Below are 288,358 nucleotides of genomic sequence, written 5' to 3' on the forward strand. Positions count from 1 at the left end.
CTTAATATAAAGCGAAACAGCGATACTAAGGGGGCTGGGCATGATTTTAAACTATAATTCATTTGTTAAACTAAATGAAAGGAGTTAAATCATAGTAATGTTATTTATAACCGTAATCTGATAAGTTATTAAAAGATGTTTACCTATATATTAACTTATAGTAAAATTTTTGAATTATGGAATCTAGGTGGGAATACTTTCGTGGTTGGTGGTGGGTTAATTAAAACAATTAAATCCATCGCAATATTTTATATTTCAACTCATCAATCGTTCTATTATAATATCTATACAAAATTAAAATAATTTACTAGTACACTTATTGTTTAATTTTACGCCTTGTTGATTAATATCAAATGAATATAGATACCATTTTAATAGTATTAAAAGGAACCAATAAACATAACTAGAGACGGAAAAGTTTTACATTTACCCAGCATTTGAAAACGTAGAACTTTTCGCTGAAAAGTTTTATATAACATATATATACTAATACATAGAGAGTTAAACAAAATAGAAACAGTCTTAGTTGTAATATTGACTAGAGTAACATTACCTACAATATAAAGGTATTGAAAGGAAAATTTCCGGTTAATCACAGTTTATATGTAAGGAGAAATAATATAGTGTTAAGTGAGTGATAATAAGAATCTTAACATTTCAACAACATTTAATACACTATCTGATTATTATGTACATATAGCTTACAAATGTAGTGGAATAACATCTAAAAATTGATATATTTTTTATTTTGACACGTAAAAGTTGGTTGCTTAGAAGTAACTGTTGATATTTGTACGGAGCGGATGTGTAGAGCTAGAAACGAGACTCCGGTTTAGTCCTGCTGCCTGTCGTCTTCGGTGGAGCCGTTAGCTTTCACCTCTTTGGGGAGAGCAGACTGAAACAACATATTTTCTGTTAACATATTATGACGACTATGTTATCATCCATTTTAATATAATGAATGTAGTTTAAATCATAATTTCATCTTTTTTTTTTTTAATTCTTATTCAAAATTCCTGGCAAGAGGTAGTGTTGAATAAAGAAATAAACGAGGTAAAACTTAAAATTCTTCTACTCAGAGCGTTGGTATTATCTAAATAAAGATAATATTATGACAATATAATAAAATTCTTAAGCATCCGGTTGGTAAAATAGTGAATGATTGTCTACAATATGATAATTACCTCGTATGGCATTAAAAACATATTGTTGTCGGATCGGCGGCCGAATCGCAGGCGCATCGACGGGGCACGAACATCGCGGTCTTGTTCCTGTTGTCAAACATATAAATATTAATGACAATTTAAAAAAAATTTTCATCAATTTGACATAAATTTTGACATTTTGAAATGATTTATAGGTATAGGACCTAGAAGCCACACCTTTAGGGCTAGGGAAAGAGGATTTGGAAATCTATTTTGACCAAACAGACTTAGAAACGGTATAGCCATGCATATCATTATTTGCAACATCGTCTAAATAAATAACTGTGTACTATGTACTTCCAATTTCAAGAGTTTCGCCTAAAACTTTTTTGTTTTATATTTTTTTTTAGGTTAAAGACTTTTCCTTATAAAAACTGTGAGTATACCTAACATCTACTTATAGTACAGTAATCTATGCATGTGCAAGTTAAAAATCGATTTTTTCATAAAAGCGTTATAATCGCTTATAATAGTAAAGTTAGTGGCTTTAGTCGAACAAAGTTCAACTGGAGCCAAGGCCGAAACTCGGCGAGAGTAATATTAGTTTGAACTTCTTATTTATTACTTATATTGTGCAAATCAAGAAGATAAGCTGTCGAGAAACCACTTAATAAATCTTTAATGCAACTGTGTAAATTAATGCTTATACATGTTTCAATAAATAAGTGTATTTACACTATTATTTAGTATTCCTGCTACATACCTAAATATTACCTATAAATTTGAAATTTTGTATTTGTTCGTCGGCGAAAGTGAATGTACCATATGATATATGATGAAACGATAGATGGAAAAAGTGAACAGGATCATTATGATATATCAAAGAAGAACAAAAAGATATTGTTTAGCATATTTGTAAGTTTTGATAAACATTTTCTCATCGGTGCGTGTTTAGATTTAGAGCTTAAGGGATATGCCCTAAATCTAAAAAATCTCTACTAATAAAAAAGAAAAAATGTGTCCTATTAAATTTACAAGATTAAAACATGGCCTCTGATTAAAACTTCAGCCTGATTGATGACAAAGCCTGAGTTACGGCAGTTGGAATTAGCGCAAATATTTACATAAAATTTAGGCCCTACGAATATTTCACTGATGACATTCTATCTGCCTGTCGAGGAAAAAGGAAATGGCATCATATTTACAGGAATTATTCACAATTGTCTTTTTATAGTTGTTACTTGCCATACAAATGTATAATTCTTATAGAAAATATATCAATTTTATTAAAAAAGCGATGTCTTGTAACTTAATTTGACGAAGTAAACAACGCGCGATCGAATGTTTTGTTCACAAAATTTGTAGCATATTTTTTTATCAACAGAAATAAATAAGAGCTTGAGAATGGGATCGAAACACAAAAAATATTAAAAAAAAACCAAGTTTCTAGTTATCCACTTGATCTTTTTATTTAGTTAAAACTTGAGTTACCGAAAATAATCCACGGCAATCGAGCGAAATCTAACTTTTAAAATGTATTTACCTACATTAGGTTACAGAGATTTCTTTAGATGAAAACAACCTCCTATTTAAATAATATCATTCATTAGTGTGACAAGGGCAAAAGAAAGAATGTCTGATTTGGAAAATAGGTTGATTCGTCATAAACCTGGTCAATACTCGTAAACAACGAATGGGCCTTGTTAGGGGGATAAGTTCATTACGTGGGTTTACGCCAGAGCGAACATTTTACGTCTCAGATCGATATAAGTGCCGGCTCGACCTCAAAACATTTATGAGCAAAAATTTTAAAGCTGGCAAAGCGCAAGCCGTAGCTCAGAGACTATAACAATTTATCAAAAGGTTGCATCTTAAATTAATAATATATATAGGTATTTCGAATAGTTTCCAATAGGTATTAAAAACTCGAGCCCATATTTTTAGTAAAATTTAGTATAGTTCCATAAGTACTTTGATATACTTGTAAAAAAAAGAAAATATTACATTATTCACAAAAATTTTAATTGTTCACTAGCACAAAAATACTTTTGTCGTTAGCGATAAACAGTAATTCTGCACGTGTATTCTTTCTTACATATTATCTTGAAAAAATTCAAAAATTATGTAAATGTGAAACATCTTCGTACGCCATTATCGTAACGCATAATATGTAAATTGTAATTCGTAAAAATTGGACCACCTTTACTGCGTTCTAAAATAGACTTATTTTTCTCATCAAGTTTAATCGGTTTCTATCAACTTCTGAATATCATAATTTTATGACATCCGTTTTACGAGGTCTTACTTATTTTTTTTAATTTATTTTGGGTCAAAATATTTTTTTTCTTTCCAATTATACTTATCGGTATAATATTTACCTACATTTAACCATACAACTGAAATTTTACCTCCTGTGGGAAAATGTGCGGCACGGCGCGTTCATCGGACCGGCGGCCGAACCGCAGGCGCACCGGTGTTCGCACCTCGCGCAGCGACATCAGCTCTTCCATCTCATCCACCTGGGGACAATAGTACAGGGGAATCAAACTTCGTAGAATGGCATAAAGAGGACATTACTAGCCAACAAAGATATTTGTTGTTGAAATTCTGACGGAATATTGCGAAAAAGCTAAATATTATAATATTGAAATTTTACAATGATCAATGATTAAGGATCAACTAGGTATGTGTGTTTTTTAATTTTTAATTAATCATTTTATTCTATGACGATCAATTAATGAGCCTTTGGTAGTTCCGTATGGTCAAAGTGCTGCTCCCCAGAAAATTTGGAACAAACGCGAGGATGATGATGACATCACAGACCTTAACCATCAGCCATGTATTATTTTCATAAAGTCCAGTTTCCAAAGTTACGAGGCTATTAAAAGGATATCAAACTTTTTGCTTGCTGATCCAGTAAGTGCAAGATTATTCTTCTCTTATATACTTTGTCCAAGTTGTGTTAAAATTTATAATTGAGCTACATTAACGACAAGAACTACATTACGGAGCCTTACCTATGCGGACTATTTTATTATTTTGAATTACACATGAATTATTTACTTCAAATCTGGATTAATAAAGGTGAGGGGCAAGAAGTTTCTGCAAGATAAGGGTTCAAAACTTGCAAATAAACTTACGTAAGATTCAATTTATGTATTTACATTTGCTTTTGCTCCTTCAAAGAAACAGCGAAGACTACTTTATCGGTTGCCCACATCATGAAGGAAACCATTCTTCCTCCATTCTTAAGATGTACTGTCGATAATTTTGTTGTTACTCAAGTATTAATAAATTGGATATAAATATACTTCTGATAATATTATAAAGTTCAAAATGTCTGTATTAATAACATCTTTACTGACTCATTCATTCTTAATTCAAAAGCAATGAAAAAGCACCTTCATATAAATTGAAGATTAAATCACCACACCGAGCTCAGTGGCTTATAAAATTAAGATTTAATTCGTTTAAGCAATACAGAACAGTTAAGATGCTTTGAAGATATTCTTTGCGTACTCTATAATTCACTTATCACAAAATCTTTTAGGAAGGTATATTTACGAGAGAGAACTTAAGCAAACCGTGCAATAAAATTGCTTTCAAGGAAATAAGTATGTGGATTGGGGATAAAATTTAAATTGTTGGGGTATTATCTCCATAAACAGTTTAATGCGTTACATTATGGAGACAAAATGCCATGAATGCGAGACTCTACAAAATTTATTTACCAAAAACATACACGTTTTATCCCAAATTTTATTTACAAATATGAATGAATAAACAGAAGTAAATGTTATGATACTGTCCAAAGGAATCTTCATTGGTATACATATAATACTCTTTATATTTATGGTGGCCTGTGAACCGCAGGAGATAGCAATATTTGCGAGCAATATTTATTATTTAATGTGTTTATATTGGTCTTTTGGTTTCTATAAGATGAATTCAAGTTAACACAAGGTGCGTAGGAGATAGCACAGACTTTATAGGTCGAAACGTTATGTATTTTAATGGAGGCTCCAGGCTATGGGCTGATGCAGGTAGGCAGTGAAATACATGATGTAGATCGCCTGCAGTATAATTTCCGACGCGATGGAGATCACACTGAATTGCAATTAAGACAATGCTATATGAACATAAATCATCGTCCTTCTGCGAGTCCTCACCTCTGGATAGGAGACCGAAGACCACGATCCTGACTTGAGTATTTCAAGTCATCGGTAGCGACTCTTGCTAGACTTCCAAAGCTTTTGTAGAGGATTTGACCTATTTTGGATCATGGTTACTAATGGATACAGGTACTCACACGCAAGAGAATGTGTTAAGAACATTAAAGTTTCTTGTCTGCCGAACTCGAACGACTCAAATTAATGTCCGTCTAAACATAGCTCTGAGAATATTTATAACCGCGATAAGTCGCAGAAATGTACTAAGCACATTATTTTTATATCTTATTCATATAGCTTACAGGTGCCTGAGGAGGCATATCAGGGTCGGATCGCCTGCCGAAGCGCAGCCGCCGGGAGGGCGACCTCACCGACTTGCGGGCTAGTGCATGGCCGCCCAGTGCGTCGTGCTGCGCCAACAACGCGTACAGCCCACCCAGCGCGTCCCAGCCGCTCCGACTCTCCGTCGCTGCTGATGCTGCAAACAAATTTAATGGTGATTAACCACCTTTATATACCATCCATCACAAAAATCCCATTTAGTTGTCCCATAATAGTATAACCGTCTTATAATGCTACAACTAAGACGATTTTGTCCCAGATAGTCATAATATAATCATGTTATAAGTGATATTTAAATAGAATCACTATTTCAGGTAACGTATGTTTATTTATTTATACTTTACTGTACAAAAACATGTTTTATTGTTGCCTTGAAATTGCGTGCACTTTTCTAATTAAATCACATCTGATTTGTTTAGATAAATAAAAAAGGATTTTTGCAATATGAGCAATCGAGCGCTAGAAGGCTGGCTTAGCTGAACCTAAAAAAATCCAAGACCAAGTAGGCATCTCCAATCCAATCTATAACCTTTATAAATATGAATAAAAATGTTATAAGGATATCGAGCATAGCTATAAATAAAAAAAACAGGGAGGTTAAAGGGGCGTACACTGAACAAATAAGTTCAGAAATGAAAGTGAAATAACTACCTACGCGTTCCATACAATTTATCATGGCCCTTGTACATACGCGGGTAACATCTGTGTTACGTATTCAACTAGGAGTACAAGGTAAGTTATTGCCAGTCTAACAATGTGAAGAACTGGCATATGAATTTTGATAAATTATTGCTGGCAAGTTTAGCACAAATATACATGTCCTTCATAGAAAGTTCTTCTAAAGATTTGAGCATATGACTAAGACCTGTCTAGAAAAAATATTGAAAATAGTTAATATTTAGTTTTTATTTTATAGCTTATTTATGTCCATATTGTATATCATGTAGTTAATTTAGTCTAAAGTTTTGAAACAACAAACTGTCTCAAAAAAGTTTAAAATTTAGATTATGGTAGTTTGATACTAAGTAGGATGTCGCGAAGAGACTCGAATATCAATAGAACAACTTTCGTTATTAATCAGATAGCTAAAGAGTTATCCAAGTTATGCGCAACTTTTATAGAGACAAGGTCTTGAGGGAGTAAAAACAAAGTATCATAACTTCAGTACCAAAATTGCTGCAAAATTATTGGCTCTCCCTTCACTGCGACACTTAGTCGCTATTATAGAAAGTTATTACTTGGATAAACATTTTGTAATTGGTTTTTCATACAACCAATTAACTATTTGAGATTTAACGACGAGATAGCATAAAATTAAATGTCCTAGGTCCTTCTATATAAACAAGATCAAATTTTACCTAAGTCCACTGTAAAGTATGATCTCAGCACGTTTAATATTATATAAATATCTTACAAGGAAAGCGAGAGTGTCGGTGGTCGAATCGGTAAAGATCCCGGTTAAAAATGCGTGTGGCGCAAAAAGTTACAGGTTCGAATCCCACCTCGACAATGAACCAATGACTACTTTCAAAGTTTATTAACCTATTATTATTTATATTTATATAATTTTTTTTATTTTACAGTTATCGCACTACCCGTACATCCATCTCAGTTTGGTCCAAAGGTTCGACTGGCAGAGAATGCCTTGTGGCATTAAGTCCACCTGTTGTACATTTTACGTGCATGAAGTTTAAATAAATAAAAAAAAAGTTATGTTCATTTATTTGAAAACTAACCGATGCTCTTACGGTATGGGAAAACATCGTGAGGTAACACATTCAGGCAACTGGATGTGTAACCATGATCGATCCAATACGGGTTAGGTTCAAAGGTAGCGGAGGTCAGATGGGAATCGCTTCGTGTAAAAATCTGACCCAATCCAGGATCCATGGTCAAATGTATACCCCGGGCTTCTCTCTAGAGTAGTGAAGATGCAACCGGAACTAAAGCCAGGAGAAAGAATCATATAAGAAAATCTTATCGTTAAGTAATTATTGTATGCAAAAATAAATTAATAATAATAATACATAAGCAAGAGTTGAACAAGATATCGAACGACGGTAGAAAAGGCTTGATCTGTGTTCAGTCAGTCATCCACGAATGTTGCTCAACTCGATGTGACTTACACGAACACGTCTTCTCGAACACGAACGACTCCCGATTCGTTAACGCGTCAAAATATACAACCGTGTTTATAAATAATTCAGTATTACTGAGTATGATTTGTAGAAGTCAATGTCGTAGATCTTATAAAATTATGATGTGATGTCATTAAAACTATAGAATTATTTTATAATTTACAAAGACACAAAAACTAACCATAACCCCTTTGTTTACCAACCGGAGCTTTCGTCCAATCTATTTGAGTGAAACTCTTTGTTAGGCGTTTCTTTGAACTTCTTTTCCGGAAGGGAAACATTATATATAAGCATGTATATTTTAAATTATTTGTATATATCTTATATGAATTCAGCTCGGTTTATTTCAAAATAATCGTTAGATGTAAAGGTGTCCCTAACTATCTATTATATCGGGTCACTACAATATGGGTCCCAACGCCATTGACACATGAAATTCGTTCTTATTTTCAACGAAACATCTTAAGGAACAAGATAAATCCTTTCAATTTTACCGTCCTGCCCAATGCGTTATTTATAAGATATCTATCTGCTTTTCACAAACGGGGTTCATACGATTACATACATATATATATTTTTATTTGCCGCTTACAAATGTTTTACGTACATTGCTGGACGTCACTTTTGATAGATGATAAATACATACATAAATGGTTAAAAAAAGTGTAGTAACATGGTTAAAAAAGGGCGACGGGAACAGTACTTTGTTTGTACTCTATAAATTTAAGTTTATTTTAATCAATAGTGTTTTGCTAACATTTATATTTAGAGAACTTATTTCATAGTGAAATACTTTTCTGAAATATGAGCAATAGGTTGGGATTTGCTAGTCTTTTCCCGAAGTAAGATATTAGTTTCGACAGATTTATCTATTGCAAAATATTTGAAATTTGTCCCCAGGGCTTAAATGTAAAGTGACTATGTTAGAAAACGACATGAATTTGAGACCCCTATCAAGTTTCAACATAAGTTAGCTCGGGAATGCGGAGACGTAGGTCCCGACTTCGCGATGCAGTGCAAGTTTCAATTATACTGCTTAATTATTAGCAATTCTCAGGAAATTCCAGCTTCTATCCCTTTGTATCAACACTGATTATAAATAGAGTGAAAGTTACCATCATTAAACATTGATTTAACTATAACTGGTTTTGGTGAACTCTTTCTTTTTGATACATGTGTGAAAGGTGTAAGAAAATTATAATGATTGAGTGCATATATATTTCTTTACCTTGCGTTTCGGGACTGTAAGTTTAATGTTTATTTGTTTATTTACAGTAATCTGTTCAAGCAATCTTTAATAAATATTCTCATCGTATACACAGATTTAGGAGTACTAAGAAGAGTTTTCAGTAATTTTTATTCCGGAAAAAGTACTCAGGTTTTCTGTTAAACTACAATTTTACGCCAGAGAAACCGCGGGTTTAAAGCAAATTTTATTATAACTACAAAGTTTATACTATCGGCTAATAATAAGACTAGACGAAATTTAACCGAGGCTTGTCCTTCATAAAGCAACGTCCAGGTGACAACAAATTAGCCAGTGAACCAAACGTAATTCGTCAAAGCCTTGACCCCACTGGGTTGCTAAAGGGCTGATATCAAAGTAAGTTATTACAACTAGTTTTTAAGACTTTATTTATGCTCCGATTGACGAATTCGATGAATGCTGTTATTTCTTATGATTAAAAAAATAAACTCAATAAATATACATAAGTATTTATCTGCCATTCAAAAACAGTAAATAATAAAATTAACATACATACATTAACAGAAATATACGATATAGAAGTAAGTGGAATAGTAGAGCTAAAACGTGATTGCACCACAAAGTATGCACCAATTAAAATATAATGTACTAATAGTTACTATCCAAAGGCCATGAGGCGGTTAGATCAAAAACTCTGACACAGAAATCACAAAAATATAATAATTGACAATCTCCTGGCGTTATCCCAAGTTACATATGTACTCCTTACTAAATAGGTTCTCGCGGGGTACATCTTTAGCCATAGTCCTTAATTGGGTCTTCAGAAATATCAATAACGACTTAAATATATTATTGCGATTTTTTTGACGTAGAATTACTTTTCTTGTTCCTTTAAAAACTGTAATAAAGATGACTTAGGTTCATTAATTAGGTACGGATTAAAACTTAAATGGGGCTAAACCTAAAAAAAAACATTTTACAAATGATATCATGTTTTTAAATCATTCCTTTCCGCCCGACTTGACGCAGGAATTATTGCGTTAGGCTTTTGTCCCTTTTTTATGGAGTCACGTTTTTCATTACGGCAATTGTAACTTTCCAATGTAAATATCGATATATCAGCTTATTGTGTTAAAGGAAGTTGTTCGTATGCTATAATAAAATATAAGTTGATGTATTTTGCTTTATCATATATCTAATGAATTGATTAAATTGTTTTCAGAAGTTTAATCTATACATATAATAAATCTGTAGAAGGGTCAATTCTGTACATTGAAAATATTGAAAAAATAAATAGCAGGGGGTGTTACTGGATCGATACCAAACACAAATATGTAATTAAAAAATTTTTTGTCTGTCTGTCTGTATGTTCAGGCATCACGTGAAAACTAACGGTTCGATTTTGATGAAACTTGGTATAATTATACCTTATTATCCTGGGCATAAAATAGGATACTTTTTATCCTGAAAAATTACGAAGAAAAAAAACTTAATTTTTCAGTTTATCTGTAGAACCGTGAACACACGTTGCTTTACCCGCAGTGGATTTAGCGCCGTAAGTTATAGCACCGAAAGTCGGAATTAGCTTGAACCGTTTGCGGCACACGCGGGGCGCTACTAATTACTATGAAAAAAATACTTTAGTCCGGTCAATCTAGACATTCGAAGCTATATTAATTCCCATCAAGCTGAAAATTAGTATAATTGTTTAAAACACAATCAAAAACATTATTTCAAAATTCCCCATGATTCCGGTTTAAGGGAAAAAAAATACACAAGGTCAAGGGTAAAAAATGGGTGTTTCGCGATTTTCTTCAAAACGGTAAGTTTTTCAAATATTTATAAGACATAAATTGTAGATCATAAAGTTATCTATAAAAAAGGTATCAATATTTTTTTTTCAATAAAGCGTTTTTCGTTTACCGTTTCTGAGATATAACGATGCAAAAAGTTGCAAGCGTCATAATATGCACACGTTTCCACGGCACCTCTGAAGTAGTGTACTATTAGCGCGTTTTTTTTAACATTTTTATTATTAAACTTGAAAAAGTCTGAAATAAGTTAGAATAAACACGTGTTTTCACTACGCAGTAGCACTCAAGACTAACTTTCGCATTTATTATTTAATAAAATTAGAATAACCCTAAGTGAAGAAAATCATCTTAGGACAATAATAGAGATTACAATTAAATCAAATTAAAACTAAAACTACTTATAAAAAGAAAGAAAAAAGATGACTACAAACTTAAATTTAATTTATAAATTGTCCAGTCCCTGTATCGTATCAACATGCGGGAGTGTGCCCAGAAGGCTGGCAGCATTGCCAATTTGAATGGCAATGCTGATTCCTGAGCCAGATAATTTCCAGCTCTCCGGTCAAGAGATACCTCAATCAGCTTTTTCGACAACTGTCGGAAAAGCTGATGGGCAGATATGCCCCCCGGTCCCAGAGTTTCTATCCCAAAAGGTTCAAAAGTATTGGTATTACCGATACCTACATATTTGCGCCTTTTGAGGTTTTTTGCCTCATTTGAAGCAGAACCGGCCTTAGATTTAGTAACCTGAAGATGAGACGGCGCAAGTGTGTCGATACAAGTAGCATCCCACACCAAAGGCCGCCCCAATCTCCAAGGTACCAAAGGCATACCATCCGGTCTCTTGGCATCATCCCGAGCCAGACCGTTTGGTTCCAGAACGGCTGGAACATGGATGGTGGCAAGAGCACAGAGGATTATATTATTTAGGGCGGCATGGCGCCCTAAACGGCTGGCACTCCTAGGGCATGAGAGGCCGTGGTGTCCATAGCCGTCTACTATTATTAAAGACTAACGGTATTTCACGTGTTGAGCATTCTGAGATAAAGCATTTCTGCTACACTGAGTATATACGAGACGTGCTTATGCATATTATGACGCTTGCAACTTTTATCGTTATATCTCAGAAACGGTAGCTTTATTGAAAAAAAATATTGATTCCTTTTTATAGATAACTTTATGATCTACAATCTATGTCTGAGGTAATTTTCCGATAAAACTTACCGTTTTATGTATAAACCTTACTTTGAAGAAAATCGTGAAAAACCCATTTTTTACCTTTGACCTTGGGTAATTTTTTTTCCTTAACCGGTTTAATGGGAATTTTGAAATAATTCCTTTGATTGTGTTTTAAACAATTATACTCATTTTTAGTTTGATGGGAATTACTGTAGCTTCATTCTTATTTTTTCGTCTAAATTGACCGGACTACTTACTACAGAACGCGAACTCAACTGCAGTAGCTCAATAGAGGGATCTCCTTAATTATTATAGGCCTAGCCGTAATTAGGTCCAAAAGATATTTATAAGATGTCATTGTCAGAGTTACTCAAAATGGAGAAATAAACCATCCACGCGAAGACCGACATCTGCGCGGACGGAGTCGCGGGGGGAAGCTATCTATACTAATATTATAAAGCTGAAGAGTTTGTTTGTATGAACGCGCTAATCTCAGGAATTACTGGTTCGAATTGAAACATTATTTTTGCGTTGAATAGACCATTTATCGAGGAAGGCCTTAGGCTATATAACATCACGCTGCAACTATAAGGAGCAAAGATATAATGGAGTATGTGAAAAAATGGGGAAAATTATTCATGCCTGAGGTCTTTAATGATGCCCAAAAAAACTATTCCACGCGGACGAAGTCGCGGGCACAGCTAGTGAAACATAAATTTTGTATGACTTATAGTAGGTTTATAGCCCCAGCTATTTATTTTTGTCCATCGTATATTATTTTGTAATTTTTTCTTTAAAACTATAAAAGCTTTTCAAATAAATATCTACCAAAGTTTAAATTTATTTAGTCGTTCGCTTTTCATTATTAGAATAATAAAAGGTTTCCAAAAATATAACCGAATAAAATCCAGTCAATGAAAAATTAGTCAATTCATCTCGGATTGTCTTTATTCACAATAGAATATGTAAATTAAGCCATTATTTCGTGATCCAATGAATGGACAAAATTGTTTGATCTTACAATGGCCATTTAACAGATTCGTGCGCAATTCTAGATAATCTGAATTCAACAGAATAATTTATCAAATTAATTGTGAATTTAAATAAGAAGGGATAAATGTTATTTAAAAATACTTTTTCCATCTCAGTTACACTACGAAAATAACTTACACTAAAATTAAGAAACATTTAAGTAGTTGTTCTTATAAAGTAGAATCAATTTCATACTAATTATGGTCTAGAGAGACCTCATACTAATATACGTACTAGGATAAGCGAACCAGTGATTTGAGTCTTTAAAAAATGTCCAAACATTAAGCCTGTGCTTAAAAAATAAATGATTGGGACTTCTCGAGTTAATAGGTTACGTGATCCCAACGCATAGTTCGGATTTACGGGAACGGAATGTGTGTACACGGCACGATTATTGTTATTAAAACCTTGACACGTGCGAGGATAGGTAATGACAATTATTGATGCTGATAGGATACGTGTTACTGTCCTTCGATTTGATTAACTTATCAATATTTTTCACCATTGCACCTTATTCCATTTAGTACTCCCGGAAAGCTACAAAGGTTCACGGTCAATTGGCTTCTGACACCGTTAACCACTTTATTATTTGAAAATATTTTGAAGAATGACTTTAACAGTACGTGCTAAAAAATTTTATCAAACCTTTTCATCTGTCTGTTTTTCAACAATAATGATTGGGGCTCCAAATTGACTGTTGCGAAACATAGAGGTTTATGATTTACAATGATAAAAAAACAGTTTCATAAAAAGTTACTTAGAAGTTACCAAATGCCTGCATAATTGATAAATAATAATAAACAGAGTGACGCGCGCTACCTCTTACGTAAACTTAAAAACAAAATTAAGATACTTTCTTATCCCCCTTTTCTTAACCGGAACGCCAATCAAAGAACTCTCTTCCGTGTCGAATACTAATACAACAACTTTGCGCTTTACCAACAACAAATTTTATACAGGAGGCATTAATAAACATGATTCCTGTGCCTCAGATCGGTTTAGAATATTAAAGACACTTAGCGCATTATAACTGCAAAGTACGATTAATTTATTGTTGTTGCTAACGAAAATAATATCTGTTCCAAATGCTTTGTGTATAAATATTTGCCTTAAAGTTAACATCTCTTCAAAAATATCACAAAAAGAGTGAATTTTCTCCCACGGAATTTCCTACTGCCCTTCAGTTAAAATTGAATTTGTAAAAGGGCATCAGTGTAGGTATGCTCAATAAACAAATTTTCCAAAACTGAGAGTAAATTTAGTTTAATATGACATGTAGGTACCTCAGATTGGTTTCTAGAATATTTTTGAGCAATGGTAACTTCCATAATAAATAACCAACAATAACTATATACCTACTCGTATATTTTTTAAATTTCGACATACCTACCATTGGCTGAAGAAAATATTAATCTTGATTCTGTCAGTGAATTAAGTGACGAAATGTTTATTTTATTAACACTGAAGCAATTTCGATCAATTTTATTAAATAACATTCTGTTAGTGATGGCATTACAGAGATTAATGGCTACTTACATGCTCTCAAAGTAATTAATTAGGAGTTACTTGAGTGAAGGTAGTCAATATGTAACCCATTGCATGGGCGCGTCATTGAAATCAGGTTACGACAAAATGAAAAAAAAAACACAATAAAGTTTTAGATAGGTACCAAATTTGTACAAGTTTAATTTTTAGTTAGCTATAATAAGTTTACTAAATCTTTGATTATAATCATCTTGTGGCATGCAACCAAATCAAAAATTATGTTAAAACAGGCTATTTATCCACAGCTATCAGTAAATTTTTCCCCAATGAGCCTTAGGGGACGGGCTGATATTTTGTGTAAGAGAGTCCTTATATAATATTCAATACTGAAAAAATATCTTTTAATTCTCATTTTATTACTAAGAATTCCAGATAGCAACTTAATTAATATCATGGTAATAGGTTCAGTGGTTTTAACGTGAAAGGCAAACAAATTAATACATATACACACTTTCACATTAACAACATTAAGAATGGAATGTTAATTTTACTGCTCATCATCTCGAAGCAATTACTCAAATCCTTTATTTAAGATACCGTCAACTTACCATAACTTATTTTATATATGTACTTACATTTTATATCTTTTGGTTTTCGGTTCCAGTTTTATCAAGGAGAGTACGTTTTATAATAAAAATAAAAGACCAACCCTTCACTTTTAGAGGTATGAACATACACTACTGCTGACAAAAATACCTTCTTTTTTCAAATAAGCTTGTGGATTACTTTATAACCAATGTATCTAGTATAGCAACTTACATTACCAAGTAATTATATACAAATATTATGCGTGTATTAAATCATTGTATTGTTACGTTAACTTCAAAGATATTGTTACCTAAGTTTATTTCTGAAAGTAATAATGTTTGTCACAGTTTCAAGCTGTCTCGGCATTAAATAATTTATTCTAGTTATTCAATATTTGAAAAAAGTATTTCAACAATGTTATATTACATACGAAAAAACCTTTTTTAAGAAAGTACTTTGCAAAAACATACTACAACAAATTGTAGTAAATAAAGTAAGAGAAGATTGACATATCTATTATGCGCATCCGAAATTATTGAACGAATTTAGCTGGAAATTGGTGAAGAGATGGTTATAAAGTATATGATTATGTGTGTATAAGAAAAGATTCACTAGAATCTCTAAAGAATGTAAACTTTGAGAATATACCTAGTCTAATTGTATTTACAAAAAATTTGGAGTAAATTACGCAAAATTGCCTTTATACTTATCGTAAAAAGTCTTTGCTGAAGTTAAAAAGAAATTTCATACTTTTGGAGTTCAAGTAACAATTAAGTTCACACTTACCTTCATACGGTGATGATAGAGCCTGCGCTTTAGAGGTGGGTAGAGAGGTAAGGGCTGCGAATCCGCAAACCACCAGAACGATCGCGCAGCTCCTAGACATGGCTGTAACAATACAAAAATACCGTAAATTAATTATTTATTTTTTAATAAAATTAAGCTGTAATTTTGTTTATTGCTAATATAATTATCCTAGGAATGCGACAGTTATTGCTCTTTAAGAATTGGTTAAGGGAATTTATCTTGCTATAAATCAATCCCACAAGACTGCAATCTAAAAGAGAAAAATATGTGACAATATGTTTGAATTAAAAAGATAGTTATTGACAAAATATTTGCTATAAAACTATAGACCAAACGAAAATGGACATTGCCGTTATCATAAAAACCTATACAAATACGAAACGGCACAGTCAGTAAATGGGACGGCTGAAAACAAATTTTTCGCTTGGAAACATCCCAAAGGATACAAGGATGAACGGATCTACACACAAAATATTTAGTATAACCCCTCGTGATTGTGTCTAAATATAAATTTTCAAAGGCCATATTTGATACTAGCTCATTAACGTGGTTTTATAACCGTGGACGTTGTGAAAATCCTTACTTAGCAAAGGTTTACGTCGTTTTAATTAAAAAAAGTGATTTCGACTGTGTACGTACCGTACCATTAGGCGTATTACCAAAATCATTATTATTACTAGTACAAATGTTCACAAAACAATCATTATTAGATCATCAAAAAAAATATTTAAACGCGCACACCTACATACAAATATTTTATACAAGATCACGTTAAAGTTTTTATTTAATATTCAAATAAATATTTCCGCATTTCGCGCAGAAAAAGCAATATCCATCAAACCAGTGGTTACTTTTGAACAGCAGGCACGAGACGACGCTCAACAAGTAGGCTAATGTGCAGCGATACAAAATATTTATGGTACAGAGAAATAATTCGTCCGAAATACATTTTGACACCTACATTAAAGTAAGCCTTCGGCTGCGCTAGCGTATAAAATTAAAAATATAGTTAATTTTATACAATGGGAATTTTTAAAATTTTCTCTTATTTAGACTTTAAATCACAAGAATGTAGGTTATACGTCAAATTTCAAATCTCTAGACATGAGGTTTGGGTTATTTGCTGATGGGTCAGTTAGTCGATCAGTTTCCTCTTTTATACATAGAGATTGATGTATAGAATAACGCTTTTCTTCTTTAAAAAAAAATATTACCTTTTTTCAGCCTTAAACGTTAATTACAATATGCCTATTGATAGATAGATGAAATTTCGTTTCCATATATTGGTTTGCCCGAATAAATATTTTTGTTTTCTAATGTTTCATAGTTACCAGTTCATCATTTAAGTACTTTTTAATACATATACATATATTCGGATATATCCAAACACATGAAATGACCCAAAATGTGAATTGATATTTTCGCGTTCGTAGCGTTCGCGTTAGCGTTAGTACCTATAGCCATTTCTGTAATCTTATTTTTTCCGGGGCGACTCATATGTACTTACGGAGCGAATGACGTCATCAATCACGCTTATCACGCGCATGTGACAACGTCATATCATCGTCACGATGTCCCAGTTTACCCTCGTGTTAACCAGCGTGTCGCATTTTTGGTTTTGGTGTTAAATATTAAAGCAAATATAAATTTATTGTCACTATGAATAAATAGTTTCCAGGCAAACCTAATATATTAAAAGTTATATAAAGACTTGTGTTGCGGGATACTAACTCAATGATACATAAATTTTAATAATTAGGTCAATCAAAACACATGAATTTATCATAACAAACAGGCCTTCGAATAGAAATTTATATATGTAGATAGTTTTAGATAAATACCTATTTGCCAAATGAAAATAACTATTTTTCAATTAAGTAACTATTTCCTATGAATCAAATCTTATTTTTATTTCCTTCCTTTGCTTTATCCATTAGCGGTAAATATATAAAAAAAAAGTATTATAAAATCTGAAGTTTAAGAAGAGTTTATTAAACTACCTAATGTCACAGACAAACTACAGTTTAATCTTTTTTGCAAACTCCTAATTACTTACAGATGGAGTCTTCCAGAGAATCTATGTTATTAATGTTTCCAGGCTTTCCGCAATCTGCTTGTACTTTGATTGATGTTCTGACAGCTCTTCGCAGCCAGTTATTATAATAAGTTGCTCAACTTAGTCAAAACACCAGTCAACTTACGAGACCACCTTTTTGAAAATGGTTATTCAATGGAGTCATACTTAAATCTTAGCCAATAAAGCATTTTTCTTTTAGTCCATAGGCTAGCAATCTGTCTCTATCATATATATCCATCCCAAATTAAGATTTTTCGAGCTTGTTGACTATGTTTACCCCGTACGGGATAAAGATGTATGTGATACATCTTTGTCTTAAAATATTTTTTTTTAGTTCCAAACAATTGCAAATTTTAAATTGTTTAAGTAATCATAAAACTATACTATCAGAATATCAGGTAAACTGACACAATAAAATATAACCCATTCTATTAATGAAAGTACCTATCGAAAGAATATATGGTGACCAATATGTACTAGAGATGTTCCTACGCTCTGCGCCTCTATCCTTGTAAACCAATTTATGAATCAAGTATTTCCGCTTGTGCACCCACAAATCACACCCTTGAGGTACACCTACCCACGTGAGATATTTTTACGACTATCCATTATAATATGTTATACGATTTTAAACTTGAAGAAAACTCGTGAAGTCTGAATTGCACAGAATAAAATCTTGTGTTTAAGAATATAACATACAAAGATTTAAGACAAAATTGTAACCGTGACATGGTATAGCACAATCCCTAAACCGTAGTTTCTAGATACAGCGATTTAGGTTAGGCGTTGTCTATCAGTCGGCAACCACTACATTAGTACCTAGATTATAAGTTTGTTTCAATAACAACTGTTTTCAAATGAACTTTAAACCAGAAGCACAATCAAAGTAAATCAAATTGATGTTTCTGAGCTTGAAATCCGATGTCGATATTAGTGAAGCGGCTTGCGCACTTCATCGGCCCTAGGGAATGCTTGCAATTGCAGCCAACTTTTAATTGCCAACCAAACTAAAGTAACCAAATTAAAGTCGGACGGACGGTTGCAGTAAATATGTATGAACCTCTAGAGAAAATTAATGATAATTTTCCATTTGATTATTACATTTTAGATGTTGTTGTATAAGAAGTTAGCTGTGTTTGTATAGTGAGCAGTTTAAGTAATCGAATTTGTAAGTCAATATTTTTTTACCATATGTTATCAAGACTTTGAATGACGTCTTTCTCGTAACACAATGTTTTATATCGCCATTACGGTAAGGTAAAACATGGGATATTTATAGTTCAGGAAAATTGTAACCATAATCATAATCCAATTTAGATTAAATAGTTTACCTCCCGTAGGATTTAGATGTCAGATTGAAGTCTCTAATTTATCTGATCTTTTTACTACTAGATCATACTCTCGAAGCGGAGTGCAATCTAGTCAAAACTCCAAGATACATGGTGATAAGTCTGTCAAGCTAAGGCAAAAATTATTTTGCAGCCATTGCAAATGTTGTTATAGGTAATACTAATGTACTCATCTTCAGCATTTGGTAAGGCAGCGAAAAATAAAATATTTTACTAACGATATTACTTCGGCATACAAATTTAATACAACGCCTAACAGGTACTTATATTCCAAAATAATCTGAAGGCTATCCATTCATTATATCGGAACCTCTATTATGAGTTTGTGGCAGTGACATTTTGGTAAGTTTCATAAATACTCTTTGGAAGTTGGGGGTCCACCCGCTGGGTTTTACAATATTCGTTATCGAGGTCCGGCGGCGGTCATAAGATCCTTACGTCATCAATCACCACTTTATACAGACACCTTTCACCCTAATGGATTCCGACTTTTAATAAACGGTAAGTATTACACAGATGGCTATAACAGAAGGCTAGAACGGTGGTTTTAACTATTGATTTGGTTGAATGATACATATTTCCAATACATAAAATGCAGATAAATTATAGAAGTCGTTAAATAAAAACATGTATTTATTTTACACAAATCTTGGAAAATATAAAGTACCTACACTATACTTAATTGAAATTCATTTGACGTTCTTGAAAATTAATGCAGGTAAGTTAAAAATACACAAAACGTTTGCTTGACGTTTAACCTTCAGCGCCATTCTTTTAAGGATAAGTACACAAAAAGCGAAAAATAAAAATATGGTCTTTAGGATCAAGCTTATTATGTTTCGTGTACTACAAATTGAAACTAAACATGATTTTTTACAATAAACACGAGAAAAGAAGCAGCTAGCACACACTATGTTTTTTCTTTGCTACCATGGCAATATCTAATCATAGCATTATATTTAATCATGTACTAAAAAAATAAAAATACAAAATAAAATCAAAATTTTTATCCTTTGTCAAAATACGCCGGATTATTTTGCCACAGAGTACTAAACCTAAACTGTGTAATCTTCCCTCATATGTGTGATGCTCCAACACTGGAATTCCCAGCTTTGTGACGAGCCAGGCGATCCAGTTAGCGTCGTTGCCAGCTCACGACGTAACACTTTGCTGCAGAATGCAAGTCACTGCCAGCCTTTTAGCATTCTATAAGCTGGTAGTGTGGCATTAATATAAATTACCTGAGCTATAAATAGAATTCTTATAAAATAATGTTACTTGCATAAAATCCCAGATTTTGCCTGAATTATGGAGAATATTTATTTCGCTTCATTATCCTTTATATTACTCACTTTTGTGTATAGGATTTGGAAAAATAGTATTTGTTGATATTTATGTCAATATCATTTAAGTTTGAAATGAGTGTGAGAAAACATTACATTAGTACAGTGTACCTGTTGATTTCTAACCGGAAACTAAAATTGTTTCGTTGTTCAATTTCTGATCCAGGTGCCCCATGACCAGGGAGCCAAAATCTTCGTGGGTGACTAAGCCTTGTGGCAGTGCTAACAGCGTCCTGGGCAATAATTTGCAGAGACTGTAAAATTCTATCATTAAGCCAAATAGCTGAACGTGGCCATTTAGTCTTTTCAAGACTGTTGGCTCTGTCTACCCCGCAAGGGATATAGACGTGAACATATGTATGTATGTATGTAAAATTTTATTTAAGATTTTTTTTCTTCTTTCGTACTTTTTAGCTTTGTTAAACCCGTAAGGGACAAAGATGTGATAATTTAAGGTTGTATTATGGCCAACGGCCTCTGTGGTGCAACAGTAGACAAGCACTAGCTTGTCTGTGACACAGTAGGTCCCGAGTTCGAATCCAGGTTAGGACAATCATGTCCTAACCTGGATTCGAACTCGGACCTCGAGACTCTAGACCATCAGGTCTTGGACGTTTATCTTTTGTAGTTATAATTAGATTTAAGTGATGTGACGCCAATAAGTGATACCATGTATCCAATTTTGAAAATAAATCTATTTTATTCTATAAATCGTTATCGTTGTGTAAATATCTCGTAACACAAGTTTTGAAATTACTTTGAGGTTAACTCAATCTGTGTGATTTGTCCCGTATATATTCATATTAATTTACTTATAACAACGGTTTAAAATAAAAAAAATAATAAAAAAAACATTATTTCAATATTATAATTGAACCGAGTAGACATCCACCGTCTAATATGGAGTTACTCCTCCCTACTAAACAATGTCAGTTCTCCAATAAACAGGGCGTGAATCATTCAGCTCTTTATACTGAGATTTATAGCGCTGCTACAAGGTGGCTTTCACCGAAGATATGGAATCTCCATTTCGTATGTTTTATACATAATGTCAAAATAAATAAAGGAATTCGTAGTAATAAAGTGTTACGTTGATATTTTAATATGTTTTGTATAAATCCGGTTTCAATTGTTTAAATTTCATGTCATTGGGCAATATGGAAAAATTATAATAGAGAACTAGATTGTGAGGAAAAAATTCAGAGTAATATACTCGTAAGGTATTATATTATTATTATATTTACGAAAAATGTGGTAAGTAATAATATATTAGACTTTTAACGTATGTTAAATAGATATATAATGGTTCAGAGAGCTGGCTGACCTCCTCTCCACAGAGGTGAGATTGTAGCTGGGATTAATTCCAGAAGAAATGGCGGTACTATGATAGGTATATATTGATAGATCAATGATCAGATCAGTGTATACTGATTTTTGGTTAAAAAAAACATGCTCTTCATCCAAACAACTACTACGTGTATGTATTGCAGACACGTACTTAACCTTTCATTTATTTCATCGTCGGTATAAAGACAATCGATATGAAAGCATAATATAAACTGATTATTCAACTTATAAATAAGTACAGTTATTTTCCACTTCAGTTTCAGACAGTCTCTCAATTCAAACTTCATAAAAGAACATTTTAACAACTTTCACCAGAAGTTTTATCATAAGTACAGGGCATCTCCAACAATTTATAGCATACATTTCGTAATGGGCATACTCGTATTTTTGTAGCTTTGTTGTTTTTTTATTCATTTTTAGATTATGACAAAGCATAAAAACGCAGTATGGAATTTCCTGATACCACTTGATTTGAACTACAGGTTGTATGCCGTACGTAGTTGTACGAATATTTTTTCTAAAGAGTAATTTTTACAATACATTTTGTCAATGAAGATTTATTATTTGTTTTAACGCGATATGGTTTGTGTTATAAACCGGAAAAAGTAGCAGGTATACATTAAACAGTGCACATTTTACTCTTTCCTTCACCTTTGCGTATTCACAGTTGCACCCTCCGCGTGTTCGGGGTGCTTTGGGACCTGGGATCCACTTTCCTACATAGAATGCAATTTTTCTGTAAGAATGAAGTGTTCCAACAAAACAAAACAGCCTAAACGCTAATAATAGAGTCACCACGTGCAAACATTCAGGTCTCGACGAAAGCGTAATGATTTTACTGTTTACGGTAAATGGCGGTATGCATAGCGTTAATTCATGGTTGTCTTTGATCTGTGGAGCGGCAAATTGGCAGAGGGCGCCACCGGTGTGCACCGCGCTGTCTCACTACATACTACCTATAATAAGAAGATAATTAATTATGCATGCTTACATGATATTTACAAGACGCAGTTCAATTTTCTTTTAACACCTTTTGTTAAGTCCTTTTTTTCTTTCCTAGAAATTACGTATATTATATTTGCCATCATGGATAGTGTAACGACCACGAAAAATATCGTATATTTAGATAATAGGTTTAGGTGATGAGTTAGACAGTAGAAGTGTGAAAGAGCGATTCGAGGGCAGGCAGTCATGAATCAATTTGACGGAAAATACCCCACTGAAATATTTATCAACGTAAAATGGTGCTCTTTTTGAAACATCCAATACATATTTTCTTTATTCCGTAAATTTCGGTACTTGCGGTTACAAAAGAAAGGAATCTATGTCATAGGCGTAAAGTCCAAATTTCAATGGTTCATAAATACTGTATGAGGAGCATGTGTTTACACTAGGTGTCATTTGAGACAGGATACTTGCAACCTTTTAAGTAGAAGTGTCTGACGCTTAGGGAAGTTTACTTAGTACCTACGCCTACTCGTTTCTGGCTATTTCTATGCAAAAATAATAAGGTTTTACAGGTGCTACTGAAGAATTAAAGGATATATTTAAGGTTTTTAGCACTTAGCATTATATTTTTCTAACTATTCTTCTAATACAGGAGAAAAAAATGAAATCTAATTTTAGTACGATTACTACTCGTAAACGAAGCATGGACCACCAATTTTTAAATTTTGTAACTGTATTTCATTTGACCTCAACTTTATTTTGGGCTTGTAAAAAACATCTAATGGTATTAAAGATTTGCTATTCATTTATATTATTTCGTAATCAAAACTTTAAAAATTTTTAACGTATTTACTATCTATTAAATAATTAATATGAAACCAATTTTAAGTTCGGTCATTAAATGATAGCCAACCATTAGTGAAGCATAACCATTTTCAAATCTCATTATTATATCTTATTAATTTTAAAGCAATAGTATCATTCCTGTGTCGCAAACATTTTATCACGTTCAACTTTAATTACTTCCCATCACATTGCGGACTCAGCTCCGGTGTGAAAGTGACTCGTTACTGCAAATGGCGGAAATTGATATATTCTGTATCTGATCACATCTTTGATCAGAATGATGACATCACAACCATTTATCTATCGGAAGCTTACTCGTCGTATGAAGGTTTATAAGATTTGAATGGATTGAAGAGATGCAAGATGATAAAAAGGAGTTTTCATTTTGAAGAATTACTTAAAATTGTCAGCTTTATATTAAAACAGGAAAAGTTAACAGGCAAAATGGTTGAGAATTTGGACGAATTTCAATACGATGACCCTAAAATTGTTTAGTATTGTTTAGTTGCTTCTCACAAGTTTTTACTATACAAATCTTAAATTAATATCCCGAATGAAAAATAATCTTTCTTTTAGGTCTGGGCTAGCTTTTTAACTAGGTATTAATATATTTTATTTTTATTTTTAACCAGGTTTTAATTAATTGGCGCATTAAATCATTGCACGAACGAATGTGGCTGATTACATAAATAAATTTGTACATGTTTCATATTCCAAATGGTTCATGATCATTAAATTAAAGCAAAGCGGTGGTTTCAGATTGACATTAAATCAAGAGGATGTGGATGATATCAGTAACATTAATTCAAATTACTAACATTACATATAAAATTTAGAGGCGTGTGCGCTACTTTTAAAGTTACAAGGATTTAATCATAGTAGTGTCAGTTTCTGAAAAAGTACATATATCCTAAAGCTAGTCCAATGCCAATCACGTTTTCCCGAGACATGTGTTAACGAACCGCTTTCAAAGGGGAAATTATAAAAAGTGAAAAACATGTCGGTATGCAGTGTATACTGTATATGTTCTGCTTCCGAGGAGAGGATTAACTAGTGATACTGCAGTGCAGAATGGTTCTTAATATTTCCGGATTCTAAAATCGAGTATGGTTAATAGCAAAAGTTGTGCCGCTTGTGGTTCTCGGCACAAATAGAAAAAAGTATAGGACCATACTATCTCTTTCCTGCTGATGACGTTAAAGGCTACTGAGGGATAGGCTTATTAACTTGGGATTTTACATCTCAATTTAATATCCTGAATTAAATTGATATTTTGTTTTAGGTGATAGGCTGTCAACCTGTAACTATTTGAATCTTAATTCTATCATCACGCCAAAAAGCCGAATGTGGTCTCTCGGTTATATGTATTAGCCAAAGTAAGTCAACATGACATCTGTTATTTCTCATTGCTATAAATTAGTCGTTCGCTGCGAGCTAAGACCTCGCGAGCACTTTTATTTTTTACGAAATAAGAATATACTCATATCTTAAACTACTTCATCGATTTTGATGCCCTACGAACTTATTCTTTGTCCTACACACCATAAATTTAATCATAAGCCTTTCGAACCATTCGAAAGTTATCGCGTTACAATAAATAGAAAATATATGTTTTCATTTCACTTTACTCACTAGGTCAATTAATTTTAAAATGTGTTTTTCAATGAAATGTAGTATCAAGATTGTTAAGCTTAATTGAGTATCTTAATAAATGGACTATGGTGAGACTGCAGTATAGAGAGGGGTTCTAAATCATTTCCGGTGTATGTTTTGCGAAACTTTAGAACTACAATTATATGTAACAGAAATCTTAGACTTATACCTGATACTCCTCCAATTTTGCGCGTTCCCCTCACTATACTTTGGGGGATGGGAGTAAAACAATAATAATAGTGCCTATTTGAAACTTCAATTTTGTAATAAAATAACTTGTTGTCTTCTTATTCGTATGAAGAAATAACGCTGGGAATAATATCCATTACAGTCTAACACTCATGATAATTAACCTTACTCGGTTCTCAGTAATTGTTTTAATAAATATTAACCACAATTCTTCTTGAAAGCAAAGTTAAGATTTAAAATTGCGACATTCATTCTCATTAAAACCTCCTTCGTTAAGAAATACCACGTGCAAGTATACAAAAGAAATGGTTACATTTAAAATATATGTTCGTATATTATCGCACAAACTGACAACGGGTTTCTCAGAAAAGGAAACGAGGTGAATCACATTTGCACCTAGGAAAGTGTTCTTTGACAATCATTCAAATATATAAAAGTGGAAATCTACGGTTGATAGCGATGTTCTAACGAACCTCTTTTGACGTAGTACTTTATGTAGTCCTTTTTTTAATTTCTCAATTTAAAAAATGCTTCAACTTTGATTTCCATCAGAAACGTAGAGACAGTTACTTATTTACAACAATTATTATAGTATTAAATAAAGTTTAAAATTTCACACCTTTATTATTTCTACCAAGACTTAGCAAGATATCAAAGCATCCATTCAAGCAACAAAATGGAAGCAACATTTTGGTTTAATTTGAATCAAGCTGAAAATTGAATTATCAATCAACGCGTTACGTCCTAACTAATGAATTCGGAGTTAGTGAATTTATCATAACTATAAAGTTTGTTAGCCGATTTAAGTGAAATTGTTGAAATATGTTTAAAATCTCATTTGCACGCCAAGGTCAACAAAACCAGAGGTCTGTGGCTAGGCGCTCTTGAATTAAATTTTCCTAACATAATTACTGCACGCGTAGTTGATGTGTGTGTTGGAATAATGAGGATATACCTCCCACAAGCTGAGATGAGTTAAACCGTAATGTGAAAATAAATGGCCTGTTCACTTTAATTTAGCCTGTGGACTTAGCTTGGATCATACATAATAGTCAATTTTCGAAACCTATAAATTTGTAAACGTAGTTGTTTTGTTCAGATTTCTCTATATACCTATATGTAAAGTTACCTCAAGTACCTATCCATTTCCGTGTTCCACAATTTTCCGTGACATATTACGGCTAACGGTAATTCGATTGTGTCGGGGTTTAGTTAATGTGATTTTGTGTTCCGTTTAAGGCGAGTCCATGTAATGTTTCTGACAGAAATCGGGCAAGTCTAAGGATCCAAAGCTGATGATATGTGATGTGAATTCATAGTGTAGAGCCTTATTTTTTTTGTTTATAGGGAAGAATGTAGCAAGAAATAGGTACACGTGACAAATTTAATGCCGGTGATCTTAAGAAAATGGAAAAAGTACCTGCGCGGTGCTTATAAAAGATTCAATTGAATAGTAAAAGTAGTAAATCGAAATAATGTAGTTTGACACCGCTATGAGAATGACTTGTTACCATTGGGTAGCAAAAGATCAGTTGATATGCAATGAAAATGCTTAAATGTGTAAACTCTCGCTGTAGTATAGGTATAGACATTTTAAAGTATATGAATGCGAAATGAAAAAAGCGCAAAACTGATAAAATTACATTCCCCTCATTACCCTGTATCAGTTACATTACGCAGTTCTTTTGATCCAGTGCCCTAGCTTTTGCTGCGTATTGTGTACGCAGTGGCTTGAGAACAATGCGAAAGATCAATGGAGCAATGCAAGCAAAGTGAGCTATTAGGTTTGTTTACCAATGATCTGGAGCGAGCGAACGCGCAACTGGAAGATATTAAGGATGAAGTGGTAACCCTGAGTTACCACTTCATAATTATTTGTTGGTAATACTCGGAGTGTATCAAGTAGATAATGTTAAAATGAGAATTCAAGCAGGTAGGAGGAATATACTTATACTTCCTACCTACTTGAATTCTCATTTTAACAGTTCTTGTAATGTGGAAACCAATTGAAATACTCGTAAAGGGAAAGTACATTGATTAATTGATATAAATTCTAGATAATGTAGATACCTTTAAACTGAGACTCATTTTTTTATAAGGGGTTTTCTCGTCTATTCAATACTAGAAAATATTAACAGCCTTCACTGGAGTCATTACAACTGTTATATTGTAAATAGTTTCCAATTTATTGTATAACCATATTTAGCTAAAAGAGGGATGGACAATATAGACATTGATGTAATTTCGTCTGGACAGGATAATGCGATCACGCCACGCGCGGCAGCCGGCGGCTAATAGTCACCAAACACGTGATTTTAACTAAATAATCTTTATAGGTTACACCACATACCTTCTTATTTGTACAGCTGTGTTTTGAATCTGTAACAAGGAAAATTTTCTGTAGATAAATGTTAAGTTTCAACTTGAGGACACATATAAATATAAATCAAAAACTTAGACTAAACTAAACTTTAGGTGAATTTTCTTCAGATCTCAAATATTTCATGAAAGCCTTTTCAACTTATCAGATACATCATAATTACTATTGCTTTTCCACAAACAATTATTTTCTTATAACCTTCTGATCCTTATATTCATCTCTAAAGACGAAAATCCTAAAAAAAATCAAAATTTTTCTTCCGCGACGAATAAAGACGTGATTATGTGTATGCAATGTATCAGAATTTTCATTGTGTAAGTTAACTCAAATTAAACAGTTTGTAAAGTAAAACATCTCAACTACGGAAACCTATAATCCTATTTAAATTTCCTAAACGATGCATCACACTGCTCTGTGACTTAAAACTTCCGAAGACATGCCTGCAGGCGTGACAAGTTGTTATGAACTTTACTTTTAGTTTAAGCCAAGTTGAGAGTGTTTATTGGATTTATCGATATTCATAACGTTGTCTTACAAACTACCTTTTTCCTCATAGAGATTCATAAATGTCAATATTCCTATAAAATATTTGCATTTACTATATATTGAATTTTAATAAATATAAAACATCAATGCCTTTTTTGGACTTTACCTTCAGCATAAAGAAAACGACTAAGAAAACCACGCCAGATTTTAAGATTCAACAAATCTTAAGAACAGACAAGTGGTTTAAACGAAATTATAAGGAAATTATTATTATAAACGCAATAATTTCCTTAACCTGCATACGTCATCAAATCCAAAAGTTTAATAAGTAGTGATGTAATTAACGAGTGCTTGTGTTAATTTACGACACACGCGATTGTACTCGGACCCCCTTTACCACAAAGTTTCGCCCAGATTATAGACCTTCGGGCCCACCGAGAAAACTAATGAAAGTACAGAAAATATTTACCTATACAAAGCACGCTTGATCAATATCGTTCAGAAATCTGCTTTACCCACCTTTTTATATTGACCACACAGTACAACTTTTACACCTAACAAATGACTTCATAACTAGGCTGTTTATTTAAGATTTTCTGAAGAAAATAAAATCTATCAGAAAATGAATTAACTAGATATAAAAAAAATAAGTTTTATTGAACAGGTAGGTACATGTCATGTGAAGAAAAAAAGCTAGTTGTAACTATGATCAAAACAAATGTCTCGTGAAAATTTATCAAAAATGCCCCCCAGATTATGCCTGGCTCTAAATCCTATACGCTAACGATTTTTTCGTAAATAATAGTTAGATAAATAAAACAAATTAGTAGGAATGTATTAAACATTCCATTTATCAACAACGAATATAAAAAGAACCTTTCAAAGTTTTGGTTAAACAGATTCTAGAGCCTAAATAATGTGTGCTGGGCCTACGCACATCACCTACTGAGAATTAACGCAACCACACACATCCATCCAATCTGCCTGCCATCATCCAACTTCCAACATACACTTTAATAAGATTTATATGAGGTATCATAATATTTGTCTAGAACTAGTCTACATTTCAATCTTAATTAAAACTTCCGCATGGCGGCAACTACTTCTACCGCGTGGTCGCAAAATATAGAAAAGTTTTGCAACTGATATATAAAATAATTTACCAATAATAAAAGTTACTTCTTCTTTACTGCAACTCTTAAAATCTTTCTTCAATTAACACAATTATGATTAAATAAATAATTAGACCAATGAGAAAGTGTTGTTGTTAGTATGTCACCTCTTAACGCTGTTTAAGTTCCTTGAGCTATCTGCTATGTGCTTGTGCAAGAGAGCAAAGTAGACATACGAAACACCTTGTATAATGGAAAAAGTACAGATTCCGTGCAATTTGCGACTAACACCAAAGTGTGGAGGTAAAAGCGAGTTAAACCACTGATCGAATTTAGCTGAAATTTGGCATATAGATAGTTATAGACGGGCGTAAGAAAGATTTTCAGAATATTCAAGGGGCCGCAGGTAAACTATCTAGCCAAGGGGTAAACTATCTAGCCAAGTCATGTTTTTATAATATTCTTTTGTTTGATGGAAGATTATCAATTTGTGTTTCCACTTCTTTATAATTGTTGTTACCATTGATAAATCATGATGATAATAAAATAAATATAAATTATTCTTTGCTCATCTTTAATTATTGTTTACAATTGTTTCTTAAACATGTTTTTAGAGAAATCAGCGTCAACGTCAACATTAAAAGGTGTAGAAAATTTCAAGGGTCGGCCTTACGACCAAAAACATTTGTGTAATCTATGCCGACCTACTGCTGAATATTCATAGAGTTCGAGTATGAATGTAAACCAGTAATTTGGCAAATCAGACGTGCCTCCGCTTAATCCTAAATGAATTTTTAATCTGACCCATGTGGACACTACGCGGATTTGTAGTTATTAGAATTTTTAATCGACTTTTTTATTTCAAGGAACTAATGCAAGAAGATCATCACATTTGTCATTCTTTTCGTCAATGTTTACTTTAGCGGTAACTTTATAATATTCTTAATAATCCCCTAGCTCCAGGTTAACTTAGATCTGAATTTTATAAGTTCCACTGATAAAAGAATCCTACGTTCCTCTAACAGGTTGACCCTTGCAACACCTTTTCACCGTACAGGTTTTTATTCGAATTCTTTCGCTGCTACAGCTGTTAGACTTTGGAATGCACTTCCCGATTCCGTTCAATCTTCTCTGAGCCGCGCCAGTTTTAAGTCGCACGTGGTCCAGTTGTTTCTGATCCAGTTATGAGAGAGTTAATAATCTCTGTATGTAATCTGCTGCAAATATGTATATATATATATATGTATGTTTAGTGTAATATATAGGTATATATTATGTATAGGTTTTTAGTATATATCGTATAGTAAGTAACATACTTACTATACGATATATACTAAAAACCTATGTTATACATTATTATTATCACCCACACAAAGGTTCTCCGCTTAACCCAATGGTAGACTGTAAGATAATGCTATTAGCATTAAGTCCGCCTATTGTACTTTACAAATTGTAATTGTTGCAATAAAGAATAAAAAAATAAAATAAATAAATAAAATATGGGTAACAAAGTTTCAACACAAATTTTGCTAAACCAGAGATTTCACGGCTTGTTAAGGTTTGGTAATGCCAACCTCAACAAAGAAAAACTGCAAACCAGATAATAAAATGTAAAGGAGTAGGTACTTACTTCGAAAATCGAAAATCATGTTAAAGTGTATCATGTAATATAATAATAATAATAATGTATGAGTTTTCATGAAAAATAATAATATTTCTTATTACAAGGTTGGCAAAACATTCGTTGAGTATACGAGAGACCTTATTGTATATTCATTCACACATCTCCCAACCAAATGCTACACTAACAGGATGGGAACATATAAGTACATGGGCAGTGCGTCCAATCATAGTTTTAGTATTCATGAAATATCCACTCATATGTCGGTATATGGATACGTAGCCAGAAAGTTCCCCGATGGCTCATAGTTTGATTTATGGTTTCCATTACGGCTCCATTAGATCACAGATTTTTTTCAAAGAGATTATGAAAAATTATATTCTAATCCTCCTTCATCATGCGCGTGGCGATTACATGTCCATACAAATATGCCTTTTAATTCAATTTAAAAATAAAAAGATATTTTTCATTGTTAGTTGTGCAACAATCAAATTGCAGGTAACAAGTTCATAAAACTAGCATCAATCAAATTTTGGTTACTCAAATACTTAGTCGTATTTTTCAAACTTTTAACGATGTCGTAACTGATTTCAAACTGTGAGTGCCAGTTGAATATTTTCTGTTTTTTGGTATTTTATTTTCAAGTATTTTAGTACACTAGGTTCTAAATGATCTAAGACTAAGGCTGACCTAATTATTAATCGAATGTTAACTTTAGTTTACTTTACTTCTAAACTTTAGTTTAGTTTAATTCTAGTCAGACAGGCATCACATTATACCAAAAACTGAATTAATCAAACAAATTGAATTTATTTGCCACTTTTACACTAATCTGAACTAAAATCCGAACACTTCCGATAGTATCAACATACATACTGACACCGTTCCGTAAATAAAACGTACCGCCATGCGCGGGAAGAAAACTCGCCTGATGGGATAAAAGATTAAATTTCCTTTGAATAAGGGACATTATTCATGAGCGTAACAAGCGGTCCCACCGGATGGCGACAGGAAGCAACAGGCTTGATCAGAGGGGATTTAAATAAAGTAAACACCTTTCACACACTATCACCTGAAGGTTGACAAATAGAGGACGTAAATTACGTTCTTGATGTCTTTAAGTTCGCTTTTATCTTAGTCTTTCACATAAACCTAAGTAAATTTGGGTAGGTATAAGCAATAGTTAATATGTTCCGTAGACTTAAAATAAATCCATATCAAAATATAAAACAGAATATAATAACAATTTTATTAAGATAAATAATAAATATATTTAAATTTCTATCAGTGTTTGTACGATAGCTCATTTTTTTTTATTTGAAAACGTATTTATTTTGGTTCATAAAGAGTAACTTTTATTCCTGAAAATTATCATTAAAGTGAATCCCGGTCAAAAGTCTAGTGTTAGATAATTAATCAAGTTAGAAGTTGTAATAATTTATGGATGGCAAAAAATAAACATTCTGAATATCAATGAGACCCTCCCGATTGCGGCGATCGCATAAATTATAAAATCAATTACCTACCACCATTTCGTATACGAGTATGTCGTGATACAGAAAGGGCAGATTTGCATATTTAACAAAAAAAATTATTCAGAGCGCAACCAACATCATCTTTGTAATCGTGTTTTGTTTACAGCTTCATCGCACGATTTCATTCTTCGATAGTCATCAAAATTTATATTCTGATATAGCGCTCCATCAAGTTATTACTAGTAAAGCTAATTTGGTGAATCATGAGACGCGTAGCCGTACATCTAATGTAAAATCAAGACTTCATACATACATAGGGGAGAGGTAGGCAGAAATAAAATCTTTCTACTTGCCATCATCTTGCATATTTCTTAATGTATATTCATGTAACCTCGTCGGTTTAGAGAACTCTTGGTTTCTCTTCCAACGTTCCTATTCAAACTCTCTTTATACTTATTGAGTCAACCTACTATTGTTCTATGTGACCAAACAATCTAAACATTTCCTTTTATATTCCTTTCGATGTATATTACCTTTGACATCACAGATTTAAAATAGAAACACTGTTCCTCATTCCGTCACCCAATTTTACACCGATCGTACTCCATAACTCTCTAACTTTCATTATGTTTTCTTTTGCTATTAATAATTTATTTTTAAACAAACATTCAAGACAATATCTTATCTAAGATCTTGTTCACATTACTCGTTCACATTATAAAGTCTTATTTTTATTGCTGTATACTTTCAGAATTTCTTTAAAAACTAACCCCTCTTTCCATTATCTGTTATTGACGCTGTCCTCGCAATGTGTTTACGTAATAAGATTTTATTATTTGTCAATATTATGTTTGCAGACTTTTTTACTATTATATCTCGTAGATATTCAAGTATTTCCTTTCGTCTGTTTTGTTTCTTAATTCTCACCTGAATATAATAATAACAGTTTTTTAGATAAGAGTCACAGATAATATTAACAGAACATAACTTATTCATTAGACTCAATAACCGTATCTTTGATTCTCGTGTCGTATCTTCTCAGGATTACACTATTATATATTCATATTTCTTAAGGAAACTACGAAACCTTTTATAAAAGAGTCCGCCCACCTCAAATTACTCCACTACGTATATGAATATATTTATGTTACATACAACTGCGCGAATCGTATGTAAATCACTGGGGAGCGCAATGAGATATCTTTGGGTAAACTAATTTATTACGGCTTGAATGCAAATATAAAGTATTAAAAGATAAATAGCAAAGCATTTCAGTAGTTGTGCCGTTTATCACTCTTATGATAAAAGTGCCCAGATTTTTTGTTTAGTTTCGTACATGCTTATCCCAATATCATAATTACCTAAGTTTTTGTTGTGTTCATTTTTTATGTAATCAAAATTCGTATAACGTCTTGTGCCAACAACATTTTTCCCTTGGTTTAATTTTTTGTTCTTGCTTCTTGATATTATTGTATTTTCATGGTATACTTTTGTGTATTCTATCTATTCTTTTACCTAACAAAGATCTTATATTAGTCGTCAAAGATCTTATTATCTTATACGAGGAATTATAGTTAAAAAATCATTTTAATTTGAGGTTGTATTAACCGTAGGAAAGGGTGATTTACTAACAAAGATGCAGACACTTAAGTAGAATACAAAATGCGATAGAAATTATAATAAAAAGAAATACTTTTTTTATAATGTAAAAAAGTATTGCGTCGTCTTTCGTCTGCACTTGACATTCGCGCCGTCCCGCGCATTTTTCCGCTCCTTATTTAAAGAGGAGATTGTAACTACGGAAAAAAATTATAAACAAAAATTTTATAAGTCCAAATTTTTGACATGACTTAATACTAAAATAGCTAGGAAAATTAAGGGCAGGTGTCAGATTATAGCATAACCAAATACAGTCAACACGATATCTATCTGCCCAAAACTGCAAATTCACCTCTTATCATTCATTTTACATGCATGGTAACTTTATATGCGGTTGACTATACATATCAAAAAAAGTTTTTTCAGAAAGCCAAAAAGTCTAAATCAGTCACAATAATTAGTAAAAAAAAGGCATTGCAATGCGCCATAGTCGCCCAAAACATTGTTAATTTATTAAGTTTGGTGTAGTGAGAAAGAGCAGCCCTTCCCTGCACAATTTCACTGTGTGTCGACCACTAGCGGAAGCCGTATATTATTCACTGGTGCTAATGAGGCGGCACTGTTTTGTTTTCATTCTACTATCGTTTTGTTATTTAGCTCATGTATTTCAGTTCAAGAGAAGTAGACGCCTCACTTTAACGTTAAATTTCTAATTCTACATACGTACATATATATAGTCACGTCTATATCCTTTGCAGGATAGTTAACAGTCTTGAAAAGACTGATAGATCACGTTCAACTGTATGACCTTATGATGGAAGTGAGATCCAAAAAGTGACAGGTTTCTAGACCATCACCTACATGAGGAATCGCAAGTTATTAAGCCCATGTGCTATATTATATGGAGTATATAGATAAACAATTCTACAAAGTTTCTGATATTTTTGTATTTGAAAGAAAAGAAAAGAAAAGAAAAAAAGAAAAGAAAAGAAGAAATAAAGAAAGGTAAGTTAATTTTAAGGCTCATAAATTCAACAGACACTAGTTGCCTTTATTTAGGCAATCAATAAGACACGACACAACAAGGCAGTAAAAACTTTGTCGCATAAAGTTCACCGTCTCAAGGAAATTCAAACAACATGAGAGTATTAATTTAAGATTAATAACAAAATTAAAACAATTGGCGTCCGACCTCGACAGGAGTTTCGCGACTTCGATAGGCCCCGAAATTTTCTCCCCGGCACGTCATGGCCTGAGCAAACACGGCCAATTGAGGTAAACACACAATTATAGAAGACTGGAGAAATATAAACAATCGCGTCAATTCAATTAGTTCACTCTAAATGTCAAAGATAGACGAAATATTTCAAAAGGTTTGTAGGAATATTTTGAATAGTTTACGGAAGGTATTTGAAATATCATAGAAAGACTTTTGTTTCCAAGTGAAAACTGAATAAAGAGCCTATTTACTGTTTATAAAACAACTTGTCCTTCCTTCGGCTTCAATCTCATTTCCTACAAAATTCAATGAAACCTATTTCCAGGTTTAGGGTCAAGAAGTAAATAGAGCAATATAAACACTTTTTATATTAATATTAAATAAAAGTCTTTTAACAACATAGTGAAGAATTAAAGACGCCTTTCAGTTAATTACAATGAACAAAAGTTTACAGCAATTTACATTGGGGTAAAGATTTTTAGAATGCTTTTTTAAACAGTTCAGTATGCTCACTCTCCTTACCTTTGTAAGGAATACGAATTGGAATATTATAACGCAATACAAATCTTATCCTGCCGTAGGCATTATGTGATATCGTCTTGCATCACACACATTACTGGGAAGTTGTAAAGCTATAAAATTAAGATTTTTTCCAGGTAGGTTATATCTTCATGTCAGGTATTGTACAGAAGTTTTCTACTATGCTAGCCTCACAATCCCCGTCTTGTCACGTCGGTGACAGGCTGACAGCGACCGCAGCCGACATCGAGGGCGGCCGCAAATCGATCACGCAACGCAACAACATCCAATGCTGATCAAAATCAACAGACGTCAATATATGACCGCATTAATTATATTCTGGTAAAGTGATACATTTATAATAATTAGTTCATGAGCCAATAGTCTCGAAAAGACTGAAATTTCACATTCAGCTACATGGCTAAATGGAATTGTAATTCCTATACCTAATGACAGATTACTAGTTAATAAGTATCCCAAGTATTTATTACCTTATATCCTTTACCGTTCCCTACCCTTCCGCGTTTTAAAACAACTTTTTTTGACGAATATCTATCGGTAACAAAATAGTGACATAGCCTTTTTCGGCACTTGCTAAAACGTACGTAAACGTACGTTGCATTTTAGTAATCTAACGCAATTTTTATATTGGTCAAAAGACCGATATTTAATTATTTTAAAGAAAAGTAGAGAAATTAATGTCATTACATTTGTACTGTTTGTTTAATTTATAAATTCATTTGAATGGTTTATTTCAAAGGGGCAAAATGTAGTAAGCTATTATTATTTTATATTTCATCATAATTCGCACCCCATCTGATGCACTGACTGAAAAATATTCCACTCTCCCCGGCAGCGGAGGATACCGTAGCAATATTAGGTCAAACCAAATTATATTTAGGGGACGTAATCAGTAGGCTATAGCTAGCGTTTAGTACAACCGATTAAAGTGTATACGCGTTTCTACGGTAAAATTGAGAGACAAACAGAAAGACGAGCACTGTAATAGATTTTATTTCGTTTGACAGTTTTACTTTCGTAGTACAGAACCCTCAAAAGTGCACGCACTCCTACGCGGACTTCGTTCTTACAGTTTGTCAAAGCACAAGAAGAAAACACCATCTCATCAATATTACTTGATGTCTAAAATAATACTTACATATAATCATGACTATATCCCTTGCGGGGTAGACTAACCAACAGACTTGAAAATTCTGAAAGGTCACGTTCAGTAGAGTGGCTTAATGATGGTGAGAACAAAATGTTGTCGCCATTCGACACTCAGGGGCCAGACAAAGTCAATTAATACTCATACCATAAGACTCGAAAAATGTGTACCGACGATCTACGCATAATTTTTGATTTAATCTTCTTCTACCTAGTTTTAGTTCCGGTTGCAACCTCACCTCTCTGGAGTGTAGCCCAGGGTATGCCATCGACCATGGATCCTAGATTGGGTGAGTCTGGTTTTTACAATAAGCGACTCCTATCTAACCTCCGCATCCTTTGCAGCACATAATCCGCATTGAATCCATGGTTACACATCCAGTTGCCTGAATATGCAAGTTTCCTCACGATGTTTTCCCTCACCGTAAGAGCGTCGGTCAGTATTCAAACTACAAAACTTAAAAAAAAAGTCAATGGCCGAAGTAAAATTTGAACCTGCGCCTTTCTGCGCATCACGCATTTTAACCTTACCGAATCTACCACTGACGCACCCTAATTTTTGATTTTATGTCAATCTAAAAATGGAAAACTAAATTTTATGCTATATCAGTTCCACAGAACGGGTTTCCTTGTCACCTTTGTCGTATCTGCGCCTCTGTTTGCGGAACACGGACAATCGTTATCATCCCCGCTCCTAATAGTTCTGTAGGAGCCTTTTGTTGGAGGCTTATGTCCTACAAACGAAATCCGAGTTCAATTGGAACTCTGCAATTCAATATCTTCATATCGGTCCTTTAAGAAAATAATATCGATCTTTCGAGGCCTATTGTTGACGTGAGCGTATTTGGTTGTAGTGTTATTCACATTATCAAGAAAATAAAAAGATGATTACTTTTTAAAATCATTTCTTTCTAAAAATAAGTACATAACTACGCGGCGAGGTCTGAACCAGAACAGATAGTAAAATAAGACCGGTTTAGGCAATACAGGAACACAAATTTGTAGGTCACAATATATTATGCTTCATTTGCTTACTTATGGAACGACACAAGCCAAGAAAAAACTTATTCAAATTACATTAGGCTTTTAGAACAATGTTGACCTAAGTATGGAGCATTTTTCAATTGTTTAAATTCCGGATTTTTTTTTAATAACTAAAGAAAATAAAAGCATCCAAATATAATAACAGATTCGAAGAAATGACAACTCGAGCAATTTAGTTATACAACTTTCAGTAAAGCTTTGATAACCGAATATATAGGTACAAATGAGTTCAAATATATAAGCTCTGCATGAATATGGGTAATAACACGAATGAAAAAAAGCATCCCTTTATACCTACATTACCTAAGAAGCCTTTTATAAAATATTGCGGTATGCTTTTAGACCTAATCTTTGAAATTAATTAATTATCAGTCGTAAATGGATGTTATTACTAAGAAAGGAGTGAGCAATTTTGATAAAAGGTTTTAAAGTGCATATATATGGATGTGCATAACGAGCAGGTATGACCTGTATCAATGAAATAAGTTTATGGCGTCCATTGTACCACGGCGCATAATACGCTCGTAAAACGGATTTATTGACAAGACAGCTATTCACTGTTTAGTTTATGAAGTTGTCGCTGATGCTCTTTATGTTCTTAGTTTAAAACAATTGAAGCCATATTAAAACACATTAAAAAGGACATTTTAGTATAGGTAACACAAGATCTAACCTTAACGCAACATATGACAACTATTTACCTAATGCCGTAAAAATAATTTAATTTTTACGGTCCGCTGCGCTGCCTGCCTTGGGTATTTTTTGATACACCTTGTTGTAAGCACCCTAATCTTCCTCTTATTTATGTATTTATTATTTAAGCAGTTCCTAAAAATCTATTGACACAAATGGAGTGGAATCAAAAGTCTGAATCGACTTTTACTACTTGTGTAAAAAAATACCTATTTTAAAATCCGTATGCTATGCTTCTCATGTTTTTCTTATCTCGAGTAGGTACAGCAGTCAGTGAGCTGTGAATGTGATTGGAGTGTGAAGTTTCTAAACCAAAATAAAGTGAAGCATTCAACTGGCAAGCTTCACTTCAGTTTTGCGGTGGATAAGTTTATCAGTTTAATTCTATATTCTGAACTCATTGTATGTATGATCTTTAAGATGAAAAATCAATAGTTCATTTGTTATTCACATGAAACTTTATTCGGCCTTTAAGGTACAAAGCTTAAAACTTAAATTCGGGAGAAAAGAAACAAATGTTATATTTATATACATACATAAATAATAATATAGATAAACGAACTGTTGGATATCCGTCTGAGGTATTCGCTGGTCTGGCTGTTGAGTTTGTCTTCCACCTCAAAGTAAAGATGTAAGTGTGTTAAATACCGTGAAAAAGGTCGCCACCCATCAGACACTCACGAATCATGTCATAATTATCAAGGTTGTTCTTCACTAGCCAAATTAGATACGAGATGTAAATGGTTATGATTTACAATGCTTAATTAATGCCGCATTAGATGCCGATCATTAGCCGAAGTGGCACCTAATGACACCGATGCGTGGTGATGATGTTTAATGGCCGTAATATGACGTAAACTTCCGTGCTAGTCAGGTATTGAGATAGTCTGGTAGCCGAGAAATAATTGTATGTAACAGCTGCTCTTCTACCCGGGCAAATTGTAAGAGACAATCAATGAAAAGACTAATAAACTTTCTTTTAAATGCCAATGAGCTTTTCGTGTATCATGTCATCAATTTGAAATGTATCATAAATATATATAAAGGTGGCTTTCACGTTTTCTCCAAAATTTTTCGTTTTATTTTTTCTTATAACATTCATTCAGATCTATAATTAGACTCGTGAGTGCAACTGACAATAAGCACAGATGGGAATAATTATATCGTTTAAAACAGCTTACAAACTAAAACCTTTAAACATTAATTAGTATTTTCTTCAAAGGTATAGCGAAAACTTGACGTTCATTACTAGGACTGCTGCGTCATCAGCAATCTGAATCCGAAATCGCAGCCAAACTAATCCGTTGATACCATCCGACTAATCTGTTTCATGCAATCTGTGGGACACAAACCGTATGGAACTGTGGACGTCTTTGATCTTATATTTCAACTATTGAAGCCACAAACAGCAGAGTAAAACTGTCAATAAAGTAATTGAAAATATAGTAAATATTTTTCTGTACAAAGTAATATTGTGTGTACTTACACGTCGAAACATATTTGTAAACAAAAAACGTCAGAGACTGCGTAGTGATTAAAACGAGGCTGTAAGACAAAATTCATCACCCTTCACAGATTTCTTCAACTTTTACTCCACATTTCCAAAATATTTATACTTCCAAATTGATATTTAAAAAGTAATCTACCTTTCTGTTTCACTTTCCCGTTATTGGAAATCCCACAGAATTAGAAAAATTAGAAAATAGAAAATTAGAGTTAATAATTCAAACATTTTATGTTGGTAGGTATATTAATCAAGTTTAAGGTTAAAATATTGCATGTCTGTTTGTAATTCACTATATCATATATGCGGTGAATTGAGCCACGCACAACCTGTACAAAATAATGAACACATATTTCGGACATAAACATATACGGGGCAGTTAATCATCTTGGTGTCAACAAGGTAAAGAATTTGATGTGCGTGATTTATAATAAAAAAAAGTTATAAGGGGCAAACCTTTCTTTGCGAAATTCTAAATGACAAGAAATTTCACCTATATTAATAAGTTGTTCTATATACCAAAACAACTTACGTTTTGAATTTACAAATTTTGATTCAACTGCATTTTAGCATAAATAAGGAATATGCTGTTAAATAATGCTTAATTCAATTAAATCTTAAAAAATAATGCTGAATCTACTCCGCTTATTATTGCCTGATGCAAAGAATGATATCATATTAATCATATCGTTAATAGTGAATGTAGTTTGTTAAGGCCAGGTGGCAAAAGCCAATTATACAATGTTATCAATGTAATGATATCATTTAAATACAATATTTGTAAGGGTTTCAGGTCCATGAATGATAAAATAACATCGGTTAATTAACTGACTATTATTACGAATCCTTAAAAAACATGAATCCTGTAGTATAAGTGATGTTATGAGAGAAACTATCATATGTATTCACACCGGTCCTAGAACGGAGCTTTAAGTTATTTCATGGGTAGGGTTTAATTTATATAATTATCAACCGACTAATTTTAAAAATGATAGATAACTTAATTAGTTAAATAAAATAAATAATAAAATACTGTTAAATTTAATTAGTATATTCATTTTTTGATATAATTTTTCTAAGCATAAATATAACAGTTAATAACAGGTTGACTGTTATGTCGGAAACTTATAGGAAAAATAAAGTTCGATGAACATTCAAATCACGCTCGTCGAAATTGTTTCGTCAATTTTCAAAAATTATTTAACTTTGCTGCAGAAAAAGGATACATTGTTCGTGTTAATAATATGACTTGTTAAAAAAAGTTGAGAAGTTATCCTAATCGCTACGGTGCTACGGCGTAGCATGAAGCTCTGATGTAGCTTATAGCTACGTCGTAGCAGCTTTCGTGGCAGCGTGAGCAAACACAATGATATAGCTGGGGGTAAACAGAAGATTCATTTTATAAATGAAAAGCTGCAGAACTCCTGACTTAGATGGAGAGAGCACTGTTTGCTGTCTTGGCTTGGCTTTTGACCGCGGCTCCACCTGCGTGAATTATGTCCTTTTTTGTACACCATTTAATACTTTGTACATATTTATATATATGTACTTTTCAAATTTCCAGGAGAGTGGTTTAACTGAACTGAACATTTCGAAATATAAACTGAAATACGCATCCGCTAAGGAATAATGTAAGAAAATAAATAAAGCTATAGTAAAAAGTATTTATTGGTTTGATGACTTTCTTTTGGACCGACAAGGATTGGAAATTATACAAAATATTTGTTCCACTTTGTTTCAAATTAGTGAGTAAGCCATGAATTGGTAACGGACCGAAAAGCTTAATATCATGTAACAATGAAAATATTTGTAGTGTTCATCCTTAGCACATGTTCGGGCTACAATCAGCTTTTAACATGTTTCGATGAGGATGGAAGGCGTTGTGCTTGACGAAACCACAAACCTCATCAGGTTGCGGCTCCGAATATCGGCCGTTAATACCGTACAACACGGGAGATTGGTTTTCACAGTACGAGTATGATCACAATACAATACTAGATGCCGAACGCATTAAGTTATCTAAAATGTTCTGTTTTCGGCTACAACGACGAAAAAAATCCTTTCGCGGTTAATGGGATTTTGAATTAATCTTCTTCAGTCCCAGTTTCTCCTCTCTTTTTTGGAGTAGACCACGGGTCTGTTAATAACCTGAAATCTGGAGTCAGTACATAAGGTTTTTACATCGAGACTGGTTTGATCACACATCCACGGGGGGGATAATAAAACATTTTGTTTTACAGACTAATTAAAAATTAATGATAGAACAATACACAGATTTTTCATACATACTTTTTTTTATCATTGAATACAGCGTGTATGAAAAATTGTATTATTTAAGATGTTTTTAAATCCTAAGTTATAGAAATCGCAAAACTGCAATGTTAGCTCCCTGTAACCCGACAGGCGCGTCGGGACGTAGACTGTAATCCAGAGATTACCATGCCAATGTCGAGATTTGCACTATCAGGATAATGAAGTGAAACTCGAGTAAACATTAAGAGAAGTGACTGCCTTCGAAGAAATATTATCGTTTAAGTCTCATGAACTTAATTCAACATTTAAGATTAAAAATAAGGATAAATTAACTATTGATATTCAATTGTCATGTTGTTTACTCTAAGTCTGCGTAACACAAGAATTTCATCAAAAAATTATAAACCATATAAGAAAACTACATGGCAAATTTCAAATTTTAGACACAACTTAGGCAGTACGTTGGTATCTCAGTCAGTCAGAATGTTTCCCCTTTTAAAATTATACAAACAATGTAAAACGTCTATTTCATAAGTTAAAAATAAACAAAAAAATTTGTCTGTAAGTTTCAATGGTTCGCAATCGGAATCAATTATACCAGGAATGACAGAAATGACTTCACTGCTCGCGCTTCAAAACGGACGGTGAAATTACAGGGGGAGATTTTCATTAATTACAGACCAATTTTATTAAAACTCGGAATGATCCGGTACAAGGTCACCTAACAAATAACTGTCCAAACTTGAATTCATTATTTTAGTTTAGTCTAAGGCGAGAATAAAAGGCATTATTCGAGTTTCCAAGCTTCCACCTTCTTACTTACCATCAGAGAAATTAAGTCTAAATGCACTCAAATTAAAATAAGCGTATATATTTTTCTGAGCTGTTAGAACAAGAATAATATATTTATTATCTAACCACGTTTAAAGTTATTGTTATTCATGGAGGGAAATGAATATTACCGGTTGTTGGAATTCTCGTGCAGGGATTTGTGTTGCGTAATCCATTGAAATTGAAAAAGTAAATCCAACAATAGACAGGGAAATGCAGATCCTTATAAAACTCTTTTTCTTGTTATTAATAAACTGATAAAAATTAAATCATTAGCAGTCAGTTAAACTAAGCAACCTGCCAAAAAAATGCCAAATTACTTTTCAACATTTAACGAATATTGCAAGGTTTTGAAATACTGTTTTGTGGTCAAAATCACTATTTATTTTTGTGTACTGTACTGTGTAATAAGAAGACAATAAACTACACGAATTGATTTGATTCTTAAAGGCTAAGAATACTAAATTGTGAACAAGTGGTGCAAATGGAAGTAACTGAAGATTATGCAAATGTTAATACACTTGCCGCTTGCTCTTTGACCTTATTAAGTAAACAGTGGATGACCCGGCTTTCAACTTTATCCTTATGGTGTTTTCTTTGTATTTATTTGGGAACAGAACGCACAAATCACACCCATATTTATGTTACTACTAGCTTCTATAGCTTTGCCCGCACGAGTTTAGCGCGACCTACTAAACAGGTTTTACGCAAATTCCACGAGAACAATAGTTTTTTTACCAGGATGAAAAGTAGTCCATGTCCTTAATTATGTAAACACAAAATTTTAAGAAGATTTGAGATCGTGGGTAGTATTTGAAATAAAATCCGGAAAATTAATTTCTTTAATACATATTCCTTGGTTAAATTTTTCAAGAAGATTATCAAGAAGATATTCTTACTGTAAGTATTTTATAAATGGCATTAAATCCACTTGTTAGTATACACTTTACGTGAAAAATGATAATAAATAAATTGTACTTCACTTCTCTTCCACTTTTTAAAATTGGCAATCCATAAAATATATATATATATATATATATATATATATATATATATATATATATATTTTTCTTTTTTCAATATTAAATCTCATAAATATATAAATCTCCCGTGAACAATGTATTCTCCCGTCCACATTCTATTCTAAGTATAATTTAATATTGTGAAGTTGACGTTGTTGATGAAAATGCTGCAGTGCAGTTTGTTACCGCTTCTTCTGCACTGACGCCTTGGAAGCGGCAGTAAACTTAGTTTTTAAGTAATTTATTTGACGTCAACCAAGTTGTTAAACCATACGACAATTATTAAGCGATATAATAATATCCTATAATAATGAATAAAAAAAAAAAAAAAAAAACTCTTTTGTTAATTTCTACAAAGGTGTTCATCGGATTAATAGAAATAAAAATAAATATTCAATTGAATATTATAATAATAAAAACACTTTTTTATTGTTCATGTAAAATCAGTGAATTAATTAAATTTAATAATGTTTACGCTTCTCACAAATGAATACTAATATAAAAATAAATATAAATGCAAATAATTTTTTTCCAATTGTACCTAACTGTTAACTTCTCCACAAATGAATTAATTTACGTTATACATTGTCTATTTCGCTTGTAACATCAACCTCTCTTCGTGCCAAATTAATTATCAGAAAGATCAGATATAGATTTCTTCGTATATTAATTGATTAGCTAATATGAAATGGAAACCGCGTCAGATGATGATCATTAATGAAAGTGATAGGATAATAAATTATGATTCTGATACAAAAACATACTTATATTCTGACATTTTTAATGCTAACGCTCTTGGCGGAGATGACATAACTTTTTACTAAGTAAAAGTCATTTAGAAAACCTATGTACCTACCTTATTAACATTTCGAAGAAGGAGTGAAAGCTTCCATACTCGTTATCTGGTAGGGACGAAGAAACAAAGTGAGCCAGCAGTTTCTCTTCCCGTGAGGATTGTAAAAGTCAATCAAGGGAAAGGCTAATTAACTTTGCATTCTTTTAAGCGATGGTCTAGTACTCATCACTATTTAATCTCAATTGTATCATTTAGCCCTTTGGTTAGAATAGACTTTTCTAGACTTTTGGCCCTGTCTACCCCGTAAGAGATAAAGCCATGATTATATGTAAATAGTCTAAAAGAGTTCACCATCCCAGGTTAAACCATAAAAAAAATCTATTCAAACTTGTTATTCTGCGTAATGAAAGTAGCTGGTGTATCACAATCCTTTCCCGGTTTAGAGTATTATCTACAGTAACAAAAACGGATTGAAGTTGGAACATTTTGGAAGAATTACTTTTAGAAGTAATGGTTGCCGGTTAAGCTAAGATTAAATCACAACTCTGGTTAGTAATTACAAAATAACTAAGATTTGTGTCTTCAATCTTGGACAAATATCTTAGCAAATGTCACTTGTTGTTTAAATAATTAAACTCCTATTATGCCTGGCTGTGTATAAGGGCGTGTTGGTCCCAATATTAATGTATAGGAGTTGAAGTTGGGTGTGGCAAAAGAAGCACGAAAGCAGAATAAATGCGGTGTCTTATGACTAAGGTATAATATGTATGCGGTACGAGTATTATACATTAAACATAACTCTGGCGTTTGTCTCAAACGCAAAAGGCAGAACTTAATCTATGACCACGTTACAATAGTAGGAAAGTCTATTAAATCTGATAAACATATACCTTCAGAACCCTGCCAGGGTAATTTTTCCCAGGTTCACGGTTACACTACACATTCACTTCCATTACATCTAGGTTTCCTTGCAAAATTTTAATCTAATTAAGCCATTTTTTTACATTGTTATCTCATAAAAAATACTTTTTAAACCTGAATTTGATAATGTCTCTTAATTTGTTTAAGCTACATTAAATATTGTGTCAAATAAGACCCTTCAAGTCGAGTTCTCAATTATGGCCCTTTTAAATAGCCTCTTCAACCTAGGTTAATATTTTAAAATATTTTGGAGGGCTTCTTTATTTAATAATTTTGTCCAGTTAGGATATTTATCATAAGTATTAGAGCTTCAAACCATCAACTTTTTAGTCCAGCTTGTATCCTCACCACTCTGGAGAGGAGCCCAGGGTATGCCTTTGACCATGGATTCTGAATTGGGTGAGAGAAGATATTTACACGAAGCAACTCCCAGCTGACCTCCCCAACCTTTGCAGGGGAACCTTATCGGTATTGGATCGATCGGGCACCTTTCCTTACGATTCGACCATCGACGCCTTTGAATCTTGCCTCTGTCTATCGAAAGCCGTGATCGGCCATTATGCCTATTATTCCTTCCTAGGTAGACAGCGTGAAGATTCAAAGTTTATCTGCACTTGATCATAATAACTTTTCTTAGCAATTCTCAATGCTTTAAGTTTGATTTGAATGGAATTGCCGAAACACGGAACTAATTTCTCCGAAATTCGGAACACAACACGCACGCAAATCTAATGAAGTAGGTATCTGGTTAGGAAAGATTCCTGAAAATTTAACGGGATTTATGCCTGGAACAGAAGCTTAATTTTTCAAATAGTTTCATTCTTTTCCTCTTGGAAAAATGAGTAAATAAAAGGGATACAAAATTGAAACATATCATGTACAAATTATATTATGTAATAAAAATAATATCTTGATTTTTATATTTTCGTCTTGTTTTTAATATACACGTTCACGTATATTGCCATGTCTAATAATAACCAACATGCACTTTAAGAAAGTGTCAAAACGTCTAACTGTCATTTAAAACACATATAAATGTCAAAAGTTGTTGGAGAAATTTTAAATTAGAACGAAAGACATGTTTTTTCATGATTATTTAATTTCATAAGCACTTATGTAATAATGTTCCTACGAATACTTGATTAAACAGGATTTAAATAAAGACGAATAATTTACGTATTAGTTTGCTATACAAAAAGGTGCGGAATTACGGTTGCTTTCGGAATGTTAATTTAGCATAAAGTTTCCGTTCGTAGTGTGATGTTTCTCGCCAAAAACCGGTGCTACTAAACCTGACTATTTTTTGTGAACTCCATGTTCCACTTACAAATGCTTCGTCACGTGACGCGCCAACTTATTTTTTTTACATAGCCCACCCTCTATTGCAAATGGGTGCATTCAGGGTAGTAAAATAACAAGCACGTTGCGCTAAATTTATTTAAGAAGAAATTGTTCATTTTTAGGATATACTTTAATGATATATATATTTAGATGTTATTTGAAATAAATTACCTATGTAAAAAGATTTTTATTCTAAAGTATATCTAAATGTTTGACATATTTTAAGTAAAAAGTTATAAATTTAATTCAAATCCAAGAACATACTTATATTCATTTATTTCATAAAAATACAATATATATATATATATATATATATTTATTTATTTTAGAAATAAATGGTGTTTTATTTAATATTTTTATAACCAGCAAGATACAAAATTTGATTGAAATCATGAGTGCGTGTTCATCTAATCAAATAACATAAAAATACCGAGATCTTTTTCGAACATATTAATATTAGTATTTATTTTAAAATATTTTGGGAATTGAAAGAATTGCGGCACATACAACTTTTATATGTTTCTTAAAAGTTGCCCGCGCTCTCGGGTAATCTTTTAGTACGTATTACTCGTACTAATATATCGGAGGAAAGGCTAAAAAGCTGAACGTGGCCTATCGTCTTTTCAAGACTGTTGGCTCTGTCTACCCCTCACAGGATATGGACGTGACTATATGTATGTATGGGAGGATACAAAATTATTTATGGGCTGCAAATTTATTTTATTAAAAAGTATCTCATAAAAAAATATATATAATATATAAATAATATTTTATATAAAAAAAATATTTAAATCTCGTGATATTCCAATCATAGGAATCTGAATTCCAAAATGATAAATTATGCTACTATTTTCGCTTGATATGAATAAAACAATAAGGGGTTACAGTCCTAACTACTCACATTGACAATGCGCGGTTTAAGTGTTAGGTTATCTTTGTTTTCATTTGCATGCCGTATTTAGCTGACCCTGAGAACTCAACAAAGGCATTTTCAATCTAGTATCCGATCGAGTTGAAAATATCAAGGGACCGCCGATCCTTACAGTCGTCATACGTTCTAAAAAGAACTCATAAACTTAATACATATACCACGACTTAATCCCTAACTGGCCAATGTCAACAAAAAAACTAAAATCCTTTGACAATCCGAATATCTTATAATATTCCGATTTCTCTGGATTAGATAATCGTGTATGGATTAAAAATAAAACCACGTGCGTATAATCGTTAATGTATCGAAATGTAAAACATTAACTGCCGTTGTATTTATTTAGGGAATCCACCTGAACGTGACGTGTGTAAGAATCTACTCAAAGTAATAAATAATAATAACTTCATAATGGAATGAAATGGTGTGAAGGAAAGCACAAAAACATTAAGTAGAAAACAAAAATCAAGTTTAGTTCAAACACTGATGTTGGTTGGTGCATTATTGTGTTTAATAACTTATAATTAAACTTAGGGTATAGAATAATGTAATGTTTTAAGCTATGATGTAAAAATTACATTATTATAAAAGCAAAAATCTGCCAGTTATACTTTGATGGCTAAACTGCTCTTCCGATAAGAAATAAAAGTTGCACTTTTTTTTAAAAGTGTTATTGTGTATTTCCTTTGGCTCACGACTATAAAACTTGGAAAGAATTAGGACCTCAAACTCAATAAGGGAAAGAAAAAACTAGGAAAAGTTATATTAACTAAAGGCACTGAAATATCAGTAAATTGCTAAACAGGTAATTTGAAACTCAATATACCCATCGCGTGGAAGGTGCTAGATTCGAGTGGATTTCGAGGGAGCGCCGGTCAAGCAATTAGCGGTTGATTTCGACACGATGAACTTATCACGGCTAATCACAGACCAGTACCAAACTAATTTCACATTTTCATTTAGTTTTGAACAACTCTGGCGGTTTTGAACCGATAATGCGGCAGAATTTTTTGTGCAAATGAGACGATTTTGCTAATTCCAAAACCCTACTAGTTCATTATAAATGGTAATTTTTTGTGATATTGCAATTTTGTTAATTTTTTAACTGAAAATGACACGTTATGTAACGTGTGATTGGGATCAATTAAAAAAGTTAATAATTGTGCTTCTGGGATTATATTATTTTATCGATAAATTAACTCTTCTATACTAAACTTAAAACATTTTTCATGTAAATCTGTAATGAAATATTAGTATTGTATTGTCAGTTTTATAATTTTATTTTAATATCAAATATTTGTTTTAATATGAGTTTTTAAGTATTTGGTCTGTTTCCTATTTTTGCAAATCTTATGAACCCAGATTTTGGGTCTTTTCTGTTATTTTAGTAACACGCTCAGCTTTTCCACTCAGCTGTTTTGTCAATCTAATCATAACTTTTTCGAAATGGGAACTTACCTTATAAGCTGCACCGACGAGTGTCACTGGCGAAAAGTTCGTCCCGTGTCGCTTGGCCGATATGATCGCATTCAATAACAAAGTTTGAGGCATGCAAAGCTTATATAGGCGACCGCCCCGCCCACCGGCCGCCCCAGGGCGGCGCCCGCCCGCACTGCCACGCAAACTTGACGCGTCAACAAGTTTTCTCAAAACTTCTGTTGGACGAACTTGACTTTTTTAAGTTTTTAAATTCGGATCTGTTCGGTTTTGTTTAACGCTTCCTATCACGTGGATTTGATGGTGTTTTCTTATTAATAAGATACATTTCTGTAAGGTGCACTCAACGTTTTTTAAATAAAAAATATAGAATTATCTTATCTATTATAAAAAGGAACAACAGTGACTGACTGATAAACGCCCACTTGTAAATATAAAGTTACAAAATTCAAAATTTGAACATAAGCTTAATGTTACTACGAAGTGCTGAGATAAGAAAGAATTTTTCAAAATTTTACTCTACTATTTTACAAAAGGGGTTAAAGTTTGTATAAAAAAATGAAATCTTGTCTGATCGACTTTAAATTTCGCATGAATGCTCTTTGGTAAAAATAATCAAATCAAATTCTCAGGTTTTTTTTAATATTTTATTTCTAAAAGGGCAAAAAAGAACCAAGTCATCTGAATTATCCTCACAGAACTGAAACCGAAATAGCAAACTTGATATTTGGTCTGGGGCGAGATTTTATCACATAATATTCACACAATACAGGGTTTTTAAACATTTGGTGAAAAAAAAGGAATAGTTTGTCCGATCAACATAAAAGGCACAAGTGTTGATAGTTCAAAAATATTAAAAATGGGATTCAGGTATTTTCGAAATTTTTCAGTTTTATTTAATTTTTGAACTTTTTTATTATGCAAAATACGGACAAAAACAATAAGAATTTTCGTCAACAATAGTCAACATTCGATAGCGTTGCAGTTACACAAAACGTGCATAAGTTATGAGTTAGATTAGTTCCTGATTAGTAAAATAATTTATGACTTTTTTCGTTACGTTTTTCTTCTTCTTCTGGAAGACCTGGAATAAAATATTGTGATCAGATAAAAGAAAAAGTAACATACATACATACATAAAATCACGCCTCTTTCCCGGAGGGGTAGGCAGAGACTACCTCTTTCCACTTGCCACGATCTCTGCATACTTCTTTCGCTTCGTCCACATTCATAACTCTCTTCATACAAGCTCGGCGGTTTCGGGTACTTTTGACCTGACCCTTTACCAGGACGTCCTTAATTTGATCAAGATACGTTCGTCTAGGTCTTCCCACTCCGACCTTTCCCTCCACACTCTCCTTGTATATCTGCTTAGTCAACCTGCTTTCATTCATCCTCTCCACATGACCGAACCATCTTAACATACCCTTTTCTATTCCTGTAACTACATCTTCTTTCACATCACAACATTCCCTTATCACGCTGTTCCTTATCCTGTCACTCAATTTCACACCCATCATACTCCTTAACGCTCTCATTTCCACTGCATTTATTCTGCTTTCATGCTTCTTTTGCCATACCCAACTTTCACTCCCATACATTAATGTCGGGACCAACACGCCCCTGTGCACAGCCAGTCGAGCCTTTTTGGATAGTTTCTGACTGCTCATAAAGGCATGCAAAGCTCCATTCACCATGTTCCCCGCGTTCACTCTCCTTTCAATATCACTATCATACTTGCCATCTGATGTAAACTTTGATCCTAGATATACAAACTCTTTCACTTGCTCCACTTTTCCTCCTCCAATCAAAATATTACATGCTGTCATTTCTTTCTCCATTTCAAAAACCAGTGTTTTAGTTTTACTTACGTTCACTTTCATTCCTTTCTCTTTTAAAGCTTCATGCATACAGTTTACCATCTCCTGTAACTCCTCCGCTGATGACGCCAGTATAACCTGATCGTCGGCATAGAGCAGACATTTGACGAGTAACTCATTCATCCTTAATCCACTTTTAGACTCTTTCAAATCTGTCAAACAGCTATCCATAAATAGGTTGAACAGCCACGGTGACGCAACACATCCTTGCCTAACGCCTTTCTCAATCTTAAACCACTCAGTGTGCGCTCCGTTTATCCTGACACAAGCACTCGAATCCTCATATAAGGATTTCAGTGCTCGTATTAAGAGACTGCTCACCCCATGCATAGAAAGTGCTGACCACAATTCATTCCTCTCAACTCTGTCATAGGCCTTTTCCAGATCTACGAATGTGCAATAGACTTTTTGACTCTTGGCCAAAAACTTTTCGGCTATGCACCGCAAGGAAAAGACCTGATCAGTACATCCCATTCCCTTTCGAAATCCCGCTTGAGCATCCCATATTTTGTCATCAGAAAAAGAAAAAGTAAACGTACAGATATACCAACAAATAAAAAAAATGCAGGTAAAAGAGATGAATGGAGGACGCTACACTTAAGAAAAGGGGAGAGAATTAACTACTTAGGTACCAAATCTGATAAGCGTTTATTGTCAGCAACAGACAAAAATCGCGTCTGTGATCGAGCAGGTGAGATGCCCGGTTTGAATATGTGATGCACAAGGCACAGTTACAAATCACACCTCATTCATATACCAATCAACAAATAACTATTTTCGAAGTTATGTCCAGTAGTTTGAATACTAACCAATGCTCTAACGGTGACGGAAATCATTATGAGGATTCTTTATGTTCAGGCAACTGGATGTGTAACCATGAATGATCTAATACGGGTTTACTTTGCCCAACAAAGTTTGCGGAGGTCAAATGGGAGTCGGTTAGTGTAAAAACCGGACTTAACCAATCCAGGAACCATGGTCGAAGGTATCGCCTTTGGTAGGCAGGATGTAATCAGGATTAACGAAAAAACTTTGTTAAGTTTTAACTTAGCATGGTGATATTAATTGTAGTCAATAGCAGCTTTGCATTTGTCAGTTATGCTACATTGCGCTATAATTTTTTTTTCCACAAAATAATGGGTACGTGGTCGTAGAAGGAATTCAAGGTTGTTTAACAATTTGATTTGGTTGTAGATTGTAACCTACAAGTTGGTACTTATTTTGCTTTTAATCTGTTTTTCGTCTGGGGTTATGAATACTCTCTCTATTATCTCATGCCAATGGAACCAATAGGTAATAGTATATACATAGTGATACGGCTGATTATTTTGCTGACAAGTCCTAACTCATACTTATTCTTTCTTGCGATGCTACTACCGTGAATATGGATTAAAACTTTTTTGTCCATCCCTATTGGATGATTGGTGTAATAATTTATTACATTAATACACTAATGTCCATATCAATCAATATACTGATTGATATGGACATTAGTGTATTAAAATAGGCTTTATTACCTTCCATTTTTTTACTATCTGGCATTTTTATATGTAAAAAGTTTAATTGCGTGTTTTGTGTATTGAATAAACAAAACAGTAAGTTAAAAATAATTTTGTATAAAAATACAATACGATAACACATGTCACGTCATTTCTAGAAATTCCCAAGAGAGCGGAGAAACGCATCATTGTGCGAACAAATTATCAAAAGCACGCCTATAGCCTTTAGGAGTACTGACGAAAACATACTAGGAAGAAAGGACCTTTCCTCCAGGAAAAATACTGTTTGGGTAAGATTTGCGTTAAACAACAATGTCCATGAGCGGGCAACAGCTATATGTTCTTTTCTTTTAATAGGTATATTAATTAAACCTTTATTTACGAACTTACTTCGAGGCTATCTAAATATGTGTAGTTTGTCCCGTATATGTATATTTATTTGACGAGGAGTAGACACAAAACTTTATAAAGCACTATAGCACGTCAATTCATTAATTAATTCATATAGTTACGTCTATATCCTTTGCGAGGAAGACAGAGTCAACAATCTTATAAGAGTTTGATAGAATTGAGATTCAAACAGTGACAGATTGCTAGGCCATCGCCTAAAATAAGAATCCAATGTTTATAAGCCTATCTCTTAGTCGCCTCTTACAACATCCATGGGAAATGAGATGGAGTGATCCTATTCTTTTTTATATTGAAACCACACGGCAAATATGCAAATACATATGTGTAAATAATAAATCCAGTTAATTTCAGTTCCAGTAAAAATTTCTAGATATACATATTTGAAAGTATAACGCCAAAATCATATTATAAGCGATTGTAGCAGTATGATATGATTTTCTTATCAAATGGAGTAGCAAGCTACACTCTGGGGCTTTGCTCCCTCGGCAATTTTGGGAATAAATGTACAAAATCCAGGTTATATTCTATTTGTGTGATAAATTTTTTCATGAAAATCCGTCAAGGAGATTTTGCATACAAGAGTTACAAACACACATACATCCTTACAAACTTTCGCATTATAATATTAGTAGAAATGAAGGAAAGTACGATAATCGGTAAATAAAATTTATCCATTGCAAAATAATTTGAGAGGAAATTGTTGTATTATAGCTCGAGCTACATAAAATATATCGCATTGCAATTGAGGAAAAACACACGGAATAGAATGAAATGGAATTTCCTTTTCAATGAAAACGATAATTCCCAATGGAGATATCGCGTTACCTATCACCAGCCTAATTGAAATAAATATATTACTTTGACGAAAATACAAAAAGAAAGAAAAACAAGATACAAAAATAAATTTATTTCTACTTTGAACCTAAGGTTTGAACCTGACATTATATTTTTAGAGATGTTTGGATTTAGATCAATTTGTCATATACAATTTGTATCTAATAATAGTCTTGCATGTATGGAATTTTGCCCAAGATTTTGCTGCTGTGGCGAAGTTCTTCCTACTGCTGAGTGGTACATTAGTACCTAGTACTTATTTTGGGGCTGTATTAATTTGTGTATAAGGACCGAAAATATATTTTATTATTTTTTAGAATTGCCTCTAGCGTCTAGACTTGGATTTTGTTACTGCAGGAAGTTTCAGAAAAAATAATTATAATTCCAACTACGAGTATTTTGATAAAACTTAGTACAAATATAGATTAGACCTTGGGAAATCTCATAGAATTCTTTTTTGCTAATTCCTACGGGTACACAAAAAACGGTTATTTTAGTTAAATACGAGCGGGGTTGAGAGCGCAAGCTAATTAACCTATAGTTATTCTGAATTTTTAGACTATCTTTATGCTAAATTTCATTGCAAAGAGACCTTTTTTAATCGATCAAAGAAAATTTATTTTTTTATCTTTAATAATAATAAACACATTTATTTGTCTGCAGTTCTGGGTTTGGTTATATGATTCCTTTATGTTTTGTTGTGTACATGAATTAGTAAATCAATACTGCATATAAACTAAAGACCAAAAAATTTGTACAACTTTTTTTTAAATTCTTAGTGGAATAACTTAGTTTTAGGTGCTGTCTGGTTCTGTCTGTCTATCTATCTGTCTAAACGCGCATCGCACAAAATTCACTTGACGCATTTACTTGAAATTTTGTGTGAATGTACGTTAAATACCGGGATAACATCTAAAACGCATTATAACCCAGTAAATTGTCATGTTCCCAAACGATAATTAAATACAAATCTAGGTATTTTACTTGAAATTAGGTATGAAGGTAGGTAAAACACACCTTAAAAGAATCTACTACTACCCTAAAATATATCTTAAATAATATTTAATATGCATTTTATCTCGCTCAATTGTCATTTATCCTAAACAAAAAACAGATCTTTGTCATTGTCATTGTCGACGACGTTTACCGCAAAGTGGCGGATTTACTGGCAGTATAACGTATAACATCACGCGGCCAACAGATTGTTGCCGACATGGATTGGACCATATACCCCCGGCTTTCAAACACCTTTCGATACGAAACAGATAAATATGGAGATGTGTAATAAAGTGTCGAATCTATAAAATGTAAACAAGGGTAGCGATCAAGCCACGTTTGATATAAGGGGAAACGGCCGCGACGAAGTGACGCGCTATCAAACAAGCAGGTCAGAAATGTTACCAGCGGGGAGTCTTCTCGTGAGCGTAGTTGTCGTCCCGTTCCTGTGCATCATTCGCGGATTGCATGGTACACTAAGTTATTACTTAATTATTTATTTTTTATCTATACACAATTGTTCTGTGTCTACAAATTGTGACAATACCCACATATTTTTTTCTTTTTTTTCTTTTTTTTTTTTTAGTTACATCAAATGGTGAAAATCGGCGTTTTTGTACTATTTCAGTGACAAAAGATCGCTGAGTTATGACCATTTCGACTTGCTGCAGCACACCTGTGTTAATTTTAAGGATTTGTCATTGTTATATATACATACATACATACATATGGTCACGTCCATATCCCATGCGGGGTAGACAGAGCCAACAGTCTTGAAGACTAAATATCCACGTTCAGCTATTTGGCTTAATGATAAAATTGAGATTCAAATAGTGACAGGTTGCTAGCCCATCGCCTAAATGAAGAATCCCAAGTTTATAAGCCTATAGCACTGTCTAATACACATTTTATCTATCTATCTATCAGGTATAACATATGTTCAAACAGACTTAGTTCAGAGGCAGTGTAGCGTATTTTTGGCTTCGCTATTCATGAGAGATATCCACCAGTACCTATTTTTAATACTACAAAAAAGTATTTTTTTTATGTAAGATTTTCTTTTGTTAACCTTAAAATTATTGATGAATGTATGAATGTACATCGACTGAACCGATGCTGATGATATTTGTTACAGTCACAGACAAGTAAATGGTCATAACTGAAAATCAGCGTTTTTGTACTATTTCAGTGCCAAAAGATCGCTGAGTTATAACCATTTCGACTTGCTACACACTTGTGTTAGTTTTAAGGATTTATTATTGTTATATATATTTGTGTTTATAGCACTGTCTAATAAACATTTTATCTCTCTATCTATCAGACTTAGTTCAGAGGCAGTGTAGCGTATTTTTGGCATCTCTCATCATCTCAGAGATATCCACCAGTATAAACCCTAGATGTAAAAAGTGACGTCATACAATATCATTGAGTTGGATCCCATAATACAATATTTGACTTTGAATGCGAAAGACTTAGGTTTAGGTTTAAAGATGATAAATAGATAGATTTTTTGATTTGCTTTACACAATTTCATATGGAATACAAATTAATTAGGGTGTGAGTTGCAGCAATACAAAAAGGTATAATATATGCGTATATATATATAGCAATAATTTATTGCTATAGAGCAATACCGCACGTAATAAAAAAAAATATTTGATAATTTAATAAACCAGTGACAAGCCCCGGCATCGCACGTGTAACGTTTAAGAACTTGATTTTCATAAGAAATATACAAAATGAACAAATAACTCAAAATGATAACTTGTAAATATAAAGACTTTTTTTAAATGTATACTACTAAAACTTCTCAGTTATATAGTTGTACTTCCTCAAAAATTACTATTAGAAGTATTTTTTTTAACTTTTGTTTAGATAAGTTATGTAAATTTTAATATTTGAGATTTTTCATAAAGTTCTTTTGTTGGTGTACCTATGGTAGTATAACTATGGAACTGTTTGACTTGCCATAATACATAAGCTAACTAAATAAATCAATTATTATGTATAAGTATGTATAAAAAATCACTTCATTGTTCTCCAATTGTCGTCTAATGATGCATAAGTACCGGTTAAAATTTGTTGACAGTGCGTAAGTATTTCTATATATTGCAATACATTTACAAATAACATATTATAATTTACCATAAAAAGGTGTCATTACGTAATTTGATATTTAACTTATAGCAATCATAGTATTTATACTGCAGAATCTAGCTATCCCAATTCATTTTACTGCGAAGCTTTTCAACACTGTTAACTTTTATAATTATAATTGATACTGGCACGATGAGAACTGCGGCAAGGACTGTACCTCAAAAAATGGCGAGACACGTGTGTGGCCGTTGCGCTGTGTCGTACAAGGAGTACAAGCAGCTGGTGGAGCACCTGTACTGGCGGCACGGGACGGAGAGTGCCGCGTGCAAGCAGTGCCGCCAGCGGAAATGGGACTTCGCTCCCCACCGCTGTTATGTGCTCCCTTACGACGATGCGAACTTTGAGTCTGCGACGCTTCAGGACTGTCGCAGTTATGAATTCTGCTACTGTGGAGTAGAAATAGAGGACTCCGCCATGATCGGATGCGACGGGGCACAGTGCGGGCTGAAGTGGTACCACTTCCAGTGCGTGGGCATTGTGGACCCCCCGGATGGCTAGTGGTTCTGTCCACAGTGCAGTTCGCAGGTAGTTTATTTAACATTTCAGAAATTCTTTAATAAACGGATTTAGCCGATTTTTTTATTAACTAGGCATATTCTTGTATTATTATATATAGCAATTTCCTTTTCCAAATAATAACCTTAAATTTATTTGACAGAAAAGTGAAGCTCGACAACAACAACGAACAAGACAACTTGACAATCATCCTTCGAAGAGGCGGAAACGAGATATGACTCCCGTCTGCCCTCCGCAACCTTTACAGGAGAAACTAACCCGTAACATATTACTCATCCAATTGCCTAAATGTATCAATTATCGTAAAACTTTTTTATTATATGAGATTATTGTTATTTGTATTGATTTATGTCAAAATTGATAACATCCTAGTTAGTTAGTTAGAAATTAAGTTAGTTCTTAAGCATGGTATTTATACTCCAGAATCTAGCTATCCCAATTAATTTTACTGCGAATCTTTGCAACTACTTTTTACTTTGAATTATAATTTAAATTGACACAATGAGAACTGCTTCAAGGACTGTGAATGAATGAATGAAATAGTATTTATTTAAGTAACCAGGACTCATAATATGTCAGTAAACTTAAAGCTATGTTAGTACTAATAGTAATTAATTAAATTCATAAAATTACATTAATAAAATTCATAAAATTATATTAATAAAGTTCATAAATGTAAATGTCATTAATATAATTTTATTGTTCAGCCCATTTCTGCACCATCCTCCCGGCAATAGTGCAGCAATGGTTGACAAATGAGCCATCCAGCCTGCTCGCCACCATGCGCAGGATGCTGTTGTTGCTCTCCCGCACCCTGCGCACCAAGGACGCACATCTCTTCCTCATAATTGCGTAAAAGCAGTCTAGACGTGCATCTGCGAACATCCCTGATGCGCTACAGAAGCGCGGCTTTACTGTACCTGTAAAAATCGCGAGACACGTGTGCGGCCGTTGTGCTATGTGGTACAAGGAGTACAAGCAGCTGGTGGAGCACCTGTACTGGCGGCACGGGACGGAGAGTGCCGCGTGCAAGCAGTGCCGCCAGCGGAAATGGGACTTCGCTCCCCACCGCTGTTATGTGCTCCCTTACGACGATACGAACCTTGAGTCTGAGATACCTCAAGACTGTCCCAGATACGAATATTGCTATTGTGGTGTGGACATAGAGGACTCCGCCATGATCGGATGCGACGGGGCACAGTGCGCGCTGAAGTGGTACCACTTCCAGTGCGTGGGCATTGTGTACCCCCCGGATGGCGAGTGGTTCTGTCCACAGTGCAGTTCGCAGGTGAGTTTATTTAACATTTCAGAAATGCTTTACTAAACGAATTAAGCCTAATTTTTTATTAACCTGGCGTATTCTTGTATTATTATTATATATAGCATTTCCTTTTCCAAATAATAACCTTAAATTTATTTTACAGAAAAGTGAAGCTCGACAACAACAACGAACAAGACAACTCGACAATCATCCTTCGAAGAGGCGGAAACGAGATGTGACGTCTTTTAAGGCGTTATAAATGGCGGTACATCTGTACGACTCCCGTCTGCCCTCCCAACCTTTACAGGAGAAACTAACCCTTACCATATTACTCATCCAATTGCCAAAATGTATCAATCATTGTAAATCTTTTTATAATATGACATTATTGTTATTTGTGTTAATTTATGTCAAATTTATTGCTAACGTCCTAGTGTAATAATTTAGTTAAGTTTTAAATTTAGTTTTACTTAGTTAGAAATTAAGTTAGTTCTTAAGCACCTTTCTTACTTGTTTATTTCTTTAATTATAAATTTTTAAGATATTCCTTTTGTTATTTTAAAAGTAATATTGTTATTAAAGTATTAACCAATTTAATAGATATATTAATTTTATTTCCACGGAAAACCAACTTTTACCAATATAAATGCTAATTATTGTAATTTGTATCTATACTATCCATATCCATAATACTTACTTACTTGAAATTTTCTTGTTAATTTTTATCTACGTTTGTCTCTCAACGGTTTTGTCATCTATTTACGTTTACGAGTAGTTGCTTGACCAATCATATGTTTTTGCCCAGACATAGAGATAATGAAGAGAATATTAGTTGGAATATATATAATATTTTTAATACAGGAAAAAAGTATTTTTGATTATATTTTGTTATGACCTTAAAATTGTTGATGGATGTATCTACTGGACCGATGATGACGAAATGTGTTACAGTCACCGACAAAACCTTCAAAATGAATATAGGCAATTTTTCCCGAAAATCCTCACGGTAGCGAAGTGCATTCCATTTCAATACGTATATCTGTCTTTCTATATTTGTCCTATCTATGTACATTATAATTCAATCACATCAAGCTTTTAACATAAAAGTTAAGATCATATTTATAAATAAATACCACTTATAAATACATACTAAAGTAGCTGTAGATTACAAATGCCAAATGGATCAAAAATTTACCTGACTAACTTAATCTACAATCATAGTGAAAAGGCGCACCCTGGGCTCCTCTACAGGGAGGTGATAATGAATCCGGGATTGCTAACGCTAGGAGAAAGACCAAGACAGACTTAGGCCAGAATTATACGAGAAAGGCACTTCACTGTGTTTTCTTAAACTAATATTTTGGACATTTGTTTGAATAATGATAACTGATATAATCTCTTCATTTAAATTCAAATTTAAAAGGAAATGGTCTATTTATTACGACACGAGAGTGTCTCATCATTTAATAGGGCCACCACGTACATCATTCAATTCAAGGTGATACAGTTATATCTTGAGCCCACCGTACACGTAACATAAAAATGTTAAATTGAAACAACACTATCCCACCACCACCTATTCCTATACCAATCTTCCCGTTTCACGAGCTAAATCATGGGAGGAGTGCGCTGCTCTCGCGTTTGCTCTCTAACAGCGCACCCTTTCTTGACTTCCTACAAAATTTTATTAGTGTCTTTCAGTTGTGTGTAACTCAACCCATTTTCTGAGGGGTATGCTGGCAATACACGTTACGCCACGCGTAGCCATGCCATCGCTGAATGATCGCCCATATCTGTTAACCTGAAGACCGACGAATTTTCTTGTTTGAAATTAAAAATCCTCAACACCATCCTGGTTTATTAGATTTCTTTCGTTGCCTCTCTCAGATCCCAAGAGGTCGGAGTAAACCAGGCCCAAACCGAATAGTTCACATTATCTAGAAGATTCCCGTTTTTCCATACATAAATCAGTCCCATAATACGCGGTGAAAATCCTCGATTACTGCTTCCTAGCGGAAGTAGAACTCCGTGTCGTAGAGCTTCATGCGGTGAACGGAAGAACGGAAGAAGCCATAAATTTTTTTAAGTATTGTTTAATAAAGAAATCCATTTTGTATTTGAAGTATTTGGTAACTAAGCTTTTTTTTGGAAAATCTTACAAACGTCAAAGGAATTCCTTCCGTTTTCAGTAAAAGCGGAAAATTGTTTGTTGTTTTTCTGTCCATGCCCTGGGGTTGATAGTGGTGGCGAAAATAGTTTGGCCTTGTTTTGAGTATAATTATATTTTGCAAAAACCGTCCTGGCATTTTTATTTCTTATTTAATAGCTAAGGGATAGGCTTGTAAACTTGGGATTCTTGATGTATGCGATGGGCTAGCAACATTTCACTTTTTGAATCTCAATTCTATCGTGAAGCCAAACAGCTGAACGTGGCCTATCAGTTTTTTCAACACTGTTGGCTCTGTCTACCCCGCAAGGGATATCTATATGTGTATGTATGTAATTAATAGCTACTAGCCTTCTCACTGGCTGTTTTTATTTAACCAAAAAGTCCACTTCTATGGAGAGGAGATACCCGGACATTAATTTGTCATAACATATAAGTATGCGTTTCATTGCAACTCGTTCCGTTATACCGCCTCTCCATTGATAGCGGTCAATGTTAATATTAATATATTTAGGTTACATATTTTTGTTATAATTATCACACAATATGTATCTAATAGATTATTGTAATCGGATCATTAAAGTTAGGTATATCTTAAACGAATCGTTTGCCATGAACGAAGCTTTTAATATATTTTTATAAAAATTTAATTATAAATTTTATACCTTGTCATAATTAGATCTTATCTAGAAAAACCAAATCCAGTTCAAACAAATTGTGTACTTTGAAAACATTAATGCCAGCGCTTTTTTTAAGATCCATTTAAACTATGACTAAGGTGTTATGTCAGTATCTCGATTTTAATGGGTTTAATACAGCCATGATTCTCATGATCAAAAGCTGAACCTGGCCTATCAATCTTTTAAAAACTGTTGGCTCTATCTACCTCGCAAGGGTCTCGTGAGGGACAAAGGGCATACTTTTTTACTGTGTTGGTGCAGTTGGTTATTCCCTTTCTTTACATGATATGAAGACAGACTGGCTTGATTGATTGATCCCCCATTTTAAATTATTTGGGAGATTCAAGTCGTGTTGTGCAACGGTAACGATATTGTCAAAGTAGAATAGATGTGTATCGCCAGCGTACAAAGTGAGATTCCTTTGAGTCCTATTTAGTTAGAACTAGTTACGTAAACTATATAACCATACCATATGTAATAGTCTGAGGAGAACTTGTACAATTATCGATCTTTACGGCTTGCTGCCTAAACCTACTGCAAATAAGATTTAAACGACTTTGAAGCTACATCATTCATGCCGATGTTATTTAAGCGTATTTGCAAGTTTTTGATGACCCTCGATGTCAAACGTCTTTATCGAATCTATCAATACGCCTAAATCAATTTTTTTAATACAAAATTCTTTATATTTTTGGATATCACGAGTACCACCGATATTGGCCTGTGATTGCTGAGATCAGTTTAAGGACATGGCGTTTGGCATTTAAAATATTAGTATTAATATAAAAATAGTTAAGATATCAGAAATAATTTATATCTACTTAACATTTCAGCTTCATTAATTTGATGGAGTACAGATGTTTGACTTACCAAAATACATAAGCAAACTAAATTATCAATTAGGTACTTTAATAGGTCTTTATAATACGAATAAGTATGTATTTAAATCACTTGATTGGTCTCTAATTGTCGTCTAATGATTCATAAGTACCTATTAAAATTTGTCGAAAGTGCGTAAATATTTCGATATATTGCAATACATTTACAAATAACATGTTATTTACCATAAAAAGGTGTCATTCCGTAATGAGATATTTAACTAACAGCAATCACGGTATTTATACTGCAGAATCTAGCTATCCCAATTCATTTTACTGCGAATCTTTCCAACTACTGTTTACTTTGAAGTTAAATTGACACAATGAGAACTGCAGCAAGGACTGAACCTGTAAAAACCACGAGACACGTGTGCGGCCGTTGTGGTATGTCGTACAAGGAGTACAAACAGCTGGTGGAGCACCTGTACTGGCGGCACGGGACGGAGAGTGCCGCGTGCAAGCAGTGCCGCCAGCGGAAATGGGACTTCGCTCCCCACCGTTGTCATGTGCTCCCTTATGACGATGCGAACATTGAGTCTGATATGCCTCAAGCAGTCTTGAGGCAGAGTCCCAGTAGATACGAATTCTGCTACTGTGGTGTGGACATAGAGGACTCCGCCATGATCGGATGCGACGGGGCACAGTGCGCGCTGAAGTGGTACCACTTCCAGTGCGTGGGCATTGTGGACCCCCCGGATGGCGAGTGGTTCTGTCCACAGTGCAGTTCGCAGGTGAGTTTATTTAACATTTCAAAAATGCTTTACTAAACGAATTAAGCCTAATTTTTGATTAACCTGGCGTATTCTTGTATTATTATTATATATAGCATTTCCTTTTCCAAATAATAACCTTAAATTTATTTTACAGAAAAGTGAAGCTCGACAACAACAACGAACAAGACAACTCGACAATCATCCTTCGAAGAGGCGGAAACGAGATGTGACGTCTTTTAAGGCGTTACAAATGGCGGTACATGAAGCGACTCCCGTCTGCCCTCCCAACCTTTACAGGAGAAACTAACCCTTACCATATTACTCGTCCAATTGCCAAAATGTATCAATCATTGTAAATCTTTTTATAATATGACATTATTGTTATTTGTGTTAATTTATGTCAAATTTATTGCTAACGTCCTAGTGTAATAATTTAGTTAAGTTTTAAATTTAGTTTTACTTAGTTAGAAATTAAGTTAGTTCTTAAGCACCTTTCTTACTTGTTTATTTCTTTAATTATAAATTTTTAAGATATTCCTTTTGTTATTTTAAAAGTAATATTGTTATTAAAGTATTAACCAATTTAATAGATATATTAATTTTATTTCCACGGAAAACCAACTTTTACCAATATAAATGCAAATTATTGTAATTTGTATCTATACTATCCATATCCATAATACTTACTTACTTGAAATTTTCTTGTTAATTTTTATCTACGTTTGTCTCTCAACGGTTTTGTCATCTATTTACGTTTAGTTGCTTGACCAATCATATGTTTTTGCCCAGACATAGAGATAATGAAGAGAATATTAGTTGGAATATATATAATATTTTTAATACAGGAAAAAAGTATTTTTATGTAAGATTATATTTTGTTATGACCTTAAAATTGTTGATGGATGTATCTACTGGACCGATGATGACGATATGTGTTACAGTCACCGACAAAACCTTCAAAATGAATATAGGCAATTTTTCCCGAAAATCCTCACGTATCCATACGTATATCTGTCTTTCTATATTTGTCCTATCTATGTACATTATAATTCAATCACATCAAGCTTTAAACATAAAAGTTAAGATCATATTTATAAATAAATACCACTTATAAATACATACTAAAGTAGCTGTAGATTACAAATGCCAAATGGATCAAAAATTTACCTGACTAACTTAATCTACAATCATAGTGAAAAGGCGCACCCTGGGCTCCTCTACAGGGAGGTGATAATGAATCCGGGATTGCTAACGCTAGGAGAAAGACCAAGACAGACTTAGGCCAGAATTATACGAGAAAGGCACTTCACTGTGTTTTCTTAAACTAATATTTTGGACATTTGTTTGAATAATGATAACTGATATAACCTCTTCATTTAAATTCAAATTTAAAAGGAAATGGTCTATTTATTACGACACGAGAGTGTCTCAACATTTAATAGGGCCACCACGTACATCATTCAATTCAAGGTGATACAGTTATATCTTGAGCCCACCGTACACGTAACATAAAAATGTTAAATTGAAACAACACTATCCCACCACCACCTATTCCTATACCAATCTTCCCGTTTCACGAGCTAAATCATGGGAGGAGTGCGCTGCTCTCGCGTTTGCTCTCTAACAGCGCACCCTTTCTTGACTTCCTACAAAATTTTATTAGTGTCTTTCAGTTGTGTGTCACACAACTCATTTTCTGAGGGGTATGCTGGCAATACACGTTACGCCACGCGTAGCCATGCCATCGCTGAATGATCGCCCATATCTGTTAACCTGAAGACCGACGAATTTTCTTGTTTGAAATTAAAAATCCTCAACACCATCCTGGTTTATTAGATTTCTTTCGTTGCCTCTCTCGAAGCCGCTGCGAATCTTATGCCACCGATGCGCGAATTCTGGGAGCCGTCTGAAGTTCGTCAGAGATCCCAAGAGGTCGGAGTAAACCAGGCCCAAACCGAATAGTTCACATTATCTAGAAGATTCCCGTTTTTCCATACATAAATCAGTCCCATAATACACGGTGAAAATCCTCGATTACTGCTTCCTAGCGGAAGTAGAACTCCGTGTCGTAGAGCTTCATGCGGTGAACGGAAGAACGGAAGAAGCCATAATTTTTTTTAAGTATTGTTTAATAATGAAATCCATTTTGTATTTGAAGTATTTGGTAACTAAGCTTTTTTTTGTAAAATCTTACAAACGTCAAAGGAATTCCTTCCGTTTTCAGTAAAAGCGGAAAATTGTTTGTTGTTTTTCTGTCCATGCCCTGGGGTTGATAGTGGTGGCGAAAATAGTTTGGCCTTGTTTTGGGTATAATTATATTTTGCAAAAACCGTCCTGGCATTTTTATTTCGGATAGGCTTGTAAACTTGGGATTCTTGATGTATGCGATGGGCTAGCAACATTTCACTTTTTGAATCTCAATTCTATCGTGAAGCCAAACAGCTGAACGTGGCCTATCAGTTTTTGCAACACTGTTGGCTCTGTCTACCCCGCAAGGGATATCTATATGTGTATGTATGTAATTAATAGCTACTAGCCTTCTCACTGGCTGTTTTTATTTAACCAAAAAGTCCACTTCTATGGAGAGGAGATACCCGGACATTAATTTGTCATAACATATAAGTATGCATTTCATTGCAACTCGTTCCGTTATACCGCCTCTCCATTGATAGCGGTCAATGTTAATATTAATATATTTAGGTTACATATTTTTGTTATAATTATCACACAGTATGTATCTAATAGATTATTGTAATCGGATCATTAAAGTTAGGTATATCTTAAACGAATCGTTTGCCATGAACGAAGCTTTTAATATATTGTCATAAAAATTTAATTATAAATTTTATACCTTGTCATAATTAGATCTTATCTAGAAAAACCAAATCCAGTTCAAACAAATTGTGTACTTTGAAAACATTAATGCCAGCGCTTTTTTTAAGATCCATACCAATTTAAACTATGACTAAGGTGTTATGTCAGTATCTCGATTTTAATGGGTTTAATACAGCCATGATTCTCATGATCAAAAGCTGAACCTGGCCTATCAATCTTTTAAAAACTGTTGGCTCTATCTACCTCGCAAGGGTCTCGTGAGGGACAAAGGGCATACTTTTTTACTGTGTTGGTGCAGTTGGTTTTTCCCTTTCTTTACATGATATGAAGACAGACTGGCCTGATTGATTGATCCCCCATTTTAAATTATTTGGGAAATTCAAGTCGTGTTGTGCAACGGTAACGATATTGTCAAAGTAGAATAGATGTGTATCGCCAGCGTACAAAGTGAGATTCCTTTGAGTCCTATTTAGTTAGAACTAGTTACGTAAACCATATAACCATACCATATGTAATAGTCTGAGGAGAACTTGTACAATTATCGATCTTTACGGCTTGCTGCCTAAACCTACTGCAAATAAGATTTAAACGACTTTGAAGCTACATCATTCATGCCGATGTTATTTAAGCGTATTTGCAAGTTTTTGATGACCCTCGATGTCAAACGTCTTTATCGAATCTATCAATACGCCTAAATCAATTTTTTTAATACAAAATTCTTTATATTTTTGGATATCACGAGTACCACCGATATTGGCCTGTGATTGCTGAGATCAGTTTAAGGACATGGCATTTGGCATTTAAAATATTAGTATTGATATGAAAATAGTTAAGATATCAGAAATAATTTATATCTACTTAACATTTCAGCTTCATTAATTTGATGGAGTACAGATGTTTGACTTACCAAAATACATAAGCAAACTAAATTATCAATTAGGTACTTTAATAGGTCTTTATAATACGAATAAGTATGTATTAAAATCACTTGATTGGTCTCTAATTGTCGTCTAATGATTCATAAGTACCTATTAAAATTTGTCGAAAGTGCGTAAATATTTCGATATATTGCAATACATTTACAAATAACATGTTATTTACCATAAAAAGGTGTCATTCCGTAATGAGATATTTAACTAACAGCAATCACGGTATTTATACTGCAGAATCTAGCTATCCCAATTCATTTTACTGCGAATCTTTGCAACTACTGTTTACTTTGAAGTTAAATTGACACAATGAGAACTGCAGCAAGGACTGAACCTGTAAAAACCACGAGACACGTGTGCGGCCGTTGTGGTATGTCGTACAAGGAGTACAAACAGCTGGTGGAGCACCTGTACTGGCGGCACGGGACGGAGAGTGCCGCGTGCAAGCAGTGCCGCCAGCGGAAATGGGACTTCGCTCCCCACCGTTGTCATGTGCTCCCTTATGACGATGCGAACATTGAGTCTGATATGCCTCAAGCAGTCTTGAGGCAGAGTCCCAGTAGATACGAATTCTGCTACTGTGGTGTGGACATAGAGGACTCCGCCATGATCGGATGCGACGGGGCACAGTGCGCGCTGAAGTGGTACCACTTCCAGTGCGTGGGCATTGTGGACCCCCCGGATGGCGAGTGGTTCTGTCCACAGTGCATTTCGCAGGTGAGTTTATTTAACATTTCAGTAATTCTGTAATAAACGGATTAAGCCGAATTTTTAATTTACCTGGCGTATTCTTGTATTATTATATATAGCAATTTCCTTTTCCAAATAATAACCTTAAATTTATTTTACAGAGAACTGAACCTCTACAACAACAGCGAATAAGACAACTCGACGAAAAACCTTCAAAGAGGCGGAAGCGAGATGTGACGTCTTTTAGGGCGGTATAAATGGAAGTACATGAAGCGACTCCCGTCTGCGCTCCGCAACCTTTACAGGAGAAACTAACCTGTAACATATTACTCATCCAACTACCTAAATGTATCAATTATTGTAAAACTTTTTTATAATATGACATTATTGTTATTTGTGTTAATTTATGTCAAATTTATTGATAACGTCCTAGTGTAATAATTTAGTTAAGTTTTAAATTTAGTTTTACTTAGTTAGAAATTAAGTTAGTTCTTAAGCACCTTTCTTACTTGTTTATTTCTTTAATTATAAATTTTTAAGGTTTTGATTTTTAAGCTTTTGTAATGTAGCTTGTGTAATATATATTTTAATTTAATTTCCACGGAAAACCACTTTTACCAATATAAATGCAAATTATTGTAATTTATATCTATACTATCCATAATACTTACTTCAGATTTTCTTGTTATTTTTAATCTACGTTTATCTCTCAACGGGTTTGTCATCTATTTACGATTAGCTACTTGACCAATTATCATATGTTTTTGCCCACACATAGAGTTAATGAAGAGAGCATTAGTTGGAATATTTTTATACAAAAAAGTATTTTTTTATGTAAGATTTTCATTTGTTATGACCTTAAAATTATTAATGAATGTATGAATGTACATCGACTGAACCGATGCTGATGATATTTGTTACAGTCACAGACAAGTAAATGGTTATAACTGAAAATCAGCGTATTTGTACTATTTCAGTGCCAAAAGATCGCTGAGTTATGACCATTTCGACTTGCTACACACTTGTGTTAGTTTTAAGGATTTATTATTGTTATATATATTTGTGTTTATAGCACTGTCTAATAAACATTTTATCTCTCTATCTATCAGACTTAGTACAGAGGCAGTGTATCGTATTTTTGGCATCTCTCATCATCTTAGAGATATCCACCAGTAGGTATAAACCCTAGATGTGAGTAGTGACGTCATACAGTATCATTTAGTTGGATTCCATAATAGAATATTTGACCTTGGATGTTTATTTTATTTTGTTATAACCTTAAAATTGTTGATGAATGTATCTACTGGACCGATGACGATGATATTTGTTACAGTCACAGACAAAACCTTCAAATTAATATTCGCAATTTTTCCTGAAAATCCTCACGGTAGCGAAGTCCCGCGCATTCCATATCAATACGTACTCACAGAAGCTTCACTAAGGTCATCTTTCTATATTTGCCCTATCTACATATAATGCAATCACATCACATTTAACATTATACTTAAGATCATATTTATAAAGTCATACCACTCATAAATACTAAAGTAGCTGTAGATTACAAATGCGGGAGGTTTCCGCGACAGCTGACAAATATGATTATCGATATCTGATTTATTGGAATCACCTCGTATGTGACAGTATACTATTATTTTCTTCCTCCTCGGTATCGGGAGTGACGCGTATTGTACCTAATAACATCTTTAGTTTTCGTTATAGGCGCATCATATTCATGTGAGCACTTCATGTGGTCCATATTTCGATTTCTATTAAACTGTGCCCATTCTGCCGTCTAGAAAAAATTATCTGACTTCTAATCTAACTAACATCTAATATAGAATCATAGTCAGACATATAAGAAAAAAGTACTTTCCTATGTTTTCTTAAACTATAATTAAAAGGATATTTATTTAAAGAATAATAACTGATATAACCTGTTCATTTAAATTCAACTTTCAAAGGAATTTGTCTATTTATTAAGGCACGAGAGTGTCTCAACATTTAAGCAATAGGTTCACGCACGGCTCAGGAGATACCCGGGCCACCACATACATCATTCAAGGCAAGGTGGTACAGTTATATCTTCAGCCCACCGTACACGTAACATGAAAATGTTAAATTGAAACAACACTAGCCCACCGCCACCTATGCCTATACCAATCTTCCCGTTTCACGAGCTGAATCATGGGAGGAGTGCGCTGCTCTCGCGTTTGCTCTCTAACAGCGCACCCTTTCTCGACTTCCTACAATATTTTATTAGTGTCTTTTAGTTGTGTGTAACTCAACCCATTTTCTGGGGTTGCTGACATCCTGGTTTATTAGATTTCTTTCGTTGCCTCTCTCGAAGCCGCTACGAATCTTATGCCACCGATGCGCGAATTCTGGGAGCCGTCTGAAGTTCGTCACAGATCCCACGAGATCGGAGTAAACCAGGCCCACCCCGAATGGTTCAACATTATCTAGAAGATTCCCGCTTTCCCATGCATGAATCAATCCCATAGTGCATAGTGAAAATCCTCGATTACTGCTTCCTAGCAGAAGAAGAACTCCTTGTCGCAGAGCTTCATGCAGTGAAGCCTGCCTCTGAAACAGCCATATCCTGACAAGGTCTGCAGAACAAACAAGGCAAAATGGCAAAACCCATAGATATTTTATAAGTATGGTTTAATAATCAAATCTCGTATGTACATTAAATACAAAATGGATAAAGCTCTTTTATATAAAATCTTACAAACGTCAAAGGAGTTCTTTTCGTTTTTAGTAAAAGCGTAAATTGTTTGTTGTTTTCTGTCCATGCCCTGGGGTTGTGAAAATGTGAAGTGGTGGCGAAAATAGTTTCGCCTTGTTTTGAGTATAATTATATTTTGGAAAAACTGTCCTGGCATTTTTATTTCTTATTTGATAGCTGAGGGATAGGATCAGTTATTTCAACACTGTTGGCTCTGTCTACCCCGCAAGGGATATCTATAATTATGTGTTTGTATTTAATTAATATCTAGCTACTAGCCTTCTCACTAGTTTTTTTTATTTAACCAAAAAGTCCACTTCCATGGAGATGAGAGTATGCAAAATTTCATTGCAACTCGCTCCGTTATACCGCCTCTCCATTGATAGCGGTCAATGTTAATATAAATATATTCAGGTTACATATTTTTGTTATCATTATAACACAATATGAATCCAATACATTATTTTAATTGATTGATTAAACGATTCGGTTTGCCATGACCGAAGCTTTTAATATCTTTTCATAAAAAAATAATTATAAATCAGGACCTTTTCATAGTTAGATCTTATCTAGAAAAGCCAAATCCAGTTTTAACAAATTGTGTTCTTCGAAAACATTAATGCCAGCTTTTTTATAAAGATCCATAACCATTAAAACTATGACTAAGGTGGTAGTAAGTATCTCGATTTTAATGGGTTTAATACAGCCATGATTCTCATGATTCAAAAGCTGAACCTGGCCTATAAATTTTTTGAAGACTCTTGACTCTGTCTACCTCGCAAGAGATATAGACGTGATGTGTGTATGATTCTCATTGCAGTTGCTTATTCTCTTTCTTTACAAGATATGAAGACGGACTGGCGTGATTGACTGATCCCCCATTTTAAATTGTTTGGGAGATTCAAGTCGTGTTGTGCAACGGTAACGATATTGTCAAAGTAGAATAGATGTGTATCGTCAGCGTACAAAGTGAGATTCTTTGAGTCCTATTTGGTTGGAACTAGTTACGTAAACCATAGAACCATACCATATGTAATAGTCTGAGGAGAACTTGTCCAATTATCGATCTTTACGGCTTGCTGCCTAAACCTACTGCAAATAAGATTTAAACGTCTTTGAAGCTACATCATTCATGCCGATGTTATTTAAGCGTATTTGCAAGTTTTTGATGACTCTCGATATCAAACGTCTTTATCGAATCTCTCAATACGCCTAAATCATTTTTTAATACAAAATTCTTTATATTATTGGATATCACGAGTAGCACCGATATTGGCCTGTGATTGCTGGGATCAGTTTAAGGACATGGCATGTGGCATTTAAAATATTAGTATTAATATGAAAATAGTTAACTTTTCAGAAATAATTTATATCTACTAAACATTTCAGCTTCATTAATTTGATGGAGTACAGATGTTTGACTTACCAAAATACCTACATAAGCAAACTAAATTATCAATTAGGCACTTTAATAGGTCTTTATAATACGAATAAGTATGTATTAAAATCACTTGATTGTTCTCTAATTGTCGTCTAATGATTGAAAAGTGCCTGTTAAAATTTGTCGAAAGTGCGTAAATATTTCGATATATTGCAATACATTTACAAATAACATGTTATTTACCATAAAAGGGTATCATTACGTAATGAGATATTTAACTAATAGCAATCATAGTATTTATACTGCAGAATCTAGCTATCCCAATTCATTTTACTGCGAAGCTTTTCTACACTGTTAACTTTTACGATTATAATTGATACTGTCAAGATGAGAACTGCGGCAAGGACTGAACCTGTAAAAACCACGAGACACGTGTGCGGCCGTTGTGGTATGTGGTACAAGGAGTACAAGCAGCTGGTGGAGCACCTGTACTGGCGGCACGGGACGGAGAGTGCAGCGTGCAAGCAGTGCCGCCAGCGGAAATGGGACTTCGCTCCCCACCGCTGTTATGTACTCCCTCACCACGATGCGAACTTTGAGTCTGGGATGCCTCAAGACTGTCCCAGATATGAATTTTGCTACTGTGGAGTAGAAATAGAGGACTCCGCCATGATCGGATGCGACGGGGCACAGTGCGCGCTGAAGTGGTACCACTTCCAGTGCGTGGGCATTGTGGACCCGCCGGATGGCGAGTGGTTCTGTCCACAGTGCATTTCGCAGGTGAGTTTATTTAACATTTCAGAACTTCTTTAATAAACGGATTACGCCGAATTTTTGTTTTACCAGGCGTATTCTTGTTTTATTATTTGTAGCAATTTCCTTTTCCATATAATAACCTTAAATTTATTTTACAGAAAAGTGAACCTCGACAACAACGAACAAGACAACTAGACAAAAATTCTTCGAAGCGGCGGAAACGAGATGTGACGTCTTTTACGTGAAATGGCGTTGGTCCCAGTTGCTCCTCCCCTGTGTGGAGAGGTGCAAGGGATCCATTACCACGATCTTGGATTGGGTCAGGTTTTACATGAAGCGACTCCCGTCTGCCCTCCGCAACCAGTTGCCTAAAAGTGTTAATTTTATTAGTTATATTGTTTACTGTAAAATTTATTAATATTTTCCAGGGTAAATGCCCTTAAATTAAATTTTATTTCTTTAAAAATTGTTTCTTTAGTACCTTTTAATTTCATGAATTGTTTATTTTTAAGATTTTGCTTTCGTTATTTTAAAGTTATATTGTTATTAAAGTATAGACAAATTAAAAACATTTTAATTTAATTTTTACGGAATACCGGAACATATTACCAATTTAAATGGCTATAATAAATCTTAATGAAATTTATATCTATACAATCCATAGGTATTCACGATACTTAAAAATTTTCTTGTTAATTTTAATCCACGTTGTTCTTTCAACTGGATTGCGGAACTGGAACTTTTTATGTTTAGCTGCTCGACCAATCAACATATTTTTTGGCACACACATAGGCATAATGAAGAGAACATTAGTTAGAATATTTTTAGTAGTAGTAAAGCGTTAAAAAGTAGTAGTAAAGCGTTAAAAAGTAGTAATCTCAATTCTATCGTCAAGCCAACAGCTGAATGTGGCCTGCCTATCAGTCTCTTCAAGACTGTTGGCTCTGTCTACTCTGCAAGGGATATAGACGTAATCATTATGTATAACGTGATATGTGAAGTTTTTGATGTAAGATTTAATTTTATTATGACCTTAATATTGTTGAAGAATTTATATGTATGTGTACATTCGAACGAGGTACTTTGTTAAGTAAATAAATGATTATATTTGGTTGTATGTAATTCTATACAAAGAAGTCGTCAGCAGCTAAAATCAATCACTGTGAATGACCGCATGGCAAGCTCTTGACAAATATTTGTACAAATGTAATTAAAAACAGATTAATTTTTTCCACAACCCGCCTACAGCTATACGCATAGCTGCTGTTACGCACCACCTATGCTATATAACGTGACGTCTCGTGAATTGTTTTTTATATTAATATTACTTACTAGCTGTTGCCCGCGACTTTGTCCGCGTAAATTTCGAGTTGAATCTTGATCATACAGTCAGATACAGACAGACAAACAAAAAATTGAAAAAAAAAATCTCTATCCGTTCAGTCAAAATTAAATGTACAGACAAAATATTTTTACCGTTTTATTACATGTAGTATTTTGAATTTCAGTTACATGTAGTATTTTTAAATAAAATACTCAAACAACACAAAAAAATATTTTTGATTAAACAAAAATCTTATTTTGTTGGGGCTCGAACTTAGACCGCCAACTTCACAGTCTCACGCACCAACCACTGGACCATCGAGGTCGTTGCGGTGGTGTCGAAATTAAAGAAGACTACATATGGGCACGTCTGTATCCCTTGCGGGGTAGACAGAGCCAACAGGCTTGAAAAGACTGAATGGCCACGTTCAGCTATTTGGCTTAATGATAGAATTGAGATTCAAATAGTGATAGGTTGCTCGTGCTCGCCCATCGCATAAAAAGGAATTTTGTAAGTAAGTAAGTAAGGAAGTTTGTAAGCCTATCCCTTAGTCGCCTTTTAAGAAAGAGATGGAGTGGTCCTATTTTTTTGTATTGGTGCCGGGAAACACACGGTACTAAAGTAGACTAATAAACCAAAAATCTCTTTACGTGAGAATTACGCATGTTATGTGCGGCAAAACCAGAATATTATCAAACTGATTTTCACTTATATTTATATGTTATAGGTATTATGCTGTATATTCAAATTTTAAATTAATAACTTATTTGCAGGCAAACTCATGCCTTAAGTTCATTCAAATGTGGATATCTTTTTTTAGCGAACCGATTTTGATGAAACAATCTTTAAATGTTCTTCTGAGTTAAAACAAAGCAACTGGTGAAAGTTTCAAGTAAATCGGTTCAGTACTTTCGGAGATAATCGTGATCATACATATAGACAAACAGAAAAGAAATTAAAAAAAATATTTTTGCTTTCTATTATCCACTTCAGTCAAAAATACTAAATGTATAGACAAAATATTTTTACTGTTTTATTATATGTATAGATAGATAGATATATATAAAAAAAAATATTTGCATTTTTGTTATAACGAATAAACTCAAAAAGTTCTGGACCTTGCTTATTTTTACATATACATGGTATTGGTTACGTCTAAGTACATATATCCCATTCCGGGTAGACAGTTGATCCCCATCACCACCACATCGTCACTTAGACATCTTTTTTTATCTTTAGAAGTGCTATTGACTTGCGTCGAAGTTTGTAGCCGTAAATAAAAGAGCATAAATTCATACTAATATAATAATTGCGAGTCTGTTTATTTAATTGTGTGTCCCTTTTTTGCTGCTTTTTCCCTGCTGAACTTATTATTATGAAATTCTGTGTGCATTATCTGACATCCAACAAAGTCTACTTCATTCACAATTTTCTCCAAAGAATGGGACAGTTTGTTTGAAAATCACTTTCATCGATTTAGTAATTTCATTTCAAAACCGCTGTACCGATTTTGACTGAAACTATCCGTTTTTAACTTGGCTACGGAACCCCAAAAATGTCAATAATAGTTAATATATATTAAATAGTAAAATAATGAAAGAAACAACTCATTCATCAAAATGGCGTTATATCGATCATTGAAGTGTAAGGATAGTGTCCGAGCTCGAAGGCTTTCAAATTAAATTATCTCCTGTACACCAGGGTGTCGGGCGCAGATCGTCCGGCCCGCTCCGCTGCACACGCCTTATTAATAGGAAGTTGTCATCTTGTAGATAAACTATTGCAAGTGTGTTTGAAAGTATTGAAACCAAATGATAAATACTTACTCGTATTATAAAAGTAAGACTTTAATATGTTTAAGGACTAAAAGGTTCTATTTTTATCGAAAATTTGTGCAGGCCTCCATGCTGGAGTGTGTAACAGCTGCTTCTTTCTGTGCAGATGTAAAACTTAATCAAAGGAATGGCTTATAAACTGAGAATTTTTCTTTAATTTGGCAGGCTAGCATTCAGCCACTATTTGAATTTCATTTCCTTTACCATCATTCAGCTATACAGCTGAACGTGGCCATTTAGTATTTTTAAGACTGTTTGCTTGTCGACGTGATTATATGTTTAGTTTGTATGCTGTCACTATCTCAATATCAATTCCATCACTAAGCCATACACCGGAATGTGACCTTCCAGTCTTATCGAGATTGCTGGCTCTGGACTCTGTCTTCCCCGTAATAGACGGAGACGTGATTATTTGTATGCATGTTTGTTATAAGAAACCATCTATAAATAACAAATCAACTCTAAGGTATCAAAAATAGCTGGCATGTTATTGTTTCATATTACGCTCTCCTCGGCCGGAACATTAGCGTTTTAGGAAGCCACGCGGCGACATTTATTACCTTATTTGTTATGATTTGTTCCTGAAAGCCAGATTGCTATTAATGGTGTTGTGATTTTTCTACACATCAGTATATAGTAGTACTTATATGAGCATGTCATGTTTTTATTATAAATCGTTAAAAATAACTGTGACCGTAAAACTATTTCCGATTATGTGAAGTGTGAGTAGGTAGGTAACTTATATTATTTGATAGTGTTCTTTTAAATTTTACTCTTTTATATTATTGATGTTATCTAAGATAGGTCTCTAAGATCCCAAAGACCATAGGTAGATATACCTATATCTAACTCAATCTGTGTAATTGTGCTGTATATATTTATTTATTTTTGTTTTACTTTACATAATGTTAAACATTTTAAATTTACAAATTTGAAACCTAAGTAAAACTTCGAAAGTGAATTTAGTGTTATCTTAATATATCTTCAGTTATGGATACTATGGATATATGGAACTATCGGCACCTATTTCAATACAAATCGCAAGTACAGAATCCCTCTTAAAAGTTAAGTAATTTACAACATATTTCATAACATTTCACAGTTTGTTTTTTGTATTTCGAGATTTGCGGAACATAAAAGTAAATACCGGCCCACTGTTTCAGTTATGAGTGTTTACAGAGGCGTCACAAATGGCGCCAAATGTCACAGCCTCATTTATACCCCTCCCACCTATATTGCATATCAGCATAGTGCTTTTTGTAACTGTTGAAATTCATTCGATTCTCGAAATAACTTGATATACGGTACTTCTACACCAACTAAAAAAAAATACGACTGTTGGAGTTCATCCCCAATTAATTTTAATGATAACCATTTTATTTCTTACCAAACTCGGTCTTATACATCTTTGAGAGTTATAAGGTTTACTTTATTTTGTATACTGATTGGGTTACACACCATACATAAAATATTTTTATAAAATAAACTGAATCGTTGGGGCAAAAAGTAGTGGCTCGATATTATTGTAGGCAAAAATGAATATAACATGTGTAGCATAGGTTACGATTTGCTACGAGCGTCGTAGCATTGTGCTACGAGTATCGTAGCATTGTGCTACGAATGCTACAATGTGAATTCATAACCAGCTGCCATCCGGACGTCCATTCATCCAATTTATCTTGTACTAATATCATACGCTTAAAAGCAAACATGATATAATCATTCCGTTAAAACAATTTCGGGACAGGCCAGAATTGTTTGAAGGGTACTAGTATATAGTAGTAGATTATATATATAATCTTAAGTTTATTAAACTATCCCTTTTAGCTTTTACAATCTGTGGCGTATCAGATGACACAACCTTTGTTTTATTCTTTTTACTAGACTGGCAAGGATACTCGAGTTAAATGAAAGCTTTCACACGTAATTAAATTCACGGGTGGTCTTATTCTATTCCTGAAATCAACACGGTGCGCATTCTAAATATTACGAGTTCATTTGACGTCATATTGACACATATCTAACCAATCTGTATTTTGATTTATTAATTCGTTTTACGTCTTAATAGAAGCGATAGCTTTTCGTGCGATAAAAACGGCGTCGCGCTGTTTAAAGCTTAGGTACCTAGTTTGGTGTAAACAAATACAAAGTAAGAACAGACTGCAAGCTTTATTCTGGAAATTGCAGATATCTAACACAAGTGTGCTTTCACGCTGCATAATATTCATATGAAATTAGCATAAAATCCAAGAAATAAGCTGAAAGCGTAGTTAACGATAGGACAATTCCAACACATTTCCATTATAAAGTGGTAAAGTTATGGACGTAATATCTGTATTGGAAACTACTTATATAAGGCACTGACTTGCGCTCATAGTATAAGTATTTGTAGACCAAATAATACTTTACTCCAGTCTAAACACAGAAGAATAGTATGGGAATTATTATTATATAGAAGAATTTTCTTCTAGGGCATGTAGTATAATGGGTTAGAAGAATAATAAGTACTATCTCTCTTCATAACTTTGTTCATAATATTATATATTCATTTTAATCAAGCTATTTTATATAGGTATGTATATCATTATGTATTTATTTATTTTGTGTAATATTATGTATGTAGTCTGTGTAAATTTTTATTTATAATTTATCTTGTATGTTGTTTATTTATTATACACTAACATCTGTTAAGTCTGCTACCCACTCGGTTCCAGGATTTTACCTTTCACTACCAAAGGTAAGCTGGAAGAGATTGCTTAGCGATAAGACTGCTTTGCTCATATTCATAATGTATGTTTCTACTACATATGTGGTTTTTTTATGGGCAATAAAGATAATTTGTAATGTATTGTAATAAGGTATAGAATGTACAGTTCCTTTACAGTCGACTGAACGGTAGGCACGTAGACTGACTTGTGATGTGTGTACTGTGAAGTGGAGATAAAAACTGACTGAAAATTATTGAACTATAAACACCGATATACCCCTACTATATATTTAGTCGTCGTTTTAAAAGCTAACTCATCTCGTAGGTTACCACGAGGCTCACCCGCCGCCCGAACTCAGCTATTATTTTCAGTTAATTTATTTTGCAGCCAAAGGGACGTTTCTTTGGTTGAAGATTGTTAGCATAGAATTTACTTAATTAAATCATTGTTTTAATTAGAATTTGGCCCATCGCTAACCGGAGCTGCAAAAATTAATATCATTAAACGGAATATTATATCAGACACTGTCGGCCAATTTATTAGAAGCGTAACCAGACATTTATAGGAATTATTTGAACAGACAATTCGAATTACGTTTTAAAATTGAAGCACAAAAGCTACATACCGAGATGTAGAATTTTATGAAGTAAAGATATCTCTCAAGCTGATATTATATTGTTTGCCTTTAGCTCCACCCATATGACATAGTCTAGGACACTCTAGGATATATAGAATGGACCTGAAAAGAATTCCAAAGGCATCTACAGTTTTAATACAAATATACATACAAAATGCTATCTCGAAGGCGTAGGCAGAGACCACATCCTTCCACTTGTCACGATCTCTTCTCTTCATCTTTTTCGCTTTATCAATACCTAAATGTGTGGAGTATATAGGTGGGTAATTAATCTCATCACACATTCGAATCCTTAGCATTACGCTCGCGCAATAAAATCCGATTTAAATGCGTACATTCATCTCCGAACAACCGATTCAGGCATCATTATGATCTTAACGATTTCCTAAATTTTAACGTCCATGAAGACGTCATTAGGACGATGTAAGACGTCCTTCAATCCGTTTTACTGTTTGAATATAAAACCCTTTATACTCCATTTGATTACAACACGTTTATACAAAACGGGTTTATGTGAAAATTTTACATATTTCATTAGCATTAACTGTCTCAATGTCTCCGATCGCTCTTGCTCTCCACAAGTTACGCAGAAGGCATTTATTAGATTGGAAACTAAATGTTCATTTTTGAGAAAGATAAAAATATAAGTTGTTTTTGAGCCTTGCCTAATTCAGTCAAAATATTTATATTGATAAACGTGAGGATTCGCGGAATAAAATAGAAACAAGTTACTTTAAAAGTAAAATGCTGTGCTAAATGTGTTGTGCTTTGGGATTTAAGAACCTTATATTTATTACATTTCAGAATTTTAAAGACAAAAGCTAATTCAGTTGCTATTTTAGTATTTTTTAAGGATGCTTTAAAACAGAGAGCATAATTTTAAAGTATGTTTAGTAAAACTTCTTAGTTTATAGAATCTTTATATTATTTCAAAAAAACAATAAAGTACACAAGCTTGAAAAACAATTGAGTATAACTGATTAGTAAATTGTGCAACCAACGATACAAAGATTATTTTTAATACATATAGAAATGCTAACAAAATAAACGCACTATCAAAGTGTATAAAATGTAACATATTTGTACATCAGAGTCATACATAAAGACTGTAGCACACTGACGAAGCAGAAACATCAAAAACGAGCGTCGCAATATATTTGCTATAAAAACTAGTAAACTCTCCAAAAAACATAAACAGGATTATTCACAGAACAAAATATGAAAAATTCTTTTTTAATTCATAAGGCACTGATTTATACGCCTCATCAAATTTATAACATTTACTCGAGCTCAAACAAAAATTTCTATACGATCTCTAACATATTAAAAAATGTAACTGCAATACCATATTGTATAAGATAAACGCGATTAATAAAAAAACATTTTATAACTAAACAAATTCTAGTACCTAATATAATTTAAATGCTATTTAAGTAGCTCTTAAAACAAATATCAATCAGGTTTTATAGTTTCAACTTTCTACTAAAAATAAACAATTTTTTGCAATAACAATATTAAAACTGCATTTGAGGTTTGTACAACAATCAAAGTAATATATATCTCACAGATCATATTTTACCCGGAATTATCGAAATATTCAAAAATGTACTTATCAGGTCAAAATTAAAATAACTTTGCTTGTAACATAACAAAAACATGAAACGCGGGACAGCCTACTTCAATATAAATTTATAAAATAAACATGAATTTATAAAGTAAAAAACTTAGCATTTTGTCAAGAAAAGCTTTTGGAAGACTAAAGTACAACAAAACTTACGCATGAAAGTCATGAATGCTGTCTAATATACTAAAATTCACTGTCCGGAGTAACGGTGACAAAAAAATAAAAACTTACATGTAATGGTCCTGTTCATTGTAAATTGTTATGTATATGAAGTATTACATATTAAACACATGAAACCGTTGAAACAATAACTAAAAGTATTATTATTATTTAGTACGGGAATTTTTGACGTACATTTCATTGCAGCGTGTCGGTCGCTTAAAATCTATTCGAATCTGTAATTGGTAAAAGTTAATAATATCAACATAGGTGTAAAAACTTTCTCTCAGTTTGACACAGAATAGATAATAACCTTATAATCGAGTACAGGTTTAAATATAATAATGGTCGTTACAGCCAAAATCTTAATTATTTTCAAACAAAACTTATTTCCATACATATAGGTATTGTAGGACTTCATTTTCACAAAGAAAAGTAAACACAACAAACACACACATTTATCAAAATAATAAGTACTTAAATAAGGTATATAGTCCACTTTGAAGCACAGCACATATACATATATTCAGCGGTAGCCTTTAGGGCTTAAGTGGTGCAGGTTAAAATGATATGCCAAAGTAAGCAATGCGATGCGATAATCGAATATAAGTAGAAAGAATTCTCCCAGCCACTCGGTGGGCGTCATTCTTTCTACGGTCTCATGTCAACGGCCCGTGGCGGCGGCCATGAGACGTTCGCACTGTGCAAGCAGGTACTTCTTTTGCTGCTCGTCGTACAAAAATATGATCTTTCCAGAGCCAGTGCTAGGGAACATCCCTAACACCTTCTTCTTCGCAGTTGGCACGTACACGCCTCTGTTGGCGGCCGTTGGCACATCAGGGATCTCGGTCCATAAGTAAGTCCAGACAATCTGGTAAACAATAAGTACAACGTAAAAACGTTTATCATCTACGAACAGCGTATATATAATTTTTCTATTTCATGTCGTAAAAGGTCTTTGAAAATGAATCCAATCCGAGACGATATATTCATACGAATGCAATGTATATGAAAATAACATTTTAAAGTTAATTTTGAAATGTTTTTCCAAGACATATTACATGAATTATTTACTAGTTAGTGTGGAGCTAGAAATATAAATGCATCATAATTTCGTATACATAATGAATCTCACCTTCACACCGATGAAAATATTTTGCGAAATTTTCTAAAGTAGTACTAGGTATAATAAGTTTTTACGATAAAAAAAAATATTTTAAACCGAAGCTACTTCGCAACTACTGAAATTCACATAGTATTAAAAAAGATATATTTACCTGCCAACCGCCAAAGACATTGTTCTTCTCCAGATACAGGATTCGTTTGTCTGTGCACATGACCACTTCCTTAGCAGGGATCACCCACACGTGCGCCTCATACGTGTCGGTGGCCACAAATTTACCCTGAAAATTTAACTGAATCAGCACCTATTCCAAGAAATTATCTTTAGATACATTGAGGTTCTAAATAAAACAGTGCGAAATTTTGTGACAACAAACAATCTTCAATCAACCATTTTATTTTTTCCTACTGTTGCAAAATTTGTTACAGTTCATAACATACTGTTGAAAAAGATAAACTAATTTTAGAAGGAAAATATTCTTCTAAAGAAACGGACTGGCATTGGAATTAATCTTTTAGGTCGTTTGCGATTATGGCATTGGTAATTACGATTGTCGCTTACCATCATGAGGGCGGCCAGTCTGTAAAAAATAAATTTACCGATAGTCCAATATGTGTTGATGTCTGATTGGACTAGTTTTTGTCATTCACTATTCCATTACTATTTGGTTCGACTACGAAATAAAAGGAAAATCTTTTCGTAAGGCAGGGGTCGTAAGTGGAAAGATGTAACCTACATCTCAGGTAAAAAGGCGTGATTTTATGTATACTCAGGACAATGTAAGCTTGGCAGTTGGAACGTATGGTTGTTTATTAACAAGGCAGTATAAAAAATATAGTATAAAGGCATTCCAGTCTTCTCAGCGTCATGGCATTATTATTAGTAAGTATTTACAAAACAGACATAGGTATATTCTCCAGTTGTGACCTTGTAACCTTCTGCATGGAGTTAGGAATAAGGGCGGATGCCGCTATCGGGGAACACATACTCAGAAGCGCGCCGTTGATTCTTCTTCAATTAAATCCACATCTCTGAAAATCATTCACAAAGTACCTATAATATAAAATAAAGTTTACCTTCTCCAACTCTGAAAGCATCTTGTACCCTTCTGCATGGAGTCGTGAGTAAGGGCGGATGCCGCTGTCCGCGGGCAAGTACCGCGGGGCGCGGCGTTTTGTTACCTCTTCAGATAGATCCGCAGCCCTGTTCAATTTGTTTCAATTGTTACTTTGACTAGTATTAAACAAATGTAGTTACATCGTCTTTTTACATTTTCATATTTCCACAGCGTTTGAAACCTATTATATTAAAAAAAAACAGACTTAATTCAAAGGAACTTATTATTTTTATTAAATCTTTTTTGTCCTGTGACTTTCATTGGTTTTTACTCTATATTTTACTAACATCAAACATGAAATAAAGAAGCAAAAAAAGGTAAGTTATACTCACGTTTTAAAATACCTTACTTTCATAAAATATCTAAAAGTTAGCATAGAGTAAGCAATCTACATCTGAATTATTCTGAACATAACTAAACAAATAACACGATCCAGCCTTCATCACTATTTCCATATTATAAATTATTTTACTCTTTTAATTTAATTTTTTTATTATATACCTAGCAAATTAATTCACATAGTGAAATCCTTGCGCACACCCATGCGACGTTATAAAATTAAAAAAAATATTAAAAAAATATTGAAAAGTCCATGGCTAATGTAAAGAAATTTAGTGTTTATGAGATGAAGAAAAAACCTTCTTAGTAGTTAGCCGATTTATTATTATTCGGTTGTGTTTAATATCACAACCCCTAATGTGGCTAACATAATCGATCAATGCATGTCGAACCTATTAAACGGATAAAAGTCAAATTTGAGACATAGAAGAAAGCTATAATGACGTAGCCGTCCGCTAAGGATTTCACGCAGGAGCGACGGCCCATACAAAAGCAAGTTAAAATTTTACAACTATTCTTATTGCTAGTTTTTAACTACACTTCTATTCTCTATTCGACAATACTCGTCTTTGAAACTTGTGACAATTACATTCTAAACTATCTTTCTTACACAATAACTAAAAGCATTACAAATACTTCTACATAAATTTGTTCCAAGGATTCTAGAACCTTCTAACGGTAGCTAGCAATCCTGACGTGAAGTCAATGACCCCTCCGACTGGTCTCACAAAAAGGCCAATAGTGCCTCGGCCTAGGCCTTTCATAAAGCCACCCGCGCCGCCCGTGTAGGCACCCTGTAGCGGACGAACTACTACGCCACGCACGCCTTCCACTACCCCCTGTATAAAGACTATTCTTAATTCAAATTTGAAGTTAACGATTATAATGAAATTTATTTGTTCACGGGAAGTCATGTTCATGTGATATCAATGAGATGGCGCTTTGGCCTCATGGCCACTGGCGTCACCTGTGTAAGCAACCTATAGCAGACGAACTACTACGCCACGCTCGCCTTCAACTACTCCATATATAAACACTATTACATACATACATACATAAAATCACGCCTCTTTCCCGGAGGGGTAGGCAGAGACTACCTCTTTCCACTTGCCACGATCTCTGCATACTTCTTTCGCTTCGTCCACATTCATAACTCTCTTCATACAAGCTCGGCGGTTTCGGGTACTTTTGACCTGACCCTTTACCAGGACGTCCTTAATTTGATCAAGATACGTTCGTCTAGGTCTTCCCACTCCGACCTTTCCCTCCACACTCTCCTTGTATATCTGCTTAGTCAACCTGCTTTCATTCATCCTCTCCACATGACCGAACCATCTTAACATACCCTATTATTTGATCAATTTATAAAAAAAGAAATTTTTATTAAAAATCTAGGTATTACATTCACGTAAAATTAGGTATCCGTGAAGGAGCTGACGAAGGGTCTATAGTGACCAGACATAGTACTTTCTAAACTGCCTAGGGCACAATTTGACTACCCATGCTAAGAAGTACTCGTATTTATCTCAATTCAAACACTATAGCGTTTAATATAATTGCCAGGCTATCGAAATGGAACATCAGAGATAACAACTGGAAACACGCGAGGCTGTGAGGTTATAATTTTTTATAGAAGAACTTTCGTCTAGTGATATAACATTAACAAAATGCAAGACATAATGTTATAAAACAAGCGTCACGATCTCATCACGACCGCGGGTCACTAATTGAACTTTAGTAAATTCTTTTTATTTGTTAATTAAAGTGCAGGGTGCAGTCAATGGATCTATTACAATTAATTAGTGGAAGTAGGACATGTCAATTCAATTTACATTAACAATCTATTCCTTTTCTTGTCAAAGATATCAAATACATAGTTGTGGAAATAAAGAAGGGTTGTAATGACATAAAGCATAAAAAATTCCGGTAAATAAAAAAAATATCTTAAAATATACTTGAATTTGTTAAATATAAAAAAATCTATTTCAGTTGCGTGATATCAAATAGCTTGGTTTAAAAAAATAACATTAGATTTTTCAATATAAAAATTTACAAGTTTCAGTAATAAAGGCTGGAAGTGCACAGGTGAAAAATTCAGAAAGGAAACAAAACAAACATTGCAAATTAAAAAACAAATACCAGGCCACAAACTGAATTAACTAAAGCATCGAAGCACTGCATACATCAGTGCCAAACCAAGCACAACTAACGAGAACCATGCAATACACAAATAAAAAGCGACAGCATTCATTTGAAGCACCAAGATTGACCTCTTAACGGCGTCGAATGATCCTGAAGCAAAGTCCACAAAGCCAGCGGTGGGGCGCGCCACGAGCCCCACGGCGCCTCGCCCGAGCCCCTTGAAGAACCCTTCGAAGCCCTGCTCTCGTGCGCCCTCTATGGGCTTCGTGAATACGCCTGTCACGCCGTCTACTACGCCCTGTGGTGGGGAGGGACCGAAGAACGGATTAAGATCTTGATCGAAACGTTATATTACAAATTTACATAATATTTTCTATAAAACGTGATCTGAAAATTACCACGAACCAGAAACGTGGGCAAGAACTAGAAAAAACAGAATACTTTAAGATAAAAATGTGTTCTTCACGTTTATGCTTACAAGCAAGGCTCGCCTATATGGAAGATGCCATTTTGACAGATTTTATATCGCGCCACACACATTAATACATTAGATTATATTGATAAATGTTTTAGGTAAGGAGTCGCTCGCTTAAAGCTTGTAATCCCAAAATATCACGTGAATAAGTATTCCTTGTTCCAATGTCAAATTCATTTCATTAATAAAGCACAATGCTTACCATAACAAGCCCTTTACCACTCCGCGCGAGCCCTTCCTGGAGATTCGCTGGGGGTTTGTTCATATTGTCGCGACGTGTTTTTTGGTATTCCTATAATAAAAATACGATGTTAGGCAGTTCTCAAAATCTTTCTGTATTTAGTAATAGTTTAGATAAATTAGGAATACGACCTTTGAATCAAGGTTAAAAGTTAAACAAGAAGTACCAAATAAGATATATGGTATTAAAATACGGTCAAATTGAGAATCTCTTCCTTCCAGTTTTGACACATGTAAAGAATGTCACGAGGCAGCACCACCTAGCCTGATCGCATGTCTTCCTTTCAAGACTTCACAAGAAGGGTCACATTTGCAATATTCATGACAAAATTACCTACTGGCATTGCGTTTTGGCATAAAAAGTATTATTTAGAAACACAATACTGTGATCCTGAAGACCTCCGGCTATATGTTGTCATGTAAGCAGTATGACATCGTTCCCGGATCACCTTGTCGAGGGAGAGCGCGGCCAGGCCGTGCCCCATGGCGCCGGTGATGCGGGACACGGCCCCCGCCGCGCCGCCCACCGTGTGCCCCAGCAGCGAGCGCACGCCGATCAGCAGCCCCTCCGCGAACTCGCCCGGGCCCTGGATGGCGCCCTGGGTAACAAACCACATGGTTAACTCAATATAGCACTTTATCCTGAACACTCAGGCAACTGGATGATCACAAATGTGATTCGATTCGACTACATGCGATGATCAGAGTTGCTTCGTATAAAAACTTGGTGGAGTAAACAAGGCAAATAGTGGCTAGAATAGAAGAATAGAATATTTAAGATCTATGGAAAACATATGTACCACAATAAAGATGGTTTGATTTGATTTGATTAACTTTTTTTTTATTTTCTGTGTGACTGGTTGTTTCCGGGTTAGAACACGGTCAGGTCATGATAAAAAAAATTGCTGGTTGTCCTTGATTGAACTTTAGAGAACGTTTTGTCTACCTTTTAATTTTCAAAAATAATATTGGTACTTTTTGCACGGTACACGATGAAAGAAATTCTTTCTAAAAACCGAATACTAATGTGATCACTGCAAGCAATATTAGGCATGAAATTATTAAAAATAAAATAACAAACCTGGAACGGCTCGTAAAACAAATCCTCCACTCCTTTCTTCAGCCCGATGACCAATCCATACGGATTGCCTATGACGTCTAATCCCAAAACTAGTACGTATAGCTGCTTGAGGGCTTGTCCCGTGTAGTGACTTTGCACTTGACTCATCAACTCTTTTTGAGACAGAAATTCGTAGTTTCGCTCGTAGTATGACAGTCTGGAAATTATAAGGTTCTTAGCGGCCAAGTCAAAATCAATGTTAATAAATGAAATAAAATATAACTTAACAGTTTACGTTACAAAGTAATTGACTGGCGTCGCACCCTAAATTTTACACTATGGTTTCTTGAGCCTAGGAGAATACAAATAAAATTTTAAAAGCTAGTAAAACATATATCGCTTTTATCATTATTTATTGCCTACGTGCATATACCATAAACTATGAGATAATTCTCTACTATGAGATAAAATCTTTGAATTAAATTATATTAAGAATTCTATTATTTTAAAAATAAGAATATAACTTACTTAAAAACAACATCATTCATATCCGTCAAGGTAACTCCAAGACTCTGTAGCACAGTGCCCACGAACGTTGGGATTTGTGAAGTTCCGCCCAGTGAGAAAGAAAGGTGTACCTACATAAAAAATATATATTAGATATGACTGAATAAAGATGTTTTAATTGCAAATTCAAGATTTCAAACGTACACTTGACATACAAACTCTTGTGTCATTTAATGCTAAAATAATGTACAGATTCTTGAAAGTAGCTTCTTCTTAGAGTAAGGTCGACAGTTCTATTAAGAGCCTTCACCAGTTGTCAATATTATTACACAAACCTTGAGCGGCGACAGATGCAGGTTATCGTAGAAGTTCTTCTGATCGTTAGCTGCACTGATGGCCGCTAAAGCTTCCAAGGGTTGTCCTGCACGTTCGAAATCTGCTTTGAATGCCTCCAACTGTTATAAAAATTTAATAATAATTAACACAGAAATAATTATTGGAAGGCTGATCCTTACAGGTAAGGTAGGTGAATAAAGATAGATGTGTTTTAATTTTGTGTTGTACCAAGTTTATTAAAATCTTTTATTTAATTTATAAAAAAAGTATAACCAAAAAGCATGCTAAAATTATAAATGTAAATATAAAAGAAACACCTCAAAACCAAAGCTACTCGTATGTCAAACACAAATTGATATGCACACTTCACGTGATAAAAAGCCAAAACTTTAAAATAAATCTTCTAACGTTCTTAGTACAATCAAACTCACCGCTTCTTCCTCAGTAAGTAGCCTTTGCGGGAATATCCCCATGAGTGCGGTGATTAGACCCATGTCAATTTTAACTTGGAACTCTTGTATGAGCACCTTGTAATATTTGTACTGGCGGACTTTGCTGTGTTCAGAATAATGGAGCTCCACTATCGATACTTCTATGAATGGCCTTATACCTGTTAAGGAAACCGAAAGTAAATAGAAAGAAATGGAAAACTCGACGGTCCAAATGTATGGTTCTACGGACCGCCACAAGTGTGGTTTAATACATTTTAAGCTAAGGATTTCAAAAATCAATTTCTTCTCTCTGCGTCAACTTTTAAGCTCAAGTGGCCTGTAGTATAAATGCCTGACGAACCGTAGAAAAAAAATAACAAACATACATATAGGGCCCGGCATATAAATGTACAATTGTACAAGCATCAATCAAAGAGAAAATCAAAGACTGTAGCTCCACTTATACATATTACAGATAGTTATGATACTATACCGCAAGGATCATCATTAGCCACAGATCTTGGCGGCGGCACAGGCGCCAGAACCACGGGGAATGTGGGGAGCGGCAGTTGCTGGTCTATCTGCAGACGGTGGAGACGTGCGTGCAGGCGTCGCGAGTGCGCCGTGACGCCGTACGACGCCCACAGCCCCGGCTCGAGCGTGCGACGCAGTATGCGCGAGTTCGGCTTCAATATCCTCATCTCTTCGAAGTCCACCTGCATAAGGAAGGAATTTTATAGAACTCTGCCTTGCCTTGAATATTTGACATATTCAAGGCAAGGCAGATTGAGGTCAAGTTAACTCAAATCTATTATAAAAAAAAGGAATGCAGAAAAACTGTTACTAAAGTCGCGTTATAAGAGTTTTTTTGGTTTCAACAGAATTTCTTATCTTTTCGCTGTCCAAAACTTTATTTCAATCAAAAGTGAACAAAAATCAAATATGGACATGGATGTGGACACAAAAAATTCAGGTTTGCGGATAATTTTATCCGAAGAAAATAAGAGAAATATTTTGCGACTTATATTGTTCAAAAATAATCAAAATAGGCAATAAGGATAAAAATAAAAATTTTAATTTCGTACACGGTTATTTCCAGACTTCTTAAAGAAATATAGAGACAAAGCAAGGAAACAGACCTCTATTTTATCATCGATCTTGACTCTCGATGGTGGTGTAAGTTCGGCGACAGCCTTCTCGTTCAAGTACTTTTGGTATGCCTCTTCAAATTGTATCACATTCTGGGCATCTAGCTTTTTGTATCGCCGGGCCCCGGGTTTGCATTGCTCCCAAATTATGCCAGAGCTGTTAACAATTTGTTAAAAATAATTAAAGGTTTTTGCGTAGGTATATAATATATATAGCATGAAAAATACTATTGTCGTATTTTACAGCAAAACAATCACTTAAAATTTTGACGAAACATGTAGATATTTATCTGAATTTTTTTGCCGAAGCGTGTTTCCAATTAGTTTCTGTTGCTTAGCATTGTAGGTTAAGAGTACCCCAGAACAGGTTTTCGTGAAAAGATTGTAGCAAGTAGAAAATCTCTGCTGCAAGGATCATAATATGGATGTGTGTTGCGTGTGTATGTGAATAGGACCAAGCGTTGTAGCCCATCTAGGGATTAATTTTCCTATACAAATGTTTGGATACTCACTTGGATATACTGATATAGACGACCTCCAGCAGCTCGTTGTCGTTGACTAGTGACAGCCCCATGCCCTGTATGGACAGCGCGATCTCCATAGAGACGAGTTCCGCCTCGCCAATTGTATGGGCGCCGTAAGCAAGTAATTTATTGTCCGTGAATAGTATTACTCGTTGAAGTCCGTCTAGAAACGACACCCACCACACCTTCGTGTTTTCGTTTATTCTGTTGGCAAATGTTTATGTAAAGGACTAAACTGTTTCCATTAAACTAAATCGTATATCAAAGTTTTCAAGGGAGGACAAAGTTTTCTTTTTGTGGTGCTCAAGTCTACCCCATAGCTCACTCTTTATGCTACGGACATCAGTTAAATATTATTATTTTTGTTTTCTTTTTACGGCCACGAATACTAGACTTTAAAGCCTTACTTTATTTATTGATATTTTTAAGTGCTATTTATGAGTTAACATGCTCCTCAATATACTTACAAAAACTCGCCAATTCCGTCTTTTCTCAGATCGTTTTCGACCTCCTTGTTCTTGTATGCCTCCACGATAAGGATCCGTGGCCCGGCGGGGTTCTCCCACGTGTACAATGTTTTGTGCATCGAAGGTAACTTTCTGTAAAAAACAGAAAACAATAGAAAAATTTAAAAAAATATTTATAACAATAATGAACATTTTTGAAGGAGTAAGACATCACATGTCTTACTCCCTCAAAAATTAGAAATATGTTTTCACATATTTCCAATTAATTATTTATTGGAATATCATTGTTAGCTTTTAGAGGAACTCACGCATTCGTGGCAGACCTCTTATTTGTACCATAGTAAGCCTGCTGGAAGAAATTTCGCTAGAAATAAGTAGTGCCCTTGTATTGAATTTCTCTTTATTTTAAGTTTAATTCTCATTTTCCTTGATGTACATAAATATATAAATGAAAAAAAAAAATTGCAGAAAAATGCAAGAGAGCCGCAAACGCTGGCACGACTTTCGGAAACTAGCAGACTATCTGAGGAACAAATGACTGCTAGGACTAAGAAAATCTAGCCCGAGTTTCCTAAAGATGATATGCCAAAGATCTTCAAACTGAAGACCCCATAGAGCAGACAAAGTAGAAAGAGAAATTTCAAAAAGCGAATCGATCAAGCCAATTGGTAACACACAAATATAATGTTCTCACTTGACATTGACGTTCATCTTCTCGTACACGTTGAGCGAGTAGGGCGTGTAGTTGACGAGCAGCGCGGGCGCGTGTCCGGCGCGGTACTGGCGCACCGACACGTACGTGCCGCCCTCGCTTAGCTGCGTCTCCACGTGGAGGCCGCCATACTATGACAACAAATAAATATGAACAAATAAAACGACAAACAATTTAAAAAAACATCATTATAAAAGTAAGACTTTGACTGTTTAACAACAAAATGCTCTATGTAGGCATTCCCCTCTGCAAACTGTATGAAATCAAAAATCGTATTCTATTTATGTGCGATAATTAATTTTCGCAGGCGCGCAGACTTTGTGTCATCTATGCCTATCTATCATTTTAGTGCCTAGAAAAAAAACGCAGCCTCGTCCCCCAATGAGTTTAGAACTCAAAGATATAATATATGGTTAAATCTTGAGAATAAATTTGTTAAATAAAGTTAATCAAGTCACTTTACCAACATGTAATAACACTCTTTACCTCATTGTCCAGTTTGAGACAAACGCTGTTTTGTTCTGTATACAGGAATGGCGCGGAATGTTTTTGGGAGCAAGCGACGCGCATGACCAAAAGTTTATCTTCCTTGTCGATGATTGGCCATAGAGGCGCGCTAGAGTTCGATGGCACCTAAAACATACAATTATTATATATATTACATATTATATGAACAAATACATGTTGAATGTACCAGTTATCATCTTCAATCAATATGAGGCTAACATTATGATCAGTTATAATTTTTTTTTATTGGTAAGTACAATAATTGTCCGCCCCATATAGTTCCTGATGGGTAGTGTCCATTACACTGATATAATGACCCCGGTGTTTCGCGAGGGAAACATGTTTATTTTTTCATTAAATGAAAGAAAAACACTTGAAAAATTACCGTTATCCATGGATCACCAGATCTATGTAACTCTTGATATTGGATGTCGAACGGTGCTTCGTTCGTCATGAGGAAGAAAGGAGTAAATATCACCATCTTTGTCAAGCTGTTAAAAGTCAACTGGTTGTTGACTGCCACCTAAAAAAAATAATTATTATTTCCTTAAAGTTAATACTTCATTATTTTCACTTCACATAAGTCCCCACTGAAAATAAAATAGAAGACATAGTCGGCCTGATGGGTTAACCACAATCCCTGACAAGGCCTATACGTTATCTTCCATTTCTTTTTAACTCATAAGGTTAAAGGAGAAAAGGGAAGATGAGATATTTTTTTCTACAATGGTGAATGAATTCAAACTAATTAAACAGATTAATTTCTACTAATAGTTGAATTGAGATATCCTGTTTATCGATCGAATCCACATTTAGAATTTTCTTTACCTGATAAGTCCGTCCTTCGTTTTTACATAAAACTACCCCAGAACTGCCAGGTACATCTAATGAGAACTTTTCAGACCACTCGCCGAATTCCACTCGAATGGCCGCCTTTTTCTTGCCAAAGAAGTTCTTGGCGCGGAACGAGAAGAGTATCGGCTCCTTGTAATCCTTCGGGTGGAATATCACGTTGCCTGTCTCATCCACATTCTGGAAAAATTTATCGTTATTCAACTAAGGTAAAAAAAAATAGTGTTGATATAACACTATTAAAGCAAAATTAAAAAAGATTTCTGTTACCTAAAATATTCAAGAGTAGTAAGCAGAGTTTAATTAATTGCTGAATATACTCCATTACATTGGCATTAAATGTCGTTTGACGTAGCAAAGAGAAAAAGTATTTACAATAATCAGAATTCATAATTACACTAAGTATATAAAAGTGGAAAAAACCATAAAAAGCAGACACCTCTGTAATCAAAAATATGACAAAGATATTCTTTGTTACATTTTAAATGTAAGATGAATAAAATATCAACCTATTTGATACTGACAACACCAAGATCAATAAGGCATTCATTAATAAAGTGTCAAATGTTATTGTTGTGGAAATATAAAAGTAATATTAGAAACCAAACATGCTTTAAGTTCGTGCTTTTGTATGTGGGCTTTGTTGCTAAAATAAAAATGATAAATCAAATATAGAGTGAAACAATGATTAAACTTAGCGTTAATACAGTAGGGTCATATATTCCACGTAACCGTGATTAATATTTTAACATTAATTTTACAAACCTGGCCCTGGTTCGATTTTGTTTTACACGTCGTATCGATTTTTTATGCACTTCCCTGTAAACCTGCCTTACCAACAAAGCATACCAAATACCGTTATATTTTACTTATTTATTTCCCAAAACCTTTCCCATCTTTGAAAAGATAGTTAGCATATCGTGTTTGTAATACAAGCCAACTTGAATTACAAACAAAAAAATAATATAACATCGATGGTGTTGAACCACGTTATAAACGAACATTTTGATTTTGGAACCAAAATTAAAGTGCTTTCTTGGTACATAGCGATAGTGCGCAACAGAAACATGAGGCATTAGCATGAAGCCGTTTGTTTCCCGTGAGTATATCAGACATATTCCCAAACTCACCGGCAAACACGACGTGTGCCGTCTTAAATAGTTACAGCAACTTGAACTCATTATCTGGAAGTCATAGGCGTTTGACAATTCATTAAAATTCATTGTATTAGACAGTTACCGTTTAATTTTTCTTCCAAGAATACGACCTTCGCAATATCTAAAGAAAACATTTGTTACATACAAGTTGAACATTCGTTAAGATCAGTTCTCTCAAGAAAAAAACACAATCAAACGCCTTCAAAATATAAAAGAAATATACGATAAAGAAAATCATATTTGTTATGAGTAAAACGTATATGACCCTACCGAACATGCCATACGATAAATAAAAATACAAATAAATAAAATCTTACACTCAAATTATCTAACGCCATAAATTATACTACCGCTTTGAGATGAAGCATATGTTAACTAGAAGCTTTAGCTTAAATTTTGAAAATACAAAGCAAGATAAAATAATATGAAATTATAATCCAATTGGTAGATCATCTCAAAGATACCTTATTGGGAGTGCTGGAGTCTTTATCAGGTTTCTTTGATTTCTGTAACCACGTAATGGGTATTACGGATCATATTGAATAAGTTTTTGAGAATACATACATTCAGTGGAAGACGTCACTGTGTTAATGTGAGTTAAAATATATCAGCTGGTTATATGAGTGTAGCAAAATACTTGTGTAGACATAATTTTCTGTACCTAGCTTTTATACAATATGAACCAGATTCCAAACACAATGTTCAAGACAATATATTAAACTGACTAGCCTAAATAATTAACACAAAAATTCCCTCTTCTACAAAATAATATATGTTTATGTATCAATCGATGTTACGTCAATTGAGAGCAAACAGTCGTGTAACACGCAGATACCTTCCAATTTAAAACAGTGCGTAAAAAGATAACCTTGCTAAATACGGTACGTACCCTGTAACACAAGGTGAATCCGGTTTTGTTGAGCATCCAGAACGGGCAGTATAGCGACAGCACTTGCGTCCCGTCGGTGTCCACGCTATGCATGCCGAGGTCCAAAGTCATCACTGAAGGGCTGTCGTGAGATTCGAAAGACCAAACGGACAGTTCCGTCTCCGCGTCTGGGAGATTTTTAGTGCATACCCAGCATTTATCCAAGTAGTTTTGGATCTAAAATTAAAAAAATGATTTATGACTCTCTTAACTAATATTTGTAGGAAGAGGATAAAACAAAATTATTACAAAGAACCTTTGGAAACTAGTTATTTAAAGACTGGTTCTATCCCTTTGCAGGTACAAGATTTTAACTTTATCTGCCTGAACTTGTATCGTCTACAACTTTACGACGGTGCACGAAAATCTTAGTCGAGACTTGGCCTTTTTTTTAAATCAGGCAAGAATCCTTAAGAAGAAAGAACATATATTGAATTTAAATCATTCTTGGAATTTATACTAAACTTACCATTATAACAACAGAGGCCTTATTAGGAGCGAGATGCGTCAAATGGAACATCTCTCCTGGCTTGAAGACTTGCGTTCGCTTGAGCCCCAGCTGAGACACCACGATATCCAGTGGCAAGCAGTTTTGTAGTTTGACAGTCGGTTTCAGCACGATGTCATAGCAGGATGATGCAAAAGTGTGACGGTTTGTGTTCTCGTAGAACACTTGTTCCATTTTTCCGACCGCCTGAAAAAGGAAAATTTGATAACAAAAATGCGTGAATGTGCGTGTGAGCGCGCGTTTGCGTATCAGTGCGCACGTGCGTGTGTGTGATATGTGTAAAAATGGCCAATATTATGTTCTACAAACGACCCGTTCCGGCTACGCACACATATAAAACTTTGTCTTTAATCACTTTATAAAAAAAACTGCATCAAAAACCGTTGTGTAGTTATAAAGATCTAAGCATACATCACATTCATACAGACAGAGTTAAAGACTGGGGAAGCGGTTTTCATTATACTATGTAGTGATATAGTATTATGACCCAAGAGGTGGTGTGGTGTGTATATGCAGAACCCTGCGAAGCTAGTTAGAAAGTAAATGACAAAGATAGACATTTGATTGAGAACAGGTAGCAATAGACGCATACCGCCGGTTTAAGACTTCCGTATACGAGTAGATAGAGTATAATCTAATTTCATAAAATAAATGCTAGTCAGATCAGAGCATCAAGAGGTAGTCGCAAGTGATGAATTTTATACATTAACTATACCATTTTGTATATACGAGTATATCAGTTATAATAAAAATAAATCTTACTCTCAAATAGAATTTCTCTCCACTGAGCTTGTCCTTCGAGTCGCATTGTAACAGGTGTGAGATGTTGACCTCCTGTTGAAGCTCACGCCATACGAACGGCGACACTGACACCGTAAAACCTGGATTGAAAACATACACATATCTCAGAGATTATGCTGGACTTTTAACAATTCTAATCATTATTTTTCTCTTTGGCTGGTCGGATGTGGCATGTGTCTGTGGCGACATAATTATATCAACAGCCAGTCATAGCTAAGAGTCTAAATTGCGCAATCAGTTTCTACGGATCGAACCACAAATACAACCTCCGACTCAACATTTCACCAGAACCATAGCTCCTGCCACATGTCCAATGTCGTCCTGTAACCAAGTACAGAACGTCGTTCTAGAACCTTACTAACCTTCAACAGAGAAGAAGATCTCGGCAGTGGGAGTGTGCACCGCTTGTAGAGGCAGTCGCAACACTCCTCCCGGCTTCACGTCTCCTAGTAGCCTCACTTCGTTGCCGCTAAGCGTCATGTAGTACACCGATACGTTCACAGCCAAATGGTTGGTAACCTGCGATAGAAATTATCCTTATTATCGCTAACTGACAGACAAACTCTAAGAAAGAGAACATTGATCCACAACATGTTCAAATAACATAGATAGTGTAGATTATATACTTTTTTAAGCTCAAAGGTCAGTTGCTCCCCGCAATACCGAACCTCACAAAGCGACCCTGCCATTTTTACTTCAACGCTTGTAGTGTGAGATTCATCTCCTCAGTGTAAGGTATAATTCTTTCTGTAACCATGGATATTCAGCCTCAGTCCTAGTGAGAAGTATAGACATCAAGTTAAGATTAACACCGAATTACACAATGTCAGATAACTCACCTGTACCACGCTTCTCAAATAAATATGCAAGGCGGCGTCTTGCATGACGATATCAGAAATCAGCCCACGTGGTTCAATAGCGGCCACGTGAGGAATATTCCTGTCTGTAGCGGCGGTCGTCAGCTTGCGACCCAAAGAGAAGTAGCGTTTGTCCGCTCGCTCCACGGGGATCTCTACTTCGTCGTTTAGCTCGACAATCTGAATTACGAAAGAAAAATTATGTAGATATACCTGCTTTGGAAATGACGTTATTTGTGATGATGGAACTCATGTGCATAAATTGACATGTTGAATGGGTAACACCCGTTTTATATCGTCAGAGAGTTAAAGAAAAAAAGAAAAGCAATTAATATATGCTATAAAAATGCGGGCACATCAACCAATCGAGTTCGGGAGTAATGGAACAATTTGATGTTGTAAGACGTGTAACACTATTTTACGCCTTTAATTATTTCTTACTCGAATAATTACGATGAGTTTCTCGTGGTTTCTCACATTTTTGGGAGTTTTTGTTGTACCTTCAGACATTGGTTTGAAGCTTAGGATCTCAAAATTTTAGGATTGAATAACTATACTATTATAGAACAAAAAAAAAGGCATACCTGAACAGTGAGTTTGAGCGAGGGCGCAGGTTCATTGAGTTTCATCAAGTTGAGGCCGCCATGTTTGAGTTGTAGAGGTAGACACGCGCCGGGCTCTAATACGACCTCTCTAAAAATTAACGAACATCAATCAAACTAAAATCAAATATTTAATAAGGTAACTCTCTAAAGTTTCTAAAAATGAATATCAAGTTTAGACCCAATCGACAAAACAAATTGATTCTGTCACATCAGTGTGTCATATAACATATAACTGTAACTGATAATAAACTTTATAGTTTATAGGTAGGTAATATTATTTTTTATTTACCTATATTCCGTAGCCGTAGAACTGTCAGCAGGCACAAGATCCTGTGTGAGGAAGACTGAGAAGTCGTGATTTTCCTGCAACTTCAACTTGACGGTCAGCCCCGTACAGTTGTGAAGCACGTATGGCGCACCGAGGTACTGCTTAATTTTATCCTGCATACATGTTGTTGTTTAGTGAATTAAGAAAAAATCAAGAGACAAAAAAAACTCATTGTGTATAATAAAATCCCGAATACTTACATCGGTGAGTTTTGCTTTCGAGGTAGCTGTGTTATCTAACTCCGGGGCCGAAACAGCGGCAGAGAATGAGTTTCCGAGTTGAGTTAATACCTGCAAAGAAATTTATTTTAATCAAATAAATTTAATTTGAAAATTATATTTTAAAAGAATCCTCCGTAATACAAGTACAATAAATATCCCAAAGTTAACCAATGATTGAGTGGAATACCTCTAGCATATGGTCCGCCTATTGTACATTTGTACAATAGAGGTTAAATAAATAATTTCTTACCTCCATTCCCGTCCTTGTAAGAGTAATTTCTAGGGGCTCACTGCTAGATATAGTAATCGTTTTGTCGGGCAAGCGTTGCGCGACGTTCTGTATATTTACGGCTTCGTCTGTCGCGTCGATTGCTAGCTGAGATTCTTGGGTGCGCATTACCATCTAAAATAAGAAAAAAAATCATAGTGATTTATGTTTGTTTTATATTGCGTTCTACATATGGTGCGGCGATTCCTTTATCTTTCAATATAAATAATACGATTATAAGTAGGTAGTATTTTGAAACTCATATTTAAATTATAGTTCTGATAATAGAATATGGTATGAATAAATATTATTAAATGACAAACTTTACAGATGTTTCTTAATCTAACCTTTAACCAAATTCCCCTCTTTGATCTAGGCTTCGTTGTGGCTTTCAAGTGCCCTATATATTTGCTTAGATAACCCGCTGCCATCACTCATATAACATTAAATATATACCTCCATCTTGAGCTCCCACGGCACATGTTTGTACTGGCAATCCTGCATCACCTCGACGGGCTCTATCAGCGGTTCCCACACTGCTCTCTCTATGTTATAGTACGACACTTGCATCGCCCATGTTGATTCCATGTAGAACTGAAATGTAACTTAACTTAATTTACTTAACAATAGAAATGTTGTAGTTTAAGTTTATATTGATCTTCATTCTTGACGAAAATGTCGTCAGTAAATCAGCTTTTAAAAAAACGTTACAATGCAGTTTGAAATGCACCATGATGAAAAAGATAACTGTCACATCTTATATATCCTTCGGCGATTAATGAATCAATAAACCAATGAACCGATTTCACTATACGTAGCATACTCGTACAGTTACCTTTCATGATACCCCCATCCGCAAAACAAAATCCAATTAATCATTTATCTTAAGACTAGTATAGGGTATAGGAATGGATAAACAAAATTTCTCCTCACGTTAGAACTCCAATCCGTGAGCTGCCCACTAAGTGAAGCCTGCATCACTAGAACCGGTATAGTTTCAGTGCCGATTTCCATCTCAAACGATAGCACTATGGAAGGACTTGACAGGAGACAGATCTCGCCAGATGGCGGTGGAGTTACTTCCGTCACCTCCTCGTCTATGTATGTGAGGGCTTCGTTTGCCTCCTCTGTGTAAAAAGAAAGTCGTGTGTGTTGTGTTTTATAAAACAATTCGCTATTTTAAAACAGGATGTTTAATTTTTTATGAATATCACTGTCACGACATGACATCAAGCCATCGGAAATAAAAGTATGTATATGTATGATATGGTAAAACCAAATGAATTCGTATAATGAAAATATAACACAAAAAAATTAAGGATACTTTAATGGATTAATCAAAAAAAATTACAAACCAGCTTTCAAAAACCAGTGATCATTGATTTTGAACCGCTCTATGTCCCACAACTTGGAATAGAATATAGTCTTATTTTCTTGTTCCGTATCATTTTCTTCACCACTTGTGATAGTTGCCATCACTCGATTGAGAAGAGCTATGACATCTGAAAGTTAAATCAAAATTTCAAATTTAGAGCTTCGGTGGTTCGGTGGAATGGTTAAGGTGCCTGGTGCCTGCACATTCAGGCAACTGATTGTGTTACTTACAATGATCCAATATAAGTTAAGTTCCTTAGTAAAAATGTTACGGAGGTTAGATGGGAGTCGCTTCGTGTAAATACCTGACTCACTAATTCAGGCTCACGGTCGTAAAGAAAGAAGTAGCAAAATTGCATGGTTTTCTATTAATACTTAAAATAAAGAACTTTTTTATTTGTAGCATATTTATTTTTGCAGAACGTTCATCGACGAACATTATCATCATTGTGCTTTTCTGCAACCGGAACTTTCTTAAACAAATTCTTTAGATTCCTAGTGTTACTAAGCAAGAAATATGCAAAGAAAGACGAACCTGGCGACACCGTGATCTTGATATCAGATATCGCTATATCAACATGCATGCCGCTGTCCGGGGGCTGTGACAGTGCCAGTGAGAGCGTGGCCGGGGACAAGAGGTACCGGGGCTGGCTGCCGAGCGGGGCGGCCCCGGCGAGAGGGCGCACCACCATCTGAAGCCCGGATATACCGCCGTCTGCCACCATACGCTCGGAAGTCTTGCGTAGCTTGAAACGCGCCTCCATCTATATGAATGGAAGTTCTTGATTGTTTTTCGAAAGTGTGAGTAACCGGCAACGGCCGTAAGGGTAAATCCAATCCATCAATGTCTAAATTCTTACATTAAACCCGCTAACGATTATACTAATTTTATTGTATAGAATAATCTCCTCACGGATAGTTGAGGAGATTAATCTCGCGGGAGCGGAATCGCTCAAAACGGTCGCAAGGGACACAGCAAAACTCACAGTAGCCGTACTTATATCAGAAGTTTAGTAATCTAAACCGATTCACGGCCGCTCACATAGTTTATACCACGTTTTAATACTTTTTTATTTTCAAACGTCAATAAAAGTATTGACGAACTCGTTAATACGTTTATTAACATTTATTGACATATTTATACTTACGTTAAGTACAAGTGCTTCACAATTCTTCTGTTCAAGCGACTCTACTAAAATGATATCGGGCTGTTCTATCTTGATGTTCACGGTCATCATCGCGGAGGAAGGCGGTTGTTCTGGCAGCGCAGGAGTCGATATTGTCGATTTCGTTTTCTAAACATAAAATTGAACAGATTTTATAATCACTTGTGATTATGATGACGTGAGAGCAGGATTGCAATAGGTAAATGGGACTTCTTTCAACCATTCTCGACTATTGTGGATAGCTAAATTCTACCATCCTACTCGCATATAATTAAAATAAACAAATTATTTCTTAAAATAATTATGTCGATAAAAAGGTTCCTAAGTCTTCTTTCTTTTTTCTCTTGATGCATTAAAAAGTTTATCTATTTGTCAAAATATTATTGAAACTTACATTAACACTAGCCATGGACTTCTCTTGGAACGATTTGACCCCTTTGATGTCCTCCTTTGACTTGTGCTTCGGCTCTTCTGCGAGGCCTGTGGTGATGAACTCAGCTACCTTGTTCATGAAATCCATAGCGAGGATCAGGTTGAAGCTGAATATCCTCATATCGACTGCAAAAATATAATGAATAAGAAATCTTTTAACTAAATATCGATGTGATTGATGCCTGTGAGCATTCAAACTTTGATGTCGTTGACAAACAGTAGGAGATAAGTAGTATATTTGTTTGAATAAACTAAGAAAAGGTATTTCGTTGGACTTATTCTCATTTTAGTAGCAACCATGAAGATTTTTTAATCACCGTCCCTGCAGAACAAAGATTTGCCAACATGTTTTATTATTCTTTATTTCGGGTAATGAGTAGCTGAAACTTATTTTAAGATTAGCTATTTGCCTCTATAAAATTATTTATTTATAAACTTACTGAAGGTATCAGAGTTTTTCAATGTGTACGTGATGTCGATCATACTCCGTATCTTGTCGTGCGCTTGCATCACGGCCGTGTCGTCAGTAGGCGTTTCCGATGAGCTTCTTTTCTCGCGACGACGCTCCAAATATCTTCATAATAAAAGTTTTCATTAATTTAATCATAAATCGACTTTGCCGGTTATTTACATTTTTTTACACTTTCTAATCCGTTCATTTGAATGGATACATATATAAAAAAGCATGTCTTTACACGTGGAACTCCAGAGCAATAAAGTCTTCGACATTAGGAAATTTCCATAAAAATGTTTTTTTGTGGGACAAATTTTGCCTTTTATCTTTTTGACTATATTTTTTTTTTATTTCTACTATGAATAATATACTTGAGTAGATTTTGTGAAGAGAAAAGAATAAAAATAATTCACCTGGTAATTTTAGCCCCCCGCCCAGGCCGCGTGTCATCCAGCGTGCAATCGACCAACAGAACGGACGTGTGCATAGAGTTGTCAGAGAACATGCGACCCTTGATTGAGAGTAAGGCCAGGCAAAACCGAGCCAGTTCTACGTCTTTTACGAACATGGGCTGATCATCCGACTGTGGAAACAAATTATTAATTTATTACTGCAAATGTAATGTTGTCAGAAGTATAACTTAAGTGGAAGTAAACTGGTCATAAAGCCAAAATAATCCAAACCCTAGTTTAAATGCCATCCCTACCACATTCATAATGCTGCACATAAGTCAAAATGTGACAGATTTGCTACAATTTACCAATACAAGACGTCGATCACACAATTAAAACATGTCAATTCACATCAAAGCACTGAAATTATATATGGAAATTTCTTTTCATTTTAAGTAATCAAACTTAAACACTTACGCCAACAGTATTCATAAGGTCTATGACGAAGCTATCCATAGTGAACGCAAATTTAATTGTCATTCTCGGTTTCTTGTCTTCTTTAGTCGGCGTGACAACAGCCGCGGTCGATTTAGCGGCAATGCGACTGGTCTGACTTTTGACCGTGACTCGCGATTGTATTTTAGACACGCCAGGCTGGGGCTTCACTTCTTCAGCCTTCTTTTGACCTTCTTGCAGGTTTTGGTTGAGGATTTTCATTATGCTTTTGTAGTCGCTGTGGCCAACTGTGATCTGAAAGTTACATTTAAAAAGTTTGCCCGGGAGTTGGAGTAGCCTGACTCAGCTTTTTATATTAAAACATATTTTATTAAATAAAAGCTTCATGTACAAACGGATGTGCTAACACACCATCAAATCAACAATTCGGGGGCAGAAATCCATTGTATTTCAAAGATTTTAGTATTTAACGATTCATCAACGTCAATTTAATAATTAAACTCTAGCTAAGAAAAAACTGTCTAGTTAAACAGCTTTTTCTAAGCTAGCTATTAAAGACTTTAAAAAGTTTAAAAGAAATTAATTGTTTCCACACTTACAGCAATAGTCTTCATCCGGCCCGATATATCCAAATCCGGCAATGATTCGTACCACGAGGATAAACTACGTTTGACTAGCAACTTGAAACTGGTGGGTCTGAGCAGTTTCCTCTCGTTACCGACCGCCTCTTCGTCTAAGAGCCGAACACATGACACTTTCATATCTTCCAGATCTAAGGTCAGCTCGTCGATTGTCACTTTGCTGCTACGAACGTCCTGCAATTTTAAATGGTCGATTATCGTGTTTTTCGGGTATTACACTATTTATCGGGTACAACTTTGAATCATGATGACAAAAATAGTAGGTTAGCCAAATTTAAGAAGGCGAATTTTTTTACTGTTTAAATTACTTTTTATCTGTACATATCCACACACAGGATGATGTTGTTATGTGGGTATGGTTTTTGTCCTAGTAAACATATTATCACGTATATTTTTCATTAGAGAATGTAGTCTTTAAATAATCCATAGCGTTTTAGTAGCGGATTGTAAATTCGAAAAATTACTTACAACATTGACAGTCGTAGGCAAGTCGACAAACTTATTTATCAAAGTCATGCGACCCAAATCTATTAGCATAGCGTTTCTACTCTTGGAGTTTTCCGGGATCACTATAATGGGGGCCGCTAGACGGACTTTTAAGAGTAATTTGGTAGAGTTCTGGTAAGCGTTTTGTACGTTAGAGCGCGCAACGTCAGCGGCTTGTGATGATGCTTCTATGATCGCTTGCTGCGCTGTTTGGAAGTTGTTCATGAATTCCTGTAAGCAAAAATGCAAATGATAATTTTTGGAATATTTTTTTATCTATATCTAAGATTACTTTTGGATAACGATAAAGATAAAGGATTTTAATGTATATTTTATTCAAATTTTTATTTAAATGTATTTATAGTATTATAAGCTTATAATATGTTTGCTGAATGTGTATCGTGATCTAATATTGGTCAGGTTCCTCGACAAAAGTTGCAGTCGCTTCGAACAGAATCCTGAGTTACCTGAATCCAGGACCCTCGGTCTCGATTGCGGACGACGCTTAAATCGATTTAATGAACATAATATTGCATAGCGTTTATTATGTATGTTTATTATGTAAAGGGTCAGGTCAAAAGTACCCGAAACCGCCGAGCTTGCATGAAGATAGTTATGAATGTGGATGAAGCGAAGGAAGTATGCAGAGATTGTGGCAAGTGAAAAGAGGTAGTCTCTGCCTACCCCTCCGGGAAAAAGGCGTGATTTTATGTATGTATGTAATATTATGAGTAGTCAACTTACCATCATAGAGTTGATGAACCAATTGAGGAACACGATCCGCAAACAGTTGATTTGAGCATCAATGGACATGTTGACGTCGCTCACGTTCGGGTGCTGCTCCAAGTTGTACATCACCACTTGTACATTCATCACGTCGCCGCCCAACACTTTGATTATCTGCGAAATAAAGGAAATTAAATAAATGATACATATATTTTATAGATTTATAGGTTTCGTAATAAGTACTTTTTAATAACATAACTAAACATTTGTATATTTATGGTGATGTTAGTTCATTCATAATAAATGACGTACCTCTGTATGTATAGTCTCTGGATTCAGATCATTCACTTTGATCGATCCTATGGCACAGTCCACTTGCGTGTAGGAACTCTTCAGAACAAGGCCGGCAGTACCGCCTTGCAAAAAAATGGCTGCCAAGGGCCTTCGATCCGTTGCAAAACCGATCTCTATGGTGCCTAATTTAGCATTCACTTTCAACTGAATGCTCTCGACTTGCTTACGGCTTGACGGCTTTATGACGTTCACTGAAATTGTTTTATTATAATAATATTATATTATATGACGTATGTTGTGCTATCACGACTCTAATATGCGTAAACTTTGATGTTTCCCATCATTCCCCTAAAATTCACCAAAAATGTTCTGGCATGAAAACAGACTATACAAAGATACACACATACTTTCGGACAGTCAGATCAAAACTTATCCTGTACACGTCGAATTGGATTGAAATTAATTATAAAGATAGACATTTTAACCTAAATCATAAAATTGTTATCCATTGGTAGTATTACAACAGCCCCAGCCAAAGCTAGATTTTTATTGAAGAAAGTCGCTAGACAATTATGCTGTTTCCAACCATTCCATTTAGAAACTTTGACATTTATAAGCGCAGTTAACGATTGAGATTTTAGATCCATACCTTTAGATTTAGTAGCAATGTATTCCTCATCTTCAACTATCGTATCAAGTGGCCCGGCATTAGCAGTTCTGTCCATTGTACTCTGAATAGCTTGAAGTCTCGTCTAAAATCACAATTCAATTATATTAATTGTTTTTAGATGTTGAAAACCAATTACAATCAAGAAATTAAAAAATAAGTTGCTATTTCTATTTTTTAAAACCGTTCTTAGGTTCTTTACTAAAAATAAATTAGACTTAACTAAAGAATAAATCTACCGTTAGGTGATAAAATTATGTATAAATCACAAAAATAGAGCAGCATCGGATACCATATCCCCGACAAAGATATCGCAAAACAAAGCTTACCTGATACTCATTGATAATGAGTAATATCTCTCGAAGGCTTTGCAAATGAAGCAACAACTTTAAATTAGCCAAGTCTAGTTCAATCAGCTGCTCGACAGAACCATAATAACTTCTGAATTCTGGACATTTCTTGTCGACCTGAAAGAAAGTGGAGTGAATTACATATGCTCAGGTAATATACATATAATAGGTAACAAAATATTATTTGTATGTAAACTGAAGAAGGTGTGGAGGTAGTGAGGACAAAATATAACATTAAATTAGATAGAAATAAAGTATAAAATGAACCGCGCAATTTGAGTTAATCAAAATGTTGTCAAGTTTATGAAGTCAGGAGAAAATTATTTTGGATTTTGCAAACGCTTTTGATATAGAACCCTTGTTCCCAAAACTATCCACAGAACATTTATTCTTACATTACAATAGTTAAGCTAACCGTGTTAGGGTCGGCGGCTTATACCACATTTTGCGGCGTGTCCAGCAAATTAATCACTTTGTGTCCATGTCCGTGTATAAACATATCCATGTCTCCGAAGACATGGACATGACGCATATAACTAAACTGCGTATACTCTATAAACTCACTACTAACAACACTACTCTCAACATATACTTACATTACAATAGCTAAGTGTGAATAAATACTGGCTACTCAGACTAGCCGTGTCCGGCTCGGCGACTGGAACCACATTTTGTGGCGTATCCAGCATATTGATAACTTTATGTCCATGTCTATGGTGTTGCAACTGAACTGCCCCGAGACGCACTCTAGTCTCCATTGTGAAAGTCTTCTGAGTGGCAGTCAGTTCGAGTAACGTAAGAGAAAACACTAGGAACTTGTCGTAGCCCTGAGCGATGTCTACGGTCGGTCGGTTGACACTCAGAACAAGCTCTAAAATAGATAATGTTGATGAGAAGCAGAATTGATACAATTATTTCATTCTTTATATCTCTCACTATATATATCTCAATATTTCAGTGCGACAGACACACATTAATTCGTCATTCTCCTGGCGATTGTCTTAGATGCATCCCTACATTGCTTTTATTTGAGTACATACATACATATCATCACGTCTATATTCATACAGGGCAAAAAGACATGTACAAAACTTCATGGCCTCAAAATGAGTCGAAACATATGACGAATAAAAAAAGTAGTAGTTATAGTGCTATAAATACCTTTCATAATGAAGAAGGCCTCGACCTCAGTCAGTTGCACGGATTGTTCGTCGCCCAACTTATTACTTGAGCGGGCATTGTCGCGTTTTTGTTTCTCCACAGGGTCCAAGTATTTTAATAACGACAGACTTGACCCCTTTGATTCGCTGGGCTAAATGAAAAACAAAGCATTAAAAAATACAACATTATTTTATCTCATTTGCTAAATAAAACAGCTACATTAGAACTATTAATAATGACGGTGACCTCGTCAAAAAATACATTTATAATCCTTCCAAAACAACCATAATTTTAGATTCGTCTGATATCTACAAGTATATTGGTAGTATGATACTTATTTGTAAGACAGTGAGTTCTATTAATAGGCGTTACAATTTTTTACTATATATACGAATAATTTAAATTCTAATCACCTATAACTATTAAAAGACCTTAATAGTACAGTTAAAGATAATATGAAATACATAATTAACCAAACGTGACGCTAATTCTCTACATTCTATTTGCGAATCTAATATCATTATTATCACAAATTTTATCGTAGTTTACCCCCACGCGCAAGCCTCCTTGTATCGCTATTCTCGCGTCAATTGTTCTCCCGCTTATCATGTAGGCGAATTCGAAGCTAATGAGCTTTACAATAAAAGAAAATAAAGAAATTTAAAAAAAGGAAAAAAAATGAAACATCTTTTTGGTGTTTCAATTTTGTCCGTTGTTATATATTTTTCTCGTATAACTAATATAAAGTGAAAGTTCGTATATCTTTAAATCTTACTATTACAGGCATTATGGAATGCATGCTATACTGCGATTGCGATAAGTATCCCACCACCTGTCACAAGAATTCAAAAACTTTTTTGATATTAGTAAATACATAGCTCAATCATCAATTGATATTTGACATAACAAAGATTTGCAGCAAATTTTCAGAAAAAATACCTGTGTAACATTATAAGAAAAGTGAAAGTAAACATAATCTAGGAATATTTCAAAAGTAGTCCTTAAATTTTTTTACAAGATATAAATTACCTTTAGTTGAGTTGCTTCTTCAGAGCGTGGTAGAGGCATGCCAACAATTATTTCACACAGAGTTAACAACCTGCAAATATAAGTCAAATTCAAAACTTCTACCGAACTCATAAACGGAGAATAATAAAAACGAACGTTTCATAAATTGCTATTGTTACAATAATTGAGAGGGTTGACATCCAATCATCAAAAGTCGTTTACGCAAAATGAAAACATTTGCCGTACCTATCTTCTGAAACATTGATAGCAATCTGCTCCAATTCCCCTCGTATTTTGACTTTAGGCATCCTCGGGTCGTCAGTGATTAAACATTTGTGAATCTGTATCATTAAGTTGGTGGGCTGCAGAAGATGCAACGGAGTCGCTTCGTTCGACGCAATCGCAGATGACCAATCTTCGGACGCTAGTGCTATTACTACCTGTTCGAATAAATTGTATCATTGTAAAATGCATAAAAATCCAATGGAAAATCACTTTCTTATTAGTATGCCACACTATTAAATTTGTAATTTTGGTGCTTGTGTGATAAAGTTTTCATAGCGAAAGTAAGTAGAGTTTATAATTGAATGTCACATATATTCAAAGACAAAGACATATAATCTAACTAACTTAAGGTATGAGCATCCAAAACGTAAACTAGGAGGAAGAGTTTAATTAATTTGATAAACACTTTTACAAACACATTCCTACCAATCTACAATAACATACCTGCATCTCGGTAAGTTTGAGCGCCATCTTGTCGTAACTATGCAACGTGATCTCTCGTATGATATCGTCGTCTGCTAGACCCTCTCGGTGTAGTTTATGAACATCCACTGGCGAACGAGGGTCTGACTTTACGCTGATAGCACCAAGCTTCATAACTACGCATGGTTCTCCGCTAAAAGTAAGTTAAGTGGTAAGGTGAAATTTAGTACAGCGCCATCTAGGTTTGTAATTCGTTAAGTTCAACAAAAAATTGGGCAACTGCCAACCAAAATAATTTTCCCTTTAGATTTCTTGACAGTGAAGAAACGGTTTTTCACACGTCCGAACCTATCAAATGAGAAAAGTTTTGCAATAGCTATTTACTCAAAAAGAAGGGAAACGGTGGAAAAGAAACCAGATTACCTCATAACTATCTTAAAACCCACGGAACGAAAAGCAGATTTTACTTACCCTTTATACATGCCAGTTTGAGGCACTATGATATACGAAGCAGCGATGTCGACATCAATATCTATGAACGTATGGTGTTGCACTGCGTACTGCATGCCTAATGCAGACTTTTCTTTTAGATCAGACAACTTGTTACCTGCAGCCGCTTGTAATCTGTTAAAAAGTATAAAATTAGATATCCAAATTATTGATTCATTACTTTGAGAAACAAGGTACATAAAATGGTAAGTAGCAATTTAAGTCAACTTACGTAGATAAAGCCGTTGATTCGGCAGGTGGTTTGAAGACTTCAACAATTTCTATAACAGTTTGTGCGTCATAGACAATTTGGAGTGGACGCGCCGATACTTTCACTCTTTGATCGCACTGGCCATCTAAAATTATATTATTGAATTAAAACCTTAAACACATATGTAGATAACAAAAGGAAAAACATCTGAAACTCGATTATACATCGTCTTAAGTTTTTCTTCCTAGATATTTGTGTCCAAACGTAGATTTGAACTCTTGTGACATTACTTAATTATCTCACCTAATGGATGGGTTTCAAACACCACATTGAGAAGATTGACGTCTTTTGTGACCTCCTTGGAAATGACAAGTTGAGGCTGGAAATCCTCTTGTTGAACGCCGGTCACGCTGAACGCTTGCATTTGTACGTCCACTCTGTGAATCAATCAATCAATACATATTAAATAGGTTGGTAATATGGAATGCCTTATCTCGTTCTCTGCTCCTCAGGCGGACCCCACTTCCGTGGAGAGTGCAATCGGGAACACGCAGAGATGAGAGCTAGAGGCCGAAATCTGACATAAGTTCCGGAAATTCACAGAATAATGGTAATGCTAATTTATAATAGGGCTATACAAACTCACCTGAGAGCATTAGCGCTAGGCCGCTGATGCAAGTCCACGACAACATTATCGACGCAGGCTTTCAACACCTCCACTTCATTGTTAATGGCCACTTGAAGGCGATCCAAACGGAAATTCCCAACCACAGCTATGTATTCCACCGGCAGATGGAGCGGGGCAGAGTTTTCTTGGTAGTCTATGGCGCGGAACAATTTTTCTTTCTCTTCTGGCGTCATTGCCTTTTCGAATTGTTTCACTGTAACATACAAAATTATATTGCTATTCTTTGTTATAAACTAGTAAGCTGCCAGGCAGTGCTTAAGGTCTTCCAGAGATGTTAGATGCCAGATTATTGAGACCAGAGACCTGACTCTAGATGTAGGTACCATCGGACGGATATTTAAAATGCTGCAATGCAGTTTCGTACCGCTTCTTCGACACTGACGCATTGAGCGGCAGAAAACTTAGTTGTAAGTAATATATTTGACTTGAACTGATGTTGTGAAACCAAAACATATGAAAATTATAAAGTGATGTTTTAAATGTCACATAATAATGAATACAAATATTGAATGTGTAACATCCATCACACAAATAAATAGTGCCTGTGTAATAATGCTCATTTAATAATATAGGATTCAAATAAAAATTCAAAATTATCTTACTTATAGCAGTGCCCTCCGAAAGTTCATCGTCCTTTGAGCCCCCAGAAAACCATCCGCTAAACCAACCACGCGATTTCTTGGCTTCCTCCTCCAACTTGCCTAGCCTTTCAACCTGTTGATAAAAGATATTCATAATAAGAGCAAATTAATTCAGTAAATTTATTTTACGTAGCTAACTTACATTTATTTTTAAATTTTATTTTTATATTAACTCAACTTTGGCCACATCGATCATTGATTGAAATATTATTGGCACCGTATACTCCGTGAGGGATAAAGACGTGATAATATCTTTGTATGTACGATATATGCTTCACTCCGTCAAAGACATGATTACAAACCTCCATTTCTATCCGCTGCCTGATAACCACTAAATTAAATAAGTCCAGCTTCTTTTCAGCTTCGGTGATGATGCACTGTTGTTCGGCCCCGACTTTCCCTCCACTAAGCTTGCATTGATAAGCCGAAGCATAGTTTTTACACAGATTTCTATGGTTCAACATGTGCGTCCAATCCCAGTTTCTACGGCGCCTGCGCACTTTGTCTTCGAGAATGCAAGCGTATGCGAATTTCCACCATTCCTTGTAGTGACCTCTGTAGGTTTTGAGATCTGGACGGAATTTTCTGAAATTCATTCATTACAACTGTAACTTCATATTTTACTGAAATCTAAATTCTGAAGGTCAAGTGCCATATTTTATTAAAATCGGTGTAGAATTTCTTAATTTATGAGTTCGTTTTATATAAACAAAAATACAAATCTTTAATCTGTATCTATTTTTAATTTGAAAAAGAGGACACTGACTGACTGATTGACTGCGACATATCAACGCTCAGCTCGAAAGGCTGGATCTAGAGATTTGTTTGACATGAGAACATGAGATTTGTTTGAGTCCTTTGTTTGATCTAGGAGCATGATATACTAAGAAAGTTTTTCTAAATTTACCTAGGCAACGGAAATTATGTAATGTAATAAATACATAAAGTAATACTGTTCAAAACACTAATTTCCTAGGAATTTCATTTACATACAACTAGTGCTAACAACGTTACATCAGCAAAGGTCGAAAACCAAACATTTCTGACCTACTTATTCAACAATATGTACTCATCGACGGGCCAGTTCAAAGTAGTTCCCTATGACTAATATTACTTGAACTTGTGAGCAACGTTACGCAAATTACCGTCGAGGTATACAATAAATGGTCAATTAGCAATGTTTAAACAAACCTGTAAGGTGCGCCTTTGCTCATCCTATCCATGGAGTCTGCCAGTAGCATCATGTCTTGGTATTGTAATTTAGTCAGATTGACCGATAGTTGCTCCATATGAAGGCTTAGTATAACTTTAGGTATACTGAACTTTGGTATGTCGCCTTCCGGCTTTGGATTTAGTTTTAACTTTGCCGTGGCATTTATTGGACCCAGAACTGAAAGAATAAATTAATTTCATTGGAGGGAAATTTTAACATAAATACACCTTATGTTCAAAATAAACAAAAAAATATTTTCCATACTGCTGCAAATTTAAGAAAACTGGGCGTATCATAATCATTGAATCTTTAATAGAAATTGATATGAAATGATAACAAAATCATACAAAACATGATCAATTTAGGAATGTCGATAAAGTTAAATAAGAAGAAAACTTGGTGTGTGGCAAAAGTATAAGTAATGATAACCTTACCATATCTGTAAGACTCTGGTTGTGATGATTTAGTGGCTATCTCTTTTGATAGTTTACTCTGAATATCCAATGGCATCGATTTTGAATACAAGTCCGTGCTTGGATTCCAGTACATTGCTAATCCTTCCAAATTAAGTACCTAAAATAAATTGTTTCTTCTTTAACCATTTCTAATTGGGTCGAGATAAAAGTAGAGTCGCGTATTTATAAAAGCAGAGATATTCCATCCCATCGAAAATAACTATCATCACTACATATTATAAGTAAACCCATATTTTCTGTCTGTATGTATGCGCTAATCTCGGAAAGTTGTGGACAGATTTTTTGCCTGATTGACTGTTGAAAAGAGGGTTTTCAAAGTAATGTTCATAAATGCTACCCGTGCGAAGCCGGGATGGGTCGCTACTTTAACTAATTTCTTGACCATACGTTGTTTCTCGCATAAAATGCCTAAAATATTATTTGATTTGATATCTTTACTGTTTATGCATACGCACCTTAAAAATCTTAGTGACCGCCTCCTGTATGACGGTCTGTTTCCAGTTTTCGTCAGTTGTATGGACAGAGAGGTTGTGGAGAGTGATTCCAAAGGAGAAAGGGCACTTTGGGTTAGTGATGCTGTCCTCGTACCGCACGTGGATGTCAGTGATCGTTAGTTGGACGTTCTTGATTATTTGCGTAACCAGTTTCTCGACGAATGTCTCGTCTAATTTGTCTGCAAATTAATTTTATAACATAAAATATGGTATTAGCTACCTACTAAAAACTAAACTAAAACATAAGAGCTTCTAATTGCGAAAAACTACCTGATTACTGCTATTCACGCAAGTCTTTTATCTACATAATAAAAAATGTGCCAGTAGGACATCTCGCAAATAAACAGTAATTTTTTGGAATTATAAAGTAAAATACAGTATTATACCTATATTATAAGTTTTGTTAGGCGGACTTAGGGCGAACAAAGTCGCGGGTAACAGCTAGTATTTTATAAAACAACTAAATCATTTGTGGATAATGTTGTTGTTCAAAAATAATAAGAAAAATCATGGAATACTTATAATTGACCAAACATAAAGTTGTAGTTTTAAGAAAACATTTTACATGATGTACGTTTAATGATTTTTACAGTCTATAATATTGGTTACTACAGGACAGGGATGTTGCCTAGTTTACGACCAATTGTGTTACGTAGAAAATCAATGTATTATATTAAACTAGGTTTTACCCTTGGCTTTGCCTTACCTACGAAAGAATACAGTTTTATACTAAGTATTTAAAAGTACTACAGGTAATTATTAAACGCGCACGTAACATACCTTAATTTTATTTCGGACGTTTCGAATCATGTTACAATGTTCAAGTGGGAAGACGCAATTAGTTTAACTGGAATCCAGTGATTACAAAAATGCAAAGAATTTCATTTCACTTCTAACCTTTCTCTTTCTCCATTTTCTTGGCGGCCTCGACCCTGGCGAGCTCCGCCTGCTTTGCGGCGAGCGCTATTTTCTCTTCCTTCTCTTTGTCATACTTCACCTCAGCGATTGGGTTGATGATCAGAAATAGACGGTCTATCTTCGCTTCTACCGACGCGCCGTACAGATTCTTCCATGGTATTTTGAGCACAAGTTTTCCTAAAAATTAAAAATAATGTTACTATTATTTTTGGTTTCAAAGCAACCAAATGGACATATTTCCTTGATTGTTTAAAGTTTCTTATTAAACTGGTAAGGGCCTAAATATTGGGCTCCTAAATCCAGAATCACCTTTTATAGATAAAATATTTTTAACTTAATACCATATATATGTATATTTAAATAGTATGAAGCCCATCATTTTCGAATTAAATCTTAAAATCTAATTAAACAAAATTATAATTTAATTATTTAGACTAAATATATAGACTTATTAATACTAAGCCATTTTGTGAAAAAAATAATGTTTTATTTTTGATATCAAACATCGGAGGTCACTGGCTGACCTTCATAGTCTGTCTTCAAAATATAGATGATACAGAAGAACAGCTCACGAATATATTTACAATACCTACCACACATTAATTGAGCATCTTTATTGTTGCCAACACTAATTCAGTGAAATAAAAATCAGGTGGATTTTGGATAAATAAATAAAAACAATATCCTGCTTAGTAATTTGTTAACTACTTTTAAGTTAGGTTTGAAGAGTGAATTCTACACCCTCTATATTTGGAGATCTGACTCACAAACACAACCAAATAGACTGATTTGAGGCCATGATGTCACCATTCTGAACTTTATTACGGTGTCACAATTACATTCCGTCTATATGGCCGTAACCTTAAGTAACATGGCCTCAAGTCCATGATTAAATAATTATAATTGAGTTACTAATTTCATCTTCTGTTTATAGATCTATTCAGAAATTTGGCATAAATTTTGATAGCCATATTTTTTTCAGTTTAATAGCAATTCAACTATAATATTAATTACATTAAATTTGATCTATATATGTATGTATGTAGAAGAGTTTTACTCTACTGTTACCAAGTGACTGGCGGACAAAGCACTGCCGGTACTACTATAGAAAGTTTGAAATTGGTATGAATGTTCCTTAGGGAGCGTAGAGGAACATTAAGAGGATTTCCCGAAATTCCCGCGGGAACAGGAATTCTCGAGATTATACCCGTGAGAAGTTAAAACATGTTCACATGTTGCATTAAAAAATAGCACCAATGAATTCAGCACCACAGAATATTATGATATCAATAATAAACATTATTATAATAAATTTATTACTAACTCTTTTTTTATAAAGTCACTCTAAAAGAAAACGGAATTAAATACCTATATGCCAAAAATAAAAAACCAGCAGTAGTCAAAAAAACAGAAAGGCAGAGTATGTTAAAACTTTGCCCAATCTTTCATAGATAAACGAATCTCATCAACTTTCAAACCAACAGCAAATTATTCTATTAGGAAAATATTTTATTAAAAAAGAGAATGAATGGGAATACCTCTTATAATTCATTATTCTGCTTAGAGTTAACAACATAAAGTAAAATGTTTTGATTTCATTTAAAATTCATTGTGGAATTTGCCACATATAAGGCAGTACACGGTACAGGTGTTCTTCATTAAAATATCAAAATTTGGGAAACAATAAGTCAGAGGCACATTAATATATTGAAAGTTCATAACTAGATACTCAACATTAACACTTTTTGAACCAATATAAAAACAATATCTCAATAAACATATGTATTTATCATATTGATTTCTATAATATCGCATATTTACAATTCTGATGAAATTACCATGAAGTATTTGGCAATAAAAATTTGAAAGGACAAACAAAACACTTTATTATCCTTATCAGCTTTTGTTAGCATAGAAGTAGTTTGTCATGGGTGTCATAGCAATTATGCAAATATTCTTTTATAATCAATGTGAAAATTACCTACAATGAAGTAGAACATACTTTTACAAAAAAACAAAATAAATTAATTATATTCAGTCTTTAAAATTAAGTCTGACTTACCCAAATGCCCATAAACTGTCTGGACTGGAATATTCAATTCCTCCAAGGCATTCTGCTTTAAAACCAAATTATCGAGTACAACATCGCCTGAAAAAAATATCAACAATAAAAAATACCCCCAATAGTACGGTTGAGCAATGAATGACATCACACCGGTATGGTATGGAATACTTACCGCCCCATATTCCCAACTTTAGCTGAGACCTGTTTAGGTTCTCGACATAACTCCCGAGAAACCTGTTCAGGACATCAACCACGATAGATTCGAAAACCATTATGTTCTCTCTCACAGGATATTTTTATAAGAGACGATTTATTTTAGTGCATACATGTCACGGTCCGGCGGTAGCACATTATTGCATAATTTAGTAGATACTCGAATTATTTAATGAGTTGAAGTTTGAAATAAATTACACAGAATGGCTTTAAATAATGATTTAAATCATTTGAAATCTGAATACTTTTATTTTGCGACTGGATCACGAACTTCACCGCAGCGCAAATAACAGTGTTGCCAAATTACAAGAAGCACGGTCTCCCACTACCACGCAAGACTGCTGCGCTTAAGCCGTCCTGCAATCTTGTCGGTTAGCGATGTACCTAACATTACAAAATGTCACAATTCATATTGTCATTACGGGAAACATACATAATAAATAATCTATATCAACTTGTGCCGTGTGGTTTCCGGCACCAATACAAAAAATAATAGGACCACTGCATCTCTTTCCCATGGTAAAAGGCGACTAAGGGATAGGCTTACAAACTTGGGATTCTTCTTATAGGCGATGGGCTAGCAACCTGTCACTATTAGAATCTCAATTCTATCATAAAGCCAAATAGCTGAACGTGACCTATCAGTCTTTTCAAGACTGTTGGCTCTGTCTACCCCACGAGGGATATAGCTTAACCATTTTCCTTCATAAAGTGGTACGATGCCATCCTCACTTGACTGTTTCAAAACAAAATTAAAAAACCGGTACAACTGAATAACTACTACGCCTTTTCCTGTTTTTAGCATCTCAACCAACCCTTTCTATTGCGACCCGGTTTTAAGTCATAATAAAAAACGAAACAGTGACAATTTTTCACGACGACTATAAACACGATGTCACACGTGCCTTACTACCGGGTCTGGATTTGCAATTAACAGACAGGGTAATTTAGCGACAGTTTAAACTTTAAAATTAATCCGTTAGTCATAATGTTAACTTCATTAATTAAGGATTTACGGGTTAATTAATGCCTTTATCGTAACCTGCATTTTTAATACTTTCTTAAAGTGTTCAAATATTAAATACTTTTTAAAGAATTGCACGCATCTATTGCAACTACAACTCACTTTTAGTCGAGTTAACAACCTTATACTATGGGAAACATTAGTAATGTTGGTAATATTTTTCCTAATATGTCAAATATGTCAATGTCAAAATATTGATACACAGCTTGTGCATAGGAAAAACTGTTTACAGAGCCTAACAACGTAGTGATTCTCTTAAACAGAGCCCAAAAAAACAACCTTATTTAGCACTTATTGGTAGGTAGTGTAGTGGGCCAGGCTTTGACACCGGAGGTCCCAGATTAGAATCCTGACCAGGAGACTATAACTTTTTCATTAGGGCTGAGTCTTTGATGTTATCTATATGTTGAGTTGGTAGTAGGTCAAGTTTATAAATTTGGTACTTCGAGGCTAACTCAGTTGGTGTAATTTGCCCTGTAAATATTTATTTATTTAATTGTAAAGTTCCATGAGGCCACCCGCGAAACAACAAAGTGGAAAAACCAGGATAATGCTTAAGCGGGAAAAATTATCCTGATTCTAATTTGCCGCATCTATCGCGTGAGCGATTATACCGCTACCAAAAGGAAGATTTTCCGCCAGGCTAGGTGTTATGCCTAGAGAACCGCGGCTCCGACGTTGTTTGGTTGAGGTTGTTTATATGCTCCAATCCGTGAAATCTGCTTGCGCGATTTAGACTGTTCGCTGTTTTTTGATTGATAGCATTGCGTGATTGACTTGTGGCGTAGAGATGTCGCCACAACTTTTTTGGAAAAAGATAGGGGAATGTAAAGTCACGGATACATCCTCATCACTGTGGAGCCGACCCCGGGTTGCGGTTTTGACTATAATCCTGAATCTTGAAGTAAGTCAGGTTTTTAGAAGCGGCTCCCATGCGCTGTGTGTAACAAGTAATTGCCTTACCACCACTTACAGAGGCCTGCACCACTTACAGATGTTGCCATTAAGGTGGAAACTATATCAACATTATAAATTACACAATTATCTATAGAACAAAGATTTATTATTAAGATGTAGTTATGTTGATATTTTTATAAACTGCATGGAAATGAAAACGTAACAATGGAATGGTCTTACGGCTATCAAAAACTTCGACTAAAGTTGGCTAGCGATGTTGCTATGCTTGTATAATTCTAGTAAATCTAGTTATTCACACAATTTATCAAATTATCACGACAAATTTAAGAATTCAAAAAATGCATTGACATTTTCATTTTATTTAAAATTTATACATAAGTAATAATTTTACATACGGAACAAAAACATGTTATATGAATGTAACACATGTAGACGTAAAAATACATTTTATACTATATCACGGCACTTCTAATCATGATCATTTATAAAAACGTATAGAACATTAATTATTTATAGAATATTTCTACTATTTTTTTAAATAGTGACATTTAGGTTCTCATATACTGTAATAATACATATTTACTATAACAATATCTACCGATAAAAATATACGTCTACTTCATTTATACGCAATTACAACAGCCATTACATCACCACTTTTTATCTTTCTTACATATTATTAATTAAGGCAAAATAACAGGTATTATTTTTTAATTAATTACAATTGTGAACTGCTTACATGTTAACAAAAATCGTGGATAAAACACATTTCTATTGCTTTAAAAATTATATTATTTTAGTATTTAACTCACAAGAGATTCATTTATTTGTGAAAATACAAAAATTAATTAAATTCAACTTATTTTACTAATGTCATGAAAATATGAATTGTAAAATTTTTGTTTTTAGGAATGTACAAAGTACATATTATAAAAATTTAATCAATATATGTATGTAATTGGCAAAGTGAATTTTCCATATAATAAAATTACATTTGTTCAATTGTTTGTAAATATTTCATCATGTTATGATGAATGTTGAATTAGCCACAAAAAAGAAAGGGAAGAATATATTTTTTCTTAAAAATATTTTCCCAGCAAAACGTTGGGAAAGTAAATATTTCTGCATGTTTCAATAATCATCATAATAATACAAAAATGAAAAACAAAAAAACTTGTGTTAATCTTTCAGGAGACATTAATCATCACGGGTATTTAAAAAGTACACATTTTTGATCTCTCTTTTTCGCAATCTAAGTTGCAACCTCAGAAACTACGAACCTCAGAACTTGAGCCGTAGGGCCTAGGGTTTACAAAATACGTGTATTTCATAACAGTACATACCTGAAATAAAAATAATTGTATATTGACGTCCGGTACGTTTTGGTAGCAGTAATACATAAAATTATACTTAATTTATATTGACGCCATTAGCGATACCTTGTATCCTATTATCAAAATAAATCTATTACTATTTCGAAATAAAAAAAAATTGCTTAATAGTAATAACAATTGTTTACAAATCTTACACTTAACTATCTAAATGGCTATACCTTTATAGCAGGATCGCAACATTTTTAATGTTACCATGATGCGAACATACCCTTTATTATAGATTTTACCAGTTTTAAAACTTATTTCAAGAAATATAAGAGAAATATCACTTAACCCTTAACTGGAAGGCTCATTTGGGGTGATTTAAAATTTTAATGCACTAGTAACCCGGGTTTGGCCTTTTTATTGTCAGACATGGATGCCAGATGTTCGGATAAAGCTGGCGACTCACAATCAAGTTTACACTTAGATAATTGTCAACCCCTCAGTTTTAAATGTACTTTTGATCTGATCTTAAATGAATAACTTTTTGTCGTAAGACCACAAATAAAAGTTAGTTTAATATTCACCCTACTTATTAATTGACATTCCCCTAACGAGGGAGCCGCCATAAGAGGGCAGCCTCCTTACCCAAATGTAAGGCCTAACAGGTAGGTCTCTCTGGCTTATGTTATGGCGACCTGGCTGCTACTGGCAGCTTCTTTTATTTCTAGTAAAAAAAATTGCCATTATTCATATTTCTTTGCCTGCTAGTTTAAGATTTCAGTTTCATAAAGTGTAACTATTTATATTTTTACTGCCAAACCAGTATAAAAATATAAGATAAATATGATGATATAAAACTAATGAAGTATACAAACGTTTACTGGGCTGAATTATTATGCTGTGAGGTTGACTAGGAAGATATAAGATACAATTAAGTAAGCCTAAAATCAAATAGTTATGTGGATTAACTTATCATTTTATTAGTATTTTTCTATGTTCAAACTATAATCGGATGGGATTATTCAAACGGTTTTTCAGTAATTAAAAATACGAGAAATTAATCGGAATATAAGTATAAATCAAATCATCATCACAAAGCACATAGTGGCTTCATTTAAGTTACTTGTAAAACACATAAATCTTAAGTTTGCGACTTACATACATAACAGTTGTCAAACACTAACGTCTTTATTTAGTTAACATAAAAGTAGATTTTTTTTTTAATTTGTTGAAATAAATAATGGCAGTATTTAAGTATAGCAGTAACTATAGTAAGAATGGGTATATAGTATGATGTATGTATAAAGCATTCGTTATGGCAGATACAAATTTACAAACTGGTACATATCACGATAACAAGTCACTAGCCATACAGTTTTGAATAAAAAATAAAACGTTTAACTATCCCTAGATATCAGGGAAGGCAATAATAACTACTAAAAACTAAAATATTTCGAGATGAAAGTAATGTGCTAAAACACTAACACAATAAAATTTACAGATAAGTGCTGATTGTAATGTTACACTGTTATCTTAAAATAGTTTAAGCAAAAACAACTAACAACATTGAAATAAAGCCTACTTAGAAGTTTATAATGATTCAATATTTTTAATCATTTTTGACACCATTTATTGGTTTACCGTTCTCGACTAGTTTGCAATCGTCGATCAAACTAAGTATGTCTTCTTCATCTGCAATTGAAATTAAATTGTGTAGTTGAAATTGGAAAATGTATTACTAGTTGACGTAACTTAATATCGATTTTGAAGGATAAAATTGCTAAAACACCTGCATTGGCACCTGAATTGGTTGTTGTTTTTATTGTATTTATTTGATATATTTGGATTGTTGAAAAAATAAACATGTTATGGAATATTCAGAAACTATATCAAAACAAGTTCATGCATTTCAGAGCAAAGTTTAACGGAAAGCTAAGTTAAGCGGAAATATAACTAAACATGACAAAAAGTGAATAATAACACAAAAAGTAATCAATCTTGTTTATGACTCCTTTTTATATTTATTACGAGTATACATTTGACAAAAGTGCACTACTGTCAAATCACCTCACTATTACTACAACATGAATTATGACTTTTGTTTTGCTATATGAAAATTACCACTACTCGCAACACCCTCATTGACAGGTCTGCCAAGTTTCTATTCAAACTTTACTTAGGTTCCACAGAGTTACAGCATTCTTTTTCACATTAAATTAGTGATCTAAATCAATTTAATAATTACCTGAACTGACGTCAGACTGGTTCCGCGGACTGAACCGGCAGCCTTTGGACATATAACTCTTGAGCTTGCCCAGGGAAGCTAGGATTAACCTGCAATATTTAAGGTAGATATTGTTAACAAAGTTTAATTGATTGACGTATATTACTTCTGAAACGTCCATCTATGCACCAAATATCATCAATATCGGTCAGTAGTTTCAACATACAAATAATATCACCTTAAAATAAAAGTGTGGCAGTACATATACCTTCTCGTATTAGTAGAAAAAAACGTTGGTTTATAACTTTACGCCTTAAAAGTCCACTCACCCCAAAAACGGCGGGCTAGGCGACAATGGCCGTGACAAATACTCCGGATGGAATTGCACGGCTACGTAGTACGGATGCGTGTCGACCACGGCCACTTCCATTCGAGTCTTAGTCTCGTCTTTGCCGACAAATCTCAACCCGGCCGCCTCTAGTTGCTCTATGTACTCCGGGTTCACTTCATAGCGGTGCCGGTGTCGCTCTTCTATTATTTCCTTGTTGTATAACCGAGCTGGAATAGACAATGACACATATATATGTGGTTAGCAATCCAACAGAGTAACTGATAAACACTTAATTACTCTTTATCCCTTGCGGCGTAGACAGAGCTAGACAGTCTTGAATAGAAAATAAAGATAAAGGTATTTATTGCAACAGAAAAAGTTGTATACCATCAGAGAGATTGAGGTCAAACACCCTTAAATCTACAATAAATGAATAGGAAACAAGAATATTACCCTTCAGTGTGTTATAAATTTTTTGATATACTATTACATTACAATCTACAATATGCGAGCAAAAGCTGATAAAAAATACATTACTTACTGATAAGACTAGGTTCTAAATACGTCTTCCTTTTGCCTAACCTCATGGTTCCGCCAAGATTACCAGGGTGGTGTTCAGGCATGTCTATCACTAATTTGTCCTCGCAATTCGGGTCCACTTCGGTACTATTTGCTGCTTTCAAACCCAGCACATTCCTCGCAAATTCTATGACAGCCGCTTGTAATCCCAAACAAATGCCTAACATGGGTTTCTGTGTTTCACGGCACCATTGACAGGCTTCGATTTTACCCTCCATACCCCTTTGACCAAAACCTCCAGGTACTATTACACCACTGAAATTATGTTCAAAATATTAATCTTCTAGCAAATAACATAAACAGAGTAGACAAAGATTATTGAGTTTTTGATTTAAGGTTTTGATTTCAAAAATAACAAAGTAATAAAAAGTTGTTTTTTTTTCTGTAGCTTTCAACATTCAAGTGAAAATAATAATACTTTGTATAAAAGTTGAACTTTAATACTTTAGTAAAGTGACTGAATACTCACTCGCTTTTGCACAGATCCTGCCATGCTTTATGATAGTTCACTGGGTCATCAATTTTCATTTGTTTCTCCAAATTCACAGCTTCAATATAGGTGAGATTTAGTTTACACCCTGACGCTATGCAAGCGTGCTGCAAAGCTTTGGTCACACTAGCATAGCTATCTTCCAGTTTCGTGTACTTCCCGACTAGTGCAATATTTACTTCTTTTCTTAGATTATCCACACGTTTTGCTAAATTCCGCCATTTTTGCATGAATCTATAATTGTTAAAAATGGTATAAAAGTATTGCGATATATCGATCACAATTGTTTGTACTTTCATCTCTCTCAATAAGGCAACAAATCATTGAACTCAGCAAAGAAAGAAATCCAGCCAGTATATTCATACTAACATTACAAAGAGAAAAGATATGTTTGGAGATTTTGACGAAATTTGGCACAGAGTTAGATTCGACCTTTCAGTCGGTTTCGGTCAGGAGGTACATGGACATTTTTTTTCTGCAAATTTTCACGATGCGCGCAATTTTTTTTTATTTTATTATATTACTATAATTACCTTCCTGGACGTGGCATTGAAATGTTAAGTTGCAGCCTCTCATTAAGGTATTTTACGACACCCTCCGCTTCCATCAGCAAGGGCACATGGTATACAGAGCTTAGGTCATGAATACAAATTACCTGTAAGAATGTTAATTACATGTCATGTAAATATCAGCTAAAAATATAATTTTGACCGAAATTTAGATCTTGACCTTGATCTTGTTTTTTTAAGGCAACAAACACTTAACAGATCATTAATTACACATTGAACACCACATTTATCATGTGACCATTAACATATATTTTAAATTAGTTATTTCAGGAAAAAGAATAGATTTATTATGCCATGTTGTTCCTGGCACTAAAGGATAGGACAACTGCATCTCTTTCCTATGGATGTCGAAAGAGGCGACTAAGGGATTGGCAAATAAACTTGGGATTTTTCCTGTAGGTGATGGGCTAGCAACCTATCACTATTTGAATTTCAATTCCATTATAAGGAATAATTATTCCATACAGCTGTGCAGCTCTGTCTTCCCCGCAAGGTGTATAGACTTGATTATATGTATGTATAACAACAGGATAAACAGCAATATGTTCTAAGTTATAAAATAAATCTTTGTTATTGGATAAAAAGGCAATCAATTATTAACCCGCGAGCACTCGCGCTATGAGCATTTTGCTCACAGTAAATTTGAAACACGTGCCATTTTGTCAAAATTATGCGTACGAGCATCGTTCTTTCGGTAGCTGAGTTTTAACCTTTCTCCCGCCCCTGGATACAATTCGCTTTTCGCTAGTGTGTGAAAGTCGCTCAGACGAGGAGGTTTGTTGCGCCGTGTACCATCATGCGGCGTTTTGCTCATCGCGCGAGTATCGACGTAAGTACTTTTCTTCTCATGACTTATTTTTTTTCATCATATTGATAGATTTACTGCTACTTTTATGTAATATTATAGTTTTAAATTACCGTCATAGAACATTATTATGTATTTTTATTATAGATGGATCGAAGAGATGAAAGAATTTTGGCGTGGTTGATGGAAGAAGATTTGGAGGAAGACATTGAGGACCCGTCTTTTAGGGCCGATGATATTGAAAGCGATCGCGGCAGTGAACACAGTCATCATTTCACTGACACCGAACAATCTTTATCGGAATTAGAAGGAGAGGTTTCTTCAATTCTATTGGAGAATCAGCTGTGTTACGTAGGCAAAGATGGGAGTACAAAGTGGAACTATAATCCGACTCGTTCTAATGTAAGGACTAATAGGAAGTTCTAATGTAATCTGTGAGGGAAGAAATGATGAATGATATAGTTGGCTTTTCAAATACCCACATTAGGAAAATTAAGGATCAATTTTCATCAAAGACCAAAACCTAGTAGTATTTTTGGTTTTCACGAGGGCAAGGTTTTGGTGTCTTGCGTACCAAACAAAAAGAATAAAAAAAATGTTCTTATGGTAAGTACACTTTACAACGATGACCGAATCGATTCAACTACTGGCGTTACAGCAAAACCCGAAATTATCACTTACTATAATCAAACAAAAGGAGGTGTTGAAGTTGTGCATCGACTAAAAGAAGAATATTCTGTTGCAAGAGTAGCCCGTAGATCCTAAACATAGCCGGAATCAACAGTCAAATCATTTACAAGGAAAACACGAATAAAATCATAACGCGCAGAGATTACTTGAAACAACTAGCTTTTCAACTAATACAGCCGCATATCCAAAGAAGAAGCACCTTGCAAAACATTGCATATTCTCTACAGCAAGTGATTAAACGTTTTGTACCAGATTCTGAGATACCAGGACAAGAAAAACCAAATGGAATCTGCGCGGTTTGCCTAAGACGCAAAAACCAAAAAGTGCTGTATTTACTGCCAAAAATTTTTATGCAACAAGCATAGTCATACATTATGCGATATGTGTAAAGCTCACATATATATGATGAAGAATAATTATTTCTACACATTTAAGTTATTGTTTGAAAAGATTTTAATTTGTTCATTTTTTTCCATAAGACTGCCTTAGAAGACTGGCAAATTAGTTAGTATGATTGTTAATTAAAATAAAAAAAAATTAATGTTGAAATAGTTTCAAATATACGTTTTTTAGATTAATTAAATTGTATTTTATTTATTAAAATAAAAAAGTAAAAATATTATCTGGTAAAACCTGCATTTAATAATTTTAATAATATTTCATAAACGTGAGCAAAATGCTCTACGCGCGAGTGCTCATGTAACTTCTAGAGGCGCGTGTGCTGGCGGTTTAAAGACAACAAACTCACTATTAGGAGCAAGTTTGTATAGTATAAACACATACATTACTTTGAAGAAATAATAAACCAGTCACATGCAGAGAAATATGATACCCTTATTCATACAAAACCAAAACAATACAGGATCAAGTTACACAGCTGACTGTTTATAAATGCAACCAAATATATCCAAGGGAAATGGCCAAATTGATGCTCTTATCATTTCTTTATATTATGTTCTGTTAATTACCTGTTCTGGTGCAACATGACAGAAGTTAGAAATCTTCTCTTTAACAGTGTGATTGATTGGTTTTTCTGAACGACATAATATTAGATCGGGTGACAGACCCAGGCCGCGAAGTTCACGCACAGAAGACTGTGTTGGTTTTGTTTTTGGCTCTCCAGTAGCTTTCGGCTGAAATTTATTTTATTACATATATCATAATCACAAATGCTACAGTTTAAAATTCATTTCATGAAATCTTGTAAACTTGTACAACATTTATATAAGTCATTTGTAATGGAATTATGTAAATAATCATTTATATAAAATGCACAACAGAATGACTAAGTAAATGTAGCAGAACCCATACTTTTATCACTTACATGTAATTCTGTAATTATTTCCTATGTAAGTTACTGAATCAATTTTGGCAAAATATTATATGGATTTATTTAATATCTCAATATGCACAAAGTTTCTTTTCTTGAAACAAAAGTTAATTTTAACATAATGAAAAACAAGACAATGTTTACCATAGGTATAAGGGAAACATGTGCACAACAGAAGTTTTCCCTCTTCACTCTAAACTGGAATTGTCTGAAAGCTTCCACAAATGACATGCCTTCTATGTCACCAATAGTTCCTCCAAGTTCTACTATGCAAACCCTTGGAGGAGTGTTCTCTGCTGTCACAGGAATATGAGCCACTCTTTGGACCCATTCTTGAATAGCATCAGTAATATGAGGTATAACTAAACATGAATAAAAAATTACAATATTAACATATCAATTTCAGAAAGAATAAGTTGGTGGAACATAAAAACAAGGCTCATAAATCGAAAATGTAGAGAGTAAAAACAATTAATATGTATTTACTATATGTAAAGATCAGTTATAAAACATAATCTAAAAATAAAGGTAAACAACATTGAAATGACATGTCTTAATTTTAAAAATCTTGGTATGAAATATTTCTCAACTATGTATGACTCGGGATGGGAAAGGCTAATTAACTTAGGATTCTTTAAGGTATTGTATGACTTAAGTGTAGGAATTATTAAAATTTACCTTGGACTGTTTTCCCAAGATAATCCCCTCTTCTTTCTCTTTCTATTACCTGCTGGTAAATCTTTCCTGTTGTTATATTATTGTCTCTATGTAATGTGATGTCTAGGAAGCGTTCATAGTTGCCAAGATCAAGGTCGACTTCCCCGCCGTCATCGAGTACATAAACTTCACCTAGAAATTAAAAATAGACACGCGCATTTAACGTTTTTCCAACCACGAGGGTGATAATGTTCTATTACCAAAATATAATCTTACCATGCTCGTACGGTGAGAAAGTTCCAGCATCGATATTTATATAAGGATCGATTTTAATTGATGTAACATCAATGCCACAGCTCTTGAGAATAGTTCCAAAAGAACTGGCGATTACACCTTTTCCTACGCCGCTTATTACTCCTCCAGTAACCAATATATATTTCATTTTGTCAGGCATATTGCGGCCGGAAAGCTTACTACGGCACAAATGTTAAACTAAAAGTGCTGCACATTCAGAATAAGATACTTGTGCAGCGCACTGAACAACGGAAAAACAATACGAGCACAAAATTAATATGAATAGCGACACACAAAATACCTTTAGATCGGGTGGTAAGTATGTAGGTACCTAATTTGATAATTCTCTCTTGTCGCGTGCGGCCTGCTGACTTCTTTATATTTTACCATAATTGACAGAGACAGTGGCAGACGTTAAATTGACAATAGACAGTCATGATTATGTTACCATGGTATCACGCACTGACTTATGTTGTTAAAAGTTCGCAGTCAGGACCTAAGAGCTAATTATGTGGCTAGCTTTCATTAAGAAAATGTCAAGCAAAGTTTTTATTTATTAAGGTTCAAGAAGATAGAAAATAAAAGGAGCGTTGGTTCGTCGTCTCCTCTTCATCTTTATTTCAGGATATTCTTACATCAGATTGGAAATGCATAGAGTATAAAAAGTGCCGGTAAACATAACAAAGCCAACCAGTGCGAATCGGTGGGACAGTGTTGCCAACCCCAAAAAGCTAAAAAACAACAACTCGCCTAAAAAAAAACAGTAAAAAAAGGCAGATTTCATAATTTTAGCTCATATAATTAAAATAAATAAACAATTTTCTTAGTTAAAAGAACCCACATACATTGGCATATTTGTAATTACAACAATAAAAGAACAAAAATCAAAGTAAAATTAATTTTCAGTTTCAATTGCCTCATCTTCAATATTTTCACACAAATTATTATTTTCAAAATCATACATATTTTTTTTTAATTTCTTCATGTGCCTCTCCGTGGCTTTAAATGAATAGCAATCGGTTATTTTGGATTTAGTGTGTAATACTCCTTTAATAGTTGTAGTCGATATTCGGTTACGTAATTTAACTAAGGAATACACCATCTAGTGTCATTGTGTTTTTATGTAGTGGTTATCAAAAAATGTTTGCAGAGTAGTATTATAGATGGCGCCGAACGCTAGTTGAAAAACAGCAAAAAATAGGAATCAAACAGATAACAAGGACATCAATGCGAAAACAGCAAATCTACTGTTAAAACAGTATGGTTGGTAGCACTGCGGTGGCACTACAATGTAGTCAATACAAATCGTACACTTCTAATTTCTAAGAAACCAATTAGATGGCGCTGTCGATAGACGTCTTCCCACCTAACCAATTCCATAGACCAAATATCTGATACATTGTTGGGACCAAGTCGCAGAGACAAATTGCAAAGTGAGTAGAGCCCTGTAATCGTGATGTATTTCGTAATTACAGTTGGCATCACTATTCACTACGTAGATTGACTGCTGCCAAATTGACATATTTAGGGCACGCCAAAACATTCATCATTGTATGCTTGTATTTGCACGTGAACAGAAGACAGTTTTCTCTCATTTGTCGATTCGATATTTTTCTAGAAATTTTAGGGATCATATTTGTGTTTACGGCATTTGTGAATTTCAAAAATAATGCCTAAATATTATTGTGACTATTGTGACACATATTTAACACACGACTCACCCAGTGTGCGGAAGACACATTGTACAGGTCGAAAGCATAAAGACAACGTGAAGTTTTATTATCAAAAATGGATGGAAGAACAAGCTCAACATCTTATAGACGCCACTACAGCGGCCTTCAAAGCTGGAAAAATTGCACAAAATCCATTTGGAAACAAAGGAGCAGCTATTCCTCCTCCTTGGGATCCTTCTGTAATGGGTCCAGGAGGACCTAGACCTCCAGTTCCTGCTCCCGGAGGTCCACCGGGAATGTTGCCGCCACCTTCAATGGGACCAGGCGGCCCAATGGCACCTCCTATGATGATGGGTCCACATGGACCTATGCCTCCGATGATGGGTATGAGACCACCTATGATGGGGCCTTTGATGGGACCAATGGGGCCTATGGGCCCAATGGGTCAAATGCGACCGCCGCTTATGAATGGGCCACCTATGAATAAATAGCGGTAAATACAAGTGTAAGGACTATTGATACTATCTAAACGTTACTTTTGTGTTCATAACATGCAGTAAATAGTTTGATTGTTGACAATCAAGCCGTTACCATAATTAGGTACTATGTAATGTATTTGGTTTGTAAAAATTTTGTTTTAGAACAATAAATTATACTTACTTTCTATGTTACATTTTCAACAAAATTAAAAATTGTGTAAATAATAGAGTGTTAGCAATATGAAGATCAATAACTTTAAGATCTAGTTGATAAATTTGCTAATAGATGAATAAATATTTTTTAAGACAATATGTTGTTTTATATCTCGTTTCACCATTCCCAAACTTCCTGTTTGCTTTCTCTCATATAGTGTACTACTTCTCAGGAATCCCTATAAATATTTGTTATGTGTCTGTATTAACCTTCATTTTAGAAGGGGTAGATAATACATGTTATGCCTTATGTAGCCATGGCCTCCAAGACAATATCTGATATTTAACTTTTTGTAAATAAGACTTGACTATGGTGTTGTTTAAAATGTTCAACCCAGTTGTACTTATGTATTGTTGGTACTTATTTGATGTTTATTGTATGTTCTTGTTGCATCCTCATATGGCCTGGTCCATGTGATCAACCGGACTATGGAAAAAAAATATTTTTTTTTTAACTGGAAAACCGAGACCACAAGCAATAAGCGCCATAGTGAGAAACCAACACTCATCTGTAATTTCAATCTATATGTATAGAGTGGGTAGATATTTACAGTGAAAACTGTTTTAAAAGAGAAATTGGGACTTGATCATGGTAATGTGTTCAATGATGCCTTCACTGTGCAGTATCTTTTATGGTAGAAAGAGTATTTATTTTACTTGGAATCATGAGGGTTCATGTCACCTGTCATGAGCAATTCTGTCTTAAAGCAAAGCTGTTCTAAAGGGAGCAATGGCATATAAGAAATATTCCTATTTTTTGCTTTAGAATATTACTGAGTTGCTAAATATAAACATGAATGTTTTGACTGTAAAAGTTCATAGGTAAATATCCTCGATTTTAAACATTGGCAAAATTAAATATCCTCTTCTGATGGTATATCCTTTCCTTACTTAACTTCTACTTTGACTATAACTTCCATAGCACTTCCAAAATATGTTAAAAGTGGGTTGTTATTGTGATGTTTTGTAAAGGCTAAAGGCAATAAGCTTTCTCTTACAAGGTAATTGCCTTAAAGTGAAAAAACTAATGTCAAAGATAATTTATTTATATTTATTAAATTTTAAGCGTGGAAATGAGAAGTTCACATAATATGTACAGGTATAGCACTACCAGATTGAGATCGCGACGGTTGTGAGTCAGGCAGCTCTAGAGTTTGACCACGCCGGCACATAAACATTGTGACTACCAGATCAGAAATAAGCAAACATACTATCAACAGTGGTAACACTCCATTCATAACTAAAACTGCATGGTCATTGCCTGCTGGATATGCTCTTAGTTCCTGGAACACTGAGACACATAGGAAAAGGTGCAACATGGAACATGTAATCAATGCGTACATCTGTAAGAAAGATGAAGCTTGTCTATTTAGACAAGTTCCTAGCAATAGGCTGCTAAGGAAGAAATACGTGGTCATAATCGCTGCTGGTGTGCATATGGCATGAAATATACCAAAAGTTTCTGTTGTTGCTTCGTTTATAAGGTCTGCCGTAGTGATAACAAGCGTCAAGAACCTAACTTTACATAAGCAGGGTTCAGCAGTCATCGAATTATCTTCACTGTAGTTCGAAACGCACTTCATGACTCCTTAGTTGTTAATCTTTGTGAAAACTTCTTTATAATGAGGAGGAGCATTTGCTGCATCTCTTTTAGTTGCTATTGCGAGATAGAATGAAACCTTAACATAACTTTTGTTGTGATCGATGTTATGCGACCTAAGAATATGCCAGTTAATGAAAGCATAACTCAAAGTTACGTTGAAAGGAAATTCACGGTGAAGTCTGAATTACCTACTCATTTATTCAAATATTGCGCGTCTCGTTAGCAAAAAGTTGTGTTCATATTAATAAATTACCCTTTTAATTACGTAACGACATTATGCATCTCACTTAAGCCCATTATTGAGTACTTAAGTAATTATTATCTAAGTACCTACCTAGGTATTTGCGCCGTGTGGTTCCCGGCACCAATACAAAAAAGAATAGGACCACTCCATCTCTTTCCCATGGATGTCACAAAAGGAGACTAAGGGATAGGCTTACAAACTTAGGATTCTTTTTTAGGCGATGGGCTAGCAACTTGTCACTAGTTGAATCTCACTTCTATCGTTAAGCCAAATAGCTGAACGTGGCCATTCAGTCTTTTCAAGACTGTTGGCTCTGTCTACCCCGCAAGGGATACAGACGTGACCATGTGTATGTATGTACCTAGGTACTTTAATTAATAAAGTAAGACGACTTCTCTGTGGTGGTGGCTTTTCTTATCTGCCAAGCGGTTTGACAAATTCACATTAAGTGTGTTGCCAGTCATTCAGATACTTATATCGTCGCTCTCAATCGTTACCTTCTATTTTCCCTACTTTGTGAAGGACGGTGAAGCATCTTTCTAGCGAGGGGGCGATTCAGTTTGTTTTATTTTCATTCTCTCTTTAATCTCCATAGTTATTATAGAATATAATATTTATTTATTTTTGTTACTATACGTACATACATACACTTATATATGCCCACATTTTTTACGTCGCGATCTCAAGTGGTGAGATATTCTTTATCTTATTTCACTTTTTACTTGTCAAAAGCAGTAAATATGATCCAGAACGAATAGAAATAGTTCATTTTCTGGAAAGTATCTACGCTCTCTTTAAAGTCATCAAAATCAGTCCAGCATTTTTTTAACTTATTTGTTACAAACAGGAACACAAAACTTTTTATAGGTAACATTATACTGGAAGCTTCGAGTTGGAAGTATGGATGTGGTCACTGAAATGTATATTTATCTATCTCTTGGTATATATTGTAACATACAATTATAATGACAAGACAACCATTTGGTTAAGAATAAAACAATATGTTATATTCAACACATTTATTTAAAATTGTATTCCGAATAACTTAAAAACTTTGAAAAAGTTCAAAACACTACTTACAAAGTACTTATGTACTCAATAAATTACTTAAGAATTATTTATATCTATGAAGTTTAAAAATACCTCATACTAGATGAAACAAAATTGGCCCCAATAGAGCATGTTTGAGCGGAATATAATAAGCAGTAAAACACTGGTGAAATGAGGCAGTGGGTGCCTATGAAATGGCACTTCAAGCTAGATAGACTAGATTAAAGCTTCTTCAATTTCATCGCTTTCCTATAAAAAATAACAATTGAAAACGGAGTCAAGAGCACCACTTAATGGGTACGGTGAAAGTATCATAATGCTGTTTCTAAGGTGGTAGGTGACGTTTTGCCTCTTTCTGGAGAAGATTTGCTTCTTGATTTCGACGACGAACTAGCTGCCGGCATTTTAAATGACGATAATTTGGGCGGAGACGCTTCAGGGGGAAAGTTAAAAAATTCTGCACGTTTTGCTTGTATTGTTTCGGCATGCGATGAAATATTTGACTTTCCAAAATTCGAATTTAGTGGAAATACACCTTGATGAATTGATCCCGGGAAATCTTTTTCAGTTTCAATAATATTTTCATTTGTTGGGATAAGGTTTCTTCTTGCCCCAAAATGTTGATTTGTGACTATAGGAACTGTTTTTGTCGGTGGGTTATTTGGTGAGCATTCATGTTTTTCTCCGGAACTGTTGGAATTATCATCTTCATTATTTGCCTCTGGTATGGGTGTAGACAGCACGTCAGATCTAGGACTCGAAAACCGCCATTGTGATTTAGGTGAAAGTAAAATTTTAGGAGTATTTTTATGGTCTTTAATCAGCGCGCTAGTCCTTCCTGGTGAAGGCGGTTGAGGATTTGGTTTTATTATCTTCCTATGTGTGTAAGTTTTAGGAGATCCACTTAGGTCTAATATGTTTAGTTGCGTTCTGTGGGTTGTCGGTGTTAAAGGTATTTGAGCTTTTTCTTTAGATATTTTTAATTGTTCCACAGCTGACAATTTATTACATCTATTCTGGGGATTCAGTGTATTTAACTTAACACTGTGCTGTAAAAGTAATTTTTTGAAGTCTAGTCTAGATGTTTGTGGTACAGGTCCATATCTATCCGTGCACAAATTTTCTTTTTGTGCATAAATGGAATTGGTAGGCATGGGCATGTGTTGTTTTTCTGCTGGTGACCAACTCATTCGGGTTCTCGGATCTCCTAAATATCCCGTTTCTGGATGGCGTTGTGAACCTTTGCTGTACAGAGATGATTCTGAACTCACTGGAGACAAACTGATTGTAGATAAGGCTGGTGATTCTGCTCTTTCAGAATCTTTTATATTTAGTTTCTTTTTACTTTTATGTATCACGGCATAAAGCTCTTCATTCGTCATTGTAGACTTGACGGGTGAAAGTAGTTTAGTGCTAAGGTCAACAACTGTCTCTTTGTTCGATGGTGTAGAAGATTTAAAAGAACCTGGTGTGCGGGGATCTATAGGCGATATTCTAACGGATTCATCATTTGTACTATGCCGCATGTCTTGTTGAAGATTTAATGTTTGTATTTTACCATCTGTATTCGAAGGATAGTTCAGTGTTGACCTATGCTCAAAAGTATTTATGTTCGGAACGTTTTGTTCAATGACGCTTCGTTTAGGAAGAGTCCAGAACTTAGGCTGCTCCTTTGGTGGTCTTGAAGAGTTTTCATAATTGATAATACCATGTCTGCCGCGGAGATGGGCTGTGTTATATCGATGTAAAGTGGGGTTGAGCGCATTCAGATTTACTGCTGGAATCTGACTTTTAATAAGATGTTGTTGAGTATTCATGTAGGGTGTGTCAGCACTGGAATGTCGATAGTCTGAAAACAAAATTGAACACGTAAGAAAACAAGATGTAATGGGATTAGTTAAGGTTAATACCATAATAAACTGAGGAAGATAAAGTTAACTAATAAATAAATAGAGTGTTTTTGTTTTTTTTTTTTAAATTGAAATAAGCAATATGGGAAATAATCTGTGCAGGTGTAACAATCAGTATGAAATACTTTCTTCCTAATATCGAGTAGTAGAAATTTTTGTAATATATACAATTACACTTGCATAGATGTAATTTTACAAGGTGACTCCGAACCTCAAAATGGGAAAACTTATGCGTATTTTTGAAGTAATTTAAATTTGAAATAATACAGTAAAAAATATTTCAATTGAGGCTCAGTCGGAACCTTATCTATATCTACGACTTGATTTGCATGATCTATTCCTATATTTTGGCACTTATCAAAATTTTGCAGACATCAATATAGAAATCTAATCAAATATATATACTTGAAAATTATTTAACAACATGCGCAAATACTTTAATGTGACAATGGAATTCAATAAAATTAATAGGTACGTTCGTGAAAAGATTTGTGTGTTTAATTTTTCTTTCTCAAAATAGTATTACTCTTACACATAATCTAGTCGCAAAATAAAAAAAAATAGGCAAATTAATGCATTGTCCTATTAAATTTCGCAGAGATAAATGTCACCGTAAAATTGTAAACCATTACGTAATGTGTTCGTTATTTAATTACCTATCGAATATTAAAATTAACAGAAAAAATAATAATAAAAAACGGAGCATATAAACGAATGATGTTTACAATTATTCAATGACATAATATATTGAAATTACCCAATCCCACTAATATATTACGAAGTAATTAATACTAATAACAAGAGAGAAAAACTTAAACTACTTAAAAAGTGAGAATTTACTAAATAAGGTTTTTATTTTTTGCAACTAATGTGCATATGGATGCAAGCGTAATCTAATTTGATTTGGTTAGAAACCTTACTAAAGCATGACCGTTTATAATTAAAGCATTTTTCTGAACTGTGTAAATACATAGTGCAACAAAAATCAGTAGCATACAATGATGAAGACATCTGTCTACGCAGTAGAAAATATAAATGGTATGAAAATGTTTAAAATAATATTATAAAATATATGTAGCGAAAAATCTTTATAGTGCATGGTATTTTATTCTCTGTCGAAACAATATCAATATAATAACATATTTAATGCGAATCACATTTTATTTATTTGAATAATATGGGGTTAATTTGTGTTATTAGTTATAAACCATAACGATTTTAGTTAATTAGGGATGCAGACTTTATAACCTATATCCGATAAATTTTAGTTAGTGACATACTTTCATGCAATCATTTTACTAATGAGACAATACATGATAAATAAATTAGTAGCTAAATAGTATACACGTATTCAAATTAAAATTTGAGCAATGTATGCATTTTGCTTAATTTTTCTATCTGTATCGGCTCTTAATCATGCTGAAAAGCAACAAAACTTTACCTTGGGAGAAGTTGTCGTTATAATCGGAACAATGGAAGCAATCGCCTTCACTGTGCAAAGCCATGTAAGATCAGTGTGATTGAATTAGAACGGTGCACCCTTGGATTTAGAACATTTTTCAGTCAGTAGGTAGTTTATGTTGAAGTTATTTTATCCACATTAGTTTTTATGATTAAGTTTTTAGTCATCAATTTACCCAGGAAGAACATGATAATCGAGTTATTTACATACCCTTGGTGTCAAAGAAAACTTTATGCTTCGATCGTATTAGAAATCAAGTTCTGTTTCAGAAAAAAACAAAAACATCCTGAAGATGTTTGTATTTAAATTAAGCTCCAAATTCGAGTGAAAGTTAACAGAACTTCTTTCTTATCCATATTATGATTGTTTAGCCTTTGTGCTATAAGAATTAATGTGAAGTGTGAGGGTGATAGATGAAGGAGTGAAATAAATGAAATAAGTGCGTTAATTGACATTAAATCTATAATATTATTTACAAAACACAAATAGACACACGAATAACACACCATGCACTTACATACGAAAAATATGGATCACTCGTAAGCTGTGCACGCCGCGACGGAGGGCCGCCATGCATGTCTAATATTTCAAAATTAACAATAACAGCATACTTAGGTATAATACTACCATTACATCAGACAGAATAATAAAATACTGATAAAATCAAACTTTCAAATAAAAAAATACCTAGAAAATAATACAATTTATCACAGAAATCGGAAGACCAACTTAAGGCACATTAAGTATTGGACGGAAAAGTTCCAAATTATACTACAAATAATATAAATAATAAAAATGATAAAACTATCGTAATCACAATTACTTAATACGTAATTATTTTTATAGATTTATCATTAACTAAATTACCATATTTCGGTTCCGTAGTCAGATTCCGAAATTGACAAAATTCGAGCCCTATGCATAGATGCATCCACAGGTACAGTCACTTTGCTAGGGGTAACGGGACAAGAAGGCGGGGAACGAAGTGTTATTACTTCATCAGGGTCGGAATCCAAAATAGCTGTCAACATATCTAAAGATTTATCCCTTATGTCAGGGATAAAAGCAACCGAATGTCGCTTCGGCAAAGGCGTAGCAAAAGGACTAAAAGTTAGCGCTGATATCTCTGATTCAAATTTATCTTCCAAAAAACGACTTTCGTTGTTCAAACATTCGCAATCATCAGAAGGATAATTAATCTGCTCACGCAGCAAATCAGCCGTTATTTCAGCTTGAATCATTTCTAAAGAGTTAACTTTCTTAGAATTACCAGTAAAAGTCTCTAATTTTAGTAACTTTTTGATTGGCATTAGCGGGGAATTGGCAAGTTTATAACTATCGCTACGTTTAATTTTGTTTAGTGATGTTTCGAATGTTTCTTTACAATCCGGGTTTACAATTGAGGAGGAATCGACATTGGTATTCTTTTTCTGAGCGAAGATTTTCATAACTTCTGCCACTTTATTACCTGATTTGAATATGTTCGTATGTTGACATTTATTTTGTAACATTATTGGAGTTTGGAAATTTGGAACAAAAGGTGTTATTTCTACATCAGTTTGATAAGGACACTCAGGGTCCAAGTTCTGTATAGATTTAAGAAAAAGATTTCGCGTTACTGATTTGGAGCAAATTTGGTTCTTACCTGCTAAATCGTCTTTCGTCGGAGATAAGCTGACACCCTCTGCATCGTGTATATTAACGTAAGCCCCAGTTCTAGTAATAGCTTCTACAACTCGTGGAAGTTCTTGTATATGTTTATTTGTTTCTTCTTCTCTTCTAGATTCTCGTCTTGATGTAACTGGCGTTTCCGTAAGCGGCGACGCTGTTATTATTGTGCTTGGTTTTGGAGGTGGAAACTTTACAAATTCTGTAGTAACAGGCCCTTCCGGATCAATAGGTGCTTTTATGATAAGTTTTCCTAACTGCGGGGACGTAGGTTTACTAGATGGAGACGGAGGTTCGTAAGGAAAATCTGTTTCATCTGTAATTTTGACAATATCTGCAGTTTCTCGCTGAATGATTGTGGTGGTTGGGTTAATCTCTTGAACGAATGGCCCTGGCTCGAAAGTAGTATGTGCCCCTTTGCGACGTTTTAACGTATCCGATGAGAAGATAACTTGACCTTGAGAATCTAATGTCACTTTTGCACCCTTTCTTTGAATTTCTTCTAGTACTGGAGAAGGTTTCTCGTCAAGTACATGTTCTAAATAATCTTTGCTTCCACTCAAAGAATTGGGGAGCTCATTTAGCGAAACATATTCGGTGTCAGGAAGTTTTCCTGATAAAACGGTTTGAAGATTTTTCTTAACTATGTCATTATTTCCGTAAATTCCTCTATTATTGAGGTTCATTTTCTGGTTATTATTTTTAACATCTGCTATCGTGACGTAATCACCGGCGTCATATAACTCTTCAGTCAAGTTTGCATCTTTTGTTATTGGCGATTTTTTATTAGAGAGTTTATGTGGAAGCACTCCTTTCAATTTACACATTAAGTTATTGAAAGGCTGTAGTGAAGCCTTCAAATTAATTTGCGTAGTAGGTTTAGTAACAGCTTTTGTTACTTCAGTGATAGGTTTAACTTCTTTAGGCCGTTCTTCAGAAGGTAATTCCAGTTTAGGCCTACTTGCACATTTTTTGAGGACAGTATCTACAGGTTTATCAAATTCATATTTCTTTCCCGAATCAGAGTCTTTGTTACTGGTTTCACTTTCATCGTCAGAGTTGGTGGGGGTAATGACACAAAGCGAGGGTATTCTGGAGCTGTTGATTGTAGTTTTATATCTTATTCTTTCTATTCTGTCAGTACCCTCTAAATCTGAGGATTCTGAATAATCTTGTTCCGAGAGACTATTTTTTCCATGAGCACTCGATACTGAATCTTCAATTGGCGAACTCGATGTATTATGGCCAGAGTCAGGCGAGCTGGTACCTGTACTTTTTTTTGCACATTCTAATTCTGTTTCTGTGTGTACTTCAGCAACTGCAGTTATTTCTCGGCGATTACCTATGTTTGTCGTTATCGTAATTGTTGATGTTGTAACTTCATTTATATCTGGTGAAGAGTGATTATAAATTGGCTTCTCAGTAAAGGAATGTGAGACTGGTTTGTACTTTAAACTACTAAACGGCGATTTAGAGAATGAAGAGTTTGAACTTCTATCTAAGCTAGCATTTGCACTATGAATATTATTGTTTCTACTTCTCATCATTTTTGACAGAGAGCTTTTTCTTTCAGGAACCGTGGGCCCTATTACCAATGATCTGTCACTTCCAGCTGCCATTAAGGTTGTACAAACAGTGCCTGCAGAACTAGTAGTCGTACTGGTCGAACCTTTGCCGAATAGTTCATATTCATTTTCCGCTGTTAAAGTTTGGCTATTGGATGAATTGGAAAGTGCGTTACTAGTATGCAATGGTGTGCTAGGGCAAACTTCCTCCTCTTTTAATGTTTTAAGACCAGAATCCATATGAAAAGAAGTGTAGTAACCTTCCGTATCGCATGAAAATTCGGAACTCGTTTCTAAGTCTTCATGCAAATCGTGAATAATATCAGGAGTCAGCGTACCTTCACTAGTAACACTACCTGACCCGGAGGTATTTAAAAACCGTCTGCGACTAATAATTGAACTGGGCGGACCGTGATGAAGATTAAGAGAATTGTTTGATGTCGCAGCCGAAGTAGTGCTTTTGGGTGGAACGGTAGTCGTGGTGATTTCCGAGCCAATGCTAGTCCTGCCCGACTCTGAGCTGGCGGACCAGTTCCCGCTGGAGGAGTGCGGTTCCTCGCGGACGCCGGCCCGACGCAGCCGTCTCTGCGCCGCGGTGCCGCGCAATTTCACTCCGCTGTTTATTGTTGCCGTAGTCGGAACGCTACTAGGAACCCCAATACTCTTTTCGGAGGAAGAATAGGAAGCGCATCTTTGATGTGTTCTTCTATCCTCTTCTCCCGGTCGTTTCTTTCGCATTGTCACTGTTTCCTGCGTTACATTATCTTCTTGAGACGTTTGTGATTTAGAGTCTTTTACTTTCTCGGTCTTTAAACTGTCCTTAAAACTATCTCTACTGGCGCTAGGCGATCTGCCGATCATTTTCAATCTGTTCTTGCCCCATTGCTTCAGCGAATTAAAATGACCCTTCTTAGCCACCGGATCGATGGGACTTTTCTTAAGTAAATCGCTAGAACGCGATCTGATGACGGTGTTGTCCTCGATCTCTTCAGTAGCCGCAGCGATTGATGTATCACTACGATAGAACAAACCAAGCAAAGCATTAGTCACACGCTAGAGGCAGAATATGTTTGAAAAAAACTTTAAACACGGTCGCTTTGTCTCGTAACAGCGGCCTCACAAGTGGTCATTAATCATGAAGCTAATGAACAAATGACACTATTAGTGTTCGAGTGCACAAAAATTGGTTGTATTTGTTATTACTTTCGTATAAAGAAAAAGAACAACGACAACCAATGTTGAACGTAATGTATTCACAGAAGCACAAGATAGTATTATCGACGAGTTGTTAAAGATGTGCTGAAGATTTTAATTTGAATCATAAGCTGTCCACACATTACTGTGCTGAACGGTTACGTTAATAGGTTCGCTCGAGATTACATTATCTAATTGCAAAACAAAAAAGTTATTAATACGAGAGACAAAATGTGATAGATAATGTAATCGAATGTGAGATGGTGCAAACTAAAAGCTTACCCAGCTATAGCCTCTCTAAGCTCTTTTTGATCAGTGCCCGAAATGGTGTTTCGTCTTTTACCCCGAGGTTTTCTAGTGCGCGTGCGTCGCTTGACGGTGTCAGTTTCTCCGGTAGGCTCTATGTGCAACGACTTGCGAGAACTGCACATTCTATCGAAGAATTTTCCTGATGTGTCGATCGCAACCACTTCCGGTGGAAATCTGAAATAAAAAATCGTCGTGTGTTTATAATAACCAAAAATTACAGAAATCAGCCTTTAAAAAAAAACGCCTCAATTGCAACCACTCATAAAACAATTTTAAATACTAGGTTATGCTCGCAGCTCGAGGAAACAAAGACTCGTTTATTATCTCCTCTCTTAGTTACCCCACCCTCTAAGGAACTCACTTGATAAAATTCATTCACGCTTCCTTCGTCAAGTATTTACTTTCAGCTGTACTTCGTCAGTTACTAAGATGTAAGAGTTAATTAATTTATGATTCTAACACTTACTTCGAAATTCGTAACAAATTCTAACACTTACTTCGAAGCGATGACTCTGAGTTGTTCCTCGGGGCTGGGCAGCCTATGGTCGATGGGCTCATCGTCTCCGGACCCTACCTCGGAGAGTTCGTCTGGTGTTAATGTAACACAACTAGCTATCCTCATTGACGCGTCTGGTAGAGCCGTGACGTCACCCACCGCCTCCTTTGAGGTCCATTTCCTTAGATGCTCGACTACTGACGGCTGAAATTATATATGTACATACGGTTCTTGATAAAATCCATTTATAACATAAAACTTTAACATTTGTCGTAAATCAAATCCATTTAAAGATTAATTACAAAATAATGAAGTCGAATGAACATATGAATGTATGCAGAGATCGTGGCAAGTGGAAAGAAGTAGTCTCTGCCTACCCCTCCGAGAAAAAGGCGTGATTTTATGTTTTGTTTTTAATGAAGTCGAAAACAGAAATTGCAAATGAAAGAAAAATCGGAATAGTGGAAATAGTCGAATTCATTATGCTACGAGATTTAGTGCTAAGTCAAAGGCTAAGATAGTAATACAAGTGAAAGTTCGATAGAAATTAGTGTAAGATAATACGAGTAAGTGCCCTATGACTCATGCTTTATTATACCTAGATTTGTAATGTATTTATGTTCGTAGCAAACGAAAGCTTACGTTCTGAACACTCTCCAAAGATCTCCTTAGCGGTATTCTAGGGGTTGTCGTTTAAGTTTTTTTTTATCAACAAAAGTGTGACTTACAATGTGAGTTTCTATATCCACATCGACTTTTTGGTAGATGCGCCTTCTCTTGGAACTGAGTACAGGAGTGCATAACAGGAACGGTGAGTATTGGGAGTCTTTTCGCAGCTGGTCGAGGATGGAAGCCGACAGGCGGTCAGTCGTGGCCTTTTCATACATATTGCGCAAACTTGCAGGCCTGAAATTAAAATTTTCGATGTTGTTCAATAAAAAATAAAACTACATATATGTAACACGTCTCTTTGTTCATTATCTTAAAAATGGAGTTCGAACTATTATCACTTGAACTAAACATTCCTTTTAAAGCTAATTTCATTAGGCACTTACCTGGTGTCGGGTGTGAAGAGACCCTTTTTGAGAGGATTGCTCGCCGTGTAGTGGACTTTGCGCACAGCAAAGTCGGACAGGCTGCCTTCCGCTGTAAAAGAAATAAACAAAAGTTAAACAAGAGTCCCACTTCACAAATAAATGTGCGAACTGGACATATGTACATGTAAGTGTGAATGGGTAAATGTTAGACTTTGATTTACACCGACTTTACTATTGTTATACACATGTAGAATAGAGTTTAAGCAAATATAATGTTATCTTTTCTTCCATAGAATATAATTATTTACGTTTATTTTATAATGAAGTAAGAGTGACATAGATAGACTCCAAATTTATAAAGATTTTCATATCTATCTTACACAAAACAGAATCTTCTGTTAAGTGGTTCAAATAGGGCTCGCAACATCATAAATGTCGTTGGCATTTAAATTCCGGCGGTTCCTAGTTAATCGGCAATTAGTTGGCACTTTGCACGGCCGGGCCCATCGTGAAGAGAACAAATACGCAACAATAATTCCGCTGTCCGCCCCCCAGGTTATCTGGATTTATAGAGGCAGAACACGATTGCTTATTGCAACCTTCTTCATTATACAACTATTAGTATCCGTCAGAGGATATCTTAGGGGCATAATGTCATTGATTGTTGCATTACGAACTGCATTAACTATTATTGCCACGATTCATGTTCATTTCTCTCCTTCATGATGAGAACAATATGATGGTGTAGTTTTCGGCACGAGAGATATTTGAAAATATTCAGTCAGAAGAATAATGATAACAATAAAGAAAATCTCAATGATTTATCACAGTGTATAGAATCGTGGCTAGAGAGCCGATCGTGACGTATCGTGACTGAACCTATTTCGGTTTCTAATTATCGGATAAGGAAAATAATGGCAGCTATTTACGAGCATTAAGATGGATTGTTCGAGAACAAAGCTGTGTCTATTCTTTGATATAAATTATTCAAGTCAATGCGGCGTGTGCAATCAGATGTCTATAGACATTCGGAGGAAATAAAAAATAAAGTTGAGATCGGAATTCCTGGGAAAGAGATTGGACAAAATTTGATTGGAGCAAATTGAACAAGAATATTACTAATTTTACTATACGATAATAAGTATCTACCACCTTATGTTTTATGGAATGTCATAATTTGTTCAGATCATAGTATCATATCATTCGCGAGGAAAGAACGGTAAAATGGAGATAAAGTTGAAACATTTACATGTGCGGTCAGCTCCGGCAATGCGATGCACATTGCACATTCCACAGCAGACGCAAAACGCCTAGAGGTCACAAATTCCCAGTTGTGGTCGATCAATGCATATTGGTGACTCGCATAAAATGCTGAGTTATTGTAATGACCAGACACACTTTATGCATACGTAATGCCTCGGTATTATTTTGTGTAAAAATAAAACATAGATGTATAAAGCATAAATATCTCTAAAATATCTCTAGCTTGAAATATTTCTTGAGTGCACGTCAAGGCAAAGTGTAAATATAGATTTAGATATCAGTATGGATGTTGCAAATTCAATTCCGTGGTGAATAGAGGCGAGTGGCCTCAGGAAACTAGTTCCATATAAAACAGATATGAGATTGAATAGTATTGGATCGCAATAAGAAGTGCACAAGTGGGGCCCATTGTGCGCCGGCCTTGGCTCCCAATGGACGGCGCTCGCGCAGGGAGCACGGTGGGTGGCAGGGCGGGTATCGATCCTGGAACCGGCACTATTTACAATCTAATTCAGATATTTTCAAAATTCGAATAAAGTTGAACGTTGAACACACACTTAAATTTTTAATTTTAGAAAAAATATTTTTTTTTCATTATAACCACGGTACATTGAATTCGTTATACAATAATTTAAAGGTAAGATGCAAATGACCTCGCTAAATAAGACCTGTTGTCATGCAATAAATGTAAAAACATTAAACAAATTCTTCTGCCAGCTTAAACGGCGGATACTAAATAAAAGACAATAAAATAAGTTAGCAAGCCAACCACACACGACGAGAAAAGGTTTGTTGTAAATTATTATTGCTCATGATGACGGAATTAATTTTGATGTTAAAGTATAACATATATATCCTATATGTTCTTGTGTATATAAGTTACACAAGAACATATAGGATTAACTTTTTAAGTTCCTTAAGTAACTCTACAAACAATAAAATGTAGTTTAACTAGTCGTTCGCTGCGAACTTAGACCATGCGAAACAATTAATTTTTTAACGAAATTGTGAATATCTCAAACCGACTTAACCGACTTTGATGCCCTACGAACTTTAACTTGACTTGACTGATCCTACATACATTTTAAATTTCAGACCAACGGTTCCACAGTTATCGCGTTACAAACATATACAAAAATTATATTTTCGCCTCAAGTTGATTGGTGGACCTCATTCGCATGGCTCGCTTGATCCTCAAAGAAAAGAACCAACAAACCGTTGGTCGGCTTACTCTTAGCTCGGCTATCTTCACACACGGGAACATGCTATTCATGGTTCGTATGCTCGAGGCAAGGCCTTGTGAGAAGGGTCACGACTTTGAGAAGGTCTTACAAGGGCGCGTATTATCACTCCACCGAACTGCATTTAAAACTAGTATGTAAGCACAATGCGTACAGATTTAATGAAATATGCGTACGTAATCGTTTACCTATTTTCGATTATAAAATATTATCTGAAAGTTGATTCTTGCTTGGGAATGGCTTTGGGAATGACTACCACTAAGTATCACGACCAATGAAAAGGTGAACATCCTACTAATATTACCAACAAGATTATTATATTCTCTTTGATGCGAAATTTATTGTAAGGATCTGTGGATGTGTGTGTTTAACAATTTCACATGCGAAAACTGCTGAACAGATTTTGATGAAATTTTGTACACGGGTAGAATAGAACCAGGGCCTGTGTAACCTAACATAAAGAGTAATTTTATCCCGAAATTCCGACGGGAGTGACAGCAGTTGTAAATAGTTCATAGGAAGCAGAAAATTGACGTTAGTTTGAGAATGAAATCGAAATGTTTGTGCGTTTCATTCTGAAAGAGGACTCAATGAATTCAAAAAATGATTCGCAAGCAATCAGCCGTTGTAAATTAATCGACTAAGAACGTGGGTTGAATATATTTGAGAGCGATACTAAACAAGTATTACTGCGAGAAAAAGATAAACAGACACCTATTTAATTTTGTTGTCCCTTGTATTTTATAAAATAAGAGAAAGAAAATTTATGGTGAAAAGAATTCGTATCATCCAGATAATTTGAGCTGCAGTCAAGCTCAAATTTCTTGAATGGCTTAAGAAATATAACTACCTACTTAGTGATAAGAATATTATTACAATTTTGATGATGTTCACATTGCGTACCAACTATTTTAAAATGTTATTGCTTTTAGATTGGTGACTTGCAAGCGTATTAGTGAAACAAGAAGCTAACCATCCGAATATTTTTTTATGGATTGGATATCCAAGAAACAAAATAAGAAAACAGTGGAAGTCGTGCAGCTTTAAAAATTAAAACCCGTGTGTGGCGCGTCGGATTAAACCACTATAATCTGGCAAGGCTTCTCAAGAAGCCTTTAAATTTTAATGGGGCAGGGGCTCGCCATTTTTTTCAATTACTTCGAAACATACCAAGGCTTATTCAATAAATAAGTCTAAATAATGCACTCAGAAATGTTTGGAAATACTTAAAATATTAGAATCGGCGTGATTTTATGCGTGTTATTTCTTTTCGGGAGGGTTAGACAGAGGCTACATCATTCCATGATCGCTGCATACTTTTTTCGCTTCATTCACATTAAAATTTCATACGTAATTTTATCTTACACTAAAAATCATCCTTGAAGGTATTTCTACAAGTTGAATAACATTAAATTCCGCATATGTAGTAACTCAGAAGACAGGTCTAAATCGGTAGACGCCTATTACACGTCCAAGTAAGTACCATAACTTGTGAGTCATTCCCGTGATGTATTTCGGGATCGTCTGGGAATCACTACAAATGCAGACAAGTATGCGCTACTCATTGGTTTTATTGTTTTCGCAATTACATGCAAGTCAATAGCATTGGTGTAACACGGGTGTGAAGTGTAATTTTGGTACGATGTTATTCATTTGATTTGCGACCAGAGAGATTATTTTTATGTCGCAAATAAACAGTAAAGCGGACCTATTGTCGAGGCAACTGGAAGAGATGAGAGAGAGCAAATAAACAGTTCTCCCACTACTCAATTCTTCATCAGTTACTGTGAACACGGGATTCACATTCATGAATTGCTGATATATGACCTCTTTAGGGCGGACTCTTGGCAAATAAGAATAATACATTCTAATATCATAAATGTGTGAGTGTGTTTGATATCCGTCTTTCACGTCAAACCCACTGAACCGATTTCCATGAAATTTTGCATATTGTGGAGTACCCTCCGTACAAGTACTTTATTACCCGGGCGAATTAGCGTACGAAAGGAAGTAAATTTATAAACCATAGATTAAAATGCATACAAAATAAAATGTTTGTTCGGTCGGAGACTGTAGGAGTCTGGCTGGCATCCTTAGTAGATTAATGAACGTGTTTTCCGAGGGTACTAAAGAAAATGGGATGGTCTCTTACGAGACCCGCGTGATATGAGCCTTTGGGTAAAGCGGCCTCTGTACATAATGAAGATACTCTCTTGCCTTAATTGACCAGAACTGGCGTGTCACTTACATATCCCTTGATGTTAATTTATGCCACTACGAGGGATCGTATATCGGTATGTATATACGTTTATCTGTCTTACGCTTTACTTTATACGTTATCTCTTATAGGGTAGACAGAGCTAAATAATCTATCGACTGGAAGGTCATGTCTAGCTGAATGGCTTGATAATGAAATTGAGATTTTCAAGACTGTTGGCACTGTCTACCCTGCAAGTGATTTAGACGAGATTATATGTATGAGATTAAGAGACAGGTTGCTGAATAGGCCAAAAGAAAAGCAGCGTGCACACATTGTATATTTTTTCCTTACAGATTGAAACCGAAGCGTGTTTGTTTTATATATTGTTGTAAATTAAAAATTACCTGTATTGACTTTCACGGTATAAAAGAGAAAATTCGCGGTATTGTTCATGCGAGATGGCTTAAATTAGATTAAACACCTATAAAACTGGCAAAATGTTGATTTATTTGCGAAGTTTTCTTATACGGTACTTATTTTGATCCGAAAATAAAGCTCTTACATTTTCGCAACAACGAAACGTGTTTTGAGGGACTTTTTTGTTTAGTAAGCGGAATTGACTTTGGTATACAAATTATGTTAATAATGTATTACAAAGTTCATGAACCTAAAAGTTTGTCGCATATTGTTACTCTTTATTATGAAGGAAGGGTCGGCGGGTTTCGATCGAATATGGTCACATGTGAGAGGTATCACAGCCTCAAATTACGCCTTGGCTCACAATGGCAACCTTTTAGTTTAGTATCAGAACTCCCATTTCTCCTAAAAGGGTTCGTTCGTATAGAAAATGGGGAATGGTAATTGTCGATAAGAGTATGATTTGATCAAAATATGTTTCAGAGCTTTTAGTCATTATACCTAAATTGTTATATTACTAGAAATGTTCCACTAAATTAAACATTTATCTCATAGAAATATATCACGATTGCAATGTACATGATGAAATTAATAATCAAAATACCATTACTCAGGCAGGTTATTGTTTGCGCAGATTATCCCAAACAATATAGAAATTGTGGGGACACAGTTTATTAATTCCCTACACCGTTAGTTTAATTTGCGTCTGTTTTCGTTAAAACAAATTACACGGAGCCTATAAAAGCGACACATTTACCGTTGAGACGATTTAGTAGAGGGTACTATCGACACTGTATAAGACATTAATCGGGCCCAACTGTTTTCTTTCGACCGTGGTACCGGTCCCCACTTGGTTCAAATCTACGGCACTAAAACGTAATGGGATGTTCGAATGAAATTTATAAAGCCAGAGACTTTGCAGTCATCGTGGATGGAGCCGCAATATTTTCGGATAAAAGGACTCCCTTTCAGTTTATTGGTGATTCAGGTGTTTTAAAAAGGTGCAACATATGGCGCGCCTCCGGAGTCGCGATGGGTTTTCGTTTCTTTACATTTATTTTACGCTGATCTGTAATGCAATAAAAATTTAATAAGAATAATAGAGTACTTACATACAACTCTTATTACTTGGAAGAATAAAAGAACGAACTTGACTATAAGAAATTTGAAGATAGTTCATGTTTCTATAAAAAGAAATATTATTATGAGAAAGAGCGTTTATAAGCCAAGGCACGTAGCCCCCGCAAGTCAGGCTACCCCAGTGCATACTTGGTGGAATGCCGGATGGAGCACGTCTCAACAACATTTTTCGTCCAACGAATGAGACTACTGAAGGTACGAAATTTTTGACTTTGCAATTTTATACGCCCTGAAAATAGTTATTTTAGTGGTAACACTAAAGACATGATATACTACTCTGTCAAGAAAGTAGCAGGAAAAGATCAATAATACACAAACTGTTTGTTATTCATCCAAATTTATTTTATCACCTTCAAAATATGCTCCTTTAGAAACGATACACTTACGCCAACGAATAATCCAATCATCAAAACATTTTTTAAACGCTGTTTCCGGAATTGAGGTCAGTTCTCGCCGCGAATTCTCTTTTATGTCTTCTACCGATTGAAAACGGGTGCCACGAAGTGGTAATTTGAGTTTAGGAAAAAGAAAAAAGTCGGCTGGAGCCATATCTGGTGAATATGGTGGTTGCTCGATGGTATTTGTTGAGTGTTTGGTTAAAAATTCGTTCACAATGATGGCCTTGTGCGAAGGTGCATTATCATGGTGCAAAATCCAAGAATTTTCTTTCCACAAATCTGGCCTTTTTCGTCGGATTTGCTCTCTTAAACGCCGCATAACACTCAAATAATATTCCTTATTTACCGTTTGACCTTCCGGCAAGAATTCCGAGTGCACAACACCGCGATAGTCAAAGAAAACAGTCAACATGACTTTGACTTTTGAACGACTTTGGCGTGGTTTTTTCGGTTTCGGTTCAGTTGGAAGGCGCCACTCCGAAGCTTGTTGACTAGTTTGCATGTCAAACTCGTAAACCCACGTCTCGTCACCAGTAACAATGCGTTTCATGAATGTTGGGTCGGAATTGACTCGTTCTAGCATGTCCTCAGCGACTCTCATGCGATTGAGTTTTTGAAAAAAATTCAGGTCTTTTGGGACTAGCCGAGCGGCAACATGTTTCATACCCAAATTATTAGTTAAAATGGTACGGATCGACTCGTGAGATACAGAAAGTTCGGTGGCTATCTCTCTCAAAGTTGAATGAGGATTTTCAGTCACTATTTCCTTCACTTTTGCGATGTTAACTTCAGTTGCAGACGTTGATCGCCTACCAGAGCGAGGCAAATCTTCCATCACATCTCGACCGCTTTTGAACGCTTTGTACCACTCATAAGCACGAGTTTTTGATAAAGTCGATTCACCGTAAGCCTTCTGTAACATTTTCAGTGACTCCGAACACGATATTCCATTGGCAATGCAAAATTTAAGACAAACTCTTTGTTCGATGTTTTTATCCATTATGAAATTAGCAATACACACTAGATATGATATAACTAAAAATAGCACTGTATTTAATGTAAACAACAGATGCAACTCAAACTCCGCGCCAAAATGGAAAACAGTTGTGCCAATCTAACAACAACAAAAAAAACAAAAATTTGAATTTGGAACCTAAATAAATAATCCATACTCGATACTTTTCTGACTGAATGTATATTCATACTATGATTTACGATATCACGGCCAAACCGTTGTTGGGCGGATTTTATCAAATTTTGAAGACCCGAGTTCAGACAGGACAGGACTATATATTTTACGGACGAAGTCGCAGTTAGTTGCGAATTCTCCACATAAAGCACGAGTTAGTTTCACTTCAAAACATAAGTATGAAAAGGTAATAAATAAGTTTATAGCAAAAAGTAAACGGGTTACTTTTACCAGATAAATTCCTCATCCAACCCAATGTGGGTTGGATGAGGTTATGCCTTTTGTATGAAACGATGCGGCCACGTTTGTCGGAAGCCGAGAGATTAGTCGGAAACAGAATGAAATGGCCCTCGAAGAGATCGTGGTCGGCCCTCAGCTGACAGTAAGTAATAGGTGAATTTATTTAAAACGGACTGAGGAAATAAGAGATAAAAGCAAAAAGTTATACCTAGGCATTTAGAAAGTAAAACGAAGGAAATTAAACAGGTGTACCTATTGCTTTTCAATGTCAATTGAATAGAGAAAATCTACCACTACATTGACTTTGAAGTGTTAGGGCCCAGTTATAATTACGCGCCTTCGGTGTAATTCAGTGTCGGGAAGTTTCTTCTAAGCGGTAGCTAGGTAAAGTATGCAGTCGTAAAGCAATCTGAGCCTGAGGCGGTGAATATTTGATAAATGTTTTAATTATTGGTCACGAAGTGTGAGAGCTATAAATATAGGTGCGTGCAATGCTGGCTCAAAGGATTTATTGTGCAGTAGTACCGGTGCCGGCCTTCACTGGGCGCATTACTCCGCCGATCGCGATTTATTCCTACCAATTAAATACTACACATTTTCATGGCTCTGAAATAACTGAGAAGAAACGTTTAAGAAAATGTATGCGGTTTCCTGCAATTAGACTCAATTTATTGAACAAAAATGTATGCACGAATTCTAATCATGCATTAAGAGTAATACCATCCAAACGAAAGTATTTGTATATGTAAAGTTGTTTGATATGTTTTAGGCGTGCCTTTATCAAATTCTAATTCTTTTTTCGCGGAGTAATAGAAACACATCTTCTCTATTGCCATGATCTCTGCATACTTCTTTTTCTTCTTATGTTGATAGGGTGCTCTTGAACTGATCTTACAAAAAAATATTCTAGATTTGATCGAATTGCTAAGGTTTAAAATCGCAGTAGGTTAATCAACTAAGAAATTATTCGTTGGTTCGAAAGTAAATTGATGATAAAAAAGAAATGCTCTTAAACGCTAGTCAGATTTCACTTTGTTTCCAGGCATCAATGAAACGGTCGATTAAGACTGAAAGGAGCGATGCGAACTCGTTCTTTTACGAGAGTAAAAGTATTTATTGTGTGCCAATCAGTCTGGATGGTAATAGATTACATTTACAAACATCATCTGAATCACTTACGTGTAAGATAGAGACCAAAATTCTCGAAAACACTTAAAGGCCACGTTTAGATGGATTGAGATTCATAAAGTTTATGTCAAGATTGCTAACCCTTTATTTAATACATATATTTTTAATTTGAAAATCTTGAACTGACAAACTTTAAGCTATATAAATACTAGGATTAAAATCACTGCAACTTCGCTTATATTTCGAGTGCCGTATTTCGTTCACAGAAAGAGCTCTGAAATTTTCAATCACAGCGCAATCACTGTAAAACGGTAGTAATTTTTTCCGGGTATCCACGGGGAGTGAGTTTCGAGTGCGCTACGAGAATAAATCACGGGCCAGCTGACGCTTTCCTCCCGAATTTCGAATGAAATTGCGAGTAAATCGCCTAAATTGAAGTAAGTAGTTCTATTTTAGAAGCTTTATGAGAATCCAGCTTTCTACTACCATCGTACATTATGTTTTTCCGTTGCAAGATGGATATAATACACATTTCCAATTAATCAACAAGGTCAACAATTTATTAAAAGTATGCGCGATGAAAAGTAATAGAGGAAATTACGCGCATTATATCATGAAGGATAGGCCATTTAGGGATCATTGTAGGAAGCCAAGGAAACCGGCCGCGGTCCACCTTCGCATAGGACACAAGCAGGGAAAAAACTAATAGCCCCAACTAACAGGATATGCCCGTTTAAAAATACCTGCTACGACCAATATGGCTACTAAAAATACCGCTAAGGTTGTTGTACGTCAATGATCGAAGTAGGTACGACGTTTTCAGGATAAAAGACCATAAAAGATTTACGATTTCATCGTGCGAATTCATTGCGATGTGCAACCCGCATACCATTTAAATAAAGTTGACACGGCCATAAATTCTGCAAAACAAAAGACATCCTTAGTCAATTTATTCACCAAGTTCGTGGTTTTTATTCAAGCGGAGCGCGACAAATCGTCTCATCAATGCGACCTCTTCCTAGCCCCGGCAGTCACAGTTATTATGATACACATTTTTCAGGATTACGGCCATCAAATCAGGAAATGAAGTCATGTTTTCTATTTAAAATAAATCATGACGCATCAAAGAAGGGTCTTTAATTAAAAGAAAGTTTGATGACCATATATAATTACAGAGTTGGCATATGATATTGCATTTTCCCCAAACAAACAAGGCGTATAAAATGGAAAAGCGAGTCGAGCCAAAACCTATCGTGTATTATTGATGGAATTTATGCAATACAGGAAGATGTCAGTGACCGCATGTAATGCGATTCGTTGTGGTATCCACAAGAACGGATAAAATTGATTTATATGCCTGTGCCACATAGGTTTAGTATAGCACAGTGCAAGTCACAGCGGTCTTGAATGACATTGCGCAGTTTACAGGGTTCTCTGGTTCCCGGTTTTCATGGCCCAAAGATTTTTACGAACATTGCGTGTGTTCAGTGCCCGTGAAATGACTTATGCACTACCACAATTTGTTACTTACGAACCATGGACTCCTTTGAAACTTCTTTGCCAAAACAATTCAGTCCAAATCTTACAGACTCGCGCTATCGGAATTTCATACTGATATAAATTATGATATTTAAATGTATAACGCAATGAATTATAATTTTGCCCTGTTACGACCGACCCGCTTTAATTACTACCGACGAACATTAGCCAAACACAAATTAGGAAGAAATGCGTAAACAGGTATTACAAGGGATCGTCGAGTTTTGCGTAAATGAGCACATTTTTCTTTGTTGTTTATTTATTTTTATACAGAACATCTAAACGATACCTATTAGTCCACAAGTGAAGATACAATTGAGAGTGGTAATGAATAAGAAACAGAAGCGAATCGGTAGTCGGTACCTTTATAGGATTGTTATTGGCGTTTTGCTGGAGCTAGTGCCGATAATATCTGCGCCTCGTTAACGTTCAAGTTATAAATTTTAAGTGGGCCTGCACTAAGCCACAATGGTAGGTATGTGTGGTTATAACTCTTATGTTCTCTTCTTAGCTCACAATAAGCGAAATTAATCGCAAACTGCAATTTAATGATTAGACAAATAAAAGTAAAAAAATGGACGTACTATGCAAAATATATGAAAAGCTAATAACTTCAACCAGCCAACAGTTTATTCCTCCGGTAAAAGAGGCATGATGAAATACGATTTTTTAAAACGATTATTTTAATAGAACTCAACAAATAAACTGATGTTAAAGCAAATTATTATAAGTTAACGATGACCTTACATAGAATTTTCCTCTGAGTCCTATTATAAAACATAGTTATGATATTAATATCATAATATTATCCTTTTACAATGACTACGACTAAGATGAATCTATAGTTGCTTTTGAATTGCGGTGTGTTATAGAATGACGTGTCCTTATTCCAACGCATTCATGTCACTAAGACTGGTCTATTCACAGAGTTGCAGAATGATAGAGAAGACGCACAACAAATAGGAAACAGCAAGAAATGAATATGAAAAGTTTTCAATGCTACCAACATTGTATTCACATCTTGCGAGGTGAACAACGGAACCACAACACAATGAATTTGCAGATGGAAATTAAAAGTATAACAGTTCTATTTTCTTAAAAAACAAAAGGAATGAGTTCGATCACATCGAGGAAACGAAAATGCACGTATGCAGATAGGCATGTGTTTTTCATCCATATTTTTTTTGTTGTTTAGTGTGCAACGAAGAAAATAAACGACCTTAAAAGAAACCATTAAGGGCGCATTTGCAATGTGACCCATTTCAAAATAACTTGTTTACTCACAGAAAGAACTCAATAAAACGGATTCCAAATCGTGAGGTTTCAAACGAAAGAGATGATGAATTAATGACAAGTGCAAATTTTGAATCAGCGACCGTCAAGGAAGTTACTTTAAAATCTCCAACGTCTCAAATCTATAAAACGTTGGTACAGTTTTCAAATGTAACTTTCAAGTTTAATACGGTTTAATTGTACTTTGGGGTTGGCAACACTGTTGCAATCTATCTCAATTCAAAAGAATTACTTACTCACAGGAAGAAAATAACGGAATGTTGAATCGTGAAGTTACGGAGGAGAGGAGATGAATGGTCTCGTTGATGTTGAATTTCAACAAAAGATTACAAAAGGAATGACATTATTGTTTTGTGCGCCGCTTTGTGTTGACATGAAAATACTTCGATCATAATTTTACGTTGCCTGACTTTGTAAGGCATAGATGATGTCGGTTGAATAATAATTTTGTTTGTATTCTAAGTTACTGTTTTGGTTAGCTATTATCACAACAAAAACAATTTTTTAAAAGGAATAGTGTCAAAATTATATTTCTTTCTCCTGGTGTTCCCGGTTTACATTCTCATTTCTCTAGAGAGGATCCGGGGTGCGATATTGTCCATGATCCTGGATTGGGTAAGAAACCTAACCCTATGATCAGTATGATCCAATGAATAATGTTTAAAAAAAATCAAATTGAATACCATTGTTATTTATCACAAACTACGAAGTCTATTAGAAGAGTATGACAAAGTAATAAATTTAATTTTAATAATCTTATTGTCTGTCATATGTGAATGTTCCAGCATAGAGGTTTATCAGTGAACTTAAGTAATTAGATCAGTTTCCTAGTGCACATCCGGGCACTATGGCTGGGCGCGCCTAGCCTCAGCATCCCACGAGGTGCGCCGTGTCAATAACCCCACGTTCTCTAGGAAGTCTATACGTCAAATTGATAGCTGCCTCCATCTTGGCACAGGAACGCTATTAGCAACTTAATGGTCACAATAAGGCTTTTGTTATTGTTCGCGCTGTTATTGTTTTAAGGAATTCGACGTTGGTTGCTAGTGTTAAAATTTTTTAGAAGTAAATTTGAAATGTTTATATTTTTTTCCTTAGTTAGCTATTCTAGTAGTGTTACGACTGGTGCTCAGTTACTTTACAGTTACATTACTAGAATAGCTAACTAGATATGTTCTATGTTAAAGTATTCGGTTCATCACTCTCTAGGTTTAATACATCATGTATACAGCACGAGGAAAGTGGGCGGAGAGTTTATAAAATTGCAAATTTTGAATAGTTTTTATACAGATTTTACTTAAGTACTGCATTGATGCCATAATTCTGTGCTTTATCATCGTAGTGTAGATTCCTCAAACAAATTTTGTCACACTGGATATTTTTATGATCGTCGCCATTTTCTGGATAAATAAAGAAACAGTATATAATGATACTGAGAGATATAATTACATGATCTTTTTTTAAACTTAAAAGTTCGTTACTTTTAAATCGCCATTCATTGTATGACATTGACCAGACAAAAACGCTCTTCCTGTATTCATCTTTTGATGTAACCAGAATCAGGAATTTGGTTGTTTTTAGCGATCGGCCATAGGTCTGAGTCGATACTTACTATGTTGATGAATTCCCTTCTCTTCAAGGACTTTCATGATAAAAAATGTTCTTAGTAAAAACATAATGAACATAAACCCAAAATCTGTTTTTGTTTCTATAGATTCAGGAGAATCGAACAACTTGTTTTAAAATGCAATCAATTGCCTGCTGACACCGAATGAGCCTGAAACGATGTGGGAAGTCAAATTAGTAAGGAAGCTTAACTTACAGTACAGTGAAAGTCAGCTGCTATATTAACGACCCCTAAAGCTGTTTCATCCCTGGTTTTACGATACTTTGTTGGCTCTTCTGTATACCTTTATATTGGGAAAGAGCAGAACTCTTTATCTTGGTTGTAAAACCTAATATAAAATTTTCGTATGTTGTACAGGTGAAAGACTGACGTGCAAAACCTTACTGAAATTAGTAAGGTAGGTACTAAGTAATACTCGTATATGGATAAACTACTTACTTATGATAAACCCTTGTTGGGTTTATGACTAAAGGCCGCTCGCCGCAATTAATATAAATCGTTAAATAATTAGATTAGGGAACAGTTAATCATAATTGTGTCCACACATTCAGGGTAAATAAGACTATTAAAACAATTTTATGAATAAATCCTATTGATGGCATAAACTCTGGCATTTGTAGAGATTAATGCAGTGTTTTAAGTAGTTCTTGCTTATATGATACTTTTTAGCCTATTTATCTTTCATACAAAGTGATATCAGCTCGTCTCTTAAATGGTAAGGCCAGCTGCTACAAAAACAGACTTGCGCAGAAAATTTGGCATGTGTACAAAACGCTACTGTGTATTGTATTGAAACAGTGACTATAAAACACACAACTAGAACTGCCAACATCCAGTGCATTAGCGGGATCAGTTGTTTAAACAGAGTCCACAATAGCCTCTTTGAAGTGCCGATGTTGGTCTGTTTGACGCGTCTCAAACAATGCCTTCATCTACTCAACACCTCGGCTTTTTAACGTCTTCAGCGGTTCTGTTAGGTGTTTGGTTTGGAAAACCATTTGTGAAACAGCTATCGTTTAACGGTAAACAATTTCAGGTAGAAAGTTACGTCTTGCGTAAATTGTTTACTTGATGCGTGAACTTCTTGAAACGATTCAATCACCACAACAATGTATAAAACATAATACATACATAATAAAACAAATTTCAGTAGTAGCAGTAGCCCATGAAAGGTTTCACAAAGTTTTTTTCTACAGTGAAGATGACATTTAACATGTTAGGCAATTTTTTGCACAATGCACAAATTTTGCGTAAAATACAATTTAATAAATTTTTTATACTATAGTCGTTTATCGCCAACAGGTTAATAAAAAATATTTGGCGATAGTACTTTATACCTTTATCAGTTTCTTGTTGTTTTTCAGAAAATAAAGAGGAGCATATAGCATAACATTACACAATGCGTGACCTAATTGTGAACGCAACAGTTCTTGCAATAGATACCGAAGCATCTCAGTACATAATGCGTTCACAAATCAAGGTTGTTAACCCATTTCCGTTACGGTCTGATACCAACTGTAAGCTTCCTATTCTATTCCTATTCGCATCCGATCGTTTTATTTGATTTGTTTACACAAACGAATTGCTGTTAAAAACAATTGTTAAAAGCTTGCACTTGATGTTATAATTCAGAAACCAGAAAAGAAGATTGTAAAAGAACGAGATATAAATTGATCTAAATTAGTCACTGCGAGATGTCTTTGAGTGTTTTACACGTTTGGAAACTAAACTATATAATATTAAAAGACGAAAATGCCGTGACACATCAGTAAATTTGTTTCGGAAGTGGTGGGATCTTTTCGTAGTTTGTCACCATGTATCCAATTTCTAGAACCGCATGTTCTGACAGACACGTTGTCACTTTAATTAAGAGACGACGACTTACTAATTTCAGTTTTAATACTGACGAAAGAACATAGGTGTTGAGTGGTTTTGATGATGTATCGAATGACCCTTTGAAAGTTTTTTTTTTATAAATAAGGCAAATTTTTAAGGACAGACACTTAAGACCGATCTTTGGTTTGTAAACAAATTGGATCTTGTGGGTGCCTGGAAGATATTGCATAATGCGTAAGACCTTATGTACATTACCTTAATATAGGCTTAGGATAAATTTATTGTTCTAATTAATTTTATGTGCTATAAAGTATTCTATGTATCGTTCTTCTATATTCAGTTTGCTTTCAAATTTCCTACGGAATAAAACGGTGCCTGCTTGACTAGACCGTGGTTCCCAGTACAATGTTTTAATAAATCAGCAAGTAACGGCCGGCCGACAGAAGCCGTTTCGCCAAATCGGGACGAATAGACGACGTGTGTTTCCTTGGAAAACGGTGTGGTTCCCATGTAGGTGATAAGTAGATTGAAACAGGATTCCAGAGAATATCAAATACATAACTGTTTTTAAACGCCCTGCACGACTACTTGAGAGTTTCTTTAGTTGGGGAATGTGATGAGAATAATAATAGAAAATTGTTCACTTGTTTCAATAGCTTACTGAATTATAAATCCTGATAACTAAACTTATGTTAATATTAGGTCCTAACATATGAAACTGGCGCTTGGTATACGAGAAACAACAAGTCGAATATTTTTGTCAGCAATTGCAAACTATGATGGAAAAGCTAGCTGTTAAACAACCGAGGCTGGTCAATTGTTCCGCGCCACTGCTGCTTCATGGCAACGCTAGACCACATACTGCACTACAGACGGCTACCAAATTAGAGGTGCCTTAATTAGAATGCCTAAGCCATCCACCGTACTCCCCAGACCTTGCTCCAACAGATTACCATTTTTTTTTTCAAAATAAGATAACTTCTTCCAAGGAAAAAAAAATACTCCGATAGGGCAGCCCAAATCGCCTTCAAAGATTTTAATGATTGACCGATTTTCATATGCAAGGACCTAATATTACATAAAAATAAATAAAAACAACCAAAGAAATGTATATGTATATTTCATGAAGGATATAGAAACGTCGTTAAATATATTTGTGGGAAAGAGTTCATTTCAGATCAATAAATCCTTCGGAAGCCGCTTAATGTTGACTCATGAAATGTAACTATTGCCAAGTACACAGTAAATATAGAACAGTAAAAACATCATAAATAATTTATTGATTCTGTATTTGGTAGCTCCTTCCAAACAACAGCAAGTAAATAGTCAGGATTTTATAAAAAGTTAACAATTTTGTTTACATACAATTCGTTTCATTTACGACGTTCTAGGTTGAAGTAAAGAAGCTCTGGTTTTAGAAGCATAATATTAGTTTGAAATTTATGCGCCAGCATGCAAGGAGGGAAGTTGCTGTACTTGAACCTCTGCAATTCTGTTTTTAAAGTAAATATGTATATATATTTATTTAGAAGTATAATTAGCTTAAAAGATTAAATTATTCGTAAACACTAAACTAGGTGTAACGAACGTTATACATAGTTGAATGTGAATATGCAAAAGCAAAATTTCACTGACAACCTACCGCAAAATTTAGCTTAATAGTCTACAAAATAGTTATAACGACAAAAACATCTAAGTTTAAACATTTTTTTAAGAATTACAATTCCCACAATAGTGAAATTCTGGTTAAAATTGGAACAAGTAAGTAGCTACATATTTGTTATTGTATTTCCTATCTGCAAAAGTGAAGCTGTTTATCGTTGGTTCAGTTAGCTTTAGCGGGACTAAACATTTTCCAGGCCCGGGTCCGCCTCATTAAAATTTTACTTCTACGAAGTTTAATGGTGATAAGAAAGACTGGTTTGGGAGGTGTAATGCTAGGTAATTTTCAAACGTTTGTTACACTTAAGTTTATTCATAATAAAAAGTTTTATTGCTTCGTGAAGTCTGGTGGTTTAAGACCGGGTCATAAAACCGTCATAGAGTAGGAAGAGATAATAACTAATTAATTTTGACTATAATAAGTACCATTCCATTAAGACTTATATGGTTAAGTAGTTATTACTTTATGATGCTGAGCAATCACATTTTAAGATTAACTAACCATAACTTTCATTACACACTCACACAAATTTAGAAATTTTACAATGTATTTAACTATTTAGTACGAGTACATAAATAACATAACATTTTTTTCACAAGTTTTTTCTTTTCTCTGTATTATAAGTAATATTAAATTAATTTTGATTTTAAGTGATATTCTAGGTGTCATAAAGTCACTTATAAGTAGAGGCACAAGTTATAAATTTCGAACTAAATTGCACAAAACTTTTATTTTAGATAATCATTTTTGCATTCTCGTATGATTTCAATGTTACATAATTTAACTTTACTATGTTATAGTATGCATGACAGAATACCATGCTTGATGCACGCAATGTCAATCCACGCCAGTCGAGCAACACACGAGAATTTGGTTCAATTTACGTCACAGCAAATTATGCAAATGACTACGATAAAGTTATTCGCCACGAATTTATCGACGATGGCATCCTGTCATGTTAAATTAACAATGCGGCCTGATTTACTGCATAAAATGCCTTTTTGTTATGGCATTTTGCTTAGAAAACAACAAATGTTAATGAAACTTAATACAGATAAGATATAAATCCTTCGTTCTTCCGTTCTAATTATATTCTCGGTAAAAAACATGTACATAATAGTTTTACTTATTACGCAAATGAAATGAAAAAACTTCGTGGCTTTATTGTTGCATTTACTTGGATATTTTTCAACCATAATATATGAAAAAAAGCACAGATGATTTTTTAAGTGAGATGTTTCGAATGAGTGTATGAGAAAATAAATAAACGTGAAGAAGTCAGTCAGGTAATTACTGAAGGTTTCTAAATGCCAGTGATTTCTGTGACAAGAGTTAGAGCTGTAAATTTCACACTTTGGTACATATATCATCCACTTAATTATAATTTTATTTTTAATCCTATGTAAATGTTCTAAACTTAAACCAGAAGCGAAGACTGTCAATCAGATGTCCACATCGGAAGAGTTGAAATTGCATGGTTCAGGCAGTCGGTCAACCGACTGACATACATATGTTAGCACCTGGCAGTTGGTTTGCTCGTTACGTTGCAGAATAGTAGGTACACGTACTTATCTGTCAGTGTCAAGTCGGTTTCTAATAATTTGAATGCCCACGCATGTAACTAATCAACTGGGGTCTAGAGGTGTTTGAGGTTGATTAATAAAAAAGGTACAAATACATAAAATAACAAGAAATATAACGAGCCTTCAGAGTTTAAGAAAATCTGCGATGAAAGAAACTAACATGAACATGCAGTCCACTCAAGAATTCCCATGGTTTATTTTATAACAGCATAAATGTAATTTAGAAATCTAAAGAACAACATACCATTTCCTGCGAATTGAGTGGTATAGGCGAGGCTAGGAACAAATAAAATCATTTTATAGCTTTATAGCAAGATTGGAAGTAGAAAGTCTTTATTGTGTGGTCGGGTCGACTTATGGTTCACGACTAGCTTCGGGCGCCGGGCGTTGCTTGTGTGGTCCCGGCCGCCGTATTTGTACGAACTGGCTTAATTATACTACCTTTGGCATGCCGATATCTACGGTGATATTTGAATATTGATTGTTATGCAGATTAAATCCGGCTATTGGCTTTATGGCTTCGTGTTTATTAATTGATGTTATTTGGATGAGAGGTATGTCTAACTTTGATGTCCACTTTCTATGGCACTTTTTACTATTATTTTAGTGCACTGCATCCAGATGAAGTAATCTGGTTAAGGAAAGTACACCCATTTAAATTTCGATGTATTCCGAAGTCCTTAAAAATTTACACTTTATAGAAATTATTCATTAAATTATCACATCCTATAACAATTCCCCTATGTCATACAGCGAAATTTCTTGAGCAAACTTTGGACTATTTAAAATAATGTAACTTCCGCGAGAAATCCGCCGTGGTAAACTTTAGAATCCAGATTAGCGTTAGGAGACCATTGAAGACAACTGATTTCCTGCCTGCAAATTGAATTTTCATGGGCTCATAATATCACGGTAACAAAGCTTTCGCTACGACACTATTTACAGTACAGACTTAAAGATCAATATTATTTCTGCATAATATGGTTATCGTTAAATATCTCGCGGATCGATAGTGTAGTCGTATTCTATTGCCAGAAAAAACCACTTTCATTGTTCGCCTCAATTTTTTGAATTTTTTCAACTTTTTCTGTTGTGCTTTCTCTATTACACGCTTTTATCCCACATTTTCCAATTTCGTCACAAAAAGAGTTGGCACCAAATCGAGCTTTTACGGGAAATGGCCTACAGTCATACCCTTGGTCGTGTCGATAACTGTTCCTTATCGCAGCGGCAAAGAAGCTTTTCCATGTTAAAAGCTATTGACTGGAAAGCCCCCTTTGTTCCTGAATCGGCGTTTACATAGACTACAGTTAGAGCACTGTTTGTGTATAGGCATTGTATGGTAAACAAAGCGACAGGGATATCCATTTTACCAAACTCTTTACAGGTGACATTTTTTTCTCTAGTTTTCAGCAAGAGCTGTATATTTCCCTACTTTTACAGTTCTTCAAAATGTTTATTTATGGTTATTTATTGGCACCGTTTTAATTTAACTATTGCTAAAGCTTAAAAATAGATTATAATTACTTGTGAAACATTTACACGTGATAAAAAAATTACAAGTATTATTAGTATAAAAAATACTTTCTTCTTTTTGTTTTTAATGCAAGAGAATACATTTAGTAAGTAGTTACAAAAATCTCAATCTTAAACTGATTGTATCTTGTTTATGTACGGCTAACTTAACTTTTACATATATCTTATTTAACTGGAGAATGCCAAATGGAATTAAGTCCGCCTTTTACGGGTACATTTTATTTAGTGCAATAAAGTTTTTAATAAATATCGTATATCATTTTTTCAATGCTGTGTACTCCATTCCTAAAATTTTGAGACGATTTTGTTTTATTACAAATAATAGCGGTAATTTAGCAACACTCGCTCTGGAGAGTATAAAATTTACTTCTGTGAAATTGAATTCGTCTTTCGGAACCAATCGGCAGCGTCATCATTGCAATGATTCCGAAACTGGTTAATGAAAGGAAAACAGGATTCGCGCAAACGGATTACAATTTGAAACTGAACCAACCAAATTAAACTGAAATGAAGACTCGAGCCGGTTACCCAAGGATATGCTGAAAAATTTACAAATTCGAACACTAAATCGAAATTTGATTTTCTCCCAATAACCAGAACAATAGATACGAGTATCTAGTATATATGAATTAAAATTTCAGAATGCTAGTCCGAGTTTCTATTACTCCACGCGGGAGTTTCAATTTAACTATTTTTTATCCATCAACTTGAGTGCATATAACTTACGCGGATAAGCTGTACGATTTATTTCTCAGCAGGGTTCTGTCAGCTACATTGCGTCTGTCTATATGGGAATATAATGCATATGTCAAGCTGGTGTTAGCTTCCACGGCGAGTAATTTTATCTTCATTTATTTATGAAATATGTATTGTTATTACAGAAGGAAATTATTTTTTTGCAATGGGGAAAAAAAGTTTGCCTACGTTTCCAGCCCAGTGAGTGCGAGGCTAGGCATACGACGAGCGACGGCTCTAGGCCACAATACCTGTCAGTTCAGGTATACAAGTCGTGATGATATGGAATGCAGACGCCGACACAACTTTATTGTGGGACTATGTTGTTCAAAAGCCGGCGTTGTAGATTAAATTTCGAATGGCGTAGGCTTATCCGACTGTTTACTGAATGTCTTTCATCTGTCATTTTGACATTAGAATTTGTGTCACGAATCTGATTGCAACTAATTGAAAAATATAAGGTGGCGGTGTATAGCAGCATTCTCAGAACTCAGCATAGCTTACTAATGCAAAGTTAAATTCTTTATATTATCATCAAGATGAAAGTTGTGGGTTATCATCATATATCGAATATATTTTCAAAACTGGAAATCCAATGTAATTATTGTTATCTATTGAACTGTGTAGGTAGAATGGTCGTCTACTTTACGAGGCGAAGTCTACGTGGCTTCGTCTCGTAAAGTAGAGGAGAGTTTGCAGGAAATTGTGCAAGTGCTTTGTTAATATAGAAAGCGGTCAAAAGTCAAGGAGATAATTGTTAGTACAGGAAATTAGGAGCATTTAGTAAGTGGGGCAATCCTCCGGACGGCTTCAATTGATGGGATCTCTGCCTTCTTTGCTCTTACAGTCACGTTTTTAAATTACTTAAATCGTGAGCAGATACAAAGGACTACATTGTGGACAATCTTGATTTAACTATCACGTTTTGCGGCATTTACGTGTAAATCATTTGGTAGTTATAAATCAATCGTTTCAAGAGATGTGCCATTATCCTAGGACAAAGGATACTTCTAGTTATGGAATCTGAGCCGATTCCATAACATTACCCAAACCCAAATTAATTACATGGCCCAATGCGTCATGTCCACTATCAAGTGGACATATTGCACTTGTTTTTTTAATGGAAAATAACTTTCATTCATTAGATGTGACGTCACTGAAAGGAAAATGCTGTTGTTCTCAACTTTGGATATTGACTTGAGTATTTTACGCAATAGTTTACATAATTATTCAAATTTTGTTTGTGTGTCTGCTAGCCGTCTGTGAATTGTATGAGTCACAAGCGTAGGACGAAACGAGCCACGTAAGTTTGCAGTACTTATAGATGGAAATAATCATATCTCAAGGATTTGAGCGCGTTGACTTATTGAATAAACACTGTTAAGATTTGTAATGACAAATAATGTAACTGGAACAAGGACACTGAACCAGTATAATCACAACAATAAAACTCAATTGTTGTGAGTCTTCATACAGTAACGTTAAACCAGTAATAATCTAGTTCAGTTGAACTAATATGATTGCCTACTATAAGCAATTAATGTACGACTGAAAGATAGAATTATCTTTTCCCAGGATCATCCTATTACATTAACAATTTTTTTTGAAAAAAGAATACGACCGTTTCTTTTCTTTCCCACTGATGTCGTAAAAGGCGACTAAGGGATAGGCTTAAAAACTTGGGATTCTTCTTTAAGGCGATGGGCTAGCAACCTGTCACTATTTGAATCTCAATTATATCATTAAGCCTAATAGCTGAACGTGTCCTATAAGTGTTTCAAGACCGCTAGCTCTGTCTACCCTGCAAGACGTGATTATATGAATATGAATGAAAAAATTTGTAATCAAATTAATTAAAAAAATTGTAATAAGTGGATTAAGCGAGTAAGCGTTTAAGATCGAGGAATTTTTCATGAAAAATTGCACATGTACCTAAGTACATTTTAACACAGAACTGCATAGTTTTGCCACGACCTTGGTCGGTTTATCGTAATGGCTGATAGCAGGTGCGGATAAGATATATGCACCTGTTAAAGGTGTGTTATTTCTTGTTTACATTGAAATTATTTGTAAATTACAAAGCGCTTCCTAGAGCGTGGACTCTCACCTCGAACGGTTTCAAAGAGCCGGTTGGAGCTTCGACTAATTTACTTTTATGAGCTGCGAGGAGATTACGTGCAAGGAAATTGGACACGCTTAGCTTACTCGCACAAGGTAATGAAATCATACAGCTTATGGCCCGGGCGCTCCCCGGGTTTACAGTCAACCAACACGGGTTATACCGGGATGGGCCGGAGGCAGAATTTATCAAGCCGTATTGAATTTTTAAGATTCGCATAGGTACTATATACAACTACGATATCTAAAAATGACGTTAGTATGATTCAGATTGAGGTTCGACATTTCACAATCAGTTGAAGTTTACGTTTGCACAAGAGCCAGTACTTAAATGCTTCCATTTCGTTTATTTTAAACGGTTTTGGTGAGACAACATTCCTTAACCAGACAACTTTCGACCGGCTTGCTTTATACGAATTACAATATCGACTTCAACATTTCACTACTATGATTTATCATAACAGCATTATGTATGAACAAATTATCTGTTACTTCATAAATTTACTTAAATCAAATGTCGTCTTAGATATTCAATTCATATAAACATAAAAACGCGCTCAAATCCTTGAGATATGATTATTTCAATTCATTAGCATGACAATTTATGATTAGCATTTAAAATAAAAACCAAATTGAAAACTAGAAGACAGGCCTTGAAATGCGTGACTAAAAACCATAGTGGTTTAGCTCGAGGCAAGGTTGGCCAAACATTTGTTCTGCCAAGGTCGGGGTACCTGCTCCCAAGAGACTGGTATTATAACTAACTCATTACTATTCTGATGTCGATAGATTAGGCATACTTTATCCTTATTATAGTTAAGTTAGTTCGTTCCCAACATTGCGACATGTTGGTGAAGTCATCGTGCCTTGTAAATAATGTCAAATTGTAGCTGCGTCTGGCAGGACTGTATAAGCTCTTTGAATGAAATGTTAAGTGGCTGTAGGTCTACAATATTCCCACGGTATCTATTATCCAAATGGTAAATAACTTTGAATAATGGGTATACGAAACTGGTTAAATGAGTGGAGTAAATATTGGCATTTCTTGCTAATTAAGGAAAAGTAATCAATAAGCAATAAAAATATAATAGGCGTATGTGTTGAAATTTATTCTCTCAATAAGATCTTACAAACGGAGATAAACATAATTATAATCAGGTTCTGAGAATGCTAACTCCGTAATTTTTAGTTAACAGAAATTACTTACAGGTTGGTGTAAAATAACTAACCGTTTTGCATTATATGAAATTTAATATCGTGGTCTATATTATTTAGCAGAATAAACATCCTTGGTGTTTGCATGTGAACCGGTCACGTACGCGACTCTGCTAATGTAAATATTGTTAATTGTGTTTTTAGCGTTGGGTTTTCCATGGCTTTTAATACATAAAAAAAAAATTACATACAAAAAGCGCCTTCCTTACATAAATTATTATTTCTGTTTTGGACACACAATGCAAGTTGAATATCAAGAAAATCACATTAATTATATACGAGTATAAATATAAAGGTACGACAGCCTTAGGATGTTACCCCTGTCAACGCTAGCTTTTCACTTAGCTAACTTATGGTCCTATTGTTCAAAATGCCACGACGACAGCCCGGCTACAGGGCTCCGCCTAAGTTCCCGCTACATTTTGTTGCAAATCACTGTCTCTGTCACTAATGGCTTGCGTTTAATTTCCATTTCATAGATGAGCAGTGAACATTGCCGCTTTGGTATAAATTTCAGCCAGAATATTTTAACCATAAACACCATATATAGCTTGGTGTCAACAGCGAACGAGAACCGTTGGTACTCGCTTTCCTTTGTCGCACCGATGCGACGAAACAATGCCAAGATTTATGGATTCATGGTTTACTGGCTTGCTTAGTTACAAATTTATTTATATTATACATTGAGTTATATAAACTGGGAAAAAGTGAAAATTTCCGAATTTTTTTTCAAAGAAACCTTGACTTTTATAAAAATTCAAAACATAAAGTAACTTAGAACCTGATAAGACTCAAAGATTTTGCATTAAAATTAAGACATTTATTTTATCTTTATGACGGGTCTGTTTTGTACAGATTAAAGTCCGGAAAAGTAGAGTATTTTCTCAGTTTTCCGAGCATTCATTAATTCAATGAGTGGGCCTAATCGCTAAATCCCTTCACTGGAAATCCCTTTTCATGAATATGTTGACTATATACCTCCTATAAATATGCGTAATGTGACATACGCCAATGAACTTAAAACTTTATGAAAGGTCAATAAAACCACCAAAAATAAAGTGTCATTTTCTCTAAACACTTAAAATACGGGTTCAAATTTAATTTAATTTATAAAAAATTTTCGTTCATTATGTTGAGAGCTAAGAATTATGAAAAAGGGCCGTGTAAAATATCAAATAATTTGAGTCTCGAAAATTGGGGTTTCCTTAGTAACGTTCACGAGGTGGCCCACTCTAAGAGGAAATTGTAAGTGGAGTGTTCGTTTCAAGTTTATCCGGCTTGGCAGTGTCCCAGGCAGAGGGCACTCTGCGACCCGGAAGGGCTGCCGTGCTGACAAAGCGAGGGCGGAAACCCCGCGGATGGACAATCTAACCGTCGCGACATCGCGCTAGATATCAAATATACAATGGACATGAGAGAAAAAAGTATGATAAGCGATTTCTGTTTCACGGTGGTCGTATGTAATAATCTAAATTCTAAAAGAAGTTACTGGCCTATTTATACGATACAGATTACTTAGTTTGTATGAGATGTGAAGGAAAGAACTGAGAATATTCGAAAACCTCCACGAGATTGAGAAATATTTGTTTTTTGTTTTACGGAACTGCTGGCATTATCCAGTATACAAAAAATTACATCAGATTTCACTTTACCCGGTATCATTATTATTACAAATTACGACAAACAAGGAAGTAGTAGTATGTTGTAAATCATTTACCTCGACAAATTTCCATGGAAAAAAGATACCTACTCACAAAGCATGTTCGACCGTAATGAACAATGGCGCAAAAAGGTCGCAAATTAAAATTGATGTTTGAAATTTTTGTTCATTTTATTTAGTTTTTGCAAAATTTTACCAATTCATTTTTTGAGTTAATAACATTATCCTGGCGTCGTTGCTTTTCTTGTTTGATCCTGTCATCATTCATTACAACCTGTTTTGTTAAGTCTAGTTTTTATCCGCAGCTTCGCTCGCGCGGATTTAGCGCACCCTACGAAAGAATACATGATTTTTGCCAATTAAACGGGAATATAGTTTTTATCGGGATGAAGGTAGGTATCCTTGACCTATGTCCTTTTCTAGACTATTAAAAATATATTAGCGAAATTTCAAGGAGATTGTCTTAGTAGATACGTAAAGTTTTATTAACCAATCTTTCGCATTTATAATATACGCTAAAATTACTTAACAAAAATAAACAAAAAACGCCTAATGGTATTTAAATTTATTTATTTTCTTGAGAGACATTCTTTAAGATTGAAACTTGACTTGGTCCTTTTATTTGTATAAACACACTTCCTCCAAAGGTTTTCAGTCGCGGCCCGCCATTCGTGACCAACTTGATATGGTTTGGAGATAAGGGCAAGCGCTGTTTACACGTAGAATCGTTCTTGGCCAGACAAGTTTAAGATAAAACAAAAGAAAGGTGAATTGTCCGAGTTTTCTTTCAGATAAGGGATTGTTTATTGAAAGTACACTGCGATAACGCCAAAAACCTGTCATTGGTGACTGTCTGTTTTATAAGTACAATCTAAAATTTTATCGTATGTTGATAAAACGATGTTGAGTGTTTCTTGAAATCCAGACATTTCGAATCATATAAAACAGTAAATAATATTATACTTAAATGCAATTTTTTTTATCAATATCGAACGACTGTAGACAAAAGGTTAAACTTGATGCTAATATATTGTCTACAATTTGAGCGAAGTGTATACCTTTGGGATAATGCGAGACTTTAAGTCCAAAGTTTTGTGAACTAAAGATAGTTACGACCTAATAAGTAATTCAGTAATGCTTGTTACTCTTTCGCACAATATCATTACAATGAAACTGTAGAGTAATATAGGAAAAACATCAGACTAACACATAGGCTACGGTACTCGTATACACGCAAGCGAAGACGCGGATGGACGCAAGTTGTTAAACAAACATACAAAGTCACACCTTTTCTTAATATGTGCGACCAAAACAAACATCGCATGCACTGTTATATAAACAGTCACTTTACTTCGAAAGAGCATTGTAACTAAATGGTCGTAAGGAGCAGCAATTTGTTTTCGCAATAAGGTCGTCGAGACCCATCTGTTCAAATGAAGGGTCAGCGGATAGACTTTAATTAAACCCAGCAAATACGTTATCTTGTCGACTTTACTCCCGGATAGAAAGTATTAGGAACTTCTGTATATTGAGGCAAAAATAACTAAGAATCCCGATCGATATCATCGGGACAGGAAAAGTTTAGTAAGCAATACCAAAAATCTAGAAGTAAGCCATAGTGGAAGTAGTTATTAAACAAATTTTAGTGCACTTACTGCATTTGCTTTCAAATATTTCACTTTAAACACTTACTCCAAGTGAGCAAGTGAATAGTGATAGGAACAAAACAAAAAAAGGTTATAGCTGTTTCTCTTTTATATTCTTAGATGCTTCCTGCTTGCGTCGTATTTCGGAGATGACGTAATTATACTTACCTGAAACAAAGACACAAATAATTTATATATTACTAATAAATGGGTGATAAAACAACTTACAAATAGAAATTATAATATATAAATTTAATAAAAATATAATGATGATGAATTTAGTGAAATAATAATCTGTTTTGTTGCTCTAAAAAGATAAATTTATTATTGAAAAGTAGAACGCAATATGTAACACTAAAACAAAACAACTTAAAAGTAATATTCTTACCTAAAAAGAGTAACGAAATATAATGCAATTATTTCACTCTAAAATAACAAAATATGGAACTTATTTATTTTTAACTAATTTATTAATGATATTTGTATATTTTTCATTTTGTTATCTTCACAATATTTGAATAATTTTTACCCTTTAGTTCATCAATTGGCAGTGACAGCACCCACCTCATAAATACTCCAAACTTCTATGATAAACCAAAGAGTTCATTACATCTGATGAACCAAAGAGTTAATTACAAAAAATTTAAAATCCCTGCGTTTTGAAAAATTTTAATTGTATTGTGTTCAATTGATCTCTCATAAAAAGCTACTGAAAAAACTCAGAGAAACAAATTGTCGAAGGCAATTTATGGCGTTTTTATTGTTTTAGCGGTCGCTTGAAGGCAGTAACACTATGCAGGCGGCAACAATCGAAATACTCAAGTAGGTCGACCCCACTCCACGTAAAGGGGGCTGCGGGTTCAAATTCAGAAAACTCTTAAATACTATTTTGTGTCATATTCCCAGACCATTGAACACACTTTTGTGTGATCTTATTTATTAGAATTCGGTACAAATTGTTTACGACGTCGAAAAGGCCAATAAGATCGCCCATTGTGGTCAATAACGGATAATTGAAAAATGCTTACAAATTCGATTGTGTAGCCATGCGAGGATATTTCATATGATTTACGATTGGCCTCGGTTAAAATGCCAACGCACGTAAAATTTAAACCCAAAAGGAAATAATTTACTTTTTCTTCGATGTTTTACTTTTTTTGGACATGTACGTAAGTACATAAACTCGTTCTTTTTCGCATCGTTTTCAAGATTTAATATCATAATTTAATTTATGAGGTGGTTAGATATCATTTGTTTTGATAAACTTAAGCCTATCTATCACTTATTAAGAATCAATTGGGTTATTGTGTTGCGGCGTCGTCGCCCGCGCAGTCGGGCGTGTAAACGTAAACCAATAGAAATTGGAATGCAACGATAAGTGAATAGGCCCTAATTAATGTTGAGGGCCACTGATAGATAATAATGGCCCAGTCACGAAGCTAAGGGCGAGCACAACAGATGTTCAGACACACGTTTGGGACAGATGTTTGCGAATCTGTGGAGGACTGACATACACACTGATTGAGATGCAGATGCACTTGTTATATTTTGTGCTTTTGAAGTAGTATCAATCTATGGTTACCGAAAATGTTCAGAAACTAAGAATGTCATAAGAAACTGGACTACATACTCGTAATTTGATTTAAAGGAGTAAAAAGGGAAAAAAGGTTCCCAATTGTACTAAAGAAAAAAATTAACGATTATGCTTATAGGAATATGGGTTTATTTTTATAAACTTAGAGATTGGCTTATATACCTACTTGGGATTCCCCTAACAGGCGACGGATGGGCTAGCAACCTGTCACTATGTAAATTTTAATTCTATTATTAAGTTTAACAGCTGAACGTGGCCTGTCAGTCTTTCAAGTCTGCTGGCTCTGTCTACCCCGCAAGGGATATAGACGTGATTATGTAAAAGAATTTATTTAATACTTGTAGGATACATTTAATTAAAATAACTACTGAATTTGATTATTTATGTAATATATATAATTAAATTAAGAGTTTAATTATAAGTCCATTCTCATCTAAAAGGGATGCACTGCAACATCTGTAGAGTATCACACCACATCATAAAATATATTTTAGAATTGATAAGCGCGATATCATGCATGACTGCTAAAGCACGCCCCGCGTATTGCATTACATTAAACTCATTACAGTGCGATTATAGTGTGATAAAATTGATGTGATCGCACCGTTACGCTTTTAAACGACAGGGGGTTATTCTCAGCACTCTTTCACATGTTAACATTATTATATTATTAACAAAACCGCAAACGGCACGTGTTCAGACTTCAAAGCAAAACGTAGCAAAAATAATTAATTGCGACCACATAACATACCGCGAACACTTGGCTATACAAGAGCATTATGCCAGAGGGAAATTATAGCGATAACTTTCAGAGACTTTTATGGATAACAACGAGAAAAAAATAAAAGTCATTCACTCACGAACATGACGATCTCGTTACCGGCGACCCGCCATAACGGAAATCGTGAGGTGGGCACGCGGGCGCTAAGTGAAGTCATCGCATGATAATTTCTGTCCCAAATGCCGGCTGACCGAAACTGCCACGAGAAATGGGCCCATTACGAACACATTACGCTTTATTTAAAAAGACCTTACCATTTCTCCCTTAATTTAAACGCGACTAATATCATTAGCCAGCCGAGCATTAAGTGTTTTGTAATTAACTTCTAATAAGTATCTGAAACGAGCTGTTTTAATGTTTTGACGTTAATTAATATATTAACTTTCTCAAATTAATTTGTATTTTGTTCGTTGAGCGATCAGTGGCGCGTGCTACCCACAGCTGCTCACATAAAAAGCGTAATGTTTTGAATATTCTGTTGCATTTACTGCAATAGGTACTACTCATTGTTCGCTTTTCAATTGCGCTCGAATTGGTCCCATCATCTGCTACTCTTGAATAAAGCAAACAATAATATAAAATTTACCCCGTGTCATCTCTTGTTGCCACATGGTCGTAAAAATCTGTACGTTTTGTTATTGATGTAGTAACGCATCAATAATTATTTTATGTATGAATAAGTATTTACTTGTACAGAAACTAAAGTTGATGAGTTTCAAAATGAAATAGGTTAAACATACAAATAATAACGTCTACCCTTGCGCGGGAGACAACTATAAGTCTCGATAAGACTGAAAGGCCACGTTCATCTGTATGGCTTCACGATGGAGTTGAGCTTCGAATAGTAATAGGTTGCTAGTCCATCGCCTATAAGAGGAATCCCAAGTTTATAAGCCAATCCCTTAGTCGCCTTTTACGACATCCATGGAAAACAGATGGTGTGGTCCTTTCATTATTAGGTAAAATCTTTACATATATTCTACACTTTCACATTTTCATACATTTAATCGAGAGCGCTAGTTAACCTTTCGGGATTTAGTAAAATAACCTAGATGGCGCGATAACATCAAAGCTAAAACATGAACTAAAATTTAAAATTATGACAAGATATGCTTTGTTGTTTTTGTAACAGTTGCGTTTTTACGGCAACCATAAAAGAGGGTCTTATCTAATAGGGCGAGATAATAGAGGACGAATTACGAACCATATGCGCCATAGGATACCAGTGGATCAGATAAATAGTACAAACCGAACGTAGCTAGGCTTTGAGAGAAAACTACAAGCGAAGTGATAAAATGTAAATGCGCTTTTTTTTAATCCTTAGTATAAGTATCTTCATATATGATTGAAAATTAATTTATAAAAATCATTAATATTTTGTATCGGTGGTTTCGGGCACTTTAGAAAAGGACCATACTATATTTTTCTTATGCATGTTGTAAAAGGCGACTAAGGCAAAGGCTGATAAACTTGGGATTCTCCTTTTAGGCGTATGGCTAGCCACCTTTCACTATTGAAATCTATGGCCCAACGTAGCTTTTTAGTCTGCGAAGCTCTACTTGTCCGTAAAGGATAAAACGTGATTTATGTTTATAAGTAGGGTATTGTTTTTTAGCTTCGCCAGGGCGTCGCGTAGATCTTACAGGACCATCTTTAGTAAACAATATTTTATATGATCAAACGAACTTCTAGAAGTGAAGTTCGATCGATATAATATGAGTGGTTTCATTTGAAGATATAAATTAACACGTAGTCCTTTGACCTACAAGGCAACTTTTGCACGTTTAAGATTTGATTTTATTAGATATCAAAAATCGATTCTCGTTTTTGAAATCGATAAAACAATCGATTTTTCTCCTTCCTACCTACATCGGACGGCCGTCTTGCCTCATTCTTTTTAGAGTAAGTTTATGGATTTCTCGTGTTTCTACATAATGGGGTTATGGGTGGGATGGGTAATTTATATCTTCAAATGAAACCACTCATATTATATCGATCGAACTTCACTTCTAGAAGTTCGTTTGATCATATATAATATTTCGTGGTTTCATTTTCGATATAAATTAACACGTAGATGTTTAGAGACAAGTTTTGTCATTGTTTGTAGTGTGACGCAAGGAAAACGCTACGATTAAAACACGAGATTGATAAATCATAGCATTTTTTTTTTTTTTTTTTTAACAAAGAAAAACAATCTTCTGGACAATTTTATAAGAACTAGGTATAACAAAATAAATTTCAATCATTTGGAGAACATACAGAATTCGCGAACATAACGTTCGATTCTTTATTTATAGGCCTATTGTAAAATTTGGCAAAGGTTTGGGAAGTTGCCGTCCAACCGGCAGTTTTCCGAATCACATCTAAGCTAAGGCCAGCGACGCGTGCCTTCGAGGTGGCGGCGTGCCGCGTGCTGTGCGCGCCGTACACCGCCACGTCGACGCCGCTCGCGCTCAACGTTTGTTTGATCCACCTGCTTATCGTCTGTGCTGTCGCGTTCTTGTGAGGACGCTTCACAGTCATTAAGAGGTGGTCTAAACCTGGTGGCCTAAGTTTATCAGTTACCGACATGTAATCTACAAGCGTAGTAGCTGGGCAAATCGATGGATTTTCTTTAAAAAAGGGTAATAGCAAGAGCGGTTGCTCTCGACCTACCCCTGACGTTTTAATCATATCGGTGATACTTATTTTTATGATGTTGTCATTAATAACTATATTTTGAATTTTAATTAATGATAACGTCTGCACTCTGTGTGCAGTACACAACGCTAATAAAACAACAAGTTTTCTGGTAAGTTTATCTAAATCTAGTTTGCTATGGGGAACCCATTCGGAAACATGAGTTAGTACTACCTGAGGGTCCCAGGTGGATGAGTATTTTGGTAAAGATGGTCTCAACCTAAATATTCCTTTAAGCAAGCGTTTGACACTCTCATCTGCAGCTAAATTGTTTCCTAAAAATAAAGCCAGGGCTGAGCGGTGATTGTTAAGTGTACCATATGATGCACCTTTTTCAAACTGATCAGACAAAAAAATAATCACATGTGAGATGGGAGCGTTAAAAACATTAATATTATTAATCTCACAGTATTTGTACCACAGCTTGTAGCATATACCGTACTGCTGTAAGGTATTATCGGAAAGTGATGCTAGCATTATACGTAATGCGGTGGGTGGGACGCCGCGGCGGGAGAACGCGCACCGGAGAGCAGCGCTGCTCCCAGGGTAAGAGTCTGGTGTAGAGGGTGTTGATGTCTGAAATGCGATAATACTAAATTGGGACGTGGTTGTAAAACAATTACATCAGAAATCAATAAGTCCATAAGCTGTGGGTACCAAGCCTGTGCGGGCCACATAGGAAAAACAAGAATGCCCGTGGCTTCGTCTTCAATAATTTTTTGTATACAATTAAGTAACAAAGAAAAAGGTGGAAAAGCGTAAAAGATTTTTTGGTTCCACTTAATGGTAAAAGCATCCACAGTGACGGCGTCTGGGTCCTGTTTCCAGGATACGTACTCGTGACACTTGGCGTTAGTGCGTGACGCAAACAAATCAATTTCAGGTTGGCCAAATTTTTTCACAATAAGATTAAATGCAGATGCAGATAATTCCCATTCTATATCATTATTTATTCTACGAGATTCCTCGTCTGCTTCTATATTTTCTTTGGTATTAATATATGAAGCGAATAACCATAATTGTCTCAACTCGCACCAGCGCCAAATTTCACGGGCCAAGTTGTTAAGGTGGGGAAATTGTATCCCGCCCATGCGATTGATATAGCTTATAGCTGTAGTATTATCCACACGAAGTAAGATTGCACATTTTGTCTTATCACGAGCAAAACATTTGAGAGCCAAAAATATCGAGAGTAATTCTAAGTAATTAATATGAAAACTAATTTCGCAATCCTTCCACGCACCGTTGACCCGTAACCCATTATAGTATGCTCCCCAACCAGTACGAGACGCGTCGGTAAAAATTTCCATTGCGTAGTTGGGGGTTTTGAGTGGGTTGCTTGTTTTAAAAATATTTTGCAACCACCAATTTAGGTCTTCCAAAATATTGGTACGAAGTTTGACCTTTGTGTCAAAAAAGCCATACTCGTGTAAAAATAAATATTTCTGTCGTTCCAATATCTTAGTGTACAGCCAGCCATACCGTACCGCTGGGCACGCAGATACTAAAACACCTATTAGTTGTGATAATTCTCGAATGGTAACGGTGGGTAGTTTGTGAAATTTTCGAATCAAACCAGCTATTTTATCGCGTTTATCTGTGGGTAACGAAATAGTCATAGATGTAGTGTCAAAAATAAAACCCAAGAATTTACATCTTCTTTTGGGTACCAACTGACTTTTTTCATAATTAATTACGAAGCCTAGGTGTTCAAAAAGTGTTATTGTCTCCTGAATATTATTATGACATTCGTAATAACTACTTGCTATACAGCAAACGTCATCTAAATAACAAATAGATTTGTAACCACGACTGCGTAAATTTGCTACTACCTCCCTGACTATCTTAGTGAAACATCTTGGGGCTATCGCGAGACCGTATGGCATCGCGTTAAATTCATAAATGACAATTTCATTTGTATTGGGGTCGATATATTGAAACCTAAGATATTTACGGTATTCAATATCAATGGGTATAAGTAAATACGATTCCTTTAGGTCTATTGTCGCCATAAACCAATTGGGTTGCAATAACTTAGCAGTCGTTCTAAAATCTTCCATTTTGAAATGCATTTTTGGTATGAAACGATTTAATGATTTTAAATTAAGAATAAACCTCTTTTCTCCGTTTGATTTCGGAGCTAAAAATGTACTAGAAATAAACTGATCTTCACAAGGGTCAACTGGTGAAATAGCGCCTAAATATAACAAATTATCTATCGCTAATGACATATCAAATTGTTCTTCTGCTGATAGTGTGATTCGGGGTACAATGTGTTGTACCGGTTCAGATGTAAATGGAATAGGTATTCCATTCCGAACCCAGTCTAGAATGTTATCATTATTTGTGACTTCAAGCCAACGTTTGTAAAAATGTTGAATGCGACCTGCATGTACCTTCGTTAATGACGCGTGGTCCGTGATGACCGAGTCTGGCCCCCCTTGGATTGAGTGGTTGCTGTGGACGTTGTTGGTGCTGGTCGTCTGGTTGACGGAATATACTTCTTCTGAGTTCCTCGCCCCCCCCTGTTGCTCGCATAGCGAGGGGGCGCCACCCAGTTTCCCTGAACCTGTTGGCGAACTGGTGCTGGTGTATTTTGGGAAGCTGGTGGTTGTCTTACAGGGACTGGTTTTTTAATCTGTAAACCCTGTTTTTCTATTGATTTGGATGCCTTGATTTTTTCAGGCAGGCTTATTCCAAATAATGTCTCGTCTCTGTCGCTGTCTTGTATGACATTTAAAAATGATTTAGCTAGACCCGGAGTTATCATTTTTATTCTGGATTGGGTCTGTGAGTGATGTAAATCACAGAGAATACGACATCCATCACTAAGTGTTTTGATGGCTTCTATTTTGTTATCACCTGTCATCAGAGAAGACATTGCCTTGCTGACTGCTGTTATTCCAGAACCTAGCTGTTGTTGATATGATTCAACTTTCTTGTCGCGTAATCGTACCATTTCCGCAATGGCGGCTGAAATCTCCATGTTTAACTTGGGAGCTTGTAAAAGAGTACAATTGCTTGGTACTAAATATTGTTTTAAAATATTTTCCCTCGCGGATGAGGTCATACCTTTTTTTAATAAGGGTAGCCATAACTGTGTTAAATTATTATGGATCTCCGCACCCCAAGTTGGACCTGGATCAGTTGCGTCGCCAAGGGCAGACAAAATTTCCGGATCTAATGGCGGAAATCCCGAGTCATCCACAGTTTGGACTGGCTCTGATGGTGCCGGAAACGAATGGGAGTCAAGCGCTTGTGCGGGGTCAGGGGCACACTCTGCCACCTCGACTAGTGACTCCGCATCGACTGGAGGTGCAGTTTTATCTACATAGTATTGTGGCACCGTATCATCATTTGGCTCCGGCAGACACCACGTACCCATTTCGCCTCCTGTGGGCAAGGTAATAGTGGTAAATGAGAGAGAACGACATACCAATTTATAACCAGATTGGTAATTGCGCCTTGTTCCATTTGGAATCTATGGCGTTGTTCGTCACTTAAAGAAAATAATATGTTTTGCCTCGTTCAGTGTGAATCTATGGCAAAAAATGTGTTTCGCTTACCTTCTAACCCGTTCTCTTGGTCATCCGAGGGTGATGATGGAAAAACATCATATCGTCGTCGTTTGCGACTATGTTTATCCTTTAATTTCTCCATTTTCTTTTGGTAATATTGAAGTTTTTCTTCTAGGGTTCTCTTCGGCATATTGTAACTTTTATTTTTAAAATGTAGGTAGGTAACGTGCGTTCGTTGCCGTGCACGGAAAAAGAATGAGGCAAGACGGCCGTCCGATGTAGGTAGGAAGGAGAAAAATCGATTGTTTTATCGATTTCAAAAACGAGAATCGATTTTTGATATCTAATAAAATCAAATCTTAAACGTGCAAAAGTTGCCTTGTAGGTCAAAGGACTACGTGTTAATTTATATCGAAAATGAAACCACGAAATATTATTAGTGTATGCTTTGATTATTTGGTTTTGTCTTATAACACAATTTTTCCTCATCCCTCTCTTACGTTGGTGACAGAGAACGGAAGTTCTAGTCTCTTCTTTTTATTTAACTACGCATCATTAAAACAGAATTTTTAGGGCATAAATTTTCTTAATCATAACTTGAATTTAATAAAGCAAATTTCGTACAAATCAGCCTCTGGCATCGAATCCCGCCATCCTGAACGATTCGCGATCTTTTTAGGGTGCCATGTTTATTTTCCGGTCGGTTACTTTTTCTATTTGTGAATTTTTAGAAAATTTTAGGTTTTAATATAAAAAAGCACATATTTTGTTTACCGTGTGGTTCCCGGCACCAATAGAAACAAGAAAAGGATCACTACATCTCTTTCTCATGAATGTCGTAAAAGGCTACTAAGGGATAGGCTTATAAACTTGGGATTCTTAATTAAGGCGACGGGCTAGCAACCTGTCACTTTATATGAATCTCAATTTTATCAGTTAGCCAAACAGCTGAACGTGGCCTTTCAGTATTTTCAAGACTGTTGGCCCTGTTTACGCCGCATGGGATATAGACGTGATTATATGTTATATGTATAAACTTGTTTGGATGGCCAGCGCAAAATTCGATAGTTATTAGTTAAAATGTATCTTAAATAAGGATAACTTTACAATAAATGTAAAGAAAAAAGAAAAGAAATACAAATATATACAGGTTCAATGAATCATTGACATTCGCAAGTTCTTGCACATTTCATTGTACAAAGTTGGCCTTTTTGGGAGGTATTTGGGTCGAAGTCAAAGGCTATGAAATAAATACGAACGACGGCGTAAACGCATCATTACACTGGCGAAAACAAATAAATTAACTTAAACAACCACTATGAGGACGATTTATCTCAACTTCTCGTTTCTAATAATTCATTATTATGGCGGGCCCTCCCAAACAAAAGGAGGTGAGGAAAAGTTATGAAGTTGGATGACTGTATTAACTTTGATCATAAAGTAGCTATCGTATGTTGTGAGTGCAGAAATTTTGTAAATTATATGCTTTAATGAAAATTTAGCACCACTTTCTTGTTGTTTGCGTACTAGGTTACGTGATTAAAAGGGAGATATTCAGAATTTGCAATAGGATTTTTTGTAACATAGAGATGTGATTATGGAAGTTATATATAGTTGTAGTCTCGCACAACAACCATGTTTTAAATTTGTCAACCGCATGAAACTACTGATGGTCATTCGAGTTAGTAATAACAAAACAGTATAACAATGTTCGAACAAGTATGTTAAACTTTCTTAAAAGGAAGGTCGCTCACAACGGTGAGGATACTAACAGATTAGTTTCATCCGTGCTTTCATCAGTTTGCTTTATTGTGCGTGTGTGGCAAGTCGAACTTTGTCTTAGTAACATAGACGAATATCCTCGGTGTCATTGTAAGCCGCAACATATACAACCGCAGGAATTACGCGGTAAACAAACACACCCCGTCATTTGATGTAATGCGGGGCGTGATTCGCATGAAGCGTAAAATGAACACAAACATTATAGTCATATTTTATGTGGTTACAAAAGAGCAATATAAAATGACAAATTACCAAAATAGTTTAGCGTGGCGACAAAAATATTAAATAAGGTTCAAAAAACGTTTTATCATCTGCGTAAAGCGGGAGCATCTAGCCATAAAAGTAAAAATGATGCGGCTTCCTTTGACAAACTTACACACGTCTATAAGATTTGAATGACAATCTGAGATCTTTTGAAGGTGTATCACGTGTCGCGCTGCTGGATTTATGAAAACAAGGCAATAAAATTTCAAATAACTAGCAAGCTTAGTGTTTGGTCAGAGGGTTCGGATAAAAATTGCTTAATAAATGTGTCCGAATATTTTCCATTAAAACATATACGAGTATGTATTGTATATCGCATTTATCATTAAGGTATCCTGAAAAACTTCATGTACCGTTTATTTTTTGTATAATTTTTATCAATGCTATGGGAATTCTGAGGAAAAACCTCAAAGATTTTGTTTTTATCTAAAAACAAGGCAAGTTTTAAGAACTTCGTCATTCTGTTTCAACTTTATACTTGCATTCCGTTTGTAAGAAAATATTCTTGTATAATGTATTGGAATAAAAATGAAAGTTTGTTGTAATACGTGACAGGACAAGGTATTATCCAATAACAATAATGGTTAGCCTTACACGGTAAAGTGGGTTCAAGTTCGTTTGGACGATAGCGTCGGCGGTGTTTGTTTTGTAGTGTGACGTGCGCGCCGCGGGCGCCGGCATCGCAGTCTATTCTGTGTCTATGCCCTCTAGCGTGCTCATGGATATACAGTTACTGAAATTGCCTGAAGATGATAAGAGCAGACAAAAATTATATCGCACTGATTGGTTCGATCATTCACTGTTTTGTGTTAAAATAATCGGTAAGTTTCGGTCTGCCTGACACAGAAGGATTAGGTAAAAAGTGTTTATAGATACATATAAAAAGATCTGAAAAGTGTTTCACTAAAATATTTAGCGCTCATTCTGTGATAACATTGCTCGAACCTACAGAAAATAACCTGTCGCTTAGCAGAACTAATTACTTATACGCAAGTACGCAACTATGTTTAAGTAATTTTCAATTATGAAGTATGTTTATGGTCGTATATAATATTTGTCGTCTTTTATGACTAACGGAACTCTGTGCTCTGCCAACTTAGAAATAATAATAGTTCGCATATAGAGTTAACACAAAGATGTAGTGTGAACACAAACTAAATGTCGCATGTGATGTGTTAAAATATCGCCATTTATTTGAGGTCTTAAACAAACTAAACCACTTGATTTTTCTATACTTCTTTTATATTATTATTTACTTATGTCTCTGAATCAGCTTACGTATTCAATAGATCCAAAACTAATATCTAAGAACGCAGATAGAGTGGTAATGTAACCGTATTTACGGAATTCAGACATAATACTTACCTACAATCAATATCATTCATAATTTTAAAGGGTTTATTTTAATAAATGATAAAAATGTGTGCTCGTTTTAATCATACTACTAAAGTCGTAGTATTTTATCGGGAAAATCTAGTTACCTTCTTTAATTTTGTTATAATGGAATCACATTCTAGTTACTTTAACTCAATGATCAAATCTTCAATAGAGCGCGGTATCTGGTTTCTATATCCGAAACGTTCAAGAGGCGGGATATAAAAATTCGACAGAACACATACCGGTTAGACTAGTATTTCGTGTTGTGTAGGCGTCTTTAATAAAATCAGATGCTTCAAAACGTGGGTAAATTCATTGCATTGAGTCGAAGAAAAATTATGTACCTCAATGCAAGTTTAATTTATCTTTCCTTCTTTTCATTTATTCATTCTTTTAAGTTATCTAGAACGGGAATCGCTAATGTTTATGATGAATTGAGATAAATTTGACTCCGGCAAGGTTGAAAATAATTTCACTTACTTATGGGTTCAGACATGTGGAGATTTTTCTTAATTTATTATGATTAAATTGCTTAAGAAATTTTTACGTTCATTAAAATTTTATGAAATTATAACTGCTTACAGATTTTTGGTTAAAAATTCAAAACACATGCTATCGCTAGGTTCTTCTTAAGGAAAAAGAGCAGAAGCCGGTAACTCATTTCGAGACCACGCAAATAGTTATTCGATCTGAAACCAATGTTTATTTAACCGTATTTAAAAAACCTTCACCTTATCGGACTGAAACAGAACATGCAACATCGTCTTGCTTCATTTCTGCGTTGTTAACGTCAATAGAAAGTAAAGACGTATTTATTGTTATAGTTTTACTAAAAATAAGTCAGAGAAGGGCGGGAAAGCGTGCTTTACCTCAACTCACACCTTGCACGTGTAATGTCATGAAGTTTCATTACTGAAGAACATGTCTATTTTTGTTAAAGTTGGGGTGCCACACACGGGCTACAAATTTTTTAATTTATATTGAGATGTAATGGTTTTGAGGATTTGTTTGTTTAGTTTGAGTGCAGCAATGGTTTCATCATCTCCAATATGAATAAATGATTTTACAAATGCCTGGGACAAATTCAATTGGCACATTATTACTGATTTTGTGTTGAAATTATGTATTACTACATATTTGGGCTAATGTTTAAATGGAGTCACTATAATGTTTGTAAAATTTCAAGGCTGCAAAATGTAATACCTATGTATATTAACGGAAGTAGAACCACGTCATGGGCAGGCCAGCCGGCAAAAACATTTTTTAGTTGTAATTGTAGCTAAGTACTTACCTAGCGATGAATATATTTTTTGTCTATTCCGTGTGTCCGTCGTTCAATAGATTTTGTAAGACTTGCGCAACAGATAAGTCCGATATGTAAAACAACAATAATATTGTGTAGGAGTTCAGTTCGTCGATGCATACAACTGACCCAAGTCGGGCTGCCTACGCGTGTAACTGTAAATTAACAACGTTTACAGATATACGATGCAACATCAATTAAGATTCGAGTTTAAGAAGACTGTCGAGTTGCAGAATATACGGTTCTTAGTTTTAAGATACTAGAAGGAAGCCAGATTTCGATAGATTTGACATTTCATCTGTAAGCATATTAAATGAGAAATATGTTACACTATTAATAACCAAATTTTAATTGTGAATGGAACTCTAGAAATCATAAAAATTGTTGAATCAGGGTTGCATTAAATTATAAATCGATCCGAAAGGGCGAGTGTACTGTCTCATTCTTATTAAGATAACACTGCCTACTTTAGTCAATCTCTGTTTAATAAAGTTACCCTTTTTTCTTAGTAGTCGTAAATTAATATGAAGGACATAAAAGCTGGAAACTTGTTCGACACGGCACAGCGCGGGATGACGTGGCGATTACGCCGGTAATACGATGTAATGACGTAAAAGCATTTTTAAGATCCACTAGCATCAGTTAATATCTCCGGCTTGAATAAGGCTGCATCGTAAATGTGTACCTTTTAGGTAGTTTCCTTAGTAATTTGTTGGAATGCGACTTTAATGGTGAATACGTGATGTTCTGATAATCACATAGGTATAAAAAAGAATTTTGTAGGTCATCTTCTCCATATATACCAACGAATTACGCACAATTTTACTGTTTAATGATATTATATGAAACAAATTTTTTGATAAAGTTAAATTAAATGAAATTTTGTGCAAACAAAATATTATCTTATCAAATGTCTATAATGTAAGTAGTAACTCTTAAATCGATAAGTAAAAATATCTTATCATTAGCTATTTTGTAATGCAACATGTCGTCTATGAACTATTTTGAAATGGATTGTGGCGTATATTGTTAAGTTAAAAATAACTTGTTAGGTAGATACTTACCTAAATAAACGAGAGCGTTGTCGGGTCAATTTGTCAATCACTGGTCTACGGTTATTGAACTTGGCCGTTACGCATTGTCAAGGCAATTTCCAGTGATTTACATTCATACGTTGCATCGTAAGATCCAAATGTAAATTGCCTTACATGAACGGACATACCTTATTTGATTACAATAACGTAATTTTAATGTTTATTGAGCATTACTAAATTAATGCACGCTATTGTAAATTGACAATCTGCTTAATATTATTTCGCAGTACTCACTTCTTCGAGCATAATTTCACACGGGAACCGATTTATTGTCGGAAAAATACTGATTCTGGCAGAAAGGTTCGTATCGAGTAGTACAGTATACCGAGAAGATGAAAGATTAAAGTAAATTTATAAATTTCTTTCGAGTCTTTTTGTTCTGTCTACCAAGCAAGGGATCTTGACGTGATTATGTGTGTGTGTGTTATGTTTATGTTTTTATAGAAACACAAATACAGAATGTCGAAATGAAATAATAGCAAGACAATATGAGAGAAACCGCAGCAGTACAGTTAGCGACCGTATACATATCACGAACGGGTGCACTAACGAAGGCCAAGGTGTCAAGTGTCCCTACAGATGCATTATGTGGAACCGATGCAAGCTGAATGTTTGCTTTCACTGGGAATGTGAATGCTCGAAACCTTACACCCACGCTGAGATGTGTTGTTGGTAACGCTGTCTTTATTTTTTTTCCAAACGAAACAAAACATTGGTTCAGTGGAGACTAAAGGACAAACAATGATCTAATCTAATTCGTCACTTTTTGATTCTCGAATTCTTATGAATTCGGTTTTTAAATAAACATACGTACACACGTACATGTATACGTATTTGAGTATGTATCTATTAATAAAGCGCACGCATGTATTTTTTGTACTTACCTTATATACCTACTTGACTTTTTGTAGTTACCTTAGTAATTTGTTGGAATGCGACTTTGATGGCGAATACGTGATGTTCTGATAATCACATAGGTATAAAAAAGAATTCTGTAGATCATCTACCACATATATAGATACCAACGAATTACGCACAATTTTACTGTTTAATGGTATTATATTAAACAAATTTTTTGATAAAGTTAAATAAATTAAATAAAATTTTGTGCAAACAAGAATATTATCTTATCAAATGTCTATAATGTAAGTAGTAACTCTTAAATCGATAAGTGAAAATATCTTATCATTAGCTATTTTGTAATGCAACATGTCGTCTATGTACTATTTTGAAATGGATTGTGGCGTGTATTGTTAAGTTAAAAATAACTTGTTAGGTAGATACTTACCTAAATAAACGAGGGCGTCTTCGGGTCAATTTGTCAATCACTGGTCTACGGTTATTGAACTTGGCCGTTACGCATTGTCAAGGCAATTTCCAGTGATTTACATTCATACGTTGCATCGTAAGATCCAAATGTAAATTGCCTTACATGAACGGACATACCTTATTTGATTACAATAACGTAATTTTAATGTTTATTGAGCATTACTAAATTAATGCACGCTATTGTAAATTGACAATCTGCTTAATATAATTTCGCAGTACTCACTTCTTCGAGCATAATTTCACACGGGAACCGATTTATTGCCGGAAAAATACTGGTTCTGGCAAAAAGGTTCGTATGAGTAGTGCAGTATATGAAAGATGTATTTGAAGTATTTGCCGTGTAGGTCTCGGCACCAACAGAAATACAATAGGACCACTCCATCTCTTTCCTACGGATGTCGTAAAAGGCGACTAAGGGATCGGCTTATAAACTTGAGATTTTTCTTTTAATCGATGGGCTAGCAACCTGTTACTATTTGAATCTCTTTCATTAACCAAAATAGCTAAACGTGTCCTATCAGTCTTTTTAATACTGTTTGCTCTGTCTACCAAGCAAGGGATATTGACGTGATTATGTGTCTGTGTGTTATGTTTATGTTTTTATAGAAACACAAATACAGAATGTCGAAATGAAATAATAGCAAGACAATATGAGAGAAACCGCAGCAGCACAGTTAGCGACCGTATACATATCACGAACGGGTGCACTAACGAAGGCCAAGGTGTCAAGTGTCCCTACAGATGCATTATGTGGAACCGATGCAAGCTGAATGTTTGCTTTCACTGGGAATGTGAATGCTCGAAACCTTACACCCACGCTGAGATGTGTTGTTGGTAACGCTGTCTTTATTTTTCTTCCGAACGAAACAAAACATTGGTTCAGTGGAGACTAAAGGACAAACAATGATCTTATCTAATTCGTCACTTTTTAATTCTCGAATTCTTATGAATTCGGTTTTTAAATAAACATACGTACACACGTACATGTATACGTATTTGAGTATGTATCTATTAATAAAGCGCACGCATGTAGAATTGCATAACATGCAACAAATTGCAAGAATTCCCCATACAACGTTGACTCGAACGTCACTCACACGCAATACTAAATGATAGGCTCTCTACTACAAAATAGACAAGACCTCGATAAGAAGTAGATTCCTATATCTAATACGAATTACGTACATACGCATCATTTTATACAAGAAAACTTGTATATGTAGTGCTCATGCACTACAGGTCATCCTGTTTATTTGTTTATTATACCTATCTGCATAATAAGTCTCATTGTATAATGTATGGAAATTAAGTTAGAGTCTACGTCATCAGCAAATGAACGGAAATGTAATGTCAACTGTTTATTCCTTTCATGAATAAAGTCGGCATCACATTTTTCCCAAATATTTGAAATGTCCTGGCTCACCAAGATACGGGGTGGTATTTTGTTTGTACTTGAAGGGCCGGCCTGCCCACTCCCCGACTCCCACGTCCTATTGTACGTGATCAAAACTCATTTACATCACAATAATTCAGCTTTGGCTTAGCGCCATGTCATCCCTGATAATTTCAAAACAAACTTTTTGGGTTGGCAAGCTGAAAATAGAAAATTTTCTTCAAGTAACAGATGCATTATGTGCACAATGGTGTTCTTTGCAATTTAATCATTGCAAAGAACACTATTTAAGCCATTGTAATTTTTATCTTCTTATTCATTGTAATGTTCATCATAGTTATTACCTAGAACCGGCCAGTGCTAAGTTAATTAACATTTAGATGTTTTCATTTAATGACTTGTTTAGTATCTTTCGACTTAATGAAGACGGAAACTTAGGGCGATATACCATGCATTCCATTCATGCAAGGTTGCTTTTTATATTTAAAAGTGGGATTCGAGACTGTTTCAATTATGTATCTGACTAGAATTTTATTAATCCAGAATCACTATTTATAAAATTCAAATAATTATGAGCAGTCAGACTAGGACACGGAAAAATATATCATCGTAAACAACAAATAAGGAAGGGAGAAATATCCGGACGACAAAATTCAAACTATCGTATATTTTCTAGGTAAGGACAATAGTCAAATATTTAACTCTCTCACAAACTGGCAATGCCGGCATAATGCCAGGGAACGAAAAGCGTCTCTAAGTTCAACACCCACCATTTTGGGAATAAATTATATGTGGAGGCGGACCTGTCTGGTTGTTATTACAAGTTATAAGTAGAAAAACATCGTACTTGATAGAAAAAAGTGCCGATAAAAAAAAAATGCACATGCATTAGGTATCGAATGTCATATCATAATACGGTGTTGAATAGCTGCTCCCAGAAGTAGGTCGGGTGCGAACCGAGAATATAAATCGAATAAGATAATAATGGTCAAATCAAACAAACAGACGAGGCCGGTGGCTAGGTGTCAGAGTATCGATGTCGTAATGTGATCATTCGTAACCAATCGATATAGCTTATCTCGTGAGCTATTTGACTTGCGATAAATAAATTGACACATCGATGCATTGGCGCGCTCGGTAAATGTTCAATTATGCCTAATGTGTAATGTTATTTGAAGTTAGAGAAAATAAACAGTTTTTATATGTCCTTGTTTGAGTGAGTTCTGGTTTACTGATGGTAAAGAAGAGACGTTGACTTAAATTATTTTTTTTACACAGATTGAGTTAGCCTCGAAGTAAGTTCGAAACGTGTGTTACGAGATACTAACTCAACGATACTATATTTATATAAAATACTTATATAGATAAAGATCCAAGACCCAGGATAATCAGAGAAAGTTCGTTTCTCATCATGCCCTGGCCGGGATTCGAACCCGGGACATCCGATGTCACAGACAAGCGCACTACCACTGCGCCACAGAGGCCGTTGAGTCTTATAATTATCGACAAGTTTCATTTAGAATGCCAATGGTTATGATAACATGGAGACAAATTAAACAAATTTTAATTCTAATTTATTGTTTTTCGTAAATTTACCATACGTCTATCTACATATACATACATATATATATATATATATACTAGCTTTCCGCCCGCGGCTTCGCCCACGTGTAATTCGGTTATATATAGCGTTTTTTAATGATCTCGACAGGGCTTTTTCTTCCACAGGCTGAAATCTTGTTACAACTGGAATTAAATATAGCCTGTGTTACTCAGGGATGATGTAGCCTCGTGATAGTTAATAGAAAATAAAATTCGGGTGTTTTATTTATGCATACCGATTACGCCGAGATTTATGGACCGATTTACGTGATTCTTTTTTTGTTCGGTAGAGTATACTTTCAAGTTGGTCCCGTTGTTACCTAGTCAGGATCTGATGATGGTATTCCAGGGAAATCAAGGGCAAACCTCAAATTTACAGGCAATTACGTTTTTGACAATTTCATAGATCTGTTTAAGTATTTGCGTCTGATAGTCATCATCCCATGTGAATGAGCTGATGATGGAAGGTACAACTCCTCAACGGTTAGGAGTTGAAAGAAAATTCTTACGAAGTTATACGTACATGTGAGGCTATTAGGTTGACCTGATAATAAAAAGTAAATCTTATTACGTTAGTTAAGAATTTAGGTGAAAATGGATGCGGACAAATTTCGTCTCTTCACTTGTTTCCTTTTAGCTGTTTGTATGGGTAGTGTTAACACAAAATAGGGATTTAAAGGCGTGATGTTATTAATGTTATGCATGTATGTACATAATTATGTATGTTATTATGTATGTTAAAGAGACGACTGAAAGTTGTCATACAAAGTCTTTTTTTTTAAGGATGGGAAATCATCAAATGACCTCTCCCGCTCTGGGTGGAACGGAAGGGAGTGTCAGACTTTTACTGACTAAACCCACCTCGTTCCTTCAGTTGCCCTTTGCGTTCCGGGGCCACGGTATCTCGTTACAACTTTCCCGCAGCCCCGGCTCAGTTTATCCCGTTTCCCCCCCTTGGGGGTTGACATTTCAAAAATCCCTTCTTAGTGCTCACTTATGTTACTAAAGGAACCTCTGTTCAAAATCTCAGACTCCTATACCGAGCGGTTTCGGCTGTGCGTTAATAAATCAGTCACCCAATCGCACCCCCTAAATCACGATTGGAGGGTAGTTTGAAAAAACTTATAATGTCAAACATATTTACTTGCCTATGTACGTGTTCATGCCAAGTTTCAAGTTTATAAACCCAAGGAATAAGATTTTTCATAGAAACGTTTTTACCCCTTTTCCCCCCCTTGGGGGTTGAATTTCCAAAAATCCTTTCTTAGTGCTCCCCTACATATCCCAAGGAACCTACATTCCAAATTTCAGCTGTCTACGACCAGTAGTTTCGACTGTGCGTTGTATGTCAGTCAGTCACTCAGTAACGGAAGAGTTTTATATATATAGATATATCTCTCTCTCAATGGCTTTTTAACACCTGTTAAATCAAAACTTTACCATGTTTTGAATTGTTTTTTTTTTCTAGCTCATTAAAGTAATTTTAATACGAGTAAGATTAAATATTTAAAGTAACAATTTTCTTGAATCTTATCGCAATCTATCATTAATCTTTTGACATGAAGGTGACCATTAAGTTTTTTTCGAGGTTATTGGCTCAGTCTAACTCGTGAGATATCAAAACGTGATACATGTGTGTAATTTCCTTGTCACATGTGTAAATAGCATTAAATAAACGTACAATTTAACCTTTGACACACGTGATCGCCACTCGTCTCTCTCGGTTCAGTGAGCAAGGGGCAGGTGGCGAGTAACGGTCGCCGTCCGCCAATCTACTTGCTCGCAAAGGGACCAAGAAATACTGGGAGCCCTGTAGGTCCCAAGCGCGGCAAAGCAAATGTCTTTCTTTACGACACTACGGCATTTGCGCCTAATGCACCGACTACAGGTTAAAAGCATTTAACGGTTACTTACGTAATCGCAAGTACTCCAAGTGGAATTCATACTTAATAGCAATCTTATGGACAATCAACAATGCTAATTAGGGAGTCCTTTCAAATAGCAATAAAACTTGGTGCTTAGTATTTCTACGCGATCCTATCACCAACGTCAATTGTTGAACAATCGCTCGCAAACGAAGTAACTGTGGGTAAGCTTACAACATTTGTCTCTTAAGGATAGTTCTTTAATGAAGTTCAGTAAATGTTACGCAAAGTTTGTCTCTGCTTTCTTTAAGTTAGGAAAAACAAGGTATTAATTAAAGTATAATACGACTATTCACTTTCATTTTGTCTCATATCGTTTGTTTTATTACCTGCATGCACTACATGCACTGCGATGCAACATGCGGTCAAAAATCGATAGAGCACCTCGCCTGTCCAAAATAATAAAACGCGCGTGCAAGTTTTAGACACGTCGTCAACAATAGGGGGATCACCCTTCCATGAGACTCGTTTTATGGCTTTTAATAATTTGGTAGGTAAGCTGCAGTGATTGTTAAGCGGCAGCTGCTGGCAGTTAGGGATTACCGGCATAAATCGAGTTACTTTTTAAATATTTACTGAGGTGAGCGGAGTACGATAAGACTCAATCTAAATGTCTTGAATTTATCGCATCTGTAACTTACAAGACCATTAAAGTCGAGCTAGATATAAATACAAGATTTTCATTAAGTAAGTTGGATTTTGCCTTGAATTTAGTCGTAGATTCCGATATCGGTTTACTGTTCAGCGAAAATTTCTCGAATTTCGTTTCATAAAAAAAAAAAACACGTTTTGGGCAGAATAAAGTGAACGGTGAAATTCTGTTGCGATTTTAATCCACCGTCGTACGAAACCGTGGTGGTCAGTTTTTAGTGAATGAACCTGTCGGAGTTTCACGACCATAAACGGGCAATATTTGCGACGCTGGATACAAAATCGTCTGCCAAAGTCAAAACCAGTAACACGACGTTGCTGTGACAGGGTTCGTTCACCGCAATAGTCCGCTGACTACACGCCAAGACATAAATCATCCGATGTTACATAATAAATTAATGAAGTATGCTTAGCTTAATATCAATATACCTTGAATATTTGACGCAAACGGATACATGTGAAGCTCTCAAGTTACGATAAAATTATGTCACATGACGCTCGACTTGGTTTGACAGGGTGTTCATTAATTTTCTTATAAGTGTTTTGCAAAAGTATGTTCGGAAATAATATGCAATGCAGACGGCTTAAACTTTGAATAAAATTCAGTTTCTTGCCAAACAAACCGTCTCGAGCATAATGTGCTCACAGCCATTGTAACATGGCAACATATTCAGCTACGTGATTTTTGCAATCAGATAACAGAAACACCTTTTACTATAGCCGCTGACCGAAACCACGTTACATCAACTATGAGTCATGTGTTTGAGTGCATTTCTGTGCTTAACGTTTAAAAATTCATACCATAATAGATAGTTTGCACGCAACAGACATGATTTTGTTTAACGGACATAATAACACCCATTTTTTAAAGTTTCGTGATAGATAACTTTGATGATTTAAAAACCGAACGCAAAAAAATACACGATCTTTTTATTACAATTTCAAATTTGCATTAAATTTATTAGAGTGATACGAAATCGTCGACAAAATCGTAAAATTGACCACTTCATATTCTGGTTGACTGTTTCATAAAACGAGTATTTCATGATGTGACTAGATAAATCTTATCATATCGTTTGGATTACATAGAATGTCACAGACACTAAACAAAGATAATCACGATTTTACAATTTAAATCTAGACGTCAAGTTGAATTTATAGTGAATATAACAAACTTAAAACTTGAAAATGCCTATAACAGATCACGATGTGAAATAGTCAAGTCACGGCGGATAATAAAAGTAACATTCATAGTCGTCGGTCAATTCCATTGTGAGATCTTGTTGGACGTGATAGTTCGGTGTACTTCATCATGTTAGAGAGGAAGACTATTTGATTAAAACATATCTTCTACATCGTACTTGGGTACTACACATTTGTAAGTATGTATTTTTTTAAGGGCAAGGTTGTTGCTAACTCTGCTTTCGATATACAGTTATTATTATAAGCTCAGAGTGTTTATTTAAAAAAAAACACTCAATACCTTTTTGTACCATTATGCCGAATTTGATTTCATGTTAGTACCACTAAACCTTCCGTGTTTATTTAAACAAATGATGCCTCACAAGTCCAACAATGGCATTATTATATCGCAGATTAATTAAAATATAAATGTACCGAACAGGCAGAATCCAGAAGCCTACAATAAGGATGAGGACGATTTTGTTTTGCCCATATTAGCCTTTCTTGCTTCATAATGTAAAGACACTAACAGATATTACGACTTCATATTATATGGCCACAGCAATTTTATATAGTATCGAATTTAAATCTCAAACATTATTTTGACAAAGAAATATTTCGTTTGCTCTAAACTTGATCAATCTTAGAGGCGAGACATACTTTTTGTGACGTGACTTATGCCATACTCTAATATTTATTTTGATACTCTTCTGGTGATTGTTGCTAGAAGGCTGAGATTCTTACACTACATAAGCGTATATTGCGTCCGTATGCTTTGTGAAGGAAAAGAGCTTATCATTGTTCTACTAGAGGTGTGAGAGTAAAATTTGGAAGATTTTAATTCCGTATTCTGGTCTGTTTTGAAAAGTATTTATTTTATGATTTTTCAAAGTAATATTTGGATTCACTTCTGTTTTCTTGGTATTTTAAGTTTTATGCGGTGTTCGTGAGGTGTGGACATACACCGGCACTGCTAATGAGGTTGCGACAGTGCCGATAGGTCTACTTTGATGGATGGAGCCTTTCTACATCGCTGTTCATGGAAAGGCACACACTGAGAATTAGCTACGAGTAGGTTTTCTAAAGACCAGCGGTAGTATAATCTTTATGTAAGTATACTTTTTATCTAGCAAAATTTTCACATATAGGTTTCGAATTGCATCGACTTGTCACCCCCAAGACAAATTTATTGGCTTCAGTCAATAAAACATAACATTAAACACGTCTTTATCCCTTGCGGGTTAGATAGAGCCAACAGTCATCAAAAGACTGAGAATTGACTTCAGTCAATGTTATTACTTTTTTATACATACCCGTTTTACTACAAACAATAATAAATGAAGTGTGTAGTAACTTTTAAAGCTTCAACAATAACGACTATGCAAAAACATTAAATTAATGTCGGAGCAACCAGCACATAATTTTCCAACTCCATTTCACGTGTTCATTTTGTACAGGTGAGGAAATGTTTATTGATACGGATTCCTAGCTTTATGTCAGTATGATTAAATATATATATTACAATTTCGGAGTTTGTTCGATGCAGAGAGCGGAATTCCGGTGCGAGGCGCGGTAACGTTAACTACATTGTCAAATTCAGTTGGTTTGGTACGTTTATGTAGTGTTTGTATGTAATGTTCAATTAAACAGAAGGAAAAAAGCGTTTTCGAATTTTGAAAATACTGAACCTATTACTGTCATGCCAAATTAAACTTGCGACTGGTACTATGCTATTACAGTGTGTCGTATCTATATGGAATAAGTAATGGAATATCCATCTCAGAATGAATGAATCTTCGGTACAAATATTCCATTAATTCACGGATATATTTTTTTTTGCTATTCTTGATATATGAACGACATTCTCTGCAGGTAAGCATATATTATCTTTTGCAGTTTACTTACTATGCGGGTGGCAGATGCTACTCATGAATAAAAAGGAAAAATACAAAATAGCTGCTCAATATTTGCAACTTATTATGCAACAGCTATCGCCAAAATCTTAATATTCCTTATAATAATAAAGTTAAATGAATAAACAGATAAGCCCTTAAGGTTGGAGATCTCCGATAATATACTGTATTGCCATTTCCTCATCCGATTGCAAGAGATTCCCACGAATTACAACGTCATATGTTCGGAATGTAATGGACCACTACCAGAAACAGTTGTTTAAATTGAAACTTCAGATTTAATGCACATGTCCCGTTTGTTACCGTAAGCCACTCCATAAATATTTTCTTTGGAGTTATAATTAAACCCCTATCTGTTTGTTTTATTTAGGTTAATAAAAGTAGTTATATTGTTTCAAAGTTATGAGTTTAATGTTATTACGCTAACATTACAAAATCTGTATTTAGTAAACCATCAAAGATTATTGCATGGCAGTATTTGATAAATGTTTTAATCGACAAATGAAAGTGGTTTATCACGAGAAATTAATCATCTAGAACCGTATTAATGTATCCGGTAGCTTGAAGCAGGCATTTCGATTTGAAACTATTGCTATCCTTCCGTAGTTGGTCGCAAAGCAATAAACTCTATTTGCAGAAGCCACAAAACTGGAGTGTCGGTAGCTCAGGCCCGAGCAAACGCTTTGCGGCAGCCGCGCCACTTGCGGCAACCAAGGCCATAATTAATAAATTGTACGCATATAACTCCTATATTGCTTGCACTCGCTCTTAAGATTCTCAGCAGCTTAACTTGGCTTCAGTATGAATAGATATTTATTAAGTTGTAATGTTGTTTAACAACTACATGTTCCATTGCAGTTGTATTTATTATAAATGCAGTTTCAACTACAAGATTCTTTGCCAGTAAAAGCTGTTATTAACTAACCATAGAGCTATAATACCGGTAAAAAGTTATCTGTTGCAGACGGAAACACCATGGGAGGGGCAGGAAGTTGCTAATAAACAATCAAAGGTATACGCCTAGGTGAGTAGATGCTTTATATTCGCATTCTAGCGCACAAAGGCCAAAATTTTTGAATAACCACCTCAATGTATCGCGAACAATCGATCGTCGGGAATGGATCACACGCTGCGCGCGAGCCGGTCGTTGCGCACACCATTGTATCCAAAAATTCTCAACTGAATAATGGAACTTTTCCTGCTTTGTTGGGATAAAAAATACGAATATTTCGTAAGGCACAATAAAGCGTGACAGTAAATTCATGACTGGCCATGAGTCCTATAAACACGCTACGACAAATATAGTTTTTACAGTTAAGAGTAACTTCTTGTATGAAGTTCATGATTCTTATTTATTGACGAAAGGTACTATATATATATATATATGTAGGTTTCTGTCATTTTGGAAGAGAACCCTCACTTCCTTAGTTTCCGTGCGTGCGGTGAGAATGGAATAAAGGGCAGGACTTCCGATCAGCTGCCGCGGCGCCCCACGTTTGACGGGGCTTCTTCTAATATTAACGTGAACTAAACAACTGAAAGCTTACTAAACATTGATCGTGTGTATTTTTTAACAAAAGCCGAAAAAAGTCGTGAGTCTATTAGAAAATTCTTTTTTTAGTAATTTTGAAGTTTATAATGGTGGTGAAATACAAAAAGGAAAACATATTTAAAGTATAGTGTTTAAACAAATTAATTTTGTTCAAATTGTTTTAAAAATTGATATCGCATTAACTCGGAATAAACTGAATCTTGCGAAATACGTCGACCCTCGTCAATAGTTTACATCATAGGGTGGAAATGAGGGGATTCACACAAATTTGTTGCTGTGGTTACTAGAAAAGGGAACAGAATTACACCAAAAAGGCAACATGTTCGAAATGTCTTGAAGAATATCTATTTTAGAGATTAAAACTTTCTTCCTTATTGACGTTAGCATTAGAGTATTCTTCAAATAAGTGAGTATATCGTAACGTTACCATATCTTGATGTATTTTAATTCTTCATCTCCCTAAAATACTAGCTGTATATTTCTATTAACACATACGCCCGTTTTAAACATTTATTGGGAAGTTTGCAGCAACCTTCGCAGCAACGGTATTTATGGTCTCACGTAACCTCAATGCACAGCTTGTTGAAAGAAGCTAGTTCAAACAGGAAATGTTTCGTATCGGCTACCTTTATCGTCGCTGCAGTTAACCGGGTCTGCATCATAACAATCAAGGATATTATACAATAAGTAGATTAGGCAATGAACCATATGCCAAGAGCAGGAGGGGTGCGCCAAATTTATTGCCAAGGATGCTGTTGAATTATTGCATCATAAGCGCCGTTGCACGGTAATGCGATATAACCATTCACAACATCGGCTTCGCATAAACATGTTGTGCTCAAAAATCTTCGACTGGATTTTTTTAAACACCAATTCAGAACGAAACTCGAAGACTTAACAATTATTCTAGAAATGTGAAGAATTTTTGGCATTCTAATTTATTTTCTGTTACGGATTTGATCCGAATTTGACAAGAACTGTTTGATTTATTAGGCGCAACATGTGTCACCAAGATGTTTTTATAAAGCTCATCTAAATAATAGCAACACTACCATGTGTTCGTATTATGTTTTCTACTTCTTGTGTATCTGTTATCTAGTACCTACATTAAATTCTTCGCATTTCGATACAACGTTTTCTGATTCACCCTGTGCATTAAATGCACTATTCCAGCATGGGTTGCGGTACAGGAGGTGTGTATAATTAGCGTGGGCTTTAAAGGTCATTGTCGCAGCTTCACAGTACAGCCGCCAGGAATTGGTATTAAAATAAACCTATTGTTCTACGGTCCCGGGCATAGAGAAATCACATACACATGAATGAAAACTCAACAGAATGACATGCAGGATACAGTTTTCGAGAACATTTCATTTACATAGAACTATAACTTAAAATATGGGTGGTGGTGGTGGTATACGTACAAAAATATGCAATGTTCTTTTTTTTGTTATTAACAATATCCACTTAGTACGTTTTATTCTTAGCAAGCAATAAAAAATCGTCTCAAATTCTTGCATACAAAAGCTTACATTAGTATCGGCTACCTGGAAGACTTCTTTCTCAGAAATTTAGACAAAAAACGGTGCTTCCCTGTTGGTTTTAAAATTCCCACAATGAGCGCGGAGAGGGGTGAACAACTCAAGTGTTGTTTTTGTCTCTTCTATTTGTGGAGTGCGATATAAAATACAAACGCAAGTACAATTAGAAAAAAGTCAATGGCAACTAAGGTTCCTTCTACCTATTTTAAGAAACACTTGGGCATCAATTGCGCAGATGATTATTTTATGGCTTCAAGGACTATAACCAATAAAGAGCTACTTACCGCACTTAAGCAGCTGTTCCGTATTACAGTTACCCTTTCTTAAATTTCTTGATTTATTCAGGCATGAAGGTTTAGGCATAAAGCCGTTAGATTTAAGCCGGAGCTCAGATTACACGACGAAGACTTGCTTAATACGGATCGACTGCAGTCATTCAATAGCCTGCAAAACAACACCACTGCAAGGAAAGGCACTATCGGGGCCGTAAGGTGACACCGATGCCTGTGGCATTACATACAACTACAGGGGGCTTGCCGCTCGGGACATTATTGTACAATGCCTATAATCTACAGCGGACACTTCAAGAATTACAGTATCCTAGATATTCATCTCCGTGCGATGTTCTAAAGCTGTTATTATGTTGCCGTTTTGGCCTCCCTGTTTGACATGTCCGGTTATAACGCCTTGTTGAACACGCGGTACCCCTATACTATACGCTAACAAGACTATTATTATGATAGACAGCTCAGACGTGGACCAGACATATGATCGAAGCCAGACATGCGAAGATTGCATCTTCACGACAAATTGGTAATTTTACAGCAGTTCTTACAAAGATGTAGGTAAGTTATGGTAGGCTAAAACTTTTGTTATTAATGGTTAATCCGATATTAAATAATCCCAGTAAGTCACCACTGATCAAATTATTTAATAAAATGCAGATCCGGAATAAAACATTAAGAAAGAAATATTACCTAGGGTTCACGCAGTAGAAGTAACGTTAAGTACTGTATCAAGCAAAACTGGTCTGTGGAATCTAATGATCTTTTAACTTAATAACTGGGCGGCTATCGTTAGAGATAAAATCTTACTCTTTATAGAAAGCCAGATAAATAACGTTCCCATATTATTTGTAAAACATTATTTTAAAATACCTGAGGGAATTTTGTAAGTTCATGATAAGTAGAGTTCATATTCGAAAATTGTGATCTTCAAAACACATTCAATAAAGTCAATCATTGGGGTAATTGATATTTAGGTGTTTCTTCAAAATAACATGCGGGTCACGGAAACAATAACATTCACCCTTATACTATACGTATTACCACAATCCGACGCACAGATTGGATTTATATTGACCATATAACTACTATTATAATGCCAAGCTTATACTATAGTATCTTACGATAACTATAAATTTTTACGAGTGTCTTAAAGACATCTATTAAAATGAAATGACAAAATGAAGTTTAATCTAGGAAGCTTTATAAGCTGTCGACTTACTGAATCAAAAAGATGTTGTTGTCGCCCTTGCATATTGTTTACTGAAGATTTGAATAATTCAGAATTATTATTATAGTTTATAAAAAAAAAGTATTTTGAAATTTTATTTAACAGACTTTTCTAGCTTCATGACTTTCAATATAATAATCTTATTTTTAATTGGCTTGCGCATTAATAAATTTACTAGAAATCATCATTATTTTTATTTAATGCGTTTTAATATATTCTAAAGTAACGTAAACCTTAAAAATGTCAAAAGTGGGAAAATTGTTACGCCGCTGATTGTATTCTGATAAGTACTTACTTAGAATAATTTATTAAGGTATGTAGTTATCTTTATTATTCTGGACCGATTTCGCAAGAGTTTAATTAATACTTACGACACGAACCCGTTCCCTACTTACAAAGAAATTGATAAGAACTTATCGGTCGACGAACTTTTTGTGCGAACGTGATATTTTGTTCGACAAAAAGTTTTGGCATACCTATTCACTACGTAGGTGTAGGCAGTATCGATCAAGAGTTTATTGACTAGTTAGAAGTTTTGTGTATTTCTACACTCGATGCTAAATATATACATTGATAACTTCCTATAAAATATTAAGTTTGAAATGTAAATGACACTTGTTTTGACAGGTGAGATTTTTTCCATGGTTAAATGTTAGAATGTGACTGTAATAACAAACAAGAATCACAAGCCGGACGCTGCGCTGTTCTTTAACCCTTACATGACCATAAGATATCCAAGACGAATTATGAGTGTGTGATTATTTATTTTAGTTTAATTGCATGTAAAAAAGAGAAATAATACTGAAAATAATTTATAAATCAAACAGATTTTATAATATTTCATGGGAAACATTTTTCCCTATGGGCCATATGGGTAAATAAAGAAACAGTCAGGTTGATTTTATAAACTCTTATTTATTAGTGCCTAACATAAAAAATATAAATAAAAATGAAAAAAAAAATGTTAGTTGTGGTACTCCGCGAAACAATTTCGGGTACTTGTGTAACATAAGTGTACATTGCACATGACACATATATTATATGTCCTATTTTCTATGCGCCGTTTAGCGCAGTTGACACACCTTTTCATTTTCTCAGCTTTTTGCATATTATGAGCTGGTAAGTTGCGTTTGTTGCCAATACGTAACTTTTCAGAGGACACTAAAGTTGGCCTAGATCGCTGCCTGCATGTAAAATTATTTATTAGACCCCGTGCTATGTGCTGGCGAAACTCTAGACTAGTCAAAAGTGGCCCTTCCACTCGGTGAGCTTCATGCAACTTTACGTAGACTAGGTACGCATTATTCATGGCAATATCTAGCATATCAAAAAATAGGCGCAAATAATATTTAATTTTTGCTTTTCGATCAACTTCATAACAGGCTTTGCGCTGGTCCATGAGGTCCACACCACCCATGTATTTGTTATATTGCATAACTACCTCCGGACAAGTAACGTTTATTTTTTGGGCAGTTCCTGCTTGCCTCCTCTTTATTGTACTAGTCTGCACTGGGGATATAAAATTTGTCAACATGTGAACTGCTTTAGTATCCATCCATTTGGTAAATGTTATTCCATTTGAACTTACAGCATAAATGTTACCTCTTTGCATACTTTTATCCGTCGGCAATGATTTGGGCACGTTTTTTCAATTTGTGCGAACAGTACCACATGCTTTTGTATTCTGAGTCATTAGTTTATGTTGTAAAGCAGGCGAATTGAAAAAATTATCAAAATACACTTCGCAACCTAGACCCTTTAGCTGTTCAGATAGATTTAGAACAACAGACTCGCCAAGTCCGACTTCGGTGTTTGTTTTTTTGCCCGTGTACAGATCAAATTGGTACAAGTAACCTGTTGAAGACTCGGCTCGACACCACATCTTGAACCCCCATTTTATTGGCTTATTTTTGATGTACTGTTTCATTATGTTATGCCCTTTGAATTTGATCATGTGCTCATCAATAGATTGTCTTTTTGAGTTATTCATTGCTGCTTGAAAACATAAATTGAAGTGTTGCATAACGGGTCTAATTTTGTATGCTCGATCGTTTGATTGCCGGTTATTATCATTATCACTAAAGTGTAGATTTTGACGAATTTGCTCAAACCTAGTTCTAGGCATAACATTAGCGACGAACGGGACACTCATGTCTTCATCAGTTGACCAGTAATTTCTAATGGTTGGCAAAACATGGTAACTCATAACAAAATTCATGCCCAAAAACGCCTTCATTTCGTCAAAACTAACAGTAAAAGGTCTCCCATTCTGTTGTGCATATTTGATACTTTCTTGTACTATGATATCAGATACTAATTGATCAAGTTGTGTAACTTCCATGAAAATCTCCATTGGTAACAACATGCCCTGCCGGTCAGAGAGTATATTTATACGCCCAAATTCATACTCACTTTCATGAAACTCGTGTGGTACGTATGAGTTCTTTCTCCAACCGAAAATAGGGATAGTTTCTGAAGAAGAAGATAACGCGCTTTGATTGTTCTGGTCCCGTTCATTTGAAACGGAATCTTCAATAAAAACTACAGCAGGCCCATTTTCTACATCTTGTTCAATAAACTGTTGGTCTTCTTCGTCTAACTGTAGGTCATCTTCTTCGTCGCTATTATCCGCCATCAGCAGCTGTATTATATCTTCATCACCAATATGAAATTCTCTACAACCCTTTCTAGCCATTTCTAGAAAAAATATAATATACTATTAGAAAAAAATTGTTTGTAAAATTTTAGCGTATTCCTGCTAATTTCCACTCAATCATAATGAAGCATCATAATATAATAAGTCATAATATAGCTCTCCTGAATAGTCTAGCTTTTTGTTGTGTAAGATTTTTCATTATCGGTTTAGTATTTCCGAAGAATAGCCCTTACAAACAAAGTTACAAACTAACACAATACCTCAGAAATACTACACAAATAAATACTTTGCGGACCACAGGGAAAAATATTTCCCATATAATAAATTGTTATTTTCAGTCACTGCGGCTTATTATCTGCAATTAACATTATTATAATATAAAATTGTACTTACCAAATTATAAAAAACTCGCGATAAAACAATGTTATTTTATTTTTATTATTTTACAAAAGTTTAAAATAAGCAGACGTTCCGCCCGCGAATATTCAGATATTAGCGCACAGAAAGTTTGACAGTTCTTTTTTTTTTATGCGTTCAGAAATACATTAAAGGCCTTGAGCATACGTTTTTATATGACATAGATAAAAAATATTATTGACTAGGCAGTTATTGAACAACAGATTACGAATTTTCCAAAAGGGAAAAATGTTTCCCTTAGTCTTGAAAGGGTTAACTGTGATGTTTAAATATATGTATATTTCGTTCCGTTTCGTAGGTTTTTTTTTATTTTCAGTTCGATTTCGAACGCATAAAAAATATTGTTCTCGGTCAATATCCAGTCTACATAAGTCATCATTCTCCTGGCGTGCTCCTTTGCAGAACAACCTACGCCCTATATTAACCTAAAATATGACTTGGGATCGTTTCCGGCCGCGAAGAGCATCTCTTTGCTGAAACCTAAAATTAACTGCACTTGAACTTATTATAGTTAAATTAAAAGTGTTATTTCCCTTCCAACAAAGTTCTACGAGTTGATCATTTCTTATCTTCGATTAATCAAGTGTTTGATTAATTTTATTTTCTTATCTCTAGCGTCAGATACGAGAGAACTAAAGCGGACGTATGAACTTTAATCTTTACATTTCCTTCAACAGTTAAATGCTCGCGCGGTCAGGATCGGCAGGCAACGCACGCAGCATTGGATGGGTTGAAAATTATCTCGAGTAGTTTTTATGCCTCGCATTGGAATCTGGGATTTTTTCCCATCGTGGCCCGCTCGAACGCCCAAACAGGTTTTTAGATAGCGCTCAGTAATGCATCAACCTGGAGCGTTTTTGTAAGGCGGCATACACAAGAAGCCGAGGTAATGAGGTTTCGGAACGGCCGTTTTATTCAATGAACTTAATTTACTCGATGCCAAGATTACTTGGGATGCCGTGGAGCTGCGTGCTGTTTACATTAATTGCTTAGACGTATGTAATTATCGTCTTTTCGTTGCGTTTTACCTTCCTAACCGAGCCTTATAAAATCGATGGAAGAATATTCGTTGTTTGTCAATTTGTTGGATATAAATTGTATGTAGAACATTAACATTAAGAATGTCTATAAGGTGTAGACCTATAAGGTCTTTCTAAAAATAATACAGGTAGGTATTAAATGCGCATGTAACGGTATGCCTTTAAATGTTATTTCGGACGTTTCGAATTATGACTGAAAACCACCGGGCTGGATTTCCATACGTTACGTGCGCGTTTAATAGGTACCAGTATTATTTTTAAATACTATAATGCAATTATAAGTATTTTTACCAATAAGTGGTGTGAAATGGATATGTGTTGTACCTATGCTGCAATACGCCAACGCAAACGTAGTAATACACCTACCTGGGTAGGTATTTACTACATTCGCATGCAAAGGTTTGCTCATTAAGTTACTATCCATGTAGCTACCTTATAGGAATAGAAGTAATTTTTTATGTAGTCGGTACCTACATATGTAGTAGCCAGTAGTTTCATACCCTGTAAGTAGGTAGTAGTATCTATAGGCAGTAGGAAAAGCTAGATAGGTATGTAATGTATCTATCAATAGGAAAATTAGGTACGATAAGTGCCTACCTACCAAAGTGTAAAGAATTCAATAGACTTCGCTGTCTGAGGAATTCGGAATGGTGTGAACTGACTAGGGACCAGCGGAAGCACACTTCTCGCCATAGTCCACGAATTCTGTACACAAGTGGGTGGGCGTAATATTTATTGGATAGTTGAATACCTGTCCTCTAAGTCTATTACTAGGTTCTTTAGGTAGTAGTTTATGCATAGTAGGTACCTACTATGCATAAACTACCTTGAACTACTCTATAAGTAATCTTAAACTAAAATTTCAATACCAACTTACATAGATGTAACGCCCAAACATATATTTATAAATTATTACATTTATATATAAATCTTAAAGTTAAAATGAAGAAAAGTTAAAGGTATGTAAATCACACTTACGGACTGGTACCTTCTTCGGGTCATATTTTTCGACAATTTCACCGATCTTCTCGATCTTCGTTTGCGCCAATTTAGATCGTTCTGTGATGTCCTGCAGTTGCGTGGTCAACTCGCTGAAGATGTCCTCGGCAAGCAGCACGAGTGAGGCGAGTTGACGCAAGGCATTGCTCAGGGTACAGTTCGTGACCGCCTGTAACTCCTCATCCGTCACTTTTGGCTTCCCATCCTCGTCCCGTAGACTCGTTCGTGACAAAAATCTCGGCTCCACCACACGCTGCACGAAAGGCATTTCGCTGAGTCCCAAATCACCTCGTACCACTTACTCACCCATCCCGCGTCGCGAATTAAACGTGATTCCAACATTCATTCAACACACCGACACAAAAAACGTCAGGTAACCGCCACTTTGAATTAACAACCGACATTTTGACCGGTGAACTTTCACTACTAGCGGTGTATTTCGATCGCTACGCAGTTTTTGGTGAAATCTAAGTATATAAAATATATTTTAGTTCATAACACTGAAGTTTAAAAAGTTTCCTTCAAACTTTTCATAGTGACGAAATCCCGCCACAACTAGCGTAGCACGTCAAACGACAGACCTTCACCGAAGCTACCGGCAGATTAAATGAAATGGTAGGACGATTTGACAACGGTGTGTGTTGCCATGTCGTTATATTTTCCCTTACTCACTATTTTATCTTTATCACTATTTTTCCATTGAACAATTATTTGTGTTTCTATTTTTCTTTTACTTGCAGCCTAACCTAGTAATTAATAGTAATGAATACCAGTTTCATGCCTTTGTTTCCATATGGGCACGTAAAATTTTATACGTTTTTTCATTTAGATTTAATCCACAGCTTATCTTGTGTGTATCTTTGTAAACTTCTAAGCCCGGTTCTGAACCAATGATTTTGCATTAATATTTTAAACGTGGAATGGAATTATGAAACAAATCTGTATAGTGTGTAAGTGAAAGAGTTAAGCATGGATCTTGGCTAACAGAAAGTTGTAGACTCTGCCTACCCCTCAAGAAAAGACATCTATGTCCTTTTATTTGGCTATGTTCCAAACACTATTAAATTAAAAAATTGTTTTTTAATTAGGTGTAGGAATTATTATATTTTGCCTTGTTTGTTGTAGTTCTTCCTGTTATTTTTATGGTAACATTTCACGAGTACTTAAAAATATGAATAACGCCATCTGTGATACAGTCTCAAGACTATTTTATATCTATTCTGTGTACGTTTAGTGAAGTGAGGATTTTGTCAAAAAAGAGTTAAATGATATAGACGTAGGTACTTAGATGGCGTAAATAATATATTTTATTTCCAGTTTTCAGCGTGCACATGATTGTTGCCCGTATAGGACCATATCGTTATCATCACGCAAACAAAACAAACCGAAGAATATAGTGGATTTTCACATATGCACCTATAAATATGCCGTGGTCTTAATGCTTTGTTCATTAGAGGCATTTCATATTTTCGCAGTTCTACGATTTCCAATTTTTTTGGACGCTGTATGGGATACAAAGTTAGGATTGCTACAGAAGTAAGTAAAAAAATATTGACAATTCAAAAATACTTAGGGATGTTTGCTTACGTTTTCAATCCGTGCGTTGGCGGCCCAGTTTTACAAGAAATAAGTAAGTAGTTACAACTTTTGCCAACAATATTTAGGAATTTGATTTTATAATCAGGGTGTGTGGAGACTTGCAGAGACGTTTACAAGATTGCGCCCAAAATCGGGATATTCACATTTGTTTTAACTTCTCACTTTGTCTGTTTTTGTTACCTTTAGATAAGACATTTTGCTCTCTGCAGAAGGCTCAAAATCCCTGATTACGCAATTAGCGAAAATAATTCTTATTTAAAATTTTACAAAACGATTGCTTGAATTGCATCAAACATCATTTTTATATGTAAGTACATATCAGAAAATCTAGAATTATTGTAGAATTAAAATGAGGCATAAAGAAAAATACAAATTTGCCCAAAAAATAATGTATTACATTTCATGTAACAAAGCGCTTTACTTTAAACATATCGCTCGAATACACACACATTTTAATACATTTGATGCCTTGCATTTTTATTTATCCTAACAATTACTGCACGAATAGTAGACAACATTCAGCAAAAGGCTACCAATTAAATTAACCACAGGGGTTTATTTGCATATGTACGCATTAAATAATTTCAATTTAACATTTGTTTTGTTAAAAATAAGGTACGGAGAAAATTTAATTCAACTATTGAAAATTTGATTAATTTAACAATTACTGCAGTGATTTTTTTAAACTAAATGTCAAGCAATGATTATCTGTTAGTTTAAAAAATGTGAAGATAAGCAGCGTGTAGGTACAGTAGGAATTATTCTCCCACTGTACCTATACAGAACCGTGATATCAGATTTTTCAAGCAGTCGACTATACGTGCAATTTCATTTAATCTTATAATCAATTATAAACTATTACATATATTGTTATTTTATATGAGACATTAAGTTTTGACTAATTACTGATGTGTGTGATTAAAACATGATTGAGTATTAAGTATTTATTGCGTTAGCATGCTATTTTTATATAGGTACTGTAGTAATACGATAACATATTGTGTAGTTAAATATTACAAAGATTATATTAAAGTACTCTAAAGTAACATTGATCAAAAACAAAATAATTTCAACAATCTTTTTCCATCTTAATTTTTAACGGTCTATAACATGTAAAACTAATTCCTGTCAGTACCAACTTGAAATTCCATGATAATAACGGTCTACTTGAAAGATTTATCAATAAATGTGTATATAAGTTTTGTTTCTTAATTTATGACATATAAGTACTTACTTTAAGCTAAGCAGTAAGCTGAGCTAAGCAGTAAGACTTTAACTGTTTCGGAAAAACTAGGTACTAAAGGAATGTTATAATGCATGTGTGAAACATGCTTAATTTAAAAAGTGTTTTTTTAAAGATCTGTTTTGTAATATCGTCAGGGGATTTTTTTAGTAGTGTTACATAATAATGTATGTTTTCTTAATTAACTAAACAAGATATTTTTTAAGTTTAAGTAAAGAAGCCATACACTTATATAGATAGATATTGAATTTATATGTTTCATACTAACATTATAATACCTATAAGTTTTAAATACACTCAGGTTAAACTACATGCGTCTTAAATCGATGGCAGTATTTTGTCTTGATAATAATATTACAACTTGTTACGTCCTAATATACATATGTTTTTCTAGTGATTACAAGAGAAAAGTTATTTACCGATTAATCTGTAAACAAAAACAGGAGAAATTCCGATTACCTATAAGAAATAATTATTGATGAATCTAAGAATCCCATAGCTATAATTTTTTTTTAAAATGTGGTGTTTATATTCGTTTATTATCTGTGAAATACATATTTTAACAAAATAAATAGATATTTTAATAAAAAAACCAAACACTTTTCTGTTTTTTTAAACATTTTATCATCACGATATAACCTTTCGCTTATTGATTAATAAATAATAACAATATTTTTACAACAAATGAGTATTACCTTATTGAAAACGCCACGGTCTAATGCAATATTAAAATAAGTCCTGGTGCCACAAAGAGATACTCAAAGCTCAAATTGATATCCTATTGAATTGTATTTTTATAATTAAAATTACACTGATTATTTCTAATCTAACAGTGACCTCACTATTTGCTTTCATTTTTTATTATTTAATAATACATTTATTGCACAAAGCATTTAGTAAACACTTTTATTCATATTTTATTAAGATAACATTCAATAATGCATTAACATTTTCATAAATAATTTGGCATAATTGGTACTTACAATTTTACTAGAAATATCAAAAATCGAATATTAAGCTCTATCTTAAAATATTTAAAACTAAAATGTTACAAACTATAGGGTATAACAATTTATTTTTGTACAAATTTTAAATAAACTTCATAAACAATTTCATACTTATTGAAACAAAAAGATAAAACTACTATCCAAATCCATAAACGCACTGCAATTTTTTAATTCTACATTCTATAGATACACAATAATGATACAGAAAGGACTAAGTAATTTTTTTTTTACAAAACGGCAATCTCTATGATATTGACAACAAACGAATTGTTTCATAGTATATAGTTAATACATGTCAAAAATATACCTAGTTAATATTGGAGAAGCGTGTAGTCATACTAGCCTTTTAGTAAGAAAGTGGTGTTCTGGTGTGGAAGTTATCAGCTTATCAAGAAAATGTTCTTTGATCTTTTGATTACCTTGTATCAACAGTAAAATATTAGATTGATAAACAACGGATGTATCTGGCAGATATTTTAACAAGATATGTAATAGGAAACGTGTAAGTAGATATGTTGTATTCTTCAGTCGGCGGAAAAAGGATATTTTTTTGACATTTCCGCTCTATCAACCTTCGAGCCTTTCATAGCCACATCCCAATCCTATTTAAGCTGGATGTGCAAGACAATAGTTGGTTTATGAACAGGTCTAACAGTTGCAGTAGTAGGGACATTAACGGTTTTTTCCACCTTGTTCATACTCACTCACGTGTAGTATGTTGAACAAATTCTTGCTTGCCAAAAGTAGGAACGAGAGATTATATGGGCGGAAGTTCATGTTTGAATGTTTAGTTGATAGGGTTGTAAGGAAGTGTAGGTAGATATGCGATAATACAGACATCGAAAAGCTTACTAATATCTAACTCAACTATTTTGAAGTACATAGGTTTATGTACCTATGTACTTCAAAATGGTTAGCTTATATTATCATTCAAATACAATTGATTAAGGTACTATTTCAATGTTGAACACATACAATGGTATATTTCATCACTTGCACATACATACACTCATGCTTATTATATAAGTGATACATTAATATTCGTTATACTATAGAATGAAAAGATTATATTTTGAGATTATGTATTATGATATGATCAGTAAATAGGTTAAAGATTCAGACAAGAGTAGATATGATGATAATATGTTACGTTAAAGAAGACAGAATATTTTTTGTTCCGCATGTTTGAAACACACTTAACCACAATGGTATTGCTACAAACGCAGGAATAGAAGGTTCAACAGAATTACCTACAGTAGAAAATCCTTTTATCTAAGGTATATCTAGCAACTTAACTGTGATCATTGTCTATTAACAACAAAATATTTTCACACACGCTCAAACCATTGGGCCTCCAGTACCTTAAGTTATTAGAGATTCAAAACTAATTATCTTACATTTCACACTTGCAGCCTTTAAAAATAAGGTAACACTAAATCTTTAAGGACGAGTACTTATCTACTAAAACTTACGATTATTAAAGTCCAATCAACAAATTAGCGCAAAATAAACGAGTACTCGCCACTATACCGCCGCTAGCTTCCTATTCTTATCGTTTCCTCGACCACTAAAAAGAGTAAACGCGGGCTAAGTCTGTTTATTTAGACATGAATCCGGTCTAAAAAAAGTTTATGGGCCTGGCGATCCAAAAACTTGAAACCATCGAGTTGGGGTAAAAAATTCTCATGATCAAATATTTCGATCACAAAATACGTTTACTAGCCTGATCTTGGACAAAATCCTTACGGCTGAGCACAAGGGTATTGACTGATTATAGGAAAAGTCATTAGGGTTAGGCCATAGCCATCTGCCCACAACGAAGGACTCGCTCTTGTTGACCACAAATATTTAAGTATTTTCTTTTTTTACAACGGAATAACTTAATTGAGTTGACCTTTTTGAGTTGAAGATTGAAAGTTTTTCATTCAAATTTAAACTATTAGCCCGAGTTTACTCAAAAACAGTGCTACATTATACAAGCTTTCACTGATAGCAACTATGTAACGCAACGCACTAAAAGATAAACAACACAAATCTGCGCACTGACACACTCGGTATTGCATTCACAGTGGTGTAAGGAGACGTCGATCCATCTTCTTGGCTCATCTTAGCGACGACACGACCTCTGGCGGTCGGTAAAGGAGCTTCTCATCTATTTGCGCACCCCTCGCTATGGATCCACCTCATGGCAGACCTCCATGTAGTCAGGGTCATGCATGATGTCCTTGATCATGTCCTTCAGCATGGTGTACCGGGGGAACATGGGGTATACTTTGGAGCTGACGTACTCGGACTGGAAAACAATTATTTTATGTTTTAATTGCGCAAATTTCTAAAGGTAACGCGCGATTGAATCTTCTTCGAATTAATTTTAAAATGGCCAAATGGCCTTCATTATGCAAGCACAGTTTGAAATAACTCAAATGATAAAGCACAGATTTATCCAGAGAATAATTACTGAAAAAAATGCTTTACCTTAACGCAATGGATTAAAAATAAATATCTAAATGTTAATAAGCAAGAAACTGTAGGTAATAGTTTAAGTTTGTGCTTTCAATTCGAAGCGAGCGTAATTTGATTATGGAATTGGTCGCAAAGTTGCAAAGAAAATTGTAGCTATTTGCCAAATTCACAACACGTCCGCGTGCAAATTAATTGGGGGGGCGAAATAGTTGCGAATCTAGAATCTTAAGCGTGCTTTGAATAGCAACCGAAACCGTTAAAAAATTATTAATAAAACAATAAAGCAAAAAGTTTGGAGAGAAGTGTTCCTGGATTCGGATTCGGTAGATCAGATTTTACTCGAAGTGACTTCTGTATGACCTTCCTGACGACTTTGAGAAAATTGAGTATAAATTCTCGAGTACTCTGCAATAACTAAATGAAATTTAAGGCGAATATATAAAACCTTCAATTCCCTGATGAGGTTTCTCAGGCCGGTATATTTCTTCAGAAGCCGGTACAAGTCGTTTGTCATCTGTGTATTCTCAGCTTCTATCTGGGACGTTGTCATGTCTGGAAAATGCGACAGAAAACGTGAGATGAAAGCCACACTCCGATTTAGGTTACTCGAACTTCTTTTGAAATACTACATTGAAAATTTAACCCTTATTTAGTTTACTTTTTTCTACTTTTTACAGTGGATGACTTTACATAGCTTCTTCCACTGTAAACAGTAATGGGTAATCCTGAAATTGATTCATGTTGAAATTACTGAACCAATTTTGATCGAGATTTGTTTTCGTGCACTTTATATCATCTTTCTCCATTTTAGTAAGTGAACTAAGATGTATTTTAACATTGAAGATGATTTTTTAAGAATTACTTTTAACCGAAGAGATCCCAGTTAAGAAGAATATTAACTTTCCCCGTACAAAATGGAAAAGCTTTTATACTTAGCAATAATAAAAAGTGCGACAAATCCCCAGCAGTGTTATTAAAGTACTTAGAGAAAATATTTTTAACACTTTGCCACTTTTCTGATATAATCTCTTTCGATAGTACTTATTGGATTTGAATATTCCATACATACGTACATATAATCACATCTATATCCCTTACGGAGTAGACAGAGCTAAAAACTGAAAGGCTACGTTCAGTTGTTTGGCTTAATGAAAGCATTGAGATTAAAATAATGACAGGTTGCTAGGCCATCGCCTAAAAGAAGAATCCCAAGCTTATAAGCCTATCCCTTAGTCGCCTTTTACGACTTCCATGGGAACGAGATGGAGTGCAGTTTTAATAATCGTTACACATAATTTCATTAAATAAGGGATCTTAATGTCCTAAGCGATACGATATCTTTAATTTAATTTGTCAACCTTCATGCAGGAATGGTACGTTTTTTATCTCTCTGAATGAACATCAATTAGTTTGTGCGTTTGATCAGTAATGCAGATCTATTAGCAGAGATCCTCCTCCAGTAAGGATATTTACTCCTTCAAAGGTAAATAATATTATTGTCTGTGCTCACTTGTATCTTGCTTTGATTTGCATGTTCACCTCATTACGTTATTCAACCCGAAAGTTTCCTTCACAGTTTAGCTATAAACAAATTATTTGCTGTTTAGTGAACATAGGCAAGATTCGGTAATAAGTATTCTAAGCGAAACTATTCAACAACCTAGACAACAGTCTCATATTTTTTCAGGCCGAGTTCCAATTATTAAACTGCTTAATTTGGAAAGTAGCCTAATATCCATAAGTTCCTACAATTCCCATGAGTACTTATTTTATGACGTAAGATGATAATAGTACCTACTACCTTAAAGTTTCAAGAGATCTTCAAGTCATAAATCAATCAAGATATTTTAGCTCGTTAATTAAATAATCTACCTTATTATTGTTCAATATTTCATCGAAACTCGTAGTTTTTGCTTATTTCTGACAAAGCAAAATGTTAATTAGAACATGTAATTAATTTCATAGAACAAAACGTAATTCACATTTAATTTTGAATTACAAGGAAAGACTTAGTACAAGCGTTAAATCAATCTTGAGTATAATTTACTTCCTTCCCCAGTTTATAAGTCAGTTGTCTACGAAACTGGATTTTAATTTGCAGCGCTGTAGGGCGGCACCAGTAATTAAATGCCCCAAGCTAATAAAAGTCGAGGCAAAAAGAACATTGTTTCTAGAATTTTCCAGGCCAACAAAATAAAGTTGTAATCTAGATTTGGCGAGACGCCAGATCCACCTTGAATCCTTTTTGGTTTCATTTCAGACAGGAGTAGATTATGCATAAGCTTGCGTACCATGCATTATCTTCATAAATTATTTTATACGCTATCATACTCCCGATTGCCTTTTCAGCTGTTGGCTTGGCTCAAAATATAGTGGTTTACTAAATAAAGCATCAGACACTCCACGTGGTGCGATAAAAGGCCTTCGAAAAATTACAAGAGCTTCCAAATAAACATGAATAATAAATATTACATTTCTGTGAAGCTTGTCTGTATCTTCATGTCCGTTGTTGAACATACTCGTATACTATTCTCTCTCTAGTTATTTTTATCTAATAGTTTTATGTTTCTCCACTATCGACACACGAGTTCATTATCTCACAACCAAAACCAAAAAAATCATACTATATTAAAATTGTAATAGGAAAAGAATAAATTCTAAAATTACTGGACTGCATTTTTGTGTATTTAGCACAGAGATACAAAACCTTCAAAAGTAAAATAAAATAATATAAGGATGCTCCCTTTAATATAAACAGAATTATGTCTTGCAGCTAAAGGGACATACCGTTCAGTCTTTCTATTCGCTCCCTCCGATCGGCCGCCTCCTCAGCCAACTTCGAGGAGGTCTTTACTCCCTCGCCAGACTTTTGCGTCTTCTCCATTATGGCGCAGGCTCGAAGTACGAATGCTGGAACTGTCTCCGCCTTCTCTTGACGAGGTATCTCTACTAGTGACCAATATTGTGTTTCCAAACGGATCACATCCTGAAAAATTGAAGAACAGTACCTATAGTAACAAAAGATTTTAGAATAAAAGGCTAGATTTTTCTGTTATGTGGAATTTTCGATAATTTTAAAGGAAATATTGACGACGAACAAAACGAAGACGCTGTGTTTGATGGTTTCTATATAATTAACATCATTTTGTGACTGAATAAAACATTTCCCTTTCGTAGCAGCTATGTTTGTCAGGTAAGTAAATACCGATTTGGCTTTTCAAACAGCCAAATTTGCCGAACAAGTTTCGTTCACGAATCTTACTATCAACTTTTCAAAGAAATCCGAAGCCAAATACATATAATATTTTTATTTTTTTCCATATTTGGCTTGCCTGTGAAAAAAGGCTGTTCCGAAGCTGAAAAACCTAGAATGCTCTTTTACTTTATTTGATACTGTAACTTTACCATGCTACTGAACTTCCAGTAACTAAATACTCGTAGTAACTTGGTAGTTAAGAGTTAAAAACACTCCAAAGAACAACCTAGAGAATGCATAGCAGCGAAAGAAAAACTGCAGTGCAAAGATCTTTCATTGCTAGTATAATAAATGTAGAAATCTTTTTATATTCAATTCATAGACTACTAGAATTCTGCAGCAAAATTTTTACATTCCTATTTTATCATGAAATTTATTACAACTTCTAGACATTATAATGGTTAGTATGAATTTATAGTACAGAGCTGCCAACATTTCAGCTTTTTATTAAGTATCTTTTGCCGTGTGAAAGTTAAGCAGGAAACCGATAGCAGTTGGTAACAGGCAAAGTTAAAGCTGGCGCGGCACACAGAGGACACGCAAAAACTGGCTATTATTATTACGATCGAACTGAGTGGCGAAGTTGCCTTTTGTTGGAAACACCGCCAGTTAGTCTCAGTTTGTGCTCCACCAAGTTTTATTGAAAAACTCCATTTCATTTTACTTTAAACGCTTGCTGGGGATGTTCTTTAATGAAATGTAACATACATGGGAGGTAAGTTTGTCCTGGCGTTAATATCGGTTAATAGTTTCATCCCAACCTCTTCGGAGGGAAGCCCGGGCAGCGCATTTTGACCATGATCCTGGATATGTGTACGTTGAGTTTTTACAAAACCCAAACCAATATGGTAAAAATTGCACTAAACGAATGCGCCTATTCTTTTAGTCGCGTTTTACGTCATCCATAAGTGGTATTCTATCAAAGTGCTTAGCAAGAAACGTAAACATTTTCTCCACGTTCGTCAGGTGCATCGGTTAAAATAATACTAATGTACGTTACTTATAAAATAGTCATTGGATCATGACCGCGGATTTGAACCTAGACATCAAGATTTTTCCGACATACTATTAAGTGAGTAATTCCATCATGAAGCCATATAGCTGGGCGTGGACGTACGTGGCATTTCAGTCTTCTCGAGACTGCTGGCTCTGTCTGCCCCGCGAGGGATATAGACATGACTATATGTATGTATGTTAAGGTTTACTATGTGGGAAAATGCAATATATAATTGCAATTAAAATAAATTGTGAAATCGTAAAAATTTTAAAATAAAAGCTATTTGAACAAAAGCTTCTATCAGCAGACCGTGTGCAATCATGTCCGGGGACTTAAATGTACTTAAAGTGGGTAAGTTTTCCCTGGACCGTCGCCAGTTCCGCAGATAAAGACCATCTTCTCATGTAACTTCTTGTCTTAATAAAAGAACTCTACTTTTCGCTTCCGACTATGTAGGTACGAGTACTTTTGTCATCGAGACATTGGATTAGTTTTTGTAAGGTAAGTTAGCCGAGGCTTTCCGGTTTACGTTTAGTAAAGTTAATATTGTTATTATATGTATGGAACTGTCAACATCAAGTTGAACATAAATGTTAATAAGCTAATAAAATTAATAAAGTTGTGATTTGCTTGTGTGCATAAATTATTCTGGATATTATTTAAATGATTCTAATATTTTAATCGAGGTGCTTTAGTATGTTGTGCGCTTAATTTAACTCTACGATGCAAAACGTTTTTAGTTTATAAATACATAAAGATAGCAATTAGGATTACTTGGGTAAAGAGGTAGGCACTACTTTTGAAGAGTAATTAAAAATATAAAATAGTAAGGAAAATAAGTCAAGACCTATGAAACTATATCAATACTTTGTAATACAGTCAGGAAACCAAACAAAATTAATTTCGAAAATATTTACTGAACATTACTTCTTCCTTATTCAATAAGTATTCGAAATCCGTAGAAAGTTTAACTCAATTCAATGGTCTAGGCGGAACGAAGGAATTTAATTTCCTGCCAGATGCACTCGTTCCTCGTGTTCAATACATTGGTGACATGTTTTAATTGCTTCAGTGTTTCTGTTTCGTTTAGTAATACATCCTTGGGTTCGGCAATTTAAACTAAAATACTCGCGTAATAAAGAACTTGCTCAAAATTAAATGAAATGACGGTAGCAGTACCGTTGAAATGTTTTTATATATTTATTTTCTTCGAGTACGTAAATATATTTTTGATATTTCTTTTCATTTAATCATGTAATTGGTAGTATAGGAGTCGGTTAAATTGGCGTTAGGCTCGCCATGTAGAGAAAAAGGAGACTTAGTACGATATTTTCTTAAATACTAGACTACAAAATATATTCTTATGTCTATGTCTCAAGTATATAAGTTTATCCCTTAGTCGCCTTTTGAGAAAGAGATGGAGTGATCCTATTATTTTTGTATTGGTGTCGGGAACCATACGGCACTCATATTATATTATTATTAAAATTTCAATTAAATCAATTTATTATTATAATGTATTCTCTCGTCCACATTTCTATTCTAATTCTAACTTAGTATTTTTATTGTGAAGTTGACGTTTTTGAAGAATTAGGTGCAGCGCAGTTTGCTAACGCTTCTTCTACACTGATGATTTGGAAGCGGCAATAACTTAGTTTTAAGTAATTTATTTGACGTTAACCAATGTTGTGAAACCAAAAGATATGACAATTATTAAGTGATGTTCGAAACGTCCCATAATAATAAATAAAAATTGTGAATTAGAGTTTGAGTGCTAACAATTACCTTTACAGTGTAAAAACACAATCGTCACACTAAGACCACAACATTTGCGTAACTGATTATGTTACTTTGATCCTTAGATTATCGACTTAATTATAAACTTGATGCAATAAGGGTTAGTTTCCCTTGCAAAAGGTACGGAGAAAAGATTCGCTGCGTATAAGAACTTGACTTTCCTACTCAATTCAGGATCTTAGTCACAAGCGGGTCCCAGGCTCATATCTGGACAGGAGATTGAAGTAACCGGTACTACTTCTACAAGGATGATGAAGAGGAAAGGCTTATTTTGGAAGGTCTATGTCTCCAAAATTTTCTATTTATATAGGTATGTAGCTTGTCTAAATCGCAGTTTTTAGATATCCATCCATCTATATAATCACGTCTATATCTAGTTTTTAGATATAACAGTATATTTTATGCAAATAAAATATTTATGTAAAAACTACAGAAATTTTACAGCCCATTCCATGTCTGTCATCAACTCGTTTTGAATTATAATAAAATTTATGGGGAAAGAATATTTTATGAATATTTTCTCATTTCCAGTTCACCCGATGAAAGCTTCGATATTACAAAACATTTTACTCACGTTAATAAATAATTTTGGCCTCCAAGATGAATATTATTTACCACCCCGGATCCCAGTCACGTATACATTACGTGGACTTCTTTTGGTGATAAAATAACGAAATTGTAGAAGGTCCAGGCAAAATTTTATAAAAAAAAAATATAAGTATTTCATACAGAACTTCACATTGTAATCAGTGCAAAAGAATTTTGTCGTGAGTATGAACCTTCTTCTATAAAAACATAATCGTGGAGCTTTTCAATGTTTGTTCAATGTTTTACCATTCATTAATTAGATACTTTTTTTGATTTCTATATAATCAATTTGTATTCATGTTCAATGTTTTACCATTCATTAATTAGATTTTTTTTTTATTATATTTCGGGATCGAATCCTGAGGGCATGATGAGAAATATGTTTTTTTCTGTTTGAATTGCGTCTTGGATGTTTATATATACGAGTAAAAGTATTTATTATATAATATAGTATCGTTGAGTTAGTGTCTACTAAAACAAGTTTTGAATTTACTGCAAGGCGAACTCAATTTTGTTATTTATCTCTTTAATTTTTTTTTTATCTTTCCGTGTTCCCAGTTGCACCCTCCACGACTATGGGGTCTGACAGGAATGAGTCAAGAATCGGCGTCTTCAGATTTTTAAGTTCGTACGTAATTGGAGTGAGAGTGATGACTATCTAAGTTTCAATTCTGTGCTCTTTATATATTTTTTGATTCACACAAAATGTGGCGTTTCGGGTGTAATACAAGTACTTACGTGTCACATTTTTCTCGTTTTATGTTCTGTAATCATACTATAACGAATTCACGTCAAGTGCGTATTCGATTTCAAAGGTTAGCGAGAATTGTGTCAAAGTAATACTCATATCTGGAACTCGTTGTAAAGATTGTATTTATTTTATCTACATACAGTATGCAGACAAAAAAATTAGCGTAAGGCCCACCTAAAATGCGCAAGTAGTGCGTGTGTGACGCACAGGTTCAAATCCTACCTCCGCCATGTACCAATGACTCTTTTTTGAGTTATGTACATACGGTGAGGGAACACATCGCGAGGAAATCCGTACATCCAGGCAATTGAATGTGTCACTACGATTTTTTCTCTTGGTGTTAGTTCCGGTTACACCTTACCTCTAGGTTAAGTTTTTTAGTTAGGTTAGGTCTGACACAGCAACCTTTGCCAACCTAACCAAAATTGGATAATGGTTGCATATCTAAATGCAATCCGGATGTGCAAGTTTTCTCACGATGTTTTCACCGTAACGTAACTCTCTTTCAATGTAATTTATATCAGTAGAAAAAGTCTTGTGCATTTCTTTCTCTGTATGTTGGAGGAGTTGCAACTTGGTGTCAGGTGAACAGCCTTATACCAGGATGTTAATGAATAAGTTAGTACTTGTATAGTTTGCTCTCTTTTGCTGCATAAAAGAGCTAAAAAAAGAATGTACCAATACGAAACAAAGTACAAATTTAACCTTTTTTCACGGTAATATTTCCTGACGTTTATGGTTATCAAACCAAAATGAATTACCGCTAAGGGTTATTCTCATGTTTGGTATTCATAGCAGATATTTTAATGGGCGAAATTCAGAAGACCTAAAGGTCGGTACGTGATCTGTTTTGATTTGTCAGCCACGCAAGCGAATAACTCGGTTACCTCACTAAAATATTATACATGTGACTCATGTCTAGTGTCAACGTGCTTTTTTATCGTGTTACACTTTTTGAAAATATTTGTAAAAGTTCAAAAGTTTCTCATACGAACGTGTGCAAATCTATCACTACGTATCGTCTGTATGTATAGTTTAATCTTTAAAAGCACCCAACGCATTTTGTTGTGGGTGTTTTTAAATAAATATATTGTTTCAAGAGGAAGGTTTAGGTAGGTATATAACACTCATGCGAAGCTGGCGCAGTTCGATAGTTGTAATATACATACATATATTACGGCTATTGATATGAAAAATCGAGCTTCCGCTTAAGCTATTGTTATTGTCAGACACTTTTAGTTTAATACTACTTCATTTCCTGCCGGTTTCAATATTGCTTTATCACCTCGTCGGAGATGCTATTAACAAGGACGAAAATTAATATGCAAACTCCTAGAAGAAAACAAGCAGCGTTTTCAGTTGAATATGTAGCATCGTGACTTCTAAACAAAAAATCATGTGTATTTTTTATGCTTAGTATTTAGGAAGACTAGGACAAGATTTTTGTTTGACGATAAATCTGTTTAGCTTATGCGTCGATATAGTTTATCCAATCCAATAATATTTTTATGGTTTCTTTTTTAGATGAAAAATAAATGTGTTTAATTTTTTGATATAAATAAGCTAACAGTTCATAAGCTATTAGTGATCAGTGCTTAAAGCAATACACTCTTATATTTTTATGTAGAATCTTTTTTAATAATGTACCCACCTTATAGGACATAGTAACCTATAAAGTCAGTCGGTCACGCAATCGTGCAAAATCCGTTGCTTCATTAATGGCGTGCCGATGCTGAAATCGTGACTGCATTGGAAACGAATGATGCAGTCACATTTCAAAGGAAGGGTATCATTATAATACATTACGTATTCATGCGTCTAGAGAATGTTAGTAGAAATTAAGTTATTTATACAATATACGGAAATGGGCATATTGGAATGAGAAAGCCTAAACATATCGTGATCAAATCGGGGACGTCCTGACTAAAGGTCAGGGCAAGAGTACCAGAAATAAGTTTATAATTATATATAAAGCGAAAGAAGTATGTGGGGATAGTGTCAAGCGAAAAGATGTAGTTTCTGCCTACCCCTCTGGGAAAGAGGCGTGATTTTATGTAAATACCTATGCATATTTAGACCCTTCTTTGTATAGTAAGTCTACGAACTATTGCTACATTTAAATTTACGGTAAAATCATTCTCACTTAAAATTCAAAATGACCGTTCCAAAACACGGTTAATTTCACAATGAAATTATACTGGTTCGCTACAAAGTAGAGGAACAAATTTAATAAGACCTGTCCAGCTACTGACTTCATTGTCCTGGTTTTATTCAATAGTAGTTTTATCATTTTCCTCTCCTCAAAAGAGAGTTACATAAACTTATGAGTATATTCCATCTTATTATTGAATTCTACCGATAAATACCTTACTACAGTCCTTAGTAGAGTTAGTAGAGATTTGTATCAATTAAATATTTCCATTTAATTTCTGTTGAAAATTCCAAAATATTTAAGTTTTTATCACATTTTCTTCTTTGTAAGTATTAGTATTTTAACGAAGGTCAGACGGGAATCCTTTTAGGTAAAAACAATTTACGCCAGGTGGAAGAAAGTTTTTTTTTGGTGCAATAAAGTGACTATCCAGCTATATCTGCTTCGTACCTTGATCATGGCCTTCAGCATCGGATACCTGGTGAACACGTTCCGCTGAGCCTTGGACTCGCTGTACCTGGCCATCAGGGTGACCAGGGATTTCTTCGCGGTGTCGTAGTTCTCGTCTAGGCGCACGCGCACCGTACGCAGCCTTTCGTTTGTCTCGATCACCTCTTCTTTGGTCTGACCACCTATGGGAATAATTGATTTTTTAAAAGGAAATTAAATCTTTTCCTTCGAAACATAAATAACAAATATCTTTAAGTGTTTTCAGATGAACAGGCAGAAGTGTTACAGGTTTTGATTTAAATATTTAATAATCAGGCATTCTCCGTCCAATCTATCTAATATTATAAACGCGAAAGTAAGTTTGCTTTTTACTGCTAACTATCTACTCGTACACGCGTACTCCCAAACTTTTGCATTTATAATGTTAGTATAAACATGAAGAACAATATTAATTTCAAATATGGTGAGTATACAAAACCGCAGACAATATTGAAACGAGCGCCCGAAATACAATTAATATTGTGTATTAAATGAATCGTTGATTCAATGAGCGACGATTAAATGAAACCCTACCAAATGTGATGAAAACCATCTCACATTGATTGCAAGCGAACATCATTACATGTGAATTGCAGATATGTATTTATTACTGGCAATTCTTTTGATTCACAATTGTTTTTATTTGAGTGTAAAATAAAAATAATTATACCATTTTTGGCCGTATCTCTATTATATCTTTGCATGTTTCCAGTTGCATTCTCCGCATTTACATTTCGGAACCAGCTTTGCAGTGCGATATTTCTCGTTTCACTTTGTCGGGTAAGTAGCATGTGCGGTCTTAAGACCGTTTCAGTTTATATATCAGCCTTCATGCTAGTATGGATCTTCATCATTCAAACATTTTTGTAGTTTTAACTCAGTACCCTTTCTTTTCTTAAACGAATTCCATTTTATGGAGAAATAATAGAAAACAATTTCTACGAATACATAAAATCCGTATTTAAGTTCATAGCCTGATTTAATTAACGAGCTAGTTAAATCCCTTCCTTTACTAAGTTGATTAAAAGTTACTGAATTAATGGTAAGAATACCTAAAGTCGGGAGATAGTGACTTCCGTTACAAAATTTGACACTTAATATATAAATCAGACATAAGTCTGATTTATACATATATTAAGTGTCAAATTTTGTAAGTAAGTTACTTATGTAACAACTTTTCGCGACAGATATTCTGAGATAAAAACCAAGTAGGAAAAAGTCTTATTTAAGCTTTTTATTGGACTATCATCCAATAGTTAAATCATCAAAAAGGAGCAGCCAGTTGCAAGCTTCATATTTAAAGAGTATTAGGCCGTAAAACGATTAGGCGAATGGTATTGGATGACAGTAGAGATCCTCATTTGTATCACATATAAATAAAAAAAAAAAATCAAAGACACGTTTTATTGTGTCGAGCTTAGTTTGCAAAATAACAATTGTTTTTATACAAACCAACAAAATATTTTCAGTGATTGATCCAATATAATAACGATTTAATCAAACAAAGCCACTCGCCAAAGCAAAACAATGTTGGAAGCTGTATATTGAATATTTGGATAAAGTAAAATATGGCACGATCGAAATATGGACAAAATTCCAACAAAATTACATGTTTATTTATATATATATTTTTAAATAATTTTAACTTTTTCTTTTTTTAATGTATAGCGAAATTGGTAAAAGATAACTTCATTCTTATTGTTATTTATAATTTACCATTTCATAAATTGTTCGTTTTAGTTCATTATGTGAACGACTTTTTTTTTGAATTTAAATCATTCTAGCTATATAACTTTAATGTCAAAAACATAATTTATCAGAATACCTTTACCGATGTAAAACTGAACTAACACAAGTTGCAAACGCAGTATTCCCAAATGTTTTCTTTAATATCTTTTAAATGTTTTACTTGGAAATGAATGTGAACAAACAGCAATAATTTTGCTCGAGATTTTCTTCAAACCAGTGTTTATTAACTTGCAAGCTGAGGTTACATTATTTTAATCAGCGGAGAAAATAGTGCCGTATTTATTTCAAAAACTGAAGATTGCCAGTTCAAATTTTTCATAGTTTAAAGACATCTTTACTGAAAAGAGATGTGATAATGGGCTGTGCGGAGAATGCACCTGGGAACACGAAAAGATGAGAGAGCGAGAGAGAAAGAGGTTACAAAACAGAAATTATTAATTTAAAGTAAGGATTACAAAATAGGTAAGGTTAATGTTGAAAATTGAGCTTGCACTCGCATCTCCCTTCAGTGTGACCTCAGCTGTTTCTCAATAGCCTTGACCGGGCTCGAGGGTAGGATCGGGGGTAGATACGAAATTGCGTCTCACGTCCGCTCGTCGGCCTGTCTACACAAATCAATGATTGGGTGCTTTTAGCATTCCACATGGATTTCGCCAATCAGCCTCAAGAATCTTTCTTAAATGTCGTTTGTGATTTCAGTAGAAAAATTGTAAGGATGTATCAGTAATGTTTATGGGGTTAGTAAAAACTAAACAGTAAAAACTAATTGTTGACAAAATTTTAAGTCACCTACTTAAAATTTTGTCAACAATTAGTTTTTAAAAACTCCTTTTTATCAATTAAAACCTAGATGCCTTTCGTAGCGCATTGGTTAATACTCTACACAAAAATCCATGACATCAGCCCTAGCAAATATGAGATCTAAATATTTCATAGATTATGAGTGTTGTGTTCTATGTTTGTTTCCATTGGACCATTTTACTCAAGTTTAGAGAGAACGAAAAAGAACATTTGATTGTTGTATATAATTTCTATATAAAAAGTGCCCATTTCACTATATTTTGCCCAAAATTCTCGGGATACCACGATGTGGGTGTCACGTGAGCCCTTTGCAAATAAACGCCCTGACCATTATTAGTATGCCACCTAGTACGCTACCTTGGGGAAGACCCTTATAATGACGTTATGTACAATATTCGTTCCTGTCTTGTATGTCATATAATTTTCGCGGTTACAATAAGTTAGACATCTTTAATAAATTTTGGGATAAAAGGATATTAAGATATATCAAGTAAATAAATGTTATACACAGTTTTATAAGATCTCAATTTATAAGCATCTGATTGATAAGTAAACATGTAAATATTACACAGCTATACAGCTGAACGTAGCCTAGCACACTTAATAGGACTGTTGGTTCTGTCTACCCCGTAAGGGATAAAGACTTGATTATAATGTTATGTATAAAAATAATTATCGCAGTATTACTTTAAAATGTGTAACAATTTTACCACCTCTTTTTACCGCATTAATGATTGTGACCGGAAAAGTGAATGGTAAAAACGCCCATCACACCGCCAGATATAGATGGAGAATGATAGTGCGAGCAAAACTGATGAAGAGGGGTGGTCACGACCCTCAGCAATGAGGAAAGCGACGCAAGGAGGACATGCATATGCATACTAAATAATCAATTTCGTTAAAGAACTCAAATATTAGCAGTATTCTTATTCAATTTGGCAAACTTTCTAACAAGAGTCGTAAGAGCAAAGGCTAAAGTAGATCAAAGTAGAAGTAACTTTGACTTTGATAAAGTATCACTAACTCGTAAGTTATAATGACTTCAGTATTCTACGTTTCTATATATAATATAATTTATATTACATGCTGTAACATTATCAATGTCCTCACACTGTTATAGTGAATAGACTATTATTTCTTACTTAGCACTTCTAGATGCTAAAGTATAATATATGTTGTAAGTACGTCTAGTATTATTATATTCTGTGTTATATGTACAAAGTACAAATATGGTACCTATCGGCAGCGTACTATTCTCCATGTAGAGTAAACATTGTGTTTGAGATCCGCTATCTGCAGACGTAACGGACAGACAGTTGCATTTCAGTGTAGATATTTGTCGTTGCCGTTCACATAGCACCGGCTAAATGCCTATTTAAGCATTTGTTCCGAGTGGAAATTTTCAGAAATGCTTAATCCGATACGAGTTACTCTGTTGTGAAAAACAATGAGTACCTTCAGTGCTGCAGAATAACAGCTGTATGAGATATAACTATGTGAGTTCATTTCGAAAAATCGAAAGCACCAGCAGAACTATTCAGAATAGACGGACAGACGCGGCGGTGAATTTTGTTTTATAATTTAAAGTTATTTAGAAGTTTGAAAGTGGAATAAATATGAAAATCAGAAAATGTACATAATCAGTCGAAAATTTTGTAACTCCAAGATTTTTCGGGGAGCTATCAAAACCGTTTAATCATTTAAAGTGCTCAGTGGGATTATTCCTATGAGGGATAATCTGTAGTCTTATTCAAAGCTAGTTACTTATATAAAAAGGTTTTTTTTTAAATTTAACCGACTTCAATTCTCGTCAATTTAAACTAGCAGTGCAAATCTTAAATGTATTAAAAAAGGGCACTAACTGATTGAGTGACTGGTATTATAATGAACACTACATACATTCTTACATATGGCAATTTTATCACATCCATGGGAAAGATATGTAGTTGGCCGGATACCACACGGCAGACTCCACACGTAGAGTACAGACTAAACCGCAGCATTTAGATTTGAAACTTGGCATGTAAGTTCTTTCGAGGATTCCCAGAAACAGACACATAAACGAGCGTACTCTGTAGTTTTGATAAGTTAAGAATAGAGTTTCTTTTTTCCCATTAATCCAAAAATATTACGTTTTTAAATGGCTATAAAATAATACTTACTGGCAGTGCCCTCATCTTTGACATCTTGGACGATCCGGCGAACGCTCTGCGTGAATTTGCCCACTAAATTTGTGCTCGCTGAAACAATAAGAAAATATTATTTTTTAAAAGCTGTCCTCGGGATGCTTTTTTTCTCTAAGGGCTTTTCATGTCTGAGAGTCTATAAATCAATACATTTAAAATATCAAACTGGCGAATAATTATCCTAATTTTAAAGTTAATTCAGGATTGGGTAAAGTAGGGAACAGTCAACGAATATCCTTAAAAAATAATTACGATAGGTACTTAATTAATTATTATATAATTAGACATATCTGTAATCCGTAAAATCTTTAACAGTTTAAAAATATATTCGATTCTAATGGTATCGAAATAAAGAAAACCTCGATTGTAATGAAAACAGAAAGCGTTTCTACTCTACCTGATAGCCGCGGTTAACTCTCTAGTGTAAACTAAGTTATGTAGCAGCAAGTTTCCGACACATTTGTGCACTCCAACTGCCAACTCGGGGCCACCGAAAGTAAATATCAGTATTTCATGTTCATTATTTCTACAGTTGCTTTTACTGGATATATATATTAAATCACAACTTTTTCCAGGAAGGGTGTAGGCAAAAATTGCATCAATTCACTTGCCGCGATCCATATGTACTTTTTTGTTTTACTCACATTCATGGATCGTGGATGAAGTGAAAGAAGCATGTAAGGATCGTGGCAAGTCAAGAGATGTGGTCTCTCCCTACCCCTCTTAGAAAGTTAGGTGATTTTAACTATGTATTAATCTTTCTGTGCATGCTCGTCGGTTTAGGGTACTCTTGACCTGCCCTTTCATCAGAATGCACATGATTTTATCAGCGTACGTTCATTATTCCCTTTCTAACATTTCGATTTAGACTCGCCTTATATATTTCCTAATACTCTTTTTCAAATTCATCGTACTCTCAATATAAACTACTTTTAACTGTTATTTCTCACTGGAGGTCTTGGAATTGAAAAAGTTTGACAGTTGATTTGACGCGGGGTGATATTGGCCGTCTCCCGAAGACAGGAATGATTCATGGACATAATTAATGGAACAGTCTTAGAAAGGCTATTAAGATAGAGCTAGATTTATAGACGCCCTGACTGATTGCTTTAGATATAGACCCTCGTTCAAATTTGCCTGTGTAATTGAAGGTATTGTCAGGATATAGGAATACCTTATTAATATTTCTGGTACGTACGTTAGTTCGAATAATATCTTAACTTAATAATGTATTAAAATTCTACACTACCGAGGTTCTTGTAGTGAAAGAAGCATAATGTTGACTGTTAAATCTGACTACCCTGTGAGAGATAAAGACGTGGTTACATTTATGTATGTAAAATCTTTAATTCACCTTATCTACTTGAGTCAACTACTGAATTGAGTCTAAATGAACTAACAACTGTTGCGTAGAGATAACATTTCAGGGTACTGAGTAAACCTATGGCTTCCATACTTCTAACCATCTCTCATGCACAGTATGCATACAGATCACGTGTTTATGTAGATCAGCCATACAGGCCAGGCGTCTCTTAAATGCCACACTGATCTTTTGAAATTCGCAAATATAATGTAATATGTATATGATCATTGCTTAGATAAATACTTTATTGCATCGATTAAAATACTGGTAGAAAGACAAGGATAAGATCTGAAAGAAGCATATTTAGACGGCAAAGTGGCTCAAGATCGTCCGGTGTGGAGATGAAGGACAAGAAATGCCGACCCCGAGTAAAAGGGATTAGGTATAGACCTAATACCGCCCTGAGATCGAAGAAGAAGAAGAAAGATAATGATAGATACAAAGGTGAACGATCCTTAATTAAGGGACAAGTTAACCACATAACTAAAAAAAGAATATGGATTAGTACTCATACCTCCTGGTGTCTTTTGTAATGACTTAGAAAAAGAAGCTCAAACAATAACTAATAAAATGTATAAGTAAATTAAGAATTCTATTAACTTCCGTCGCTGTTACGAGCACTCTTGTTTTAATGCATAATATTATTTCCATACCATCCACTTAAAACTTTCTTGAAGTGAAATAAGAGTGTGCAAACATACTATGCAAACATACTATTTTTAATTATAGCATTTTCTACTAAGTATACATTTAAAAACAACCCTTGCCTATAACTAGTAGCTCATCTTTTTTAATTTTTAATTAAGTTAGTTAATTTTCCATTTTATTACGACGTAAAAATGAAACTGTAATATCATCATTGTTAACACACAGTTACCAACTCAAGTTCTTTCAATACGTAATATTTTAATGTTTTATTTAGTATTGGTACAGCCCCCCGCCCAAATACCAGTAAATGAATAAAGACAGAATAGTTTTGAATAAGTCACGTTAATCGCAATTATTTGGTGGACCGAGCGGTGCTCGAAGGAAGTCCGAAAAGCCAAAAAATTATAAAAATCAAGAAATAATAACAACAAGCCGATCGTCTTGATCACTGGATTATTTATAGTTTCATTCAAGCGGTGTCGAAATTACGATGGCCTTACAACCATTTTATACTGGAAAATGGGTTTAAGTAAAAATAAAGAAAAAAATTAATATAGGAATAAACTAAATCGATTTTTCACCCCATTATGCACCTATATTAATTCAAATTTCAACGTAATCGTTCAAGCCGTAGTACAAATATTCAGAACGTTCAAACCTCAGTTTGACCTAAATGCAGAAAAGCGAAGCACTACGGACTAAAAATTGCAAAGTTAGTAACTACATCCATTAGCTTGTTTAGCTTTGCGTTAGCATTTTAGCGAACCCTCATTAATAAGCTTTATTATAAACGTGTCGGTATTTTCCGCTTTCCCTGATATTCGTGTTCATTTGCATTTGTTGTCATACTGTGCCTCTTATCAGGTTTTGATAAATATGTATGTTCGATATTAGTGTATTACAATAATATACATTTTGCTGCAGTGTTTAAATCTTGGTTTTATGTATGTGTGTCTAATTAGACACACATACATAAAACCAAGATTCCCGGAGAGGTAGACAGTCTAGTAGATCTTTCCACTCACATACATATACCAAACTAACATCTTTTCACTTGCCATGATGTCTGCATAAGTATTTCTTTATCTTAATCCACATTCATTACTCGTTTCATGTAAGCTCGTCTTGATGTTTCCGATTTGATCAATGTACGTTCGTCTAGACTTCCGCCTTCCAACATATTGACGATGTTAACATGATTAAATTGTTGTTTATAGTTTTTGCACCCTGCCTTTTCAGGTAACAATTGAAGTGATAGTATGTATGCTGAAAATAAAACACTAAAAATAGTTCTAAAACTACCGAGTGGTTAAACTATTAAGATCTGAAAACCTGTGGAAGCCAACTTTCGGCATCTAGTTAGTGTAACCAATGGACTCATGAATAAGTAATGAATTTTAGCTACAGGTTGACTTTGTGTTGAGTTCAGACAACGAGACTAATATTAATTGTTTCGGAGTTCAGATTTTGTTGGGCGTTTTAATTAACAATAAAACTTAGTAAACGAACTAAAATGTCTAAATCGATTTATTTTATATTAATTTTCACTTGCGACTTCACCCACGAAAAAATAGCATCTCCTTTTCTGTACTGTATACAACGTTCAGTGGTTTAGTTGTGAAGAGTTAACAAACTTTAGTATTTATAACCTTTGTTGGATTTGTGGTTTCTAGCAGAGATAAGTATTACTATAAATTATTTCTAGCACAAACGGAAAAAATAAAAAGAAAACTACATATTAAACACTAGAAATCATAACTATTCTGTAGTGGTATAACTGAGTCGCCATTATACATATATAATAAACTCGCTAACACAGTTGTCACAACCAAAGACTGTTCCTTCCAGCCGACGAAGTTTAATGTAAAAGTTAGTCTCACTAGTGTTAGTATTGAACGAATCCAGCGATACATTGGATATAGTATAGAAAGCAGTAATGTGTACATTAATACACAAGGTACCAACGCAATTTTCACTTACGCCTTTACCTAAATGTGAGATCCTATTCATAATACTTATACCTATATTCTGCTTTTATTGTTCCAAAATCAATAACCACCACTTTATTACGCGCAAATATGCATTTAGCTTTTAGAATGTATTGTTGTAAAAAGTAATACGATATTTGTAAAAATATTTGTACGGATATTTTTACAAATATCGAATTATTATTTAGTAAACATGAAAAAAGCCTTGATTTTTGGGCGCAATCGCTGGTGACCGTAACCGTCAGCCCTAATTAAAATTTACCGCTCTCCTAACAAATAAGCAAATCGCCCGCGGAAATTGTGCAATTTAATATACTTATTTCCATAAAAATCTACATATTTGAATTAGTATTTCAAATAAGTAATACTTCAAAATATTTTCGTTTTAAATGAATGGATTTGTTGTGTATTACAAATTTAAATCACATACCTACAGATGATATTGGGATTCAGATAAAATGACAGGTTGCCTTAAAACACAAAATGTTAATGTTCTTACAGCTTGTCTTCAGAGTATTAAAAAAAATTGCTTTCCCACCTGACCCAAGATGTCTTCGAAAATATCATCATCACCTCATTTTCACTAGGTAACTACGAGTTCTTTCCCCTAATCTTGTTTATGGAAATCCGAAAAGTTTTCTACTTACAGTACATATCGCAACCTCACGTTAATGTTGATCACCCACAGCCCAGCGCTGCAACTGACAGCTTTATTTCAATCTGTCATAGTTTATTACTTAGTTGACTAGTTTATTAACTAACTAAAGCGAAACTGTTGAACGCTTCCGCATAACACAATAAAAATATACGTGCTCAAACCAATTTGGGGGTAACGATATCTTAACAAAACACGTAAGTTTTTCTGTGTAGAAAGGCCTTCTACAGAAAGATTAAAAAAAATGAGCTCTTCCTCATGATTTTTTTCATTAATTCTTAAAATGTAGGTTACATTTTAAGAATCAACCATGTAATAAGAAATATCAAATGGAATAAATTTTCACGCAAATAACTCTGTTATAAAATTATTCGCAGCCGCTGACGAAATTTAACTTCGCTTTTAACTGCCGGATGCGAATGCAAATTGTATAAAAATATTATTCTGGAAGTAATCCCATGATGGGTTTCATAATCGAGTGGTGATCCTTATTATATACTTTTCATTAAGCGTTAAGACGCCGGATGCTTTACGACTTAAGTTTATGTCATTCCTTACGACGCAACCCGGCACTCTAATCCCGACTTAGTTACAACAAAACCGATATTATACTGAATTAAGAAGACTAAATTATAACTCATATTAAACCTATTTAAAAAAAAAACATATTTGAAAATTATTTTTCTTAATCCTATTCTTAAGTATCCCATTTTCATCGATTTCATAAAAGCAGGTTCTGTATTCGATATGTCCATGAACGCGAGTTTTCAAAACTGATTTAGGTAATGTGGTTTGGGGTTTTAATAAATACTCGATTACGAATATCTTCAGAAATGGTATATTATAATGTGACAGAGTAGTAGTAGGTTATCTAAACCCATTGTTAATCGACTCAGCACACAACAAGTATTAGTTAATGGCTTTGTTAGCTGTGAAAATATTAGGACATCCTCTATAAGGCCAGTGCTAATGGCCGGCTATCGACTTACTGTGACGTATCGTATCCGTAGATCCGTAGTTTCCGAACGAAAAGATAAAGATTTATCTATACTACTATTAACTCCATTCTCTGTTATGGCGACGTTGCGATTATTGTGAACTTGTTCCTGTTTTTATAGTGATGGTATTCTATTGCTAGATGATTTAATATTACTCGAGAGAAGATGGAAGGATATTGTAAGATCTTTTTGACTTGAAGGCTTAAATACATGTAGATAGTCATCGGTAACCAATGGTTTGTTCGGGGAACAACGAGCATAAATCAAAAACTAATATCTACTCGTATATAATGCCTGAATGGTATGAAACAGCGTATTAATTATGATTCGAAAATGACGGCATGAACTAATAACTAAGAAGATTTCAATGAATTAAATGAACGGATGTCGCTCTCGCACTAGGAGGGGCTGGTGGTTGTAGATTTTACATCTACTTTGAATATTCATGAGGAGACAAAATAGAGAGATTACGAAATCGATTCGTAAAATAACTACATACCATTCACATACAAGGGTCACCAACGTTATATGAAGGTGTAATCAATTGATTCAGTACTTTAGTTTGAAAAGTAGTTCTGGTTACCAGCAAAATTCCGAAATATGGATACGACAAACTTTTCGCTAGAATGGCTAATACTAAATTCAGATGATGCTTAACTTTATTATTTTAGAGATACATAAAATAAGATGTTAGATGGGAGTCGCTTTGTATAAAATCCTGACATACCTACCCGAGTCCAGAATCATAGTTAAAGGCTCAGCCCAGGCTGCTCTCCAAGAAGATAAGGGTGTAACTAAGACTAACACCAGGAGAAAAAAGGCAATCTTAACATAAGAGACATCATCAAACCCTGTGAGTTTGTAGTCATACTTAGTCGAATTTCTATGAAACATGGAAAAAGGAGAATTGTGCCATTTTTCAAGTGGGTGGAATAACATTCATGTAAAGAATTGAATCTTGTCTTTCGGTGAACATTTTGTACTCTCCGTAGTTTGCGAAGGATGGATGACGTTTGTCCTCTCCATGGTGGACTGATTCACCGGATTTTGCATATTGACTGGTTAGTCACGAGGCATATATTTAATTTCAGGGTCCCGTACTCAAATTTATGAAATAATTGAGAAGTACGAGTATGCAGAGACCGTGGCAAGTAGAAAGATGTAGTCTCTGCCTACGCCTCGGGGAAACCGTAAAAATGGTAAAAGGCGTATTTATAGTTGTATGTAAAAATGGAGAATTGAAAACGGAGCAATCTTTTCTTTAATATATTTTAGATAATAGTCAAAACAAGCATTTGCTTTTAATAAACGTTTAGCTGTACTCGTAGCTGTAATAATTTGTTTTCGTGTGTGCGTATGTGTCAAAAATTCAATATTAAATTCAGCTGACGATTCATATTTTATAATATTCAATGTAGGTTCTTGTGTATACTTACTCTTCGTATGGAAATAGTCAGGATGTAAGGGAAATAGGATGGCGCCACTGCGCCGTACTATTACACATGCTCGGTGCACATTTATAAAGGGCTGTAACGCCCGTGCATCTATGTGCTTGTTCTAGCAAATTGCTTGCAACTTTGCTTATAACTCTCACGGTACTTTAACATTTTCATACAATACAAGTAGGCCAATTTATTCGGGAGACTTTATGTCAAGATTTGAGAATGTAGGTAAAATTAAACTCAGACTTTGGATTTGGATATTTTTATCATCACATGTTAAGCCATTTTTAAAAAGAGTTGGACATATCTAAGTAAGTTAGTAGTAAGTTCGTTAGTTTTTAGCAACCTTTAGTAACCTTTTACGATTGTGTGTTAGACTTCGCGGGAACGGAAATAAGCGGAATTCTAAGATTTTTACACGCCAAGCTACTTACTTACTACGAAACTAGTTTCCGTACAAAAGATTTTGTTACAACTACATCAGGTGAGATATCGTGTCATAAGTGCGTTCAGAGCTTTATTATACCTTAATAACTTTAAGTATTTCATAACAGTTCCCGACGTCGCGATGTTTAGCTAGCTAAATGATTAGTCAGACAAATTCCCGGGAGACGGCGATCCTATTTCATGGCACAAATTGGTTTCGCAGCGATTTAAGCTGAATCTCCTTTGAAAAATATAAGTATTTTATGCATTCTATAAAATAATGCTATTGCTTCTCATCTCAGAATATAGTAATTGATACTTGGCTGCAGTAGCTATAAGTCCGACCTTTCGATTACGTGTATGATGACTTAATCAGGGTGAATTCATGTTCAACCAAATTCAATCATTCTTTAGATAATAAACATAGATATAAGAGTGAAAGAGGATGTAGTGAGCAAAATTAAAAAGGGTATGTTCAGATGGTTTGGATATGTCTAGAGAATGGATGACGACAGATTGACAAAAGGAATGTGGAGGACGCAAGATAGGTCTGTAGGCATCGTAACAAGTTGAAATCTATAGTCTCTGCCTACCCCAATGGGCAACAGGCGTGATGGTATGTATGTTCAGCATTATTTTTTTTAGCACAATAAAGTTTAAGCTAAAGTTATAGTGCCGGTTTCCCTCTGATGAGGAGCCCTGGATTCACCTATGACGTTCCTGTTCTCCTACGACGACAATGCTGAAGGGTTTGGGTTTTGAAATTGGGAACGATTGTATTATGAACATTCATACCATATTGTTACTATCTGAATTGACATATGTTACTAAGGAGAAGCATTTTATTTCTCTTTTACTTATATGTCAGTTACGGTTCGTTGATGTAATATAAGTAACATTACACCACAAATAACGATCACTATAGTATTTCTCGAATACGTTGACTTTGAGTAATGAATTCTTACCTCGGGATCAGCCCTCTAATTGAAATCATATGATATGAGCAGAGCATTTGTAGAAATTATAGTTACGCTTTATAGAAGGATACCTACAGGTATTTCTTTTTATTAGAGAAAGGTTTTATGGTTACACATGTCACGTTCCTTGCACTGCATACTTTTCATTTATCAACCAAGAAATAGTTGTTTTTTGACATTTTATTGAAGTTTTTTTGCTAACGTTCTGAAGTATTTTTAGTACTTAATAAATCTCCGTCATACATGATAGTACTAACTATAAGAATAAATAAACAATTTCAAAGTCATAATCGGAAAAAAAAAATTACGCCTCAATTAGACATTGATGAGCTGGATGTAGACAATTAGGATAAGAAAAGAGACATTACTTTGCACAATTTGAGACTGCCTGTTTACTCTTCCAAAACCAAGTTCTTTATAAATCTCATATTCGCTATTTATCCCGTATTCCTTTATTCCGTTCCCCTTATACTATTAGAAGACGGAAATCTAGTAATGGAATACTTGGTAACGCATTCACGGTTAGTTACCCTGCCATCTGTTACCCCGCTTGTAATTGCGTCGCATGTACTGTGTCCATAGAGCTGTTGAGATATTTAAGGTTATAGTATATTCTGGCAGATTATGAAGTAAATATGTTTACAAAAAGGCCAACTATATAGTCTCTCTTTTTCTCATCTAAGGGTGTTTCCAGTTACAGTTCTTTGGTATTCTGAACTCTTAGGCAGCGGAGGCGGCATAGCCAGATATTTTTCTAAGTAATCATTAATATACACCCATGGTAATATAATATTACCATGGGTTAATATATTATTACCATAGGTGTATATACGCCACAAAATCAAATCTTCCGGATAGATTTTGTTCAAATTTAGCAGTAATAAACTTAAGGAGGAACACAATCTAGTTATGGAGTATTTCAGAAGCCTTGCGTTATCTAAAAAAGATAAAATTATTACTACTTAAAGTGTAAAATATATTGAAGGTAATCGAGTCAGTGTCACTAAGTTGTTAGAAATATATTAAAGTTGAGATTAATTCCTTTGATACTTATAGTGAAAGAGGCTTTTAATGAGTTTGAAGTTAATCCCATCTTTATGGTGAGTATAAGGTACGCTTTGAACGAAGCGAGAAGAGACGAGAATTTTTTTGAAAAATAGTAAATTAATACTTAAATAAATTATAACCCAGCTCCGGCTGGTAAAATAAAAAAATCTCCCTAGGGATTTCTTTAATATCTCCTCTTAGTGCCCCTTAATTAATGAAAGACAGTTCCTTTGTTACAGACATAATTAATTTTAACTTCTGACGCCATACAGTCATACGATGTCATTCATAAATTAAATCATCAAATCTGCTTATGATATTACAATTTTGTTTATTTCGCCCACAAATCAAAATATATGAAAATAATTATACTCAACGTAAGGAGTATAGAGTAAAAAAGGCGAACGAGTGGAATAGAAACTGAAAGAGAAATAAAGGAGAGCGCACTCTGAAAGCTGAAGCTTATACTCTTAAACTGGACTCTTAAACTGGGAACAGACAGAGATGAGCTGAAAATATTACGCAACCTCGACAAACTGTTTCTTAGGTATCCCAAACAAATAAAAAAATGACCCGAATTCAGTTACAAAATGTTAATAATATTTTCTCATCTCACATGACAAAGATACCTATCCCAACTAATATTATTTTGAAGTGAGCTTAAATTTGTTTGCTTGTTGCGTCTTCACGCGTTATCTACTGAAACAATCTTCTTCAAATTTTGCGTGTATGCAAATAAGAGTCTAGAGAAGGACAAAGGGTACTTTTCATCCTGGTAAAAACTGTAGTTCCCGTGGGATATGTGAAGAACCTGTATTCTTTAGTAGCAAAAATCGCGCGGGTGAAGCTGCGGAAAAAGCTTGTGTTTTAATATAATGCAAATTGTTCATTAATTTCAGCGTCGAAACGATTCAGGTTATTGAGACATTGATTGCGTATTTTTGTCCGATCGTGATTGTATCGCTATAAAGATGGGTAATTACGTATCTCTGGCAACGAACTGTAATTACCGGTCACCATCTCACGAAATTATACGTTTTGCAATGCTATTGTTGGATTGTGCCACGATTTTACCTATTGCAAGAAGGCTCTGCGCTTCGAATGCAGACTTAGAACTGTGTGTGCGTAATCAAGCATATTGTGATGTAGGCCACTTGTAAAATTTTTCAAGCCGACATAATTGTGTGTGGTCTTCTTAATGCGAGGATATTATTTTCATGTGAATTTGCCTAAGCTTTTTTTTAATAATACTTATACGCAATAATATTAAGTATAGGTATTAATTAGATGATTTCTTTCATCGCTAGGAAAAGAGTGTTTCTAGTTCGTTTGTTATGCACTTTACGCTTAAAAATATCTGAACTACTCGAAGCGGTTGTCAGTCGCTTTGCAAGGATTTTTTTCGGCTCAATAAACCTCGAACAAAAACACTTTTCTAATCTAAAAATAAACTGACATTAATCATTTTATCTGAAAATTAGCTGTATTTCATAATGCGGCTTACGGTCCTAAAATAACAGTACAACATTAAGCTTATTTCGAATTCGGACCCTTTAGCAGCATTATTGGAGGTTAATCAATGTTTTCAAACAGGAAATACCATAAGACGAATTTGTGTCAAATAGTTTTAATTTATTTACTTATTTAGTATTGGAAGTACAGGAACTAGTTCTTGATATTTAAAAAAAAGTTTGATAATATCACGAAACAACAAATAGATTTACATTCTATCAATTTTACCATGACTCCTCTTTAATATATTTTATTAGACAATTGATCGGTATTTTATGCATGCGGACAGAACTTTTCGAAGCATAAAAATTACATTGAGCAGATGTTGCCAACGGAAAATCTTCAATGCCTTTGGGAAGGGACCAATGAGGCCGTAATAGCCAATCTGCATTTTATATTATTTCTTCTTTAAGTGAAAATTCTTTATGTCTTTAAAACTTGTAATTTCCTATTGTTGAAGTTTTCCTTACAAATGAAAACTTTTGGAAAACTTTAGAAATTGTAGGCTTTTAATATTATATATATTTTAGCAATATCCTTATCATACACTAGATTTTTAAGGAGCTCGTCAAGACTTTTAATTTAAGAACTCTCATTAAAATTAAAGTGCTTTCTATTTTACCTTTGCCCCAAATCGCAGAAAATATGCGATGATGTATAAATTATTAATACTTTTATTTTATGTATTAAGAAGTAGATTAAAAAGAAGATCGGGATATAATCAATGTAAGCATAAATGTCACTATACGCCTAAATATTCAAGAATCTATATCAATAAATAGAATCTTTGATCAGACAAGGTAGTGTACATTTGTAATATATTGTTTTAATTTTTTCATATTTCACCAAGGGCAAAGTAAAATATGTTACAATTTAACGGGGAAAGGCTCGTAAAAGAGAAACAAATATTTTGTGCCACGTTCCTAACAAATCTATCATTAAGCCAAATAGCTGAACGTGGCCAGTCAGTCTTTTCAAGACTGTTGGCTCTGTCTACCCCGCAAGGGATATAGACGTGACCATATATATGTATGTCCTAACAAAGATTTAGGGAATATCAACTTTTCCAAGGCTCTTTTCTATAATAATTTATATTTTTTTTATGCTAGATTTACTGCCCATGTTCGTTCAAACCAAATTTATAAATTGAGACTTTAGAATATTAAATGTTATCTCTTATTTTTTCTATAAAAACAAAATAGCGTTTTCTTGAATTTCAGGTTAATCTTCTTCACGAATTCTTTCTCAACGTCTTGAACTTTGTTGTTTAGAGGTCTATATGATAACCTTAAAATAAACATCAATGAATCAAAGCCAGCGGCGCGGTGCTACGGACAGGGCTGTCAATAAGCGCGTTCCAATCCGAAACCAATTACACCCCGCAACTCAAACAAGACGTATTTCTCCGGCTGACGGCTATTGTTGCTTTAGATTTAAGCCGGGTAATAAAGACGTTATGTTTTAACCAGTAGATTGTTGACCAATGTTTTTTTATTTTAGTATATGGTAGAAAATCATTTTCCGTTGGAAAATTAGAGAACGTTCATCAGCTGTTTGGCTCAATGATAGCATTGAGATTCAAATAGTGACAGATTGCTAGCCCATCGCCTAAAAGAAAAATCCCAAGTTTATAAGCCGATCCCTTAGTCGCCTTTTACGACATCCATAAGAACGTGAGTTAGTGGTCCTATTCTTCTTTTAAAAAGGAGAATATATAATAGGTTTTTAGGAACGTTATGAATACTTCTTTTCTGAAGGTGGACGTCACGTGTGCATAAAATAAAAGCTGCTATAAATATTGCACCCGCATATAAGCGGCGTAGAATTTGACAGTTTCAGCGCCCGGCCCATTATAATTACATTCATCCACTTAGATCTAGTTTGTAGTGTCGCTGTTATAAAAAAACGTATAACTTAAATAAATCATATACACATTTTAATATTAAATTAGATTTTTACATAGAAATCAGAATAATTTAAGTAAACATTTTTTCGTTTTACTTACCATTACTAGTAAAACAAAATTAATTAATTTTATAACTTTTCAAATAATATAATCGACTTACAATAATCATTAAGATATTGAATTCTTATCACCAAATCCAATTTAAATGCACATAAATCGAGAAAAGTTTTATAGAAATAAAATGAATGTGTATCAACCCTATTTTATCCAATCAAGAGGGCTTTATTTCACAATATTCACCATCATTTTTGTACATTGTTCGTCGGAAATAGTAAACCTTGTTTGGTAACGAGTGGTATTGCCTCGTGTGTGGTTGTTCCCATTAATTTATTTGGAGCTGACGCTTGTGTTCAGTTATTAAATTTATTTGTAGTTTGTTTTTAATTAAATAAAATAAAAAATAATTGCTAATAATAAAATTTATTTATTAAATGTATAATTTTATTTAACAGGTACAAATGTTTGACCTTTTTAAAATTAAGAAAGATCAGTTACTACAAGATCTATGAAGCAGCTTCGATGACAACTGTTGAGCTTTTGTCAAATTAACGACGTTTCGATAATGTGCATGCCAATAGTCTTAAAACTAAAGAAACCCCAATTCTGCGAAAGTGGAAAGAGAACTATCAGAACCCAGGTCCTAAAAAATTGCGGCGTAGGAAATACGCACAGATGATATATAGTTTTAGAGATTACTTACAAATGTACGAGTACAATGAATTTACATTAGTTGCACATTACATTATAATTTTCTATCTTTATCCATATCCTAGGAAAAAATTGAAATGAGCTGTAAAATTAATTTTGAAATGAGCTTTTACTATTCCACAACAAGTTCCTGTAGGATAAAGGAAATCAAAGTGATTTCGTTCGAGTCGGGCGCGGGATGCGCGGCATCCTTCCCTTATTACGCAAACTTCTGCTCTGTTCCTCCTGTGCTATTATTATCTTTGTAATCAAAAAGATATGCAAATAGTTTTACTGTACAAATAAATTATTTTTAGTGCGCGCGGAACTCAGAAAACGAATTCGTAAGTGCATATTGGATTTTATTTTATTCGACTATGATTGCGAATATGCTAAATGATTATTTCATGATTGATTATGATTTCGATTCAAACTATTTCATAAAAGGGCTATTTTAGGCAAGTTAGGGATTTTAAAATTTAAGAGCCAAATGGCTTGCTATTTGATTTTAAATCAACATACATACATACATAAAATCACGCCTCTTTCCCGGAGGGGTAGGCAGAGACTACCTCTTTCCACTTGCCACGATCTCTGCATACTTCTTTCGCTTCGTCCACATTTTAAATCAAACCCAAATTTATTGCAGCCATTACAACAAGCAAGGATTTTTTAAGCTTTTTGGAAAGATAGGCAGAGACAAATAATTTTTTTTTTATTTTCCGCAATCCTTGTATGCTTCTTTTGTTAAATCTTTGAAAAAAACAAAGAACCTTTGTTCCATAAAATGTAACTTACATAAATTTGATGTTTCCTTATCAACTTTATCTCGGATGATTGTGACGTATGGTACGTGATAATCGAGATCCCGATGGGGAAAGAATTGGATGCGCAGTGAACTTTGGCCTCCTTTGAGCTTTAACCTACTATGTGATATTATCTGTGCCTCAGTTTTTTGTGTGATGTTTTGAGATTTGACTAATCGAATTTTTTTAAATGTTTGGTCGGAGATTTGACAGTCGGATTTAGAATGATAAGAATAAGCAGAGCTGTATACTGTTGACCTGACCTTTTGCCAGGACCTTGACCCTTGATTTGATCGAGCAAGACACAAAATGTAAAAAAAGAATAAATTTAAATGTATATAAGGGAAGAGATATAGACGTGACTATATGAATGTATGTTAAATATATGTAAGTCATCGTTGTAATACACTACTGCAATATATTTACATGTAGGTAAGCTTAAATCTATTTCATTTAAATAAAAAGATTTTTTTCTTGATAAATTATTCTATAAAACACAAAATCATCACTTTTTCTTCACTAACTTCACTAGCATTGGCCGCTAATAAAGCGTCAATTCGGCACTGGCCGCGTTTCGCAAGCTTGTAACATAAAATACAGATAGTCATCATTTCAATGAGGCATTGTTATAGTCGTGCAGGATTTGGTTCATTTCGTCATAAGATTTGTTTAAATAAAATTGAAACTTTAACTTCTCCCCTGTGTTAGAAATATAATTAATAGCTATTTATTAAAGTAGAAGTTATATCAGTTATCAAGATAAGGTCAAAGAAAAATATTTATCAACTTTTTAAAATTGATTTAAGTATTGGAAACTTAACATCAAAATATAGTAAAAAGCTTATATTAAAAATATCTTCTGGAAAATTTAAATTACGAATCCCCAAAACGTTTTCATGTACAGTAAAACATTTTCGATTAAATTTGCAAATCTGACAAAAAAGGTAAGGAATTCATTAGCTAACACCTACCGTTTTTTTTCAAATGAAAGGATTATCTGGTACTATTGTCTTACCAACGTCCCGCCAAGGTAAAGGTCAACATCCATTGTTTCAGAGATATATTTTGGTACTTATGAATACAACATTTGGATCGCTAGAGATTACAATTTGCTATAAGTTGATTCGGATAACATATTAACATGTTACATTAACATGTTCTTTTGAAATATTCACATTTATCATAAGTATAATTGAAATAAATAACAGCTAAACTGAACTGCTTTATTTTTAAGATTTGTCTTTTTCATAAGGTTATGACGAATATGACCTTTACTTATTCATACGAGTAACTCCAGGCATAATCATGATACCCGGTTTGACAGAAAATCTTAAATCTCAGTGCCTGTAGCGACAGCGCTACACGAAACAAACGGCCGATGTTTTTAACTTTTTTTAAACATCATATCTACCTTTATATGCAAAACGGAAGACACATACGATCTTGACGGACGAATAATTAGCTGTCAAAAGTGATTTCCAAGGGAAATGCGGGGATTTAATTCTCAAAGGGCTTTATTCGGCTCACCAGTTGGGTCAAAGCATTTTAAAAGAACAATTCAGTCAAAATAGAATTTTCTGGCATTTATTAAGGGTGTAACACATTGAGGATCTTTTGTTGGACAATATTGAATTCCTTGACGGTGCCTTAGGGATTTTGCCTTACGCGTGGAGTGACTAAGAATTTTTCTTTTTTTATTTTATATTGATCTGCATAATCTTGGATTGGAGCGGCTTTAGATAGAACTATTCGATTGTACTGGTAGATTTAGCATAATACTTTGCAATGGGATATCATTATCGGTATTTTATATAATTCCTATTGATATTCTCTAGCCTAAAAATGGCGATGGGCTAGCTACCTGTCACTATTTGAATCTCAATTCTATCATTAAGCCAAATAGCTGAACGTGGCCATTCAGTCCTTTCGAGACTGTTGGCTCTGTCTACCCCGCAAGGGATATAGACGTGAACATATGTATGTATGTATGTATTCTCTAGCCTATTTTGCTTTTTAACAGTTGCTATCAATATAAACCTGTTGTGTTCATGTATGTGTAGAGCATTTTGCGTGACTAAAAAAGTTGTAGTCGCTGTTTACCAGTAAACAAAAAAGCACATCTAGCAAAGATAAAGGAAAAAAACAGGAAACACCATATTTAGGTGAAGTCCAAGAACAAACTGCTCTTGACTAAAACGAGAAAGATTAGAATTTTAAGGAGAGAAAAACAATTTTTTTTTGTTTAGTTAACTAGAAATGTACACACTATGACAATATTTGTACTAATTATAGTAGATTCAAACTAGACTCTAGTGTTTGGATAGCTCGCGTTCAGTACTTTGACGAGTTTCACGCAGTATATCAAGGGCACTCGATTCAAATGGAGCGATGGTGGATGCGTTGGCAGCTCTGCCATGAAATTCTAATTTTGCGTGCTACAGAACATACACAGTTTACGTTTGTTTTATCATTTTCCAATTGGATCAATATTTGACTCTTTGGCGAAAACACGAAGATATTAATCTTATTTTGATAAGTAATAAAACACAATTTTCTTTCGCTTTAATCAATGAAAATTATTTTCCTTAACAGCAAATTTTTCGTATAATTCGAAATTCAATTTCATAATTACAATTTCGTACAATATATTTTCATTTCGATTTTTTCTTGTCCCGCGGCGAAGTGGCTATAATTGAATATGGACGATATCTTTAAAAAATATGCCTTTGTACAATTTCGACTATCGTTTTATCTTTTTACGTTGTTCTGCTGCCGAGAGTATTGTTCCCGCCGTAATATGGAAATGCTGGAGACCTGCAATGAAAGATTCATGAACCTCATCCTACGTACAAAAAAAGAAAGCTTTAGATTTTTGTGTTAAATGCGCAAATAGAACGTTTTGAAAGACGCAATGTTTGGAAGTACCGCTTTCGTAACACTCTCATTATTTAACCCACCCAAAAATTATCCAAGAAACATATTATTATTTCTGGAAATAAGAGTTCTGATTTGATTGTAGATAATTTTACATTAAACGCAGATGATAAGTACTATTTATTTATTTATTGATAATAACGTCTATTATCACATTTTGAAATAGAGCAAATTTCTTATCTGTCGGAGGTTTTGGGTATTTTACTCCTGTGTAGCCCATTAGTCTCATTATGTTGTCCCATGGGTTACTTAGTCAATGGCCAGTGTTTCCATCTTACGTCTTCAAAAACAGATAAGAACCTTTAAAGATAATATTCAATGTTATGGTACCTTATCATCTGGTGCGGCATTTTTGATGTTCTTACATGACATCAGACGTTTTATTACAGCTAAAATCAACATTCGGCTAAAACAAGGTCGGTTATGTGTACTAACTACCTACGATTCGTCCATCATATAACAAAAGGCATATTTAGGTACAGTTGACAGCAATCCATACTAAGAATGATTTGTTCTTTTGTTTGTAAACTGCGAAACTACTGGACCTATTTTGATGAAATTTACATAAATACTACTTACATATTACATTTATATTTACGAAATTGTACAGTGTCATAAATGATAACGTTTTTTATGGAAATCGTTTACCGAATTTTATGATTCTTATTCACGTGAGGTAAAGGTATCCAATTCAATATTAAAGTATAACACCTACGTACCCGAGCAGAGCTCGGTCGTTTTCGTTACATGTTTCAAATGACGTGAGAAAAAGGATTTCGGGTCAGGCTAGTTATAAACCCTAGCAACCATCTTATATGAGAACATGATTGTGAGTGAGAATATGAGAAAAACGATTCTTCCAGAAATGAAAACCAAGACTTTATATGTATATAGATATAAGTAGTTAGACATGTAAGGTCCTATTCTTTTTTGTTTTACAAGTAATGGTCCTATTCTTTTTTGTTTTGGTGCCGGGAACCACACGGCATTTACTATTATAATGCAATATAGTATGTATAAAAATATAGTTATACAGCTAAGCGTGGCCTTACAGTCTTTTTGAAATCGTCAGCTCTGTCTACCCATAGGGGTGAAGACGTAATTATATGTATGTACATGAAATATAGTAACGTCGCCTTAGTACATTCTAAAACAAGTCAAACAAGTGCGTAAGTCGGTACTATTATAACTTATTTAAAATAATTATTTTAATTTTTATAGCATTTTAGTAATGATGATATTGAAAAGCATTGAAAACATTGTCTGTCAGACTCTTAAAAAGTCAATTACGTAATACAAAACTTTTCAATTTATGGCTTCCAAATCTCTTGGAGCGTCTATTGCCAAAGTTTGTAATGTGGGCAATTGGGTATTCCCGTTGATTGGTTGATTGAGCCGGGACTTCGCGTCTCCGAGGCTATTAAAACCAATTAGGTATTAAAATATATGTCATGTCTTGTATGTGTGACATCATCTGAATATCAATTGTAATTTATGAAACAGGAAATTAACTTGATTAATTATGTGGTCCCATTATTAAAGCTTTTATTAAATAATGCAAGTATTTTTTTTCCTATTTTCTACTAAACTTCATGATGGTATAAAATTGGTGGCCTAAGAGTCATAAGGCCACAAAATTTAATAAAAATGGTTTCATACTATTAAATATCAAACTCGATATTATTAATTGGTGTACCAGAGAAATACTTTTGCAAAGAAATCAACAAAACTAGTTTTTATTATAATTTACTCGAATTTCAGTTGCCTTCTACATCACATGGTCCAGATCTGCTATTTTTTTTCGCCAAAAGAAAATGCTCATCATGTTGAATAACTTTCGACAAGACATCTTTTCCATAATTCGAATGATATAGCTGATCAATAATGGTTCTGCATCAGGTGTTCCAGATCTTCGATTTTTATACGCCAACAGAGAATGCTCATCAGGTTGAACTACTTTTGTTAAGTCGTCATTTCGATATTTCCTATACTTTAGCTAAGTTGTTATGGTTCGATATCAGCTGTTCCATATTCCTAAATAAATTATACCTTATATGTTGGCCAGGCATAAGAACTATACAGTAAAGTACTAAAGGTTCATTGAAATCCGTTCAGTATTTCTGGAGATCAGCGTGTACAAACAAACATACAAATAGACAGATTTTCAAATCATGCTCGGTTACTATTATTATATAGTATAATTTTTTTTTTTAAATATACTCAATGAACGGACAAACATTTTTACTGTTTTATAATATGTATTGATTTAAAAATACTTAATAATATATTAATATTTATATATATATACTTAATAATTATAAATTTAAAAATTACTTATTTAATATAGATATCCCTTGTGGGGTAGACAGAGCCAACAGTCTTGAAAACACTGATAGGCCACGTTCAGCTATTTGGCTTTAAGATAGAATTGAGATTCAAATAGTGACAGGTTGCTAGCCCATCGCCTAAAAGAAGAATCCCAAGTTTATAAGCCTACCCCTTAGTCTATTACTATTCTTATCTACCCCATATTATGATTTAAAAATGTTGTAAGTTATTTCTAGTTAATTATTTAACTAATTTACTTAAGTTGCAAAATTTTACTCTTAATATTCTCTTTGCCTTGCCAGTTTTAATGGATTCATTTATAAATAATTAGAAGCGTCTAACCTAAAAAGAGACATGTTAAGTCCCGGTAAGGACCCCAGAGAATTTTTCCCTGAATCAGAAACTTTCGAATGGTGGACTGCCTCCAGCAGATAAATAAACCTTTGAAAGTAAATTGTTGGTTCGTTCTAATTCGATATAATAGTTCGTTGTTCGTTCTCATTCGATTTTTGATAAATTTAGAAGCTTTCAAATCGATTTTTATATTTTATGTTTATTCTTTTCATTTGACGGGCTCTGTGGCGCAGCGGTAGTACGCTTGTCTGTGACACCAGAGGTCCTGGGTTCGAATCCCGGCCAGGGCATGATGAGAAAAGAACTTTTTCTGATTGGCCTGGGTCTTGGATGTTTATCTATATAAGTATTTATTATAAAAATATAGTATCGTTGAGTTAGTATCTCGTAACACAAGTCTCGAACTTACTTCGAGGCTAACTCAATCTGTGTGATTTGTCCCGTATATATTTATTATATTTATTTATTTTCATAGGTTAGGTGTCCGTTTCAGCTGTTTGGATCTGCAAAACATGACATGAAAGTAATATTTAACAAGGTGAGAAACGATTTGGAAAAATGGCTTTGGTCGACCACTAGCTATCATTTACTTGAAAACCATTCCTTACATCTCTTTCTTATGTTTGTATGGTCAGTGTGGTCTCAGTTTCACCCTCAGCCAATAAGAGGCCTGGATCATATGTATGCCAAATTTCAAATAGATCGATTAAGTGGTTTTGACGTGAAAGACGAACAAACAAACACACTTTCACATTTATAATATTAGTATGGTTGACTATTCCCAAAAATATTGACTTTAATTTGTTTTGACCTTAACTATGCTTATTGCTTAACCTGTACAAAATAACAATGGACCTTTATTACTATCCATTAATTACGGATGGCAAGTCAGCGCCAAAAATTTTCAGGTGAGTTTCACAGCTAACGAGACTCCTTCTACCGTAAAACCGAAATAGCGGTTTTAAGTGTCACCAAACGAGCGTGGACAAAGCGCAAAAGACCTCAACTTTTTATTGATATGGCCCTAAAATATGACAATTATTACCGTTTTTTGGTTGTTACCTACATATCTGGGGGTTTATTCACAAACGTTGAAAGAACTTTGTTATCTTCCCTCTCTATCTATCTATGAGGAAATTCGAAGTGTTGAACAGAGATAGAAGATAAAACATAATGGTGTGGTTACAAAAAAAAAATATATAGTGCATGCCAGCTACTTCCCTGGCCATATACGAGTATTGTAAAAGTCCATCAATATGATCACTTGCTGAGATTGATTGAGTTTAAACTGAGATTTCTCTTTTAGGAAAATGTGCTAGTAAACTGTCACACAATGTCACCAATAATCCATCTAGGTAAATGGATCTTTCGAGTTCCGTGACTATTGACATTGTGTACCCGGGAAGGGATAAGGACCCTTTTAAACAATTGTAGTAAAAAAGAACAAATAAATATAGGACAAGATATAAGATCGTTTAAAGTCATTTGAGCAAAGGCATAATGGAGTGTTATTATTAAAGGCCTATTACATATTATAATTATTATGACTTAACAAGGTCAGCCTTATAATAATATTGCTCGTTTTGCCTCCAACTTATTATTACTGGATTGAAAGGTGTATATTCTAGAATATACGATTAAAGGTTAGGTACGAGTTAAAAAATGACGTCAGGAACTGCTGATCTTGCGCGAAGTAAGTTATGAATGTGAAAGAAGTATGCAGGGATTGTGGCAAGTGATAACGAGTCTCTGCCTACCTCTCCGGGAAAGAGGCGTGATTTTGTGTATGTATGTATGGAAGGTGAGGCCACAGTAAAAATAAAAGTGATATTGGCGCCACAGCACTATCGCCATTGTTAAAGCTATCAACCTATAACTTTGTTAGGTTTACGGTCGCCATTCAATGTTTATGTTCCGTAGAGGCTCTCAAGAGTATAAGGATAAAATATTGGGGTTTATAACCCTTAAATGATAACGCAATGGCATTAAACAAATAACTATAAGGTTTAGTGTGTGATTAAGAAGTTACAATGTAAACCTAAAATTGAATTTTCATCTTAGGGATGAAAATTAGAAAAAAAGGGCAACTAGAAAAAAAAATTATTTTCAATATGACCGAAATTTAATAATTTTTTTATTTCAGCAAAGTATGTTTTTTTAACTACCATAATTTCTAGAATAGTCAATATTACTGTAATTGGTGTCAAAATGATTTTGTTATGAAACCTTCAGAATAGCTTATACATAAAGGATCCATAAACACAATATTTACGACTACAAGAGTTTCTAACCGTTACGTAGTAAATTTGTACTACAAAACGAGTAAACCTTGAAAGTTGAGGAATATTTTACTTATTACCATGTCACCTTCTATTGCGATTCAGCTCACAGCGTACGACGTGATGCTTTCACAGGTGTGGCGTAAACAATTCAAGGAAATTGGGAACAAATACTAATTGCGAAATAATACATATGTTTCCTGTACTTAAAAGTAGTTGCTTCAGGGTCGAAATGCTACAGCAATTTTTCGCGGTAATTGTATATGCTTTATGTTGATACACATTATATGAAAATATATGATATGTAATACAATTAAATACATACATATGAGTATAATCACATCTTTATCCCATGCGGGATAGACAGAGCCAACAGTCTTAAAAAGACTGAAAGGCCGCGTTCAGCTGTTAGGCCTATGATGGAATAGAGAAAATCAAATAAGTAATGACAAGCCCATACCAAGACCTACAAGAAGAATCTCAAGTTTATTAGCCTTTCCCTTAGTCGCCTTTTACGACATCGACGGGAAAGATCCATAAAGAGTGGTCGTATTATAAAGTGCCGGTAATTAAACTTGATGTAAAATTACTTGTAAATTTAGTTATTACTGTTAAGAAGCGATGTTGTTTACTAAACATAAGTAAAATTTTTTTAGTTTACATACACATTGTGACTTCTTTGCTATAATGCGATAGTAAATCATAATCACGTTCAATCAGGTATTCAATTTGAGTCATAGAATATTGATCTGTTCTGCAATTAAATGGCACATGCTCTTTAATTAACTGAATTGTTCATCGGTCAATTCATCGGTTCCGTTCATGACTAGTGCTTGTAAAGGCGACCATACGTTACACCCTAACTTTCAGTTATACTTAGGTATTATGAAATGATTAAATAAATGTACCTTTATGGGACAAACAAATACCTCAAAATAAGATAGCCCCAAAAAGTTTGAAGTAAGCAACGATAGTCTATTTAAGAAAAAACAATCATATACAAATAATTTGAAAAAGTTTTTATAATGACCAGACAGAGACTTAAACCCTGGACTTTAGGAATCAGAGGCAAGTAACAATACGCAAAATAACTGCAAAATACTTGTGTAATATTGTAGTCAAAACTTACCTAAAAAACTACGAAAACTCTATGTGGGAGGTAACTAAACATATACAATGAGGTCATCTTAAAAATGATGTTGTATGAGTATTTTTTCAAGTGTCATTTAGCAAGGGTTAGTGACTTCGGGATTATTTTAAGGTATGATTCAATGAATTGAAAAAACTAATTGGAAACTCATCATTCTTTGCGAGCGGTTTTCTTTTTGGCGTGTTCATTCTGGCAGCGGTATGCGCGAAGTCGTTTTTAACGTTCGATAAACTATCTCTATCCCTTTTCACGTCATAATAAAAAGCGAAACAGCGATAGTTTATCGTGAGATATAAACGGCGTTGCGCGTGCCACGCTAGCCCCGGTGATCATATTTACAATGAACAGTACGTCGCCACCTCAGAGGTATCATATACAATACATAGATCCTTCATTGTAATAAGTGTTTATTATATTATTTCATTCTGAAAATCAGCCTAAGAAGCTAACAAATAACTTTCCTTCTATCCCATTAGAACCATTGATTTGTCCAATGGCAGGACAAGGGACTTTAACTTTTCTCCTGACAACATATGTATTATACGTGAAACATAAACCTACATAGAAATGTGCGTGTCCAATTGGCTCAGTCAGCTTCGTAAGGGAATAAGACGTGAGATCAGATATTTTCATACACATCATGGAACATATGAGTGTGTCAACTGTACGGTAATAAGGCGTAATGGGTGGAACTAATGTGTAACGTGTTGGGTTTTCCCGGCTCGCTTCAGACACGCGTGGTTTGGCGGCAATGACTTTTATTAGTCACTGAAGAGCCACGATGGAGTGTGATGACGCTGTTTTGGACCATGAAATGAGGTGCTGGATTATAACATCATCTATGTTACTAGATATGGAAATAATAAATCTGCGCTTTCTTCATTAGTAACAGTTATTTTTTGAGGGACCAACGTAACAACGATTCGTCGAATTAGGATACGTACCAATAATATATCATACTCGTAAGTTACCAGATAGTAATAAATTGTGACACCCTTGATGACATTCAAAACTGAAATATCTACCTTGTTATTATTTTTAAGTTGAAGCATATTCAACTTGAAAATAATTTCAAAACAAAATAATCCTAATGAAAAAAATGTCTGTTTATTCTCTCCATCTCTTTCAATTTAGGTTTATTAGAACGAGGACATAATTTTCAATGCCCCCTCTCTCATAATTTTAAAACTTCAAGGTCGTTTTAAGCTTACTTGAGTGAGATTTTTCCAGGGAAGTTTTAGGTATTTCCATAAGTAGCCTCACTTGTAAACATACCTACGTCATATTATTAGTAGTAGTCAGTCAGTTCATTATCTTGGTGAATTAGTGTGTAAACCAGTTCAATGGATGGCAGAACGATGGCAATTAGCAAACTGGTAATTGGTCTATCATTGTTGGAGACACGTGTATTTGTTCTTAACCGCCTTCGAAATAAAGAGTGTTCTTGTTTCATGGTTTGATTTCAAACGAAACAGGTGGTAGAAGATAATTTTAAATTAAAGATATAAATGTTAAATCAGTCATGTGACTATAAAAATGTGTTTCTTGTTTAGAAATTTATGATTAACTACATCTCGCACGGGGTTTGGCTTCCGGGGGAATTTCGAGAAGCAAAGCAATATAACCGCTGAACATATTGTCAAACTTTGTACTAATTTTCATCAAAATTGGTCTAGTGGGTTTGCGTATATTTGTTACAAACAAAGATATAAATCTTTTTTCTTTAAAATATTAGATTATGGATAAATTATGGATAACCAATAATAATTATAATTTACTTACTATGTATTTATATACTTGACCGTCAACATTTTAGTCATCAATAATTTTGTTATAAATATGTATCGACTCGCTTGAAATAAAAAAAAAAGAATAAAACAGACATAGGCTGATAAGTAAGAAAAAGATTTAATGGACTACAGAAAATTAAACTCTCAGAAGGATCAAGTTAACCTGCCCTCGGGCTACACTTCTCCATTTTCATCCTATCAACGCCCCGCAATATTACCAAAATAAGAAACTTGATTTTATGAAATAATGGTTATTAAGTGTTATGATGGAAAAATGCCATTTCCGAAAAAAGAAAAACCTCAACACCGAGATATAAATAAATATAAACGGGACAAAACACACATACATACATACATACATATTGTCACGTCTATATCCCTTGCGGGGTAGACAGAGCCAACAGTCTTGAAAAGACTGAATGGCCACGTTCAGCTATTTGGCTTTATGATAGAATTGAGATTCAAATAGTGACAGGTTGCTAGCCCATCGCCTAAAAAAAAGAATCCCAATTTTGTAAGCCTATCCCTTAGTCGCCTTTTACGACATCCATGGGAAAGAGATGGAGTGGTCCTATTCTTTTTTTCGTTGGTGCCGGGAACCACACGGCACAAACACACAGATTAAGCTTATTTGTATGATGCGATTCTAATTCAAAGATATTTTTTAATTCCCCTACAGATAAACTCTAAAACCCAAGGCAACTGTTATCTATTTCTGTCCATGCTATTTAAATATAAAAATGGGATTTTCAATAATTTTGTTTGTAATGAATGAACTTAGAAATATCTGGACTGATGATGAAATTTGTCACGGAGATAGAAAAGACTTTAAAGAGTTATAAGGGCTAGGTACTTTTATTTCTGGATATTCTAATGCAGGCTTAGCCCCAAATAAAACTATAGAACGAAATAAAATAAACACATGGTTGGCATTAATTGGACGGTTGGGTGGGAAAAATTAGGTTTATCTGCAAAGGTTGTCGCTTCTGAGACTCACCCTAATCCAGAATCAATGGTCAAAGCCATACCCCGGGCTTCTCTCCAAATGAGGATGCAACCGGAACTAAAGCTAAGAGGAAGACTGACACATTAGGATCAACGAATAATATTAAATAAATACTTGTGATAGTCAATATTGCTATTAAAATTTATTCCAAAGGGAAGTCTTGTTTCTTTAAATATTTATTGATCTATGAATAATATTCACGTCATTACTACCAGTTCGAAGGCTAGCATTTAATGCACTCACTAATCAATTCAATCGCTGTATAATCTTAAGAATTCTTAAGTACTTTGACATTTGCAGTTCTCTATGTTGTACTTTATTTGTCGTTATGTATAATTCATCTTGTAATGATACCTACTTATGATTTGAATTGAATACCATTTTGCTATGTCGGTCTACGTTGAAGATAATCTTTAAAAGTTCATGTGTTAGGTAATTTTGTAAAACATATAACAATGTTATCTTACTAACTAAAATATATATATATTCAAACTAGACGAGGATGTTTGGTTTAAAAAATTATATATTACCATACTCTCTCATCTCATTATACTGATAAGCCACACACACCGTACTCAACAACCAGACCAGACCATCCAGAAATACGTAAACATATTTTTAACGCACGAAACAAAACTTTTTTTTAAATACACAAACCGTATACTTAGATTATCTGTGACCTCTGATCGCTTAAAGAAATCAAATATTATATTGATGGGATGACAGATTACTTCAAATATTTCACACTTCAAAATAAATAAAAAAAAACCTTTTGCCAAGATTGTTGATGATACAATCGAACCGGTTATATTTTATGGAAATACCAATACTTACATATTTATTTTCTTTTCAAAGAAATATGTATTCTTAGCTACTTCTTTCCTAAAGTACCAGCCGAATAGTGTTAAATTGTAATTAATGACATTAACCGGCACGCAGTGGTTTTTTGTTCAATATTTTTTATTGTGTACTATTAGTTCATTGTTTGTTTTGGAATGGAGGCCAAGTTCAATATCATGGTTGACCAGCGAAGTATTGTTCAAATAATAGTGATCGGAGATCATCAAAATAGTAGGCGCTAACGTTTGCTAGGAAGCTAGTTCTTTTAAACACAATTAGCGCTAGCTAGCTAATTGTGTTTAAACATAAAATATAATACGAGATAAAATAAAATAACTACGTGTTGGTAAATCAAAATAGAACGATAATGTAAAAACTCCTAACATTAAAATATCGTGAGTAATTCATGACAATCACTGTGAAAATTAACAAAAGATCACTATTTTTCTTCAATAAAATATTCATTTTTTTTCTAAGCGGGCAGTGCGCTATACAATTTTTAACAAATTGGCAAGTAATATTTAAATAGTCAGTATATGGAGGGGATATACAATTATATCTTTGAGTGTAATTATTTTTTTAATAAAAATTGGGTGACAGTAGAAATGAGTAACGGGGTAAACAGACCCAAAGCCTCGACCAATATGGAAAAGCTTTTAAAATTATTCAATACCAAATTAGTCACTGACCTCACATAAACATTATTAGTAAATGTAATGAAGGTTAAGAAAATAAACAAAGTAAGTTGCCCCTGCGATTGTTGCATTCTTCCAAAGCGTTTACTTAGTTTGAACATGCCCCGAGTTTACAAGTTCCAAACAATTTGTAACTATAAACTTAACAAGTTTTCAGCCCGCTGAAATTGTTTTGTTCAAAATCTTGTATGTTGTGAAACATTTTAGTAACAAAATGCTAACAATTTCCCAACAAGCTTTGATTGGCAGTCAGTTTGTTATAGTTATTTGTCCCTAGTGCATTCAATAAAAAATATACATACATACATAATCACGTCTATATGCCTTATGGAGTAGACAGAGCCAACATCCTGAAAAGACTGATAGGCCATGTTCAGCTGCTTAGCTTAATGATAGATTTGAGATTCAAATAGTAACCGGTTGCTAGCCCATCGCCTAAAAGAAGAATCTCAAGTTAATAAGCGTATTCCTTAGTCGCCTTTCACTACATCCATGGGAAAGAGATTGAGTAGTCCTATTCTTCTATTTATTGGTGCCAAAAAATACGGAGTGTAAGAAATGCCGAGAAGCACGCAAATTTAGTACTTAGATTATCACCAAAAAGATGTACATTTGAGACTATTTAATTCCTTTGTTTAGTGGATTAAACAATTTGTTATCTCATCAAAAGGGACATAATTTGTGACATAATACTACCGTAATGGCTCATAAATATTAATAGTGTATATTCGTACAATAAACCACTAACGCGTTAAAAGCTTTATGCGTTTGCCATGTTCAACTCAGTGATAAAATGCACCAAATGTATGCATTTCAGAGTGTTCGATATATTCCCGAAGAGAAATGCACTGATTTTTGTGGCCTCGCTATGTGAAATGAGATTTATTGACGTGCTCAAAGCTATAAATAAAAGCTTTTAAATCTGCTTTGTGGTATTAGTGATGCTATACCGAATCCACATTTCGAATGCAAATGTATAAAAATCGTTGCACACAAATGTAAAGTTTTATTTGCATACATACTTACATACATATGGTCCGGTGTATATCCCTTGCGGGGTAGACAGAGCCAATAGTCATGAAAAGACTGAAATTATATACAATATATTTATTTGCAAAAACAAATTATCAATATTTTTATTTGCAGAGTATTAAAATATAAAAGTTGCCTCATTGATAAGAGATAGATTTCTAGAAATAACAGAAATAAAAGTTTAACAAAGAAAAAAGTTTGCATCTGAATATATTACAAGTCTGTGTTTACTTCTAAAGAATTTACCCTTTCTTTTTAACTCGGCTCAGGTAAATGCAAAATAATATTCAACGGCACGTGAAATATGTCTGGCTAATTTACACAATCTGGTGCTTTATTTTTAATGTACCGCTCTATTTCAAGTACCTAGGCATCTGTTTTTCATTCGCAAAGCTTACATCTGCACTTCATCATAAAATTATTTAGGTTAAGGTAAATTAAATATATTATAGTTTGCTGTTATAAGAGATCATATGATTAATGTACTAAATAATATCTTAATCAAAGTTTTAAAAAGTCTTGGCTGTATTCTTATATACAAAATAAGAAATATCCGGAGGTCTTCAGGTAAATAGGTTCGGGCGAACATTACAGTAGTTTACAAACTAAAGAGACACTAGGTAGAGATTTCGCAGAGAGTCAGAAAGTAAGAAAAAGCAAACTCAAGAGCAGAGCTACCGTTTATAAACAGAAAGTATTACATTGATACCATCGTTAGCTAGTGTTGGGAAAGGAATCTATCATCTAAGTACTAGTATGAATATAAGCAACAACCACTTTTAATTGGGGAATATTTGATCAAACATATTCACCAACATTGCACCAGAAAGTTCACATAAGACTTTAGGATATTTGTGTCGACTATTTAAAGTTAATGTTTATGACAGTTTATATTTCAGATATCTCTGGGAACCATCTGTTGTGGCATCAAGTTGTTTAATACGCCAACTTTGCGGATTGCAGAGTTCAGGGGACGCCAGTTTATTTTATGCCGAGTATAAAGAGGCTATAATCGTTTAGCAACGGTTACTTGTTATGACAATAACGTAATCTCGTTAGCTTATAACAGCTTTGAAAAATTTGGAGCATTAAAACTAATTGCGAGCTTTATTTTAATTGAGCAGGTAAATTTAAGTAGACTTCCTATTTTGTAGTATACTGGTATTTTTTAACTAAGATTATCGATATTTTTAAAGAGATGCCTTCTAAACCTCAATGATTTTTATCATTGCGTTTGTTCTGATTTTTTTTTTCTTTGTCCACCTTTGATCACAACGTAGGAAAGGCAACTTGTAAACAGGGAATTTTTATCCAACTCTATGTAGAAATGACTTTCTACATTCCGTTGCCTGCTTGTGCAGGACTGATAATAATTTAATTACCGTAAGAAGACACGCTACCCTTGACACTAATGTTTACCACCGTGTTATTTGAACCTTATCTCAAAACCTCAATATCCCATCCCAAAATACCTACTGGTACAATAATAACACATATTAATCAAGTTAATGATTCTTATTGATATCTTCACATTTATCTTATAAAGTATATAGCCTTCATTTGATTATTCCCAACAATAACAATGATCATAATGAATTAGTCATAATTTGACCCTATCTCATTACGGCGCCCCTTAGCTCACGAATACAAAGTCTTCTTAGATTAAGTATTGTGAGATCATTCATAATGATATCATACTGATCAATAATATTCAAACTCATGGATCATTCCGCAATAAGTTTTACTATTTTACGATATTAAATTCAGATAGGATAGGCTTTATGACTAGGAAGAGAACTTAATGATGTTTCTGATATTGTAATCAATGCGTACTTAATTATGCACTTACGGTAAAATTATATTTCTGTTAAAAACTAAATGCAGTACTAGTAAGATATGTATAAAAATTCTGCGTTATACGTTATGCGTACCTTCCTTCCAGAGGGGTATTTTTCAAAAAAATTAAATAAGTATATTTGTTTTGGAATTAGTAAATAGTTTTTTGACTACGAACGGCAATGTTAAATACTATCATTATGTTACGTCATCAGTACGTTATCTAAAAATAAAATATATTATCGTATTTTTTGAAACTAAAATAAAGGTAAACATGAAAGGGACCAGTCTTTTTATTTTGAAATACATTTTAAAATTAATTTATAAAATTAAAAATAATTAATTCCTTTTACTATTAGTCACATTTAATTTTATAAATTTATTGTTTAATTAAAAGACATGTTAGGATAGTTTATCTTCATTTTAGTACCTACCTAAAGAAACTGAATTTGAATTGAATCAAAGGATTAACGTATCACGAAGGCGTGACTGACGATCGTTATCATTTACAGGAGTTTTGCTGATTAATGTGACTAACAGATACATTTTTTTATGACTAAGTCATTCAGTTGAACTTATGACTATTGGTTTAGATTAAAAAGATAAAATTGAACAGTAAGGTAGACAACCTTACTGTTTAATTTTGTGGTTTTTTATAAAGTTATATAATAGTTTTTAACACAATAACATGACGTCCACGGCTACTTAGCACAACGGCATATCATTATTTCCTACCGGATCATATTTACATCTCATAAAAAAGTCAGATTTGACTTGCGCTATGTAATCAAGAATCAATAATAAATTAACGTAAGTTCTTCTTTTTAGGTACAAAATAAAGGTAATCAATCAGTAATTTAAATAAATTAATTTTAACATTTATTAGTTTCGATTAATTTAAAGACCTACATACAAAGTTGATGACCCCTATTTCATTACCTAAAGGGATGAACATAATGTATTCGTTTTCTGGCGGAACCAACCAAACTCTTTGCAACATTACGCGAACCCTCAAACAACTACGAGTAATTAAGTAACATCAAGGAGGCAGTTATGTGTAAGTTTGATAAATTTTCCTGAAGTTATTGACACCTATAATATCGCAAGAATATATTAATACTTACAAATGAAATTGTGTTGTTACTTTCCCTAAGGTACAACAAATAATGTTGAAAAGGAATTGCCTCTAATACTCCTAATAGTCCAATTTATCCGTTGTAGTTTATTGTGTATATTTTCTCGCGTTTCATTGAGAATAGACTATTAGATAGGTAAATTGATCTAAGGAACAAGTACAGTAGGATTGGGTCCTATTTTACATCTTCTACCTCTTAAAGGATCAATAAAATACTATGGTTTCATAACAGTGTGTTCAATATGATCATGTTCACAAAATATTTTCGTAAAGGCGAATCCGTATATAAAAAAGGAAACGCCTGTTTACTTGCCGATATGGGCCAACCTTTGAGGCACAGCATTATTTATTCGCAAACATAGTTTGACAGACTCACCCAAAAAGATCAATACCCTAAATTGGCATTACCGAGGCCAGTAGAAATTGGAATTTAGTAACGATCTAGCGGCCCAAACCAGTATTATTCATGAAAGAAAAACATGGTAAGAAATTCTCGTAAGCTGCCTCTCTGTTTAAGAATCTGTGTAAATTGATTACTACAGTGCCATATACATATAGTTAAAGGGATCTATTTTTGAAGTTAATTTAAGATGCGGAATGTCCTCATTGTTCACCCATATTTATTAATAAAATGTTTAATACTTTACACCGCGCGGAGTAGCAAGTAAACAATGCTTGAAATAAGAAGATACGAAGAAGATACTTTAGCATCGCTTATTTTTATCCTAATAGAATATCTGACAGTTGATAAAGCTATTGTTTAAGACAAAAATGAAGGTACGGAGATTTTATCCAGAAGATTTAAAATTTAAAATTCAAAGAGCGGAAAGCGTTAATTCTGCTCGGCGCCCGAATACATTTGCGGTCACTTTGTAGTGTGGGTAATGGTGAAATAGCCTAGGAAAGCGTGTGTAACAAGCTGTTTCCATTGTATTCAATGGCCAACCAGATTTTATTTCGACAGATGTTGTTAAAGTTTTTTCTATGATCGCGTTTTCAATAAATTCACGTCAGTAGTTCTCAGCTATTCAGAGTATTTTGATTTAGGAAAAAATGTCAACCCAAGAACTTTTTGCTTTTTCGGTTAAAATCGATGAGATAATGGATAAAGGAGCATAATGTTCACAGGCGGACTCAAATCATAATAATCTGACATATGAAAAACTGGCTACTGCTTACATCGAGTTAATTGCTTGTTTTTAAAACTGTTAAAATTTCTACCTGCCTTTGCGTCAGATACCTGGATACCTATCTAAACATCATTTTATAAACATACATACATACATATGGTCATGTCTATATCCCTTTTGGGGTAGACAGAGCCAACAGTCTTGAAAAGACTGATAGGCCACGTTCAGCTGTTTGGCTTAACGATAGAAATTGAGATTCAAATAGTGACAGGTTGCTAGCCCATCGCCTAAAAGAAGAATCCCAAGATTAATAGCATATCCCTTAGTCGCCTTTTACGATATCCATGGGAAAGAGATGGAATGGTCCTATTCTTTTTTCAATTGGTGCCGGGAACTATACGGCTATTTTAAAAACATAGTGATGGTATTAAATTTTCATACAACAGCATGCTACATTTTGTAGGTACCTATCATGTAAGATATACTATCAAAATCTTGTATCCATACTTCACAATCACAAAGTAACAATACGAAATTTAGTTAAATTCTACTTAACATAACTTTACGTTCTAAAAAGCGCTTAACAAAGTGAGCAAATGAGAGACAAAAGTAGTGAGCAGTACAAGGGAATACTTTCAGAGCGAGCCGCTGTGGCTGACCACTAAGACTATGGCTTCTCAAACAGTTTTGGTCACAGTTTGAGGGATATATACATATAATTAAGCATTTTTCTCAGAAGGGTAGTAAGAGACTTCATGTTTCCATTGGTCACAATATCTGCATACTATCATCCACATTCTTAATTGTGTTTATGCAAGATTTCGGGTATTTTGCGTGGGTATTCTTGACCTGACCTTTCGCCAGGACTCTCTTAATTGAGGGATCACTGGAATATCTTTTAAATATACAAAATGAAATTTAATTACAAAATTTTTACAGAATATTTGGACGATGATACAATAAGTGGGTTGTTATACAACATATAGCAAATTTTCCTACACTAAGACCGACCAGATCAGCTGATCAACCAATGTATATGGGAGGGTGTCTTTTTTTTATTTTTCTATTTAATTTTATAAAAATATACATTACGGAAATTTCCTTCACCAATAAAAATTCAACCATTATATAAGAGAGCACTAATTGACTGACTTAATAAATATTTATGTAAGCACAGGCAGACAAGAAATTTGAAATTTGGCATGTAGAGTTCTTAGATAATAATGGATTTCTCGAAATTCCTATGGGAACAAAAATTAATGGGATTTTTCGAGTACCGCGTACAGACCTGCAGGGATTGGTTCTTGTTATGGTATTATATCCAAGGCTCAAAGATATTGCAACTATTGATAACTTCATCAGATTCCTTTGAAGAAATAAATTGATTTTTTATCCGCCCATCAGTACATCTGGAGCCAGACGAACTAAAATATTAGGGAATCTTTAAATTGTATTTCATTGTTAAGATTTTCTGTCTTAAAGAAATATAATAATGGTCCGAGTTAAAGACAAGATTAATATTGTGATCATATGTATATTTGTATAAGCCGTTACGTGTGAGCTTTTGCTCGGGACTTCTCTTCCGTGGGAGTTACCATAAAAAAAAATCTCGAATATTTAACTGTATTTATAAAAACATTCGTCAAAAACGGACCAGCGGCTTAGAATACGTTTGAATCGTACATATAGACAATTACAATAATACATAGATGGATAGAAGAAGGTATGTATCTCGCTTGATATAATAGTTATTTAATATAGTTTTCAAGTTCAAGAAGTTCGCGTGTACCTTAAGTCATTTGCCACTCCCATGCACAGGAATGTGTCAACCGTGCCAAGGAAGCCTCGTAATTTAATATTAAGTTCTTGTGTATTGTATTTAAATTAATTTCCTGAACAGGCATCAGAATGCGTTTAATTACATACGCTGTATGTTATAATTGTATGTATGCGAATAATGGCGGTTTGGTTATGTGGAAGGTTTTAGCGTTAGAATAAATTGAAAACAATATAATAATAAAACTACCTAACTATTGTATACGGGTTATTATGATATGATATTTGGGTCACAGTAGCTATTTTGTTATAAATGTGATAATTGAATTGTTCTTCTACTGCCTCCTGGAGTTAGGTCCGGTTAAATCCTCATTCTGAGGTCCACCTTTTTGATAATTTGGTGATCCATTGGATAAGTTCTTACATGGACGTCTTCCGTCTGACCTCCGTCATATTTACAGGGTACCTTACCTAATCCATTTTGGATCATGATCGCACATGCTTGAATGTGCAGGTATTTCTGTCGATGTTTCCTTGCACTGTTAAAGCATTGGTTGGCAATTTAAAAAAAAACTTAATAAAAGTGCCGCGTCATTCCCGACACCAATACAAAAAAATAGGATCACTCCATCTCTTTCCCATGGATGTCGTAAAAAATGACTAAGGGATAGGCTTACAAATTTGGGATTCTTTTTTAGGCGATGGGTTAGCAACCTGTCACTATTTGAATCTCAATTCTATCATTAAGCCGAATAGCTGAACGTGGCCATTCAGTCTTTTCAAGACTGTTGGCTCTGTCTACCCCGCAAGGGATACAGACGTGACCATATGTATGTATGTAATTTTATAAAGCATAATATTACGACCGACTGATTTATCTTTACCTGGTTGCAATATTTAAATGCAGAAATAAAAATTCCATTCATAATTTCCATTTACACGGAGGAGGGTGACACGACCCTTAAACGATGGTTTCTATAGTATGGCACGCAACGGAAAACAGATTTCCATATCTTGGAAATGGTAATGATTTGTGTATTTACGAGTACCTATCTATACAGTAGGAACCTCGCTGTAGTTACTTATAAAGTTTATGTAAATCGTTGAAAACATTTGCAAACGTTTTAACTTGCTTCGACCCGGGGCTACGCTGACGTGGGAATTTTGAGGCAAAGATACTTTTATATTTTTCCAGGTTATATTCTATTTAAATTTCATCAACATTCGTCCAGTAGTTTTTGCGTGAAAGAGTCACAAACACACATTCACACATCCTTACCAACTTTCGCTTAATATTAGTAGATAGGTAAGGATGTGACAAATTGACATTTGTGTATTTGTATTAAACTTGAGTGATCAATTCGAAATAGACATGACGTGAGTATATTATCTCATTCGATTATAATTTTAATTATGCTCTAGACTCTATGACCTAGATGTCTAGATTTATTTATCTATTCTTTGACGCATCGGCGACTTGCGAATTCATTTCAATCTCCAGACCCAAAAACTTACTCATATATTTTCTTAGCATATAAAGCTTATAAAAGGTTCCAAGCTCAAGCCAAAGCTAGAGATTTCCGCACGATATTTTTCCTCAACGTTAATTTATTTATTGATAACGTCGAAGGATCAAATAAAAATAATCCTGTTTTAGTGGGAGTACATTAACGTGATATTAGTTTTTAACATTTGTTCTCTTTCTCCCTATTAGCTCTTTTAAATTAGCTTAATACTCTGCTGACTGTACTGGTTTTCACTAGTCACTGAGGCAGATAAATGCATATTGCATATAATAAGCAAAAACCTTTGCCATATACACCATTATTTCCATATTAACTTACTGCAGAATTATTTTTGTTGATATTTAAGGATTTCCATGGAATATCTTCCATATTTATGACTTACTTACTTTTTATTAATTATTTTAGGACATTTTAACATCACTTAATAATTGTACATATCTTTGGGTTTCACAACATTGGTTGATAAATTACTTAAAACTAAGTTTACTGCTAAATCAAACTACAAATCTTTACAAAATTCCTGCGCTATTCTTTGAAATCGGAGTATAAATACCGGAGAAATGCCGTAACATACATAATAAAGTCGAATTAAGAACCTTCCTCGAAGTCGGTTAAAAAGTAGTAGTATGCTACAGGTCCTCTTGAATTAAATTTTAGTAGTCAAGCGTATTTCCTAAGAACCTGCCTTGTGCTGCTAACTTCTTCATTATGATAATAAAGTTAATGAACACTTGGATCTGCTAAATGTGTATAATTACAAAACATATTTTGTCTTTAATTAGATAGTTCTATAATCACACTTTAATGATACAGATTCACCATCAAATTAAATGCAATTATTGAATTGAAAGTCATTATCATACTCGTATTTTAGTGTACACACTTAATGGACATCGAAAGGTGGACTTAGTGTCGCTGATGTTGATGTTTCGAAAATATTATTTTACCCGACTATATGTTGTTCATACCCAAACATAATAAAATCATAAAATGACTCAGACCGTGAAGTGTTCTGCCCCATTTTGTTAATCTTGTTTGGTTCCTAAGTCCACGTTAGATAGGATCAATGATTTTAATTCTGTGATGTCATCTTCCGTACAATCTACGTCATTAATGGTCGTTTAGCAAATTGAGTCATATCTAAGTACTAACATTACTGTGGATGAAGATAAAATAAACCAAAAGAAAATACAATATTTAAATTTGCTTATTATTCATAGTAGGAACAAAAATTTCAATAGTACTTCCGGTCGGAAGTGATACGGAATCAATCCAAAAGTAGACTTTGTGATTTCTATGTATCAATTTTATCAACATTAGTAATAAAACTTATCTACACTTCATTTTAAACTTTTATTAATATGCAAATTTGTGATTACAAACGAAAGCCCAAATCGGGGGAAAATTATTTGTTATTAGTAATTATATTTCATTAAAAACAATAGAAAGAACGTAAGTTGTCATCATGGAAACACCATAAGGTAAACAAAACTTCGAAGTTGTAACGAGCAAAGCTGACGATAAGAGGATTGTCGCATGCGTAGACGCAAATTAACCGGTATATATTATACGCGTCGACGACGCTTGCGCATTCATTGCCACGGCCGCGTGCCCAATAACTCGTATTGGAAGTTGGGAGTCTACCAGTCAGTCGACTTCGCATCGTCGAGTAAACCACGCGTTATTAGCACCTCCGAACCAAACGACTATGATAACATAATCAAACCTGTTAAATTGATTAGTGAGCGAACTGTGACGACACCGAATATTTAGTTTTATTTGTACGACACCACCGAAATAGATCAAGGTGCGTTTTGGTATTTTTGTTTGTGGCTGATTGGCAGGGGAGTGAACGGTTAAAAAAAGTGTTTATATATAATGATGAACGCGATAAGTGAAATCGTATAACGAGGATGCCAAGAGAAATTTGTCCGAGTTTTCTGAATGTTTTTTGTTAAAAACAGGATTCCTTTTTATAGTGCTGTTCAAGTTTGAGAATTTAATATTACCAACTTAGTAGCTTACCAGTTATCCTCATTAGCAAAGTGATAAAGTAATTTGTGAAATATTAGTACAACGTGAGGCAACAAACTCTAAAGCAGAAAAAGTGTACTGTTGAGCATATCCATCTGTATGTAGATCTTGCGTAGGCAAGTTAACTAGGATGTGTAAAATGTCAAATCGTACTTCATTTATATTCAAAACAACATCGAGTTGGTCAATGACAAACTAAGCAAAGGGAAAAACTTGTGGAATTCTGTGAATAAGTGAATTTACACTAATAACGATTCAATTCTATTAGCTTTACTTTAGATTTCATTAGTTTGTGACGTGACGAATGTATTTAATTACTTCCTGCTTGTATTAGTTATGTTTTGCAACCAGTTTTTATTGTCATTTGTACTTTTGATTCCAGATGAAGTATTCGATTGCATTTATTGGAATAATATTGTGCATAACTGCAGTTAGTTGCAGACACTATAACGCACAAGAAAACTCAGGCGATACATCAGATGAAACGGAGCACATTACAAAAGCGAGGGAATTCGCTGCGAATCAAATGAGGCATCGTCGAAAACGCTGGCAATCCAATTATGGCTATGATTACGCACCACCCCCACCATACAACTTACCATATTATCCCGATAGGCGGGATTACGATAGAAATCAAGACCTCATGCCACAAATTCTTAGATTGTTAGATGAAATTTCAAATTACATTAAGAGACCACCTCCACCGCCGCCTCAGCCAATTTATGTACCTTACCCAGTACCATATCCAGTACCGCAATTGTGTTCATGTGCTGCTCCTTCAAATGGATCAAATAACCCAAATGTTAACAATAGATTAAGGCCTCCATTGGAGGATTCTAATCAGAATTGGGGACTCGTGGAGTCCAATGATGAGTCTGATTATGAAGATGGTGGAGATGGATCACGACCTATTTCTTTCGACCCTATAAAACCTAAATATCCATTGCAAAGACCAGCACCCAAAGTAGAGCATGGATCCACACAAGGAGATGTAAGTATTAAAAAAAATTTAGCTAAGTTAATAATTCTAAATCAAATATGGTGTGCCCTTGAAATGCCTCTTAACAGAAGAGCTAAAGGAAGGTCATCAACTTTATGATGAAAAAACAACACTTATTAGGTTTAAAATCTATACCTGTTTTTATCACCAATAAAGCAACGATTTTGATCTGTATAACAAACTGTTCAAAATAAAAAAGTCAATTATAACAAAAAGAAAATACAGTCCTGTAAATAAATTAAAATATGTATTGTTACAGAGAGACCTAAGTACCCAGGCCTCAACTGTATCTGGATCATCATCTCCAAAAGCAGCGAATACATGTAATGTTGCTGTACTCTCCTGCTGTAGTGGAAAACAACAAAGGGCATGTTTCACCAAATTCGGATGTGGAATGACGTACGCAAGAGGAAACGCTTGTTCCTCGGATTCTATAGCAGCAGCCCTTGATTCCTTTAAGGTTGCATATGCTCCAACATTTTGAGCCAATTTTGGGGTATCAGCAGAGCCCCACATAGTCATTGTCAGTATTCTATCGGCTGTTCTTTGTTTTTCTTCTCGATTATTTTTTGCCTAGATTGTAAAGATATTTTTAATATTGCATTAAATTCACACCGACGGTTTCGTACCCTTGGTATGAATTTAGTTTCATATAAATCGATGTGAGATTCTTAAAGTGTCTTGGCAAATAAGTGCAAAGAAAGCTACAAAGCGGAAGAAGGGGACATCGCTCTCAGTGATGCTTAGGGGACCTAGATTTCTGAACTTTCCCACGGAAAAAAAATCTAATGCAGTTTTCACGTAAGATTTGAGACTCCGATCAAAAGAGTTTGTTTCAATAGTTACACAACTGATGTGTATCATAATAAGTCAGTTTGCGGTCAGCACACAGGCTGCAATGACCCGGATAGCCAAAAGGGTTTAAATTTTTTTATATAGTTTAATATTAAAAAAAAAATTAAAATTTGTTTACTATAATAACATTTTAAATCCAACTAATGTAAAACAACTTGTTATTTACCATAGTAATTTTCTATACTTTATATTTGTTTATTTGAATTAATAAGTATTTATATTTATAATTCTTTGATGCCATATTTTTCGTTGTGCTAGGCACATTCTATAAATCTTTACAATGTTGAATACTTAAACAATGCGACAAAAGATAAATAATAATTGTTCGGTAATAAAGACTTTTGGTCAGCCACCTTTTACGCCATTTTATATTTTCTGCGAAGATTTCTTATTTTATTCAGTTTCTTATTGTTAACTAAACTTAATAGTTTATAAATCGCTGCTAGATTCAAGTTTACGAGAATAAGATTAAGCAAGTATCGTTTTTGAAAATGAGCATGAACGTATACAAGTCAAACAATTGTATCAGAATTATGATGTGCTTGTGTCCGAGATTGGCAGCTATAATTCCTATTAATGTAAGCGATCCTAGTCTGTATTGTTATGTGTAGATTTACGCCTAATTAAATGTGTAATGTAACATGAAAGCATAAATTATCGTTTTATTAAAAACAATATAGGTACCTACTAAATTATATTAACGAACTGACGCAGCTCTCGTACCTTGGTCATAGTCAGACTACGGTCCGTCCCAAGGGAAGGTACAACCGGGACAAAAAATCTGGAAAGGTGATTTCAACGACAAAATCAAAACATTTCCTAGAAATGTTATGACTGAGATTTCTGAATCAATATATGTAATAACATTCTCACGATTAATACCTATTGAAATTTGTTTTTGTATAGAATTCTTAAAAAAAAACAAAATATTAAGCAATTCCTTGTTAAAAATAACGAAACAGTTAAAACCCAGAGGCAAAATGTGACTAAATAACTTATTATTACAAATTGTTATATACAGACACATTGTAATTGTGTCGCGCTCAAGTAATTTTGATACATTTTACAACGGAAATTGCTCCCCTTTCGTTCCGTTTCATATTATAGAGGTTACGTCATCTGGTCTGTAATTAAAATTATAATATACCTACTTACGTATAATAACTTGTTATAGATCCATTAATACTCGACAAAAGAAACTGTTGTTAATGTTGGCGGAAGTGAACTGAAAAGGATACACGTTTTTATTCACATTAGTAATTCGTGAGTAGTATTTAATTATGTGCATTTTGTTCAATCAACGGGTACACAAATCAATTGCCTATTTTTGTGACTGACTGGATAAAAAGTTTGTAATAACTGTACGTTTTTCCTAACACTTAAAAATACGAGCTTATGAAAAATTAATCTGGAGTATTATGGTGGGTTAGTTAAGTAATACGCGCTACTCCAACAGAATGGAAAATAGTTTGTTTGCCCTACAAAGATAACAGCCGTGACTAAGTGCGTTTGTGTACGCAAATGTTCGCACATTATACTTGTAAAGAGGGGTTTGTCCAAGATACAGACGGAAGATTTGCAGCGGCCTAATTAAGCTTAAGTTTTATTCAGGGCAGATAGAGCGTTGGTGGCTGAATCGATAACACATAAAGGCACAGGTTCCAATCCTACCTATATATTGTACCGCTATGTACTAATGACAATTTACTGGATTATGTACTTTCATCTGTTCGAGTGCTAACCGATGCTCTTATTGTGAGGAAACCCGCATATTCAGAGACTTAATTTCGGTACCTGTAAATATGCACTGCGATGTGCCGTAGATCATTAGTTTGATCGAGATTCAGAAAGTATCAGGATGCTACTGTTGCACAAAGTTGCCTCAGACAAGTTTTCTAGAAAGCGCTAAAGAATAGATAAAAGGGAAAGAGAGATGCCGTGTGGTTTTCGGCACCAATAGAAAATAATAATAGGACCAATCCATCTCTTTCCCATGGATGCTGTGAAAGGCGACTAAAGGATAGGCTTATAAACTAGGGATTCCTCTTTTAGGGATGGGTGGTTGCTACCTATCACTATTTGAATCTATCATTAAGATTAGACGGGATTATATGTTCTGTTATGAAAAAAGAAATATCAATTTTTTCCACATCGGAACAAAGCAATTAGTAAAAACCTTAACAGTAGAAATATTCATTTCAAAAACACATGTGGAAACAATAAATTAAGCAGGTACATTGCAAACAGTGTGTTTATAAAACGGCGATTGCATGAGTAATAATTTGCCTAATTTGGAAAAGCAAAATCATCTGCCAACTCAAGCCACATAAAAGAAAGAATAATAAGGACGATGACATTGAAATACATTCTTCCTAATAATCGTACTCGTACAAATACAAATCCAAAAGATTTTCAGCCATTATGTGTGTTTGTTACTCTTTCAGATAAAAAATACTAAACAGAATTTCATAAAAGCTGTAACAAAGCTTAGACATTGGAATAATATAGTTTAAAGTAATAGAGATATTAAAATAATTCAAACAAAATCAAAATATATAAAAGAACAAGACGAGTGACTAACTGACATTTCATTGCACAGCTCAAGCCGTAACCAATAATCAAAAATTCCACGATGAAGAATTATTTTACCTTTTTACGTACAATATGAACTTACATATTGGCTTGAATGATTCAGGGCAATATATTGATTACTCAAGATACTATAAAAATGATAATAATTTATCCTTATCGATTAACTCGAACAGATAATATCAATGAAAATCAATAAAATTACTAATGTTGCTCCTGAAAATATAACTATATTATTTGTCTATAAAATGAGCTATAAGGTTTTAATACTTATGGAAGTAGGATAACAAATACAGGTTGGCTGTAAAAGCAGTAGCTTCATTTTCTGTTCAAATAGAAAAATAGTAAATGACTTTTTAACCTTAAATAAAGTTTCTGTTTTAAATAACGAAAAAAATAGGGCTATATCCTTGAGGGCTTCAATGATGCCCAAAATAACTTTTTGACGAAGTCAGAATGAATAGAAAAGGGAAGTATAAAAATAATAACTGTCGATGTTTGTTTGATAACTCTATTAAACAAAGATTGGCAGCTCATAAAAACTAACATTATTTTTAACTAACTATTGATGAACTTTTTACAAAAATAACGTCGATCATGCGTGTACATTTATTCATTCTGTGAACAAAAACATGGCCTTTACAAAGCGTTTACTTTTGATACAAAATACCGAATGTGCAGAAGTTGAGTCCTTTGAGTGACTTCACTTAGCTCGCACGTACACCTTTGCCTGCAGCTTTCATGTTAGTGCTATTCAAAACTAAGTTTATTCGTACGTGAATGAAATGCATATTCTATGTGTTACCGTTACTATGCTGTAAAGGACTCCAGTCCTAAAATGTCATAGTAATGGCAATGATCGGGTAAGAATATCTAAGACTGGCGACACCTACTATCTGTCGTGGATGAAGCAATATACATAAATATGCAGGGATCATTGCAAGAGGAAAGATGTAGTCTATTAAAAAATATAGAAATGGCGCCTTGACGAAAGTTGTTCAATGATGAACGTCTTCTGATGACGTATAAAAATCGTATATCTGCAGCACCATGATAGTTCAGCTAAATTATAGAAAATACAGAAACAAAAAACGCGAACAAAGTCAGATAGTATCAAAATACGGCAACAAATCTTTATTATGTCGAAACTAATTCGCTTAATTATCCTATATATACTCGTATGATATTCACATTCTAAACGATCTGATATTTTAAATGTAAGATGAAGATAGCAAAATTTAAGTATGTAATGAAGTTATGATAACACTGGCTAAAATACTGTCTGATGAAAAAATGGTTGGATAAACTTCCGGTTCGCTTGGTAAATAATGTTTATTTTCGTTATTATATACGTACTCTGGTAATATGTATAATACCATATTCGGCACAGGTAAAAAAATCTAATTTGCACACATTCTTATAATAAAGATACGCGGTAGCAAATGCAACGGGCCTAATGCCGAAAACCAGACTAAAAATAGAGTGTAATCATGTAACGTCTATTTCAGGTGGCCTCAAATTAATTTTGAACGTGAAGGTAATTGAGTGAATGATCTTAATCGTTATGTTTTCCGTGATTTAAAATTGACAAACGATTATGTTTCTTTTATAGTTAGTTCAAGTACTTAAATTCAGTATACGCGCAAAACCCATTTATATGTGTAACTATATAAAAATGTAATAATTTTCCTTCCTTTTCTTAGAATCAGAGGGCAAATACAATGGTTTTTGGTTCATTCATTCCGTCATATTTTCTTTATCAATCTTGTAGTGAATCAATAATTTCTTTGAAAATTGACTTACTTTAAGATAGTATTGATATCAATTGATAAAGGAAAACAGAAACGTATTTTATGAATGAAATTATTCATGCACATATTTGGATACTGACGATTACTGACATTATTAATCGTTTAAAAGTGATTCAAATCACTATATAAATAAGTATGCAAAATGTTGTGCGAGTAGGAATAGGTAGAAATAAACAAGGAAAGACCATGATGACTCTCCTGCGAGTCTAAAGATTAAATGACGATCAAAGTCCGTCAACAACGGTTGGAAAACACTCCCATATGTGACGTATTCTGATTCTAGTGGGTGTGGTGGAACTACTGTTAACGAATCAAAGATGATTAATTTATTTCAAACGTTTAAAATAACTTCACTATTCTTATTCAGGATCGAAGCCAAAGGCGCATTTCGGATTTATTTCCAGAGAGATAAGGATACAGCCGAAACTAAGTCCAGGAGGAAGAAGACAGTTTTAAGTTAGACATTTTTAAATATCGTGTAGGTAAGTATTCCATCAAAGATTCACAACCACTTATAAAGTACTTGTAAAGACGAGTGTTAGTGTAGATATCGTATCACTCTCGTACTCCCGTATAGGTAATATGATACCACCAGTGTAAATATCGGTTATCAAGACGTGCAGGGAAGCATAGCATGAAAGTGTTTCAACAGTAAATTTCAAACAGCACTACTCTGATGGTCCATAAAATATTTTAAGCAAATAAAAATATTCATATATTGCTGAGGAGTTTGATAATTTTGTAAGAAATATGGTTTTACTACCCATCAAATTAACCTAGAACAAATTGTAAGTTCAAGGTAAAAATATGATGACCTGCTATTTTAACGTCATACTTATGAAAATTTTAAAGATTTTTCCTAAATGCAGATCTTTAATCACTGAACTAACATCTTCCTTTAATTGAAAAAGGAAACACATAAATATTTAGGGAATAAAAACTCAACCAGATAAGTAAATATTCTGTTAAATTGCGCAAAAAATAACGTATGCTATTTTCTCCCAGTAAACTACAAGGTTAATCTTCAAAGTGCAGCATCCACTTAGTATTAACGAATTCCCGGATCTTATGAACGAAACTCAAAATAGCAAGAATTATCGGGTTACCGTGGGCTCACGCTGGGAGCATGCTAAATTTAACACATGGATGTGTACGTACGTACTGTTATATGAACAGTAGAATAAATATATGAGCATTGAGCAGGTCAACTAAGCGAATCTTCTTCCTCCTGACTTTAGCCTCGGTTGCATCCTCACTACTCTGGAGAGGAGCCCACGATATGCCTTTGACCATGGATCCTAGATTGGGTGAGTCAGGTTTTTACGCGAAGCCACTCCCGTCTGACCTCCGCGATCTTTGCAGGGGAACCTAACCCGTATTGGATCGAGCATGGTTACATCCAGTTGCCGGAACGTGCAGGTTTCCTCATGATGTTTTCTCTTACCGTAAATATACAAGGCGAATGTTAATATTGGAAGTGGAAAGCCTAGACAAACGTAGGCCATTAAATCGCGGGAATTCGGTGAGAAGGTTCTACCTACTTATCCGGGAAAGGGATTTCTGTTTTTATTAAAGCATATTTTTGTTTATCTTTCAGCATGTACCCGGTTGCATCGTCAGGTGTTTGCTTCGAAATCCGGGGTCGGTGTAACAATCAGCGTTTAGCTATGAACGTTGTTTTAGGATAATAAATAAAAATGCCCTTATAAATTATTTCGGCTGCGCTGTTTATGTATGTAAATATTCATAAGCGATCACTGTGATTTTGATTTACGTTCTTTTTACGTTATTATATTGACCCTGAAATGTTTATAACGTATATTGGTCTAATAAATTTGTATTAAATCTCGATGTTTATGTACAGATCTAAACATTTATATGCGGTTATAATGATTTGAATTTATTACTTTTGATTTTATATGACATGCAGTTATGAGTCAGATCATACTATTATATATTACAACCAGTATTTGCTTTAACGTCGTTTTTTGAGTTTCGTACCCTCTGAAATTATTTATAAGTATTGTAATGGTTAGTATGTAACTTAAATTTATAATGTTATTGCAATCATTTTTTTTATCAAACTGCACACGAGTCTCATCTGAAGACTATTCCTTAACTGACATTGTTATTGTACTCGTATAAGATAATTACAAAGAAAAACTGAATACATTTTGTAGTTCAACATAACGAAACAAATGAAAAATGAATGGAGTTTATTTATAAAACTTGATCATCACATCGAGTGTGTCACACCTATTAAATTGGTGCAAAATAATCCTTATTTTCAAATAAATAGTCCCATTATTAGCTTTTATGCGTAATTATGCTCGACATTTATTATTTGCAATGCGGATGCGTATTATTGCATCCTCTTTTTAACGGATCCAAGCTCCATGAATAGGTTTATTTGCAGCTAGTAAAGGCTTATTTTTATTGAGGCCTCGATTCTCACGTTTTTGCTTGCTCTATCAACGAATGGGGTCAAAAGTTAAATGCCACAACAACAAATCTTTGACCTTAAGTAAATCACGTAAGGCGTATAACCTAATCCACCTTAGGATTTTATAATTGACGATTGGTACAGTTTTTATTGAATATTTATCAAGTTCGTGATCACAATATTGTAATATTGCAAAAGCAGTACATTGAACAAATAAGAAATCAGTCATATAAGTTGACTGAAATATTCTTTATGTACCTGAACTTCAAATTCAATTTGTGTTTTCTAATCGGAACTGGCTTTTTGTAAGACCCATTTCTAAAGTTTGTTAAATTACATATAAGTATTTGAAGTAGATTAGTATTAAAGAAGCCGGATTATACTCACACATATTACGTTACTGCAGCGCGTTAAAAACTGCTTTTACTTACCTGTGAACAAATTTATAATAGTTATTTAGTATAAAACACTAATTGTTTCACAATAAAATTCTCATTGCATCATTCCATAATATACTCAAGTGCTTATACACTTTTTGATCAGGGCAATAACAAAATATATACAAAAATGGTCAAGCATGAATTAAATCTTTTCAAAATATAATCGGGCTAAAGTTTTACTATGTAGAATGCAAATATAATCTCCAAACTACAAACATATAAAATAAAACGAAGTAAGTATATCGTGATTTTTAGCCTCATAAGTAATTATGAAAACAAAAATAATTCAATAATAATAGTCGATTATTTATAAAATAATAATTATCACATTTACTAGCGATAATTTTAAATGGTATCCTACTTATTTTTTTCAATTCCTTACCCAACAGAAAAATATGACAAAATTTAAAAAGTAGGGTAGTGGTTCTGTTTGCGAACGTTTACCATACATCTTATCTCCTCTTTCTGTTGTGACTTGACCTGATCTATTTCATTATACCATCATAAAGTTTAATGAAGGAACTGGTTTTCTGAGAAAGCCCGAGAGAGTTCGAAATTAACATTTGCACACGTTTGATTTTAAAATAAACAACAACATGTAATTTTGTTTAGTTGCATGTATTTTCGGTATTTTTGGCAATAACATATTACATTATTACAGATGACATTATTAATCACCTATCACTAGGACATATTTATGCAATAAAAATAGCTATTACGAAAACATTAAGAAAAAAGCCTTTAATGATTGACATCAACGGGCTTAATCAAAATTACGCAGGTACCTAATTGACATTTGAAGAACCAAAACCGACCAATGAACACTTTAAAAGCCCTTGATATACAGAAACGATACATTACAAGACAAAATGTCAAGCCAAAACATTAGTCGCGGGTATCCACTTAATTGGCGGGCGTCACTGAGGTCAATGTTTCGTATGAATGCTTCTACACGATTACATTTCTGACTCATCCATTGTTACGTTACTGTTTGAAGTCCGTTTGTTGGATATCTCGATTCTCGTTCAGTTATATGAATAAATGTATTTTACTTGTAGGTGACATTTATTTTAACGCTCTACATATCATGAATCAACGTCCGTAATGTACGGTGTGTATGTGATACAGGGGACAGTTACAGCTCAGTTCTGGTTTGTACCAGAGATTCTTCAGGGTGACCGGGAAAAATAAACAAATTGTGCAGTCATAGAAATTATGTTGTGATATATAATTCAGATTTTTATGTGTGCAGTGCAATTGTTACATCTTCCTGTTAACAACACATATTTTTTCACTTTTAACGTTTCGTTTGTTCTTTTTTCAAGGTTTACATGCATATAGTTCCTGTGCCAAAACAAAAACAATTAAACTTTTTGCATTGTTATCACAATACCATCTATGACGATTGTTTTTATTGCCATGATTGCAGTTTTTCAACACAATAGTGGGTAAATTGTACATTAGCGTTTTGGATTACAGTTATTCAAGTATAAATTAGATGGATCATTTGATAAAGATGTAGACTTCGAAATATAACAAAGCTAATTAAATTAAAGTAGGTAACTTTATTTCTCTAATCGAGTGCAAAGTATAAATGTAGATTGATTTCCAGTACTTAATATAAAAATACGTATAAGCTGCAGACTAAATCATTGTGTGTGTTAATTTATGCTTATAATAATCTTTCTTAAGTATTATTTAACAGAATGAATGAAACATACTCAAATTTGTCTAGATGTTACTATATCAAAATCAAAATGAATCACATAGAGAGCAATGCAAGCGTCATCCGGTGAAAGGTGACACAAAATTTTTAAAACGGGTCGCTTTTTGTTTCTTGAAAATACTTTGTAGAAACCCCATTGTATTGGTCTGAAAGGGTTTTCAAAGGCTATTCGCATATTGACTAGTAAATGCTAGCTTTGGCGAAACCGAAGTGAGAGTCCGTAGTGATAGCGGGTCAGATAACGGTCTCTATGGTCTGTCCATTTCACATGTGGCTGTTATTATAGTGGACAAACATTTTAACTAATATTATATATTTTTTTTAATGCAAATCATATTAAGAAAAAATAATCTAGCCAACAGATAATTTATTCACTTAAATTGATAGGCATGCTTTGGACAAAATATTATATTAACAAAAAGGAACAAAGAAGACGAGTAAAGACTATACTCGTAAGTAGACTTGAAGTAAATTGGAATTATTTTCATGACATATATAAAAAATGAACAAAGTCATCGTAGAACGGCTACAATGTGGAGGATACTAGCCTATATAATGTAACTCAGATCGTTTATAAGTTCATCGAAATAATATAAGAGTTAAAAATAGGTATTGAAGTTATTAAAGTTGAATCATATAAACATTGAATTTTTAAAATATTGTCCGTGACATTATAGTAATATGCACACTCGCTAATCCGAACCACTTAGGTTTTTCATATCAAATGATATTTAAGTACATAAGAAAAAAAAATGACTAATAATATGCTTTACCAGAATGACTAGTGATATTTATAGTATCTAAATACCAGTAGAAGCGAGTGAAGGCTTCCATTCATGCATCCCTTATCTTATCTACACCTGCAGCTTTGGTAACTACTGTTGGTACTGTACTGTACTGTAGGGTTGACAAATAGAGATCGCATTAGCGATGACTAATTTTACATATTTTTTTATTCATATTTCATTGCTGCTGTTGAAAGCAGTAAAGCACTCCATAAAAGTAAAACTTGGATATGGAAATAATCTGGGGATGATCTTGGGATGAAGTAAACCTGCACTTTGGTTTAACTTTAAATATGCGCAAAACGCTGAACTTAATGATACAATAGTTTTAAAACAATTTGATATGTACTAGATTTAACATTGTAAAAAAGAATCAAATACACACTTAAAAAGTTTCTTTTTCTATAACTGGCCAGTAACACATTCTGAAAAAAAACGGAAACGAGGATGTACATTACAAATTGCTAGCGTACGTACGTACAGCGTACTATATAATATATATCTTGTATACTCATTCCTCCTCCATAAAAATTGTTTGTATGGATATTAAATTTGTAGTGGTGCCTGTGTCTACTTGTTTCGAGATTAATTAAGAACCAATATTGGCATAGCATAGCTCATCCAGATTAATTTCTCGGGTCGAAATTGTAAAGATATAAAAAAGATGTCTGGCGTATGTTAATGCAAATATATAAAAATATTAAGCTAAAATTTGGGGTAAAAAGAGTAGGGGCAAAATACTTATCCGATTTTTAGAAATCTTACTGGAGTTTAAGCCAAGAAATTATAAGTTATTTTTCTTCTGAATGTATGAACATTATTGTGTAAAGTAATGTTGATACGATGGATGGACGTAATGCTAAATGCATTACTTTACAGTTAACCTTTATATTGTTACTATTGATTATATTCACAAACTCTCGCGGTTTTTTTTAATATTTATATTTTATTTTGCTTCAGATACATACTCGCATGCTATTGAAGCACCATGTGAAGATCGCTCAAACGGTGTGAGATCCACATATAGATGGAGGTGGTTATAAGGTACTTTGTTTGGTGCGCCGGCGCAGTCAGACGCTAACGCCATGCGGCAGTGCCAGACGAGCCAGTGAACTAAACAATGTTAGATACGTCAATGTGAATATTAACGTGCTCTTAACAAGTGAAAGTGTCTTTTAGAATTTTTTATCATTGTCACTGAAAGGTAAACTATTTGGTAAATTAAGTAGAAATGGTAAATTACAAATAAAAAACCTGAAATTTTAGAACGGAATGTACGTAGGTACATATTTTAGTTTTGGTAAACTGAAAACATGATATTGAATACGAATAAACTATTCTATTCTTACGAATATGAGTAGATTCACGTGATAACATTAAATTTATTAAAATTAAAGAATTTATTAAAATAAATTTAAAGAATTTGGCAAGAAATGTTCTATAATTAAGTATTCGAAAACCAAAAAATAGCAACTTACCTTTATAATAATACAAAACTTACCTTCATAATAGTAATAGTCATGGTTTTTCAAAAACAAAGATGTGGGTATTAATTTTAAATATTTTTTACTAAAAGGTTTGTTATCCAAAACGTTAAATCTTTTGTATCTCAAATTTAAATAGTTCATCATAAATTTTTGGTTACACGAATTCATATTATAAAATTAAATATTTTATTATTGCTATGTTAATGTGTCAGTAGAAGCGACGGAGGCCATCAACCTTTAGGCAATCGTTTCCATAAATTATTTTAAACAAAGAATTAATAATGCGTTTTACGATAGTCAATGCGAATCGTAGGTACCTACCACGTGTAATTTCGTAACGGCGAAAAGGATTAAAAAAAAATATATTGTCATGTTTTTGTCGATACTATTTTGAACTCAGTATAGGGACTCGTAGTATGTGCTATGTTGAATACCGAAAAGTCGAGGGATCTCTTATATGTTGACATTAATCTGGATGCGCGATTGTTATTACCGTCGAGCTTGCATGAAGAGAGCTATGAATGTGGATGAAGCGAAGGAAGTATGCAGAGATCGTGACAAGTGGAAAGATGTAGTCTCTGCCTACCCCTCCGGGAAAGAGGCGTGATTTTATGTATGTATGATTGTTATTCTTTTCCGCATATTTACTGTAGAATGAAACCTAGAATAACATAAGAAGTATTTTTTACATCGTAATTGCCACAAGAGCGAAGCCCCGGGCGCAGCTAGGTTACAATACTGCCGTCCTTATAATTTGAGAAAGGCAGAATTAGGAAGAAGGATAGGATAGACATTTTGGAAATCTTTTCCTTTATTCCAACCTGGATAGAATTATTATCAAGTACTGATAACTATTCTGTTAGTTCTAAAACTATACCTGTAGTTTTCAAAAGTGTAACCGCCAACCACTTCTTGCGGTTCCTATGTAATGTGCCTTTAATGTGCAAGTAAACCCTTTAAAGACCTTTTTACCTTTTACCTATCTATGATAACCGACTCATTAGCTAAGCATTCATTATTCGATGTGTGAACCTCTGTTATGAAAGTGAATGCTTCTTTTATCTATGGGAAATTGATGAAATAATATACAACTTTGTATAACTTACATTTGTTCGTCTCAGGTAAGAAAAAAGTGCAAGTTAGCCTGATTGACCATTATTGTGTAAAATGGAAGGAAATCTGCGATTAGAAGATTTCCTCACATTTTTTTTCCTTAACAAAGCTTCCGCGAAGGAGACGGTAAACAAACACAAGAGTATTACTTGGTACATTGTTGGTTTTGAAATAATTATTTTTTCATTTTTAGAGACTTTATTAAGCTGTACGGTATAGTGTACTTTTCTATATCTGAGTTTTGGAACCGATTATATATATATTTGATTTTATTTTGTTTATTTTATAATTTTTTTTTGGTATCATAATAAGGATCTTACAAGGATCACTGCCTCCGCTTCCGTCTGCTGATATCAACTCCTATAGTGTGATAAATTATAAAAGGCGCCAAACATCTTTTATTGAACTGGTTTATTATTCAGGTTTAATAAATTTGGCATAACCTACTTTATGATATCACGTTTTACTTTTTAATATAAATTTAAAACACTGTCCCGTGACATAGAATTTTACTTAGATTTTAATGTAGTCGCGTCATCCTTTTAAATCTTATACATTGACCCATGACATAGAATCTTACTTGGTGCTAAGTTTTTTTACGCCGCCGCTAAACTTTTTCCTAATGATGAGATGAAGTATATGGCTATTATTTTCGAAATAGCAATATTCAGACTCATATGAACAAAAATTATGATTAAGTAAAAAACACTTTTAAAACACTCCGGTACTTGCTTAGGAATAACATAAATAATATGTCCACGATCTTGTTCCAGGTACAAAAAAAACTATTATAGGTAGAGGTATTTTACACAAATTATCTCTCCTTACCACCTTGACTGAAGTTAACAAAAGCTAAACGGACCATTGAGTCGTGTAAACACGACTATGTAATGGCCGTAATTAGCGTTTCGCGATTAGCATTGTTGATGGGATTCGTGGTGGTTTCGTGGGATTATGACCAGGATATTTGGTTTTTTTTTTGTTTCCTCGCTTATTATATTATATTATCTTTTTTGTTTTTGTTGTAGATAAATTTTATTTATGCACTGCGTTATTAATTTAACTTCTTTTTTGCGATGATTGTGGGCCAAAGAAATTTGGTTCGTCCATCTAACTTGTATTTTGTCGTAGAAGGTATTTTATATCCAAAGAAGTATATACATTTAATTGTTTTTCGATGATTGTGTTACTTTTATATAATCATCATTAAAAAAAAATAAACAATATGTAGAACTTGGGCGACTTGAAACTGCTACTAATTTTTTAGTCCACTTTTGGTTAAATCAGAAAACTTTACAACTTTTTTTGGATTTGAATTTAAGGTGGGTGTAAAAAAACATTTCGGACTGAGAGGAGTACTTGCTGCTCAAAGACTAAATAAACCACTTAGAAGTCCATCCTCATTGAAGCACAATTACTTAATCCTATCTTAAATTGCTCCAGTTCCTGCGATTTCTAAATTTAGTAATCCTAGCTCATAATGACTTATGGAGAAGAAACATACTAAAACAGAACCTGTGATAAAATGTAAAGAAATAAGAAAATACATACAAAATATATTTTTGATGACTTCGAACGTTGGATTATCACAGCAGTATCGAAACCAAAATGAAGACAGGTTAAAAACTGTAAGAGATAAAAAAAAGTAGATGCTGTACCAGCAGCATAGAGTTCGGCATCTTTTGTCCTCTGGACACAAAGGGTTGTGCGGTTTGCGGAACACGTACCGTGTTTTGTACAATAGTTAATATCACTGGAAATTTGTTCGTAACGACACTCATTAACAAGTTTAATTTAACTGTGTACAAAATGTCACAGCACTATTTTTTTTTCGAATATTTGCTGCCAGCAGAATCTCTTTATGTTCATGGGTTTAGTTATATAATTGCAATTCCACTTTATATTTTTGAAATAAATTGTTATAAATATAAAATAAAATTTGGTCAGCTCCAAAGTAGGATCGAAACTAATATATAGAATACTAACTCAACGATGTTATATAATTTTTAAAAATTATTTATAAACATCCAAGGTCCAATCATGACCTGACCAGGGATCTAATCGGGAACCCGTTGTTTAAAAGCTAGAACACATCCACTACGTCAAACAGGCCGTCATCTCGTTAATTTTAAAAAGTTATCAAAAGATTACACCAAAATACATTTCAAATGTGATAATAAGCAAGGTTGACTATATAAATTATTTACATTGACAGTTTTTGACAAAATTCACAGTCAAAACAGAAAATCATTGAGTTGAAGGTTGGTACAAACAAAGATATTGCAGCAATTTAATTACTGTTTGTAATCGCAAGACCCATTCACACCGAGATTGTATAAAATACTATTGTACAACATCTTTTTTGTGATCTGAGTGAGTTCGTGTAAGCCAGCGAATTATCCAACGCTAATCTTTAAGTAAGTAATGACTGACAATTTCCATATTTTATGTCATTTTTGTTTCTAGTTAAGAAGTTTTAAGACTCAAAGTATTTATACATACTTATTATTTTTGTTTAAAAAGATTATTTTTTTAATACTTGTGGTATTTTTTTTGTTTGCGTAAAAATATCAAATAAATAAGTAGTAGTTAAAATTTTACACTTTTAAAATAATTGAACATAATCCAAGTTATATAACGTGCACGTGAAGGTTTTCAAGCGAATTCGTCTACCTTTGTGCTGTGATTTAAGTCCATTTGTTATGTCGTTGGTTTAGTAGAATTACTAGAATTACTTTAATGAATTTTGTTTGTATAAAACTCATTCCTTAACTGACATAGGTGAATAAATGTTAGCAAAGACTTGATATTAAGTGCTAAATATTGTTGAATCATCGTCATAGTCATAAAAATACTTAATTATTATTTAACGACGTTTAGCATTAGTGAACCAAATAAAAACTAAACATAGTGGCTTAGTAAAAACAACTTGAATTACTGTTTCATATACCTCAAAGATGTTGCATGTGCGGTATGTGTATTGTGTATTAATCATCATTCCATGCACAATAGTAATACCTTAATGTGAAGGCTGATTATTTCAAAAAGTCACTTCTTTATGCAATATTCTTGGACAATCTTTAAAAAGCAGAAATTTTCATTTAATAACCATCAGTCATTCATATTACGCCAGGTGTAATCGGATACAAAAGTTAATTTTAACTTTACGTAGTTTTATTTAGGGTTAATTTATCCTTAGATTCTTATAAGCGAGGAAAAAATTCGAAGACGTCAAGTGTATCTTCACTATACAAAATCTGCATTTTAGCTTACTAGAAACATAACCAGTCTATATTTACTCATAAATGTGTGATTTTCTCATGTGGACTGAGACATACTCTATCGGCATTAAGCCGCATGATTGACTCTATATGCTAGGTCATGGTATAACTGCACCAACAGTATAATATCCAGGATGTGTGGTGTAGGTACCCATATTGTATAAACACACGTACACATATAGTGGAGAATGCAATTGGGAATCGCTTTGATTAGAGATATGATAAGTTAATCAGTTTTATATGAGAAACGATTAATTTGACATTCAAGGCGCTTTACATATAATATGTAGACTCCATTATTTCTGAGTAGGAAATGATAATAAAGGAAACTTTTATTTTTTTGTATTGAAAATCTCCTTCTCCTTTCAATCGTTAATGCGTTCGTTTGCTGTCTTTTAAATCCTCAAAAGAAGAAGATTTGACAATTTGGAAATTGAAAATCGAGTAACATAACGTCCGGACAGCACCAAAGTAACACTTATAGTTATTGGAGGAGGGCTGTGTGAATATATTATTCAGGAATCGCGTACCGCACCAGATCGCAAACTATAAAAGGACCTTCAAGCAAGATTTCCTCCTGACAATCCATTAGTGTGGTCTGAAATTAAGAGCCTCCTTCGAGAGTTCAAGACTAGACTGTTTTAGTAAACTGGAGCCACAATAGAGATCAATACCGAGGTATTTTGGTGGATATATGGGGTTAACTATGGTGTAAATTAATGTGAAATTCGGTTGGGTCTAAAATTTAAAATTACGTTTATAAATACGGTTTTGATATTTCATCCAACTCACTCGCTGGCATATATAGGAAGTGCGTGATGTATCTTGTCTAATTAAGTGCAAATGGGTTGGAAAATCATCGTGATTTCATGACGGAAATCTTTCAAGTCAAGACAAACGCGTTTCATGCTAATGAGGCGTATCAGTCTGTTATTAGTCAAATTTTGATAGGTGTAAACAATTGAAAACCAATGGTTGATTATACGTTACTTAACAGTTATCACGCAGCGAAAAATAAATTTTAGTTTTGTATTTGTATATATACATTTGTTACTTATGAAGATTTAATAATTTAAAAAGTAATTTAGTTAAAATAATCAATCAGAAACGAAAAATTGTAAACTTAAATTTTGTTTACCAAATTGACAAAAATATTCTTGTCACTTAGTTTATTCGTAAGTCAAGTGACTATCACAAATCACTTGATGAATAAATAAATTTAACGACTTGAAAACTTTGCGAGTGAAAATTTTAAATAACTTCGGCGATTCTTAACCTAAGCCAGCTTAGAATTATGCATTCCTATTTCTCTGGGTAAAAATACATTTAGTAAAACTGGGTTGTTTAAAATCAATACATTGTTATCCTAATGGCTACTTGTGTTCGGTTGTACATTTTCAGTTATAACAAGCGCCTGTTTGAATATTTAACGCAATGAATGCGATTACGTCTACTACAATCATTGATAGCATCCATGTATAATTAACATACATATGTATATGTATATAGTCACATCTATATCCCTTACGGGGAAGACAGAGCCAACAGTTTTGAAAAGACTAATAGGCCACGTTCAGCTGTTTGGGCTTTGGCCTCATGAAAGAATTGAGATTCGTTACAGGAATTGTGACAGGTTACAGCCTATCGCCTAAAAAAGAATCGCAAGTTTATAAGCCTATCACATAGTCGCTTTTTACGACATCCATGGAAAAGAGATAAAGTGGTCCTATTATTGATGATGGATGAAAGACGTTTGGATGTGTTGTGCGTGAATGAAACGAAGCGGAAAGGATGCGACGCGACGCAGCACGGCCCTTACACGGCGTATTGGTCTGGAATTTCCAGTACCAGCCGAGGCTGTCAAGGGGTCGGTCTAATTCTTTCTGCACGAATGGCTGACACACTCATACTCATTGTATGAGTGTGTCAGCCCTCGTCTTCTATGGATTAGGCTGAAAGTTGGAATCACTCGGATCTTCGTTCTAGGTGTTTATGCACCTTGGGATGTGGGTTCGAGGGGTACAACATCAGCAAAAAGCGAAAACGAGGAGTTCTGGAATAGTGTAAGAGAAGTATTGAAAGTTACCAAGCCAAATGAGAAGATTATTATGTTAGGTGATTTTAATGGATGGGTGGGTGTAAAGCGTGATGGATATGAAAAGGTGCTTGGTGCGTTTGGTGACGAAAAGGTGAATGATAATGGAAGAAGTGTATTAGAAATTTGTCTAGAGTGGGATCTTTTTGTGTCGAACTCAATGTTTCAACATAAAGAGATCCACACCTACACAAGAGTGGAAGGTATTTTAAAAAGTATGATAGACTTTGTGATTGTAGATGAAAGATTGAAGAACAAAGTGCTGGATACCCGTGCATATCGCGGTGCTGGCATTGACTCGGACCATTTACTGGTGATATCCCGGATAAGGGGTATCTTCAATCGCTGGCGGCACAGGGTAAGGGAGCAAACCAGCGCTTTGGAAAGAGCAAAAGTAGAAAATTTGCAAGATATGGATGTAGGTAAGAAGTATATTAATAGACTGAAGGATGAATTTGAAGATTTAGAGGAAATGAGCGATATTGAAGATGGATGGAAGGAATTTAAAGAAAGAATTGTGAAAGTAGCTGTTGAAGTGTGTGGTGTAAGTAGAAGAAGGAAAGGAGAAAATCACAGAGATGCGTGGATGAGTAAAGATGTGCAAGAACTTGTGCGATTAAAGAAGAAAGCATGGCTGGATTTGTTAGCAGCAAAAGCTAACTTAAGAATGCAAGAGGTTATAGATGAAGATGTGAATGAAGCACGTAAGGAATATAAGAAAATGAAAGATTTGGTTAAGAAAGCTGTGATTAGAAAGAAAGAAGAGTATAAAGAGGATTTTGATAAAAGGCTATCAGAAGACTTTCAGTCAAATCTGAAAGTATTCTGGAAATCCGTAAGGTCAGCCCGAGGAAATACTATAACCAGAGAGCTGACTAGGATCAGATGCCAGGATGGTAGCGTTGTGAAAGGAGAAGAATGTGTACTAAAGATATGGAAGGACTATTTTGAAAGTTTATTTGAAAAAAAGGAAGGAAATAAGAAAGATTTCTGCTATAGCGAAGAAAAAGAGAATGAGATGGAAGGCGAAATTGAAATGTTCGAAATTGTGGAAGCACTTAAGAGTATGAAAGCGGGAAAGGCTGCTGGGTGTGATAGAGTGTCGGTCGAGATGCTTAAAGCAGGAAAAGGCGTAGTAGCTAGTCAGTTGTACTGCCTTTTCAATTTGTGTTGGAGAAGCGGCCGAGTACCAAAAGATTGGTGTAAGGCTGTTATCGTGCCACTTTACAAAGGAAAAGGGTCACAGCTGGACTGCAAAAATTATCGTGGTATAAGCCTGCTTAGCGTCGTCGGCAAATTGTATGCTAAGGTATTGATTAATAGAGTCAGGAATGAAACTGATGACAAAATATGGGATGCTCAAGCGGGATTTCGAAAGGGAATGGGATGTACTGATCAGGTCTTTTCCTTGCGGTGCATAGCCGAAAAGTTTTTGGCCAAGAGTCAAAAAGTCTATTGCACATTCGTAGATCTGGAAAAGGCCTATGACAGAGTTGAGAGGAATGAATTGTGGTCAGCACTTTCTATGCATGGGGTGAGCAGTCTCTTAATACGAGCACTGAAATCCTTATATGAGGATTCGAGTGCTTGTGTCAGGATAAACGGAGCGCACACTGAGTGGTTTAAGATTGAGAAAGGCGTTAGGCAAGGATGTGTTGCGTCACCGTGGCTGTTCAACCTATTTATGGATAGCTGTCTGACAGATTTGAAAGAGTCTAAAAGTGGATTAAGGATGAATGAGTTACTCGTCAAATGTCTGCTCTATGCCGACGATCAGGTTATACTGGCGTCATCAGCGGAGGAGTTACAGGAGATGGTAAACTGTATGCATGAAGCTTTTAAAGAGAAAGGAATGAAAGTGAACGTAAGTAAAACTAAAACACTGGTTTTTGAAATGGAGAAAGAAATGACAGCATGTAATATTTTGATTGGAGGAGAAAAAGTGGAGCAAGTGAAAGAGTTTGTATATCTAGGATCAAAGTTTACATCAGATGGCAAGTATGATAGTGATATTGAAAGGAGAGTGAACGCGGGGAACATGGTGAATGGAGCTTTGCATGCCTTTATGAGCAGTCAGAAACTATCCAAAAAGGTTCGACTGGCTGTGCACAGGGGCGTGTTGGTCCCGACATTAATGTATGGGAGTGAAAGTTGGGTATGGCAAAAGAAGCATGAAAGCAGAATAAATGCAGTGGAAATGAGAGCGTTAAGGAGTATGATGGGTGTGAAATTGAGTGACAGGATAAGGAACAGCGTGATAAGGGAATGTTGTGATGTGAAAGAAGATGTAGTTGCAGGAATAGAAAAGGGTATGTTAAGATGGTTCGGTCATGTGGAGAGGATGAATGAAAGCAGGTTGACTAAGCAGATATACAAGGAGAGTGTGGAGGGAAGGGTCGGAGTGGGAAGACCTAGACGAACGTATCTTGATCAAATTAAGGACGTCCTGGTAAAGGGTCAGGTCAAAAGTACCCGAAACCGCCGAGCTTGTATGAAGAGAGTTATGAATGTGGACGAAGCGAAAGAAGTATGCAGAGATCGTGGCAAGTGGAAAGAGGTAGTCTCTGCCTACCCCTCCGGGAAAGAGGCGTGATTTTATGTATGTATGTATGTATGGTCCTATTATTTTTTGTTTTGGTGCCGGGAACCACGGCATGCATGAATGCATGTATAATTAACATGTTTAGTAGATTTTTTTATTCTTTTTTTTATACCTATATTTATTTATACCTACATGACTACGTACATAAAATTACATCTTTATCCCTTACGCGGTACATCACAGATAACATGTCTGTATTTCGTTGGGTAGACGGAGCCAACAGCCTAAAAATGACTGACAGGCCATGCTCAGCTGTATAGCTGTTGCTATGACCATAAAGGCAAGATAAATTTTATTTCAATGATAGAATAAAGAAGAAGGACAAAAGTTGAAAAATATCGCGATAATCCACCATAATGGTCCCAGAACCAATAAGACTAACAAAAGATTGTCTTCAGTTATAATGAAAAGGACGGAAGATTTTCAATTGTCTGCGACACAATAGCGATGCGGGGCTGACTGAGCCTAGCTTAGTAAAACATCGAAGCGATGTAACCTTTCGTCGTGTAGATTTCACAGAACACTAAATATTAGAAATAAAATATCCGTAGTTCCCTTTCTGATTTTGTAAATCTTAAGTTGGTTAAAATTATCTGTTGGACAATATTGAATGATTTTTAAAAAAAAATAACGCCATGGCCGTGGTATATGAGGTACAACTCCTATTAACACAATACTACCCATTTTGAATTTGTGTGCTATTTAATAATGAACAGCTGTCTAACTTGGCGTTTACAATGCACTACTTCGCTCAATCTTCCGGATGAGTTTACTTAGGACTTTAAAAAATTCAGAGAGACATCATAATATTATTAGATCATTATATACCGTGTTCATTTCTCGCATTCGAAATTATATGAATTATACTAGCATGTTACAATTTGTCCGAGGCCTTATACTCAAAATTTCCAAAAAAATTCTCTGTAGTATATTCCTACATATTATTACTATATCATGTATAAAATTATGTGAAATCCTATCAGTAGTTTTTAGTTGTGCATTTCAAGTTTAATTACTTCAAAGGTCTGAAAGTCTTTATCTCAAAATTTAAAATATCATTTGTTAATATTTTAAGAAACGCAATCTAAAAAGTGTATTTTTGTAGCAGTATAATTTTTCTACTATCGTTATTTCAGAAAGAGCAAAGAAAACGGTGCTCGTTCAATAACTCTTGGTCACTGGTCAGTTTCACTCGCTCGCTGAGACTACAACGGGGAAATTAAACTCTCTATTTACTGTGACTCAACTCCCTGCAATTATGTAGCGAACAAATGTTTTCACTTTGCAACAGAAATGAAGATTGTAATCTATGTTCGTAAAATGCGATACGGCTAGGCTTTAAGTAAAGCGTAAAGCGTATTGTTAAATTTAGTGACATTTTCAATAGCCATTTTTACCACCTAGATATGTAGAAATAATACAAGACACCGCTATATTAAAAAGTAACTTGGATGGATTAAAAACGTTTCTTATTTCTTTTTCAGATGGCGAAACTGAACAAAATCATTATTGCTATTGTAGTTATGCTGTTAAGTGTCACCGCTGCTCCAAGTGACGTAGAAAAATATGATGATGTTGCCAGCGCTGACAAAATAGATTCAAAACTCGATGAAAAAGCTCTATCAGTAGTGGATGAAACAGAAGATAATACTGAACAAACACAACGACAAAAACGATGGTACACTCCGTTTGGCATTCCTCCAGTGAATCCAGTATTTTTTCAAAGTTACGCCAAAAGGGACGAAGACTTTAACAGGGGTTATGCATATGACGACCCCTTTCTAGAAATTCACAGAAGATTACAGGATA

At 34.3% G+C, this 288,358-nt stretch overlaps 11 protein-coding genes across 13 annotated transcripts in view; 6 read left to right on the forward strand and 5 right to left on the reverse strand.

Annotated features, from left to right (window-relative positions):
- Nucleotides 1-245: 245 nt before the first annotated feature.
- On the reverse strand, nt 246-50,096 carry LOC106143235 (short neuropeptide F). Its single transcript, XM_013345259.2, has 7 exons — nt 50,028-50,096; nt 28,009-28,037; nt 15,886-15,987; nt 5,617-5,792; nt 3,554-3,664; nt 1,185-1,271; nt 246-895 (listed from the first exon to the last, which is right to left on the reverse strand). Exons 3-7 carry the CDS (start codon nt 15,983-15,985, stop codon nt 833-835), a joined length of 537 nt encoding a protein of 178 aa, XP_013200713.1. The 5' UTR covers nt 15,986-15,987; nt 28,009-28,037; nt 50,028-50,096; the 3' UTR covers nt 246-832.
- A 13,512-nt stretch (nt 50,097-63,608) lies between these two features.
- Nucleotides 63,609-64,305, forward strand: LOC132902102 (uncharacterized). Its single transcript, XM_060945925.1, has 2 exons — nt 63,609-64,016; nt 64,153-64,305. Exons 1-2 carry the CDS (start codon nt 63,609-63,611, stop codon nt 64,303-64,305), a joined length of 561 nt encoding a protein of 186 aa, XP_060801908.1.
- Nucleotides 64,306-68,071: 3,766 nt separating this feature from the next.
- LOC106143223 (inhibitor of growth protein 1-like) lies at nt 68,072-68,709 on the forward strand. The gene is made up of 2 exons (XM_013345247.2): nt 68,072-68,479; nt 68,614-68,709. Exons 1-2 carry the CDS (start codon nt 68,072-68,074, stop codon nt 68,707-68,709), a joined length of 504 nt encoding a protein of 167 aa, XP_013200701.2.
- A 4,239-nt stretch (nt 68,710-72,948) lies between these two features.
- LOC132902103 (inhibitor of growth protein 3-like) lies at nt 72,949-73,562 on the forward strand. The gene is made up of 2 exons (XM_060945926.1): nt 72,949-73,341; nt 73,476-73,562. The coding sequence occupies exons 1-2, from the start codon at nt 72,949-72,951 to the stop codon at nt 73,560-73,562; spliced, it is 480 nt and encodes a 159-aa protein (XP_060801909.1).
- A 7,981-nt stretch (nt 73,563-81,543) lies between these two features.
- LOC106143242 (intermembrane lipid transfer protein Vps13) lies at nt 81,544-117,283 on the reverse strand. 3 transcript variants are annotated; one of them, XM_060945686.1, is made up of 60 exons: nt 116,940-117,283; nt 116,765-116,851; nt 114,682-114,879; nt 113,746-113,963; nt 113,249-113,387; nt 112,793-112,991; nt 111,904-112,186; nt 111,563-111,674; nt 110,919-111,153; nt 110,576-110,709; nt 110,294-110,417; nt 110,044-110,196; nt 109,594-109,765; nt 109,111-109,304; nt 108,886-108,955; nt 107,857-108,007; nt 107,292-107,566; nt 106,675-106,812; nt 106,328-106,430; nt 105,697-105,929; nt 105,403-105,558; nt 104,641-104,889; nt 104,131-104,346; nt 103,553-103,825; nt 103,097-103,266; nt 102,670-102,803; nt 102,192-102,355; nt 101,780-101,926; nt 101,167-101,395; nt 100,613-100,759; nt 100,191-100,384; nt 99,714-99,851; nt 99,240-99,392; nt 98,969-99,058; nt 98,730-98,881; nt 98,420-98,528; nt 97,818-98,015; nt 97,341-97,497; nt 96,940-97,058; nt 96,139-96,363; nt 95,631-95,846; nt 94,715-94,768; nt 93,561-93,764; nt 93,118-93,255; nt 92,712-92,858; nt 92,208-92,356; nt 91,514-91,645; nt 91,035-91,250; nt 90,514-90,679; nt 89,868-90,090; nt 89,375-89,553; nt 88,943-89,062; nt 88,629-88,738; nt 88,122-88,317; nt 87,490-87,639; nt 87,003-87,092; nt 86,454-86,623; nt 83,804-83,930; nt 82,882-83,007; nt 81,544-82,475 (listed from the first exon to the last, which is right to left on the reverse strand). In XM_060945686.1, exons 1-60 carry the CDS (start codon nt 117,037-117,039, stop codon nt 82,269-82,271), a joined length of 9,858 nt encoding a protein of 3,285 aa, XP_060801669.1. In that variant the 5' UTR covers nt 117,040-117,283; the 3' UTR covers nt 81,544-82,268. The 3 variants fall into 3 exon arrangements, with proteins under 3 accessions (XP_060801669.1, XP_060801670.1, XP_060801671.1); XM_060945687.1 differs by lacking the exon at nt 94,715-94,768 and adding an exon at nt 95,206-95,247; XM_060945688.1 differs by lacking the exon at nt 94,715-94,768.
- Nucleotides 117,284-119,091: 1,808 nt separating this feature from the next.
- Nucleotides 119,092-128,567, reverse strand: LOC106143254 (CTP synthase). Its single transcript, XM_013345297.2, has 10 exons — nt 128,193-128,567; nt 127,938-128,108; nt 127,404-127,621; nt 126,898-127,062; nt 124,399-124,520; nt 123,845-124,099; nt 123,338-123,630; nt 122,795-123,023; nt 122,487-122,575; nt 119,092-121,933 (listed from the first exon to the last, which is right to left on the reverse strand). The coding sequence occupies exons 1-10, from the start codon at nt 128,368-128,370 to the stop codon at nt 121,851-121,853; spliced, it is 1,803 nt and encodes a 600-aa protein (XP_013200751.2). The 5' UTR covers nt 128,371-128,567; the 3' UTR covers nt 119,092-121,850.
- A 1,152-nt stretch (nt 128,568-129,719) lies between these two features.
- LOC106143234 (U1 small nuclear ribonucleoprotein C) lies at nt 129,720-130,672 on the forward strand. The gene has a single exon (XM_013345258.2). The coding sequence runs from the start codon at nt 129,880-129,882 to the stop codon at nt 130,372-130,374; it is 495 nt and encodes a 164-aa protein (XP_013200712.1). The 5' UTR covers nt 129,720-129,879; the 3' UTR covers nt 130,375-130,672.
- A 2,754-nt stretch (nt 130,673-133,426) lies between these two features.
- On the reverse strand, nt 133,427-205,473 carry LOC106143250 (mucin-2). Its single transcript, XM_060945945.1, has 7 exons — nt 204,864-205,473; nt 143,132-143,222; nt 142,805-142,982; nt 142,078-142,280; nt 141,554-141,754; nt 138,490-141,092; nt 133,427-135,321 (listed from the first exon to the last, which is right to left on the reverse strand). The coding sequence occupies exons 1-7, from the start codon at nt 205,150-205,152 to the stop codon at nt 133,784-133,786; spliced, it is 5,103 nt and encodes a 1,700-aa protein (XP_060801928.1). The 5' UTR covers nt 205,153-205,473; the 3' UTR covers nt 133,427-133,783.
- Nucleotides 205,474-210,903: 5,430 nt separating this feature from the next.
- Nucleotides 210,904-227,428, reverse strand: LOC106143248 (uncharacterized). The gene is made up of 6 exons (XM_060945927.1): nt 227,326-227,428; nt 225,939-226,016; nt 221,188-221,369; nt 213,984-214,182; nt 211,642-211,748; nt 210,904-211,026 (listed from the first exon to the last, which is right to left on the reverse strand). Exons 1-6 carry the CDS (start codon nt 227,426-227,428, stop codon nt 210,904-210,906), a joined length of 792 nt encoding a protein of 263 aa, XP_060801910.1.
- A 36,444-nt stretch (nt 227,429-263,872) lies between these two features.
- LOC106143247 (uncharacterized) lies at nt 263,873-266,248 on the forward strand. The gene is made up of 3 exons (XM_013345284.2): nt 263,873-264,095; nt 264,705-265,313; nt 265,582-266,248. The coding sequence occupies exons 2-3, from the start codon at nt 264,705-264,707 to the stop codon at nt 265,804-265,806; spliced, it is 834 nt and encodes a 277-aa protein (XP_013200738.1). The 5' UTR covers nt 263,873-264,095; the 3' UTR covers nt 265,807-266,248.
- Nucleotides 266,249-277,034: 10,786 nt separating this feature from the next.
- Nucleotides 277,035-288,358, forward strand: part of LOC106143246 (uncharacterized) — a 12,907-nt gene continuing 1,583 nt past the window's right edge. The window contains exons 1-2 of the mRNA XM_013345283.2: nt 277,035-277,175; nt 288,034-288,358. The exon at nt 288,034-288,358 is cut by the window's right edge and continues 1,583 nt beyond it. Of these exons, the coding sequence (XP_013200737.2) occupies nt 288,034-288,358 (325 nt within the window). The 5' untranslated portion in view covers nt 277,035-277,175. The remainder of the gene's footprint in view (nt 277,176-288,033) is intronic.

The sequence above is a fragment of the Amyelois transitella genome, chromosome 9 (genome assembly GCF_032362555.1).
Source record: "Amyelois transitella isolate CPQ chromosome 9, ilAmyTran1.1, whole genome shotgun sequence".
In the NCBI taxonomy this organism is placed as follows: Eukaryota; Metazoa; Arthropoda; class Insecta; order Lepidoptera; family Pyralidae; genus Amyelois; species Amyelois transitella.

What these genes read in the sequence shown, in the direction of transcription:
- LOC106143235 (XM_013345259.2), bottom strand. Translation starts at nt 15,985, where the DNA reads ATGTCTAGGAGCTGCGCGATCGTTCTGGTGGTTTGCGGATTCGCAGCC. An exon ending in TCTATCATCACCGTATGAAG is followed by an intron (nt 5,793 to 15,885) that starts GTAAGTGTGAAC and finishes ATTTGTTTGCAG; the next exon opens with CATCAGCAGCGACGGAGAGT. An exon ending in ATATGCCTCCTCAGGCACCT is followed by an intron (nt 3,665 to 5,616) that starts GTAAGCTATATG and finishes TATTGTCCCCAG; the next exon opens with GTGGATGAGATGGAAGAGCT.
- LOC132902102 (XM_060945925.1), top strand. Translation starts at nt 63,609, where the DNA reads ATGAGAACTGCAGCAAGGACTGAACCTGTAAAAACCACGAGACACGTG. An exon ending in GTCCACAGTGCAGTTCGCAG is followed by an intron (nt 64,017 to 64,152) that starts GTGAGTTTATTT and finishes TTTATTTTACAG; the next exon opens with AAAAGTGAAGCTCGACAACA.
- LOC106143223 (XM_013345247.2), top strand. Translation starts at nt 68,072, where the DNA reads ATGAGAACTGCAGCAAGGACTGAACCTGTAAAAACCACGAGACACGTG. An exon ending in GTCCACAGTGCATTTCGCAG is followed by an intron (nt 68,480 to 68,613) that starts GTGAGTTTATTT and finishes TTTATTTTACAG; the next exon opens with AGAACTGAACCTCTACAACA.
- LOC132902103 (XM_060945926.1), top strand. Translation starts at nt 72,949, where the DNA reads ATGAGAACTGCGGCAAGGACTGAACCTGTAAAAACCACGAGACACGTG. An exon ending in GTCCACAGTGCATTTCGCAG is followed by an intron (nt 73,342 to 73,475) that starts GTGAGTTTATTT and finishes TTTATTTTACAG; the next exon opens with AAAAGTGAACCTCGACAACA.
- LOC106143242 (XM_060945686.1), bottom strand. Translation starts at nt 117,039, where the DNA reads ATGGTTTTCGAATCTATCGTGGTTGATGTCCTGAACAGGTTTCTCGGG. An exon ending in TTACAAGGACGGGAATGGAG is followed by an intron (nt 99,059 to 99,239) that starts GTAAGAAATTAT and finishes ATTTCTTTGCAG; the next exon opens with GTATTAACTCAACTCGGAAA. An exon ending in CGAAAGCAAAACTCACCGAT is followed by an intron (nt 98,882 to 98,968) that starts GTAAGTATTCGG and finishes ACATGTATGCAG; the next exon opens with GATAAAATTAAGCAGTACCT.
- LOC106143254 (XM_013345297.2), bottom strand. Translation starts at nt 128,370, where the DNA reads ATGCCTGACAAAATGAAATATATATTGGTTACTGGAGGAGTAATAAGC. An exon ending in ATGTTTCCCTTATACCTATG is followed by an intron (nt 127,063 to 127,403) that starts GTAAACATTGTC and finishes AATAAATTTCAG; the next exon opens with CCGAAAGCTACTGGAGAGCC. An exon ending in GTCATGTTGCACCAGAACAG is followed by an intron (nt 124,521 to 126,897) that starts GTAATTAACAGA and finishes ACATTCTTACAG; the next exon opens with GTAATTTGTATTCATGACCT.
- LOC106143234 (XM_013345258.2), top strand. Translation starts at nt 129,880, where the DNA reads ATGCCTAAATATTATTGTGACTATTGTGACACATATTTAACACACGAC.
- LOC106143250 (XM_060945945.1), bottom strand. Translation starts at nt 205,152, where the DNA reads ATGCCTTTCGTGCAGCGTGTGGTGGAGCCGAGATTTTTGTCACGAACG. An exon ending in TGGATATAGAAACTCACATT is followed by an intron (nt 142,281 to 142,804) that starts GTAAGTCACACT and finishes ATATAATTTCAG; the next exon opens with CCGTCAGTAGTCGAGCATCT. An exon ending in GACGAAAGACGATTTAGCAG is followed by an intron (nt 135,322 to 138,489) that starts GTAAGAACCAAA and finishes TTTTGTTTTCAG; the next exon opens with ACTATCGACATTCCAGTGCT.
- LOC106143248 (XM_060945927.1), bottom strand. Translation starts at nt 227,428, where the DNA reads ATGGTTAGAAGTATGGAAGCCATAGGTTTACTCAGTACCCTGAAATGT. An exon ending in CAAAGATGAGGGCACTGCCA is followed by an intron (nt 221,370 to 225,938) that starts GTAAGTATTATT and finishes TTATTCCCATAG; the next exon opens with GTGGTCAGACCAAAGAAGAG. An exon ending in ACCTCATCAGGGAATTGAAG is followed by an intron (nt 211,027 to 211,641) that starts GTTTTATATATT and finishes ATTGTTTTCCAG; the next exon opens with TCCGAGTACGTCAGCTCCAA.
- LOC106143247 (XM_013345284.2), top strand. Translation starts at nt 264,705, where the DNA reads ATGAAGTATTCGATTGCATTTATTGGAATAATATTGTGCATAACTGCA. An exon ending in ATGGATCCACACAAGGAGAT is followed by an intron (nt 265,314 to 265,581) that starts GTAAGTATTAAA and finishes GTATTGTTACAG; the next exon opens with AGAGACCTAAGTACCCAGGC.